The sequence below is a fragment of the Heterodontus francisci genome, chromosome 41 (genome assembly GCF_036365525.1).
Source record: "Heterodontus francisci isolate sHetFra1 chromosome 41, sHetFra1.hap1, whole genome shotgun sequence".
In the NCBI taxonomy this organism is placed as follows: domain Eukaryota; kingdom Metazoa; phylum Chordata; class Chondrichthyes; order Heterodontiformes; family Heterodontidae; genus Heterodontus; species Heterodontus francisci.
This window is the reverse complement of record NC_090411.1, coordinates 10,316,392-10,590,614: the sequence shown is the minus strand read 5'-3', so window position 1 is coordinate 10,590,614 and position 274,223 is coordinate 10,316,392. Positions and strand designations below refer to the sequence as shown.

The window sequence follows — 274,223 nt, the reverse complement described above, 5'->3', positions numbered from 1 at the left end:
AGGGGTCTTTGGGATTTCCTCGGGCGTTGGGTGATGAAAGAGTCTTTGGGATTTCCTGACGGGGAGGGTGATGAAAGGGTCATTGGGATTTCCTGGAGGGGAGAGTGATGAAAGGGTTTTTGGGATTTCCTGGTGGTGGGGGAGGGTGATGAAAGGGTCTTTGGGATTTCCTGGGTGGGGAGGTTGATGAAAGGGTCTTTGGGATTTCCTGGGGTAGGCGGATGAATGGGTCTTTCGGATTTGCTGGGGCGGGGGGGGGGGGGGGTGGTAGCGAGATGAAAGGGTCCATGGGATTTCCTGGGGGGGGTGGGTGATGAAGGGGTCTTTGGGATTTCCTGAGGGGGAGAGTGATGAAAGGGTTTTTGGGATTCCGTGGGAGGGGTGGGTGATGAAAGGGTCTTTGGGATTTCCTGGGTGGGAGGGTGATGAAAGGGTCTTTGGGATTTCCTGAGGGGGAGAGTGATGAAAGGTTCTTTGGGATTCCGTGGGAGGGGTGGGTGATGAAAGGGTCTTTGGGATTTCCTGGGTGGGAGGGCGATGAAAGGGTCTTTGGGATTTCCTGAGGGGGAGAGTGATGAAAAGGTCTTTTGGATTTCCTATGGGGGGAGGATAATGAAATGGTCTTTGGGATTTCCTGGGCGGGGAATGTGATGAAAGGGGCTTTGGGATTTCCTGGGGGGGGTGGGGGTGAAAAAAGGGTCTTTGGGATTTCCTCGGGGGAGAATGATGAAGGGGTCTTTGGGATTTCCTCGGGCGTTGGGTGATGAAAGAGTCGTTGGGATTTCCTGACGGGGAGGGTGATGAAAAGGTCATTGGGATTTCCTGGAGGGGAGAGTGATGAAAGGGTCTTTGGGATTTCCTGGTGGTGGGGGAGGGGGATGAAAGGGTCTTTGGGATTTCCTGGGTGGGAGGGTGATGGAAGGGTCTTTGGGATTTCCTGAGGGGGAGAGTGATGAAAGGGTGTTTGGGATTCCGTGGAAGGGGTGGGTGATGAAAGGGTCTTTGGGATTTCCTGGGTGGGAGGGTGATGAAAGGGTCTTTGGGATTTCCTGGGTGGGAGGGTGATGAAAGGGTCTTTGGGATTTCTCGGGAGGGGTGGGTGATGAAAGGGTCTTTGGGAATTCCTGGGTGGGAGGGTGATGAAAGGGTCTTTGGGATTTCCTGCGGGGGAGAGTGATGAAAGGGTGTTTGGGATTCCGTGGGAGGGGTGGGTGATGAAAGGGTCTTTGGGATTTCCTGGGTGGGAGGGTGATGAAAGGGTCTTTGGGATTTCCTGCGGGGGAGAGTGATGAAAGGGTCTTTGGGATTGCTCGGGAGGGGTGGGTGATGAAAGGGTCTTTGGGATTTCCTGGGTGGGAGGGTGATGAAAGGGTCTTTGCGATTTCCTGGGGGGAGGGTGATGAAAGGGTCTTTGGGATTTCCTTAGGGGGGAGGGTGATGAAAGGGTCTTTGGGATTTCCTGGGAGGGGAGGTTGATGAAAGGGTCTTTGGGATTTCCTGGGTGGGGAGGTTGATGAAAGGGTCTGGGATTTCCTGGGGGTAGGCTGATGAATGGGTCTTTGGGATTTCCTGGGGGGTGGGTGATGAAAGGGTCTTTGGGATTTCCTTAGTGGGGAGGGTGATGAAAGGGTCTTTGGGATTTCCTGGGAGGGGAGGGTGATGAAAGGGTCTTTGGGATTTCCTGGGTGGGGAGGTTGATGAAAGGGTCTTTGGGATTTCCTGGGGGTAGGCTGATGAATGGGTCTTTCGGATTTCCTGGGGGGGGGGTGGTAGCGTGATGAAAGGGTCCTTGGGATTTCCTGGGGGGGAGGGTGATGAAGGGGTCTTTGGGATTTCCTGAGGGGGAGCGTGATGAAAGGGTATTTGGGATTCCGTGGGAGGGGTGGGTGATGAAAGGGTCTTTGGGATTTCCTGGGTGGGAGTGTGATGAAAGGGTCTTTGGGATTTCCAGGGTGGGGAGGTTGATGAAAGGGTCTTTGGGATTTCCTGGGGGTAGGCTGATGAATGGGTCTTTCGGATTTCCTGGGGGGGGTGGTAGCGTGATGAAAGGGTCCTTGGGATTTCCTGGGGGGGAGGGTGATAAAGGGGTCTTTGGCATTTCCTGAGGGGGAGAGTGATGAAAGGGTATTTGGGATTCCGTGGGAGGGGTGGGTGATGAAAGGGTCTTTGCGATTTCCTGAGGGGGAGAGTGATGAAAGGGTCTTTTGGATTTCCTATGGGGGGAGGATGATGAAATGGTCTTTGGGATTTCCTGGGCAGGGAGGGTGATGAAAGGGGCTTTGGGATTTCCTGGGGGGGGGAGGGTGAAAAAAGGGTCTTTGGGATTTCCTCGGGGGAGAATGATGAAGGGGTCTTTGGGATTTCCTCGGGCGTTGGGTGATGAAAGAGTCTTTGGGATTTCCTGACGGGGAGGGTGATGAAAGGGTCATTGGGATTTCCTGGAGGGGAGAGTGATGAAAGGGTTTTTGGGATTTCCTGGTGGTGGGGGAGGGTGATGAAAGGGTCTTTGGGATTTCCTGGGTGGGGAGGTTGATGAAAGGGTCTTTGGGATTTCCTGGGGTAGGCGGATGAATGGGTCTTTCGGATTTGCTGGGGGGGGGGGGGTGGTAGCGAGATGAAAGGGTCCGTGGGATTTCCTGGGGGGGGTGGGTGATGAAGGGGTCTTTGGGATTTCCTGAGGGGGAGAGTGATGAAAGGGTTTTTGGGATTCCGTGGGAGGGGTGGGTGATGAAAGGGTCTTTGGGATTTCCTGGGTGGGAGGGTGATGAAAGGGTCTTTGTAATTTCCTGAGGGGGAGAGTGATGAAAGGTTCTTTGGGATTCCGTGGGAGGGGTGGGTGATGAAAGGGTCTTTGGGATTTCCTGGGTGGGAGGGTGATGAAAGGGTCTTTGGGATTTCCTGAGGGGGAGAGTGATGAAAAGGTCTTTTGGATTTCCTATGGGGGGAGGATAATGAAATGGTCTTTGGGATTTCCTGGACGGGGAATGTGATGAAAGGGGCTTTGGGATTTCCTGGGCGGGGGGGGTGAAAAAAGGGTATTTGGGATTTCCTCGGGGGAGAATGATGAAGGGGTCTTTGGGATTTCCTCGGGCGTTGGGTGATGAAAGAGTCGTTGGGATTTCCTGACGGGGAGGGTGATGAAAAGGTCATTGGGATTTCCTGGAGGGGAGAGTGATGAAAGGGTCTTTGGGATTTCCTGGTGGTGGGGGAGGGGGATGAAAGGGTCTTTGGGATTTCCTGGGTGGGAGGGTGATGGAAGGGTCTTTGGGATTTCCTGAGGGGGAGAGTGATGAAAGGGTGTTTGGGATTCCGTGGGAGGGGTGGGTGATGAAAGGGTCTTTGGGATTTCCTGGGTGGGAGGGTGATGAAAGGGTCTTTGGGATTTCCTGGGTGGGAGGGTGATGAAAGGGTCTTTGGGATTCCTCGGGAGGGGTGGGTGATGAAAGGGTCTTTGGGAATTCCTGGGTGGGAGGGTGATGAAAGGGTCTTTGGGATTTCCTGCGGGGGAGAGTGATGAAAGGGTGTTTGGGATTCCGTGGGAGGGGTGGGTGATGAAAGGGTTTTTGGGATTTCCTGGTGGGGAGAGTGATGAAAGTGTTTTTGGGATTTCCTGGTGGTGGGGGAGGGTGATGAAAGGGTCTTTGGGATTTCCTGGGTGGGGAGGTTGATGAAAGGGTCTTTGGGATTTCCTGGGGTAGGCGGATGAATGGGTCTTTCGGATTTGCTGGGGGGGGGGGGTGGTAGCGAGATGAAAGGGTCCGTGGGATTTCCTGGGGGGGGTGGGTGATGAAGGGGTCTTTGGGATTTCCTGAGGGGGAGAGTGATGAAAGGGTTTTTGGGATTCCGTGGGAGGGGTGGGTGATGAAAGGGTCTTTGGGATTTCCTGGGTGGGAGGGTGATGAAAGGGTCTTTGGGATTTCCTGAGGGGGAGAGTGATGAAAGGTTCTTTGGGAGTCCGTGGGAGGGGTGGGTGATGAAAGGGTCTTTGGGATTTCCTGGGTGGGAGGGTGATGAAAGGGTCTTTGGGATTTCCTGAGGGGGAGAGTGATGAAAAGGTCTTTTGGATTTCCTATGGGGGGAGGATAATGAAATGGTCTTTGGGATTTCCTGGACTGGGAATGTGATGAAAGGGGCTTTGGGATTTCCTGGGGGGGGGGGGGTGAAAAAAGGGTCTTTGGGATTTCCTCGGGGGAGAATGATGAAGGGGTCTTTGGGATTTCCTCGGGCGTTGGGTGATGAAAGAGTCGTTGGGATTTCTTGACGGGGAGGGTGATGAAAAGGTCATTGGGATTTCCTGGAGGGGAGAGTGATGAAAGGGTCTTTGGGATTTCCTGGTGGTGGGGGAGGGGGATGAAAGGGTCTTTGGGATTTCCTGGGTGGGAGGGTGATGGAAGGGTCTTTGGGATTTCCTGAGGGGAAGAGTGATGAAAGGGTGTTTGGGATTCCGTGGGAGGGGTGGGTGATGAAAGGGTCTTTGGGATTTCCTGGGTGGGAGGGTGATGAAAGGGTCTTTGGGATTTCCTGGGTGGGAGGGTGATGAAAGGGTCTTTGGGATTCCTCGGGAGGGGTGGGTGATGAAAGGGTCTTTGGGAATTCCTGGGTGGGAGGGTGATGAAAGGGTCTTTGGGATTTCCTGCGGGGGAGAGTGATGAAAGGGTGTTTGGGATTCCGTGGGAGGGGTGGGTGATGAAAGGGTCTTTGGGATTTCCTGGGTGGGAGGGTGATGAAAGGGTCTTTGGGATTTCCTGCGGGGGATAGTGATGAAAGGGTCTTTGGGATTGCTCGGGAGGGGTGGGTGATGAAAGGGTCTTTGGGATTTCCTGGGTGGGAGAGTGATGAAAGGGTCATTTGGATTTCCTGTGGGGGAGGATGATGAAATGGTCTTTGGGATTTCCTGGGCGGGGAGGGTGAAAAAAGGGTCTTTGGGATTTCCTCGGGGGAGAATGATGAAGGGGTCTTTGGGATTTCCTCGGGTGTTGGGTGATGAAAGGGTCTTTGGGATTTCCTGACGGGGAAGGTGATGAAAGGGTCATTGGGATTTCCTGGAGGGGAGAGTGATGAAAGGGTCTTTGGGATTTCCTGGTGGTGGGGGAGGGTGATGAAAGGGTCTTTGGGATTTCCTGGGGTGGGGAGGGTTATGAAAGTGTCTTTGGGATTTCCAGGGAGGTGAGGGTGATGAAAGGGTCCTTGGGATTTCCAGAGGGGGAGGCTGATGAAAGGGACTTTGGGATTTCCTGGAGGGAGGCTGATGAATGGGTCTTTGCGATTTCCTGGGTGGGAGGGTGATGAAAGGGTCTTTGGAATTTCCTGAGGGGGAGAGTGATGAAAGGGTCTTTGGGATTCCGTGGGAGGGGTGGGTGATGAAAGGGTCTTTGGGATTTCCTGGGTGGGAGGGTGATGGAAGGGTCTTTGGGATTTCCTGAGGGGGAGAGTGATGAAAGGGTATTTTGGATTTCCTATGGGGGGAGGATAATGAAATGGTCTTTGGGATTTCCTGGGCGGGGAGTGTGATGAAAGGGGCTTTGGGATTTCCTGGGGGGTGAAGGTGAAAAAAGGGTCTTTGGGATTTCCTCGGGGGAGAATGATGAAGGGGTCTTTGGGATTTCCTCGGGCGTTGGGTGATGAAAGAGGCTTTGGGATTTCCTGACGGGGAGGGTGATGAAAAGGTCATTGGGATTTCCTGGAGGGGAGAGTGATGAAAGGGTCTTTGGGATTTCCTGGTGTTGGGGGAGGGGGATGAAATGGTCTTTGGGATTTCCTGGGTGGGAGGGTGATGAAAGGGTCTTTGGGATTTCCTGAGGGGGAGAGTGATGAAAGGGTCTTTGGGATTCCATGGGAGGGGTGGGTGATGAAAGGGTCTTAGGGATTCTGTGGGAGGGGTGCGTGATGAAAGGGTCTTTGGGATTTCCTGGGTGGGAGGGTGATGAAAGGGTCTTTGGGATTTCCTGAGTGGGAGAGTGATGAAAGGCTCTTTGGGATTCCATGGGAGGGGTGCGTGATGAAAGGGTCTTTGGGATTTCCTGGATGGGAGGGTGATGAAAGGGTCTTTGGGATTTCCTGAGGGGGAGAGTGATGAAAGGGTCTTTGGGATTTCCTGGGTGGGAGGGTGATGAAAGGGTCTTTGGGATTTCCTGAGGGGGAGAGTGATGAAAGGGTCTTTGGGATTCCGTGTGAGGGGTGGGTGATGAAAGGGTCATTGGGATTCTGTGGGAGGGGTGGGTGATGAAAGGGTCTTTGGGATTTCCTGAGTGGGACAGTGATGAAAGGGTCTTTGGGATTTTCTGGGTGGGAGGGTGATGAAAGGGTCTTTGGGATTTCCTGAGGGGGAGAGTGATGAAAGGGTCTTTTGGATTTCCTATGGGGGGAGGATGATGAAATGATCTTTGGGATTTCCTGGGCGGGGAGGGTGATGAAAGGGGCTTTGGGATTTCCTGGGGGGAGGCTGATGAATGGGTCTTTGGGTTTTCCTGGGGGGGTTTGGGTAGCGTGATGAAAGGGTCGTTGGGATTTCCTGGGAGGGAGGGTGATGAAGGGGTCTTTGGGATTTCCTGAGGGGGAGAGTGATGAAAGGGTTTTGGGATTCCGTGGGAGGGGTGGGTGATGAAAGGGTCTTTGGGATTTCCTGGGTGGGAGGGTGATGAAAGGGTCTTTGGGATTTCCTGAGGGGGAGAGTGATGAAGCGGTCTTTGGGATTCCGTGGGAGGGGTGGGTGATGAAGCGGTCTTTGGGATTTCCTTGGCGGAGGGTAATGAAAGAGACTTTGGAATTACATGGGGGGCGAGGGTGATGAAAGTGTCTTTGGGATTTCCAGGGGGGTGCGGTGGGAGGGTGATAAATGGGTCTTTCGGATTTCCGGGGGTGGTGGTAGCGTGATGAAAGGGTCCTTGGGATTTCCTGGGGGGGAGGGTGATGAAGGGGTCTTTGGGATTTCCTGAGGGGGAGAGTGATGAAAGGGTCTTTGGGATTCCGTGGGAGGGGTGGGTGATGAAGCGGTCTTTGGGATTTCCTTGGCGGTGGGTAATGAAAGAGACTTTGGAATTACATGGGGGGCGAGGGTGATGAAAGTGTCTTTGGGATTTCCAGGGGGGTGCGGTGGGAGGGTGATAAATGGGTCTTTCGGATTTCCGGGGGTGGTGGTAGCGTGATGAAAGGGTCCTTGGGATTTCCTGGGGGGGAGGGTGATGAAGGGGTCTTTGGGATTTCCTGAGGGGGAGAGTGATGAAAGGGTCTTTGGGATTCCGTGGGAGGGGTGGGTGATGAAAGGGTCTTTGGGATTTCCTGAGGGGGAGAGTGATGAAAGTGTCTTTGGGATTTCTTGGGTGGGAGGGTGATGAAAGGGTCTTTGGGATTTCCTGAGGGGGAGAGTGATGAAAGGGTCTTTGGGATTTCCTGGGCAGGGAGGGTGATGAAAGGGGCTTTGGGATTTCCTGGGGGGGGAGGGTGAAAAAAGGGTCTTTGGGATTTCCTCGGGGGAGAATGATGAAGGGGTCTTTGGGATTACCTCGGGCGTTGGGTGATGAAAGAGTCTTTGGGATTTCCTGACGGGTAGGGTGATGAAAGGGTCATTGGGATTTCCTGGAGGGGAGAGTGATGAAAGGGTTTTTGGGATTTCCTGGTGGTGGGGGAGGGTGATGAAAGGGTCTTTGGGATTTCCTGGGTGGGGAGGTTGATGAAAGGGTCTTTGGGATTTCCTGGGGTAGGCGGATGAATGGGTCTTTCGGATTTGCTGGGGGGGGGGTGGTAGCGAGATGAAAGGGTCCTTGGGATTTCCTGGGGGGGGTGGGTGATGAAGGGGTCTTTGGGATTTCCTGAGGGGGAGAGTGATGAAAGGGTCTTTGGGATTCCGTGGGAGGGGTGGGTGATGAAAGGGTCTTTGGGATTTCCTGGGTGGGAGGGTGATGAAAGGGTCTTTGGGATTTCCTGAGGGGGAGAGTGATGAAAGGGTCTTTGGGATTCCTCGGGAGGGGTGGGTGATGAAAGGGTCTTTGGGAATTCCTGCGGGGGAGAGTGATGAAAGGGTCTTTTGGATTTCCTATGGGGGGAGGATGATGAAATGGTCTTTGGGATTTCCTGGGCGGGGAGGGTGATGAAAGGGGCTTTGGGATTTCCTGGGGGGGGAGGGTGAAAAAAGGGTCTTTGGGATTTCCTTGGGGGAGAATGATGAAGGGGTCTTTGGGATTTCCTCGGGTGTTGGGTGATGAAAGGGTCTTTGGGATTTCCTGACGGGGAAGGTGATGAAAGGCTCATTGGGATTTCCTGGAGGGGAGAGTGATGAAAGGGTTTTTGGGATTTCCTGGTGGTGGGGGAGGGTGATGAAAGGGTCTTTGGGATTTCCTGGGTGGGGAGGTTGATGAAAGGGTCTTTGGGATTTCCTGGGGTAGGCGGATGAATGGGTCTTTCGGATTTGCTGGGGGGGGGGGGGGTGGTAGCGAGATGAAAGGGTCCGTGGGATTTCCTGGGGGGGGTGGGTGATGAAGGGGTCTTTGGGATTTCCTGAGGGGGAGAGTGATGAAAGGGTTTTTGGGATTCCGTGGGAGGGGTGGGTGATGAAAGGGTCTTTGGGATTTCCTGGGTGGGAGGGTGATGAAAGGGTCTTTGGGATTTCCTGAGGGGGAGAGTGATGAAAGGTTCTTTGGGATTCCGTGGGAGGGGTCGGTGATGAAAGGGTCTTTGGGATTTCCTGGGTGGGAGGGTGATGAAAGGGTCTTTGGGATTTCCTGAGGGGGAGAGTGATGAAAAGGTCTTTTGGAGATCCTATGGGGGGAGGATAATGAAATGGTCTTTGGGATTTCCTGGGCGAGGAATGTGATGAAAGGGGCTTTGGGATTTCCTGGGGGGGGGGGTGAAAAAAGGGTCTTTGGGATTTCCTCGGGGGAGAATGATGAAGGGGTCTTTGCGATTTCCTCGGGCGTTGGGTGATGAAAGAGTCGTTGGGATTTCCTGACGGGGAGGGTGATGAAAAGGTCATTGGGATTTCCTGGAGGGGAGAGTGATGAAAGGGTCTTTGGGATTTCCTGGTGGTGGGGGAGGGGGATGAAAGGGTCTTTGGGATTTCCTGGGTGGGAGGGTGATGGAAGGGTCTTTGGGATTTCCTGAGGGGGAGAGTGATGAAAGGGTGTTTGGGATTCCGTGGGTGGGGTGGGTGATGAAAGGGTCTTTGGGATTTCCTGGGTGGGAGGGTGATGAAAGGGTCTTTGGGATTTCCTGGGTGGGAGGGTGATGAAAGGGTCTTTGGGATTCCTCGGGAGGGGTGGGTGATGAAAGGGTCTTTGGGAATTCCTGGGTGGGAGGGTGATGAAAGGGTCTTTGGGATTTCCTGCGGGGGAGAGTGATGAAAGGGTGTTTGGGATTCCGTGGGAGGGGTGGGTGATGAAAGGGTCTTTGGGATTTCCTGGGTGGGAGGGTGATGAAAGGGTCTTTGGGATTTCCTGCGGGGGAGAGTGATGAAAGGGTCTTTGGGATTGCTCGGGAGGGGTGGGTGATGAAAGGGTCTTTGGGATTTCCTGGGTGGGAGGGTGATGAAAGGGACTTTGGGATTTCCTGCGGGGGAGAGTGATGAAAGGGTCATTTGGATTTCCTGTGGGGGGAGGATGATGAAATGGTCTTTGGGATTTCCTGGGCGGGGAGGGTGATGAAAGGGGCTTTGGGATTTCCTGGGGGGGGAGGGTGAAAAAAGGGTCTTTGGGATTTCCTCGGGGGAGAATGATGAAGGGGTCTTTGGGATTTCCTCGGGTGTTGGGTGATGAAAGGGTCTTTGGGATTTCCTGACGGGGAAGCTGATGAAAGGGTCATTGGGATTTCCTGGAGGGGAGAGTGATGAAAGGGTTTTTGGGATTTCCTGGTGGTGGGGGAGGGTGATGAAAGGGTCTTTGGGATTTCCTGGGTGGGGAGGTTGATGAAACCGTCTTTGGGATTTCCTGGGGTAGGCGGATGAATGGGTCTTTCGGATTTGCTGGGGGGGGGGGTGGTAGCGAGATGAAAGGGTCCTTGGGATTTCCTGGGGGGGGTGGGTGATGAAGGGGTCTTTGGGATTTCCTGAGGGGGAGAGTGATGAAAGGGTCTTTGGGATTCCGTGGGAGGGGTGGGTGATGAAAGGGTCTTTGGGATTTCCTGGGTGGGAGGGTGATGAAAGGGTCTTTGGGATTTCCTGAGGGGGAGAGTGATGAAAGGGTCTTTGGGATTCCTCGGGAGGGGTGGGTGATGAAAGGGTCTTTGGGAATTCCTGCGGGGGAGAGTGATGAAAGGGTCTTTTGGATTTCCTATGGGGGGAGGATGATGAAATGGTCTTTGGGATTTCCTGGGCGGGGAGGGTGATGAAAGGGGCTTTGGGATTTCCTGGGGGGGGAGGGTGAAAAAAGGGTCTTTGGGATTTCCTTGGGGGAGAATGATGAAGGGGTCTTTGGGATTTCCTCGGGTGTTGGGTGATGAAAGGGTCTTTGGGATTTCCTGACGGGGAAGGTGATGAAAGGCTCATTGGGATTTCCTGGAGGGGAGAGTGATGAAAGGGTTTTTGGGATTTCCTGGTGGTGGGGGAGGGTGATGAAAGGGTCTTTGGGATTTCCTGGGTGGGGAGGTTGATGAAAGGGTCTTTGGGATTTCCTGGGGTAGGCGGATGAATGGGTCTTTCGGATTTGCTGGGGGGGGGGGGGGTGGTAGCGAGATGAAAGGGTCCGTGGGATTTCCTGGGGGGGGTGGGTGATGAAGGGGTCTTTGGGATTTCCTGAGGGGGAGAGTGATGAAAGGGTTTTTGGGATTCCGTGGGAGGGGTGGGTGATGAAAGGGTCTTTGGGATTTCCTGGGTGGGAGGGTGATGAAAGGGTCTTTGGGATTTCCTGAGGGGGAGAGTGATGAAAGGTTCTTTGGGATTCCGTGGGAGGGGTCGGTGATGAAAGGGTCTTTGGGATTTCCTGGGTGGGAGGGTGATGAAAGGGTCTTTGGGATTTCCTGAGGGGGAGAGTGATGAAAAGGTCTTTTGGAGATCCTATGGGGGGAGGATAATGAAATGGTCTTTGGGATTTCCTGGGCGAGGAATGTGATGAAAGGGGCTTTGGGATTTCCTGGGGGGGGGGGTGAAAAAAGGGTCTTTGGGATTTCCTCGGGGGAGAATGATGAAGGGGTCTTTGCGATTTCCTCGGGCGTTGGGTGATGAAAGAGTCGTTGGGATTTCCTGACGGGGAGGGTGATGAAAAGGTCATTGGGATTTCCTGGAGGGGAGAGTGATGAAAGGGTCTTTGGGATTTCCTGGTGGTGGGGGAGGGGGATGAAAGGGTCTTTGGGATTTCCTGGGTGGGAGGGTGATGGAAGGGTCTTTGGGATTTCCTGAGGGGGAGAGTGATGAAAGGGTGTTTGGGATTCCGTGGGTGGGGTGGGTGATGAAAGGGTCTTTGGGATTTCCTGGGTGGGAGGGTGATGAAAGGGTCTTTGGGATTTCCTGGGTGGGAGGGTGATGAAAGGGTCTTTGGGATTCCTCGGGAGGGGTGGGTGATGAAAGGGTCTTTGGGAATTCCTGGGTGGGAGGGTGATGAAAGGGTCTTTGGGATTTCCTGCGGGGGAGAGTGATGAAAGGGTGTTTGGGATTCCGTGGGAGGGGTGGGTGATGAAAGGGTCTTTGGGATTTCCTGGGTGGGAGGGTGATGAAAGGGTCTTTGGGATTTCCTGCGGGGGAGAGTGATGAAAGGGTCTTTGGGATTGCTCGGGAGGGGTGGGTGATGAAAGGGTCTTTGGGATTTCCTGGGTGGGAGGGTGATGAAAGGGACTTTGGGATTTCCTGCGGGGGAGAGTGATGAAAGGGTCATTTGGATTTCCTGTGGGGGGAGGATGATGAAATGGTCTTTGGGATTTCCTGGGCGGGGAGGGTGATGAAAGGGGCTTTGGGATTTCCTGGGGGGGGAGGGTGAAAAAAGGGTCTTTGGGATTTCCTCGGGGGAGAATGATGAAGGGGTCTTTGGGATTTCCTCGGGTGTTGGGTGATGAAAGGGTCTTTGGGATTTCCTGACGGGGAAGCTGATGAAAGGGTCATTGGGATTTTCTGGAGGGGAGAGTGATGAAAGGGTCTTTGGGATTTCCTGGTGGTGGGGGAGGGTGATGAAAGGGTCTTTGGGATTTCCTGGGGTGGTGAGGGTTATGAAAGTGTCTTTGGGATTTCCAGGGAGGTGAGGGTGATGAAAGGGTCCTTGGGATTTCCTGAGGGGGAGGCTGATGAATGGGTCTTTGCGATTTCCTGGGTGGGAGGGTGATGAAAGGGTCTTTGGAATTTCCTGAGGGGGAGAGTGATGAAAGGGTCTTTGGGATTCCGTGGGAGGGGTGGGTGATGAAAGGGTCTTTGGGATTTCCTGGGTGGGAGGGTGATGAAAGGGTCTTTGGGATTTCCTGAGGGGGAGAGTGATGAAAGGGTCTTTGGGATTCCGTGGGAGGGGTGGGTGATGAAAGGGTCTTTGGGATTTCCTGGGTGGGAGGGTGATGAAAGGGTCTTTGGGATTTCCTGAGGGGGAGAGTGATGAAAGGGTATTTTGGATTTCCTATGGGGGGAGGATAATGAAATGGTCTTTGGGATTTCCTGGGCGGGGAGTGTGATGAAAGGGGCTTTGGGATTTCCTGGGGGGGGGAAGGTGAAAAAAGGGTCTTTGGGATTTCCTCGGGGGAGAATGATGAAGGGGTCTTTGGGATTTCCTCGGGCGTTGGGTGATGAAAGAGGCTTTGGGATTTCCTGACGGGGAGGGTGATGAAAAGGTCATTGGGATTTCCTGGAGGGGAGAGTGATGAAAGGGTCTTTGGGATTTCCTGGTGGTGGGGGAGGGGGATGAAAGGGTCTTTGGGATTTCCTGGGTGGGAGGGTGATGAAAGGGTCTTTGGGATTTCCTGAGGGGGAGAGTGATGAAAGGGTCTTTGGGATTCCATGGGAGGGGTGGGTGATGAAAGGGTCTTAGGGATTCTGTGGGAGGGGTGGGTGATGAAAGGGTCTTTGGGATTTCCTGAGTGGGAGAGTGATGAAAGGCTCTTTGGGATTCCGTGGGAGGGGTGCGTGATGAAAGGGTCTTTGGGATTTCCTGGGTGGGAGGGTGATGAAAGGGTCTTTGGGATTTCCTGAGGGGGAGAGTGATGAAAGGGTCTTTGGGATTTCCTGGGTGGGAGGGTGATGAAAGGGTCTTTGGGATTTCCTGAGGGGGAGAGTGATGAAAGGGTCTTTGGGATTCCGTGGGAGGGGTGGGTGATGAAAGGGTCATTGGGATTCTGTGGGAGGGGTGGGTGATGAAAGGGTCTTTGGGATTTCCTGGGTGGGAGGGTGATGAAAGGGTCTTTGGGATTTCCTGAGTGGGACAGTGATGAAAGGGTCTTTGGGATTTTCTGGGTGGGAGGGTGATGAAAGGGTCTTTGGGATTTCCTGAGGGGGAGAGTGATGAAAGGGTCTTTTGGATTTCCTATGGGGGGAGGATGATGAAATGATCTTTGGGATTTCCTGGGCGGGGAGGGTGATGAAAGGGGCTTTGGGATTTCCTGGGGGGAGGCTGATGAATGGGTCTTTGGGTTTTCCTGGGGGGGTTTGGGTAGCGTGATGAAAGGGTCCTTGGGATTTCCTGGGAGGGAGGGTGATGAAGGGGTCTTTGAGATTTCCTGAGGGGGAGAGTGATGAAAGGGTTTTGGGATTCCGTGGGAGGGGTGGGTGATGAAAGGGTCTTTGGGATTTCCTGGGTGGGAGGGTGATGAAAGGGTCTTTGGCATTTCCTTGGGGGAGGGTAATGAAAGAGACTTTGGAATTACATGGGGGGGCGAGGGTGATGAAAGTGTCTTTCGGATTTCCTGGGGGTGGTGGTAGCGTGATGAAAGGGTCCTTGGGTTTTCCTGGGGGGGAGGGTGATGAAGGGGTCTTTGGGATTTCCTGAGGGGGAGAGTGATGAAAGGGTCTTTGGGATTCCGTGGGAGGGGTGGGTGATGAAAGGGTCTTTGGGATTTCCTGAGGGGGAGAGTGATGAAAGTGTCTTTGGGATTTCTTGGGTGGGAGGGTGATGAAAGGGTCTTTGGGATTTCGTAGGGGGAGAGTGATGAAAGGGTCTTTGGGATTTCCTGGGCAGGGAGGGTGATGAAAGGGGCTTTGGGATTTCCTGGGGCGGGAGGGTGAAAAAAGGGTCTTTGGGATTTCCTCGGGGGAGAATGATGAAGGGGTCTTTGGGATTTCCTGACGGGGAGGGTGATGAAAGGGTCATTGGGATTTCCTGGAGGGGAGAGTGATGAAAGGGTTTTTGGGATTTCCTGGTGGTGGGGGAGGGTGATGAAAGGGTCTTTGGGATTTCCTGGGTGGGGAGGTTGATGAAAGGGTCTTTGGGATTTCCTGGGGTTGGCGGATGAATGGGTCTTTCGGATTTGCTGCGGGGGGGTCGTAGCGAGATGAAAGGGTCCTTGGGATTTCCTGGGGGGGGTGGGTGATGAAGGGGTCTTTGGGATTTCCTGAGGGGGAGAGTGATGAAAGCGTCTATGGAATTCCGTGGGAGGGGTGGGTGATGAAAGGGTCTTTCGGATTTCCTGGGTGGGAGGGTGATGAAAGGGTCTTTGGGATTTCCTGAGGGGGAGAGTGATGAAAGGGTCTTTGGGATTCCTCGGGAGGGGTGGGTGATGAAAGGGTCTTTGGGATTTCCTGGGTGGGAGGGTGATGAAAGGGTCTTTGGGAATTCCTGCGGGGGAGAGTGATGAAAGGGTCTTTTGGATTTCCTATGGGGGGAGGATGATGAAATGGTCTTTGGGATTTCCTGGGCGGGGAGGGTGATGAAAGGGGCTTTGGGATTTCCTGGGGGGGGAGGGTGAAAAAAGGGTCTTTGGGATTTCCTCGGGGGAGAATGATGAAGGGGTCTTTGGGATTTCCTCGGGTGTTGGGTGATGAAAGGGTCTTTGGGATTTTTTGACGGGGAAGGTGATGAAAGGCTCATTGGGATTTCCTGGAGGGGAGAGTGATGAAAGGGTCTTTGGGATTTCCTGGTGGTGGGGGAGGGTGATGAAAGTGTCTTTGGGATTTCCTGGGTTGGGGTGGTTGATGAAAGGGTCTTTGGGATTTCCTGGGGTGGGGAGGGTGATGAAAGTGTCTTTGGGATTTCCAGGGAGGTGAGGGTGATGAAAGGGTCTTTGGGATTTCCTGAGGGGGAGGCTGATGAAAGGGACTTTGGGATTTCCTGGAGGGAGGCTGATGAATGGGTCTTTGCGATTTCCTGGGTGGGAGGGTGATGAAAGTGTCTTTGGGATTTCCTGAGTGGGAGAGTGATGAAAGGGTCTTTGGGATTCCGTGGGAGGGGTGGGTGATGAAAGGGTCTTTGGGATTTCCTGGGTGGGAGGGTGATGAAAGGGTCTTTGGGATTTCCTGAGGGGGAGAGTGATGAAAAGGTCTTTTGTATTTCCTATGGGGGGAGGATAATGAAATGGTCTTTGGGATTTCCTGGGCGGGGAATGTGATGAAAGGGGCTTTGGGATTTCCTGGGGGGGGAGGGTGAAAAAAGGGTCTTTGGGATTTCCTCGGGGGAGAATGATGAAGGGGTCTTTGGGATTTCCTCGGGCGTTGGGTGATGAAAGAGTCGTTGGGATTTCCTGACGGGGAGGGTGATGAAAAGGTCATTGGGATTTCCTGGAGGGGAGAGTGATGAAAGGGTCTTTGGGATTTCCTGGTGGTGGGGGTGGGTGATGAAAGGGTCTTTGGGATTTCCTGGGTGGGAGGGTGATGGAAGGGTCTTTGGGATTTCCTGAGGGGGAGAGTGATGAAAGGGTGTTTGGGATTCCGTGGGAGGGGTGGGTGATGAAAGGGTCTTTGGGATTTCCTGGGTGGGAGGGTGATGAAAGGGTCTTTGGGATTTCCTGGGTGGGAGGGTGATGAAAGGGTCTTTGGGATTCCTCGGGAGGGGTGGGTGATGAAAGGGTCTTTGGGAATTCCTGGGTGGGAGGGTGATGAAAGGGTCTTTGGGATTTCCTGCGGGGGAGAGTGATGAAAGGGTGTTTGGGATTCCGTGGGAGGGGTGGGTGATGAAAGGGTCTTTGGGATTTCCTGGGTGGGAGGGTGATGAAAGGGTCTTTGAGATTTCCTGAGGGGGAGAGTGATGAAAGGGTCTTTGGGATTGCTCGGGAGGGTTGGGTGATGAAAGGGTCTTTGGGATTTCCTGGGTGGGAGGGTGATGAAAGGGTCTTTGGGATTTCCTGCGGGGGAGAGTGATGAAAGGGCCTTTTGGATTTCCTGTGGGGGGGGGATGTTGAAATGGTCTTTGGGATTTCCTGGGCGGGGAGGGTGATGAAAGGGGCTTTGGGATTTCCTGGGGGGGGAGGGTGAAAAAAGGGTCTTTGGGATTTCCTCGGGGGAGAATGATGAAGGGGTCTTTGGGATTTCCTCGGGTGTTGGGTGATGAAAGGGTCTTTGGGATTTCCTGACGGGGAAGGTGATGAAAGGGTCATTGGGATTTCCTGGAGGGGAGAGTGATGAAAGGGTCTTTGGGATTTCCTGGTGGTGGGGGAGGGTGATGAAAGGGTCTTTGGGATTTCCTGGGGTGGTGAGGGTTATGAAAGTGTCTTTGGGATTTCCAGGGAGGTGAGGGTGATGAAAGGGTCCTTGGGATTTCCTGAGGGGGAGGCTGATGAATGGGTCTTTGCGATTTCCTGGGTGGGAGGGTGATGAAAGGGTCTTTGGAATTTCCTGAGGGGGAGAGTGATGAAAGGGTCTTTGGGATTCCGTGGGAGGGGTGGGTGATGAAAGGGTCTTTGGGATTTCCTGGGTGGGAGGGTGATGAAAGGGTCTTTGGGATTTCCTGAGGGGGAGAGTGATGAAAGGGTATTTTGGATTTCCTATGGGGGGAGGATAATGAAATGGTCTTTGGGATTTCCTGGGCGGGGAGTGTGATGAAAGGGGCTTTGGGATTTCCTGCGGGGGGGGAAGGTGAAAAAAGGGTCTCTGGGATTTCCTCGGGGGAGAATGATGAAGGGGTCTTTGGGATTTCCTCGGGCGTTGGGTGATGAAAGAGGCTTTGGGATTTCCTGACGGGGAGGGTGATGAAAAGGTCATTGGGATTTCCTGGAGGGGAGAGTGATGAAAGGGTCTTTGGGATTTCCTGGAGGGGAGAGTGATGAAAGGGTCTTTGGGATTTCCTGGTGGTGGGGGAGGGTGATGAAAGGGTCTTTGGGATTTCCTGGGGTGGGGAGGGTTATGAAAGTGTCTTTGGGATTTCCAGGGAGGTGAGGGTGATGAAAGGGTCCTTGGGATTTCCTGAGGGGGAGGCTGATGAAAGGGACTTTGGGATTTCCTGGAGGGAGGCTGATGAATGGGTCTTTGCGATTTCCTGGGTGGGAGGGTGATGAAAGGGTCTTTGGAATTTCCTGAGGGGGAGAGTGATGAAAGGGTCTTTGGGATTCCGTGGGAGGGGTGGGTGATGAAAGGGTCTTTGGGATTTCCTCGGTGGGAGGGTGATGCAAGGGTCTTTGGGATTTCCTGAGGGGGAGAGTGATGAAAGGGTATTTTGGATTTCCTATGGGGGGAGGATAATGAAATGGTCTTTGGGATTTCCTGGGCGGGGAGTGTGATGAAAGGGGCTTTGGGATTTCCTGAGGGGGAGGGTGAAAAAAGGGTCTTTGGGATTTCCTCGGGGGAGAATGATGAAGGGGTCTTTGGGATTTCCTCGGGTGTTGGGTGATGAAAGGGTCTTTGGGATTTCCTGACGGGGAAGGTGATGAAAGGCTCATTGGGATTTCCTGGAGGGGAGAGTGATGAAAGGGTCTTTGGGATTTCCTGGTGGTGGGGGAGGGTGATGAAAGTGTCTTTGGGATTTCCTGGGTTGGGGTGGTTGATGAAAGGGTCTTTGGGATTTCCTGGGGTGGGGAGGGTGATGAAAGTGTCTTTGGGATTTCCAGGGAGGTGAGGGTGATGAAAGGGTCTTTGGGATTTCCTGAGGGGGAGGCTGATGAAAGGGACTTTGGGATTTCCTGGAGGGAGGCTGATGAATGGGTCTTTGCGATTTCCTGGGTGGGAGGGTGATGAAAGTGTCTTTGGGATTTCCTGAGTGGGAGAGTGATGAAAGGGTCTTTGGGATTCCGTGGGAGGGGTGGGTGATGAAAGGGTCTTTGGGATTTCCTGGGTGGGAGGGTGATGAAAGGGTCTTTGGGATTTCCTGAGGGGGAGAGTGATGAAAAGGTCTTTTGTATTTCCTATGGGGGGAGGATAATGAAATGGTCTTTGGGATTTCCTGGGCGGGGAATGTGATGAAAGGGGCTTTGGGATTTCCTGGGGGGGGAGGGTGAAAAAAGGGTCTTTGGGATTTCCTCGGGGGAGAATGATGAAGGGGTCTTTGGGATTTCCTCGGGCGTTGGGTGATGAAAGAGTCGTTGGGATTTCCTGACGGGGAGGGTGATGAAAAGGTCATTGGGATTTCCTGGAGGGGAGAGTGATGAAAGGGTCTTTGGGATTTCCTGGTGGTGGGGGTGGGTGATGAAAGGGTCTTTGGGATTTCCTGGGTGGGAGGGTGATGGAAGGGTCTTTGGGATTTCCTGAGGGGGAGAGTGATGAAAGGGTGTTTGGGATTCCGTGGGAGGGGTGGGTGATGAAAGGGTCTTTGGGATTTCCTGGGTGGGAGGGTGATGAAAGGGTCTTTGGGATTTCCTGGGTGGGAGGGTGATGAAAGGGTCTTTGGGATTCCTCGGGAGGGGTGGGTGATGAAAGGGTCTTTGGGAATTCCTGGGTGGGAGGGTGATGAAAGGGTCTTTGGGATTTCCTGCGGGGGAGAGTGATGAAAGGGTGTTTGGGATTCCGTGGGAGGGGTGGGTGATGAAAGGGTCTTTGGGATTTCCTGGGTGGGAGGGTGATGAAAGGGTCTTTGGGATTTCCTGAGGGGGGAGAGTGATGAAAGGGTCTTTGGGATTGCTCGGGAGGGGTGGGTGATGAAAGGGTCTTTGGGATTTCCTGGGTGGGAGGGTGATGAAAGGGTCTTTGGGAATTCCTGCGGGGGAGAGTGATGAAAGGGTCTTTTGGATTTCCTATGGGGGGAGGATGATGAAATGGTCTTTGGGATTTCCTGGGCGGGGAGGGTGATGAAAGGGGCTTTGGGATTTCCTGGGGGGGGAGGGTGAAAAAAGGGTCTTTGGGATTTCCTCGGGGGAGAATGATGAAGGGGTCTTTGGGATTTCCTCGGGTGTTGGGTGATGAAAGGGTCTTTGGGATTTTTTGACGGGGAAGGTGATGAAAGGCTCATTGGGATTTCCTGGAGGGGAGAGTGATGAAAGGGTCTTTGGGATTTCCTGGTGGTGGGGGAGGGTGATGAAAGTGTCTTTGGGATTTCCTGGGTTGGGGTGGTTGATGAAAGGGTCTTTGGGATTTCCTGGGGTGGGGAGGGTGATGAAAGTGTCTTTGGGATTTCCAGGGAGGTGAGGGTGATGAAAGGGTCTTTGGGATTTCCTGAGGGGGAGGCTGATGAAAGGGACTTTGGGATTTCCTGGAGGGAGGCTGATGAATGGGTCTTTGCGATTTCCTGGGTGGGAGGGTGATGAAAGTGTCTTTGGGATTTCCTGAGTGGGAGAGTGATGAAAGGGTCTTTGGGATTCCGTGGGAGGGGTGGGTGATGAAAGGGTCTTTGGGATTTCCTGGGTGGGAGGGTGATGAAAGGGTCTTTGGGATTTCCTGAGGGGGAGAGTGATGAAAAGGTCTTTTGTATTTCCTATGGGGGGAGGATAATGAAATGGTCTTTGGGATTTCCTGGGCGGGGAATGTGATGAAAGGGGCTTTGGGATTTCCTGGGGGGGGAGGGTGAAAAAAGGGTCTTTGGGATTTCCTCGGGGGAGAATGATGAAGGGGTCTTTGGGATTTCCTCGGGCGTTGGGTGATGAAAGAGTCGTTGGGATTTCCTGACGGGGAGGGTGATGAAAAGGTCATTGGGATTTCCTGGAGGGGAGAGTGATGAAAGGGTCTTTGGGATTTCCTGGTGGTGGGGGTGGGTGATGAAAGGGTCTTTGGGATTTCCTGGGTGGGAGGGTGATGGAAGGGTCTTTGGGATTTCCTGAGGGGGAGAGTGATGAAAGGGTGTTTGGGATTCCGTGGGAGGGGTGGGTGATGAAAGGGTCTTTGGGATTTCCTGGGTGGGAGGGTGATGAAAGGGTCTTTGGGATTTCCTGGGTGGGAGGGTGATGAAAGGGTCTTTGGGATTCCTCGGGAGGGGTGGGTGATGAAAGGGTCTTTGGGAATTCCTGGGTGGGAGGGTGATGAAAGGGTCTTTGGGATTTCCTGCGGGGGAGAGTGATGAAAGGGTGTTTGGGATTCCGTGGGAGGGGTGGGTGATGAAAGGGTCTTTGGGATTTCCTGGGTGGGAGGGTGATGAAAGGGTCTTTGAGATTTCCTGAGGGGGAGAGTGATGAAAGGGTCTTTGGGATTGCTCGGGAGGGTTGGGTGATGAAAGGGTCTTTGGGATTTCCTGGGTGGGAGGGTGATGAAAGGGTCTTTGGGATTTCCTGCGGGGGAGAGTGATGAAAGGGCCTTTTGGATTTCCTGTGGGGGGGGGATGTTGAAATGGTCTTTGGGATTTCCTGGGCGGGGAGGGTGATGAAAGGGGCTTTGGGATTTCCTGGGGGGGGAGGGTGAAAAAAGGGTCTTTGGGATTTCCTCGGGGGAGAATGATGAAGGGGTCTTTGGGATTTCCTCGGGTGTTGGGTGATGAAAGGGTCTTTGGGATTTCCTGACGGGGAAGGTGATGAAAGGGTCATTGGGATTTCCTGGAGGGGAGAGTGATGAAAGGGTCTTTGGGATTTCCTGGTGGTGGGGGAGGGTGATGAAAGGGTCTTTGGGATTTCCTGGGGTGGTGAGGGTTATGAAAGTGTCTTTGGGATTTCCAGGGAGGTGAGGGTGATGAAAGGGTCCTTGGGATTTCCTGAGGGGGAGGCTGATGAATGGGTCTTTGCGATTTCCTGGGTGGGAGGGTGATGAAAGGGTCTTTGGAATTTCCTGAGGGGGAGAGTGATGAAAGGGTCTTTGGGATTCCGTGGGAGGGGTGGGTGATGAAAGGGTCTTTGGGATTTCCTGGGTGGGAGGGTGATGAAAGGGTCTTTGGGATTTCCTGAGGGGGAGAGTAATGAAATGGTCTTTGGGATTTCCTGGGCGGGGAGTGTGATGAAAGGGGCTTTGGGATTTCCTGGGGGGGGGGAAGGTGAAAAAAGGGTCTCTGGGATTTCCTCGGGGGAGAATGATGAAGGGGTCTTTGGGATTTCCTCGGGCGTTGGGTGATGAAAGAGGCTTTGGGATTTCCTGACGGGGAGGGTGATGAAAAGGTCATTGGGATTTCCTGGAGGGGAGAGTGATGAAAGGGTCTTTGGGATTTCCTGGAGGGGAGAGTGATGAAAGGGTCTTTGGGATTTCCTGGTGGTGGGGGAGGGTGATGAAAGGGTCTTTGGGATTTCCTGGGGTGGGGAGGGTTATGAAAGTGTCTTTGGGATTTCCAGGGAGGTGAGGGTGATGAAAGGGTCCTTGGGATTTCCTGAGGGGGAGGCTGATGAAAGGGACTTTGGGATTTCCTGGAGGGAGGCTGATGAATGGGTCTTTGCGATTTCCTGGGTGGGAGGGTGATGAAAGGGTCTTTGGAATTTCCTGAGGGGGAGAGTGATGAAAGGGTCTTTGGGATTCCGTGGGAGGGGTGGGTGATGAAAGGGTCTTTGGGATTTCCTCGGTGGGAGGGTGATGCAAGGGTCTTTGGGATTTCCTGAGGGGGAGAGTGATGAAAGGGTATTTTGGATTTCCTATGGGGGGAGGATAATGAAATGGTCTTTGGGATTTCCTGGGCGGGGAGTGTGATGAAAGGGGCTTTGGGATTTCCTGAGGGGGAGGGTGAAAAAAGGGTCTTTGGGATTTCCTCGGGGGAGAATGATGAAGGGGTCTTTGGGATTTCCTCGGGTGTTGGGTGATGAAAGGGTCTTTGGGATTTCCTGACGGGGAAGGTGATGAAAGGCTCATTGGGATTTCCTGGAGGGGAGAGTGATGAAAGGGTCTTTGGGATTTCCTGGTGGTGGGGGAGGGTGATGAAAGTGTCTTTGGGATTTCCTGGGTTGGGGTGGTTGATGAAAGGGTCTTTGGGATTTCCTGGGGTGGGGAGGGTGATGAAAGTGTCTTTGGGATTTCCAGGGAGGTGAGGGTGATGAAAGGGTCTTTGGGATTTCCTGAGGGGGAGGCTGATGAAAGGGACTTTGGGATTTCCTGGAGGGAGGCTGATGAATGGGTCTTTGCGATTTCCTGGGTGGGAGGGTGATGAAAGTGTCTTTGGGATTTCCTGAGTGGGAGAGTGATGAAAGGGTCTTTGGGATTCCGTGGGAGGGGTGGGTGATGAAAGGGTCTTTGGGATTTCCTGGGTGGGAGGGTGATGAAAGGGTCTTTGGGATTTCCTGAGGGGGAGAGTGATGAAAAGGTCTTTTGTATTTCCTATGGGGGGAGGATAATGAAATGGTCTTTGGGATTTCCTGGGCGGGGAATGTGATGAAAGGGGCTTTGGGATTTCCTGGGGGGGGATAGTGAAAAAAGGGTCTTTGGGATTTCCTCGGGGGAGAATGATGAAGGGGTCTTTGGGATTTCCTCGGGCGTTGGGTGATGAAAGAGTCGTTGGGATTTCCTGACGGGGAGGGTGATGAAAAGGTCATTGGGATTTCCTGGAGGGGAGAATGATGAAAGGGTCTTTGGGATTTCCTGGTGGTGGGGGTGGGTGATGAAAGGGTCTTTGGGATTTCCTGGGTGGGAGGGTGATGGAAGGGTCTTTGGGATTTCCTGAGGGGGAGAGTGATGAAAGGGTGTTTGGGATTCCGTGGGAGGGGTGGGTGATGAAAGGGTCTTTGGGATTTCCTGGGTGGGAGGGTGATGAAAGGGTCTTTGGGATTTCCTGGGTGGGAGGGTGATGAAAGGGTCTTTGGGATTCCTCGGGAGGGGTGGGTGATGAAAGGGTCTTTGGGAATTCCTGGGTGGGAGGGTGATGAAAGGGTCTTTGGGATTTCCTGCGGGGGAGAGTGATGAAAGGGTGTTTGGGATTCCGTGGGAGGGGTGGGTGATGAAAGGGTCTTTGGGATTTCCTGGGTGGGAGGGTGATGAAAGGGTCTTTGGGATTTCCTGAGGGGGGAGAGTGATGAAAGGGTCTTTGGGATTGCTCGGGAGGGGTGGGTGATGAAAGGGTCTTTGGGATTTCCTGGGTGGGAGGGTGATGAAAGGGTCTTTGGGAATTCCTGCGGGGGAGAGTGATGAAAGGGTCTTTTGGATTTCCTATGGGGGGAGGATGATGAAATGGTCTTTGGGATTTCCTGGGCGGGGAGGGTGATGAAAGGGGCTTTGGGATTTCCTGGGGGGGGAGGGTGAAAAAAGGGTCTTTGGGATTTCCTCGGGGGAGAATGATGAAGGGGTCTTTGGGATTTCCTCGGGTGTTGGGTGATGAAAGGGTCTTTGGGATTTTTTGACGGGGAAGGTGATGAAAGGCTCATTGGGATTTCCTGGAGGGGAGAGTGATGAAAGGGTCTTTGGGATTTCCTGGTGGTGGGGGAGGGTGATGAAAGTGTCTTTGGGATTTCCTGGGTTGGGGTGGTTGATGAAAGGGTCTTTGGGATTTCCTGGGGTGGGGAGGGTGATGAAAGTGTCTTTGGGATTTCCAGGGAGGTGAGGGTGATGAAAGGGTCTTTGGGATTTCCTGAGGGGGAGGCTGATGAAAGGGACTTTGGGATTTCCTGGAGGGAGGCTGATGAATGGGTCTTTGCGATTTCCTGGGTGGGAGGGTGATGAAAGTGTCTTTGGGATTTCCTGAGTGGGAGAGTGATGAAAGGGTCTTTGGGATTCCGTGGGAGGGGTGGGTGATGAAAGGGTCTTTGGGATTTCCTGGGTGGGAGGGTGATGAAAGGGTCTTTGGGATTTCCTGAGGGGGAGAGTGATGAAAAGGTCTTTTGTATTTCCTATGGGGGGAGGATAATGAAATGGTCTTTGGGATTTCCTGGGCGGGGAATGTGATGAAAGGGGCTTTGGGATTTCCTGGGGGGGGAGGGTGAAAAAAGGGTCTTTGGGATTTCCTCGGGGGAGAATGATGAAGGGGTCTTTGGGATTTCCTCGGGCGTTGGGTGATGAAAGAGTCGTTGGGATTTCCTGACGGGGAGGGTGATGAAAAGGTCATTGGGATTTCCTGGAGGGGAGAGTGATGAAAGGGTCTTTGGGATTTCCTGGTGGTGGGGGTGGGTGATGAAAGGGTCTTTGGGATTTCCTGGGTGGGAGGGTGATGGAAGGGTCTTTGGGATTTCCTGAGGGGGAGAGTGATGAAAGGGTGTTTGGGATTCCGTGGGAGGGGTGGGTGATGAAAGGGTCTTTGGGATTTCCTGGGTGGGAGGGTGATGAAAGGGTCTTTGGGATTTCCTGGGTGGGAGGGTGATGAAAGGGTCTTTGGGATTCCTCGGGAGGGGTGGGTGATGAAAGGGTCTTTGGGAATTCCTGGGTGGGAGGGTGATGAAAGGGTCTTTGGGATTTCCTGCGGGGGAGAGTGATGAAAGGGTGTTTGGGATTCCGTGGGAGGGGTGGGTGATGAAAGGGTCTTTGGGATTTCCTGGGTGGGAGGGTGATGAAAGGGTCTTTGAGATTTCCTGAGGGGGAGAGTGATGAAAGGGTCTTTGGGATTGCTCGGGAGGGTTGGGTGATGAAAGGGTCTTTGGGATTTCCTGGGTGGGAGGGTGATGAAAGGGTCTTTGGGATTTCCTGCGGGGGAGAGTGATGAAAGGGCCTTTTGGATTTCCTGTGGGGGGGGGATGTTGAAATGGTCTTTGGGATTTCCTGGGCGGGGAGGGTGATGAAAGGGGCTTTGGGATTTCCTGGGGGGGAGGGTGAAAAAAGGGTCTTTGGGATTTCCTCGGGGGAGAATGATGAAGGGGTCTTTGGGATTTCCTCGGGTGTTGGGTGATGAAAGGGTCTTTGGGATTTCCTGACGGGGAAGGTGATGAAAGGGTCATTGGGATTTCCTGGAGGGGAGAGTGATGAAAGGGTCTTTGGGATTTCCTGGTGGTGGGGGAGGGTGATGAAAGTGTCTTTGGGATTTCCTGGGGTGGGGAGGGTTATGAAAGTGTCTTTGGGATTTCCAGGGAGGTGAGGGTGATGAAAGGGTCCTTGGGATTTCCTGAGGGGGAGGCTGATGAATGGGTCTTTGCGATTTCCTGGGTGGGAGGGTGATGAAAGGGTCTTTGGAATTTCCTGAGGGGGAGAGTGATGAAAGGGTCTTTGGGATTCCGTGGGAGGGGTGGGTGATGAAAGGGTCTTTGGGATTTCCTGGGTGGGAGGGTGATGAAAGGGTCTTTGGGATTTCCTGAGGGGGAGAGTGATGAAAGGGTATTTTGGATTTCCGATGGGGGGAGGATAATGAAATGGTCTTTGGGATTTCCTGGGCGGGGAGTGTGATGAAAGGGGCTTTGGGATTTCCTGGGGGGGGGAAGGTGAAAAAAGGGTCTCTGGGATTTCCTCGGGGGAGAATGATGAAGGGGTCTTTGGGATTTCCTCGGGCGTTGGGTGATGAAAGAGGCTTTGGGATTTCCTGACGGGGAGGGTGATGAAAAGGTCATTGGGATTTCCTGGAGGGGAGAGTGATGAAAGGGTCTTTGGGATTTCCTGGAGGGGAGAGTGATGAAAGGGTCTTTGGGATTTCCTGGTGGTGGGGGAGGGTGATGAAAGGGTCTTTGGGATTTCCTGGGGTGGGGAGGGTTATGAAAGTGTCTTTGGGATTTCCAGGGAGGTGAGGGTGATGAAAGGGTCCTTGGGATTTCCTGAGGGGGAGGCTGATGAAAGGGACTTTGGGATTTCCTGGAGGGAGGCTGATGAATGGGTCTTTGCGATTTCCTGGGTGGGAGGGTGATGAAAGGGTCTTTGGAATTTCCTGAGGGGGAGAGTGATGAAAGGGTCTTTGGGATTCCGTGGGAGGGGTGGGTGATGAAAGGGTCTTTGGGATTTCCTCGGTGGGAGGGTGATGCAAGGGTCTTTGGGATTTCCTGAGGGGGAGAGTAATGAAAGGGTATTTTGGATTTCCTGTGGGGGGAGGATAATGAAATGGTCTTTGGGATTTCCTGGGCGGGGAGTGTGATGAAAGGGGCTTTGGGATTTCCTGAGGGGGAGGGTGAAAAAAGGGTCTTTGGGATTTCCTCGGGGGAGAATGATGAAGGGGTCTTTGGGATTTCCTCGGGTGTTGGGTGATGAAAGGGTCTTTGGGATTTCCTGACGGGGAAGGTGATGAAAGGCTCATTGGGATTTCCTGGAGGGGAGAGTGATGAAAGGGTCTTTGGGATTTCCTGGTGGTGGGGGAGGGTGATGAAAGTGTCTTTGGGATTTCCTGGGTTGGGGTGGTTGATGAAAGGGTCTTTGGGATTTCCTGGGCGGGGAGGGTGATGAAAGGGGCTTTGGGATTTCCTGGGGGGGGAGGGTGAAAAAAGGGTCTTTGGGATTTCCTCGGGGGAGAATGATGAAGGGGTCTTTGGGATTTCCTCGGGTGTTGGGTGATGAAAGGGTCTTTGGGATTTCCTGACGGGGATGGTGATGAAAGGGTCATTGGGATTTCCTGGAGGGTAGAGTGATGAAAGGGTCTTTGGGATTTCCTGGTGGTGGGGGAGGGTGATGAAAGGGTCTTTGGGATTTCCTGGGGTGGGGAGGGTTATGAAAGTGTCTTTGGGATTTCCAGGGAGGTGAGGGTGATGAAAGGGTCCTTGGGATTTCCTGAGGGGGAGGCTGATGAATGGGTCTTTGCGATTTCCTGGGTGGGAGGGTGATGAAAGGGTCTTTGGAATTTCCTGAGGGGGAGAGTGATGAAAGGGTCTTTGGGATTCCGTGGGAGGGGTGGGTGATGAAAGGGTCTTTGGGATTTCCTGTGTGGGAGGGTGATGAAAGGGTCTTTGGGATTTCCTGAGGGGGAGAGTGATGAAAGGGTATTTTGGATTTCCTATGGGGGGAGGATAATGAAATGGTCTTTGGGATTTCCTGGGCGGGGAGTGTGATGAAAGGGGCTTTGGGATTTCCTGGGGGGGGGAAGGTGAAAAAAGGGTCTCTGGGATTTCCTCGGGGGAGAATGATGAAGGGGTCTTTGGGATTTCCTCGGGCGTTGGGTGATGAAAGAGGCTTTGGGATTTCCTGACGGGGAGGGTGATGAAAAGGTCATTGGGATTTCCTGGAGGGGAGAGTGATGAAAGGGTCTTTGGGATTTCCTGGAGGGGAGAGTGATGAAAGGGTCTTTGGGATTTCCTGGTGGTGGGGGAGGGTGATGAAAGGGTCTTTGGGATTTCCTGGGGTGGGGAGGGTTATGAAAGTGTCTTTGGGATTTCCAGGGAGGTGAGGGTGATGAAAGGGTCCTTGGGATTTCCTGAGGGGGAGGCTGATGAAAGGGACTTTGGGATTTCCTGGAGGGAGGCTGATGAATGGGTCTTTGCGATTTCCTGGGTGGGAGGGTGATGAAAGGGTCTTTGGAATTTCCTGAGGGGGAGAGTGATGAAAGGGTCTTTGGGATTCCGTGGGAGGGGTGGGTGATGAAAGGGTCTTTGGGATTTCCTCGGTGGGAGGGTGATGCAAGGGTCTTTGGGATTTCCTGAGGGGGAGAGTGATGAAAGGGTATTTTGGATTTCCTATGGGGGGAGGATAATGAAATGGTCTTTGGGATTTCCTGGGCGGGGAGTGTGATGAAAGGGGCTTTGGGATTTCCTGAGGGGGAGGGTGAAAAAAGGGTCTTTGGGATTTCCTCGGGGGAGAATGATGAAGGGGTCTTTGGGATTTCCTCGGGTGTTGGGTGATGAAAGGGTCTTTGGGATTTCCTGACGGGGAAGGTGATGAAAGGCTCATTGGGATTTCCTGGAGGGGAGAGTGATGAAAGGGTCTTTGGGATTTCCTGGTGGTGGGGGAGGGTGATGAAAGTGTCTTTGGGATTTCCTGGGTTGGGGTGGTTGATGAAAGGGTCTTTGGGATTTCCTGGGGTGGGGAGGGTGATGAAAGTGTCTTTGGGATTTCCAGGGAGGTGAGGGTGATGAAAGGGTCTTTGGGATTTCCTGAGGGGGAGGCTGATGAAAGGGACTTTGGGATTTCCTGGAGGGAGGCTGATGAATGGGTCTTTGCGATTTCCTGGGTGGGAGGGTGATGAAAGTGTCTTTGGGATTTCCTGAGTGGGAGAGTGATGAAAGGGTCTTTGGGATTCCGTGGGAGGGGTGGGTGATGAAAGGGTCTTTGGGATTTCCTGGGTGGGAGGGTGATGAAAGGGTCTTTGGGATTTCCTGAGGGGGAGAGTGATGAAAAGGTCTTTTGTATTTCCTATGGGGGGAGGATAATGAAATGGTCTTTGGGATTTCCTGGGCGGGGAATGTGATGAAAGGGGCTTTGGGATTTCCTGGGGGGGGAGGGTGAAAAAAGGGTCTTTGGGATTTCCTCGGGGGAGAATGATGAAGGGGTCTTTGGGATTTCCTCGGGTGTTGGGTGATGAAAGGGTCTTTGGGATTTCCTGACGGGGAAGGTGATGAAAGGGTCATTGGGATTTCCTGGAGGGGAGAGTGATGAAAGGGTCTTTGGGATTTCCTGGTGGTGGGGGAGGGTGATGAAAGGGTCTTTGGGATTTCCTGGGGTGGGGAGGGTTATGAAAGTGTCTTTGGGATTTCCAGGGAGGTGAGGGTGATGAAAGGGTCCTTGGGATTTCCTGAGGGGGAGGCTGATGAATGGGTCTTTGCGATTTCCTGGGTGGGAGGGTGATGAAAGGGTCTTTGGAATTTCCTGAGGGGGAGAGTGATGAAAGGGTCTTTGGGATTCCGTGGGAGGGGTGGGTGATGAAAGGGTCTTTGGGATTTCCTGGGTGGGAGGGTGATGAAAGGGTCTTTGGGATTTCCTGAGGGGGAGAGTGATGAAAGGGTATTTTGGATTTCCTATGGGGGGTGGATAATGAAATGGTCTTTGGGATTTCCTGGGCGGGGAGTGTGATGAAAGGGGCTTTGGGATTTCCTGGGGGGGGGAAGGTGAAAAAAGGGTCTCTGGGATTTCCTCGGGGGAGAATGATGAAGGGGTCTTTGGGATTTCCTCGGGCGTTGGGTGATGAAAGAGGCTTTGGGATTTCCTGACGGGGAGGGTGATGAAAAGGTCATTGGGATTTCCTGGAGGGGAGAGTGATGAAAGGGTCTTTGGGATTTCCTGGAGGGGAGAGTGATGAAAGGGTCTTTGGGATTTCCTGGTGGTGGGGGAGGGTGATGAAAGGGTCTTTGGGATTTCCTGGGGTGGGGAGGGTTATGAAAGTGTCTTTGGGATTTCCAGGGAGGTGAGGGTGATGAAAGGGTCCTTGGGATTTCCTGAGGGGGAGGCTGATGAAAGGGACTTTGGGATTTCCTGGAGGGAGGCTGATGAATGGGTCTTTGCGATTTCCTGGGTGGGAGGGTGATGAAAGGGTCTTTGGAATTTCCTGAGGGGGAGAGTGATGAAAGGGTCTTTGGGATTCCGTGGGAGGGGTGGGTGATGAAAGGGTCTTTGGGATTTCCTCGGTGGGAGGGTGATGCAAGGGTCTTTGGGATTTCCTGAGGGGGAGAGTGATGAAAGGGTATTTTGGATTTCCTATGGGGGGAGGATAATGAAATGGTCTTTGGGATTTCCTGGGCGGGGAGTGTGATGAAAGGGGCTTTGGGATTTCCTGAGGGGGAGGGTGAAAAAAGGGTCTTTGGGATTTCCTCGGGGGAGAATGATGAAGGGGTCTTTGGGATTTCCTCGGGTGTTGGGTGATGAAAGGGTCTTTGGGATTTCCTGACGGGGAAGGTGATGAAAGGCTCATTGGGATTTCCTGGAGGGGAGAGTGATGAAAGGGTCTTTGGGATTTCCTGGTGGTGGGGGAGGGTGATGAAAGTGTCTTTGGGATTTCCTGGGTTGGGGTGGTTGATGAAAGGGTCTTTGGGATTTCCTGGGGTGGGGAGGGTGATGAAAGTGTCTTTGGGATTTCCAGGGAGGTGAGGGTGATGAAAGGGTCTTTGGGATTTCCTGAGGGGGAGGCTGATGAAAGGGACTTTGGGATTTCCTGGAGGGAGGCTGATGAATGGGTCTTTGCGATTTCCTGGGTGGGAGGGTGATGAAAGTGTCTTTGGGATTTCCTGAGTGGGAAAGTGATGAAAGGGTCTTTGGGATTCCGTGGGAGGGGTGGGTGATGAAAGGGTCTTTGGGATTTCCTGGGTGGGAGGGTGATGAAAGGGTCTTTGGGATTTCCTGAGGGGGAGAGTGATGAAAAGGTCTTTTGTATTTCCTATGGGGGGAGGATAATGAAATGGTCTTTGGGATTTCCTGGGCGGGGAATGTGATGAAAGGGGCTTTGGGATTTCCTGGGGGGGGAGGGTGAAAAAAGGGTCTTTGGGATTTCCTCGGGGGAGAATGATGAAGGGGTCTTTGGGATTTCCTCGGGCGTTGGGTGATGAAAGAGTCGTTGGGATTTCCTGACGGGGAGGGTGATGAAAAGGTCATTGGGATTTCCTGGAGGGGAGAGTGATGAAAGGGTCTTTGGGATTTCCTGGTGGTGGGGGTGGGTGATGAAAGGGTCTTTGGGATTTCCTGGGTGGGAGGGTGATGGAAGGGTCTTTGGGATTTCCTGAGGGGGAGAGTGATGAAAGGGTGTTTGGGATTCCGTGGGAGGGGTGGGTGATGAAAGGGTCTTTGGGAGTTCCTGGGTGGGAGGGTGATGAAAGGGTCTTTGGGATTTCCTGGGTGGGAGGGTGATGAAAGGGTCTTTGGGATTCCTCGGGAGGGGTGGGTGATGAAAGGGTCTTTGGGAATTCCTGGGTGGGAGGGTGATGAAAGGGTCTTTGGGATTTCCTGCGGGGGAGAGTGATGAAAGGGTGTTTGGGATTCCGTGGGAGGGGTGGGTGATGAAAGGGTCTTTGGGATTTCCTGGGTGGGAGGGTGATGAAAGGGTCTTTGGGATTTCCTGAGGGGGGAGAGTGATGAAAGGGTCTTTGGGATTGCTCGGGAGGGTTGGGTGATGAAAGGGTCTTTGGGATTTCCTGGGTGGGAGGGTGATGAAAGGGTCTTTGGGATTTCCTGCGGGGGAGAGTGATGAAAGGGCCTTTTGGATTTCCTGTGGGGGGGGGGGATGTTGAAATGGTCTTTGGGATTTCCTGGGCGGGGAGGGTGATGAAAGGGGCTTTGGGATTTCCTGGGGGGGGAGGGTGAAAAAAGGGTCTTTGGGATTTCCTCGGGGGAGAATGATGAAGGGGTCTTTGGGATTTCCTCGGGTGTTGGGTGATGAAAGGGTTTTTGGGATTTCCTGACGGGGAAGGTGATGAAAGGGTCATTGGGATTTCCTGGAGGAGAGAGTGATGAAAGGGTCTTTGGGATTTCCTGGTGGTGGGGGAGGGTGATGATAGGGTCTTTGGGATTTCCTGGGGTGGGGAGGGTTATGAAAGTGTCTTTGGGATTTCCAGGGAGGTGAGGGTGATGAAAGGGTCCTTGGGATTTCCTGAGGGGGAGGCTGATGAAAGGGACTTTGGGATTTCCTGGAGGGAGGCTGATGAATGGGTCTTTGCGATTTCCTGGGTCGGAGGGTGATGAAAGGGTCTTTGGAATTTCCTGAGGGGGAGAGTGATGAAAGGGTCTTTGGGATTCCGTGGGAGGGGTGGGTGATGAAAGGGTCTTTCGGATTTCCTCGGTGGGAGGGTGATGAAAGGGTCTTTGGGATTTCCTGAGGGGGTGAGTGATGAAAGGGTATTTTGGATTTCCTATGGGGGGAGGATAATGAAATGGTCTTTGGGATTTCCTGGGCGGGGAGTGTGATGAAAGGGGCTTTGGGATTTCCTGAGGGGGAGAGTGATGAAAGGGTATTTTGGATTTCCTCGGGGGAGAATGATGAAGGGGTCTTTGGGATTTCCTCGGGCGTTGGGTGATGAAAGAGGCTTTGGGATTTCCTGACGGGGAGGGTGATGAAAAGGTCATTGGGATTTCCTGGAGGGGAGAGTGATGAAAGGGTCTTTGGGATTTCCTGGTGGTGGGGGAGGGGGATGAAAGGGTCTTTGGGATTTCCTGGGTGGGAGGGTGATGAAAGGGTCTTTGGGATTTCCTGAGGGGGAGAGTGATGAAAGGGTCTTTGGGATTCCATGGGAGGGGTGGGTGATGAAAGGGTCTTAGGGATTCTGTGGGAGGGGTGGGTGATGAAAGGGTCTTTGGGATTTCCTGGGTGGGAGGGTGATGAAAGGGTCTTTGGGATTTCCTGAGTGGGAGAGTGATGAAAGGCTCTTTGGGATTCCGTGGGAGGGGTGCGTGATGAAAGGGTCTTTGGGATTTCCTGGGTGGGAGGGTGATGAAAGGGTCTTTGGGATTTCCTGAGGGGGAGAGTGATGAAAGGGTCTTTGGGATTTCCTGGGTGGGAGGGTGATGAAAGTGTCTTTGTGATTTCCTGAGGGGGAGAGTGATGAAAGGGTCTTTGGGGTTCCGTGGGAGGGGTGGGTGAAGAAAGGGTCATTGGGATTCTGTGGGAGGGGTGGGTGATGAAAGGGTCTTTGGGATTTCCTGGGTGGGAGGGTGATGAAAGGGTCTTTGGGATTTCCTGAGTGGGACAGTGATGAAAGGGTCTTTGGGATTTCCTGGGTGGGAGGGTGATGAAAGGGTCTTTGGGATTTCCTGAGGGGGAGAGTGATGAAAGGGTCTTTTGGATTTCCTATGGGGGGAGGATGATGAAATGATCTTTGGGATTTCCTGGGCGGGGAGGGTGATGAAAGGGTCTTTGGGATTTCCTGAGTGGGACAGTGATGAAAGGGTCTTTGGGATTTCCTGGGTGGGAGGGTGATGAAAGGGTCTTTGGGATTTCCTGAGGGGGAGAGTGATGAAAGGGTCTTTTGGATTTCCTATGGGGGGAGGATGATGAAATGATCTTTGGGATTTCCTGGGCGGGGAGGGTGATGAAAGGGTCTTTGCGATTTCCTGAGGGGGAGAGTGATGAACGGGTCTTTGTGATTCCGTGGGAGGGGTGGGTGATGAAGCGGTCTTTGGGATTTCCTTGGGGGAGGGTAATGAAAGAGTCTTTGGAATTACATGGGGGGCGAGGGTGATGAAAGTCTCTTTGGGATTTCCAGGGGGGTGCGGTGGGAGGGTGATGAAAGGGTCTTTGGGATTTCCTGGGTGGGGAGGTTGATGAAAGGCTCTTTGGGATTTCCTGGGGGTAGGCTGATGAATGGGTCTTTCGGATTTCCTGGGGGTGGTGGTAGCGTGATGAAAGGGTCTTTGGGATTTCCTGGGGGGGAGGGTGATGAAGGGGTCTTTGGGATTTCCTGAGGGGGAGAGTGATGAAAGGGTCTTTGGGATTCCGTGGGAGGGGTGGGTGATGAAAGGGTCTTTGGGATTTCCTGAGGGGGAGAGTGATGAAAGTGTCTTTGGGATTTCTTGGGTGGGAGGGTGATGAAAGGGTCTTTGGGATTTCCTGAGGGGGAGAGTGATGAAGGGGTCTTTGGGATTTCCTGAGGGGGAGGGTGATGAAAGGGTCTTAGGGAATTCCTGGGAGGGGGAGGGTGATGAAAGGGTCTTTGGGATCTCCTGGGGTGGAGGGTGATGAAGGGGTCTTTGGGATTTCCTGGGTGGGAGGGTGATGAAAGGGTCTTTAGGATTTCCTGGGAGCAGGGTGATGAAAGGGTCTTTGGGATTTCCTGGGGGGTGGGTGATGAAGGGGTCGTTCAGATTTCCTGTCGGGGGAGGGTGTTGAAAGGGTCTTTGGGATTTCCTGGGAGGGGAGGGTGATGAAAGCGTCTTTTGGATTTCCTGGGTGGGGGTGGGTGATGAAAGGGTCTTTGGGATTTCCTGGGAGGGGAGGGTGGCGAGTCGAAGAGACTTAGTAGTTGGCAGGAAAAAAGACAGAGGCGCAAGGGGAGAGCCAACTGTGCAACAGCCCCAACAAACAAATTTCTCTGCAGCACCTGTGGAAGAGCCTGTCACTCCAGAATTGGCCTTTATAGCCACTCCAGGCGCTGCTTCACAAACCACTGACCACCTCCAGGCGCGTATCCATTGTCTCTCGAGATAAGGAGGCCCAAAAGAAAGAAAGAAAAGGTGGGTGATGAATGGGTCTTTGGGATTTCCTGGGGTGGAGGGGAGTGTGATGAAAGGGACTTTGGGATTTCCTGGTGGCGGGGATGGTGACAAAAGGGTCTTTTGGGATTTCCTGCTGGGGTGGGTGATGAAAGGGTATTTGGGAATTCCTGGTGGGTGTGAGTTTCATGAAAGGGTCTTTGGGATTTCCTGGTGGGTGGGAGGGTGATGAATGGGTCTTTGGGATTTCCTGGGGGGAGGGTGATAAAAGGTTCTTTGGGATTTCCTGTTGGGCCGGGTGATGAAGGGGTCTTTGGGATTTCCTGGTGGAGGTGGTGGGTGATGAAGGGGTGTTTGGGATTTCCTGGGTGGGGAGGTTGATGAAAGGGTATTTGGGATTTCCTGGGGGGAGGCTGTTGAAAGGGTCGTTGGGATTTCCGGGGGGGGGGGAGGGTGATGAAAGGGTCTTTGGGATTTCCAGTGGGGGAGGGTGACGAAGGGTTCTTTGGGGTTTCCTGAGGGGGAGAGTGATGAAAGGGTATTTTGGATTTCCTGTGGGGGGAGGGTGATGAAATGGTCTTTGGGATTTCCTGGTGGCGGGGATGGTGACAAAAGGGTCTTTTGGGATTTCCTGCTGGGGTGGGTGATGAAAGGGTATTTGGGAACTCCTGGTGGGTGTGAGTTTAATGAAAGGGTCTTTGGGATTTCCTGGTGGGTGGGAGGGTGATGAATGGGTCTTTGGGATTTCCTGGGGGGAGGGTGATAAAAGGTTCTTTGGGATTTCCTGGGGGGCAGGGTGATGAAGGGGTCTTTGGGATTTCCTGGGGGAGGTGGTGGGTGATGAAGGGGTGTTTGGGATTTCCTGGGTGGGGAGGTTGATGAAAGGGTATTTGGGATTTCCTGGGGGGAGGCTGTTGATAGGGTCGTTGGGATTTCCTGGGGGGGGAGGGTGATGAAAGGGTCTTTGGGATTTCCAGTGGGGGAGGGTGACGAAGGGTTCTTTGGGGTTTCCTGAGGGGGAGAGTGATGAAAGGGTCTTTTGGATTTCCTGTCGGGGAAGGGTGATGAAATGGTCTTTGGGATTTCCTGGGGGGGTGCTTGATGAAAGGGTCTTTGGGATTTCCTGGTGGGGAGGGTGATGAAAGGGTCTTTGTTATTTCCTGAGAGGGAGGGTGAATAAAGGGTCTTTGGGATTTCCTGGGGGGAGAATGATGAAGGGGTCTTTGGGATTTCCTCGGGCGTTGGGTGATGAACGAGTCTTTGGGATTTCCTGAGTGGGAGTGTGATGAAAGGGTCTTTGGGATTTCCTGGAGGGGAGAGTGATGAAAAGGTCTTTGGGATTTCCTGGGGCGGGGGAGGGGAGGGTGACGGAAGGGTCTTTGGAATTTCTTGTGGGGGAGGGTGATGAAAGGGTCTTTGGGATTTCCTGAGGGGGAGGGTGATGAAAGGGTCTTTGGGATTTCCTGGGGTGGGGAGTGTGATGAAAGTGTCTTTGGGATTTCCTGGGGGTGTGGAGGGTGATGAAAGGGTCTTTGGGGGAGAGGGTGATGAAGGGGACTTTGGGATTTCCGTGTGGGGGAGGCTGATGAAGGGGTTTTTGGGATTTCCTGGGTGGGAGCATGATGAAAGGATCTTTGGTATTTCCTGGGGGCAGGGTGATGAAAGGGTCTTTGGGATATCCTGGGGGGTGGGTGATGAAGGGGGCGTTCGGATTTCCTGGGAGGGGAGGGTGATGAAAGCGTCTTGTGGATTTCCTGGGTGGGGGTGGGTGATGAAAGGGTCTTTGGGATTTCCAGGTGGGGGGGGATTTTTATAAAAGGTTCTTTGGGATCTCCTGGGGACAGGGTGATGAAAGGGTCTTTGGGACTTCCTGGGAGGGGAGGGTGATGAAAGCGTCTTTTGGATTTCCTGGGAGGGGAGGGTGATGAAAGAGTCTTTGGAATATCATGAAGGGGGAAGGTGAAGAAAGAGTCTTTGGAATTTCCTGGTGGGGGTGTGGGTGGTGAAAGGGTCTTTGGGATTTCCTGGTGGGGGGGAGGGTGATGAAAGGGTCTTAGGGAATTCCTGGGAGGGGGAGGGTGATGAAAGGGTCTTTGGGATCTCCTGGGGGGGAGGGTGATGAAAGGGTCTTTGGGATTTCCTGGGGGTTGGGGGGGACAGTGATGAAAGTGTATTTGGGATTTCCTGGGGGGGTGGGGGTGGAAGGGTGATGAAGGGGTCTTTGGGATTTCCTGGGTGGGAGGGTGATGAAAGGGTCTTTAGGATTTACTGGGAGCAGGGTGATGAAAGGGTCTTTGGGATTTCCTGGGGGGTGGGTGATGAAGGGGTCGTTCAGATTTCCTGTGGGGGGAGGGTGTTGAAAGGGTCTTTGGGATTTCCTGGGAGGGGAGGGTGATGAAAGCGTCTTTTGGATTTCCTGGGTGGGGGTGGTTGCTGAAAGGGTCTTTGGGATTTCCTGGTGGGGGGGGGGGAGTTTTATAAAAGGGTTTTTGATATTTCCTGGGGTGGGGAGGGTGATGAAAGGGTCTTTGGGATTTCCTTGGGGGGGAGGGTGATGAAAGGATCTTTGGGATTTCCTTGGGGGAGGGTAATGAAAGAGTCTTTGGAATATCATGAAGGGGGAAGGTGATGAAAGAGTCTTTGGAATTTCATGGGGGGGGGTGGGTGATGAATGGGTCTTTGGGATTTCCTGGGGTTGGGGAAGAGTGTGATAAAAGGGACTTTGGGATTTCCTGGTGGCGGGGATGGTGACAAAAGGGTCTTTTGGGATTTCCTGCTGGGGTGGGTGATGAAAGGGTATTTGGGAATTCCTGGTGGGTGTGAGTGTAATGAAAGGGTCTTTGGGATTTCCTGGTGGGTGGGAGGGTGATGAATGGGTCTTTGGGATTTCCTGGGGGGAGGGTGATAAAAGGTTCTTTGGGATTTCCTGGGGGGCAGGGTGATGAAGGGGTCTTTGGGATTTCCTGGGGGGGGTGGTGGGTGATGAAGGGGTGTTTGGGATTTCCTGGGTGGGGAGGTTGATGAAAGGGTTTTTGGGATTTCCTGGGGGGAGGCTGTTGAAAGGGTCTTTGGGATTTCCTGGGGGGGGGAGGGTGATGAAAGGGTCTTTGGGATTTCCTGTGGGGGAGGGTGACGAAGGGTTCTTTGGGGTTTCCTGAGGGGGAGAGTGATGAAAGTGTCTTTTGGATTTCCTGTTTGGGGAGGGTGATGAAATGGTCTTTTGGATTTCCTGGGGGGGAGGGTGATGAAAGGGTCTTTGTTATTTCCTGAGAGGGAGGGTGAATAAAGGGTCTTTGGGATTTCCTGGAGGGGAGAGTGATGAAAGGGTCTTTGGGATTTCCTGGGGCGGGGGAGGGGAGGGTGATGGAAGGGTCTTTGGAATTTCCTGGGGGGGAGAGTGATGAAAGGGTCTTTGGGATTCCGTGGGTGGGGTGGGTGATGATAGGGTCTTTGGGATTCCCTGGGTGGGAGGGTGATGAAAGGGTCTTTGGGATCTCCTGATGGGGAGAGTGATGAAAGGGTCATTTGGATTTCCTGTGGGGGGAGGATGATGAAATGGTCTTTGGGATCTCCTGGGCAGGGAGGGTCATGAAAGAGTTTTTGGGATTTCCTGACGGGGAGGGTGATGAAAGGGTCTTTGGGATTTCCAGTGAGGTGAGGGTGATGAAAGGGTCTTTGGGATTTCCTGAGGGGGAGAGTGATGAAAGGGTCATTGGGATTTCCTGGGGGTGGGCGGGGGGGGAGGGTGATGAAAGTGTCTTTGGGATTTCCTGCTGGGGGGGGGTGGGAGGGTGATGAAAGGGTCTTTGGGATTTCCTGGGTGGGGAGCTTGATGAAAGGGTCTTTGGGATTTCCTGGGGGGAGGCTGATGAATGGGTCCTTGGGATTTCCTGTGGGGGCGGGGTAGCGTGATGAAAGGGTCCTTGGGATTTCCTGGGGGGGAGGGTGATGAAGGGGTTTTTAGGATTTCCTAAGGGGGAGAGTGATGAAAGGGTCTTTGGGATTCCGTGGGAGGTGTGGGTGATGAAAGGGTCTTTGGGATTCCCTGGGTGGGAGGCTGATGAAAGGGTCTTTGGGATTTCCTGAGGGGGAGAGTGATGAAAGGGTCTTTTGGATTTCCTGTTGGGGGAGGATGATGAAGGGGTCTTTGGAATTTCCTGAGGGGGGAAGGTGATGAAAGGGTCTTTGGGATTTCCTGGGGTGGGGAGGGTTATGAAAGTGTCTTTGGGATTTCCAGGGAGGTGAGGGTGATGAAAGGGGCTTTGGGATTTCCTGGCGGGGAAGGGTGATGAAAGGGTCTTTGGGATTTCCTGGGGGTTCGGGGGGACAGTGATGAAAGTGTCTTTGGGATTTCCTGGGTGGGGGTGGGTGATGAAAGGGTCTTTGGGATTTCCAGGTGGGGGGGGGGAGTTTGATAAAAGGTTCTTTGGGATCTCTTGGGGACAGGGTGATGAAAGGGTCTTTGGGATTTCCTGGGGGGTGGGTGATGAAGGGGGCGTTCGGATTTCCTGGGAGGGGAGGGTGATGAAAGGGTCTTTGGGATTTCCAGTGAGGTGAGGGTGATGAAAGGGTCTTTGGGATTTCCTGAGGGGGAGAGTGATGAAAGGGTCATTGGGATTTCCTGGGGGTGGGCGGGGGGGGAGGGTGATGAAAGTGTCTTTGGGATTTCCTGCTGGGGGGGGGTGGGAGGGTGATGAAAGGGTCTTTGGGATTTCCTGGGTGGGGAGCTTGATGAAAGGGTCTTTGGGATTTCCTGGGGGGAGGCTGATGAATGGGTCCTTGGGATTTCCTGTGGGGGCGGGGTAGCGTGATGAAAGGGTCCTTGGGATTTCCTGGGGGGGAGGGTGATGAAGGGGTTTTTAGGATTTCCTAAGGGGGAGAGTGATGAAAGGGTCTTTGGGATTCCGTGGGAGGTGTGGGTGATGAAAGGGTCTTTGGGATTCCCTGGGTGGGAGGCTGATGAAAGGGTCTTTGGGATTTCCTGAGGGGGAGAGTGATGAAAGGGTCTTTTGGATTTCCTGTTGGGGGAGGATGATGAAGGGGTCTTTGGAATTTCCTGAGGGGGGAAGGTGATGAAAGGGTCTTTGGGATTTCCTGGGGTGGGGAGGGTTATGAAAGTGTCTTTGGGATTTCCAGGGAGGTGAGGGTGATGAAAGGGGCTTTGGGATTTCCTGGCGGGGAAGGGTGATGAAAGGGTCTTTGGGATTTCCTGGGGGTTCGGGGGGACAGTGATGAAAGTGTCTTTGGGATTTCCTGGGTGGGGGTGGGTGATGAAAGGGTCTTTGGGATTTCCAGGTGGGGGGGGGAGTTTGATAAAAGGTTCTTTGGGATCTCTTGGGGACAGGGTGATGAAAGGGTCTTTGGGATTTCCTGGGGGGTGGGTGATGAAGGGGGCGTTCGGATTTCCTGGGAGGGGAGGGTGATGAAAGCGTCTTTTGGATTTCCTGGGAGGGGAGGGTGATGAAAGAGTCTTTGGATTTTTCCTGAGGGGTGGGGGTGTGGGTGATGAAAGGGTTTTGGGATTTCCTGGTGGGGGGGAGGGTGATGAAAGGGTCTTAGGGAATTCCTGGGAGGGGGAGGGTGATGAAAGGGTCTTTGGGATCTCCTGGGGGGGAGGGTGATGAAAGGGTCTTTGGGATTTCCTGGGGGTTGGGGGGGACAGTGATGAGAGTGTCTTTGGGATTTCCTGGGGGGGTGGGGGGTGGATGGGTGATGAAGGGGTCTTTGGGAATTCCTGGGTGGGAGGGTGATGAAAGGGTCTTTGGGATTTCCTGGGGGTTGGGTGATGAAGGGGTCGTTCAGATTTCCTGTGGGGGGAGGGTGTTGAAAGGGTCTTTGGGATTTCCTGGGAGGGGAGGGTGATGAAAGCGTCTTTTGGATTTCCTGGGTGGGGGTGGGTGATGAAAGGGTCTTTGGGATTTCCTGGTGGGGGGGGGGGAGTTTTATAAAAGGGTCTTTGGGATTTCCTGGGGGGGTTGATGAAAGAGTCTTTGGATTTTCCTGAGGGGGTGGGAGGGTGATGAAAGGGTCTTCGGGAATTCCTGGGGTGGGGAGTGTGATGAAAGGGTCTTTGGGATTTCCTGGGGGGGAGGGTGATGAAAGGGTCTTTGGGATTTCCTTGGGGGAGGGTAATGAAAGAGTCTTTGGAATATCATGAAGGGGGAAGGTGATGAAAGAGTCTTTGGGATTTTCTGAGGGGGGTGGAGTGTGATGAAAGGGACTTTGGGATTTCCTGGTGAGGGAGAGGGTGATGAAAGAGTCTTTGGAATTTCATGGGTTGGGGTGGGTGATGAATGGGTCTTTGGGATTTCCTGGGGTGGGGGGGAGTGTGATGAAAGGGACTTTGGGATTTCCTGGTGGCGGGGATCGTGACAAAAGGGTCTTTTGGGATTTCGTGCTGGGGTGGGTGATGAAAGGGTATTTGGGAATTCCTGGTGGGTGTGAGGGTGATGAATGGGTCTTTGGGATTTCCTGGGGGGAGGGTGATAAAAGGTTCTTTGGGATTTCATGGGGGGCAGGGTGATGAAGGGGTCTTTGGGATTTCCTGGGTGAGGTGGTGGGTGATGAAGGGGTGTTTGGGATTTCCTGGGTGGGGAGGTTGATGAAAGGGTCTTTGGGATTTCCTGGGGGGAGGCTGTTGAAAGGGTCGTTGGGATTTCCTGGGGGAGGGAGGGTGATGAAAGGGTCTTTGGGATTTCCTGAGAGGGAGAGTGATGAAAGGGTATTTTGGATTTCCTGTGGGGGGAGGGTGATGAAATGGTCTTTGAGATTTCTTGGGGGGGTGGTTGATGAAAGGGTCTTTGGGATTTCCTGGGTGGGAGGGTGAAGAAAGGGTCTTTTGGATTGCCTGGGGGGGAGGGTGATGAAAGGGTCTTTGTTATTTCCTGAGAGGGAGGGTGAATTAAGGGTCTTTGGGATTTCCTGGGGGGAGAATGATGAAGGGGTCTTTGGGATTTCCTCGGGCGTTGGGTGATGAACGAGTCTTTGGGATTTCCTGAGTGGGAGTGTGATGAAAGGGTCTTTGGGATTTCCTGGAGGGGAGAGTGATGAAAAGGTCTTTGGGATTTCCTGGGGCGGGGGAGGGGAGGATGATGGAAGGGTCTTTGGAATTTCTTGTGGGGGAGGGTGATGAAAGGGTCTTTGGGATTTCCTGGGGTGGGGAGTGTGATGAAAGTGTCTTTGGGATTTCCTGGGGGTGTGGAGGGTGATGAAAGGGTCTTTGGGGGAGAGGGTGATGAAGGGGACTTTGGGACTTCCTGGCGTGGGGGAGGGTGATGAAAAGGTCTTTGGAATTTCCTGAGGGGGGAAGGTGATGAAAGGGCCTTTGGGATTTCCTGGGGTGGGGAGGGTTATGAAAGTGTCTTTGGGATTTCCAGGGAGGTGAGGGTTTTGAAAGGGTCTTTGGGATTCCTTGCGGGGGGAGGGTGATGAGAGTGTCTTTGGGATTTTGTGGGGCGGGGATGGCGATGAAACGCTCTTTGGGATTTCCTGGGGGGGAGGATGATGAAAGTTTCTTTGGGATTTCCAGGCGGGGGGAAGGGTGATGATAGGGTCTTTGGGATTTCCTGGTGGGGGGGAGGGTGATGAAAGGGTCTTTGGGATTTCCCGGTGGGGGGGTGATGAAATGGTCTTCTGGATTTCCTAAAGGGGGGGAGCGTGATGAAAGGGACGTTGGGATTTCTTGTGGGGGAGGATGATGAAAGGGTCTTTGGGATTTGCTGGGGGTGAGGGGAGGGTGATGAAAGGGTCTTTGGGATTTCCTGGGGGGAGGGTGATGAAAGGGTCTTTGGGATTTCCTGGAGGGGGAGGGTGATGGAAGGTTCTTTTGATTTCATGGGGGGGGAGGATGATGAAAGGGTCCTTGGGATTTCCTGGGGGTGGAGGGTGATGCGAGTGTCTTTGGGATTTCCTGGAGTGGGAGGGTGATGAATGGGTCTTTGGGATTTCCTGGGAGTGGGGGTGGAGGATGATGAAAGGGTCTTTGGGATTTCCTGGGAGTGGGGGTGGAGGGTGATGAAAGGCTCTTTTGGATTTCTTTAGATGAGGGTGATGAAAGGGTCTTTGGGATTTACTGGGGAGGGGAGGGTGATGAAAGGGTCTTTGGGATTTCCTTGGGGGGGAGGGTGATGAAATGGTATTTGGGATTTCCTGGGAGGGGAGTGTGATTAAAGGATCTTTGGGATTTCCTGGGGGTGAGGGTGTTGAAAGGGTCTTTGGGATTTCCTGTGGGGGGAGGGTGATGAAAGGGTCTTTGGGATTTCCTGGTGGGGAGGTTGTTGAAAGGGTCTTCGGGATTTCATGGGGGATGTTGTGGGGGGTGATGAAAGGGCCTTTGGGATTTCCTGTGGGGGATGGGTGATGAAAGACTCTTTGGGATTTCCTGAGGGGAGGGTGATGAAAGTATCTTTGTGATTTCCTGTGGGGGCAGGGTGATGATAGGCTCTTTGGGATTTCCTGAGGGGATGGTGATGAAAGGCTCTTTGGGATTTCCTGGGGGGAAGGCGATGAAAGGGTCTTTGGGATTTCCTCAAGTGGGGGAGGGTGATCAAAGGATCTTTGGGATTTCCTGGGGGGGAGGGCGATGAAATGGTCGTTGGGATTTCCTGGGAGGGGAGGGTGATGAAAGGGTCTTTGGGATTTCCTGAGGGGGAGCGTGATGTCAGGGTCTTTGGGATTTCCTGGGGGGGAGGGTGATGAAAGGGTCTTTGGGATTTCCTGGGAGGGAGGGCGGAGAGTGATGAAAGGGTCTTTGGGATTTCCTGAGGGGGGAGGGTGATGAAAGGGTTTTGGGATTTCCTGAGGGGAGGGTGATGAAAGGGTCTTTGGGATTTCCTGGGTGGGGAGGGTGATGCGAGTGTCTTTGGGATTTCCTGAGGGGAGGGTGATGAAAGGGTCTTTGGGATTTGCTGGGGGGGGGAGGGTGATGAAAGGGGCTTCAAGATTCCCTTGGGGGGAGGGTGATGAAAAGGTCTTTGGGATTTCCTCGGAGGGAGGGTGATGAAACGGTCTTGGACATTTCCTGGGAGGGGGTTGGAGGGTGATGAAAGTCTCTTTGGGATTTCCTGGGGGTGGGGGAGGGTGATGAAAGGGTCTTTGGGATTTCCTGGGAAGGAGGGTGATAAAAGGTTCTTTGGGATTTCCTGGGGGGAAGGTGATGAATGGGTCTTTGGGATTCCTTGCGGGTGGAGGGTGATGAGGGTGTCTTTGGGATTTTGTGGGGCGGGGAGGGCGATGAAACGCTCTTTGGGATTTCCTGGGGGGGAGGATGATGAAAGTTTCTTTTGGATTTCCAGGCGGGGGGAGGGTGATGATCGGGTCTTTGGGATTTCCTGGCGGGGGGGAGGGTGATGAAAGGGTCTTCTGGATTTCCTAAAGGGGGGGAGCGTGATGAAAGGGACGTTGGGATTTCTTGTGGGGAGGGGATGATGAAAGGGTCTTTGGGATTTGCTGGGGGTGAGGGGAGGGTGATGAAAGGGTCCTTGGGATTTCCTGGGGGGAGGGTGATGAAAGGGTCTTTGGGATTTCCTGGAGGGGGAGGGTGATGGAAGGTTCTTTTGATTTCATGGGGGGGGAGGATGATGAAAGGGTCCTTGGGATTTCCTGGGGGTGGAGGGTGATGCGAGTGTCTTTGGGATTTCCTGGAGTGGGAAGGTGATGAAAGGGTCTTTGGGATTTCCTTGAGGGAAGGGTGATGAAAGGGTCTTTGGGACTTCCTGGAGGGGGAGGGTGATGGAAGGTTCTTTGGGATTTCCTGTGGGGGAGGATGATGAAAGGGTCTTTGGGATTTGCTGGGGGTGAGGGGAGGGTGATGAAAGGGTCTTTGGGATTTCCTGGGGGGAGGGTGATGAAAGGGTCTTTGGGATTTCCTGGAGGGGGAGGGTGATGGAAGGTTCTTTTGATTTCCTGGCGGGGAGGATGATGAAAGGGTCTTTGGGATTTCCTGGGAGGTGAGTGTGATTAAAGGATCTTCGGGATTTCCTGGGGGGGAGGGTGATGAAAGAGTCTTTGGGATTTCCTCGGAGGGAGGGTGATGAAACGGTCTTAGACATTTCCTGGGAGGGGGTTGGAGGGTGATGAAAGTCTCTTTGGGATTTCCTGGGGGTGGGGGAGGGTGATGAAAGGGTCTTTGGGATTTCCTGGGAGGGAGGGTGATAAAAGGTTCTTTGGGATTTCCTGGGGGGAAGGTGATGAATGGGTCTTTGGGATTCCTTGCGGGGGGAGGGTGATGAGAGTGTCTTTGGGATTTTGTGGGGCGGGGAGGGCGATGAAACACTCCTTGGGATTTCCTTGGGGGGAGGAAGATGAAAGTTTCTTTGGGATTTCCAGGCGGGGGGGATGGTGATGATAGGGTCTTTGGGATTTCCTGGCGGGGGGGGGGTGATGAAAGGGTCTTCTGGATTTCCTAAAGTGGGGGAGCGTGATGAAAGGGACGTTGGGATTTCTTGTGGGTCAGAGTGATGAAAGGGTCTTTGGGATTTCCTGGGGGGAGGGTGATGAAAGGGTCTTTGGGATTTCCTGGAGGGGGAGGGTGATGGAAGGTTCTTTTGATTTCATGGGGGGGGGAGGATGATGAAAGGGTCCTTGGGATTTCCTGGGGGTGGAGGGTGATGCGAGTGTCTTTGGGATTTCCTGGAGTGGGAGGGTGATGAAAGGGTCTTTGGGATTTCCTTGAGGGAAGGGTGATGAAAGGGTCTTTGGGACTTCCTGGAGGGGGAGGGTGATGGATGGCTCTTTGGGATTTCCTGTGGGGGCGAGTGATGAAAGGGTCTTTGGGATTTCCTGGGGGGAAGGTGATGAAAGGGTCTTTGGGATTTCCTGGAGGGGGAGGGTGATGGAAGGTTCTTTTGATTTCCTGGCGGGGAGGATGATGAAAGGGTCTTTGGGATTTGCTGGGGGTAGGGGAGTGTGATGAAAAGGTCTTTGGGATTTCCTGGGGCGAGGGTAATGAAAGGGCCTTTGAGATTTCCTGGGGGGAGTGTGATGAGAGTGTCTTTGGGATTTCCTGGGGGTGAGGATGATGCAATTTTCTTTGAGATATCCTGGTGGGGGGGAGGGTGATGATAGGGTCTTTGGGATTTCCTGGTGGGGGAGGGTGATGAAAGGGTCTTTAGGATTTCCAGAAGGGGGGGGAGGGTGATGAAAGGATCTTTGGGATTTCCTGGGGGGGGAGGGTGATGAAATGTTCTTTGGGATTTCCCTTGAGGGGAGGGTGATGAAAGGATCTTTGGGATTTCCTGAGGGGGAGAGTGATGAAAGGGTCTTGGGATTTCCAGGGGGGGATGGTGATGAAAGGGACTTTGGTATTTCCTTGGGGGGGGGATGGTGATATGAGGGTCTTTGGGATTTCCTGTTGGGGAGGGTGATGAAAGGTTCTTTGGGATTTCCTGGGGTGGAGGGTGATGAAAGGGTCTTTGGGATTTCCTGGGGGGGGAGGGTCATGATCGGGTCTTTGGGATTTCCTGGGGGGGGAAGGTGATGAAAGGGTCTTTGAACTTTCCGGGGAGGGGAGGGTGAAGAAAGGATCTTTGGGAGTTCCTGGGGTGGAGGGTGAAGAAATGGTCTTTGGGAATTCCTGGGAGGAGAGTGTGAATCAAGGATCTTTGGGATTTCCTGGCGGTGAGGGTGATGAAAGGATCCTTGGGATTTCCGGGGGGGAGAGGGTGATGAAAGGGTCTTTGGTATTTGCTGCGGGGGAGGGTAATGAAAGGGTCTTAGGGATTTCCTGGGAGTGGGGGTGGAGGGTGATGAAAGGGTCTTTGGGATTTGCTGTGGGGGGAGAGTGATGAAAGGCTCTTTGGGATTTCCTGTGGGGAGGGTGATGAAAGGTTCTTTGGGATTTCCTCGGGGTGGAGGTTGATGAAAGTGTCTTTGGGATTTCCTGGAGGGGGAGGGTGATGAAAGGGTCTTTGGGATTTCCTGTTGGGGAGGGTGATGAAAGGTTCTTTGGGATTTCCTGGATGGGAGGGTGATGAAAGGGTCTTTGGGATTTCCTGGGGGGGTGGGTGATGAAAGGGTCTTTGAATTTTCCTGGGGTGGGGAGGGTGAAGAAAGGATCTTTGGGAGTTCCTGGGAGGGAGGGTGATGAAAGGGTCTTTGGGATTTCCTGGGGAGGTGATGAAAGTGTCTTTGGGATTTCCTGGGGTGAGGGTGATGAAAGGGTCTTTGGGATTTCCTGGGGGAGGGTGATGAAAGGGTCTTTGGAATTTCCTGGGGGTGGGGTGATGAAAGGGTCTTTGGGATTTCCTGGGGGCGAGGGTGATGAAGGGTCTTTGGGATTTCCTGGGAGGGGAGGGTGATGAAAGGATCTTTGGGATTACCTGGGGGGGAGGGTGATGAAAGGGTCTTTGGGATTTCCTGGGAGTGGGGGTGGAGGGTCATGAAAGGGCCTTTGGGATTTCCTGGGAGTGGAGGTGGAGGGTGATGAAAGGCTCTTTTGGATTTCTTTAGATGAGGGTGATAAAAGGGTCTTTGGGATTTCCTGGTGGGGAGGTTGATGAAAGGGTCTTCGGGATTTCATGAGGGGTGTTGTGGGGGGTGATGAAAGGGCCTTTGGGATTTCCTGTGGGGGGTGGGTGATGTAAGGCTCTTTGGGATTTCCTGAGGGGAGGGTGATGAAAGTATCTTTGTGATTTCCTGTGGGGGCAGGGTGATGATAGGCTCTTTGGGATTTCCTGAGGGGAGGGTGATGAAAGGCTCTTTGGGATTTCCTGGGGAGAAGGTGATGAAAGGGTCTTTGGGATTTCCTGAAGTGGGGGAGGGTGATCAAAGGATCTTTGGGATTTCCTGGGGGGGAGGGCGATGAAATGGTCGTTGGGATTTCCTGGGAGGGGAGGGTGATGAAAGGGTCTTTGGGATTTCCTGAGGGGGAGCGTGATGTAAGGGTCTTTGGGATTTCCTGGGGGGGAGGGTGATGAAAGGGTCTTTGGGATTTCCTGGGAGGGAGGGCGGAGAGTGATGAAAGGGTCTTTGGGATTTCCTGTGGGGGGAGGGTGATGAAAGGGTTTTGTGATTTCCTGAGGGGAGGGTGATGAAAGGGTCTTTGGGATTTCCTGGGTGGGGAGGGTGATGCGAGTGTCTTTGGGATTTCCTGAGGGGAGGGTGATGAAAGGGTCTTTGGGATTTGCTGGGGGGGGGGGGAGGGTGATGAAAGGGACTTCGAGATTCCCTTGGGGGGAGGGTGATGAAATGGTCTTTGGGATTTCCTGGGAGGTGAGTGTGATTAAAGGATCTTCGTGATTTCCTCGGGGTGAGGGTGATTTAAAGGTCTTTGGGATTTCCTGGGGGGGAGGGTGATGAAAGGGTCTTAGGGATTTCCTCGGAGGGAGGGTGATGAAACGGTCTTAGACATTTCCTGGGAGGGGGTTGGAGGGTGATGAAAGTCTCTTTGGGATTTCCTGGGGGTGGGGGAGGGTGATGAAAGGGTCTTTGGGATTTCCTGGGAGGGAGGGTGATAAAAGGTTCTTTGGGATTTCCTGGGGGGAAGGTGATGAATGGGTCTTTGGGATTCCTTGCGGGGGGAGGGTGATGAGAGTGTCTTTGGGATTTTGTGGGGCGGGGAGGGTGATGTAAGGGTCTTTGGGATTTACTGGGGGGTATGGTGATGAAAGGGTCTTTGGGATTTAATGGGAGGGGGGTTGGAGAGTGATGAAAGGGTCTTTGGGATCTCCTGTCGGGGGAGGGTGATGAAAGGGTCTTTGGGATTTCCTTGGGGGGAGGGTGATAAAATAGTCTTTGGGATTTCCTGGGGGGGAGGGTGATGAGAGTGTCTTTGGGATTTTGTGGGGAGGGGAGGGTGATGTAAGGGTCTTTGGGATTTACTGGGGGGTATGGTGATGAAAGGGTCTTTGGGATTTAATGGGAGGGGGGTTGGAGAGTGATGAAAGGGTCTTTGGGATCTCCTGTCGGGGGAGGGTGATGAAAGGGTCTTTGGGATTTCCTTGGGGGGAGGGTGATAAAATAGTCTTTGGGATTTCCTGTGGGGAGGGTGATGAAAGGTTCTTTGGGATTTCCTCGGGGTGGAGGTTGATGAAAGTGTCTTTGGGATTTCCTGGAGGGGGAGGGTGATGAAAGGGTCTTTGGGATTTCCTGTTGGGGAGGGTGATGAAAGGTTCTTTGGGATTTCCTGGATGGGAGGGTGATGAAAGGGTCTTTGGGATTTCCTGGGGGGGTGGGTGATGAAAGGGTCTTTGAATTTTCCTGGGGTGGGGAGGGTGAAGAAAGGATCTTTGGGAGTTCCTGGGAGGGAGGGTGATGAAAGGGTCTTTGGGATTTCCTGGGGAGGTGATGAAAGTGTCTTTGGGATTTCCTGGGGTGAGGGTGATGAAAGGGTCTTTGGGATTTCCTGGGGGAGGGTGATGAAAGGGTCTTTGGAATTTCCTGGGGGTGGGGTGATGAAAGGGTCTTTGGGATTTCCTGGGGGCGAGGGTGATGAAGGGTCTTTGGGATTTCCTGGGAGGGGAGGGTGATGAAAGGATCTTTGGGATTACCTGGGGGGGAGGGTGATGAAAGGGTCTTTGGGATTTCCTGGGAGTGGGGGTGGAGGGTCATGAAAGGGTCTTTGGGATTTCCTGGGAGTGGGGGTGGAGGGTGATGAAAGGCCCTTTTGGATTTCTTTAGATGAGGGTGATAAAAGGGTCTTTGGGATTTCCTGGTGGGGAGGTTGATGAAAGGGTCTTCGGGATTTCATGGGGGGTGTTGTGGGGGGTGATGAAAGGGCCTTTGGGATTTCCTGTGGGGGGTGGGTGATGTAAGGCTCTTTGGGATTTCCTGAGGGGAGGGTGATGAAAGTATCTTTGTGATTTCCTGTGGGGGCAGGGTGATGATAGGCTCTTTGGGATTTCCTGAGGGGAGGGTGATGAAAGGCTCTTTGGGATTTCCTGGGGGGAAGGTGATGAAAGGGTCTTTGGGATTTCCTGAAGTGGGGGAGGGTGATCAAAGGATCTTTGGGATTTCCTGGGGGGGAGGGCGATGAAATGGTCGTTGGGATTTCCTGGGAGGGGAGGGTGATGAAAGGGTCTTTGGGATTTCCTGAGGGGGAGCGTGATGTAAGGGTCTTTGGGATTTCCTGGGGGGGAGGGTGATGAAAGGGTCTTTGGGATTTCCTGGGAGTGGGGGTGGAGGGTCATGAAAGGGTCTTTGGGATTTCCTGGGAGTGGGGGTGGAGGGTGATGAAAGGCCCTTTTGGATTTCTTTAGATGAGGGTGATAAAAGGGTCTTTGGGATTTCCTGGTGGGGAGGTTGATGAAAGGGTCTTCGGGATTTCATGGGGGGTGTTGTGGGGGGTGATGAAAGGGCCTTTGGGATTTCCTGTGGGGGGTGGGTGATGTAAGGCTCTTTGGGATTTCCTGAGGGGAGGGTGATGAAAGTATCTTTGTGATTTCCTGTGGGGGCAGGGTGATGATAGGCTCTTTGGGATTTCCTGAGGGGAGGGTGATGAAAGGCTCTTTGGGATTTCCTGGGGGGAAGGTGATGAAAGGGTCTTTGGGATTTCCTGAAGTGGGGGAGGGTGATCAAAGGATCTTTGGGATTTCCTGGGGGGGAGGGCGATGAAATGGTCGTTGGGATTTCCTGGGAGGGGAGGGTGATGAAAGGGTCTTTGGGATTTCCTGAGGGGGAGCGTGATGTAAGGGTCTTTGGGATTTCCTGGGGGGGAGGGTGATGAAAGGGTCTTTGGGATTTCCTGGGAGGGAGGGCGGAGAGTGATGAAAGGGTCTTTGGGATTTCCTGTGGGGGGAGGGTGATGAAAGGGTTTTGTGATTTCCTGAGGGGAGGGTGATGAAAGGGTCTTTGGGATTTCCTGGGTGTGGAGAGTGATGCGAGAGTCTTTGGGATTTCCTGAGGGGAGGGTGATGAAAGGGTCTTTGGGATTTGCTGGGGGGGGGGGAGGGTGATGAAAGGGACTTCGAGATTCCCTTGTGGGGAGGGTGATGAAATGGTCTTTGGGATTTCCTGGGAGGTGAGTGTGATTAAAGGATCTTCGTGATTTCCTCGGGGTGAGGGTGATTTAAAGGTCTTTGGGATTTCCTCGGAGGGAGGGTGATGAAACGGTCTTAGACATTTCCTGGGAGGGGGTTGGAGGGTGATGAAAGTCTCTTTGGGATTTCCTGGGGGTGGGGGAGGGTGATGAAAGGGTCTTTGGGATTTCCTGGGAGGGAGGGTGATAAAAGGTTCTTTGGGATTTCCTGGGGGGAAGGTGATGAATGGGTCTTTGGGATTCCTTGCGGGGGGAGGGTGATGAGAGTGTCTTTGGGATTTTGTGGGGCGGGGAGGGTGATGTAAGGGTCTTTGGGATTTACTGGGGGGTATGGTGATGAAAGGGTCTTTGGGATTTAATGGGAGGGGGGTTGGAGAGTGATGAAAGGGTCTTTGGGATCTCCTGTCGGGGGAGGGTGATGAAAGGGTCTTTGGGATTTCCTTGGGGGGAGGGTGATAAAATAGTCTTTGGGATTTCCTGGGGGGGAGGGTGATGAGAGTGTCTTTGGGATTTTGTGGGGCGGGGAGGGTGATGTAAGGGTCTTTGGGATTTACTGGGGGTTATGGTGATGAAAGGGTCTTTGGGATTTAATGGGAGGGGGGTTGGAGAGTGATGAAAGGGTCTTTGGGATCTCCTGTCGGGGGAGGGTGATGAAAGGGTCTTTGGGATTTCCTTGGGGGGAGGGTGATAAAATAGTCTTTGGGATTTCCTGTGGGGAGGGTGATGAAAGGTTCTTTGGGATTTCCTCGGGGTGGAGGTTGATGAAAGTGTCTTTGGGATTTCCTGGAGGGGGAGGGTGATGAAAGGGTCTTTGGGATTTCCTGTTGGGGAGGGTGATGAAAGGTTCTTTGGGATTTCCTGGATGGGAGGGTGATGAAAGGGTCTTTGGGATTTCCTGGGGGGGTGGGTGATGAAAGGGTCTTTGAATTTTCCTGGGGTGGGGAGGGTGAAGAAAGGATCTTTGGGAGTTCCTGGGAGGGAGGGTGATGAAAGAGTCTTTGGGATTTCCTGGGGAGGTGATGAAAGTGTCTTTGGGATTTCCTGGGGTGAGGGTGATGAAAGGGTCTTTGGGATTTCCTGGGGGAGGGTGATGAAAGGGTCTTTGGAATTTCCTGGGGGTGGGGTGATGAAAGGGTCTTTGGGATTTCCTGGGAGTGGGGGTGGAGGGTCATGAAAGGGTCTTTGGGATTTCCTGGGAGTGGGGGTGGAGGGTGATGAAAGGCTCTTTTGGATTTCTTTAGATGAGGGTGATAAAAGGGTCTTTGGGATTTCCTGGTGGGGAGGTTGATGAAAGGGTCTTCGGGATTTCATGGGGGGTGTTGTGGGGGGTGATGAAAGGGCCTTTGGGATTTCCTGTGGGGGGTGGGTGATGTAAGGCTCTTTGGGATTTCCTGAGGGGAGGGTGATGAAAGTATCTTTGTGATTTCCTGTGGGGGCAGGGTGATGATAGGCTCTTTGGGATTTCCTGAGGGGAGGGTGATGAAAGGCTCTTTGGGATTTCCTGGGGGGAAGGTGATGAAAGGGTCTTTGGGATTTCCTGAAGTGGGGGAGGGTGATCAAAGGATCTTTGGGATTTCCTGGGGGGGAGGGCGATGAAATGGTCGTTCGGATTTCCTGGGAGGGGAGGGTGATGAAAGGGTCTTTGGGATTTCCTGAGGGGGAGCGTGATGTAAGGGTCTTTGGGATTTCCTGGGGGGGAGGGTGATGAAAGGGTCTTTGGGATTTCCTGGGAGGGAGGGCGGAGAGTGATGAAAGGGTCTTTGGGATTTCCTGAGGGGAGGGTGATGAAAGGGTCTTTGGGATTTCCTGGGTGGGGAGGGTGATGCGAGTGTCTTTGGGATTTCCTGAGGGGAGGGTGATGAAAGGGTCTTTGGGATTTGCTGGGGGGGGTGAGGGTGATGAAAGGGACTTCGAGATTCCCTTGTGGGGAGGGTGATGAAATGGTCTTTGGGATTTCCTGGGAGGTGAGTGTGATTAAAGGATCTTCGTGATTTCCTCGGGGTGAGGGTGATTTAAAGGTCTTTGGGATTTCCTGGGGGGGAGGGTGATGAAAGGGTCTTAGGGATTTCCTCGGAGGGAGGGTGATGAAACGGTCTTAGACATTTCCTGGGAGGGGGTTGGAGGGTGATGAAAGTCTCTTTGGGATTTCCTGGGGGTGGGGGAGGGTGATGAAAGGGTCTTTGGGATTTCCTGGGAGGGAGGGTGATAAAAGGTTCTTTGGGATTTCCTGGGGGGAAGGTGATGAATGGGTCTTTGGGATTCCTTGCGGGGGGAGGGTGATGAGAGTGTCTTTGGGATTTTGTGGGGCGGGGAGGGTGATGTAAGGGTCTTTGGGATTTACTGGGGGGTATGGTGATGAAAGGGTCTTTGGGATTTAATGGGAGGGGGGTTGGAGAGTGATGAAAGGGTCTTTGGGATCTCCTGTCGGGGGAGGGTGATGAAAGGGTCTTTGGGATTTCCTTGGGGGAGGGTGATAAAATAGTCTTTGGGATTTCCTGGGGGGGAGGGTGATGAAAGGGTCTTTGGGATTTTCTGCAGGGGATGGTGATGAAAGGGTCTTTGGGATTTACTGGGGGGAAGGGTGATGAAAGGGTCTTTGGGATTTCCTGGGGGGGCGGGGAAGGGTGATGTCAGGGTCTTTGGGATTTCCTGTGGCGGTAGGGTGATGAAAGGCTCTTTGGGATTTCCTGAGGGGTGGGTGATGAAAGGGTCTTTGGGATTTCCAGGGGTGGGGAGGGTGATGAAAGTCTCTTTGGGATTTCCTGGGGGTGGGGGAGGGTGATGAAAGGGTCTTTGGGATTTCCTGGGAGTGAGGGTGATAAAAGGTTCTTTGGGATTTCCTGGGGGGCAGGTGATGAATGGGTCTTTGGGAATCCTTGTTGGGGGAGGTTGATGAGAGTGTCTTTGGGATTTTGTGGGGCGGGGATGGTGATGAAATGCTCTTTGGGATTTCCTAGTGGGGAGGATGATGAAAGTTTCTTTGGGATTTCCAGGCGGAGGGGAGGGTGATGAAAGGGTCTTTTGGATTTCCTGGCGGGCGGAGGGTGATGAAAGGGTCTTTGGGATTTCCCGGTGGGGGGGGGGGGTGATGAAAGGGTCTTCTGGATTTCCTAAAGTGGGGGAGGGTGTTGAAAGGGACGTTGGGATTTCCTGGCGGGGAGGCTGATGAAAGGATCTTTGGGATTACCTGGCGGGGGTAGGGTGATGAAAGGGTCTTTCGGACTTCCTGGCGGGGGGAGTGAGCTGAAAGGGTCTTTGGGATGTCCTGGGGGGGGAGGGTGATGAGAGGGTCTTTGGGATTTCCAGCGGGGGAGGGTGGTGAAAATTATTTGGGATTTCCTGGGGGCGAGGGTAATGAATGATTCTTGGTGATTTCCTGGGGGGGAGGGTGATGAAAGGCTCTTGGGGATTTCCTGTGGGTAGGGTGATGAAAGGGTCTTTGGGATTTCCTGGGGGGGAGGGTGATGAAAGGTTCTTTGGGATTTCCTGGGGTGGGGGGAGGGTGATGAATGGTTCTTTGGGATTTCCTGGGGGGGGAGGATGATGAAAGGGTCTTTGGGTTTTCCTGGGGGGGAGTATGATGAAAGGGTCTTTGGGATTTAATGGGAGGGGGGTTGGAGAGTGATGAAAGGGTCTTTGGGATTTCCTGGGTGGAATGTTGATGAAAGTGTCTTTGGGATTTCCTGTGGGGGAGGGTGATGAAAGGGTCTTTCGGATTTCCTGGGTGAAATGTTGATGAGAGGGTCTTTGGGACTTCCTGTGGGGGAGGGTGATGAAAGGGTCTTTGACATTTCTTTGGGGGTGAGGGTGATGAAATAGTCTTTGGGATTTGCTTGCTGGAAGGGTGATGAAAGGGTCTTTGGAATTTCCTGGGGGGAGGGTGATGAAAAGGTCTTTGGGATTTCCTGGGTGGAAGGATGATGAAAGGGTCTTTGGGATTCCCTGTGGGGGTGGGTGTTGAAAGGGTCTTTGGGATTTCCTGGGGGGTTGGGTGATGAAAGGGTCTTTGGGAAATCCTGTGTTGGAGGGTGATGAAAGGGGCTTTGGGATTTCCTGGGGGGGGAGGATGAAAAAAGGGTCTCTTGGATTTCCTGGGCGGGGAGGGTGATGAATGTGTCTTTGGGATTTCCTTGGGGGGGGGGAGGGTGATGAAAGGGTCTTTGGAATTTCCTGGAGGGGGAGGGTGACGATAGGGTCTTTGGGATTTCCTGGGGGGGGGTGGGTAATGAAAGGGTCTTTGGGATTTCCTGGGGGGGAGGGTGATGAAAGGGTCTTTTGGATTTCCTGTGGGGGGAGGATGATGAAATGGTCTTTGGGATTTCCTGGTCGGGGAGGGTGATGAAAGGGGCTTTGGGATTTCCTGGGGGTGGGGGAGGGTGAAAAAAGGGTCTCTTGGATTTCCTGGGGGGGGAGGGTGATGAATGTGTCTTTGGGATTTCCTTGTGGGGGGGAGGGTGATGAAAGGGTCTTTGGAATTTCCTGGAGGGGGAGGCTGATGAGTGGATATTTGGGATTTCCTGCGGGAGAGGGTGATGAAAATTCTTTGGGATTTCCTGGGGGTTGGGGAGGGTGATGAAAGGGTCTTTGGGATTTCTTGGGGGGATGGTGATGAAAGGGTCTTTGGGATTTCTTTGTGGGGGAGGTTGTTGAAAGGGTCTTTTGGATTTCCTTTGTGGGAGGGTGATGAAAGGGTCTTTGGGATTTCCTGGTGGAGAGGGTGATGAAAGGGTCTTTGGAATTTCCTTGGGGGGAGGGTGATGAAAGTGTCTCTTGGATTTCCTGGGGGCGACGGAGATGAAAGGGTCTTTGGGACTTCCTTGTGGGGGAGGGTGATGAAAGGGTCTTTTGGATTTCCTGGGTGGAATGTTGATGAAAGGGTCTTTGGGATTTCCTGTGGGGGAGGGTGATGAAAGGGTCTTTGAGATTTCTTTGGGGGTGAGGGTGATGAAATAGTCTTTGGGATTTACTTGTTGGAAGGGTGGTGAAAAGGTCTTTGGAATTTCCTGGGTGGAAGGATGATGAAAGGGTCTTTGGGATTCCCTGTGGGGGTGGGTGTTGAAAGGGTCTTTGGGATTTCCTGTGGGGGAGGGTGATGAAAGGGTCTTTGGGATTTCCTGGGTGGGAGGATGATGAGTGGGTCTTTGGGATTTCCTGGGGGGTTAGGTGTTGAAAGGGTCTTTGGGATTTCCTCTGGGGGAGGGTGATGAAAGGGTCTTTGGGATTTCCTGTGGGGGAGGGTGATGAAAGTGCCTTTGGGATTTCCTTGGGGGTGATGGTGATGAAAGGGGCTTTGGGATTTCCTGGGTGGGGGGTTGAGGGTCAAAAAAGGGTCTCTTGGATTTCCTGGGGGGGAGAGTGATGAATGTGTCTTTGGGACTTCCTGGGGGGAGGGTGATGAAAGGGTATTTGGGATTTCCTGGGGGGGGGGGAGGGTGATGTAAGGGTCTTTGGGATTTCCTGTGGGGGAGGATGATGTAAGGGTTTTTGGGATTTCCTGTGGGGGAGGGTGATGTAAGGGTTTTTGGAATTTCCTTGGTGGGGAGGGTGATGAAAGGGTCTTTGGCATTTCCTGGGAGAGGGATTGGAGTGTGATGAAAGCTTCTTTGGGACTTCCTGTGGTGGGAGGGTGATGGCGAGGCTGTGGCGTAGTGGTATTGTCACTGGACTAGTAACCCAGAGACCCAGGGTATTGCTCTGGGGACATGGGTTCAAAACACACCACAGCAGAAGGTGGAATTTGAATTCAATTAATAAATCTGGAATTAAAGCTAGTCTAATGATGGCCATGAAACCATTGTCGATTGTTGTAAAAACCCATCTGGTTCACTAATGTCCTTTAGGGAAGGAAATCTGCTGTCCTTCCCTGGTCTGGCCTACATGTGACTCCAGACCCACAGCAATGTGGTTGGCTCTTACATGCCCTCTGAAATGGCCAAGCAAGCCACTCAGTCAGGGCAATTAGGGATGGGCAATAAATGCTGGCTTGGCCAGCGACGCCCACATCCCATGAATGAATAGAAAAAGAAGAAAGGGTCTTTGGGATTTCCTGAGGGGAGGGTGATGAAAGGGTCTTTGGGATTTCCTTGGGGGAGGGTGATGAAAGGGTCTTTGGGATTTTCTGCGGGGGATGGTGATGAAAGGGTCTTTGGGATTTACTGGGGGGAAGGGTGATGAAAGGGTCTTTGGGATTTCCTGGGGGGGCGGGGAAGGGTGATGTCAGGGTCTTTGGGATTTCCTGTGGCGGTAGGGTGATGAAAGGCTCTTTGGGATTTCCTGAGGGGTGGGTGATGAAAGGGTCTTTGGGATTTCCAGGGGTGGGGAGGGTGATGAAAGTCTCTTTGGGATTTCCTGGGGGTGGGGGAGGGTGATGAAAGGGTCTTTGGGATTTCCTGGGAGTGAGGGTGATAAAAGGTTCTTTGGGATTTCCTGGGGGGCAGGTGATGAATGGGTCTTTGGGAATCCTTGTGGGGGGATGTTGATGAGAGTGTCTTTGGGATTTTGTGGGGCGCTGATGGTGATGAAATGCTCTTTGGGATTTCCTGGGGGGGAGGATGATGAAAGTTTCTTTGGGATTTCCAGGCGGAGGGGAGGGTGATGAAAGGGTCTTTTGGATTTCCTGGCGCGCGGAGGGTGATGAAAGGGTCTTTGGGATTTCCCGGTGGGGGGGGGGGTGATGAAAGGGTCTTCTGGATTTCCAAAAGTGGGGGAGGGTGTTGAAAGGGACGTTGGGATTTCCTGGCGGGGAGGCTGATGAAAGGATCTTTGGGATTACCTGGCGGGGGTAGGGTGATGAAAGGGTCTTTCGGACCTCCTGGTGGGGGGAGTGAGCTGAAAGGGTCTTTGGGATGTCCTGGGGGGGGAGGGTGATGAGAGGGTCTTTGGGATTTCCAGCGGGGGAGGGTGGTGAAAATTATTTGGGATTTCCTGGGGGCGAGGGTAATGAATGATTCTTGGTGATTTCCTGGGGGGGAGGGTGATGAAAGGCTCTTGGGGATTTCCTGTGGGTAGGGTGATGAAAGGGTCTTTGGGATTTCCTGGGGGGGAGGGTGATGAAAGGTTCTTTGGGATTTCCTGGGGTGGGGGGAGGGTGATGAATGGTTCTTTGGGATTTCCTGGGGGGGGAGGATGATGAAAGGGTCTTTGGGTTTTCCTGGGGGGGAGTATGATGAAAGGGTCTTTGGGATTTAATGGGAGGGGGGTTGGAGAGTGATGAAAGGGTCTTTGGGATTTCCTGGGTGGAATGTTGATGAAAGTGTCTTTGGGATTTCCTGTGGGGGAGGGTGATGAAAGGGTCTTTCGGATTTCCTGGGTGAAATGTTGATGAGAGGGTCTTTGGGACTTCCTGTGGGGGAGGGTGATGAAAGGGTCTTTGACATTTCTTTGGGGGTGAGGGTGATGAAATAGTCTTTGGGATTTGCTTGCTGGAAGGGTGATGAAAGGGTCTTTGGAATTTCCTGGGGGGAGGGTGATGAAAAGGTCTTTGGGATTTCCTGGGTGGAAGGATGATGAAAGGGTCTTTGGGATTCCCTGTGGGGGTGGGTGTTGAAAGGGTCTTTGGGATTTCCTGGGGGGTTGGGTGATGAAAGGGTCTTTGGGAAATCCTGTGTTGGAGGGTGATGAAAGGGGCTTTGGGATTTCCTGGGGGGGGAGGATGAAAAAAGGGTCTCTTGGATTTCCTGGGCGGGGAGGGTGATGAATGTGTCTTTGGGATTTCCTTGGGGGGGGGGGGGAGGGTGATGAAAGGGTCTTTGGAATTTCCTGGAGGGGGAGGGTGACGATAGGGTCTTTGGGATTTCCTGGGGGGGGGGTGGGTAATGAAAGGGTCTTTGGGATTTCCTGGGGGGGAGGGTGATGAAAGGGTCTTTTGGATTTCCTGTGGGGGGAGGATGATGAAATGGTCTTTGGGATTTCCTGGTCGGGGAGGGTGATGAAAGGGGCTTTGGGATTTCCTGGGGGTGGGGGAGGGTGAAAAAAGGGTCTCTTGGATTTCCTGGGGGGGGAGGGTGATGAATGTGTCTTTGGGATTTCCTTGTGGGGGGGAGGGTGATGAAAGGGTCTTTGGAATTTCCTGGAGGGGGAGGCTGATGAGTGGATATTTGGGATTTCCTGCGGGAGAGGGTGATGAAAATTCTTTGGGATTTCCTGGGGGTTGGGGAGGGTGATGAAAGGGTCTTTGGGATTTCTTGGGGGGATGGTGATGAAAGGGTCTTTGGGATTTCTTTGTGGGGGAGGTTGTTGAAAGGGTCTTTTGGATTTCCTTTGTGGGAGGGTGATGAAAGGGTCTTTGGGATTTCCTGGTGGAGAGGGTGATGAAAGGGTCTTTGGAATTTCCTTGGGGGGAGGGTGATGAAAGTGTCTTTTGGATTTCCTGGGGGCGACGGAGATGAAAGGGTCTTTGGGACTTCCTTGTGGGGGAGGGTGATGAAAGGGTCTTTTGGATTTCCTGGGTGGAATGTTGATGAAAGGGTCTTTGGGATTTCCTGTGGGGGAGGGTGATGAAAGGGTCTTTGAGATTTCTTTGGGGGTGAGGGTGATGAAATAGTCTTTGGGATTTACTTGTTGGAAGGGTGGTGAAAAGGTCTTTGGAATTTCCTGGGTGGAAGGATGATGAAAGGGTCTTTGGGATTCCCTGTGGGGGTGGGTGTTGAAAGGGTCTTTGGGATTTCCTGTGGGGGAGGGTGATGAAAGGGTCTTTGGGATTTCCTGGGTGGGAGGATGATGAGTGGATCTTTGGGATTTCCTGGGGGGTTAGGTGTTGAAAGGGTCTTTGGGATTTCCTCTGGGGGAGGGTGATGAAAGGGTCTTTGGGATTTCCTGTGGGGGAGGGTGATGAAAGTGCCTTTGGGATTTCCTTGGGGGTGATGGTGATGAAAGGAGCTTTGGGATTTCCTGGGTGGGGGGTTGAGGGTCAAAAAAGGGTCTCTTGGATTTCCTGGGGGGGAGAGTGATGAATGTGTCTTTGGGACTTCCTGGGGGGAGTCTGATGAAAGGGTATTTGGGATTTCCTGGGGGGGGGAGGGTGATGTAAGGGTCTTTGGGATTTCCTGTGGGGGAGGGTGATGTAAGGGTTTTTGGGATTTCCTGTGGGGGAGGGTGATGTAAGGGTTTTTGGAATTTCCTTGGTGGGGAGGGTGATGAAAGGGTCTTTGGCATTTCCTGGGAGAGGGATTGGAGTGTGATGAAAGCTTCTTTGGGACTTCCTGTGGTGGGAGGGTGATGGCGAGGCTGTGGCATAGTGGTATTGTCACTGGACTAGTAACCCAGAGACCCAGGGTATTGCTCTGGGGACATGGGTTCAAAACACACCACAGCAGAAGGTGGAATTTGAATTCAATTAATAAATCTGGAATTAAAGCTAGTCTAATGATGGCCATGAAACCATTGTCGATTGTTGTAAAAACCCATCTGGTTCACTAATGTCCTTTAGGGAAGGAAATCTGCTGTCCTTCCCTGGTCTGGCCTACATGTGACTCCAGACCCACAGCAATGTGGTTGGCTCTTACATGCCCTCTGAAATGGCCAAGCAAGCCACTCAGTCAGGGCAATTAGGGATGGGCAATAAATGCTGGCTTGGCCAGCGACGCCCACATCCCATGAATGAATAGAAAAAGAAGAAAGGGTCTTTGGGATTTCCTGAGGGGAGGGTGATGAAAGGGTCTTTGGGATTTTCTGGGGGGGCTGGTGATGAGAGGGTCTTTGGGATTTCCTGGGGGTGGGGAGGGTGTTGAAAGGGTCTTTGGAATTTCCTGGGGGGAGGGTGATGAAAGGGTCTTTGGGATTTCGTTGGGGGGAGGCTGATGAGTGGATATTTGGGATTTCCTTGCTGGGGGGAGAGTGATGAAAGGGTCTTTGGGATTTCCTGGGGGGGAGGGTGATGAAAGTGCCTTTGGGATTTCCTGTGGGGGAGGGTGATGTAAGAGTCTTTGGGATTTCCTCGGGGGGAGGGTGACGAAAGGGTCTTTGGCATTTCCTGCGACGGAGGGTGATGACAGTGTCTTTGGGATTTCCTGAGGGGGAGGGTGACGAAAGGGTCTTTGGGAATTCCTGGGGGGGAGGGTGATGAAAGGGTCTTTGGGATTTCGGGGGGGGGAGGGTGATGAAAGTGCCTTTGGGATTTCCTTGGGGGTGATGGTGATGAAAGGTTCCTTGGGATTTCCTCGGGGGGAGGGTGATGAAAGGGTCTTTGGAATTGCCTTGGGGGGAGGGTGATGAAAGGGTCTTTGGGATTTCCTTGGGTGGGAGCATGATGAAAGGGTCTTTGGTATTTCATGGGGGGGGAGGTTGATGAAAGGGTCTTTGGGATTTTCTGTGGGGGAGGGTGATGAAAGGGTGTTTGGGATTTCCTGGGGTGGAGGATGATGAAAGGGTCATTGGGATTTCCTTGGGGGTTTGGTGATGAAAGGGTCTTTGGGATTTCCTGTGGGGGAGGGTGGTGAAAGTGTCTTTGGGATTTCCTGGGGGGTGGAGGGTGATGAGTGGGTCTTTGCGATTTCCTGTGCAGGAGGGTGATGAAAGGGGCTTTGCGATTTCCTTTGTGGGAGGGTGATGAAAGGGTCTTAGGGATTTTCTGGGCGGGAGGTTGATGAGACGGTCTTTGGGATTTCCTGGGGGGGAGGATGATGAGAGGGTCTTTGGGATTTCCTGGGGGGTGGTTGGGGGTGATGAAATGGTCTTTGGGATTTCCTGGCGGGGAGGGTGAAGAAAGGGTCTTTGGGATTTCCTGGGTGGAGGGTGATGAAAGGGTCTTTGGGATTTTCTGAAGGGTGGCAGGGCGAAGAAAGGGTCTTTGGGATTTCCTGGAGTTGGGGAGGGTGATGAAAGGGTCTTTGGGATTTCCAGGCGGGGGGTGTGTGATGAAAGGGTCTTTGGGATTTCCTGCGGGGGATGGTGATGAAAATTCTTTGGGATTTCCTGGCAGCGAGGGTAATCAAAGATTCTTTGGGATTTCCTGGGGGGGGGAGGGTGATGAAAGGATCTTTGGGATTTCCTTGGTGGGGAGGTTGATGAAAGGGACTTTGGTATTTCATGGTGGGGGAGGTTGATGAAGGGGACTTTGGGATTTCCTGCGGGGGAGGTTGATGAAAGGGTCTTTGGGATTTCCTTGGTGGGGAGGTTGATGAATGGGTCTTTGGCATTTACTGGAAGGGGGGAGGGTGATGAAATGGTCTTTGGGATTTCCTGTGGGGTGGGGGGGAGGGTGATGAAAGGATCGTTGGGATTTCCTGGCGTTGGGGAGGGTGATGAAAGGGTCTTTGGGATTTCCAGGCGGGGGGTGTGTGATGAAAGGGTCTTTGGGATTTCCTGCGGGGGATGGTGATCAAAATTCTTTGGGATTTCCTGGCGGCGAGGGTAATCAAAGATTCTTTGGGATTTCCTGGGGGGGGAGGGTGATGAAAGGGTCTTTGGGATTTCCTTGGTGGGGAGGTTGATGAAAGGGTCTTTGGTATTTCATGGTGGGGGAGGTTGATGAAAGGGTCCTTGGGATCTCCTGGTGGGGGAGGTTGATGAAAGGGTCTTTGGGATTTCCTTGGTGGGGAGGTTGATGAATGGGTCTTTGGCATTTACTGGAAGGGGGGAGGGTGATGAAATGGTCTTTGGGATTTCCTGTGGGGTGGGGGGGAGGGTGATGAAAGGATCGTTGGGATTTCCTGGCGTTGGGGAGGGTGATGAAAGGGTCTTTGGGATTTCCTGTGGAAGGGAGGGTGATGAAAGTGTCTTTGGGATTTCTTGAAGGGGGGGAGGGTGAGGATAGGGTCTTTGGGATTTCCTGGCATTGAGGAGGGTGATGAAAGGGTCTTTGGGATTTCCTGGGGCAGGGAGGGTGATGAAAGTGTCTTTGGGATTTCCTGGCGGGAGCGGAGGCTGATGAAAGGGTCTTTGGGATTTCCAGGCGGGGGGAGGGTGATGAAAGGGTCTTTGGGATTTCCTGTGGGGGAGGCTGATGAAAGGGTCTTTGGAATTTCCTTGGTGGGGAGGTTGATGAAAGGGTCTTTGGTATTTCATGGGGGGGGAGGTTGATGAAAGGGTCTTTGGGATTTTCTGTGGGGGAGGGTGATGAAAGGGTCTTTGAGATTTCCTGGGGTGGAGGATGATGAAAGGGTCATTGGGATTTCCTTGGGGGGGTTGGTGATGAAAGGGTCTTTGGGATTTCCTGTGGGGGAGGGTGGTGAAAGTGTCTTTGGGATTTCCTGGGGGGTGGAGGGTGATGAGTGGGTCTTTGCGATTTCCTGTGCAGGAGGCTGATGAAAGGGGCTTTGCGATTTCCTTTGTGGGAGGGAGATGAAAGGGTCTTTGGGATTTTCTGGGCGGGAGGGTGATGAGACGGTCTTTGGCATTTCCTGGGGGGGAGGATGATGAGAGGGTCTTTGGGATTTCCTGGGGGGTGGTTGAGGGTGATGAAATGGTCTTTGGGATTTCCTGGCGGGGAGGGTGATGAAACGGTCTTTGGAATTTCCTGGTGGGGTGGAGGGAGATGAAAGGGTCTTTGGGATTTCCTCGGGTCGGGGAGGGTGATGAAAGGGTCTTTGGGATTTTCTGAAGGGTGGCAGGGCGAAGAAAGGGTCTTTGGGATTTCCTGGAGTTGGGGAGGGTGATGAAAGGGACTTTGGGATTTCCAGGCGGGAGGTGTGTGATGAAAGGGTCTTTGGGATTTCCTGCGGGGGAGGGTGATGAAAATTCTTTGGGATTTCCTGGGGGCGAGGGTAATCAAAGATTCTTTGGGATTTCCTGGCGGTGGAAGTTGATGAAAGGTTCTTTGGGATTTCCTGGTGGGGGAGGGTGATGAAAGGGTCTTTGGGATCTCCTGGTGGGGGAGGGTGATGAAAGGGTCTTTGGTATTTCCTTGGGGAGAGGGTGATGAAATGGTCTTTGGGATTTCCTGGGGGGGAGGGTGATGAAAGGGTCTTTGGGATTTCCTGGGCGGTGGGGAAGGTTGATGAAAGGGTCTTTGGGATTTCCTGGGGCGGTTGGTGATGAAACGGTCTTTGGGATTTCCTGGGCGGTGGGGAAGGTTGATGAAAGGGTCTTTGGGATTACCTGGGGGGCGAGGGGGATGAAAGGGTCTTTGGGATTTCCTGGGGGGGAGGGTGAAGAAAGGGTCTTTGTGATTTTCTGGGGCGGAGGGTGATGAGAGGGTCTTTGGGATTTCCTGGGTGGGGGAGGGTGATGAAAGGCTCTTTGGGATTTCCTGCGGGGGATGATGATGAAAGTTTCTATAGCATTTCCTGGCGGGGTGAGGGTGATGAAAGGGTCTTTGGGATTTCCTGGCTGCGGGGGAGGGTGATGAAAAGGTCTTCGGGATTTCATGAGGGGGGAGGGTGATGAAAGGGTCTTTGGGATTTCCTGAAGGTGTGGAGGGTGATGAAAGGGTCTTTGATATTTCCTGGGGGGGATGCTGATGAGAGGATCTTTGGGATTTCCTGCCGGGGGGGAGCGTGATGAAAGGGTCTTTGGTATTTTGTGGGGGGGGGGGAGGGTGATGAGAGGGTCTTATTTTGAGGGGGGGGGAGGGTGATGAGAGGGTCTTTGGGATTTCCTGCGGGGGAGGGTGATGAAAATTCTTTGGGATTTCCTGGGGGCGAGGGTAATGAAAGATTCTGTGGGATTTCCTGGGGTGGGGAGGGTGATGAAAGGTTCCTTGGGATTTCCTCGGGGGGAGGGTGACAAAAGGGTCTTTGGGATTTCCTTGGGGGGAGGGTGATGAAAGGGTCTTTGGGATTTCCTGTGGGGGAGGGTGATGAAAGTGCCTTTGGGATTTCCTTGGGGGTGATGGTGATGAAAGGGTCTTTGGGATCTCGTGGCGGGGAGGCTGATGAGTGGATATTTGGGATTTCCTTGCGGGGGGGAGTGTGATGAGAGGGTCTTTGGCATTTCCTGCGACGGAGGGTGATGACAGTGTCTTTGGGATTTCCTGCAGGGGAGGGTGATGAAAATTCTTTGGTATTTCCTGGGGGGGAGGGTGATGAAAGGGTCTTTGGGATTTACTGCGTTAAAGGGTGATGAAAGGGTCTTTGGGATTTCCTGGGAGGGAGGGTGATGAAAGGGTCTTTGGGATTTCCTGGGGGCGAGGGTACTGAAAGATTCTGTGAGATTTCCTGGGGTGGGGAGGGTGATGAAAGGTTCCTTGGGATTTCCTGGGGGGAGGGTGATGAATGTGTCTTTGGAATTTCCTTGGGAGGGAGGGTGTTGAAAGGTTCTTTGGAATTTCCTCGGGGGGAGGGTGAAGAAAGGATCTCTTGGATTTCCTGGTGGGGAGGATGATGAATGTGTCTTTGGGATTTCCTTGTGGGGGGAGGGTGATGAAAGGGTCTTTGGAATTTCCTGGAAAGGGAGGCTGATGAGTGGATATTTGGGATTTCCTGCGGGAGAGGGTGATAAAAGGGTCTTTGGGATTTCCTGGGGGGAGGGTGATGAATGGTTCCATGGCATTTCCTGTGGGGGAGGGTGATGAAAGGATCTTTGTGATTTGCTGGGGAGGGGGGAGGGTGATGAGAGGGTCTTTGGGATTTCCAGGCGGGGGGTGTGTGATGAAAGGGTCTTTGGGATTTCCTGCGGGGGATGGTGATCAAAATTCTTTGGGATTTCCTGGCGGCGAGGGTAATAAAAGATTCTTTGGGATTTCCTGGGGGGGGAGGGTGATGAAAGGGTCTTTGGGATTTCCTTGGTGGGGAGGTTGATGAAAGTGTCTTTGGGATTTCCTGCGGGGGAGGTTGATGAAAGGGTCTTTGGGATTTCCTTGGTGGGGAGGTTGATGAATGGGTCTTTGGCATTTACTGGAAGGGGGGGAGGGTGATGAAATGGTCTTTGGGATTTCCTGGGGGGGAGGGTGATGAAAGGGTCTTTGGGATTTCCTGGGGAGGGGGAAGGGTGATGAGAGGGTCTTTGGGATTTCCTGGGCGGTGGGGAAGGTTGATGAAAGGGTCTTTGGGATTACCTGGGGGGCGAGGGGGATGAAAGGGTCTTTGGGATTTCCTGGGGGGGAGGGTGAAGAAAGGTTCTTTGTGATTTTCTGGGGCGGAGGGTGATGAGAGGGTCTTTGGGATTTCCTGGGTGGGGGAGGGTGATGAAAGGCTCTTTGGGATTTCCTGCGGGGGATGATGATGAAAGTTTCTATAGCATTTCCTGGCGGGGTGAGGGTGATGAAAGGGTCTTTGGGATTTCCTGGCTGCGGGGGAGGGTGATGAAAGGGTCTTCGGGATTTCATGAGGGGGGAGGGTGATGAAAGGGTCTTTGGGATTTCCTGAAGGGGTGGAGGGTGATGAAAGGGTCTTTGATATTTCCTGGGGGGGATGCTGATGAGAGGATCTTTGGGATTTCCTGCCGGGGGGGAGCGTGATGAAAGGGTCTTTGGTATTTTGTGGGGGGGGGGAGGGTGATGAGAGGGTCTTATTTTGTGGGGGGGGGGAGGGTGATGAGAGGGTCTTTGGGATTTCCTGCGGGGGAGGGTGATGAAAATTCTTTGGGATTTCCTGGGGGCGAGGGTAATGAAAGATTCTGTGGGATTACCTGGGGTGGGGAGGGTGATGAAAGGTTCCTTGGGATTTCCTCGGGTGGAGGGTGACAAAAGGGTCTTTGGGATTTCCTTGGGGGGTGGGTGATGAAAGGGTCTTTGGGATTTCCTGTGGGGGAGGGTGATGAAAGTGCCTTTGGGATTTTCTGGGGGGGAGGGTGATGAGTGGGTCTTTGGGATTTCCTGGGCGGGGGAGGGTGATGAAAGGCTCTTTGGGATTTCCTGGCGGGGAGGATGATGAAAGTTTCTATCGCATTTCCTTGCGGGGTGAGGGTGATGAAAGGGTCTTTGGGATTTCCTGGCTGGGTGGGGAGGGTGATGAAAGGGTCTTCGGGAATTCATGATGGGGGAGGGTGATGAAAGGGTCTTTGGTATTTCCTGGGGGGGAGGCTGATGAGAGGATCTTTGGGATTTCATGCCGGGGGGGAGCGTGATGAAAGGGTCTTTGGGATTTCCTGGCGTGGGGAGTGTGATGAAAGGGTGTTTGGTATTTCGTGGGGGGGGAGGGTGATGACAATTCTTTGGGATTTCCTGGGGGCGAGGGTAATGAAAGATTCTGTGAGATTTCCTGGGGTGGGGAGGGTGAAGAAAGGATCTCTTGGATTTCCTGGTGGGGAGGATGATGAATGTGTCTTTGGGATTTCCTTGTGGGGGGAGGGTGATGAAAGGGTCTTTGGAATTTCCTGGAAAGGGAGGCTGATGAGTGGATATTTGGGATTTCCTGCGGGAGAGGGTGATAAAAGGGTCTTTGGGATTTCCTGGTGGGAGGGTGATGAATGGTTCCATGGGATTTCCTGGGGGGGAGGGTGATGAAAGGATCTTTGTGATTTGCTGGGGAGGGGGGAGGGTGATGAAAGGGTCTTTGGGATTTCCTGGGGGTGAGGGTGATGAAAGGGTCTTTGTGGTTTGCTGGCCGGGGGGGGGGGAGGGTGATGAAAGGGTCTTTGGGATTTCCTGGAAAGGGAGGCTGATGAGTGGATATTTGGGATTTCCTGCGGGAGAGGGTGATAAAAGGGTCTTTGGGATTTCCTGGGGGGAGGGTGATGAATGGTTCCATGGGATTTCCTGTGGGGGAGGGTGATGAAAGGATCTTTGTGATTTGCTGGGGAGGGGGGAGGGTGATGAGAGGGTCTTTGGGATTTCCAGGCGGGGGGTGTGTGATGAAAGGGTCTTTGGGATTTCCTGCGGGGGATGGTGATCAAAATTCTTTGGGATTTCCTGGCGGCGAGGGTAATCAAAGATTCTTTGGGATTTCCTGGGGGGGGAGGGTGATGAAAGGGTCTTTGGGATTTCCTTGGTGGGGAGGTTGATGAAAGTGTCTTTGGGATTTCCTGCGGGGGAGGTTGATGAAAGGGTCTTTGGGATTTCCTTGGTGGGGAGGTTGATGAATGGGTCTTTGGCATTTACTGGAAGGGGGGGAGGGTGATGAAATGGTCTTTGGGATTTCCTGGGGGGGAGGGTGATGAAAGGGTCTTTGGGATTTCCTGGGGAGGGGGAAGGGTGATGAGAGGGTCTTTGGGATTTCCTGGGCGGTGGGGAAGGTTGATGAAAGGGTCTTTGGGATTACCTGGGGGGCGAGGGGGATGAAAGGGTCTTTGGGATTTCCTGGGGGGGAGGGTGAAGAAAGGTTCTTTGTGATTTTCTGGGGCGGAGGGTGATGAGAGGGTCTTTGGGATTTCCTGGGTGGGGGAGGGTGATGAAAGGCTCTTTGGGATTTCCTGCGGGGGATGATGATGAAAGTTTCTATAGCATTTCCTGGCGGGGTGAGGGTGATGAAAGGGTCTTTGGGATTTCCTGGCTGCGGGGGAGGGTGATGAAAGGGTCTTCGGGATTTCATGAGGGGGGAGGGTGATGAAAGGGTCTTTGGGATTTCCTGAAGGGGTGGAGGGTGATGAAAGGGTCTTTGATATTTCCTGGGGGGGATGCTGATGAGAGGATCTTTGGGATTTCCTGCCGGGGGGGAGCGTGATGAAAGGGTCTTTGGTATTTTGTGGGGGGGGGGAGGGTGATGAGAGGGTCTTATTTTGTGGGGGGGGGGAGGGTGATGAGAGGGTCTTTGGGATTTCCTGCGGGGGAGGGTGATGAAAATTCTTTGGGATTTCCTGGGGGCGAGGGTAATGAAAGATTCTGTGGGATTACCTGGGGTGGGGAGGGTGATGAAAGGTTCCTTGGGATTTCCTCGGGTGGAGGGTGACAAAAGGGTCTTTGGGATTTCCTTGGGGGGTGGGTGATGAAAGGGTCTTTGGGATTTCCTGTGGGGGAGGGTGATGAAAGTGCCTTTGGGATTTTCTGGGGGGGAGGGTGATGAGTGGGTCTTTGGGATTTCCTGGGCGGGGGAGGGTGATGAAAGGCTCTTTGGGATTTCCTGGCGGGGAGGATGATGAAAGTTTCTATCGCATTTCCTTGCGGGGTGAGGGTGATGAAAGGGTCTTTGGGATTTCCTGGCTGGGTGGGGAGGGTGATGAAAGGGTCTTCGGGAATTCATGATGGGGGAGGGTGATGAAAGGGTCTTTGGTATTTCCTGGGGGGGAGGCTGATGAGAGGATCTTTGGGATTTCATGCCGGGGGGGAGCGTGATGAAAGGGTCTTTGGGATTTCCTGGCGTGGGGAGTGTGATGAAAGGGTGTTTGGTATTTCGTGGGGGGGGAGGGTGATGACAATTCTTTGGGATTTCCTGGGGGCGAGGGTAATGAAAGATTCTGTGAGATTTCCTGGGGTGGGGAGGGTGAAGAAAGGATCTCTTGGATTTCCTGGTGGGGAGGATGATGAATGTGTCTTTGGGATTTCCTTGTGGGGGGAGGGTGATGAAAGGGTCTTTGGAATTTCCTGGAAAGGGAGGCTGATGAGTGGATATTTGGGATTTCCTGCGGGAGAGGGTGATAAAAGGGTCTTTGGGATTTCCTGGTGGGAGGGTGATGAATGGTTCCATGGGATTTCCTGGGGGGGAGGGTGATGAAAGGATCTTTGTGATTTGCTGGGGAGGGGGGAGGGTGATGAAAGGGTCTTTGGGATTTCCTGGGGGTGAGGGTGATGAAAGGGTCTTTGTGGTTTGCTGGCCGGTGGGGGGGAGGGTGATGAAAGGGTCTTTGGGATTTCCTGGGGGTGAGGGTGATTAAAGGGTCTTTGGGATTTCCTGAAGGGGGGGAGGGTGATGAAAGGGTCTTTGGGATTTCCTGGCCGGGGGCGGGAGGGTGATGAAAGGGTCTTCGGGATTTCATGAGGGGGGTGTGTGATGAAAGGGTCTTTGGGATTTCCTGCGGGGGATGGTGATCAAAATTCTTTGGGATTTCCTGGCGGCGAGGGTAATCAAAGATTCTTTGGGATTTCCTGGGGGGGGAGGGTGATGAAAGGGTCTTTGGGATTTCCTTGGTGGGGAGGTTGATGAAAGTGTCTTTGGTATTTCATGGTGGGGGAGGTTGATGAAAGGGTCTTTGGGATTTCCTGCGGGGGAGGTTGATGAAAGGGTCTTTGGGATTTCCTTGGTGGGGAGGTTGATGAATGGGTCTTTGGCATTTACTGGAAGGGGGGGAGGGTGATGAAATGGTCTTTGGGATTTCCTGGGGGGGAGGGTGATGAAAGGGTCTTTGGGATTTCCTGGGGCGGTGGGTGATGAAACGGTCTTTGGGATTTCCTGGGCGGTGGGGAAGGTTGATGAAAGGGTCTTTGGGATTACCTGGGGGGCGAGGGGGATGAAAGGGTCTATGGGATTTCCTGGGGGGGAGGGTGAAGAAAGGGTCTTTGTGATTTTCTGGGGCGGAGGGTGATGAGAGGGTCTTTGGGATTTCCTGGGTGGGGGAGGGTGATGAAAGGCTCTTTGGGATTTCCTGCGGGGGATGATGATGAAAGTTTCTATAGCATTTCCTGGCGGGGTGAGGGTGATGAAAGGGTCTTTGGGATTTCCTGGCTGCGGGGGAGGGTGATGAAAGGGTCTTCGGGATTTCATGAGGGGGGAGGGTGATGAAAGGGTCTTTGGGATTTCCTGAAGGGGTGGAGGGTGATGAAAGGGTCTTTGATATTTCCTGGGGGGGATGCTGATGAGATGATCTTTGGGATTTCCTGCCGGGGGGGAGCGTGATGAAAGGGTCTTTGGTATTTTGTGGGGGGGGGAGGGTGATGAGAGGGTCTTATTTTGTGGGGGGGGGAGGGTGATGAGAGGGTCTTTGGGATTTCCTGCGGGGGAGGGTGATGAAAATTCTTTGGGATTTCCTGGGGGCGAGGGTAATGAAAGATTCTGTGGGATTTCCTGGGGTGGGGAGGGTGATGAAAGGTTCCTTGGGATTTCCTCGGGGGGAGGGTGACAAAAGGGTCTTTGGGATTTCCTTGGGGGGAGGGTGATGAAAGGGTCTTTGGGATTTCCTGTGGGGGAGGGTGATGAAAGTGCCTTTGGGATTTCCTTGGGGGTGATGGTGATGAAAGGGTCTTTGGGATCTCGTGGCGGGGAGGCTGATGAGTGGATATTTGGGATTTCCTTGCGGGGGGGAGGGTGATGAAAGGGTCTTTGGGATTACCTGGCGGGGGGGAGTGTGATGAGAGGGTCTTTGGCATTTCCTGCGACGGAGGGTGATGACAGTGTCTTTGGGATTTCCTGCGGGGGAGGGTGATGAAAATTCTTTGGTATTTCCTGGGGGGGAGGGTGATGAAAGGGTCTTTGGGATTTCCTTGGCGGGGAGGGTGATGAAAGGGTCTTTGGGATTTCCTGCGTTAAAGGGTGATGAAAGGGTCTTTGGGATTTCCTGGGAGGGACGGTGATGAAAGGGTCTTTGGGATTTCCTGGGGGGAGGGTGATGAATGTGTCTTTGGAATTTCCTTGGGAGGGAGGGTGTTGAAAGGTTCTTTGGAATTTCCTCGGGGGGAGGGTGAAGAAAGGATCTCTTGGATTTCCTGGTGGGGAGGATGATGAATGTGTCTTTGGGATTTCCTTGTGGGGGGAGGGTGATGAAAGGGTCTTTGAAATTTCCTGGAAAGGGAGGCTGATGAGTGGATATTTGGGATTTCCTGCGGGAGAGGGTGATAAAAGGGTCTTTGGGATTTCCTGGGGGGAGGGTGATGAATGGTTCCATGGGATTTCCTGGGGGGGAGGGTGATGAAAGGATCTTTGTGATTTGCTGGGGAGGGGGGAGGGTGATGAAAGGGTCTTTGGGATTTCCTGGGGGTGAGGGTGATGAAAGGGTCTTTGTGATTTTCTGGGGGGGAGGGTGATGAGTGGGTCTTTGGGATTTCCTGGGCGGGGGAGGGTGATGAAAGGCTCTTTAGGATTTCCTGGGGGGGAGGATGATGAAAGTTTCTATCGCATTTCCTTGCGGGGTGAGGGTGATGAAAGGGTCTTTGGGATTTCCAGGCTGGGAGGGGAGGGTGATGAAAGGGTCTTCGGGAATTCATGATGGGGGAGGGTGATGAAAGGGTCTTTGGTATTTCCTGGGGGGGAGGCTGATGAGAGGATCTTTGGGATTTCATGCCGGTGGGGAGCGAGATGAAAGGGTCTTTGGGATTTCCTGGCGTGGGGAGTGTGATGAAAGGGTGTTTGGTATTTCCTGGGGGGGGGAGGGTGATGACAATTCTTTGGGATTTCCTGGGGGCGAGGGTAATGAAAGATTCTGTGAGATTTCCTGAGGGCGAGGGTAATGAAAGATTCTGTGGGATTTCCTGGGGTGGGGAGGGTGATGAAAGGTTCCTTGGGATTTCCTCGGGGGGGAGGGTGACAAAAGGGTCTTTGGGATTTCCTGGGGGGGAGGGTGATGAAAGGGTCTTTGGGATTTCCTGTGGGGGAGGGTGATGAAAGTGCCTTTGGGATTTCCTTGGGGGTGATGGTGATGAAAGGGTCTTTGGGATCTCGTGGCGGGGAGGCTGATGAGTGGATATTTGGGATTTCCTTGCTGGGGGGAGGGTCATGAAAGGGTCTTTGGGATTACCTGGCGGCGGGGAGTGTGATGAGAGAGTCTTTGGCATTTCCTGCGACGGAGGGTGATGACAATGTCTTTGGGATTTCCTGCGGGGGAGGGTGATGAAAATTCTTTGGTATTTTCTGGGGGGGAGGGTGATGAAAGGGTCTTTGGCATTTCCTTGTCGTGGAGGGTGATGAAAGGGTCTTTGGGATTTCCTGGGGGGAGGGTGATGAATGTGTCTTTGGAATTTCCTTGGGAGGGAGGGTGTTGAAAGGTTCTTTGGAATTTCCTCGGGGGGAGGGTGAAGAAAGGGTCTCTTGGATTTCCTGGGGGGGAGGATGATGAATGTGTCTTTGGGATTTCCTTGTGGGGGGAGGGTGATGAAAGGGACTTTGGAATTTCCTGGAAAGGGAGGCTGATGAGTGGATATTTGGGATTTCCTGCGGGAGAGGGTGATAAAAGGGTCTTTGGGATTTCCTGGGGGGAGGGTGATGAATGGTTCCATGGGATTTCCTGGGGGGGAGGGTGATGAAAGGATCTTTGTGATTTGCTGGGGGGGAGGGTGATGAAAGGGTCTTTGGGATTTCCTGGGAGTGAGGGTGATGAAAGGGTCTTTGTGATTTTCTGGGGGGGAGGGTGATGAGTGGGTCTTTGGGATTTCCTGGGCGGGGGAGGGTGATGAAAGGCTCTTTGGGATTTCCTGGCGGGGAGGATGATGAAAGTTTCTATCGCATTTCCTTGCGGGGTGAGGGTGATGAAAGGGTCTTTGGGATTTCCTGGCTGGGGGGGGAGGGTGATGAAAGGGTCTTCGGGAATTCATGATGGGGGAGGGTGATGAAAGGGTCTTTGGTATTTCCTGGGGGGGAGGCTGATGAGAGGATCTTTGGGATTTCATGCCGGGGGGGAGCGTGATGAAAGGGTGTTTGGTATTTCCTGGGGGGGGAGGGTGATGACAATTCTTTGGGATTTCCTGGGGGCGAGGGTAATGAAAGATTCTGTGAGATTTCCTGGGGTGGGGAGGGTGAAGAAAGGATCTCTTGGATTTCCTGGTGGGGAGGATGATGAATGTGTCTTTGGGATTTCCTTGTGGGGGGAGGGTGATGAAAGGGTCTTTGGAATTTCCTGGAAAGGGAGGCTGATGAGTGGATATTTGGGATTTCCTGCGGGAGAGGGTGATAAAAGGGTCTTTGGGATTTCCTGGGGGGAGGGTGATGAATGGTTCCATGGGATTTCCTGGGGGGGAGGGTGATGAAAGGATCTTTGTGATTTGCTGGGGAGGGGGGAGGGTGATGAAAGGGTCTTTGGGATTTCCTGGGGGTGAGGGTGATGAAAGGGTCTTTGTGGTTTGCTGGCCGGGGGGGGGGAGGGTGATGAAAGGGTCTTCGGGATTTCATGAGGGGGGAGGGTGATTAAAGGGTCTTTGGGATTTCCTGAAGGGGGGGAGGGTGATGAAAGGGTCTTTGGGATTTCCTGGCCGGGGGCGGGAGGGTGATGAAAGGGTCTTCGGGATTTCATGAGGGGGGAGGGTGATGAAAGGGTCTTTGGGATTTCCTGATGGGGGGGAGGGTGATGAAAGGGTCTTTGGGATTTCCTGTGGGAGAGGTTGATGAAAGGGTGTTTGGGATTTCCTTGGTGGGGTGGGTGATGACAGGGTCTTTGGGATTTCCTGTAGGGGAGGGTGATGAAAGGGTCTTTGGGATTTTCTGTGGGGGAGTGTGATGAAAGGGTCTTTGGGATTTCCAGGCGGGGGGAGTGTGATGAAAGGGTCTTTGGGATTTCCTGTGGGGGAGGCTGATGAAAGGGTCTTTGGAATTTCCTTGGTGGGGAGGTTGATGAAAGGGTCTTTGGGATTTTCTGTGGGAGAGGGTGATGAAAGGGTCTTTGGGATTTCCTGGGTGGGGGAGGGTGATGAAAGGCTCTTTGGGATTTCCTGCGGGGGAGGATGATGAAAGTTTCTATTGCATTTCCTGGTGGGGTGAGGGTGATGAAAGGGTCTTTGGGATTTCCTGGCTGGGGGGCAGGGTGATGAAAGGGTCTTCGTGATTTCATGAGGGGGTGGGTGATGAAAGGGTCTTTGGGATTTCCTGAAGAGTGGGAGGGTGATGAAAGGGTCTTTGGTATTTCCTCGGGGGGAGGGTGATGAAAGTGCCTTTGGGATTTCCTTGGGGGTGATGGTGATGAAAGGTTCCTTGGGATTTCCTCGGGGGGAGGGTGATGAAAGGTTCTTTGGAATTTCCTTGGGGGGAGGGTGATGAAAGGGTCTTTGGGATTTCCTTGGTGGGGAGCATGATGAAAGGGTCTTTGGGATTTCCTGTGGGAGAGGTTGATGAAAGGGTGTTTGGGATTTCCTTGGTGGGGTGGGTGATGACAGGGTCTTTGGGATTTCCTGTAGGGGAGGGTGATGAAAGGGTCTTTGGGATTTTCTGTGGGGGAGTGTGATGAAAGGGTCTTTGGGATTTCCAGGCGGGGAGAGTGTGATGAAAGGGTCTTTGGGATTTCCTGTGGGGGAGGCTGATGAAAGGGTCTTTGGGATTTTCTGTGGGGGAGGTTGATGAAAGGGTCTTTGGGATTTTCTGTGGGGGAGGGTGATGAAAGGGTCTTTGGGATTTCCTGGGTGGGGGAGGGTGATGAAAGGCTCTTTGGGATTTCCTGCGGGGGAGGATGATGAAAGTTTCTATTGCATTTCCTGGTGGGGTGAGGGTGATGAAAGGGTCTTTGGGATTTCCTGTCCGGGGGGGGGAGGGTGATGAAAGGGTCTTCGTGATTTCATGAGGGGGGAGGGTGATGAAAGTGCCTTTGGGATTTCCTTGGGGGTGATGGTGATGAAAGGTTCCTTGGGATTTCCTCGGGGGGAGGGTGATGAAAGGTTCTTTGGAATTTCCTTGGGGGGAGGGTGATGAAAGGGTCTTTGGGATTTCCTTGGGGGGGAGCATGATGAAAGGGTCTTTGGGATTTCCTGTGGGAGAGGTTGATGAAAGGGTGTTTGGGATTTCCTTGGTGGGGTGGGTGATGACAGGGTCTTTGGGATTTCCTGTAGGGGAGGGTGATGAAAGGGTCTTTGGGATTTCCTGTCCGGGGGAGGGGGGAGGGTGATGAAAGGGTCTTCGGGATTTCATGAGGGGGGAGGGTGATGTAAGGGTCTTTGGGATTTCCTGAAGAGGGGGAGGGTGATGAAAGGGTCTTTGGGATTTCCTGTGGGGGAGGCTGATGAAAGGGTCTTTGGAATTTCCTTGGTGGGGAGGTTGATGAAAGGGTCTTTGGGATTTTCTGTGGGGGAGGGTGATGAAAGGGTCTTTGGGATTTCCTGGGTGGGGGAGGGTGATGAAAGGCTCTTTGGGATTTCCTGCGGGGGAGGATGATGAAAGTTTCTATTGCATTTCCTGGTGGGGTGAGGGTGATGAAAGGGTCTTTGGGATTTCCTGTCCGGGGGGGGGAGGGTGATGAAAGGGTCTTCGTGATTTCATGAGGGGGGAGGGTGATGAAAGTGCCTTTGGGATTTCCTTGGGGGTGATGGTGATGAAAGGTTCCTTGGGATTTCCTCGGGGGGAGGGTGATGAAAGGTTCTTTGGAATTTCCTTGGGGGGAGGGTGATGAAAGGGTCTTTGGGATTTCCTTGGGGGGGAGCATGATGAAAGGGTCTTTGGGATTTCCTGTGGGAGAGGTTGATGAAAGGGTCTTTGGGATTTCCTTGGTGGGGTGGGTGATGACAGGGTCTTTGGGATTTCCTGTAGGGGAGGGTGATGAAAGGGTCTTTGGGATTTCCTGTCCGGGGGGGGGGGAGGGTGATGAAAGGGTCTTCGGGATTTCATGAGGGGGGAGGGTGATGTAAGGGTCTTTGGGATTTCCTGAAGGGGGGGAGGGTGATGAAAGGGTCTTTGGGATTTCCTGAAGAGGGGGAGGGTGATGAAAGGGTCTTTGTGATTTTCTGGGGGGGAGGGTGATGAGTGGGTCTTTGGGATTTCCTGGGCGGGGGAGGGTGATGAAAGGCTCTTTAGGATTACCTGGGGGGGAGGATGATGAAAGTTTCTATCGCATTTCCTTGCGGGGTGAGGGTGATGAAAGGGTCTTTGGGATTTCCTCGCTGGGGGGGGAGGGTGATGAAAGGGTCTTCGGGAATTCATGATGGGGGAGGGTGATGAAAGGGTCTTTGGTATTTCCTGGGGGGGAGGCTGATGAGAGGATCTTTGGGATTTCATGCCGGGGGGGAGCGTGATGAAAGGGTCTTTGGGATTTCCTGGCGTGGGGAGTGTGATGAAAGGGAGTTTGGTATTTCCTGGGGGGGGAGGGTGATGACAATTCTTTGGGATTTCCTGGGGGCGAGGGTAATGAAAGATTCTGTGGGATTTCCTGAGGGCGAGGGTAACGAAAGATTCTGTGGGATTTCCTGGGGTGGGGAGGGTGATGAAAGGTTCCTTGGGATTTCCTCGTGGGGGAGGGTGACAAAAGGGTCTTTGGGATTTCCTGGGGGGGAGGGTGATGAAAGGGTCTTTGGGATTTCCTGTGGGGGAGGGTGATGAAAGTGCCTTTGGGATTTCCTTGGGGGTGATGGTGATGAAAGGGTCTTTGGGATCTCATGGCGGGGAGGCTGATGAGTGGATATTTGGGATTTCCTGTGGGGGAGGGTGAAGAAAGAGTCTTTGGGATTTCCTGGGGAGGGGGCAGGGTGATGAGAGGGTCTTTGGGATTTCCTGGGCGGGGGGGGAAGGGTGATGAAAGGGTCTTTGGGATTACCTGGGGGGCGAGGGGGATGAAAGGGTCTTTGGGATTTCCTGGGAGGGAGGGTGAAGAAAGGGTCTTTGGGATTTCCTGGGTGGGGGAGGGTGATGAAAGGCTCTTTGGGATTTCCTGCGGGGGAGGATGATGAAAGTTTCTATAGCATTTCGTGGTGGGGTGAGGGTGATGAAAGGGTCTTTGGGATTTCCTGGCTGGGGGGGGGGAGGGTGATGAAAGGGTCTTTGGGATTTCGTGGCGGGGAGGCTGATGAGTGGATATTTGGGATTTCCTTGCGGGGGGGAGGATGATGAAAGGGTCTTTGGGATTACCTGGCGGGGGAAGTGTGATGAGAGGGTCTTTGGCATTTCCTGCGACGGAGGGTGATGACAGTGTCTTTGGGATTTCCTGCGGGGGAGGGTGATGAAAATTGTTTGGTATTTCCTGGGGGGGAGGGTGATGAAAGGGTCTTTGGGATTTCCTGTGTTAAAGGGTGATGAAAGGGTCTTTGGAATTTCCTGGGAGGGAGGGTGATGAAAGGGTCTTTGGGATTTCCTGGTGGGAGGGTGATGAATGTGTCTTTGGAATTTTCTTGGGAGGGAGGGTGTTGAAAGGTTCTTTGGAATTTCCTGGGGGGGAGGGTGAAGAAAGGGTCTCTTGGATTTCCTGGGGGGGAGGGTGATGAAAGGGTCTTTGCAATTTCCTGGAGAGGGAGGGTGATGAGTGGATATTTGGGATTTCCTGCGGGAGAGGGTGATAAAAGGGTCTTTGGGATTTCCTGGGGGGAGGGTGATGAATGGTTCTATGGGATTTCCTGGGGGGGATGGTGATGAAAGGGTCTTTGGGATTTCCTGGGGGGGAGGGTGATGAAAGGGTCTTTGTGATTTGCTGGGGGGGAGGGTGATGAAAGGGTCTTTGGGATTTCCTGGGGGTGAGGGTGATGAAAGGGTCTTTGTGGTTTGCTGGCCGGGGGGGGGGGAGGGTGATGAAAGGGTCTTCGGGATTTCATGAGGGGGGAGGGTGATTAAAGGGTCTTTGGGATTTCCTGAAGGGGGGGGAGGGTGATGAAAGGGCCTTTGGGATTTCCTGGCCGGGGGCGGGAGGGTGATGAAAGGGTCTTCGGGATTTCATGAGGGGGGAGGGTGATGAAAGGGTCTTTGGGATTTCCTGAAGGTGGGGGAGGGTGATGAAAGGGTCTTTGGGATTCCCTGTGGGAGAGGTTGATGAAAGGGTGTTTGGGATTTCCTTGGTGGGGTGGGTGATGACAGGGTCTTTGGGATTTCCTGGGGGGGAGGGTGATGAAAGGGTCTTTGGGATTTCCTGGGAGGGAGGGTGATGAAAGGGTCTTTGGGATTTCCTGGGGGGAGGGTGATGAATGTGTCTTTGGAATTTCCTTGGGAGGGAGGGTGTTGAAAGGTTCTTTGGAATTTCCTCGGGGGGAGGGTGAAGAAAGGATCTCTTGGATTTCCTGGTGGGGAGGATGATGAATGTGTCTTTGGGATTTCCTTGTGGGGGGAGGGTGATGAAAGGGTCTTTGGAATTTCCTGGAAAGGGAGGCTGATGAGTGGATATTTGGGATTTCCTGCGGGAGAGGGTGATAAAAGGGTCTTTGGGATTTCCTGGGGGGAGGGTGATGAATGGTTCCATGGGATTTCCTGGGGGGGAGGGTGATGAAAGGATCTTTGTGATTTGCTGGGGGGGAGGGTGATGAAAGGGTCTTTGGGATTTCCTGGGGGTGAGGGTGATGAAAGGGTCTTTGTGATTTTCTGGGGGGGAGGGTGATGAGTGGGTCTTTGGGATTTCCTGGGCGGGGGAGGGTGATGAAAGGCTCTTTAGGATTTCCTGGGGGGGAGGATGATGAAAGTTTCTATCGCATTTCCTTGCGGGGTGAGGGTGATGAAAGGGTCTTTGGGATTTCCAGGCTGGGGGGGGAGGGTGATGAAAGGGTCTTCGGGAATTCATGATGGGGGAGGGTGATGAAAGGGTCTTTGGTATTTCCTGGTGGGGAGGCTGATGAGAGGATCTTTGGGATTTCATGCCGGGGGGAAGCGAGATGAAAGGGTCTTTGGGATTTCCTGGCGTGGGGAGTGTGATGAAAGGGTGTTTGGTATTTCCTGGGGGGAGGAGGGTGATGACAATTCTTTGGGATTTCCTGGGGGCGAGGGTAATGAAAGATTCTGTGGGATTTCCTGAGGGCGAGGGTAATGAAAGATTCTGTGGGATTTCCTGGGGTGGGGAGGGTGATGAAAGGTTCCTTGGGATTTCCTCGGGGGGGAGGGTGACAAAAGGGTCTTTGGGATTTCCTGGGGGGGAGGGTGATGAAAGGGTCTTTGGGATTTCCTGTGGGGGAGGGTGATGAAAGTGCCTTTGGGATTTCCTTGGGGGTGATGGTGATGAAAGGGTCTTTGGGATCTCGTGGCGGGGAGGCTGATGAGTGGATATTTGGGATTTCCTGTGCGGGGGGGAGGGTCATGAAAGGGTCTTTGGGATTACCTGGCGGCGGGGAGTGTGATGAGAGAGTCTTTGGCATTTCCTGCGACGGAGGGTGATGACAATGTCTTTGGGATTTCCTGCGGGGGAGGGTGATGAAAATTCTTTGGTATTTCCTGGGGGGGAGGGTGATGAAAGGGTCTTTGGCATTTCCTTGTCGTGGAGGGTGATGAAAGGGTCTTTGGGATTTCCTGGGGGGAGGGTGATGAATGTGTCTTTGGAATTTCCTTGGGAGGGAGGGTGTTGAAAGGTTCTTTGGAATTTCCTCGGGGGGAGGGTGAAGAAAGGGTCTCTTGGATTTCCTGGGGGGGAGGATGATGAATGTGTCTTTGGGATTTCCTTGTGGGGGGAGGGTGATGAAAGGGACTTTGGAATTTCCTGGAAAGGGAGGCTGATGAGTGGATATTTGGGATTTCCTGCGGGAGAGGGTGATAAAAGGGTCTTTGGGATTTCCTGGGGGGAGGGTGATGAATGGTTCCATGGGATTTCCTGGGGGGGAGGGTGATGAAAGGATCTTTGTGATTTGCTGGGGGGGAGGGTGATGAAAGGGTCTTTGGGATTTCCTGGGAGTGAGGGTGATGAAAGGGTCTTTGTGATTTTCTGGGGGGGAGGGTGATGAGTGGGTCTTTGGGATTTCCTGGGCGGGGGAGGGTGATGAAAGGCTCTTTGGGATTTCCTGGCGGGGAGGATGATGAAAGTTTCTATCGCATTTCCTTGCGGGGTGAGGGTGATGAAAGGGTCTTTGGGATTTCCTGGCTGTGGGGGGAGGGTGATGAAAGGGTCTTCGGGAATTCATGATGGGGGAGGGTGATGAAAGGGTCTTTGGTATTTCCTGGGGGGGAGGCTGATGAGAGGATCTTTGGGATTTCATGCCGGGGGGGAGCGTGATGAAAGGGTCTTTGGGATTTCCTGGCGTGGGGAGTGTGATGAAAGGGTGTTTGGTATTTCGTGGGGGGGGAGGGTGATGACAATTCTTTGGGATTTCCTGGGGGCGAGGGTAATGAAAGATTCTGTGAGATTTCCTGGGGTGGGGAGGGTGATGAAAGGTTCCTTGGGATTTCCTGGGGGGAGGGTGATGAATGTGTCTTTGGAATTTCCTTGGGAGGGAGGGTGTTGAAAGGTTCTTTGGAATTTCCGCGGGGGGAGGGTGAAGAAAGGATCTCTTGGATTTCCTGGTGGGGAGGATGATGAATGTGTCTTTGGGATTTCCTTGTGGGGGGAGGGTGATGAAAGGGTCTTTGGAATTTCCTGGAAAGGGAGGCTGATGAGTGGATATTTGGGATTTCCTGCGGGAGAGGGTGATAAAAGGGTCTTTGGGATTTCCTGGGGGGAGGGTGATGAATGGTTCCATGGGATTTCCTGGGGGGGAGGGTGATGAAAGGATCTTTGTGATTTGCTGGGGAGGGGGGAGGGTGATGAAAGGGTCTTTGGGATTTCCTGGGGGTGAGGGTGATGAAAGGGTCTTTGTGGTTTGCTGGCCGGGGGGGGGGAGGGTGATGAAAGGGTCTTCGGGATTTCATGAGGGGGGAGGGTGATTAAAGGGTCTTTGGGATTTCCTGAAGGGGGGGAGGGTGATGAAAGGGTCTTTGGGATTTCCTGGCCGGGGGCGGGAGGGTGATGAAAGGGTCTTCGGGATTTCATGAGGGGGGAGGGTGATGAAAGGGTCTTTGGGATTTCCTGATGGGGGGGAGGGTGATGAAAGGGTCTTTGGGATTTCCTGAAGGTGGGGGAGGGTGATGAAAGGGTCTTTGGGATTTCCTGAAGAGTGGGAGGGTGATGAAAGGGTCTTTGGTATTTCCTGGGGGGGAGGGTGATGAAAGTGCCTTTGGGATTTCCTAGGGGGTGATGGTGATGAAAGGTTCCTTGGGATTTCCTCGGGGAGAGGGTGATGAAAGGTTCTTTGGAATTTCCTTGGGGGGAGGGTGATGAAAGGGTCTTTGGGATTTCCTTGGGGGGGAGCATGATGAAAGGGTCTTTGGGATTTCCTGTGGGAGAGGTTGATGAAAGGGTGTTTGGGATTTCCTTGGTGGGGTGGGTGATGACAGGGTCTTTGGGATTTCCTGTAGGGGAGGGTGATGAAAGGGTCTTTGGGATTTTCTGTGGGGGAGTGTGATAAAAGGGTCTTTGGAATTTCCTTGGTGGGGAGGTTGATGAAAGGGTCTTTGGGATTTTCTGTGGGGGAGGGTGATGAAAGGGTCTTTGGGATTTCCTGCGGGGGAGGATGATGAAAGTTTCTATTGCATTTCCTGGTGGGGTGAGGGTGATGAAAGGGTCTTTGGGATTTCCTGTCCGGGGGGGGGAGGGTGATGAAAGGGTCTTCGTGATTTCATGAGGGGGGAGGGTGATGAAAGGGTCTTTGGGATTTCCTGATGGGGGGGAGGGTGATGAAAGGGTCTTTGGGATTTCCTGGGTGGGGGAGGGTGATGAAAGGCTCTTTGGGATTTCCTGCGGGGGAGGATGCTGAAAGTTTCTATTGCATTTCCTGGTGGGGTGAGGGTGATGAAAGGGTCTTTGGGATTTCCTGTCCGGGGGGGGGGAGGGTGATGAAAGGGTCTTCGTGATTTCATGAGGGGGGAGGGTGATGAAAGGGTCTTTGGGATTTCCTGATGGGGGGGAGGGTGATGAAAGGGTCTTTGGGATTTCCTGTGGGAGAGGTTGATGAAAGGGTGTTTGGGATTTCCTTGGTGGGGTGGGTGATGACAGGGTCTTTGGGATTTCCTGTAGGGGAGGGTGATGAAAGGGTCTTTGGGATTTTCTGTGGGGGAGTGTGATGAAAGGGTCTTTGGGATTTCTAGGCGGGGGGAGTGTGATGAAAGGGTCTTTGGGATTTCCTGTGGGGGAGGCTGATGAAAGGGTCTTTGGAATTTCCTTGGTGGGGAGGTTGATGAAAGGGTCTTTGGGATTTTCTGTGGGGGAGGGTGATGAAAGGGTCTTTGGGATTTCCTGGGTGGGGGAGGGTGATGAAAGGCTCTTTGGGATTTCCTGCGGGGGAGGATGATGAAAGTTTCTATTGCATTTCCTGGTGGGGTGAGGGTGATGAAAGGGTCTTTGGGATTTCCTGGCTGGGGGGGAGGGTGATGAAAGGGTCTTCGTGATTTCATGAGGGGGGAGGGTGATGAAAGGGTCTTTGGGATTTCCTGAAGAGTGGGAGGGTGATGAAAGGGTCTTTGGTATTTCCTGGGGGGGAGGGTGATGAAAGTGCCTTTGGGATTTCCTTGGGGGTGATGGTGATGAAAGGTTCCTTGGGATTTCCTCGGGGGGAGGGTGATGAAAGGTTCTTTGGAATTTCCTTGGGGGGAGGGTGATGAAAGGGTCTTTGGGATTTCCTTGGGGGGGAGCATGATGAAAGGGTCTTTGGGATTTCCTGTGGGAGAGGTTGATGAAAGGGTGTTTGGGATTTCCTTGGTGGGGTGGGTGATGACAGGGTCTTTGGGATTTCCTGTAGGGGAGGGTGATGAAAGGGTCTTTGGGATTTTCTGTGGGGGAGTGTGATAAAAGGGTCTTTGGAATTTCCTTGGTGGGGAGGTTGATGAAAGGGTCTTTGGGATTTTCTGTGGGGGAGGGTGATGAAAGGGTCTTTGGGATTTCCTGCGGGGGAGGATGATGAAAGTTTCTATTGCATTTCCTGGTGGGGTGAGGGTGATGAAAGGGTCTTTGGGATTTCCTGTCCGGGGGGGGGAGGGTGATGAAAGGGTCTTTGGGATTTCCTGAAGAGTGGGAGGGTGATGAAAGTGCCTTTGGGATTTCCTTGGGGGTGATGGTGATGAAAGGTTCCTTGGGATTTCCTCGGGGGGAGGGTGATGAAAGGTTCTTTGGAATTTCCTTGGGGGGAGGGTGATGAAAGGGTCTTTGGGATTTCCTTGGGGGGGAGCATGATGAAAGGGTCTTTGGGATTTCCTGTGGGAGAGGTTGATGAAAGGGTGTTTGGGATTTCCTTGGTGGGGTGGGTGATGACAGGGTCTTTGGGATTTCCTGTAGGGGAGGGTGATGAAAGGGTCTTTGGGATTTCCTGTCCGGGGGGGGGGGAGGGTGATGAAAGGGTCTTCGGGATTTCATGAGGGGGGAGGGTGATGTAAGGGTCTTTGGGATTTCCTGAAGGGGGGGAGGGTGATGAAAGGGTCTTTGGGATTTCCTGAAGAGGGGGAGGGTGATGAAAGGGTCTTTGTGATTTTCTGGGGGGAGGGTGATGAGTGGGTCTTTGGGATTTCCTGGGCGGGGGAGGGTGATGAAAGGCTCTTTAGGATTACCTGGGGGGGAGGATGATGAAAGTTTCTATCGCATTTCCTTGCGGGGTGAGGGTGATGAAAGGGTCTTTGGGATTTCCTCGCTGGGGGGGGAGGGTGATGAAAGGGTCTTCGGGAATTCATGATGGGGGAGGGTGATGAAAGGGTCTTTGGTATTTCCTGGGGGGGAGGCTGATGAGAGGATCTTTGGGATTTCATGCCGGGGGGGAGCGTGATGAAAGGGTCTTTGGGATTTCCTGGCGTGGGGAGTGGATGAAAGGGAGTTTGGTATTTCCTGGGGTGGGAGGGTGATGACAATTCTTTGGGATTTCCTGGGGGCGAGGGTAATGAAAGCTTCTGTGGGATTTCCTGAGGGCGAGGGTAACGAAAGATTCTGTGGGATTTCCTGGGGTGGGGAGGGTGATGAAAGGTTCCTTGGGATTTCCTCGTGGGGGAGGGTGACAAAAGGGTCTTTGGGATTTCCTGGGGGGGAGGGTGATGAAAGGGTCTTTGGGATTTCCTGTGGGGGAGGGTGATGAAAGTGCCTTTGGGATTTCCTTGGGGGTGATGGTGATGAAAGGGTCTTTGGGATCTCATGGCGGGGAGGCTGATGAGTGGATATTTGGGATTTCCTGTGGGGGAGGGTGAAGAAAGAGTCTTTGGGATTTCCTGGGGAGGGGGCAGGGTGATGAGAGGGTCTTTGGGATTTCCTGGGCGGGGGGGGAAGGGTGATGAAAGGGTCTTTGGGATTACCTGGGGGGCGAGGGGGATGAAAGGGTCTTTGGGATTTCCTGGGAGGGAGGGTGAAGAAAGGGTCTTTGGGATTTCCTGGGTGGGGGAGGGTGATGAAAGGCTCTTTGGGATTTCCTGCGGGGGAGGATGATGAAAGTTTCTATAGCATTTCGTGGTGGGGTGAGGGTGATGAAAGGGTCTTTGGGATTTCCTGGCTGGGGGGGGGGAGGGTGATGAAAGGGTCTTTGGGATTTCGTGGCGGGGAGGCTGATGAGTGGATATTTGGGATTTCCTTGCGGGGGGGAGGATGATGAAAGGGTCTTTGGGATTACCTGGCGGGGGAAGTGTGATGAGAGGGTCTTTGGCATTTCCTGCGACGGAGGGTGATGACAGTGTCTTTGGGATTTCCTGCGGGGGAGGGTGATGAAAATTGTTTGGTATTTCCTGGGGGGGAGGGTGATGAAAGGGTCTTTGGGATTTCCTGTGTTAAAGGGTGATGAAAGGGTCTTTGGAATTTCCTGGGAGGGAGGGTGATGAAAGGGTCTTTGGGATTTCCTGGTGGGAGGGTGATGAATGTGTCTTTGGAATTTTCTTGGGAGGGAGGGTGTTGAAAGGTTCTTTGGAATTTCCTGGGGGGGAGGGTGAAGAAAGGGTCTCTTGGATTTCCTGGGGGGGAGGGTGATGAAAGGGTCTTTGCAATTTCCTGGAGAGGGAGGCTGATGAGTGGATATTTGGGATTTCCTGCGGGAGAGGGTGATAAAAGGGTCTTTGGGATTTCCTGGGGGGAGGGTGATGAATGGTTCTATGGGATTTCCTGGGGGGGATGGTGATGAAAGGGTCTTTGGGATTTCCTGGGGGGGAGGGTGATGAAAGGGTCTTTGTGATTTGCTGGGGGGGAGGGTGATGAAAGGGTCTTTGGGATTTCCTGGGGGTGAGGGTGATGAAAGGGTCTTTGTGGTTTGCTGGCCGGGGAGGGGGGGAGGGTGATGAAAGGGTCTTCGGGATTTCATGAGGGGGGAGGGTGATTAAAGGGTCTTTGGGATTTCCTGAAGGGGGGGAGGGTGATGAAAGGGCCTTTGGGATTTCCTGGCCGGGGGCGGGAGGGTGATGAAAGGGTCTTCGGGATTTCATGAGGGGGGAGGGTGATGAAAGGGTCTTTGGGATTTCCTGAAGGTGGGGGAGGGTGATGAAAGGGTCTTTGGGATTTCCTGTGGGAGAGGTTGATGAAAGGGTGTTTGGGATTTCCTTGGTGGGGTGGGTGATGACAGGGTCTTTGGGATTTCCTGTAGGGGAGGGTGATGAAAGGGTCTTTGGGATTTTCTGTGGGGGAGTGTGATGAAAGGGTCTTTGGGATTTCCAGGCGGGGGGAGTGTGATGAAAGGGTCTTTGGGATTTCCTGTGGGGGAGGCTGATGAAAGGGTCTTTGGAATTTCCTTGGTGGGGAGGTTGATGAAAGGGTCTTTGGGATTTTCTGTGGGGGAGGGTGATGAAAGGGTCTTTGGGATTTCCTGGGTGGGGGAGGGTGATGAAAGGCTCTTTGGGATTTCCTGCGGGGGAGGATGATGAAAGTTTCTATTGCATTTCCTGGTGGGGTGAGGGTGATGAAAGGGTCTTTGGGATTTCCTGTCCGGGGGGGGGAGGGTGATGAAAGGGTCTTCGTGATTTCATGAGGGGGGAGGGTGATGAAAGGGTCTTTGGGATTTCCTGATGGGGGGGAGGGTGATGAAAGGGTCTTTGGGATTTCCTGAAGAGTGGGAGGGTGATGAAAGTGCCTTTGGGATTTCCTTGGGGGTGATGGTGATGAAAGGTTCCCTGGGATTTCCTCAGGGGGAGGGTGATGAAAGGTTCTTTGGAATTTCCTTGGGGGGAGGGTGATGAAAGGGTCTTTGGGATTTCCTTGGGGGGGAGCATGATGAAAGGGTCTTTGGGATTTCCTGTGGGAGAGGTTGATGAAAGGGTGTTTGGGATTTCCTTGGTGGGGTGGGTGATGACAGGGTCTTTGGGATTTCCTGTAGGGGAGGGTGATGAAAGGGTCTTTGGGATTTCCTGTCCGGGGGGAGGGGGGGAGGGTGATGAAAGGGTCTTCGGGATTTCATGAGGGGGGAGGGTGATGTAAGGGTCTTTGGGATTTCCTGAAGAGGGGGAGGGTGATGAAAGGGTCTTTGGGATTTCCTGAAGAGGGGGAGGGTGATGAAAGGGTCTTTGGTATTTCCTGGGGGGGAGGGTGATGAAAGTGCCTTTGGGATTTCCTTGGGGGTGATGGTGATGAAAGGTTCCTTGGGATTTCCTCGGGCGGAGGGTGATGAAAGGTTCTTTGGAATTTCCTTGGGGGGAGGGTGATGAAAGGGTCTTTGGGATTTCCTTGGTGGGGAGCATGATGAAAGGGTCTTTGGGATTTCCTGTGGGAGAGGTTGATGAAAGGGTGTTTGGGATTTCCTTGGTGGGGTGGGTGATGACAGGGTCTTTGGGATTTCCTGTAGGGGAGGGTGATGAAAGGGTCTTTGGGATTTTCTGTGGGGGAGTGTGATGAAAGGGTCTTTGGGATTTCCAGGCGGGGGGAGTGTGATGAAAGGGTCTTTGGGATTTCCTGTGGGGGAGGCTGATGAAAGGGTCTTAGGAATTTCCTTGGTGGGGAGGTTGATGAAAGGGTCTTTGGTATTTCATGGGGGGGGAGGTTGATGAAAGGGTGTTTGGGATTTTCTGTGGGGGAGGGTGATGAAAGGGTCTTTGGGATTTCCTGTTTGAGAGGTTGATGAAAGGGTGTTTGGGATTTCCTTGGTGAGGTGGGTGATGACAGGGTCTTTGGGATTTCGTGTAGGGGAGGGTGATGAAAGGGTCTTTGGGATTTCCAGGCGGGGGGAGTGTGATGAAAGGGTCTTTGGGATTTCCTGTGGGGGAGGCTGATGAAAGGGTCTTTGGAATTTCCTTGGTGGGGAGGTTGATGAAAGGCTCTTTGGTATTTCATGGCGGGGGAGGTTGATGAAAGGGTCATTGGGATTTTCTGTGGGGGAGGGTGATGAAAGGGTCTTTGGGATTTCCTGGGGTGGAGGATGATGAAAGGGTCATTGGGATTTCCTTGTGGGGGGTTGGTGATGAAACGGTCTTTGGGATTTCCTGTGGGGGAGGGTGGTGAAAGTGTCTTTGGGATTTCCTGCGGGGTGGAGGGTGATGAGTGGGTCTTTGGGATTTCCTGTGCAGGAGGGTGATGAAAGGGGCTTTGCGATTTCCTTTGTGGGTGGGTGATGAAAGGGTCTTTGGGATTTTCTGGGCGGGAGGGTGATGAGACGGTCTTTGGGATTTCCTGGGGGGGAGGATGATGAGAGGGTCTTTGGGATTTCCTGGGGGGTGGTTGAGGGTGATAAAATGGTCTTTGGGATTTCCTGCGGGGGAGGGTGATGAAAGGGTGTTTGGGATTTCCTGGGTTGGGGGAGGGTGATGAAAGGGTCTTTGGGATTTTCTGAAGGGTGGCAGGGCGAAGAAAGGGTCTTTGGGATTTCCTGGAGTTGGGGAGGGTGATGAAAGGGTCTTTGGGATTTCCAGGCGGGGGGAGGGTGATGAAAGGGTCTTTGGGATTTCCTGGGGGTGAGGGTGATGAAAGGGTCTTTGTGGTTTGCTGGCCGGGGGGGGGGAGGGTGATGAAAGGGTCTTCGGGATTTCATGAGGGGGGAGGGTGATTAAAGGGTCTTTGGGATTTCCTGAAGGGGGGGAGGGTGATGAAAGGGTCTTTGGGATTTCCTGGCCGGGGGCGGGAGGGTGATGAAAGGGTCTTCGGGATTTCATGAGGGGGGAGGGTGATGAAAGGGTCTTTGGGATTTCCTGATGGGGGGGAGGGTGATGAAAGGGTCTTTGGGATTTCCTGAAGGTGGGGGAGGGTGATGAAAGGGTCTTTGGGATTTCCTGTGGGAGAGGTTGATGAAAGGGTGTTTGGGATTTCCTTGGTGGGGTGGGTGATGACAGGGTCTTTGGGATTTCCTGTAGGGGAGGGTGATGAAAGGGTCTTTGGGATTTTCTGTGGGGGAGTGTGATGAAAGGGTCTTTGGGATTTCCAGGCGGGGGGAGTGTGATGAAAGGGTCTTTGGGATTTCCTGTGGGGGAGGCTGATGAAAGGGTCTTTGGAATTTCCTTGGTGGGGAGGTTGATGAAAGGGTCTTTGGGATTTTCTGTGGGGGAGGGTGATGAAAGGGTCTTTGGGATTTCCTGGGTGGGGGAGGGTGATGAAAGGCTCTTTGGGATTTCCTGCGGGCTAGGATGATGAAAGTTTCTATTGCATTTCCTGGTGGGGTGAGGGTGATGAAAGGGTCTTCGTGATTTCATGAGGGGGGAGGGTGATGAAAGGGTCTTTGGGATTTCCTGAAGAGTGGGAGGGTGATGAAAGGGTCTTTGGTATTTCCTGGGGGGGAGGGTGATGAAAGGTTCCTTGGGATTTCCTCGGGGGGAGGGTGATGAAAGGTTCTTTGGAATTTCCTTGGGGGGAGGGTGATGAAAGGGTCTTTGGGATTTCCTTGGGGGGGAGCATGATGAAAGGGTCTTTGGGATTTCCTGTGGGAGAGGTTGATGAAAGGGTGTTTGGGATTTCCTTGGTGGGGTGGGTGATGACAGGGTCTTTGGGATTTCCTGTAGGGGAGGGTGATGAAAGGGTCTTTGGGATTTTCTGTGGGGGAGTGTGATGAAAGGGTCTTTGGGATTTCCAGGCGGGGGGAGTGTGATGAAAGGGTCTTTGGGATTTCCTGTGGGGGAGGCTGATGAAAGGGTCTTTGGAATTTCCTTGGTGGGGAGGTTGATGAAAGGGTCTTTGGGATTTTCTGTGGGGGAGGGTGATGAAAGGGTCTTTGGGATTTCCTGGGTGGGGGAGGGTGATGAAAGGCTCTTTGGGATTTCCTGCGGGGGAGGATGATGAAAGTTTCTATTGCATTTCCTGGTGGGGTGAGGGTAATGAAAGGGTCTTTGGGATTTCCTGTCCGGGGGGGGGAGGGTGATGAAAGGGTCTTCGTGATTTCATGAGGGGGGAGGGTGATGAAAGGGTCTTTGGGATTTCCTGATGGGGGGGAGGGTGATGAAAGGGTCTTTGGGATTTCCTGAAGAGTGGGAGGGTGATGAAAGTGCCTTTGGGATTTCCTTGGGGGTGATGGTGATGAAAGGTTCCTTGGGATTTCCTCGGGGGGAGGGTGATGAAAGGTTCTTTGGAATTTCCTTGGGGGGAGGGTGATGAAAGGGTCTTTGGGATTTCCTTGGGGGGGAGCATGATGAAAGGGTCTTTGGGATTTCCTGTGGGAGAGGTTGATGAAAGGGTGTTTGGGATTTCCTTGGTGGGGTGGGTGATGACAGGGTCTTTGGGATTTCCTGTAGGGGAGGGTGATGAAAGGGTCTTTGGGATTTCCTGTCCGGGGGGGGGGAGGGTGATGAAAGGGTCTTCGGGATTTCATGAGGGGGGAGGGTGATGTAAGGGTCTTTGGGATTTCCTGAAGGGGGGGAGGGTGATGAAAGGGTCTTTGGGATTTCCTGAAGAGGGGGAGGGTGATGAAAGGGTCTTTGTGATTTTCTGGGGGGGAGGGTGATGAGTGGGTCTTTGGGATTTCCTGGGCGGGGGAGGGTGATGAAAGGCTCTTTAGGATTACCTGGGGGGGAGGATGATGAAAGTTTCTATCGCATTTCCTTGCGGGGTGAGGGTGATGAAAGGGTCTTTGGGATTTCCTCGCTGGGGGGGGAGGGTGATGAAAGGGTCTTCGGGAATTCATGATGGGGGAGGGTGATGAAAGGGTCTTTGGTATTTCCTGGGGGGGAGGCTGATGAGAGGATCTTTGGGATTTCATGCCGGGGGGGAGCGTGATGAAAGGGTCTTTGGGATTTCCTGGCGTGGGGAGTGTGATGAAAGGGAGTTTGGTATTTCCTGGGGTGGGAGGGTGATGACAATTCTTTGGGATTTCCTGGGGGCGAGGGTAATGAAAGATTCTGTGGGATTTCCTGAGGGCGAGGGTAACGAAAGATTCTGTGGGATTTCCTGGGGTGGGGAGGGTGATGAAAGGTTCCTTGGGATTTCCTCGTGGGGGAGGGTGACAAAAGGGTCTTTGGGATTTCCTGGGGGGGAGGGTGATGAAAGGGTCTTTGGGATTTCCTGTGGGGGAGGGTGATGAAAGTGCCTTTGGGATTTCCTTGGGGGTGATGGTGATGAAAGGGTCTTTGGGATCTCATGGCGGGGAGGCTGATGAGTGGATATTTGGGATTTCCTGTGGGGGAGGGTGAAGAAAGAGTCTTTGGGATTTCCTGGGGAGGGGGCAGGGTGATGAGAGGGTCTTTGGGATTTCCTGGGCGGGGGGGGGAAGGGTGACGAAAGGGTCTTTGGGATTACCTGGGGGGCGAGGGGGATGAAAGGGTCTTTGGGATTTCCTGGGAGGGAGGGTGAAGAAAGGGTCTTTGGGATTTCCTGGGTGGGGGAGGGTGATGAAAGGCTCTTTGGGATTTCCTGCGGGGGAGGATGATGAAAGTTTCTGTAGCATTTCGTGGTGGGGTGAGGGTGATGAAAGGGTCTTTGGGATTTCCTGGCTGGGGGGGGAGGGTGATGAAAGGGTCTTTGGGATTTCGTGGCGGGGAGGCTGATGAGTGGATATTTGGGATTTCCTTGCGGGGGGGAGGATGATGAAAGGGTCTTTGGGATTACCTGGCGGGGGAAGTGTGATGAGAGGGTCTTTGGCATTTCCTGCGACGGAGGGTGATGACAGTGTCTTTGGGATTTCCTGCGGGGGAGGGTGATGAAAATTGTTTGGTATTTCCTGGGGGGGAGGGTGATGAAAGGGTCTTTGGGATTTCCTGTGTGAAAGGGTGATGAAAGGGTCTTTGGAATTTCCTGGGAGGGAGGGTGATGAAAGGGTCTTTGGGATTTCCTGGTGGGAGGGTGATGAATGTGTCTTTGGAATTTTCTTGGGAGGGAGGGTGTTGAAAGGTTCTTTGGAATTTCCTGGGGGGGAGGGTGAAGAAAGGGTCTCTTGGATTTCCTGGGGGGGAGGGTGATGAAAGGGTCTTTGCAATTTCCTGGAGAGGGAGGCTGATGAGTGGATATTTGGGATTTCCTGCGGGAGAGGGTGATAAAAGGGTCTTTGGGATTTCCTGGGGGGAGGGTGATGAATGGTTCTATGGGATTTCCTGGGGGGGATGGTGATGAAAGGGTCTTTGGGATTTGCTGGGGGGGAGGGTGATGAAAGGGTCTTTGTGATTTGCTGGGGGGGAGGGTGATGAAAGGGTCTTTGGGATTTCTTGGGGGTGAGGGTGATGAAAGGGTCTTTGTGGTTTGCTGGCCGGGGGGGGGGGAGGGTGATGAAAGGGTCTTCGGGATTTCATGAGGGGGGAGGGTGATTAAAGGGTCTTTGGGATTTCCTGAAGGGGGGGAGGGTGATGAAAGGGCCTTTGGGATTTCCTGGCCGGGGGCGGGAGGGTGATGAAAGGGTCTTCGGGATTTCATGAGTGGGGAGGGTGATGAAAGGGTCTTTGGGATTTCCTGAAGGTGGGGGAGGGTGATGAAAGGGTCTTTGGGATTTCCTGTGGGAGAGGTTGATGAAAGGGTGTTTGGGATTTCCTTGGTGGGGTGGGTGATGACAGGGTCTTTGGGATTTCCTGTAGGGGAGGGTGATGAAAGGGTCTTTGGGATTTTCTGTGGGGGAGTGTGATGAAAGGGTCTTTGGGATTTCCAGGCGGGGGGAGTGTGATGAAAGGGTCTTTGGGATTTCCTGTGGGGGAGGCTGATGAAAGGGTCTTTGGAATTTCCTTGGTGGGGAGGTTGATGAAAGGGTCTTTGGGATTTTCTGTGGGGGAGGGTGATGAAAGGGTCTTTGGGATTTCCTGGGTGGGGGAGGGTGATGAAAGGCTCTTTGGGATTTCCTGCGGGGGAGGATGATGAAAGTTTCTATTGCATTTCCTGGTGGGGTGAGGGTGATGAAAGGGTCTTTGGGATTTCCTGTCCGGGGGGGGGAGGGTGATGAAAGGGTCTTCGTGATTTCATGATGGGGGAGGGTGATGAAAGGGTCTTTGGGATTTCCTGATGGGGGGGAGGGTGATGAAAGGGTCTTTGGGATTTCCTGAAGAGTGGGAGGGTGATGAAAGTGCCTTTGGGATTTCCTTGGGGGTGATGGTGATGAAAGATTCCTTGGGATTTCCTCGGGGGGAGGGTGATGAAAGGTTCTTTGGAATTTCCTTGGGGGGAGGGTGATGAAAGGGTCTTTGGGATTTCCTTGGGGGGGAGCATGATGAAAGGGTCTTTGGGATTTCCTGTGGGAGAGGTTGATGAAAGGGTGTTTGGGATTTCCTTGGTGGGGTGGGTGATGACAGGGTCTTTGGGATTTCCTGTAGGGGAGGGTGATGAAAGGGTCTTTGGGATTTCCTGTCCGGGGGGGGGGGGAGGGTGATGAAAGGGTCTTCGGGATTTCATGAGGGGGGAGGGTGATGTAAGGGTCTTTGGGATTTCCTGAAGGGGGGGAGGGTGATGAAAGGGTCTTTGGGATTTCCTGAAGAGGGGGAGGGTGATGAAAGGGTCTTTGGTATTTCCTGGGGGGGGAGGGTGATGAAAGGTTCCTTGGGATTTCCTCGGGGGGAGGGTGATGAAAGGTTCTTTGGAATTTCCTTGGGGGGAGGGTGATGAAAGGGTCTTTGGGATTTCCTTGGTGGGGAGCATGATGAAAGGGTCTTTGGGATTTCCTGTGGGAGAGGTTGATGAAAGGGTGTTTGTGATTTCCTTGGTGGGGTGGGTGATGACAGGGTCTTTGGGATTTCCTGTAGGGGAGGGTGATGAAAGGGTCTTTGGGATTTTCTTTGGGGGAGTGTGATGAAAGGGTCTTTGGGATTTCCAGGCGGGGGGAGTGTGATGAAAGGGTCTTTGGGATTTCCTGTGGGGGAGGCTGATGAAAGGGTCTTAGGAATTTCCTTGGTGGGGAGGTTGATGAAAGGGTCTTTGGTATTTCATGGGGGGGGAGGTTGATGAAAGGGTCTTTGGGATTTTCTGTGGGGGAGGGTGATGAAAGGGTCTTTGGGATTTCCTGTTTGAGAGGTTGATGAAAGGGTGTTTGGGATTTCCTTGGTGAGGTGGGTGATGACAGGGTCTTTGGGATTTCCTGTAGGGGAGGGTGATGAAAGGGTCTTTGGGATTTTCTGTGGGGGAGCGTGATGAAAGGGTCTTTAGGATTTCCAGGCGGGGGGAGTGTGATGAAAGGGTCTTTGGGATTTCCTGTGGGGGAGGCTGATGAAAGGGTCTTTGGAATTTCCTTGGTGGGGAGGTTGATGAAAGGCTCTTTGGTATTTCATGGCGGGGGAGGTTGATGAAAGGGTCATTGGGATTTTCTGTGGGGGAGGGTGATGAAAGGGTCTTTGGGATTTCCTGGGGTGGAGGATGATGAAAGGGTCATTGGGATTTCCTTGTGGGGGGTTGGTGATGAAAGGGTCTTTGGGATTTCCTGTGGGGGAGGGTGGTGAAAGTGTCTTTGGGATTTCCTGCGGGGTGGAGGGTGATGAGTGGGTCTTTGGGATTTCCTGTGCAGGAGGGTGATGAAAGGGGCTTTGCGATTTCCTTTGTGGGTGGGTGATGAAAGGGTCTTTGGGATTTTCTGGGCGGGAGGGTGATGAGACGGTCTTTGGGATTTCCTGGGGGGGAGGATGATGAGAGGGTCTTTCGGATTTCCTGGGGGGTGGTTGAGGGTGATGAAATGGTCTTTGGGATTTCCTGGCGGGGAGGGTGATGAAAGGGTCTTTGGGATTTCCTGGGGGGGAGGGTGATAAAATGGTCTTTGGGATTTCCTGCGGGGGAGGGTGATGAAAGGGTGTTTGGGATTTCCTGGGTTGGGGGAGGGTGATGAAAGGGTCTTTGGGATTTTCTGAAGGGTGGCAGGGCGAAGAAAGGGTCTTTGGGATTTCCTGGAGTTGGGGAGGGTGATGAAAGGGTCTTTGGGATTTCCAGGCGGGGGGTGTGTGATGAAAGGGTCTTTGGGATTTCCTGCGGGAAGGGTGATGAAAATTCTTTGGGATTTCCTGGGGGCGAGGGTAATCAAAGATTCTTTGGGATTTCCTGGGGTTGGAGGTTGATGAAAGGTTCTTTGGGATTTCCTGGAGGGGGAGGCTGATGAGTGATGGCTGATGGCTGGTCTTTGGTATTTTGTGGGGTGGGGAGGGTGAAGAAAGGGTCTCCTGGATTTCCTGGGGGGGAGGGTGATGAATGTGTCTTTGGGATTTCCTTGGGCGGGGAGGGTGATGAAAGGGTCTTTGGAATTTCCTGGAGGGGGAGGCTGATGAGTGGATGTTTGTGATTTCCTTCGGGGGAGGGTGATAAAAGGGTCTTTGGGATTTCCTGTGGGGAGGGTGATGAAAGGGTCTTTGGGATTACCTGGGGGGCGAGGGGGATGAATGGGTCTTTGGGATTTCCTGGGGGGGAGGGTGAAGAAAGGGTCTTTGTGATTTCCTGGGTGGGGGAGGGTGATGAAAGGCTCTTTGGGATTTCCTGGGTGGGGGAGGGTGATGAAAGGCTCTGTGGGATTTCCTGCAGGGGAGGATGATGAAAGTTTCTATAGCATTTCCTGGCGGGGTGAGGGTGATGAAAGGGTCTTTGGGATTTCCTGGCTGGGGGGGAGGGTGATGAAAGGGTCTTCGGGATTTCATGAGGGGGGAGGGTGATGAAAGGGTCTTTGGGATTTCCTGAAGGGGTGGAGGGTGATGAAAGGGTCTTTGGTATTTCCTGGGGGGGAGGCTGATGAGAGGATCTTTGGGATTTCCTGCCGGGGGGGAGCGTGATGAAAGGGTCTTTGGTATTTTGTGGGGTGTGGAGGGTGATGAGAGGGTCTTTGGGATTTCCTGCGGGGGAGGGTGATGAAAATTCTTTTTGATTTCCTGGGGGCGAGGGTAATGAAAGATTCTGTGGGATTTCCTGGGGTGGGGAGGGTGATGAAAGGTTCCTTGGGATTTCCTCGGGGGGAGGGTGACAAAAGGGTCTTTGGGATTTCCTGAAGGGGGGTAGGGTGATGAAAGGGTCTTTGGGATTTCCTGAAGAGGGGGAGGGTGATGAAAGGGTCTTTGGTATTTCCTGGGGGGGAGGGTGATGAAAGGTTCCTTGGGATTTCCTCGGGGGGAGGGTGATGAAAGGTTCTTTGGAATTTCCTTGGGGGGAGGGTGATGAAAGGGTCTTTGGGATTTCCTTGGTGGGGAGCATGATGAAAGGGTCTTTGGGATTTCCTGTGGGAGAGGTTGATGAAAGGGTGTTTGTGATTTCCTTGGTGGGGTGGGTGATGACAGGGTCTTTGGGATTTCCTGTAGGGGAGGGTGATGAAAGGGTCTTTGGGATTTTCTTTGGGGGAGTGTGATGAAAGGGTCTTTGGGATTTCCAGGCGGGGGGAGTGTGATGAAAGGGTCTTTGGGATTTCCTGTGGGGGAGGCTGATGAAAGGGTCTTAGGAATTTCCTTGGTGGGGAGGTTGATGAAAGGGTCTTTGGTATTTCATGGGGGGGGAGGTTGATGAAAGGGTCTTTGGGATTTTCTGTGGGGGAGGGTGATGAAAGGGTCTTTGGGATTTCCTGTTTGAGAGGTTGATGAAAGGGTGTTTGGGATTTCCTTGGTGAGGTGGGTGATGACAGGGTCTTTGGGATTTCCTGTAGGGGAGGGTGATGAAAGGGTCTTTGGGATTTTCTGTGGGGGAGCGTGATGAAAGGGTCTTTAGGATTTCCAGGCGGGGGGAGTGTGATGAAAGGGTCTTTGGGATTTCCTGTGGGGGAGGCTGATGAAAGGGTCTTTGGAATTTCCTTGGTGGGGAGGTTGATGAAAGGCTCTTTGGTATTTCATGGCGGGGGAGGTTGATGAAAGGGTCATTGGGATTTTCTGTGGGGGAGGGTGATGAAAGGGTCTTTGGGATTTCCTGGGGTGGAGGATGATGAAAGGGTCATTGGGATTTCCTTGTGGGGGGTTGGTGATGAAAGGGTCTTTGGGATTTCCTGTGGGGGAGGGTGGTGAAAGTGTCTTTGGGATTTCCTGCGGGGTGGAGGGTGATGAATGGGTCTTTGGGATTTCCTGTGCAGGAGGGTGATGAAAGGGGCTTTGCGATTTCCTTTGTGGGTGGGTGATGAAAGGGTCTTTGGGATTTTCTGGGCGGGAGGGTGATGAGACGGTCTTTGGGATTTCCTGGGGGGGAGGATGATGAGAGGGTCTTTCGGATTTCCTGGGGGGTGGTTGAGGGTGATGAAATGGTCTTTGGGATTTCCTGGCGGGGAGGGTGATGAAAGGGTCTTTGGGATTTCCTGGGGGGGAGGGTGATAAAATGGTCTTTGGGATTTCCTGCGGGGGAGGGTGATGAAAGGGTGTTTGGGATTTCCTGGGTTGGGGGAGGGTGATGAAAGGGTCTTTGGGATTTTCTGAAGGGTGGCAGGGCGAAGAAAGGGTCTTTGGGATTTCCTGGAGTTGGGGAGGGTGATGAAAGGGTCTTTGGGATTTCCAGGCGGGGGGTGTGTGATGAAAGGGTCTTTGGGATTTCCTGCGGGAAGGGTGATGAAAATTCTTTGGGATTTCCTGGGGGCGAGGGTAATCAAAGATTCTTTGGGATTTCCTGGGGTTGGAGGTTGATGAAAGGTTCTTTGGGATTTCCTGGAGGGGGAGGCTGATGAGTGATGGCTGATGGCTGGTCTTTGGTATTTTGTGGGGTGGGGAGGGTGAAGAAAGGGTCTCCTGGATTTCCTGGGGGGGAGGGTGATGAATGTGTCTTTGGGATTTCCTTGGGCGGGGAGGGTGATGAAAGGGTCTTTGGAATTTCCTGGAGGGGGAGGCTGATGAGTGGATGTTTGTGATTTCCTTCGGGGGAGGGTGATAAAAGGGTCTTTGGGATTTCCTGTGGGGAGGGTGATGAAAGGGTCTTTGGGATTACCTGGGGGGCGAGGGGGATGAATGGGTCTTTGGGATTTCCTGGGGGGGAGGGTGAAGAAAGGGTCTTTGTGATTTCCTGGGTGGGGGAGGGTGATGAAAGGCTCTTTGGGATTTCCTGGGTGGGGGAGGGTGATGAAAGGCTCTGTGGGATTTCCTGCAGGGGAGGATGATGAAAGTTTCTATAGCATTTCCTGGCGGGGTGAGGGTGATGAAAGGGTCTTTGGGATTTCCTGGCTGGGGGGGAGGGTGATGAAAGGGTCTTCGGGATTTCATGAGGGGGGAGGGTGATGAAAGGGTCTTTGGGATTTCCTGAAGGGGTGGAGGGTGATGAAAGGGTCTTTGGTATTTCCTGGGGGGGGGGAGCGTGATGAAAGGGTCTTTGGTATTTTGTGGGGTGTGGAGGGTGATGAGAGGGTCTTTGGGATTTCCTGCGGGGGAGGGTGATGAAAATTCTTTTTGATTTCCTGGGGGCGAGGGTAATGAAAGATTCTGTGGGATTTCCTGGGGTGGGGAGGGTGATGAAAGGTTCCTTGGGATTTCCTCGGGGGGAGGGTGACAAAAGGGTCTTTGGGATTTCCTGGGGGGGAGGGTGATGAAAGGGTCTTTGGGATTTCCTTGGGGGGAGGGTGATGAAAGTGCCTTTGGGATTTCCTTGGGGGTGATGGTGATGAAAGGGTCTTTGGGATTACCTGGCGGGGGGGAGTGTGATGAGAGGGTCTTTGGCATTTCCTGCAACGGAGGGTGATGACAGTGTCTTTGGGATTTCCTGCGGGGGAGGGTGATGAAAATTCTTTGGTATTTCCTGGGGGGGAGGGTGATGAAAGGGTCTTTGGGATTTCCTGTGGGGGAGGCTGATGAAAGGGTCTTTGGAATTTCCTTGGTGGCGAGGTTGATGAAAGGCTCTTTGGTATTTCATGGCGGGGGAGGTTGATGAAAGGGTCATTGGGATTTTCTGTGGGGGAGGGTGATGAAAGGGTCTTTGGGATTTCCTGGGGTAGAGGATGATGAAAGGGTCATTGGGATTTCCTGTGGGGGAGGGTGGTGAAAGTGTCTTTGGGATTTCCTGCGGGGTGGAGGGTGATGAGTGGGTCTTTGCGATTTCCTGTGCAGGAGGGTGATGAAAGGGTCTTTGGGATTTTCTGAAGGGTGGCAGGGCGAAGAAAGGATCTTTGGGATTTCCTGGAGTTGGGGAGGGTGATGAAAGGGTCTTTGGGATTTCCAGGCGGGGGGTGTGTGATGAAAGGGTCTTTGGGATTTCCTGCGGGAAGGGTGATGAAAGTTCTTTGGGATTTCCTGGGGGCGAGGGTAATCAAAGATTCTTTGGGATTTCCTGGGGTTGGAGGTTGATGAAAGGTTCTTTGGGATTTCCTGGAGGGGGAGGCTGATGAGTGATGGCTGATGGCTGGTCTTTGGTATTTTGTGGGGTGGGGAGGGTGAAGAAAGGATCTCTTGGATTTCCTGGGGGGGAGGGTGATGAATGTGTCTTTGGGATTTCCTTGGGCGGGGAGGGTGATGAAAGGGTCATTGGATTTTCCTGGAGGGGGAGGCTGATGAGTGGATATTTGGGATTTCCTTCGGGAGAGGGTGATAAAAGGGTCTTTGGGATTTCCTGGGGGGAGGATGATGAAAGGGTCTTTGGGATTACCTGGGGGGCGAGGGGGATGAAAGGGTCTTTGGGATTTCCTGGGGGGGAGGGTGAAGAAAGGGTCTTTGTGATTTCCTGGAGTTTGGGAGGGTGATGAGAGGGTCTTTGGGATTTCCAGATGGGGGGTGTGTGATGAAAGGGTCTTTGGGATTTCCTGCGGGGGAGGGTGATGAAAATTCTTTGGGATTTCCTGGGGGCGAGGGTAATCAAAGATTCTTTGGGATTTCCTGGGGTTGGAGGTTGATGAAAGGTTCTTTGGGATTTCCTGGAGGGGGAGGCTGATGAGTGATGGCTGATGGCTGGTCTTTGGTATTTTGTGGGGTGGGGAGGGTGAAGAAAGGGTCTCTTGGATTTCCTGGGGGGGAGGGTGATGAATGTGTCTTTGGGATTTCCTTGGGCGGGGAGGGTGATGAAAGGGTCTTTAGAATTTCCTGGAGGGGGAGGCTGATGAGTGGATGTTTGGGATTTCCTTCGGGAGAGAGTGATAAAAGGGTCTTTGGGATTTCCTGGGGGGAGGGTGATGAAAGGGTCTTTGGGATTACCTGGGGTCGAGGGGGATGAAAGGGTCTTTGGGATTTCCTGGGGGGGAGGGTGAAGAAAGGGTCTTTGTGATTTCCTTGGGGGGGAGGGTGATGAAAGGGTCTTTGTGATTTCCTGGGGTGGGGAGCGTGATGAAAGGTTCCTTGGGATTTCCTCGGAGGGAGGGTGACGAAAGGGTCTTTGGGATTTCCTGGGGGTGAGGGTGATGAAAGTGCCTTTGGGATTTCCTTGGGGGTGATGGTGATGAAAGGTTCCTTGGGATTTCCTCGGGGGGAGGGTGATGAAAGTGTCTTTGGAATTTCCTTGGGGGGAGGGTGATGAAAGGGTGTTTGGGATTTCCTTGAGGGGGGGAGCATGATGAAAGGGTCTTTGGGATTTCCTGAATTGGGGGAGGGTGATGACAGGGGCTTTGGTATTTCCTGGGGGGGAGGCTGATAAAAGGGTCTTTGGGATTTCATGCCGGGGGGGAGCGTGATGAAAGGGTCTTTGGGATTTCCTTGCGTGGGGAGTGTGATGAAAGGGTCTTTGGTATTTCCTGCGGGGGGAGGGTGATGAGAGGGTCTTTGGGATTTCCTGCGGGTGAGGGTGATGAAAATTCTTTGGGATTTCCTGGGGGCGAGGGTAATGAAAGATTCTGTGGGATTTCCTGGGGTGGGGAGGGTGATGAAAGGTTCCTTGGGATTTCCTCGGGGGGAGTGTGACGAAAGGGTCTTTGGGATTTCCTGGGGGGGAGGGTGATGAAAGGGTCTTTGGGGTTTCCTGGGGGGGAGGGTGATGAAAGTGCCTTTGGGATTTCCTTGGGGGTGATGGTGATGAAAGGTTCCTTGGGATTTCCTCGGGGGGGAGGGTGATGAAAGGTTCTTTGAAATTTCCATGGGGGCGAGACCCCTGCCGAAAAATAGAATTCGCAATAGTGACGGCGCTGCTGCTCGGCTGACTTTGCTGCAGTTTTCCCTGGGTGCTACGCTGCCCCCTGTTGGATTGCCCCGCAGTTGCAGGCCGCCCTTTGCTGCCCAGCGCGCGCGGTTGTCTTTATTCCTGCGCAATGCCTCGCGCAGAAGCGCAAGGAATGGCTGCGCGTGGCATGCACGCGTGCTTTCCTTTCTGCTTGCAAGGCCCGGCAACAAAAGGAGCTCTGGCTCAAAGACCGCCCGCCGTCGCCTCTTTCGCCCGAGGCTCGCCCACCCGGCGGCTACTTTGACGTAGAGGCCGCACGCCGGGCCTGACGCGCGCAGCAAACGCAGTTTTTGGGCCATCGCTTCTCGGCCTTTTGGCTAAGATCAAGTGTAGTATCTGTTCTTATCAGTGCTTATTTGATTGAGAAGAGACCATGATCATTGCCTTTTGATCCTGGGGAAGCTTTGAGTGAAATGGCTATAACCAATTTTCGAGCTTCGGGCCAGGGAGTGCGCAACACCGTTCGGATGGTCGTGAAGGACAAGGAAGGAGATGCACCGGTCGATCGCACCTTCTTCATCAAGAAAATTCTCTTCGATTGCTGCGGATTTCAAGCGACGGATGTCTTCTGCCTGCAGGATTTCCCCAGCAGTGGATACTTCGACGTGACGTTCCGGAACGTGGTGGGATGCATCAAGTTCCTGAAGGCGTTCAAGGAGAAAGGGGACCGGGCTCCACTGTCGATCCTCACAGCGGAGCCGCTCTTCACGCTTCCGTCACAACGGGACCGGGTGGTGACGATTCACCTCTACAACCCCCATGTTCCGGTGGTGGATGTACTCACCTTTCTCGCCAGGTACGTCGAGGTGGCCGGCAGCAGCACTGATGTCAAGGACCCCTTTGGGATCTGGACCAGCAAGCGGCAGGTCAAGGTGACCTTGAAGGTAGATCCCAGTGGAGCCATCATCCACCCTCCCTCCAGCTTCGCTATCGGGGGAAGTCGAGGCTTCTTGGTCTACGCTGGGCAGCCCAGAGTTTGTCGCACCTGTGGCAAATCTGGTCACATGGCAGCCAACTGCAGCACGGTTGTTTGCAAGAACTGCAAGGAGGAAGGCCATCAGACCAAGGACTGTAAGCAGACTAAGTGTTGCAACTTGTGCGGTGCGGCAGGCCATCTCTACAAGACCTGCCCCAAACGTTGTCTCAGCTATGCTCAGGCGGCAAGGTCCAAGGAATGGCCGGGCGAAGGTTCGACGAAGGCGTCCGCTGTTCGAAAGGAGACCAGCAACCTTCTCCGCAGTGAGGAACTTCAACCTGAGAAGGAAGGGGAGGCGGCTGAAACCAACGACCCAGCACCTACCCAGCGCCCGGAAACCCCTCCTCCACAGACAGAATCAATGGAGGAGGAGGCAGCAGATGGACAAACAGGTCAGTGGCAAGTGGTCCAGAGGAAAACCACAAAGAAAAAACATCCCAAAGCCACCACCCAAACCAGTGGCAAGAGGAGGCTCTCTTCTGAATCAGACTGCAACAACTCCTCTTCACTGGACGGGGAAATGCTGGAACGACAGCCCCTTCAAAAGAGGCGGCAGAACTCCGAGATGGATGATCAAGCATCCCAGCCCCCGGGCACTGGAAGCTGTGATGGGTCCGGCGTGCCCCAACCCCAATTCCCCACACGTAACGACGTGGCCAACGCATCTCAGCTCCGGGACACCGGGAGCAAAGACACGTCTGGCGCACCTGAGCTCCGGGAGACCGGGAGCTGTGATGTTTTCGAGGAGGAACAGATGGAAGCAGCTGAGGACAACCCAATCCTCTCTGCCTACAAGACCCCCCCGATGTCACCCGAGCGGCACAAACCCTGCAGGAAAAATCAGGAGGGGTTTCTGAGCCCAACCAACGTGAAACTGCTTGCGCATACGATGGGTATGCAGGAACATCCCGAAGGGGAAGGACTGGGACTAGCGAGGACAAATGGTATGGGAAGCAACAACTAATTTTTAGTAAAAAATGGGTGTAAGAATTGCTTCCATTAATGTGCGTAGCATTAAATCGACTACGCGATGTGTTTCAACCTTGGATTACCTTGCCAAGGTCAAAGCTGACCTACTGTTTCTGCAGGAGTGTGGAATACCACACCTCAGCACCTACAGGCAGTGGTCGCGATGGTGGTCCCACGGGCCATCGATCTGGTCGGGGGGTAATGACTGCCGTTCCTCCGGCCTGGGTATTCTGCTGCGGGGAGGTAACTTCACCATCTCCGAAGTTAAGGAGGTGGTGGGCGGCCGCCTCCTCGTAGCAGACGTGATGTACAACAACGCTCCGCTCCGGTTGATCAACGTGTACGCCTCGGTACAACGCAGCGAGCGGCTGACCGTCTTCCAGCAGCTCCCACTGCTGCTGGCGACGTCCAGGCCGGTCATCCTAGGCGGTGACTTCAACTGCATCATCGATGCGGCTGGACGATCCGGCAGTGACGACAGAAAACTGGACGCTACGTCCAGATTCCTCATAGAAACAGTTAAGGATGCCAAACTGCACGACGTCTTCAGCAAACCTGCAGACGGAGCGCAGCGCAGATACACATGGTCAAGATCGGACGGGTCTGCCCGTTCCAGGATTGACTTCCTGTTTGTGTCCCGTGCTGTCACGGTCGGATCCACCGACGTCAAGCCGGTGTTCTTCTCCGACCACTGCCTCTTACTGGCCGACTGTCACTTACAGGACGACCAGCGGGTTGGCAGAGGGACGTGGAAGCTCAATGCGACACTGCTGACCCCAGAGAACGTTGAGGAACTCAAAAGGGATTACAAAGGTTGGAGGACCGTGAAACCCCTCTTTGAGTCTCCAGTTCACTGGTGGGAAGCGATAAAGGAGAACATCAAGAGGTTCTTCATCCACAAAGGTGTTCAGAAGGCGAGAGAGAGACAGAGGGAACTGTCCCGACTCCAGAAAATTATGCAAAATCTACTCCGGTTGCAGTCAATGGGGGTCGAGGTCAAGGAGGACCTCCAAGAGGTGAAGAGCCAGCAGGCCTCGCTCTTTGCCAAGGAGGCCTCCAAGATCATCTTCCGGTCCAGAGTCCGCTCCATCGAGCAGGATGAGACGTGCTCGCGTTACTTCTTCCAAAAGGTACACAGAGAGAGCTCTGTTATCAGCAGCCTGAAGGAAGAAGATGGCTCGGTAACGTCTTCGCAGTCCGACATACTAAGGATCAGCAAATCCTTTTATGCTGGGCTGTATGACGCGAAGCCCACAGACAGCAGAGCCTCCCAGTCCTTCCTGTCATCTATCACAGAGGTCTTAGATGACAGCAGGAGGGAGGGACTGGACAAGCCGCTAACTCTGGACGAGCTGACAAAGGCCGTCGAGTCTTTCGAGGCGAGTAAAACTCCCGGGAGCGACGGCTTACCGGTCGAGTTGTACTCGGCCCTGTGGGACTGAGTCGGCCCGGACCTGCTGGAAGTATACGAGAGTATGCTCCTGGCCGGTAGCATGTCAGAATCCATGAGAAAAGGCATCATCACCCTCATTTACAAGCAGAAGGGGGAGAGGGTAGAAATCAGAAATTGGCGGCCCATCTCACTGCTTAATGTTGATTACAAGATTCTGTCCAAAGTCATAGCCAGTCGAGTCAAGTCTGCTCTGGAGCTGGTGATTCACCCCGATCAGACCTGTACTGTACCCGGCAGGAAGATCTCTGATAGCCTCGCGCTACTCAGGGATACGATCGCCTACGTACGGGACAGGAGGGTGGACACCTGCCTCATCAGCCTGGACCAGGAGAAGGCTTTTGACAGGATATCGCACACCTACATGATGGACGTGCTTTCCAAAATGGGGTTTGGGGAGGGAATCTGCAATTGGATCCAACTGCTCTACACAAACATCAGTAGCGCAGTGTCAATCAACGGGTGGGAATCTGAAAGTTTCCCGATCAAATCTGGAGTCAGACAGGGCTGTCCTCTTTCCCCGGTCTTGTTTGTTTGCTGTATTGAACCCTTTGCTGAGTCTATTAGGAAGGATGCGAGCATAAGAGGGGTGACAATCCCAGGCAGCGGAGGCACTCAGGTCAAAACCTCCCTGTACATGGATGACGTCGCCGTCTTCTGCTCGGATCCGCTGTCCGTGCGCAGACTGATGAGCATCTGCGACCAGTTCGAACTGGCATCGGGAGCCAAAGTTAACCACGGCAAGAGCGAGGCCATGTTCTTTGGGAACTGGGCTGACCGATCCTTTGTCCCCTTCACCGTCAGGTCAGATTACCTGAAGGTGCTGGGGATATGGTTCGGAAGGGCCGGGGCGTGCACCAAAACATGGGAGGAGCGAGTAGCCAAGGTACGACAAAAGTTGGGCATGTGGGGGCAGCGATCTCTCTCCATTGTGGGTAAGAACCTGGTCATCAGGTGCGAGGCGCTCAAGTTGTTGCTCTACGTGGCGCAGGTCTGGCCCATACCCCACTCCTGCGCCGTGGCAGTCACCCGAGACATTTTCCGCTTCGTCTGGGGATCTAAAATGGACCGGGTCCGGAGGGACACGATGTTCAAATCTCTGGACATGGGCGGGAAAAATGTACCCAACGTGGCCCTCATCCTGATGACCACCTTCTTGTGCGGCTGCATCAAGCTATGTGTAGATCCCCAGTACGCAAACTCCAAGTGTCACTACGTGCTGAGGTTCTATCTGTCCCCGGTGTTGCGAAGGATGGGCCTGGTCACATTGCCGCGGAACGCTCCGTGCAGTTGGGCGGCGCCGTACCACCTATCCTTCGTGGAGCAGTTTCTGCGGAAAAACACCTTTGACCACCGGTCCATCAGGCAGTGGTCTGCACGGAATGTCCTCAAGGCCCTACGGGAAAAGGAAACGGTGGATCCTGTCGGATGGTTCCCCGAGCAGACCGTCAAAGTCATTTGGCGGAATGCCTCATCACCAGAACTTTCAAACAAGCACCAAGACGTAGCTTGGCTGGTGGTGAGAAGGGCCCTCCCCGTCAGATCCTTCATGCACACCCGAAGTCTCGCCCCCTCCGCACAGTGCCCCCGCGTTGGCTGTGGTGGGGAAGAGACGGTCGCCCACCTCCTCCTGGAATGTGCCTTTGCAAAGCAGGTGTGGAAAGAGATGCAGTGGTTTTTGTCAAGGTTCATCCCAAGCAGCTCTGTAACACAGGAGTCTGTGCTCTACGGGCTGTTCCCAGGGACGCACACCGAGACAAACATCAACTGCTGCTGGAGGACTATCAATTCGGTGAAAGACGCCCTTTGGTCTGCCCGAAACTTGCTGGTCTTCCAGCGCAAAGAGTTGTCCACCGCCGAATGTTGCAGACTGGCACATTCCAAGGTCCAGGACTACGTGCTGAGGGACGCACTAAAGCTTGGGGCAGCCGCAGCAAAGGCTCAATGGGGAAAGACCACAGTGTAAGGTTCCCCCACCAAGCTGGACTGAGGGGCTGGATCCATGGGAAACCCCTCGAACTGTATCGTTAATATTCTGAATTGCTGTAAATGTAAAACTGTAATTGACATGACAATTGTGAAACGGAAGGGTTGGGAAGAAACTCATGAGAGTATTGAAGGAAACTGATCTCCCTTGCAATGTTTGTATTTTTTGGTGCTGTTTGGAAACTGTTTGGCAATGTAATTTTTACAGATTTTTATGAATAAAGTATATTTTGAAAATAAAAAAAAAAATCTGTTCTTATCAGTTTAATATCTGATACGTCCCCTATCTGGGGACCAAATATTAAATTGATTTTTGGGACAGGGAGATGGAGCAGGGGCTTGCCCCGTCCACTCCATGCATCCACCTGGTATTGCAGTGTTTCCAGGAGCGGTGCAGCGTCCCCCCTCCATGGGGGCGAGTCCCCTGCTGAAAAATAGAATTCGCAATAGTGACGGCGCTGCTGCTCGGCTGACTTTGCTGCAGTTTTCCGTGGGCGCTACGCTGCCCCCTGTTGGATTGCCCCGCAGTTGCAGGCCGCCCTTTGCTGCCCAGCGCGCGCGGTTGTCGTTATTCCTGCGCAATGCCTCGCGCAGAAGCGCAAGGAATGGCTGCGCGTGGCATGCACGCGTGCTTTCCTTTCTGCTTGCAAGGCCCGGCAACAAAAGGAGCTCTGGCTCAAAGACCGCCCGCCGTCGCCTCTTTCGCCCGAGGCTCGCCCACCCGGCGGCTACTTTGACGTAGAGGCCGCACGCCGGGCCTGACGCGCGCAGCAAACGCAGTTTTACGGCCATCGCTTCTCGGCCTTTTGGCTAAGATCAAGTGTAGTATCTGTTCTTATCAGTTTAATATCTGATACGTCCCCTATCTGGGGACCGAATATTAAATTGATTTTTGGGACAGGGAGATGGAGCAGGGGCTTGCCCCGTCCACTCCATGCATCCACCTGGTATTGCAGTGTTTCCAGGAGCGGTGCAGCTTCCCCCCTCCATGGGGGCGAGACCCCTGCTGAAAAATAGAATTCGCAATAGTGACGGCGCTGCTGCTCGGCTGACTTTGCTGCAGTTTTCCCTGGGTACTACGCTGCCCCCTGTTGGATTGCCCCGCAGTTGCAGGCCGCCCTTTGCTGCCCAGCGCGCGCGGTTGTCTTTTTTCCTGCGCAATGCCTCGCGCAGAAGCGCGAGGAATGGCTGCGCGTGGCATGCACGCGTGCTTTCCTTTCTGCTTGCAAGGCCCGGCAACAAAAGGAGCTCTGGCTCAAAGACCGCCCGCCGTCGCCTCTTTCGCCCGAGGCTCGCCCACCCGGCGGCTACTTTGACGTAGAGGCCGCACGCCGGGCCTGACGCGCGCAGCAAACGCAGTTTTAGGGCCATCGCTTCTCGGCCTTTTGGCTAAGATCAAGTGTAGTATCTGTTCTTATCAGTTTAATATCTGATACGTCCCCTATCTGGGGACCAAATATTAAATTGATTTTTGGGACAGGGAGATGGAGCAGGGGCTTGCCCCGTCCACTCCATGCATCCACCTGGTATTGCAGTGTTTCCAGGAGCGGTGCAGCTTCCCCCCTCCATGGGGGCGAGACCCCTGCTGAAAAATAGAATTCGCAATAGTGACGGCGCTGCTGACTTTGCTGCAGTTTTCCGTGGGCGCTACGCTGCCCCCTGTTGGATTGCCCCGCAGTTGCAGGCCACCCTTTGCTGCCCAGCGCGCGCGGTTGTCTTTATTCCTGCGCAATGCCTCGCGCAGAAGCGCAAGGAATGGCTGCGCGTGGCATGCACGCATGCTTTCCTTTCTGCTTGCAAGGCCCGGCAACAAAAGGAGCTCTGGCTCAAAGACCGCCCGCCGTCGCCTCTTTCGCCCGAGGCTCGCCCACCCGGCGGCTACTTTGACGTAGAGGCCGCACGCCGGGCCTGACGCGCGCAGCAAACGCAGTTTTACGGCCATCGCTTCTCGGCCTTTTGGCTAAGATCAAGTGTAGTATCTGTTCTTATCAGTTTAATATCTGATACGTCCCCTATCTGGGGACCAAATATTAAATTGATTTTTGGGACAGGGAGATGGAGCAGGGGCTTGCCCCGTCCACTCCATGCATCCACCTGGTATTGCAGTGTTTCCAGGAGCGGTGCAGCTTCCCCCCTCCATGGGGGCGAGACCCCTGCTGAAAAATAGAATTCGCAATAGTGACGGCGCTGCTGACTTTGCTGCAGTTTTCCGTGGGCGCTACGCTGCCCCCTGTTGGATTGCCCCGCAGTTGCAGGCCGCCCTTTGCTGCCCAGCGCGCGCGGTTGTCTTTATTCCTGCGCAATGCCTCGCGCAGAAGCGCAAGGAATGGCTGCACGTGGCATGCACGCATGCTTTCCTTTCTGCTTGCAAGGCCCGGCAACAAAAGGAGCTCTGGCTCAAAGACCGCCCGCCGTCGCCTCTTTCGCCCTAGGCTCGCCCACCCGGCGGCTACTTTGTGGTAGAGGCCGCACGCCGGGCCTGACGCGCGCAGCAAACGCAGTTTTACGGCCATCGCTTCTCGGCCTTTTGGCTAAGATCAAGTGTAGTATCTGTTCTTATCAGTTTAATATCTGATACGTCCCCTATCTGGGGACCAAATATTAAATTGATTTTTGGGACAGGGAGATGGAACAGGGGCTTGCCCCGTCCACTCCATGCATCCACCTGGTATTGCAGTGTTTCCAGGAGCGGTGCAGCTTCCCCCCTCCATGGGGGCGAGACCCCTGCCGAAAAATAGAATTCGCAATAGTGACAGCGCTGCTGCTCGGCTGACTTTGCTGCAGTTTTCCGTGGGCGCTACGCTGCCCCCTGTTGGATTGCCCCGCAGTTGCAGGCCGCCCTTTGCTGCCCAGCGCGCGCGGTTGTCGTTATTCCTGCGCAATGCCTCGCGCAGAAGCGCAAGGAATGGCTGCGCGTGGCATGCACGCGTGCTTTCCTTTCTGCTTGCAAGGCCCGGCAACAAAAGGAGCTCTGGCTCAAAGACCGCCCGCCGTCGCCTCTTTCGCCCGAGGCTCGCCCACCCGGCGGCTACTTTGACGTAGAGGCCGCACGCCGGGCCTGACGCGCGCAGCAAACGCAGTTTTACGGCCATCGCTTCTCGGCCTTTTGGCTAAGATCAAGTGTAGTATCTGTTCTTATCAGTTTAATATCTGATACGTCCCCTATCTGGGGACCAAATATTAAATTGATTTTTGGGACAGGGAGATGGAGCAGGGGCTTGCCCCGTCCACTCCATGCATCCACCTGGTATTGCAGTGTTTCCAGGAGCGGTGCAGCTTCCCCCCTCCATGGGGGCGAGACCCCTGCTGAAAAATAGAATTCGCAATAGTGATGGCGCTGCTGACTTTGCTGCAGTTTTCCGTGGGCGCTACGCTGCCCCCTGTTGGATTGCCCCGCAGTTGCAGGCCGCCCTTTGCTGCCCAGCGCGCGCGGTTGTCGTTATTCCTGCGCAATGCCTCGCGCAGAAGCGCGAGGAATGGCTGCGCGTGGCATGCACGCGTGCTTTCCTTTCTGCTTGCAAGGCCCGGCAACAAAAGGAGCTCTGGCTCAAAGACCGCCCGCCGTCGCCTCTTTCGCCCGAGGCTCGCCCACCCGGCGGCTACTTTGACGTAGAGGCCGCACGCCGGGCCTGACGCGCGCAGCAAACGCAGTTTTACGGCCATCGCTTCTCGGCCTTTTGGTTAAGATCAAGTGTAGTATCTGTTCTTATCAGTTTAATATCTGATACGTCCCCTATCTGGGGACCAAATATTAAATTGATTTTTGGGACAGGGAGATGGAGCAGGGGCTTGCCCCGTCCACTCCATGCATCCACCTGGTATTGCAGTGTTTCCAGGAGCGGTGCAGCTTCCCCCCTCCATGGGGCGAGACCCCTGCTGAAAAATAGAATTCGCAATAGTGACGGCGCTGCTGCTCGGCTGACTTTGCTGCAGTTTTCCCTGGGTACTACGCTGCCCCCTGTTGGATTGCCCCGCAGTTGCAGGCCGCCCTTTGCTGCCCAGCGCGCGCGGTTGTCTTTTTTCCTGCGCAATGCCTTGCGCAGAAGCGCGAGGAATGGCTGCGCGTGGCATGCACGCGTGCTTTCCTTTCTGCTTGCAAGGCCCGGCAACAAAAGGAGCTCTGGCTCAAAGACCGCCCGCCGTCGCCTCTTTCGCCCGAGGCTCGCCCACCCGGCGGCTACTTTGACGTAGAGGCCGCACGCCGGGCCTGACGCGCGCAGCAAACGCAGTTTTAGGGCCATCGCTTCTCGGCCTTTTGGCTAAGATCAAGTGTAGTATCTGTTCTTATCAGTGCTTATTTGATTGAGAAGAGACCATGATCCTGGGGAAGCTTTGAGTAAAATGGCTATAACCAATTTTCGAGCTTCGGGCCAGGGAGTGCGCAACACCGTTCGGGTGGTCGTGAAGGACAAGGAAGGAGATGCACCGGTCGATCGCACCTTCTTCATCAAGAAAATTCTCTTCGATTGCTGCGGATTTCAAGCGACGGACGTCTTCTGCCTGCAGGATTTCCCCAGCAGTGGATACTTCGACGTGACGTTCCGGAACGTGGCGGGATGCATCAAGTTCCTGAAGGCGTTCAAGGAGAAAGGGGACCGGGCGCCACTGTCGATCCTCACAGCGGAGCCGCTCTTCACGCTTCCGTCACAACGGGACCGGGTGGTGACGATTCACCTCTACAACCCCCATGTTCCGGTGGTGGATGTACTCACCTTTCTCGCCAGGTACGTCGAGGTGGCCGGCAGCAGCACTGATGTCAAGGACCCCTTTGGGATCTGGACCAGCAAGCGGCAGGTCAAGGTGACCTTGAAGGTAGATCCCAGTGGAGCCATCATCCACCCTCCCTCCAGCTTCGCTATCGGGGGAAGTCGAGGCTTCTTGGTCTACGCTGGGCAGCCCAGAGTTTGTCGCACCTGTGGCAAATCTGGTCACATGGCAGCCAACTGCAGCACGGTTGTTTGCAAGAACTGCAAGGAGGAAGGCCATCAGACCAAGGACTGTAAGCAGACTAAGTGTTGCAACTTGTGCGGTGCGGCAGGCCATCTCTACAAGACCTGTCCCAAACGTTGTCAAAGCTATGCTCAGGCGGCAAGGTCCAAGGAATGGCCGGGCGAAGGTTCGACGAAGGCGTCCGCTGTTCGAAAGGAGACCAGCAACCTTCTCCGCAGTGAGGAACTTCAACCTGAGAAGGAAGGGGAGGCGGCTGAAACCAACGACCCAGCACCTACCCAGCGCCCGGAAACCCCTCCCCCACAGACAGAATCAATGGAGGAGGAGGCAGCAGATGGACAAACAGGTCAGTGGCAAGTGGTCCAGAGGAGAACCACAAAGAAAAAACATCCCAAAGCCACCACCCAAACCAGTGGCAAGAGGAGGCTCTCTTCTGAATCAGACTGCAACAACTCCTCTTCACTGGACGGGGAAATGCTGGAACGACAGCCCCTTCAAAAGAGGCGGCAGAACTCCGAGATGGATGATCAAGCATCCCAGCCCCCGGGCACTGGAAGCTGTGATGGGCCCGGCGTGCCCCAACCCCAATTCCCCACACGTAACGACGTGGCCAACGCATCTCAGCTCCGGGACACCGGGAGCAAAGACACGTCTGGCGCACCTGAGCTCCGGGAGACCGGGAGCTGTGATGTTTTCGAGGAGGAACAGATGGAAGCAGCTGAGGACAACCCAATCCTCTCTGCCTACAAGACCCCCCCGATGTCACCCGAGCGGCACAAACCCTGCAGGAAAAATCAGGAGGGGTTTCTGAGCCCAACCAACGTGAAACTGCTTGCGCATACGATGGGTATGCAGGAACATCCCGAAGGGGAAGGACTGGGACTAGCGAGGACAAATGGTATGGGAAGCAACAACTAATTTTTAGTAAAAAATGGGTGTAAGAATTGCTTCCATTAATGTGCGTAGCATTAAATCGACTACGCGATGTGTTTCAACCTTGGATTACCTTGCCAAGGTCAAAGCTGACCTACTGTTTCTGCAGGAGTGTGGAATACCACACCTCAGCACCTACAGGCAGTGGTCGCGATGGTGGTCCCACGGGCCATCGATCTGGTCGGGGGGTAATGACTGCCGTTCCTCCGGCCTGGGTATTCTGCTGCGGGGAGGTAACTTCACCATCTCCGAAGTTAAGGAGGTGGTGGGCGGCCGCCTCCTCGTAGCAGACGTGATGTACAACAACGCTCCGCTCCGGTTGATCAACGTGTACGCCCCGGTACAACGCAGCGAGCGGCTGACCGTCTTCCAGCAGCTCCCACTGCTGCTGGCGACGTCCAGGCCGGTCATCCTAGGCGGTGACTTCAACTGCATCATCGATGCGGCTGGACGATCCGGCAGTGACGACAGAAAACTGGACGCTACGTCCAGATTCCTCATAGAAACAGTTAAGGATGCCAAACTGCACGACGTCTTCAGCAAACCTGCAGACGGAGCGCAGCGCAGATACACATGGTCAAGATCGGACGGGTCTGCCCGTTCCAGGATTGACTTCCTGTTTGTTTCCCGTGCTGTCACGGTCGGATCCACCGACGTCAAGCCGGTGTTCTTCTCCGACCACTGCCTCTTACTGGCCGACTGTCACTTACAGGACGACCAGCGGGTTGGCAGAGGGACGTGGAAGCTCAATGCGACACTGCTGACCCCAGAGAACGTTGAGGAACTCAAAAGGGATTACAAAGGTTGGAGGACCGTGAAACCCCTCTTTGAGTCTCCAGTTCACTGGTGGGAAGCGATAAAGGAGAACATCAAGAGGTTCTTCATCCACAAAGGTGTTCAGAAGGCGAGAGAGAGACAGAGGGAACTGTCCCGACTCCAGAAAATTATGCAAAATCTACTCCGGTTGCAGTCAATGGGGGTCGAGGTCAAGGAGGACCTCCAAGAGGTGAAGAGCCAGCAGGCCTCGCTCTTTGCCAAGGAGGCCTCCAAGATCATCTTCCGGTCCAGAGTCCGCTCCATCGAGCAGGATGAGACGTGCTCGCGTTACTTCTTCCAAAAGGTACACAGAGAGAGCTCTGTTATCAGCAGCCTGAAGGAAGAAGATGGCTCGGTAACGTCTTCGCAGTCCGACATACTAAGGATCAGCAAATCCTTTTATGCTGGGCTGTATGACGCGAAGCCCACAGACAGCAGAGCCTCCCAGTCCTTCCTGTCATCTATCACAGAGGTCTTAGATGACAGCAGGAGGGAGGGACTGGACAAGCCGCTAACTCTGGACGAGCTGACAAAGGCAGTCGAGTCTTTCGAGGCGAGTAAAACTCCCGGGAGCGACGGCTTACCGGTCGAGTTGTACTCGGCCCTGTGGGACTGGGTCGGCCCGGACCTGCTGGAAGTATACGAGAGTATGCTCCTGGCCGGTAGCATGTCAGAATCCATGAGAAAAGGCATCATCACCCTCATTTACAAGCAGAAGGGGGAGAGGGTAGAAATCAGAAATTGGCGGCCCATCTCACTGCTTAATGTTGATTACAAGATTCTGTCCAAAGTCATAGCCAGTCGAGTCAAGTCTGCTCTGGAGCTGGTGATTCACCCCGATCAGACCTGTACTGTACCCGGCAGGAAGATCTCTGATAGCCTCGCGCTACTCAGGGATACGATCGCCTACGTACGGGACAGGAGGGTGGACACCTGCCTCATCAGCCTGGACCAGGAGAAGGCTTTTGACAGGATATTGCACACCTACATGATGGACGTGCTTTCCAAAATGGGGTTTGGGGAGGGAATCTGCAATTGGATCCAACTGCTCTACACAAACATCAGTAGCGCAGTCTCAATCAACGGGTGGGAATCTGAAAGTTTCCCGATCAAATCTGGAGTCAGACAGGGCTGTCCTCTTTCCCCGGTCTTGTTTGTTTGCTGTATTGAACCCTTTGCTGAGTCTATTAGGAAGGATGCGAGCATAAGAGGGGTGACAATCCCAGGCAGCGGAGGCACTCAGGTCAAAACCTCCCTGTACATGGATGACGTCGCCGTCTTCTGCTCGGATCCGCTGTCCGTGCGCAGACTGATGAGCATCTGCGACCAGTTCGAACTGGCCTCGGGAGCCAAAGTTAACCACGGCAAGAGCGAGGCCATGTTCTTTGGGAACTGGGCTGACCGATCCTTTGTCCCCTTCACCGTCAGGTCAGATTACCTGAAGGTGCTGGGGATATGGTTCGGAAGGGCCGGGGCGTGCACCAAAACATGGGAGGAGCGAGTAGCCAAGGTACGACAAAAGTTGGGCATGTGGGGGCAGCGGTCTCTCTCCATTGTGGGTAAGAACCTGGTCATCAGGTGCGAGGCGCTCACGTTGTTGCTCTACGTGGCGCAGGTCTGGCCCATACCCCACTCCTGCGCCGTGGCAGTCACCCGAGCCATTTTCCGCTTCGTCTGGGGATCTAAAATGGACCGGGTCCGGAGGGACACGATGTTCAAATCTCTGGACAAGGGCGGGAAAAATGTACCCAACGTGGCCCTCATCCTGATGACCACCTTCGTGTGCGGCTGCATCAAGCTATGTGTCGATCCCCAGTACGCAAACTCCAAGTGTCACTACGTGCTGAGGTTCTATCTGTCCCCGGTGTTGCGAAGGATGGGCCTGGTCACATTGCCGCGGAACGCTCCGTGCAGTTGGGCGGCGCCGTACCACCTATCCTTCGTGGAGCAGTTTCTGCGGAAAAACACCTTTGACCACCGGTCCATCAGGCAGTGGTCTGCACGGAATGTCCTCAAGGCCCTACGGGAAAAGGAAACGGTGGATCCTGTCGGATGGTTCCCCGAGCAGACCGTCAAAGTCATTTGGCGGAATGCCTCATCACCAGAACTTTCAAACAAGCACCAAGACGTAGCTTGGCTGGTGGTGAGAAGGGCCCTCCCCGTCAGATCCTTCATGCACACCCGAAGTCTCGCCCCCTCCGCACAGTGCCCCCGCGTTGGCTGTGGTGGGGAAGAGACGGTCGCCCACCTCCTCCTGGAATGTGCCTTTGCAAAGCAGGTGTGGAAAGAGATGCAGTGGTTTTTGTCAAGGTTCATCCCAAGCAGCTCTGTAACACAGGAGTCTGTGCTCTACGGGCTGTTCCCAGGGACGCACACCGAGACAAACATCAACTGCTGCTGGAGGGCTATCAATTCGGTGAAAGACGCCCTTTGGTCTGCCCGAAACTTGCTGGTCTTCCAGCGCAAAGAGTTGTCCACCACCGAATGTTGCAGACTGGCACATTCCAAGGTCCAGGACTACGTGCTGAGGGACGCACTAAAGCTTGGGGCAGCCGCAGCAAAGGCTCAATGGGGAAAGACCACAGTGTAATGTTCCCCCACCAAGCTGGACTGAGGGGCTGGAACCATGGGAAGCCCCTCGAACTGTATCGTTAATATTCTGAATTGCTGTAAATGTAAAACTGTAATTGACATGACAATTGTGAAACGGAAGGGTTGGGAAGAAACTCATGACATTATTGAAAGAAACTGATCTCTTTTGCAATGTTTGTATTTTTTCGTGCTGGTTGGAAACTGTTTGGCAATGTAATTTTTACAGATTTTTATGAATAAAGTATATTTTGGAAATAAAAAAAAAAAAAAAAAAATCTGTTCTTATCAGTTTAATATCTGATACGTCCCCTATCTGGGGACCAAATATTAAATTGATTTTTGGGACAGGGAGATGGAGCAGGGGCTTGCCCCGTCCACTCCATGCATCCACCTGGTATTGCAGTGTTTCCAGGAGCGGTGCAGCTTCCCCCCTCCATGGGGGCGAGACCCCTGCTGAAAAATAGAATTCGCAATAGTGACGGCGCTGCTGACTTTGCTGCAGTTTTCCGTGGGCGCTACGCTGCCCCCTGTTGGATTGCCCCGCAGTTGCAGGCCGCCCTTTGCTGCCCAGCGCGCGCGGTTGTCGTTATTCCTGCGCAATGCCTCGCGCAGAAGCGCGAGGAATGGCTGCGCGTGGCATGCACGCGTGCTTTCCTTTCTGCTTGCAAGGCCCGGCAACAAAAGGAGCTCTGGCTCAAAGACCGCCCGCCGTCGCCTCTTTCGCCCGAGGCTCGCCCACCCGGCGGCTACTTTGACGTAGAGGCCGCACGCCGGGCCTGACGCGCGCAGCAAACGCAGTTTTAGGGCCATCGCTTCTCGGCCTTTTGGCTAAGATCAAGTGTAGTATCTGTTCTTATCAGTTTAATATCTGATACGTCCCCTATCTGGGGACCAAATATTAAATTGATTTTTGGGACAGGGAGATGGAGCAGGGGCTTGCCCCGTCCACTCCATGCATCCACCTGGTATTGCAGTGTTTCCAGGAGCGGTGCAGCTTCCCCCCTCCATGGGGGCGAGACCTCTGCTGAAAAATAGAATTTGCAATAGTGACGGCGCTGCTGACTTTGCTGCAGTTTTCCGTGGGCGCTACGCTGCCCCCTGTTGGATTGCCCCGCAGTTGCAGGCCGCCCTTTGCTGCCCAGCGCGCGCGGTTGTCGTTATTCCTGCGCAATGCCTCGCGCAGAAGCGCAAGGAATGGCTGCGCGTGGCATGCACGCGTGCTTTCCTTTCTGCTTGCAAGGCCCGGCAACAAAAGGAGCTCTGGCTCAAAGACCGCCCGCCGTCGCCTCTTTCGCCCGAGGCTCGCCCACCCGGCGGCTACTTTGACGTAGAGGCCGCACGCCGGGCCTGACGCGCGCAGCAAACGCAGTTTTACGGCCATTGCTTCTCGGCCTTTTGGCTAAGATCAAGTGTAGTATCTGTTCTTATCAGTTTAATATCTGATACGTCCCCTATCTGGGGACCAAATATTAAATTGATTTTTGGGACAGGGAGATGGAACAGGGGCTTGCCCCGTCCACTCCATGCATCCACCTGGTATTGCAGTGTTTCCAGGAGCGGTGCAGCTTCCCCCCTCCGTGGGGGCGAGACCCCTGCCGAAAAATAGAATTCGCAATAGTGACGGCGCTGCTGCTCGGCTGACTTTGCTGCAGTTTTCCCTGGGTGCTACGCTGCCTCCTGTTGGATTGCCCCGCAGTTGCAGGCCGCCCTTTGCTGCCCAGCGCGCGCGGTTGTCTTTTTTCCTGCGCAATGCCTCGCGCAGAAGCGCGAGGAATGGCTGCGCGTGGCATGCACGCGTGCTTTCCTTTCTGCTTGCAAGGCCCGGCAACAAAAGGAGCTCTGGCTCAAAGACCGCCTGCCGTCGCCTCTTTCGCCCGAGGCTCGCCCACCCGGCGGCTACTTTGACGTAGAGGCCGCACGCCGGGCCTGACGCGCGCAGCAAACGCAGTTTTACGGCCATCGCTTCTCGGCCTTTTGGCTAAGATCAAGTGTAGTATCTGTTCTTATCAGTTTAATATCTGATACGTCCCCTATCTGGGGACCAAATATTAAATTGATTTTTGGGACAGGGAGATGGAGCAGGGGCTTGCCCCGTCCACTCCATGCATCCACCTGGTATTGCAGTGTTTCCAGGAGCGGTGCAGCTTCCCCCCTCCATGGGGGCGAGACCCCTGTTGAAAAATAGAATTCGCAATAGTGACGGCGCTGCTGCTCGGCTGACTTTGCTGCAGTTTTCCCTGGGTGCTACGCTGCCCCCTGTTGGATTGCCCCGCAGTTGCAGGCCGCCCTTTGCTGCCCAGCGCGCGCGGTTGTCTTTTTTCCTGCGCAATGCCTCGCGCAGAAGCGCGAGGAATGGCTGCGCGTGGCATGCACGCGTGCTTTCCTTTCTGCTTGCAAGGCCCGGCAACAAAAGGAGCTCTGGCTCAAAGACCGCCCGCCGTCGCCTCTTTCGCCCGAGGCTCGCCCACCCGGCGGCTACTTTGACGTAGAGGCCGCACGCCGGGCCTGACGTGCGCAGCAAACGCAGTTTTAGGGCCATCGCTTCTCGGCCTTTTGGCTAAGATCAAGTGTAGTATCTGTTCTTATCAGTTTAATATCTGATACGTCCCCTATCTGGGGACCAAATATTAAATTGATTTTTGGGACAGGGAGATGGAACAGGGGCTTGCCCCGTCCACTCCATGCATCCACCTGGTATTGCAGTGTTTCCAGGAGCGGTGCAGCTTCCCCCCTCCATGGGGGCGAGACCTCTGCTGAAAAATAGAATTCGCAATAGTGACGGCGCTGCTGACTTTGCTGCAGTTTTCCGTGGGCGCTACGCTGCCCCCTGTTGGATTGCCCCGCAGTTGCAGGCCGCCCTTTGCTGCCCAGCGCGCGCGGTTGTCGTTATTCCTGCGCAATGCCTCGCGCAGAAGCGCAAGGAATGGCTGCGCGTGGCATGCACGCGTGCTTTCCTTTCTGCTTGCAAGGCCCGGCAACAAAAGGAGCTCTGGCTCAAAGACCGCCCGCCGTCGCCTCTTTCGCCCGAGGCTCGCCCACCCGGCGGCTACTTTGACGTAGAGGCCGCACGCCGGGCCTGACGCGCGCAGCAAACGCAGTTTTACGGCCATCGCTTCTCGGCCTTTTGGCTAAGATCAAGTGTAGTATCTGTTCTTATCAGTTTAATATCTGATACGTCCCCTATCTGGGTACCAAATATTAAATTGATTTTTGGGACAGGGAGATGGAACAGGGGCTTGCCCCGTCCACTCCATGCATCCACCTGGTATTGCAGTGTTTCCAGGAGCGGTGCAGCTTCCCCCCTCCATGGGGGCGAGACCCCTGCCGAAAAATAGAATTCGCAATAGTGACGGCGCTGCTGACTTTGCTGCAGTTTTCCGTGGGCGCTACGCTGCCCCCTGTTGGATTGCCCCGCAGTTGCAGGCCGCCCTTTGCTGCCCAGCGCGCGCGGTTGTCGTTATTCCTGCGCAATGCCTCGCGCAGAAGCGCAAGGAATGGCTGCGCGTGGCATGCACGCGTGCTTTCCTTTCTGCTTGCAAGGCCCGGCAACAAAAGGAGCTCTGGCTCAAAGACCGCCCGCCGTCGCCTCTTTCGCCCGAGGCTCGCCCACCCGGCGGCTACTTTGACGTAGAGGCCGCACGCCGGGCCTGACGCGCGCAGCAAACGCAGTTTTACGGCCATCGCTTCTCGGCCTTTTGGCTAAGATCAAGTGTAGTATCTGTTCTTATCAGTTTAATATCTGATACGTCCCCTATCTGGGGACCAAATATTAAATTGATTTTTGGGACAGGGAGATGGAGCAGGGGCTTGCCCCGTCCAATCCATGCATCCACCTGGTATTGCAGTGTTTCCAGGAGCGGTGCAGCTTCCCCCCTCCATGGGGGCGAGACCCCTGCTGAAAAATAGAATTCGCAATAGTGACGGCGCTGCTGCTCGGCTGACTTTGCTGCAGTTTTCCCTGGGTACTACGCTGCCCCCTGTTGGATTGCCCCGCAGTTGCAGGCCGCCCTTTGCTGCCCAGCGCGCGCGGTTGTCTTTATTCCTGCGCAATGCCTCGCGCAGAAGCGCAAGGAATGGCTGCGTGTGGCATGCACGCATGCTTTCCTTTCTGCTTGCAAGGCCCGGCAACAAAAGGAGCTCTGGCTCAAAGACCGCCCGCCGTCGCCTCTTTCGCCCTAGGCTCGCCCACCCGGCGGCTACTTTGTGGTAGAGGCCGCACGCCGGGCCTGACGCGCGCAGCAAACGCAGTTTTACGGCCATCGCTTCTCGGCCTTTTGGCTAAGATCAAGTGTAGTATCTGTTCTTATCAGTTTAATATCTGATACGTCCCCTATTTGGGGACCAAATATTAAATTGATTTTTGGGACAGGGAGATGGAGCAGGGGCTTGCCCCGTCCAATCCATGCATCCACCTGGTATTGCAGTGTTTCCAGGAGCGGTGCAGCTTCCCCCCTCCATGGGGGCGAGACCCCTGCTGAAAAATAGAATTCGCAATAGTGACGGCGCTGCTGACTTTGCTGCAGTTTTCCGTGGGCGCTACGCTGCCCCCTGTTGGATTGCCCCGCAGTTGCAGGCCGCCCTTTGCTGCCCAGCGCGCGCGGTTGTCTTTATTCCTGCGCAATGCCTCGCGCAGAAGCGCAAGGAATGGCTGCGTGTGGCATGCACGCATGCTTTCCTTTCTGCTTGCAAGGCCCGGCAACAAAAGGAGCTCTGGCTCAAAGACCGCCCGCCGTCGCCTCTTTCGCCCTAGGCTCGCCCACCCGGCGGCTACTTTGTGGTAGAGGCCGCACGCCGGGCCTGACGCGCGCAGCAAACGCAGTTTTACGGCCATCGCTTCTCGGCCTTTTGGCTAAGATCAAGTGTAGTATCTGTTCTTATCAGTTTAATATCTGATACGTCCCCTATCTGGGGACCAAATATTAAATTGATTTTTGGGACAGGGAGATGGAACAGGGGCTTGCCCCGTCCACTCCATGCATCCACCTGGTATTGCAGTGTTTCCAGGAGCGGTGCAGCTTCCCCCCTCCATGGGGGCGAGACCCCTGCCGAAAAATAGAATTCGCAATAGTGACGGCGCTGCTGCTCGGCTGACTTTGCTGCAGTTTTCCGTGGGCGCTACGCTGCCCCCTGTTGGATTGCCCCGCAGTTGCAGGCCGCCCTTTGCTGCCCAGCGCGCGCGGTTGTCGTTATTCCTGCGCAATGCCTCGCGCAGAAGCGCGAGGAATGGCTGCGCGTGGCATGCACGCGTGCTTTCCTTTCTGCTTGCAAGGCCCGGCAACAAAAGGAGCTCTGGCTCAAAGACCGCCCGCCGTCGCCTCTTTCGCCCGAGGCTCGCCCACCCGGCGGCTACTTTGACGTAGAGGCCGCACGCCGGGCCTGACGCGCGCAGCAAACGCAGTTTTACGGCCATCGCTTCTCGGCCTTTTGGCTAAGATCAAGTGTAGTATCTGTTCTTATCAGTTTAATATCTGATACGTCCCCTATCTGGGGACCAAATATTAAATTGATTTTTGGGACAGGGAGATGGAGCAGGGGCTTGCCCCGTCCAATCCATGCATCCACCTGGTATTGCAGTGTTTCCAGGAGCGGTGCAGCTTCCCCCCTCCATGGGGGCGAGACCCCTGCTGAAAAATAGAATTCGCAATAGTGACGGCGCTGCTGCTCGGCTGACTTTGCTGCAGTTTTCCCTGGGTACTACGCTGCCCCCTGTTGGATTGCCCCGCAGTTGCAGGCCGCCCTTTGCTGCCCAGCGCGCGCGGTTGTCTTTATTCCTGCGCAATGCCTCGCGCAGAAGCGCAAGGAATGGCTGCGTGTGGCATGCACGCATGCTTTCCTTTCTGCTTGCAAGGCCCGGCAACAAAAGGAGCTCTGGCTCAAAGACCGCCCGCCGTCGCCTCTTTCGCCCTAGGCTCGCCCACCCGGCGGCTACTTTGTGGTAGAGGCCGCACGCCGGGCCTGACGCGCGCAGCAAACGCAGTTTTACGGCCATCGCTTCTCGGCCTTTTGGCTAAGATCAAGTGTAGTATCTGTTCTTATCAGTTTAATATCTGATACGTCCCCTATCTGGGGACCAAATATTAAATTGATTTTTGGGACAGGGAGATGGAGCAGGGGCTTGCCCCGTCCAATCCATGCATCCACCTGGTATTGCAGTGTTTCCAGGAGCGGTGCAGCTTCCCCCCTCCATGGGGGCGAGACCCCTGCTGAAAAATAGAATTCGCAATAGTGACGGCGCTGCTGACTTTGCTGCAGTTTTCCGTGGGCGCTACGCTGCCCCCTGTTGGATTGCCCCGCAGTTGCAGGCCGCCCTTTGCTGCCCAGCGCGCGCGGTTGTCTTTATTCCTGCGCAATGCCTCGCGCAGAAGCGCAAGGAATGGCTGCGTGTGGCATGCACGCATGCTTTCCTTTCTGCTTGCAAGGCCCGGCAACAAAAGGAGCTCTGGCTCAAAGACCGCCCGCCGTCGCCTCTTTCGCCCTAGGCTCGCCCACCCGGCGGCTACTTTGTGGTAGAGGCCGCACGCCGGGCCTGACGCGCGCAGCAAACGCAGTTTTACGGCCATCGCTTCTCGGCCTTTTGGCTAAGATCAAGTGTAGTATCTGTTCTTATCAGTTTAATATCTGATACGTCCCCTATCTGGGGACCAAATATTAAATTGATTTTTGGGACAGGGAGATGGAACAGGGGCTTGCCCCGTCCACTCCATGCATCCACCTGGTATTGCAGTGTTTCCAGGAGCGGTGCAGCTTCCCCCCTCCATGGGGGCGAGACCCCTGCCGAAAAATAGAATTCGCAATAGTGACGGCGCTGCTGCTCGGCTGACTTTGCTGCAGTTTTCCGTGGGCGCTACGCTGCCCCCTGTTGGATTGCCCCGCAGTTGCAGGCCGCCCTTTGCTGCCCAGCGCGCGCGGTTGTCGTTATTCCTGCGCAATGCCTCGCGCAGAAGCGCGAGGAATGGCTGCGCGTGGCATGCACGCGTGCTTTCCTTTCTGCTTGCAAGGCCCGGCAACAAAAGGAGCTCTGGCTCAAAGACCGCCCGCCGTCGCCTCTTTCGCCCGAGGCTCGCCCACCCGGCGGCTACTTTGACGTAGAGGCCGCACGCCGGGCCTGACGCGCGCAGCAAACGCAGTTTTACGGCCATCGCTTCTCGGCCTTTTGGCTAAGATCAAGTGTAGTATCTGTTCTTATCAGTGCTTATTTGATTGAGAAGAGACCATGATCATTGCCTTTTGATCCTGGGGAAGCTTTGAGTAAAATGGCTATAACCAATTTTCGAGCTTCGGGCCAGGGAGTGCGCAACACCGTTCGGGTGGTCGTGAAGGACAAGGAAGGAGATGCACCGGTCGATCGCACCTTCTTCATCAAGAAAATTCTCTTCGATTGCTGCGGATTTCAAGCGACGGACGTCTTCTGCCTGCAGGATTTCCCCAGCAGTGGATACTTCGACGTGACGTTCCGGAACGTGGCGGGATGCATCAAGTTCCTGAAGGCGTTCAAGGAGAAAGGGGACCGGGCGCCACTGTCGATCCTCACAGCGGAACCGCTCTTCACGCTTCCGTCACAACGGGACCGGGTGGTGACGATTCACCTCTACAACCCCCATGTTCCGGTGGTGGATGTACTCACCTTTCTCGCCAGGTACGTCGAGGTGGCCGGCAGCAGCACTGATGTCAAGGACCCCTTTGGGATCTGGACCAGCAAGCGGCAGGTCAAGGTGACCTTGAAGGTAGATCCCAGTGGAGCCATCATCCACCCTCCCTCCAGCTTCGCTATCGGGGGAAGTCGAGGCTTCTTGGTCTACGCTGGGCAGCCCAGAGTTTGTCGCACCTGTGGCAAATCTGGTCACATGGCAGCCAACTGCAGCACAGTTGTTTGCAAGAACTGCAAGGAGGAAGGCCATCAGACCAAGGACTGTAAGCAGACTAAGTGTTGCAACTTGTGCGGTGCGGCAGGCCATCTCTACAAGACCTGTCCCAAACGTTGTCAAAGCTATGCTCAGGCGGCAAGGTCCAAGGAATGGCCGGGCGAAGGTTCGACGAAGGCGTCCGCTGTTCGAAAGGAGACCAGCAACCTTCTCCGCAGTGAGGAACTTCAACCTGAGAAGGAAGGGGAGGCGGCTGAAACCAACGACCCAGCACCTACCCAGCGCCCGGAAACCCCTCCCCCACAGACAGAATCAATGGAGGAGGAGGCAGCAGATGGACAAACAGGTCAGTGGCAAGTGGTCCAGAGGAGAACCACAAAGAAAAAACATCCCAAAGCCACCACCCAAACCAGTGGCAAGAGGAGGCTCTCTTCTGAATCAGACTGCAACAACTCCTCTCCAGTGGACGGGGAAATGCTGGAACGACAGCCCCTTCAAAAGAGGCGGCAGAACTCCGAGATGGATGATAAAGCATCCCAGCCCCCGGGCACTGGAAGCTGTGATGGGCCCAGCGTGCCCCAACCCCAATGCCCCACACGTAACGACGTGGCCAACGCATCTCAGCTCCAGGACACCGGGAGCAAAGACACGTCTGGCGCACCTGAGCTCCGGGAGACCGGGAGCTGTGATGTTTTCGAGGAGGAACAGATGGAAGCAGCTGAGGACAACCCAATCCTCTCTGCCTACAAGACCCCCCCGATGTCACCCGAGCGGCACAAACCCTGCATGAAAAATCAGGAGGGGTTTCTGAGCCCAACCAACGTGAAACTGCTTGCGCATACGATGGGTATGCAGGAACATCCCGAAGGGGAAGGACTGGGACTAGCGAGGACAAATGGTATGGGAAGCAACAACTAATTTTTAGTAAAAAATGGGTGTAAGAATTGCTTCCATTAATGTGCGTAGCATTAAATCGACTACGCGATGTGTTTCAACCTTGGATTACCTTGCCAAGGTCAAAGCTGACCTACTGTTTCTGCAGGAGTGTGGAATACCACACCTCAGCACCTACAGGCAGTGGTCGCGATGGTGGTCCCACGGGCCATCGATCTGGTCGGGGGGTAATGACTGCCGTTCCTCCGGCCTGGGTATTCTGCTGCGGGGAGGTAACTTCACCATCTCCGAAGTTAAGGAGGTGGTGGGCGGCCGCCTCCTCGTAGCAGACGTGATGTACAACAACGCTCCGCTCCGGTTGATCAACGTGTACGCCCCGGTACAACGCAGCGAGCGGCTGACCGTCTTCCAGCAGCTCCCACTGCTGCTGGCGACGTCCAGGCCGGTCATCCTAGGCGGTGACTTCAACTGCATCATCGATGCGGCTGGACGATCCGGCAGTGACGACAGCAAACTGGACGGTACGTCCAGATTCCTAAGAGAAACAGTTAAGGATGCCAAACTGCACGACGTCTTCAGCAAACCTGCAGACGGAGCGCAGCGCAGATACACATGGTCAAGATCGGACGGGTCTGCCCGTTCCAGGATTGACTTCCTGTTTGTGTCCCGTGCTGTCACGGTCGGATCCACCGACGTCAAGCCGGTGTTCTTCTCCGACCACTGCCTCTTACTGGCCGACTGTCACTTACAGGACGACCAGCGGGTTGGCAGAGGGACGTGGAAGCTCAATGCGACACTGCTGACCCCAGAGAACGTTGAGGAACTCAAAAGGGATTACAAAGGTTGGAGGACCGTGAAACCCCTCTTTGAGTCTCCAGTTCACTGGTGGGAAGCGATTAAGGAGAACATCAAGAGGTTCTTCATCCACAAAGGTGTTCAGAAGGCGAGAGAGAGACAGAGGGAACTGTCCCGACTCCAGAAAATTATGCAAAATCTACTCCGGTTGCAGTCAATGGGGGTCGAGGTCAAGGAGGACCTCCAAGAGGTGAAGAGCCAGCAGGCCTCGCTCTTTGCCAAGGAGGCCTCCAAGATCATCTTCCGGTCCAGAGTCCGCTCCATCGAGCAGGATGAGACGTGCTCGCGTTACTTCTTCCAAAAGGTACACAGAGAGAGCTCTGTTATCAGCAGCCTGAAGGAAGAAGATGGCTCGGTAACGTCTTCGCAGTCCGACATACTAAGGATCAGCAAATCCTTTTATGCTGGGCTGTATGACGCGAAGCCCACAGACGGCAGAGCCTCCCAGTCCTTCCTGTCATCTATCACAGAGGTCCTAGATGACAGCAGGAGGGAGGGACTGGACAAGCCGCTAACTCTGGACGAGCTGACAAAGGCCGTCGAGTCTTTCGAGGCGAGTAAAACTCCCGGGAGCGACGGCTTACCGGTCGAGTTGTACTCGGCCCTGTGGGACTGGGTCGGCCCGGACCTGCTGGAAGTATACGAGAGTATGCTCCTGGCCGGTAGCATGTCAGAATCCATGAGAAAAGGCATCATCACCCTCATTTACAAGCAGAAGGGGGAGAGGGTAGAAATCAGAAATTGGCGGCCCATCTCACTGCTTAATGTTGATTACAAGATTCTGTCCAAAGTCATAGCCAGTCGAGTCAAGTCTGCTCTGGAGCTGGTGATTCACCCCGATCAGACCTGTACTGTACCCGGCAGGAAGATCTCTGATAGCCTCGCGCTACTCAGGGATACGATCGCCTACGTACGGGACAGGAGGGTGGACACCTGCCTCATCAGCCTGGACCAGGAGAAGGCTTTTGACAGGATATCGCACACCTACATGATGGACGTGCTTTCCAAAATGGGGTTTGGGGAGGGAATCTGCAATTGGATCCAACTGCTCTACACAAACATCAGTAGCGCAGTGTCAATCAACGGGTGGGAATCTGAAAGTTTCCCGATCAAATCTGGAGTCAGACAGGGCTGTCCTCTGTCCCCGGTCTTGTTTGTTTGCTGTATTGAACCCTTTGCTGAGTCTATTAGGAAGGATGCGAGCATAAGAGGGGTGACAATCCCAGGCAGCGGAGGCACTCAGGTCAAAACCTCCCTGTACATGGATGACGTCGCCGTCTTCTGCTCGGATCCGCTGTCCGTGCGCAGACTGATGAGCATCTGCGACCAGTTCGAACTGGCCTCGGGAGCCAAAGTTAACCACGGCAAGAGCGAGGCCATGTTCTTTGGGAACTGGGCTGACCGATCCTTTGTCCCCTTCACCGTCAGGTCAGATTACCTGAAGGTGCTGGGGATATGGTTCGGAAGGGCCGGGGCGTGCACCAAAACATGGGAGGAGCGAGTAGCCAAGGTACGACAAAAGTTGGGCATGTGGGGGCAGCGATCTCTCTCCATTGTGGGTAAGAACCTGGTCATCAGGTGTGAGGCGCTCACGTTGTTGCTCTACGTGGCGCAGGTCTGGCCCATACCCCACTCCTGCGCCGTGGCAGTCACCCGAGCCATTTTCCGCTTCGTCTGGGGATCTAAAATGGACCGGGTCCGGAGGGACACGATGTTCAAATCTCTGGACATGGGCGGGAAAAATGTACCCAACGTGGCCCTCATCCTGATGACCACCTTCGTGTGCGGCTGCATCAAGCTATGTGTAGATCCCCAGTACGCAAACTCCAAGTGTCACTACGTGCTGAGGTTCTATCTGTCCCCGGTGTTGCGAAGGATGGGCCTGGTCACATTGCCGCGGAACGCTCCGTGCAGTTGGGACGTGCCGTACCACCTATCCTTCGTGGAGCAGTTTCTGCGGAAAAACACCTTTGACCACCGGTCCATCAGGCAGTGGTCTGCACGGAATGTCCTCAAGGCCCTACGGGAAAAGGAAACGGTGGATCCTGTCGGATGGTTCCCCGAGCAGACCGTCAAAGTCATTTGGCGGAATGCCTCATCACCAGAACTTTCAAGCAAGCACCAAGACGTAGCTTGGCTGGTGGTGAGAAGGGCCCTCCCCGTCAGATCCTTCATGCACACCCGAAGTCTCGCCCCCTCCGCACAGTGCCCCCGCGTTGGCTGTGGTGGGGAAGAGACGGTCGCCCACCTCCTCCTGGAATGTGCCTTTGCAAAGCAGGTGTGGAAAGAGATGCAGTGGTTTTTGTCAAGGTTCATCCCAAGCAGCTCTGTAACACAGGAGTCTGTGCTCTACGGGCTGTTCCCAGGGACGCACACCGAGACAAACATCAACTGCTGCTGGAGGACTATCAATTCGGTGAAAGACGCCCTTTGGTCTGCCCGAAACTTGCTGGTCTTCCAGCGCAAAGAGTTGTCCACCACCGAATGTTGCAGACTGGCACATTCCAAGGTCCAGGACTACGTGCTGAGGGACGCACTAAAGCTTGGGGCAGCCGCAGCAAAGGCTCAATGGGGAAAGACCACAGTGTAAGGTTCCCCCACCAAGCTAGACTGAGGGGCTGGATCCATGGGAAACCCCTCGAACTGTATCGTTAATATTCTCAATTGCTGTAAATGTAAAACTGTAATTGACATGACAATTGAGAAACGGAAGGGTTGGGAAGAAACTCATGACAGTATTGAAGGAAACTGATCTCCCTTGCAATGTTTGTATTTTTTGGTGCTGTTTGGAAACTGTTTGGCAATGTAATTTTTACAGATTTTTATGAATAAAGTATATTTTGGAAATAAAAAAAAAAAAAAAAAAAAAAAATCTGTTCTTATCAGTGCTTATTTGATTGAGAAGAGACCATGATCATTGCCTTTTGATCCTGGGGAAGCTTTGAGTGAAATGGCTATAACCAATTTTCGAGCTTCGGGCCAGGGAGTGCGCAACACCGTTCGGGTGGTCGTGAAGGACAAGGAAGGAGATGCACCGGTCGATCGCACCTTCTTCATCAAGAAAATTCTCTTCGATTGCTGCGGATTTCAAGCGACGGATGTCTTCTGCCTGCAGGATTTCCCCAGCAGTGGATACTTCGACGTGACGTTCCGGAGCGTGGCGGGATGCATCAAGTTCCTGAAGGCGTTCAAGGAGAAAGGGGACCGGGCTCCACTGTCGATCCTCACAGCGGAGCCGCTCTTCACGCTTCCGTCACAACGGGACCGGGTGGTGACGATTCACCTCTACAACCCCCATGTTCCGGTGGTGGATGTACTCACCTTTCTCGCCAGGTACGTCGAGGTGGCCGGCAGCAGCACTGATGTCAAGGACCCCTTTGGGATCTGGACCAGCAAGCGGCAGGTCAAGGTGACCTTGAAGGTAGATCCCAGTGGAGCCATCATCCACCCTCCTTCCAGCTTCGCTATCGGGGGAAGTCGAGGCTTCTTGGTCTACGCTGGGCAGCCTAGAGTTTGTCGCACCTGTGGCAAATCTGGTCACATGGCAGCCAACTGCAGCACGGTTGTTTGCAAGAATTGCAAGGAGGAAGGCCATCAGACCAAGGACTGTAAGCAGACTAAGTGTTGCAACTTGTGCGGTGCGGCAGGCCATCTCTACAAGACCTGCCCCAAACGTTGTCTCAGCTATGCTCAGGCGGCAAGGTCCAAGGAATGGCCGGGCGAAGGTTCGACGAAGGCGTCCGCTGTTCGAAAGGAGACCAGCAACCTTCTCCGCAGTGAGGAACTTCAACCTGAGAAGGAAGGGGAGGCGGCTGAAACCAACGACCCAGCACCTACCCAGCGCCCGGAAACCCCTCCTCCACAGACAGAATCAATGGAGGAGGAGGCAGCAGATGGACAAACAGGTCAGTGGCAAGTGGTCCAGAGGAAAACCACAAAGAAAAAACATCCCAAAGCCACCACCCAAACCAGTGGCAAGAGGAGGCTTTCTTCTGAATCAGACTGCAACAACTCCTCTTCACTGGACGGGGAAATGCTGGAACGACAGCCCCTTCAAAAGAGGCGGCAGAACTCCGAGATGGATGATCAAGCATCCCAGCCCCCGGGCACTGGAAGCTGTGATGGGCCCGGCGTGCCCCAACCCCAATTCCCCACACGTAACGACGTGGCCAACGCATCTCAGCTCCGGGACACCGGGAGCAAAGACACGTCTGGCGCACCTGAGCTCCGGGAGACCGGGAGCTGTGATGTTTTCGAGGAGGAACAGATGGAAGCAGCTGAGGACAACCCAATCCTCTCTGCCTACAAGACCCCCCCGATGTCACCCGAGCGGCACAAACCCTGCAGGAAAAATCAGGAGGGGTTTCTGAGCCCAACCAACGTGAAACTGCTTGCGCATACGATGGGTATGCAGGAACATCCCGAAGGGGAAGGACTGGGACTAGCGAGGACAAATGGTATGGGAAGCAACAACTAATTTTTAGTAAAAAATGGGTGTAAGAATTGCTTCCATTAATGTGCGTAGCATTAAATCGACTACGCGATGTGTTTCAACCTTGGATTACCTTGCCAAGGTCAAAGCTGACCTACTGTTTCTGCAGGAGTGTGGAATACCACACCTCAGCACCTACAGGCAGTGGTCGCGATGGTGGTCCCACGGGCCATCGATCTGGTCGGGGGGTAATGACTGCCGTTCCTCCGGCCTGGGTATTCTGCTGCGGGGAGGTAACTTCACCATCTCCGAAGTTAAGGAGGTGGTGGGCGGCCGCCTCCTCGTAGCAGACGTGATGTACAACAACGCTCCGCTCCGGTTGATCAACGTGTACGCCCCGGTACAACGCAGCGAGCGGCTGACCGTCTTCCAGCAGCTCCCACTGCTGCTGGCGACGTCCAGGCCGGTCATCCTAGGCGGTGACTTCAACTGCATCATCGATGCGGCTGGACGATCCGGCAGTGACGACAGAAAACTGGACGCTACGTCCAGATTCCTCATAGAAACAGTTAAGGATGCCAAACTGCACGACGTCTTCAGCAAACCTGCAGACGGAGCGCAGCGCAGATACACATGGTCAAGATCGGACGGGTCTGCCCGTTCCAGGATTGACTTCCTGTTTGTTTCCCGTGCTGTCACGGTCGGATCCACCGACGTCAAGCCGGTGTTCTTCTCCGACCACTGCCTCTTACTGGCCGACTGTCACTTACAGGACGACCAGCGGGTTGGCAGAGGGACGTGGAAGCTCAATGCGACACTGCTGACCCCAGAGAACGTTGAGGAACTCAAAAGGGATTACAAAGGTTGGAGGACCGTGAAACCCCTCTTTGAGTCTCCAGTTCACTGGTGGGAAGCGATAAAGGAGAACATCAAGAGGTTCTTCATCCACAAAGGTGTTCAGAAGGCGAGAGAGAGACAGAGGGAACTGTCCCGACTCCAGAAAATTATGCAAAATCTACTCCGGTTGCAGTCAATGGGGGTCGAGGTCAAGGAGGACCTCCAAGAGGTGAAGAGCCAGCAGGCCTCGCTCTTTGCCAAGGAGGCCTCCAAGATCATCTTCCGGTCCAGAGTCCGCTCCATCGAGCAGGATGAGACGTGCTCGCGTTACTTCTTCCAAAAGGTACACAGAGAGAGCTCTGTTATCAGCAGCCTGAAGGAAGAAGATGGCTCGGTAACGTCTTCGCAGTCCGACATACTAAGGATCAGCAAATCCTTTTATGCTGGGCTGTATGACGCGAAGCCCACAGACAGCAGAGCCTCCCAGTCCTTCCTGTCATCTATCACAGAGGTCTTAGATGACAGCAGGAGGGAGGGACTGGACAAGCCGCTAACTCTGGACGAGCTGACAAAGGCCGTCGAGTCTTTCGAGGCGAGTAAAACTCCCGGGAGCGACGGCTTACCGGTCGAGTTGTACTCGGCCCTGTGGGACTGGGTCGGCCCGGACCTGCTGGAAGTATACGAGAGTATGCTCCTGGCCGGTAGCATGTCAGAATCCATGAGAAAAGGCATCATCACCCTCATTTACAAGCAGAAGGGGGAGAGGGTAGAAATCAGAAATTGGCGGCCCATCTCACTGCTTAATGTTGATTACAAGATTCTGTCCAAAGTCATAGCCAGTCGAGTCAAGTCTGCTCTGGAGCTGGTGATTCACCCCGATCAGACCTGTACTGTACCCGGCAGGAAGATCTCTGATAGCCTCGCGCTACTCAGGGATACGATCGCCTACGTACGGGACAGGAGGGTGGACACCTGCCTCATCAGCCTGGACCAGGAGAAGGCTTTTGACAGGATATCGCACACCTACATGATGGACGTGCTTTCCAAAATGGGGTTTGGGGAGGGAATCTGCAATTGGATCCAACTGCTCTACACAAACATCAGTAGCGCAGTGTCAATCAACGGGTGGGAATCTGAAAGTTTCCCGATCAAATCTGGAGTCAGACAGGGCTGTCCTCTTTCCCCGGTCTTGTTTGTTTGCTGTATTGAACCCTTTGCTGAGTCTATTAGGAAGGATGCGAGCATAAGAGGGGTGACAATCCCAGGCAGCGGAGGCACTCAGGTCAAAACCTCCCTGTACATGGATGACGTCGCCGTCTTCTGCTCGGATCCGCTGTCCGTGCGCAGACTGATGAGCATCTGCGACCAGTTCGAACTGGCCTCGGGAGCCAAAGTTAACCACGGCAAGAGCGAGGCCATGTTCTTTGGGAACTGGGCTGACCGATCCTTTGTCCCCTTCACCGTCAGGTCAGATTACCTGAAGGTGCTGGGGATATGGTTCGGAAGGGCCGGGGCGTGCACCAAAACATGGGAGGAGCGAGTAGCCAAGGTACGACAAAAGTTGGGCATGTGGGGGCAGCGGTCTCTCTCCATTGTGGGTAAGAACCTGGTCATCAGGTGCGAGGCGCTCACGTTGTTGCTCTACGTGGCGCAGGTCTGGCCCATACCCCACTCCTGCGCCGTGGCAGTCACCCGAGCCATTTTCCGCTTCGTCTGGGGATCTAAAATGGACCGGGTCCGGAGGGACACGATGTTCAAATCTCTGGACAAGGGCGGGAAAAATGTACCCAACGTGGCCCTCATCCTGATGACCACCTTCGTGTGCGGCTGCATCAAGCTATGTGTCGATCCCCAGTACGCAAACTCCAAGTGTCACTACGTGCTGAGGTTCTATCTGTCCCCGGTGTTGCGAAGGATGGGCCTGGTCACATTGCCGCGGAACGCTCCGTGCAGTTGGGCGGCGCCGTACCACCTATCCTTCGTGGAGCAGTTTCTGCGGAAAAACACCTTTGACCACCGGTCCATCAGGCAGTGGTCTGCACGGAATGTCCTCAAGGCCCTACGGGAAAAGGAAACGGTGGATCCTGTCGGATGGTTCCCCGAGCAGACCGTCAAAGTCATTTGGCGGAATGCCTCATCACCAGAACTTTCAAACAAGCACCAAGACGTAGCTTGGCTGGTGGTGAGAAGGGCCCTCCCCGTCAGATCCTTCATGCACACCCGAAGTCTCGCCCCCTCCGCACAGTGCCCCCGCGTTGGCTGTGGTGGGGAAGAGACGGTCGCCCACCTCCTCCTGGAATGTGCCTTTGCAAAGCAGGTGTGGAAAGAGATGCAGTGGTTTTTGTCAAGGTTCATCCCAAGCAGCTCTGTAACACAGGAGTCTGTGCTCTACGGGCTGTTCCCAGGGACGCACACCGAGACAAACATCAACTGCTGCTGGAGGACTATCAATTCGGTGAAAGACGCCCTTTGGTCTGCCCGAAACATGCTGGTCTTCCAGCGCAAAGAGTTGTCCACCACCGAATGTTGCAGACTGGCACATTCCAAGGTCCAGGACTACGTGCTGAGGGACGCACTAAAGCTTGGGGCAGCCGCAGCAAAGGCTCAATGGGGAAAGACCACAGTGTAAGGTTCCCCCACCAAGCTGGACTGAGGGGCTGGATCCATGGGAAACCCCTCGAACTGTATCGTTAATATTCTGAATTGCTGTAAATGTAAAACTGTAATTGACATGACAATTGAGAAACGGAAGGGTTGGGAAGAAACTCATGACAGTATTGAAGGAAACTGATCTCCCTTGCAATGTTTGTATTTTTTGGTGCTGTTTGGAAACTGTTTGGCAATGTAATTTTTACAGATTTTTATGAATAAAGTATATTTTGGAAATAAAAAAAAAAAAAAAAATCTGTTCTTATCAGTTTAATATCTGATACGTCCCCTATCTGGGGACCAAATATTAAATTGATTTTTGGGACAGGGAGATGGAGCAGGGGCTTGCCCCGTCCACTCCATGCATCCACCTGGTATTGCAGTGTTTCCAGGAGCGGTGCAGCTTCCCCCCTCCATGGGGGCGAGACCCCTGCTGAAAAATAGAATTCGCAATAGTGACGGCGCTGCTGACTTTGCTGCAGTTTTCCGTGGGCGCTACGCTGCCCCCTGTTGGATTGCCCCGCAGTTGCAGGCCGCCCTTTGCTGCCCAGCGCGCGCGGTTGTCGTTATTCCTGCGCAATGCCTCGCGCAGAAGCGCAAGGAATGGCTGCGCGTGGCATGCACGCGTGCTTTCCTTTCTGCTTGCAAGGCCCGGCAACAAAAGGAGCTCTGGCTCAAAGACCGCCCGCCGTCGCCTCTTTCGCCCGAGGCTCGCCCACCCGGCGGCTACTTTGACGTAGAGGCCGCACGCCGGGCCTGACGCGCGCAGCAAACGCAGTTTTACGGCCATCGCTTCTCGGCCTTTTGGCTAAGATCAAGTGTAGTATCTGTTCTTATCAGTTTAATATCTGATACGTCCCCTATCTGGGGACCAAATATTAAATTGATTTTTGGGACAGGGAGATGGAGCAGGGGCTTGCCCCGTCCAATCCATGCATCCACCTGGTATTGCAGTGTTTCCAGGAGCGGTGCAGCTTCCCCCCTCCATGGGGGCGAGACCCCTGCTGAAAAATAGAATTCGCAATAGTGACGGCGCTGCTGCTCGGCTGACTTTGCTGCAGTTTTCCCTGGGTACTACGCTGCCCCCTGTTGGATTGCCCCGCAGTTGCAGGCCGCCCTTTGCTGCCCAGCGCGCGCGGTTGTCTTTATTCCTGCGCAATGCCTCGCGCAGAAGCGCAAGGAATGGCTGCGTGTGGCATGCACGCATGCTTTCCTTTCTGCTTGCAAGGCCCGGCAACAAAAGGAGCTCTGGCTCAAAGACCGCCCGCCGTCGCCTCTTTCGCCCTAGGCTCGCCCACCCGGCGGCTACTTTGTGGTAGAGGCCGCACGCCGGGCCTGACGCGCGCAGCAAACGCAGTTTTACGGCCATCGCTTCTCGGCCTTTTGGCTAAGATCAAGTGTAGTATCTGTTCTTATCAGTTTAATATCTGATACGTCCCCTATCTGGGGACCAAATATTAAATTGATTTTTGGGACAGGGAGATGGAGCAGGGGCTTGCCCCGTCCAATCCATGCATCCACCTGGTATTGCAGTGTTTCCAGGAGCGGTGCAGCTTCCCCCCTCCATGGGGGCGAGACCCCTGCTGAAAAATAGAATTCGCAATAGTGACGGCGCTGCTGACTTTGCTGCAGTTTTCCGTGGGCGCTACGCTGCCCCCTGTTGGATTGCCCCGCAGTTGCAGGCCGCCCTTTGCTGCCCAGCGCGCGCGGTTGTCTTTATTCCTGCGCAATGCCTCGCGCAGAAGCGCAAGGAATGGCTGCGTGTGGCATGCACGCATGCTTTCCTTTCTGCTTGCAAGGCCCGGCAACAAAAGGAGCTCTGGCTCAAAGACCGCCCGCCGTCGCCTCTTTCGCCCTAGGCTCGCCCACCCGGCGGCTACTTTGTGGTAGAGGCCGCACGCCGGGCCTGACGCGCGCAGCAAACGCAGTTTTACGGCCATCGCTTCTCGGCCTTTTGGCTAAGATCAAGTGTAGTATCTGTTCTTATCAGTTTAATATCTGATACGTCCCCTATCTGGGGACCAAATATTAAATTGATTTTTGGGACAGGGAGATGGAACAGGGGCTTGCCCCGTCCACTCCATGCATCCACCTGGTATTGCAGTGTTTCCAGGAGCGGTGCAGCTTCCCCCCTCCATGGGGGCGAGACCCCTGCCGAAAAATAGAATTCGCAATAGTGACAGCGCTGCTGCTCGGCTGACTTTGCTGCAGTTTTCCGTGGGCGCTACGCTGCCCCCTGTTGGATTGCCCCGCAGTTGCAGGCCGCCCTTTGCTGCCCAGCGCGCGCGGTTGTCGTTATTCCTGCGCAATGCCTCGCGCAGAAGCGCAAGGAATGGCTGCGCGTGGCATGCACGCGTGCTTTCCTTTCTGCTTGCAAGGCCCGGCAACAAAAGGAGCTCTGGCTCAAAGACCGCCCGCCGTCGCCTCTTTCGCCCGAGGCTCGCCCACCCGGCGGCTACTTTGACGTAGAGGCCGCACGCCGGGCCTGACGCGCGCAGCAAACGCAGTTTTACGGCCATCGCTTCTCGGCCTTTTGGCTAAGATCAAGTGTAGTATCTGTTCTTATCAGTGCTTATTTGATTGAGAAGAGACCATGATCATTGCTTTTTGATCCTGGGGAAGCTTTGAGTAAAATGGCTATAACCAATTTTCGAGCTTCGGGCCAGGGAGTGCGCAACACCGTTCGGGTGGTCGTGAAGGACAAGGAAGGAGATGCACCGGTCGATCGCACCTTCTTCATCAAGAAAATTCTCTTCGATTGCTGCGGATTTCAAGCGACGGACGTCTTCTGCCTGCAGGATTTCCCCAGCAGTGGATACTTCGACGTGACGTTCCGGAACGTGGCGGGATGCATCAAGTTCCTGAAGGCGTTCAAGGAGAAAGGGGACCGGGCGCCACTGTCGATCCTCACAGCGGAGCCGCTCTTCACGCTTCCGTCACAACGGGACCGGGTGGTGACGATTCACCTCTACAACCCCCATGTTCCGGTGGTGGATGTACTCACCTTTCTCGCCAGGTACGTCGAGGTGGCCGGCAGCAGCACTGATGTCAAGGACCCCTTTGGGATCTGGACCAGCAAGCGGCAGGTCAAGGTGACCTTGAAGGTAGATCCCAGTGGAGCCATCATCCACCCTCCCTCCAGCTTCGCTATCGGGGGAAGTCGAGGCTTCTTGGTCTACGCTGGGCAGCCCAGAGTTTGTCGCACCTGTGGCAAATCTGGTCACATGGCAGCCAACTGCAGCACGGTTGTTTGCAAGAACTGCAAGGAGGAAGGCCATCAGACCAAGGACTGTAAGCAGACTAAGTGTTGCAACTTGTGCGGTGCGGCAGGCCATCTCTACAAGACCTGTCCCAAACGTTGTCAAAGCTATGCTCAGGCGGCAAGGTCCAAGGAATGGCCGGGCGAAGGTTCGACGAAGGCGTCCGCTGTTCGAAAGGAGACCAGCAACCTTCTCCGCAGTGAGGAACTTCAACCTGAGAAGGAAGGGGAGGCGGCTGAAACCAACGACCCAGCACCTACCCAGCGCCCGGAAACCCCTCCCCCACAGACAGAATCAATGGAGGAGGAGGCAGCAGATGGACAAACAGGTCAGTGGCAAGTGGTCCAGAGGAGAACCACAAAGAAAAAACATCCCAAAGCCACCACCCAAACCAGTGGCAAGAGGAGGCTCTCTTCTGAATCAGACTGCAACAACTCCTCTTCACTGGACGGGGAAATGCTGGAACGACAGCCCCTTCAAAAGAGGCGGCAGAACTCCGAGATGGATGATAAAGCATCCCAGCCCCCGGGCACTGGAAGCTGTGATGGGCCCAGCGTGCCCCAACCCCAATGCCCCACACGTAACGACGTGGCCAACGCATCTCAGCTCCGGGACACCGGGAGCAAAGACACGTCTGGCGCACCTGAGCTCCGGGAGACCGGGAGCTGTGATGTTTTCGAGGAGGAACAGATGGAAGCAGCTGAGGACAACCCAATCCTCTCTGCCTACAAGACACCCCCGATGTCACCCGAGCGGCACAAACCCTGCAGGAAAAATCAGGAGGGGTTTCTGAGCCCAACCAACGTGAAACTGCTTGCGCATACGATGGGTATGCAGGAACATCCCGAAGGGGAAGGACTGGGACTAGCGAGGACAAATGGTATGGGAAGCAACAACTAATGTTTAGTAAAAAATGGGTGTAAGAATTGCTTCCATTAATGTGCGTAGCATTAAATCGACTACGCGATGTGTTTCAACCTTGGATTACCTTGCCAAGGTCAAAGCTGACCTACTGTTTCTGCAGGAGTGTGGAATACCACACCTCAGCACCTACAGGCAGTGGTCGCGATGGTGGTCCCACGGGCCATCGATCTGGTCGGGGGGTAATGACTGCCGTTCCTCTGGCCTGGGTATTCTGCTGCGGGGAGGTAACTTCACCATCTCCGAAGTTAAGGAGGTGGTGGGCGGCCGCCTCCTCGTAGCAGACGTGATGTACAACAACGCTCCGCTCCGGTTGATCAACGTGTACGCCCCGGTACAACGCAGCGAGCGGCTGACCGTCTTCCAGCAGCTCCCACTGCTGCTGGCGACGTCCAGGCCGGTCATCCTCGGCGGTGACTTCAACTGCATCATCGATGCGGCTGGACGATCCGGCAGTGACGACAGCAAACTGGACGCTACGTCCAGATTCCTAGTAGAAACAGTTAAGGATGCCAAACTGCACGACGTCTTCAGCAAACCTGCAGACGGAGCGCAGCGCAGATACACATGGTCAAGATCGGACGGGTCTGCCCGTTCCAGGATTGACTTCCTGTTTGTTTCCCGTGCTGTCACGGTCGGATCCACCGACGTCAAGCCGGTGTTCTTCTCCGACCACTGCCTCTTACTGGCCGACTGTCACTTACAGGACGACCAGCGGGTTGGCAGAGGGACGTGGAAGCTCAATGCGACACTGCTGACCCCAGAGAACGTTGAGGAACTCAAAAGGGATTACAAAGGTTGGAGGACCGTGAAACCCCTCTTTGAGTCTCCAGTTCACTGGTGGGAAGCGATTAAGGAGAACATCAAGAGGTTCTTCATCCACAAAGGTGTTCAGAAGGCGAGAGAGAGACAGAGGGAACTGTCCCGACTCCAGAAAATTATGCAAAATCTACTCCGGTTGCAGTCAATGGGGGTCGAGGTCAAGGAGGACCTCCAAGAGGTGAAGAGCCAGCAGGCCTCGCTCTTTGCCAAGGAGGCCTCCAAGATCATCTTCCGGTCCAGAGTCCGCTCCATCGAGCAGGATGAGACGTGCTCGCGTTACTTCTTCCAAAAGGTACACAGAGAGAGCTCTGTTATCAGCAGCCTGAAGGAAGAAGATGGCTCGGTAACGTCTTCGCAGTCCGACATACTAAGGATCAGCAAATCCTTTTATGCTGGGCTGTATGACGCGAAGCCCACAGACAGCAGAGCCTCCCAGTCCTTCCTGTCATCTATCACAGAGGTCTTAGATGACAGCAGGAGGGAGGGACTGGACAAGCCGCTAACTCTGGACGAGCTGACAAAGGCCGTCGAGTCTTTCGAGGCGAGTAAAACTCCCGGGAGCGACGGCTTACCGGCCGAGTTGTACTCGGCCCTGTGGGACTGGGTCGGCCCGGACCTGCTGGAAGTATACGAGAGTATGCTCCTGGCCGGTAGCATGTCAGAATCCATGAGAAAAGGCATCATCACCCTCATTTACAAGCAGAAGGGGGAGAGGGTAGAAATCAGAAATTGGCGGCCCATCTCACTGCTTAATGTTGATTACAAGATTCTGTCCAAAGTCATAGCCAGTCGAGTCAAGTCTGCTCTGGAGCTGGTGATTCACCCCGATCAGACCTGTACTGTACCCGGCAGGAAGATCTCTGATAGCCTCGCGCTACTCAGGGATACGATCGCCTACGTACGGGACAGGAGGGTGGACACCTGCCTCATCAGCCTGGACCAGGAGAAGGCTTTTGACAGGATATCGCACACCTACATGATGGACGTGCTTTCCAAAATGGGGTTTGGGGAGGGAATCTGCAATTGGATCCAACTGCTCTACACAAACATCAGTAGCGCAGTGTCAATCAACGGGTGGGAATCTGAAAGTTTCCCGATCAAATCTGGAGTCAGACAGGGCTGTCCTCTGTCCCCGGTCTTGTTTGTTTGCTGTATTGAACCCTTTGCTGAGTCTATAAGGAAGGATGCGAGCATAAGAGGGGTGACAATCCCAGGCAGCGGAGGCACTCAGGTCAAAACCTCCCTGTACATGGATGACGTCGCCGTCTTCTGCTCGGATCCGCTGTCCGTGCGCAGACTGATGAGCATCTGCGACCAGTTCGAACTGGCCTCGGGAGCCAAAGTTAACCACGGCAAGAGCGAGGCCATGTTCTTTGGGAACTGGGCTGACCGATCCTTTGTCCCCTTCACCGTCAGGTCAGATTACCTGAAGGTGCTGGGGATATGGTTCGGAAGGGCCGGGGCGTGCACCAAAACATGGGAGGAGCGAGTAGCCAAGGTACGACAAAAGTTGGGCATGTGGGGGCAGCGATCTCTCTCCATTGTGGGTAAGAACCTGGTCATCAGGTGCGAGGCGCTCACGTTGTTGCTCTACGTGGCGCAGGTCTGGCCCATACCCCACTCCTGCGCCGTGGCAGTCACCCGAGCCATTTTCCGCTTCGTCTGGGGATCTAAAATGGACCGGGTCCGGAGGGACACGATGTTCAAATCTCTGGACATGGGCGGGAAAAATGTACCCAACGTGGCCCTCATCCTGATGACCACCTTCGTGTGCGGCTGCATCAAGCTATGTGTAGATCCCCAGTACGCAAACTCCAAGTGTCACTACGTGCTGAGGTTCTATCTGTCCCCGGTGTTGCGAAGGATGGGCCTGGTCACATTGCCGCGGAACGCTCCGTGCAGTTGGGACGTGCCGTACCACCTATCCTTCGTGGAGCAGTTTCTGCGGAAAAACACCCTTGACCACCGGTCCATCAGGCAGTGGTCTGCACGGAATGTCCTCAAGGCCCTACGGGAAAAGGAAACGGTGGATCCCGTCGGATGGTTCCCCGAGCAGACCGTCAAAGTCATTTGGCGGAATGCCTCATCACCAGAACTTTCAAACAAGCACCAAGACGTAGCTTGGCTGGTGGTGAGAAGGGCCCTCCCCGTCAGATCCTTCATGCACACCCGAAGTCTCGCCCCCTCCGCACAGTGCCCCCGCGTTGGCTGTGGTGGGGAAGAGACGGTCGCCCACCTCCTCCTGGAATGTGCCTTTGCAAAGCAGGTGTGGAAAGAGATGCAGTGGTTTTTGTCAAGGTTCATCCCAAGCAGCTCTGTAACACAGGAGTCTGTGCTCTACGGGCTGTTCCCAGGGACGCACACCGAGACAAACATCAACTGCTGCTGGAGGACTATCAATTCGGTGAAAGACGCCCTTTGGTCTGCCCGAAACTTGCTGGTCTTCCAGCGTAAAGAGTTGTCCACCACCGAATGTTGCAGACTGGCACATTCCAAGGTCCAGGACTACGTGCTGAGGGACGCACTAAAGCTTGGGGCAGCCGCAGCAAAGGCTCAATGGGGAAAGACCACAGTGTAAGGTTCCCCCACCAAGCTAGACTGAGGGGCTGGATCCATGGGAAACCCCTCGAACTGTATCGTTAATATTCTGAATTGCTGTAAATGTAAAACTGTAATTGACATGACAATTGAGAAACGGAAGGGTTGGGAAGAAACTCATGACAGTCTTGAAGGAAACTGATCTCCCTTGCAATGTTTGTATTTTTTGGTGCTGTTTGGAAACTGTTTGGCAATGTAATTTTTACAGATTTTTATGAATAAAGTATATTTTGGAAATAAAAAAAAAAATAAAAAAAAAAAATCTGTTCTTATCAGTTTAATATCTGATACGTCCCCTATCTGGGGACCAAATATTAAATTGATTTTTGGGACAGGGAGATGGAGCAGGGGCTTGCCCCGTCCACTCCATGCATCCACCTGGTATTGCAGTGTTTCCAGGAGCGGTGCAGCTTCCCCCCTCCATGGGGGCGAGACCTCTGCTGAAAAATAGAATTCGCAATAGTGACGGCGCTGCTGACTTTGCTGCAGTTTTCCGTGGGCGCTACGCTGCCCCCTGTTGGATTGCCCCGCAGTTGCAGGCCGCCCTTTGCTGCCCAGCGCGCGCGGTTGTCGTTATTCCTGCGCAATGCCTCGCGCAGAAGCGCAAGGAATGGCTGCGCGTGGCATGCACGCGTGCTTTCCTTTCTGCTTGCAAGGCCCGGCAACAAAAGGAGCTCTGGCTCAAAGACCGCCCGCCGTCGCCTCTTTCGCCCGAGGCTCGCCCACCCGGCGGCTACTTTGACGTAGAGGCCGCACGCCGGGCCTGACGCGCGCAGCAAACGCAGTTTTACGGCCATCGCTTCTCGGCCTTTTGGCTAAGATCAAGTGTAGTATCTGTTCTGTCTGCCCGAAACTTGCTGGTCTTCCAGCGCAAAGAGTTGTCCACCACCGAATGTTGCAGACTGGCACATTCCAAGGTCCAGGACTACGTGCTGAGGGACGCACTAAAGCTTGGGGCAGCCGCAGCAAAGGCTCAATGGGGAAAGACCACAGTGTAAGGTTCCCCCACCAAGCTGGACTGAGGGGCTGGATCCATGGGAAACCCCTCGAACTGTATCGTTAATATTCTGAATTGCTGTAAATGTAAAACTGTAATTGACATGACAATTGAGAAACGGAAGGGTTGGGAAGAAACTCATGACAGTATTGAAGGAAACTGATCTCCCTTGCAATGTTTGTATTTTTTGGTGCTGTTTGGAAACTGTTTGGCAATGTAATTTTTACAGATTTTTATGAATAAAGTATATTTTGGAAATAAAAAAAAAAAAATCTGTTCTTATCAGTTTAATATCTGATACGTCCCCTATCTGGGGACCAAATATTAAATTGATTTTTGGGACAGGGAGATGGAACAGGGGCTTGCCCCGTCCACTCCATGCATCCACCTGGTATTGCAGTGTTTCCAGGAGCGGTGCAGCTTCCCCCCTCCATGGGGGCGAGACCTCTGCTGAAAAATAGAATTTGCAATAGTGACGGCGCTGCTGACTTTGCTGCAGTTTTCCGTGGGCGCTACGCTGCCCCCTGTTGGATTGCCCCGCAGTTGCAGGCCGCCCTTTGCTGCCCAGCGCGCGCGGTTGTCTTTATTCCTGCGCAATGCCTCGCGCAGAAGCGCAAGGAATGGCTGCGTGTGGCATGCACGCATGCTTTCCTTTCTGCTTGCAAGGCCCGGCAACAAAAGGAGCTCTGGCTCAAAGACCGCCCGCCGTCGCCTCTTTCGCCCTAGGCTCGCCCACCCGGCGGCTACTTTGTGGTAGAGGCCGCACGCCGGGCCTGACGCGCGCAGCAAACGCAGTTTTACGGCCATCGCTTCTCGGCCTTTTGGCTAAGATCAAGTGTAGTATCTGTTCTTATCAGTTTAATATCTGATACGTCCCCTATCTGGGGACCAAATATTAAATTGATTTTTGGGACAGGGAGATGGAACAGGGGCTTGCCCCGTCCACTCCATGCATCCACCTGGTATTGCAGTGTTTCCAGGAGCGGTGCAGCTTCCCCCCTCCATGGGGGCGAGACCCCTGCCGAAAAATAGAATTCGCAATAGTGACAGCGCTGCTGCTCGGCTGACTTTGCTGCAGTTTTCCGTGGGCGCTACGCTGCCCCCTGTTGGATTGCCCCGCAGTTGCAGGCCGCCCTTTGCTGCCCAGCGCGCGCGGTTGTCGTTATTCCTGCGCAATGCCTCGCGCAGAAGCGCAAGGAATGGCTGCGCGTGGCATGCACGCGTGCTTTCCTTTCTGCTTGCAAGGCCCGGCAACAAAAGGAGCTCTGGCTCAAAGACCGCCCGCCGTCGCCTCTTTCGCCCGAGGCTCGCCCACCCGGCGGCTACTTTGACGTAGAGGCCGCACGCCGGGCCTGACGCGCGCAGCAAACGCAGTTTTACGGCCATCGCTTCTCGGCCTTTTGGCTAAGATCAAGTGTAGTATCTGTTCTTATCAGTGCTTATTTGATTGAGAAGAGACCATGATCATTGCCTTTTGATCCTGGGGAAGCTTTGAGTAAAATGGCTATAACCAATTTTCGAGCTTCGGGCCAGGGAGTGCGCAACACCGTTCGGGTGGTCGTGAAGGACAAGGAAGGAGATGCACCGGTCGATCGCACCTTCTTCATCAAGAAAATTCTCTTCGATTGCTGCGGATTTCAAGCGACGGACGTCTTCTGCCTGCAGGATTTCCCCAGCAGTGGATACTTCGACGTGACGTTCCGGAACGTGGCGGGATGCATCAAGTTCCTGAAGGCGTTCAAGGAGAAAGGGGACCGGGCGCCACTGTCGATCCTCACAGCGGAGCCGCTCTTCACGCTTCCGTCACAACGGGACCGGGTGGTGACGATTCACCTCTACAACCCCCATGTTCCGGTGGTGGATGTACTCACCTTTCTCGCCAGGTACGTCGAGGTGGCCGGCAGCAGCACTGATGTCAAGGACCCCTTTGGGATCTGGACCAGCAAGCGGCAGGTCAAGGTGACCTTGAAGGTAGATCCCAGTGGAGCCATCATCCACCCTCCCTCCAGCTTCGCTATCGGGGGAAGTCGAGGCTTTTTGGTCTACGCTGGGCAGCCCAGAGTTTGCCGCACCTGTGGCAAATCTGGTCACATGGCAGCCAACTGCAGCACGGTTGTTTGCAAGAACTGCAAGGAGGAAGGCCATCAGACCAAGGACTGTAAGCAGACTAAGTGTTGCAATTTGTGCGGTGCGGCAGGCCATCTCTACAAGACCTGTCCCAAACGTTGTCAAAGCTATGCTCAGGCGGCAAGGTCCAAGGAATGGCCGGGCGAAGGTTCGACGAAGGCGTCCGCTGTTCGAAAGGAGACCAGCAACCTTCTCCGCAGTGAGGAACTTCAACCTGAGAAGGAAGGGGAGGCGGCTGAAACCAACGACCCAGCACCTACCCAGCGCCCGGAAACCCCTCCCCCACAGACAGAATCAATGGAGGAGGAGGCAGCAGATGGACAAACAGGTCAGTGGCAAGTGGTCCAGAGGAGAACCACAAAGAAAAAACATCCCAAAGCCACCACCCAAACCAGTGGCAAGAGGAGGCTCTCTTCTGAATCAGACTGCAACAACTCCTCTTCACTGGACGGGGAAATGCTGGAACGACAGCCCCTTCAAAAGAGGCGGCAGAACTCCGAGATGGATGATAAAGCATCCCAGCCCCCGGGCACTGGAAGCTGTGATGGGCCCAGCGTGCCCCAACCCCAATGCCCCACACGTAACGACGTGGCCAACGCATCTCAGCTCCGGGACACCGGGAGCAAAGACACGTCTGGCGCACCTGAGCTCCGGGAGACCGGGAGCTGTGATGTTTTCGAGGAGGAACAGATGGAAGCAGCTGAGGACAACCCAATCCTCTCTGCCTACAAGACCCCCCCGATGTCACCCGAGCGGCACAAACCCTGCAGGAAAAATCAGGAGGGGTTTCTGAGCCCAACCAACGTGAAACTGCTTGCGCATACGATGGGTATGCAGGAACATCCCGAAGGGGAAGGACTGGGACTAGCGAGGACAAATGGTATGGGAAGCAACAACTAATGTTTAGTAAAAAATGGGTGTAAGAATTGCTTCCATTAATGTGCGTAGCATTAAATCGACTACGCGATGTGTTTCAACCTTGGATTACCTTGCCAAGGTCAAAGCTGACCTACTGTTTCTGCAGGAGTGTGGAATACCACACCTCAGCACCTACAGGCAGTGGTCGCGATGGTGGTCCCACGGGCCATCGATCTGGTCGGGGGGTAATGACTGCCGTTCCTCTGGCCTGGGTATTCTGCTGCGGGGAGGTAACTTCACCATCTCCGAAGTTAAGGAGGTGGTGGGCGGCCGCCTCCTCGTAGCAGACGTGATGTACAACAACGCTCCGCTCCGGTTGATCAACGTGTACGCCCCGGTACAACGCAGCGAGCGGCTGACCGTCTTCCAGCAGCTCCCACTGCTGCTGGCGACGTCCAGGCCGGTCATCCTCGGCGGTGACTTCAACTGCATCATCGATGCGGCTGGACGATCCGGCAGTGACGACAGCAAACTGGACGCTACGTCCAGATTCCTAGTAGAAACAGTTAAGGATGCCAAACTGCACGACGTCTTCAGCAAACCTGCAGACGGAGCGCAGCGCAGATACACATGGTCAAGATCGGACGGGTCTGCCCGTTCCAGGATTGACTTCCTGTTTGTGTCCCGTGCTGTCACGGTCGGATCCACCGACGTCAAGCCGGTGTTCTTCTCCGACCACTGCCTCTTACTGGCCGACTGTCACTTACAGGACGACCAGCGGGTTGGCAGAGGGACGTGGAAGCTCAATGCGACACTGCTGACCCCAGAGAACGTTGAGGAACTCAAAAGGGATTACAAAGGTTGGAGGACCGTGAAACCCCTCTTTGAGTCTCCAGTTCACTGGTGGGAAGCGATTAAGGAGAACATCAAGAGGTTCTTCATCCACAAAGGTGTTCAGAAGGCGAGAGAGAGACAGAGGGAACTGTCCCGACTCCAGAAAATTATGCAAAATCTACTCCGGTTGCAGTCAATGGGGGTCGAGGTCAAGGAGGACCTCCAAGAGGTGAAGAGCCAGCAGGCCTCGCTCTTTGCCAAGGAGGCCTCCAAGATCATCTTCCGGTCCAGAGTCCGCTCCATCGAGCAGGATGAGACGTGCTCGCGTTACTTCTTCCAAAAGGTACACAGAGAGAGCTCTGTTATCAGCAGCCTGAAGGAAGAAGATGGCTCGGTAACGTCTTCGCAGTCCGACATACTAAGGATCAGCAAATCCTTTTATGCTGGGCTGTATGACGCGAAGCCCACAGACAGCAGAGCCTCCCAGTCCTTCCTGTCATCTATCACGGAGGTCTTAGATGACAGCAGGAGGGAGGGACTGGACAAGCCGCTAACTCTGGACGAGCTGACAAAGGCCGTCGAGTCTTTCGAGGCGAGTAAAACTCCCGGGAGCGACGGCTTACCGGTCGAGTTGTACTCGGCCCTGTGGGACTGGGTCGGCCCGGACCTGCTGGAAGTATACGAGAGTATGCTCCTGGCCGGTAGCATGTCAGAATCCATGAGAAAAGGCATCATCACCCTCATTTACAAGCAGAAGGGGGAGAGGGTAGAAATCAGAAATTGGCGGCCCATCTCACTGCTTAATGTTGATTACAAGATTCTGTCCAAAGTCATAGCCAGTCGAGTCAAGTCTGCTCTGGAGCTGGTGATTCACCCCGATCAGACCTGTACTGTACCCGGCAGGAAGATCTCTGATAGCCTCGCGCTACTCAGGGATACGATCGCCTACGTACGGGACAGGAGGGTGGACACCTGCCTCATCAGCCTGGACCAGGAGAAGGCTTTTGACAGGATATCGCACACCTACATGATGGACGTGCTTTCCAAAATGGGGTTTGGGGAGGGAATCTGCAATTGGATCCAACTGCTCTACACAAACATCAGTAGCGCAGTGTCAATCAACGGGTGGGAATCTGAAAGTTTCCCGATCAAATCTGGAGTCAGACAGGGCTGTCCTCTGTCCCCGGTCTTGTTTGTTTGCTGTATTGAACCCTTTGCTGAGTCTATTAGGAAGGATGCGAGCATAAGAGGGGTGACAATCCCAGGCAGCGGAGGCACTCAGGTCAAAACCTCCCTGTACATGGATGACGTCGCCGTCTTCTGCTCGGATCCGCTGTCCGTGCGCAGACTGATGAGCATCTGCGACCAGTTCGAACTGGCCTCGGGAGCCAAAGTTAACCACGGCAAGAGCGAGGCCATGTTCTTTGGGAACTGGGCTGACCGATCCTTTGTCCCCTTCACCGTCAGGTCAGATTACCTGAAGGTGCTGGGGATATGGTTCGGAAGGGCCGGGGCGTGCACCAAAACATGGGAGGAGCGAGTAGCCAAGGTACGACAAAAGTTGGGCATGTGGGGGCAGCGATCTCTCTCCATTGTGGGTAAGAACCTGGTCATCAGGTGCGAGGCGCTCACGTTGTTGCTCTACGTGGCGCAGGTCTGGCCCATACCCCACTCCTGCGCCGTGGCAGTCACCCGAGCCATTTTCCGCTTCGTCTGGGGATCTAAAATGGACCGGGTCCGGAGGGACACGATGTTCAAATCTCTGGACATGGGCGGGAAAAATGTACCCAACGTGGCCCTCATCCTGATGACCACCTTCGTGTGCGGCTGCATCAAGCTATGTGTAGATCCCCAGTACGCAAACTCCAAGTGTCACTACGTGCTGAGGTTCTATCTGTCCCCGGTGTTGCGAAGGATGGGCCTGGTCACATTGCCGCGGAACGCTCCGTGCAGTTGGGACGTGCCGTACCACCTATCCTTCGTGGAGCAGTTTCTGCGGAAAAACACCTTTGACCACCGGTCCATCAGGCAGTGGTCTGCACGGAATGTCCTCAAGGCCCTACGGGAAAAGGAAACGGTGGATCCTGTCGGATGGTTCCCCGAGCAGACCGTCAAAGTCATTTGGCGGAATGCCTCATCACCAGAACTTTCAAACAAGCACCAAGACGTAGCTTGGCTGGTGGTGAGAAGGGCCCTCCCCGTCAGATCCTTCATGCACACCCGAAGTCTCGCCCCCTCCGCACAGTGCCCCCGCGTTGGCTGTGGTGGGGAAGAGACGGTCGCCCACCTCCTCCTGGAATGTGGCTTTGCAAAGCAGGTGTGGAAAGAGATGCAGTGGTTTTTGTCAAGGTTCGTCCCAAGCAGCTCTGTAACACAGGAGTCTGTGCTCTACGGGCTGTTCCCAGGGACGCACACCGAGACAAACATCAACTGCTGCTGGAGGACTATCAATTCGGTGAAAGACGCCCTTTGGTCTGCCCGAAACTTGCTGGTCTTCCAGCGCAAAGAGTTGTCCACCACCGAATGTTGCAGACTGGCACATTCCAAGGTCCAGGACTACGTGCTGAGGGACGCACTAAAGCTTGGGGCAGCCGCAGCAAAGGCTCAATGGGGAAAGACCACAGTGTAAGGTTCCCCCACCAAGCTAGACTGAGGGGCTGGATCCATGGGAAACCCCTCGAACTGTATCATTAATATTCTGAATTGCTGTAAATGTAAAACTGTAATTGACATGACAATTGAGAAACGGAAGGGTTGGGAAGAAACTCATGACAGTATTGAAGGAAACTGATCTCCCTTGCAATGTTTGTATTTTTTGGTGCTGTTTGGAAACTGTTTGGCAATGTAATTTTTACAGATTTTTATGAATAAAGTATATTTTGGAAATTAAAAAAAAAAAAAAAAAAAAAAAAAAATCTGTTCTTATCAGTTTAATATCTGATACGTCCCCTATCTGGGGACCAAATATTAAATTGATTTTTGGGACAGGGAGATGGAGCAGGGGCTTGCCCCGTCCACTCCATGCATCCACCTGGTATTGCAGTGTTTCCAGGAGCGGTGCAGCTTCCCCCCTCCATGGGGGCGAGACCTCTGCTGAAAAATAGAATTCGCAATAGTGACGGCGCTGCTGACTTTGCTGCAGTTTTCCGTGGGCGCTACGCTGCCCCCTGTTGGATTGCCCCGCAGTTGCAGGCCGCCCTTTGCTGCCCAGCGCGCGCGGTTGTCGTTATTCCTGCGCAATGCCTCGCGCAGAAGCGCAAGGAATGGCTGCGCGTGGCATGCACGCGTGCTTTCCTTTCTGCTTGCAAGGCCCGGCAACAAAAGGAGCTCTGGCTCAAAGACCGCCCGCCGTCGCCTCTTTCGCCCGAGGCTCGCCCACCCGGCGGCTACTTTGACGTAGAGGCCGCACGCCGGGCCTGACGCGCGCAGCAAACGCAGTTTTACGGCCATCGCTTCTCGGCCTTTTGGCTAAGATCAAGTGTAGTATCTGTTCTTATCAGTTTAATATCTGATACGTCCCCTATCTGGGGACCAAATATTAAATTGATTTTTGGGACAGGGAGATGGAACAGGGGCTTGCCCCGTCCACTCCATGCATCCACCTGGTATTGCAGTGTTTCCAGGAGCGGTGCAGCTTCCCCCCTCCATGGGGGCGAGACCTCTGCTGAAAAATAGAATTTGCAATAGTGACGGCGCTGCTGACTTTGCTGCAGTTTTCCGTGGGCGCTACGCTGCCCCCTGTTGGATTGCCCCGCAGTTGCAGGCCGCCCTTTGCTGCCCAGCGCGCGCGGTTGTCGTTATTCCTGCGCAATGCCTCGCGCAGAAGCGCAAGGAATGGCTGCGCGTGGCATGCACGCGTGCTTTCCTTTCTGCTTGCAAGGCCCGGCAACAAAAGGAGCTCTGGCTCAAAGACCGCCCGCCGTCGCCTCTTTCGCCCGAGGCTCGCCCACCCGGCGGCTACTTTGACGTAGAGGCCGCACGCCGGGCCTGACGCGCGCAGCAAACGCAGTTTTACGGCCATTGCTTCTCGGCCTTTTGGCTAAGATCAAGTGTAGTATCTGTTCTTATCAGTTTAATATCTGATACGTCCCCTATCTGGGGACCAAATATTAAATTGATTTTTGGGACAGGGAGATGGAACAGGGGCTTGCCCCGTCCACTCCATGCATCCACCTGGTATTGCAGTGTTTCCAGGAGCGGTGCAGCTTCCCCCCTCCATGGGGGCGAGACCCCTGCCGAAAAATAGAATTCGCAATAGTGACGGCGCTGCTGCTCGGCTGACTTTGCTGCAGTTTTCCCTGGGTGCTACGCTGCCCCCTGTTGGATTGCCCCGCAGTTGCAGGCCGCCCTTTGCTGCCCAGCGCGCGCGGTTGTCTTTTTTCCTGCGCAATGCCTCGCGCAGAAGCGCGAGGAATGGCTGCGCGTGGCATGCACGCGTGCTTTCCTTTCTGCTTGCAAGGCCCGGCAACAAAAGGAGCTCTGGCTCAAAGACCGCCCGCCGTCGCCTCTTTCGCCCGAGGCTCGCCCACCCGGCGGCTACTTTGACGTAGAGGCCGCACGCCGGGCCTGACGCGCGCAGCAAACGCAGTTTTACGGCCATCGCTTCTCGGCCTTTTGGCTAAGATCAAGTGTAGTATCTGTTCTTATCAGTTTAATATCTGATACGTCCCCTATCTGGGGATCAAATATTAAATTGATTTTTGGGACAGGGAGATGGAGCAGGGGCTTGCCCCGTCCACTCCATGCATCCACCTGGTATTGCAGTGTTTCCAGGAGCGGTGCAGCTTCCCCCCTCCATGGGGGCGAGACCCCTGCTGAAAAATAGAATTCGCAATAGTGACGGCGCTGCTGCTCGGCTGACTTTGCTGCAGTTTTCCCTGGGTGCTACGCTGCCCCCTGTTGGATTGCCCCGCAGTTGCAGGCCGCCCTTTGCTGCCCAGCGCGCGCGGTTGTCTTTTTTCCTGCGCAATGCCTCGCGCAGAAGCGCGAGGAATGGCTGCGCGTGGCATGCACGCGTGCTTTCCTTTCTGCTTGCAAGGCCCGGCAACAAAAGGAGCTCTGGCTCAAAGACCGCCCGCCGTCGCCTCTTTCGCCCGAGGCTCGCCCACCCGGCGGCTACTTTGACGTAGAGGCCGCACGCCGGGCCTGACGTGCGCAGCAAACGCAGTTTTAGGGCCATTGCTTCTCGGCCTTTTGGCTAAGATCAAGTGTAGTATCTGTTCTTATCAGTTGGATCCTGGGGAAGCTTTGAATAAAATGGCTATAACCAATTTTCGAGCTTCGGGCCAGGGAGTGCGCAACACCGTTCGGGTGGTCGTGAAGGACAAGGAAGGAGATGCACCGGTCGATCGCACCTTCTTCATCAAGAAAATTCTCTTCGATTGCTGCGGATTTCAAGCGACGGACGTCTTCTGCCTGCAGGATTTCCCCAGCAGTGGATACTTCGACGTGACGTTCCGGAACGTGGCGGGATGCATCAAGTTCCTGAAGGCGTTCAAGGAGAAAGGGGACCGGGCGCCACTGTCGATCCTCACAGCGGAGCCGCTCTTCACGCTTCCGTCACAACGGGACCGGGTGGTGACGATTCACCTCTACAACCCCCATGTTCCGGTGGTGGATGTACTCACCTTTCTCGCCAGGTACGTCGAGGTGGCCGGCAGCAGCACTGATGTCAAGGACCCCTTTGGGATCTGGACCAGCAAGCGGCAGGTCAAGGTGACCTTGAAGGTAGATCCCAGTGGAGCCATCATCCACCCTCCCTCCAGCTTCGCTATCGGGGGAAGTCGAGGCTTCTTGGTCTACGCTGGGCAGCCCAGAGTTTGTCGCACCTGTGGCAAATCTGGTCACATGGCAGCCAATTGCAGCACGGTTGTTTGCAAGAACTGCAAGGAGGAAGGCCATCAGACCAAGGACTGTAAGCAGACTAAGTGTTGCAACTTGTGCGGTGCGGCAGGCCATCTCTACAAGACCTGTCCCAAACGTTGTCAAAGCTATGCTCAGGCGGCAAGGTCCAAGGAATGGCCGGGCGAAGGTTCGACGAAGGCGTCCGCTGTTCGAAAGGAGACCAGCAACCTTCTCCGCAGTGAGGAACTTCAACCTGAGAAGGAAGGGGAGGCGGCTGAAACCAACGACCCAGCACCTACCCAGCGCCCGGAAACCCCTCCCCCACAGACAGAATCAATGGAGGAGGAGGCAGCAGATGGACAAACAGGTCAGTGGCAAGTGGTCCAGAGGAGAACCACAAAGAAAAAACATCCCAAAGCCACCACCCAAACCAGTGGCAAGAGGAGGCTCTCTTCTGAATCAGACTGCAACAACTCCTCTTCACTGGACGGGGAAATGCTGGAACGACAGCCCCTTCAAAAGAGGCGGCAGAACTCCGAGATGGATGATAAAGCATCCCAGCCCCCGGGCACTGGAAGCTGTGATGGGCCCAGCGTGCCCCAACCCCAATGCCCCACACGTAACGACGTGGCCAACGCATCTCAGCTCCAGGACACCGGGAGCAAAGACACGTCTGGCGCACCTGAGCTCCGGGAGACCGGGAGCTGTGATGTTTTCGAGGAGGAACAGATGGAAGCAGCTGAGGACAACCCAATCCTCTCTGCCTACAAGACCCCCCCGATGTCACCCGAGCGGCACAAACCCTGCAGGAAAAATCAGGAGGGGTTTCTGAGCCCAACCAACGTGAAACTGCTTGCGCATACGATGGGTATGCAGGAACATCCCGAAGGGGAAGGACTGGGACTAGCGAGGACAAATGGTATGGGAAGCAACAACTAATTTTTAGTAAAAAATGGGTGTAAGAATTGCTTCCATTAATGTGCGTAGCATTAAATCGACTACGCGATGTGTTTCAACCTTGGATTACCTTGCCAAGGTCAAAGCTGACCTACTGTTTCTGCAGGAGTGTGGAATACCACACCTCAGCACCTACAGGCAGTGGTCGCGATGGTGGTCCCACGGGCCATCGATCTGGTCTTGGGGTAATGACTGCCGTTCCTCCGGCCTGGGTATTCTGCTGCGGGGAGGTAACTTCACCATCTCCGAAGTTAAGGAGGTGGTGGGCGGCCGCCTCCTCGTAGCAGACGTGATGTACAACAACGCTCCGCTCCGGTTGATCAACGTGTACGCCCCGGTACAACGCAGCGAGCGGCTGACCGTCTTCCAGCAGCTCCCACTGCTGCTGGCGACGTCCAGGCCGGTCATCCTAGGCGGTGACTTCAACTGCATCATCGATGCGGCTGGACGATCCGGCAGTGACGACAGCAAACTGGACGCTACGTCCAGATTCCTAGTAGAAACAGTTAAGGATGCCAAACTGCACGACGTCTTCAGCAAACCTGCAGACGGAGCGCAGCGCAGATACACATGGTCAAGATCGGACGGGTCTGCCCGTTCCAGGATTGACTTCCTGTTTGTGTCCCGTGCGGTCACGGTCGGATCCACCGACGTCAAGCCGGTGTTCTTCTCCGACCACTGCCTCTTACTGGCCGACTGTCACTTACAGGACGACCAGCGGGTTGGCAGAGGGACGTGGAAGCTCAATGCGACACTGCTGACCCCAGAGAACGTTGAGGAACTCAAAAGGGATTACAAAGGTTGGAGGACCGTGAAACCCCTCTTTGAGTCTCCAGTTCACTGGTGGGAAGCGATCAAGGAGAACATCAAGAGGTTCTTCATCCACAAAGGTGTTCAGAAGGCGAGAGAGAGACAGAGGGAACTGTCCCGACTCCAGAAAATTATGCAAAATCTACTCCGGTTGCAGTCAATGGGGGTCGAGGTCAAGGAGGACCTCCAAGAGGTGAAGAGCCAGCAGGCCTCGCTCTTTGCCAAGGAGGCCTCCAAGATCATCTTCCGGTCCAGAGTCCGCTCCATCGAGCAGGATGAGACGTGCTCGCGTTACTTCTTCCAAAAGGTACACAGAGAGAGCTCTGTTATCAGCAGCCTGAAGGAAGAAGATGGCTCGGTAACGTCTTCGCAGTCCGACATACTAAGGATCAGCAAATCCTTCTATGCTGGGCTGTATGACGCGAAGCCCACAGACAGCAGAGCCTCCCAGTCCTTCCTGTCATCTATCACAGAGGTCTTAGATGACAGCAGGAGGGAGGGACTGGACAAGCCGCTAACTCTGGACGAGCTGACAAAGGCCGTCGAGTCTTTCGAGGCGAGTAAAACTCCCGGGAGCGATGGCTTACCGGTCGAGTTGTACTCGGCCCTGTGGGACTGGGTCGGCCCGGACCTGCTGGAAGTATACGAGAGTATGCTCCTGGCCGGTAGCATGTCAGAATCCATGAGAAAAGGCATCATCACCCTCATTTACAAGCAGAAGGGGGAGAGGGTAGAAATCAGAAATTGGCGGCCCATCTCACTGCTTAATGTTGATTACAAGATTCTGTCCAAAGTCATAGCCAGTCGAGTCAAGTCTGCTCTGGAGCTGGTGATTCACCCCGATCAGACCTGTACTGTACCCGGCAGGAAGATCTCTGATAGCCTCGCGCTACTCAGGGATACGATCGCCTACGTACGGGACAGGAGGGTGGACACCTGCCTCATCAGCCTGGACCAGGAGAAGGCTTTTGACAGGATATCGCACACCTACATGATGGACGTGCTTTCCAAAATGGGGTTTGGGGAGGGAATCTGCAATTGGATCCAACTGCTCTACACAAACATCAGTAGCGCAGTGTCAATCAACGGGTGGGAATCTGAAAGTTTCCCGATCAAATCTGGAGTCAGACAGGGCTGTCCTCTGTCCCCGGTCTTGTTTGTTTGCTGTATTGAACCCTTTGCTGAGTCTATTAGGAAGGATGCGAGCATAAGAGGGGTGACAATCCCAGGCAGCGGAGGCACTCAGGTCAAAACCTCCCTGTACATGGATGACGTCGCCGTCTTCTGCTCGGATCCGCTGTCCGTGCGCAGACTGATGAGCATCTGCGACCAGTTCGAACTGGCCTCGGGAGCCAAAGTTAACCACGGCAAGAGCGAGGCCATGTTCTTTGGGAACTGGGCTGACCGATCCTTTGTCCCCTTCACCGTCAGGTCAGATTACCTGAAGGTGCTGGGGATATGGTTCGGAAGGGCCGGGGCGTGCACCAAAACATGGGAGGAGCGAGTAGCCAAGGTACGACAAAAGTTGGGCATGTGGGGGCAGCGATCTCTCTCCATTGTGGGTAAGAACCTGGTCATCAGGTGCGAGGCGCTCACGTTGTTGCTCTACGTGGCGCAGGTCTGGCCCATACCCCACTCCTGCGCCGTGGCAGTCACCCGAGCCATTTTCCGCTTCGTCTGGGGATCTAAAATGGACCGGGTCCGGAGGGACACGATGTTCAAATCTCTGGACATGGGCGGGAAAAATGTACCCAACGTGGCCCTCATCCTGATGACCACCTTCGTGTGCGGCTGCATCAAGCTATGTGTCGATCCCCAGTACGCAAACTCCAAGTGTCACTACGTGCTGAGGTTCTATCTGTCCCCGGTGTTGCGAAGGATGGGCCTGGTCACATTGCCGCGGAACGCTCCGTGCAGTTGGGACGTGCCGTACCACCTATCCTTCGTGGAGCAGTTTCTGCGGAAAAACACCTTTGACCACCGGTCCATCAGGCAGTGGTCTGCACGGAATGTCCTCAAGGCCCTACGGGAAAAGGAAACGGTGGATCCTGTCGGATGGTTCCCCGAGCAGACCGTCAAAGTCATTTGGCGGAATGCCTCATCACCAGAACTTTCAAACAAGCACCAAGACGTAGCTTGGCTGGTGGTGAGAAGGGCCCTCCCCGTCAGATCCTTCATGCACACCCGAAGTCTCGCCCCCTCCGCACAGTGCCCCCGCGTTGGCTGTGGTGGGGAAGAGACGGTCGCCCACCTCCTCCTGGAATGTGCCTTTGCAAAGCAGGTGTGGAAAGAGATGCAGTGGTTTTTGTCAAGGTTCATCCCAAGCAGCTCTGTAACACAGGAGTCTGTGCTCTACGGGCTGTTCCCAGGGACGCACACCGAGACAAACATCAACTGCTGCTGGAGGACTATCAATTCGGTGAAAGACGCCCTTTGGTCTGCCCGAAACTTGCTGGTCTTCCAGCGCAAAGAGTTGTCCACCACCGAATGTTGCAGACTGGCACATTCCAAGGTCCAGGACTACGTGCTGAGGGACGCACTAAAGCTTGGGGCAGCCGCAGCAAAGGCTCAATGGGGAAAGACCACAGTGTAAGGTTCCCCCACCAAGCTAGACTGAGGGGCTGGATCCATGGGAAACCCCTCGAACTGTATCGTTAATATTCTGAATTGCTGTAAATGTAAAACTGTAATTGACATGACAATTGAGAAACGGAAGGGTTGGGAAGAAACTCATGACAGTATTGAAGGAAACTGATCTCCCTTGCAGTGTTTGTATTTTTTGGTGCTGTTTGGAAACTGTTTGGCAATGTAATTTTTACAGATTTTTATGAATAAAGTATATTTTGGAAATAAAAAAAAAAAAAAAAAATCTGTTCTTATCAGTTTAATATCTGATACGTCCCCTATCTGGGGACCAAATATTAAATTGATTTTTGGGACAGGGAGATGGAGCAGGGGCTTGCCCCGTCCACTCCATGCATCCACCTGGTATTGCAGTGTTTCCAGGAGCGGTGCAGCTTCCCCCCTCCATGGGGGCGAGACCCCTGCTGAAAAATAGAATTCGCAATAGTGACGGCGCTGCTGACTTTGCTGCAGTTTTCCGTGGGCGCTACGCTGCCCCCTGTTGGATTGCCCCGCAGTTGCCGACCGCCCTTTGCTGCCCAGCGCGCGCGGTTGTCGTTATTCCTGCGCAATGCCTCGCGCAGAAGCGCAAGGAATGGCTGCGCGTGGCATGCACGCGTGCTTTCCTTTCTGCTTGCAAGGCCCGGCAACAAAAGGAGCTCTGGCTCAAAGACCGCCCGCCGTCGCCTCTTTCGCCCGAGGCTCGCCCACCCGGCGGCTACTTTGACGTAGAGGCCGCACGCCGGGCCTGACGCGCGCAGCAAACGCAGTTTTACGGCCATTGCTTCTCGGCCTTTTGGCTAAGATCAAGTGTAGTATCTGTTCTTATCAGTTTAATATCTGATACGTCCCCTATCTGGGGACCAAATATTAAATTGATTTTTGGGACAGGGAGATGGAACAGGGGCTTGCCCCGTCCACTCCATGCATCCACCTGGTATTGCAGTGTTTCCAGGAGCGGTGCAGCTTCCCCCCTCCATGGGGGCGAGACCCCTGCCGAAAAATAGAATTCGCAATAGTGACGGCGCTGCTGCTCGGCTGACTTTGCTGCAGTTTTCCCTGGGTGCTACGCTGCCCCCTGTTGGATTGCCCCGCAGTTGCAGGCCGCCCTTTGCTGCCCAGCGCGCGCGGTTGTCTTTTTTCCTGCGCAATGCCTCGCGCAGAAGCGCGAGGAATGGCTGCGCGTGGCATGCACGCGTGCTTTCCTTTCTGCTTGCAAGGCCCGGCAACAAAAGGAGCTCTGGCTCAAAGACCGCCCGCCGTCGCCTCTTTCGCCCGAGGCTCGCCCACCCGGCAGCTACTTTGACGTAGAGGCCGCACGCCGGGCCTGACGCGCGCAGCAAACGCAGTTTTACGGCCATCGCTTCTCGGCCTTTTGGCTAAGATCAAGTGTAGTATCTGTTCTTATCAGTTTAATATCTGATACGTCCCCTATCTGGGGACCAAATATTAAATTGATTTTTGGGACAGGGAGATGGAGCAGGGGCTTGCCCCGTCCACTCCATGCATCCACCTGGTATTGCAGTGTTTCCAGGAGCGGTGCAGCTTCCCCCCTCCATGGGGGCGAGACCCCTGCTGAAAAATAGAATTCGCAATAGTGACGGCGCTGCTGCTCGGCTCACTTTGCTGCAGTTTTCCCTGGGTGCTACGCTGCCCCCTGTTGGATTGCCCCGCAGTTGCAGGCCGCCCTTTGCTGCCCAGCGCGCGCGTGTCTTTTTTCCTGCGCAATGCCTCGCGCAGAAGCGCAAGGAATGGCTGCGCGTGGCATGCACGCGTGCTTTCCTTTCTGCTTGCAAGGCCCAGCAACAAAAGGAGCTCTGGCTCAAAGACCGCCCGCCGTCGCCTCTTTCGCCCTAGGCTCGCCCACCCGGCGGCTACTTTGAGGTAGAGGCCGCACGCCGGGCCTGACGCGCGCAGCAAACGCAGTTTTACGGCCATCGCTTCTCGGCCTTTTGGCTAAGATCAAGTGTAGTATCTGTTCTTATCAGTTTAATATCTGATACGTCCCCTATCTGGGGACCAAATATTAAATTGATTTTTGGGACAGGGACATGGAACAGGGGCTTGCCCCGTCCACTCCATGCATCCACCTGGTATTGCAGTGTTTCCAGGAGCGGTGCAGCTTCCCCCCTCCATGGGGGTGAGACCCCTGCTGAAAAATAGAATTCGCAATAGTGACGGCGCTGCTGCTCGGCTGACTTTGCTGCAGTTTTCCGTGGGCGCTGCGCTGCCCCCTGTTGGATTGCCCCGCAGTTGCAGGCCGCCCTTTGCTGCCCAGCGCGCGCGGTTGTCGTTATTCCTGCGCAATGCCTCGCGCAGAAGCGCAAGGAATGGCTGCGCGTGGCATGCACGCGTGCTTTCCTTTCTGCTTGCAAGGCCCGGCAACAAAAGGAGCTCTGGCTCAAAGACCGCCCGCCGTCGCCTCTTTCGCCCGAGGCTCGCCCACCCGGCGGCTACTTTGACGTAGAGGCCGCACGCCAGGCCTGACGCGCGCAGCAAACGCAGTTTTACGGCCATCGCTTCTCGGCCTTTTGGCTAAGATCAAGTGTAGTATCTGTTCTTATCAGTTTAATGCCTCATCACCAGAACTTTCAAACAAGCACCAAGACGTAGCTTGGCTGGTGGTGAGAAGGGCCCTCCCCGTCAGATCCTTCATGCACACCCGAAGTCTCGCCCCCTCCGCACAGTGCCCCCGCGTTGGCTGTGGTGGGGAAGAGACGGTCGCCCACCTCCTCCTGGAATGTGCCTTTGCAAAGCAGGTGTGGAAAGAGATGCAGTGGTTTTTGTCAAGGTTCATCCCAAGCAGCTCTGTAACACAGGAGTCTGTGCTCTACGGGCTGTTCCCAGGGACGCACACCGAGACAAACATCAACTGCTGCTGGAGGACTATCAATTCGGTGAAAGACGCCCTTTGGTCTGCCCGAAACTTGCTGGTCTTCCAGCGCAAAGAGTTGTCCACCACCGAATGTTGCAGACTGGCACATTCCAAGGTCCAGGACTACGTGCTGAGGGACGCACTAAAGCTTGGGGCAGCCGCAGCAAAGGCTCAATGGGGAAAGACCACAGTGTAAGGTTCCCCCACCAAGCTGGACTGAGGGGCTGGAACCATGGGAAGCCCCTCGAACTGTATCGTTAATATTCTGAATTGCTGTAAATGTAAAACTGTAATTGACATGACAATTGTGAAACGGAAGGGTTGGGAAGAAATTCATGACAGTATTGAAGGAAACTGATCTCCCTTGCAATGTTTGTATTTTTTGGTGCTGTTTGGAAACTGTTTGGCAATGTAATTTTTACAGATTTTTATGAATAAAGTATATTTTGGAAAAAAAAAAAAAAAAAAATCTGTTCTTCTGAATTGCTGTAAATGAAAAACTGTAATTGACATGACAATTGTGAAACGGAAGGGTTGGGAAGAAACTCATGACATTATTGAAAGAAACTGATCTCTTTTGCAATGTTTGTATTTTTTCGTGCTGTTTGGAAACTGTTTGGCAATGTAATTTTTACAGATTTTTATGAATAAAGTATATTTTGGAAATAAAAAAAAAAAAAATCTGTTCTTATCAGTTTAATATCTGATACGTCCCCTATCTGGGGATCAAATATTAAATTGATTTTTGGGACAGGGAGATGGAGCAGGGGCTTGCCCCGTCCACTCCATGCATCCACCTGGTATTGCAGTGTTTCCAGGAGCGGTGCAGCTTCCCCCCTCCATGGGGGCGAGACCCCTGCTGAAAAATAGAATTCGCAATAGTGACGGCGCTGCTGCTCGGCTGACTTTGCTGCAGTTTTCCCTGGGTGCTACGCTGCCCCCTGTTGGATTGCCCCGCAGTTGCAGGCCGCCCTTTGCTGCCCAGCGCGCGCGTGTCTTTTTTCCTGCGCAATGCCTCGCGCAGAAGCGCAAGGAATGGCTGCGCGTGGCATGCACGCGTGCTTTCCTTTCTGCTTGCAAGGCCCGGCAACAAAAGGAGCTCTGGCTCAAAGACCGCCCGCCGTCGCCTCTTTCGCCCTAGGCTCGCCCACCCGGCGGCTACTTTGAGGTAGAGGCCGCACGCCGGGCCTGACGCGCGCAGCAAACGCAGTTTTACGGCCATCGCTTCTCGGCCTTTTGGCTAAGATCAAGTGTAGTATCTGTTCTTATCAGTTTAATATCTGATACGTCCCCTATCTGGGGACCAAATATTAAATTGATTTTTGGGACAGGGAGATGGAACAGGGGCTTGCCCCGTCCACTCCATGCATCCACCTGGTATTGCAGTGTTTCCAGGAGCGGTGCAGCTTCCCCCCTCCATGGGGGTGAGACCCCTGCTGAAAAATAGAATTCGCAATAGTGACGGCGCTGCTGCTCGGCTGACTTTGCTGCAGTTTTCCGTGGGCGCTACGCTGCCCCCTGTTGGATTGCCCCGCAGTTGCAGGCCGCCCTTTGCTGCCCAGCGCGCGCGTGTCTTTTTTCCTGCGCAATGCCTCGCGCAGAAGCGCAAGGAATGGCTGCGCGTGGCATGCACGCGTGCTTTCCTTTCTGCTTGCAAGGCCCGGCAACAAAAGGAGCTCTGGCTCAAAGACCGCCCGCCGTCGCCTCTTTCGCCCTAGGCTCGCCCACCCGGCGGCTACTTTGAGGTAGAGGCCGCACGCCGGGCCTGACGCGCGCAGCAAACGCAGTTTTACGGCCATCGCTTCTCGGCCTTTTGGCTAAGATCAAGTGTAGTATCTGTTCTTATCAGTTTAATATCTGATACGTCCCCTATCTGGGGACCAAATATTAAATTGATTTTTGGGACAGGGAGATGGAACAGGGGCTTGCCCCGTCCACTCCATGCATCCACCTGGTATTGCAGTGTTTCCAGGAGCGATGCAGCTTCCCCCCTCCATGGGGGTGAGACCCCTGCTGAAAAATAGAATTCGCAATAGTGAAGGCGCTGCTGCTCGGCTGACTTTGCTGCAGTTTTCTGTGGGCTCTACGCTGCCCCCTGTTGGATTGCCCCGCAGTTGCAGGCCGCCCTTTGCTGCCCAGCGCGCGCGTGTCTTTTTTCCTGCGCAAGGCCTCGCGCAGAAGCGCAAGGAATGGCTGCGCGTGGCATGCACGCGTGCTTTCCTTTCTGCTTGCAAGGCCCGGCAACAAAAGGAGCTCTGGCTCAAAGACCGCCCGCCGTCGCCTCTTTCGCCCTAGGCTCGCCCACCCGGCGGCTACTTTGAGGTAGAGGCCGCACGCCGGGCCTGACGCGCGCAGCAAACGCAGTTTTACGGCCATCGCTTCTCGGCCTTTTGGCTAAGATCAAGTGTAGTATCTGTTCTTATCAGTTTAATATCTGATACGTACCCTATCTGGGGACCAAATATTAAATTGATTTTTGGGACAGGGAGATGGAACAGGGGCTTGCCCCGTTCACTCCATGCATCCACCTGGTATTGCAGTGTTTCCAGGAGCAGTGCAGCTTCCCCCCTCCATGGGGGCGAGACCCCTGCTGAAAAATAGAATTCGCAATAGTGACGGCGCTGCTGCTCGGCTGACTTTGCTGCAGTTTTCCGTGGGCGCTACGCTGCCCCCTGTTGGATTGCCCCGCAGTTGCAGGCCGCCCTTTGCTGCCCAGCGCACGCGTGTCTTTTTTCCTGCGCAATGCCTCGCGCAGAAGCGCAAGGAATGGCTGCGCGTGGCATGCACGCGTGCTTTCCTTTCTGCTTTCAAGGCCCGGCAACAAAAGGAGCTCTGGCTCAAAGACCGCCCGCCGTCGCCTCTTTCGCCCTAGGCTCGCCCACCCGGCGGCTACTTTGAGGTAGAGGCCGCACGCCGGGCCTGACGCGCGCAGCAAACGCAGTTTTACGGCCATCGCTTCTCGGCCTTTTGGTTAAGATCAAGTGTAGTATCTGTTCTTATCAGTTTAATATCTGATACGTCCCCTATCTGGGGACCAAATATTAAATTGATTTTTGGGACAGGGAGATGGAACAGGGGCTTGCCCCGTTCACTCCATGCATCCACCTGGTATTGCAGTGTTTCCAGGAGCGGTGCAGCTTCCCCCCTCCATGGGGGCGAGACCCCTGCTGAAAAATAGAATTCGCAATAGTGACGGCGCTGCTGCTCGGCTGACTTTGCTGCAGTTTTCCGTGGGCGCTACGCTGCCCCCTGTTGGATTGCCCCGCAGTTGCAGGCCGCCCTTTGCTGCCCAGCGCGCGCGTGTCTTTTTTCCTGCGCAATGCCTCGCGCAGAAGCGCAAGGAATGGCTGCGCGTGGCATGCACGCGTGCTTTCCTTTCTGCTTGCAAGGCCCGGCAACAAAAGGAGCTCTGGCTCAAAGACCGCCCGCCGTCGCCTCTTTCGCCCTAGGCTCGCCCACCCGGCGGCTACTTTGAGGTAGAGGCCGCACGCCGGGCCTGACGCGCGCAGCAAACGCAGTTTTACGGCCATCGCTTCTCGGCCTTTTGGCTAAGATCAAGTGTAGTATCTGTTCTTATCAGTTTAATATCTGATACGTCCCCTATCTGGGGACCAAATATTAAATTGATTTTTGGGACAGGGAGATGGAACAGGGGCTTGCCCCGTCCACTCCATGCATCCACCTGGTATTGCAGTGTTTCCAGGAGCGGTGCAGCTTCCCCCCTCCATGGGGGTGAGACCCCTGCTGAAAAATAGAATTCGCAATAGTGACGGCGCTGCTGCTCGGCTGACTTTGCTGCAGTTTTCCGTGGGCGCTACGCTGCCCCCTGTTGGATTGCCCCGCAGTTGCAGGCCGCCCTTTGCTGCCCAGCGCGCGCGTGTCTTTTTTCCTGCGCAATGCCTCGCGCAGAAGCGCAAGGAATGGCTGCGCGTGGCATGCACGCGTGCTTTCCTTTCTGCTTGCAAGGCCCGGCAACAAAAGGAGCTCTGGCTCAAAGACCGCCCGCCGTCGCCTCTTTCGCCCTAGGCTCGCCCACCCGGCGGCTACTTTGAGGTAGAGGCCGCACGCCGGGCCTGACGCGCGCAGCAAACGCAGTTTTACGGCCATCGCTTCTCGGCCTTTTGGCTAAGATCAAGTGTAGTATCTGTTCTTATCAGTTTAATATCTGATACGTCCCCTATCTGGGGACCAAATATTAAATTGATTTTTGGGACAGGGAGATTGAACAGGGGCTTGCCCCGTCCACTCCATGCATCCACCTGGTATTGCAGTGTTTCCAGGAGCGGTGCAGCTTCCCCCCTCCATGGGGGCGAGACCCCTGCTGAAAAATAGAATTCGCAATAGTGACGGCGCTGCTGCTCGGCTGACTTTGCTGCAGTTTTCCGTGGGCGCTACGCTGCCCCCTGTTGGATTGCCCCTCAGTTGCAGGCCGCCCTTTGCTGCCCAGCGCGCGCGTGTCTTTTTTTCTGCGCAATGCCTCGCGAAGAAGCGCAAGGAATGGCTGCGCGTGGCATGCACGCGTGCTTTCCTTTCTGCTTGCAAGGCCCGGCAACAAAAGGAGCTCTGGCTCAAAGACCGCCCGCCGTCGCCTCTTTCGCCCTAGGCTCGCCCACCCGGCGGCTACTTTGAGGTAGAGGCCACACGCCGGGCCTGACGCGCGCAGCAAACGCAGTTTTACGGCCATCGCTTCTCGGCCTTTTGGCTAAGATCAAGTGTAGTATCTGTTCTTATCAGTTTAATATCTGATACGTCCTCTATCTGGGGACCAAATATTAAATTGATTTTTGGGGCAGGGACATGGAACAGGGGCTTGCCCCGTCCACTCCATGCATCCACCTGGTATTGCAGTGTTTCCAGGAGCGTTGCAGCTTCTCCCCTCCATGGGGGCGAGACCCCTGCTGAAAAATAGAATTCGCAATAGTGACGGCGCTGCTGCTCGGCTGACTTTGCTGCAGTTTTCTGTGGGCGCTACGCTGCCCCCTGTTGGATTGCCCCGCAGTTGCAGGCCGCCCTTTGCTGCCCAGCGCGCGCGTGTCTTTTTTCCTGCGCAAGGCCTCGCGCAGAAGCGCAAGGAATGGCTGCGCGTGGCATGCACGCGTGCTTTCCTTTCTGCTTGCAAGGCCCGGCAACAAAAGGAGCTCTGTTCAAAGACCGCCCGCCGTCGCCTCTTTCGCCCTAGGCTCGCCCACCCGGCGGCTACTTTGAGGTAGAGGCCGCACGCCGGGCCTGACGCGCGCAGCAAACGCAGTTTTACGGCCATCGCTTCTCGGCCTTTTGGCTAAGATCAAGTGTAGTATCTGTTCTTATCAGTTTAATATCTGATACGTCCCCTATCTGGGGACCAAATATCAAATTGATTTTTGGGACAGGGAGATGGAACAGGGGCTTGCCCCGTTCACTCCATGCATCCACCTGGTATTGCAGTGTTTCCAGGAGCGGTGCAGCTTCCCCCCTCCATGGGGGCGAGACCCCTGCTGAAAAATAGAATTCGCAATAGTGACGGCGCTGCTGCTCGGCTGACTTTGCTGCAGTTTTCCGTGGGCGCTACGCTGCCCCCTGTTGGATTGCCCCGCAGTTGCAGGCCGCCCTTTGCTGCCCAGCGCACGCGTGTCTTTTTTCCTGCGCAATGCCTCGCGCAGAAGCGCAAGGAATGGCTGCGCGTGGCATGCACGCGTGCTTTCCTTTCTGCTTGCAAGGCCCGGCAACAAAAGGAGCTCTGGCTCAAAGACCGCCCGCCGTCGCCTCTTTCGCCCTAGGCTCGCCCACCCGGCGGCTACTTTGAGGTAGAGGCCGCACGCCGGGCCTGACGCGCGCAGCAAACGCAGTTTTACGGCCATCGCTTCTCGGCCTTTTGGCTAAGATCAAGTGTAGTATCTGTTCTTATCAGTTTAATATCTGATACGTCCCCTATCTGGGGACCAAATATTAAATTGATTTTTGGGACAGGGAGATGGAACAGGGGCTTGCCCCGTCCACTCCATGCATCCACCTGGTATTGCAGTGTTTCCAGGAGCGGTGCAGCTTCCCCCCTCCATGGGGGTGAGACCCCTGCTGAAAAATAGAATTCGCAATAGTGACGGCGCTGCTGCTCGGCTGACTTTGCTGCAGTTTTCCGTGGGCGCTACGCTGCCCCCTGTTGGATTGCCCCGCAGTTGCAGGCCGCCCTTTGCTGCCCAGCGCGCGCGTGTCTTTTTTCCTGCGCAATGCCTCGCGCAGAAGCGCAAGGAATGGCTGCGCGTGGCATGCACGCGTGCTTTCCTTTCTGCTTGCAAGGCCCAGCAACAAAAGGAGCTCTGGCTCAAAGACCGCCCGCCGTCGCCTCTTTCGCCCTAGGCTCGCCCACCCGGCGGCTACTTTGAGGTAGAGGCCGCACGCCGGGCCTGACGCGCGCAGCAAACGCAGTTTTACGGCCATCGCTTCTCGGCCTTTTGGCTAAGATCAAGTGTAGTATCTGTTCTTATCAGTTTAATATCTGATACGTCCCCTATCTGGGGACCAAATATTAAATTGATTTTTGGGACAGGGAGATGGAACAGGGGCTTGTCCCGTCCACTTCATGCATCCACCTGGTATTGCAGTGTTTCCAGGAGCGGTGCAGCTTCCCCCCTCCATGGGGGTGAGACCCCTGCTGAAAAATAGAATTCGCAATAGTGACGGCGCTGCTGCTCGGCTGACTTTGCTGCAGTTTTCCGTGGGCGCTACGCTGCCCCCTGTTGGATTGCCCCGCAGTTGCAGGCCGCCCTTTGCTGCCCAGCGCGCGCGTGTCTTTTTTCCTGCGCAATGCCTCGCGCAGAAGCGCAAGGAATGGCTGCGCGTGGCATGCACGCGTGCTTTCCTTTCTGCTTGCAAGGCCCGGCAACAAAAGGAGCTCTGGCTCAAAGACCGCCCGCCGTCGCCTCTTTCGCCCTAGGCTCGCCCACCCGGCGGGGAGGTAGAGGCCGCACGCCGGGCCTGACGCGCGCAGCAAACGCAGTTTTACGGCCATCGCTTCTCGGCCTTTTGGCTAAGATCAAGTGTAGTATCTGTTCTTATCAGTTTAATATCTGATACGTCCCCTATCTGGGGACCAAATATTAAATTGATTTTTGGGACAGGGAGATGGAACAGGGGCTTGCCCCGTCCACTCCATGCATCCACCTGGTATTGCAGTGTTTCCAGGAGCGGTGCAGCTTCCCCCCTCCATGGGGGCGAGACCCCTGCTGAAAAATAGAATTCGCAATAGTGACGGCGCTGCTGCTCGGCTGACTTTGCTGCAGTTTTCCGTGGGCGCTACGCTGCCCCCTGTTGGATTGCCCCGCAGTTGCAGGCCGCCCTTTGCTGCCCAGCGCGCGCGTGTCTTTTTTCCTGCGCAATGCCTCGCGCAGAAGCGCAAGGAATGGCTGCGCGTGGCATGCACGCGTGCTTTCCTTTCTGCTTGCAAGGCCCGGCAACAAAAGGAGCTCTGGTTCAAAGACCGCCCGCCGTCGCCTCTTTCGCCCTAGGCTCGCCCACCCGGCGGCTACTTTGAGGGAGAGGCCGCACGCCGGGCCTGACGCGCGCAGCAAACGCAGTTTTACGGCCATCGCTTCTCGGCCTTTTGGCTAAGATCAAGTGTAGTATCTGTTCTTATCAGTGCTTATTTGATTGAGAAGAGACCATGATCATTGCCTTTTGATCCTGGGGAAGCTTTGAGTGAAATGGCTATAACCAATTTTCGAGCTTCGGGCCAGGGAGTGCGCAACACCGTTCGGGTGGTCGTGAAGGACAAGGAAGGAGATGCACCGGTCGATCGCACCTTCTTCATCAAGAAAATTCTCTTCGATTGCTGCGGATTTCAAGCGACGGACGTCTTCTGCCTGCAGGATTTCCCCAGCAGTGGATACTTCGACGTGACGTTCCGGAACGTGGCGGGATGCATCAAGTTCCTGTAGGCGTTCAAGGAGAAAGGGGACCGGGCTCCACTGTCGATCCTCACAGCGGAGCCGCTCTTCACGCTTCCGTCACAACGGGACCGGGTGGTGACGATTCACCTCTACAACCCCCATGTTCCGGTGGTGGATGTACTCACCTTTCTCGCCAGGTACGTCGAGGTGGCCGGCAGCAGCACTGATGTCAAGGACCCCTTTGGGATCTGGACCAGCAAGCGGCAGGTCAAGGTGACCTTGAAGGTAGATCCCAGTGGAGCCATCATCCACCCTCCCTCCAGCTTCGCTATCGGGGGAAGTCGAGGCTTCTTGGTCTACGCTGGGCAGCCCAGAGTTTGTCGCACCTGTGGCAAATCTGGTCACATGGCAGCCAACTGCAGCACGGTTGTTTGCAAGAACTGCAAGGAGGAAGGCCATCAGACCAAGGACTGTAAGCAGACTAAGTGTTGCAACTTGTGCGGTGCGGCAGGCCATCTCTACAAGACCTGCCCCAAACGTTGTCTCAGCTATGCTCAGGCGGCAAGGTCCAAGGAATGGCCGGGCGAAGGTTCGACGAAGGCGTCCGTTGTTCGAAAGGAGACCAGCAACCTTCTCCGCAGTGAGGAACTTCAACCTGAGAAGGAAGGGGAGGCGGCTGAAACCAACGACCCAGCACCTACCCAGCGCCCGGAAACCCCTCCTCCACAGACAGAATCAATGGAGGAGGAGGCAGCAGATGGACAAACAGGTCAGTGGCAAGTGGTCCAGAGGAAAACCACAAAGAAAAAACATCCCAAAGCCACCACCCAAACCAGTGGCAAGAGGAGGCTTTCTTCTGAATCAGACTGCAACAACTCCTCTTCACTGGACGGGGAAATGCTGGAACGACAGCCCCTTCAAAAGAGGCGGCAGAACTCCGAGATGGATGATCAAGCATCCCAGCCCCCGGGCACTGGAAGCTGTGATGGGCCCGGCGTGCCCCAACCCCAATTCCCCACACGTAACGACGTGGCCAACGCATCTCAGCTCCGGGACACCGGGAGCAAAGACACGTCTGGCGCACCTGAGCTCCGGGAGACCGGGAGCTGTGATGTTTTCGAGGAGGAACAGATGGAAGCAGCTGAGGACAACCCAATCCTCTCTGCCTACAAGACCCCCCCGATGTCACCCGAGCGGCACAAAACCTGCAGGAAAAATCAGGAGGGGTTTCTGAGCCCAACCAACGTGAAACTGCTTGCGCATACGATGGGTATGCAGGAACATCCCGAAGGGGAAGGACTGGGACTAGCGAGGACAAATGGTATGGGAAGCAACAACTAATTTTTTGTAAAAAATGGGTGTAAGAATTGCTTCCATTAATGTGCGTAGCATTAAATCTACTACGCGATGTGTTTCAACCTTGGATTACCTTGCCAAGGTCAAAGCTGACCTACTGTTTCTGCAGGAGTGTGGAATACCACACCTCAGCACCTACAGGCAGTGGTCGCGATGGTGGTCCCACGGGCCATCGATCTGGTCGGGGGGTAATGACTGCCGTTCCTCCGGCCTGGGTATTCTGCTGCGGGGAGGTAACTTCACCATCTCCGAAGTTAAGGAGGTGGTGGGCGGCCGCCTCCTCGTAGCAGACGTGATGTACAACAACGCTCCGCTCCGGTTGATCAACGTGTACGCCCCGGTACAACGCAGCGAGCGGCTGACCGTCTTCCAGCAGCTCCCACTGCTGCTGGCGACGTCCAGGCCGGTCATCCTAGGCGGTGACTTCAACTGCATCATCGATGCGGCTGGACGATCCGGCAGTGACGACAGAAAACTGGACGCTACGTCCAGATTCCTCATAGAAACAGTTAAGGATGCCAAACTGCACGACGTCTTCAGCAAACCTGCAGACGGAGCGCAGCGCAGATACACATGGTCAAGATCGGACGGGTCTGCCCGTTCCAGGATTGACTTCCTGTTTGTGTCCCGTGCTGTCACGGTCGGATCCACCGACGTCAAGCCGGTGTTCTTCTCCGACCACTGCCTCTTACTGGCCGACTGTCACTTACAGGACGACCAGCGGGTTGGCAGAGGGACGTGGAAGCTCAATGTGACACTGCTGACCCCAGAGAACGTTGAGGAACTCAAAAGGGATTACAAAGGTTGGAGGACCGTGAAACCCCTCTTTGAGTCTCCAGTTCACTGGTGGGAAGCGATTAAGGAGAACATCAAGAGGTTCTTCATCCACAAAGGTGTTCAGAAGGCGAGAGAGAGACAGAGGGAACTGTCCCGACTCCAGAAAATTATGCAAAATCTACTCCGGTTGCAGTCAATGGGGGTCGAGGTCAAGGAGGACCTCCAAGAGGTGAAGAGCCAGCAGGCCTCGCTCTTTGCCAAGGAGGCCTCCAAGATCATCTTCCGGTCCAGAGTCTGCTCCATCGAGCAGGATGAGACGTGCTCGCGTTACTTCTTCCAAAAGGTACACAGAGAGAGCTCTGTTATCAGCAGCCTGAAGGAAGAAGATGGCTCGGTAACGTCTTCGCAGTCCGACATACTAAGGATCAGCAAATCCTTTTATGCTGGGCTGTATGACGCGAAGCCCACAGACAGCAGAGCCTCCCAGTCCTTCCTGTCATCTATCACAGAGGTCTTAGATGACAGCAGGAGGGAGGGACTGGACAAGCCGCTAACTCTGGACGAGCTGACAAAGGCCGTCGAGTCTTTCGAGGCGAGTAAAACTCCCGGGAGCGACGGCTTACCGGTCGAGTTGTACTCGGCCCTGTGGGACTGGGTCGGCCCGGACCTGCTGGAAGTATACGAGAGTATGCTCCTGGCCGGTAGCATGTCAGAATCCATGAGGAAAGGCATCATCACCCTCATTTACAAGCAGAAGGGGGAGAGGGTAGAAATCAGAAATTGGCGGCCCATCTCACTGCTTAATGTTGATTACAAGATTCTGTCCAAAGTCATAGCCAGTCGAGTCAAGTCTGCTCTGGAGCTGGTGATTCACCCCGATCAGACCTGTACTGTACCCGGCAGGAAGATCTCTGATAGCCTCGCGCTACTCAGGGATACGATCGCCTACGTACGGGACAGGAGGGTGGACACCTGCCTCATCAGCCTGGACCAGGAGAAGGCTTTTGACAGGATATCGCACACCTACATGATGGACGTGCTTTCCAAAATGGGGTTTGGGGAGGGAATCTGCAATTGGATCCAACTGCTCTACACAAACATCAGTAGCGCAGTGTCAATCAACGGGTGGGAATCTGAAAGTTTCCCGATCAAATCTGGAGTCAGACAGGGCTGTCCTCTGTCCCCGGTCTTGTTTGTTTGCTGTATTGAACCCTTTGCTGAGTCTATTAGGAAGGATGCGAGCATAAGAGGGGTGACAATCCCAGGCAGCGGAGGCACTCAGGTCAAAACCTCCCTGTACATGGATGACGTCGCCGTCTTCTGCTCGGATCCGCTGTCCGTGCGCAGACTGATGAGCATCTGCGACCAGTTCGAACTGGCCTCGGGAGCCAAAGTTAACCACGGCAAGAGCGAGGCCATGTTCTTTGGGAACTGGGCTGACCGATCCTTTGTCCCCTTCAGCGTCAGGTCAGATTACCTGAAGGTGCTGGGGATATGGTTCGGAAGTGCCGGGGCGTGCACCAAAACATGGGAGGAGCGAGTAGCCAAGGTACGACAAAAGTTGGGCATGTGGGGGCAGCGATCTCTCTCCATTGTGGGTAAGAACCTGGTCATCAGGTGCGAGGCGCTCACGTTGTTGCTCTACGTGGCGCAGGTCTGGCCCATACCCCACTCCTGCGCCGTGGCAGTCACCCGAGCCATTTTCCGCTTCGTCTGGGGATCTAAAATGGACCGGGTCCGGAGGGACACGATGTTCAAATCTCTGGACATGGGCGGGAAAAATGTACCCAACGTGGCCCTCATCCTGATGACCACCTTCGTGTGCGGCTGCATCAAGCTATGTGTAGATCCCCAGTACGCAAACTCCAAGTGTCACTACGTGCTGAGGTTCTATCTGTCCCCGGTGTTGCGAAGGATGGGCCTGGTCACATTGCCGCGGAACGCTCCGTGCAGTTGGGCGGCGCCGTACCACCTATCCTTCGTGGAGCAGTTTCTGCGGAAAAACACCTTTGACCACCGGTCCATCAGGCAGTGGTCTGCACGGAATGTCCTCAAGGCCCTACGGGAAAAGGAAACGGTGGATCCTGTCGGATGGTTCCCCGAGCAGACCGTCAAAGTCATTTGGCGGAATGCCTCATCACCAGAACTTTCAAACAAGCACCAAGACGTAGCTTGGCTGGTGGTGAGAAGGGCCCTCCCCGTCAGATCCTTCATGCACACCCGAAGTCTCGCCCCCTCCGCACAGTGCCCCCGCGTTGGCTGTGGTGGGGAAGAGACGGTCGCCCACCTCCTCCTGGAATGTGCCTTTGCAAAGCAGGTGTGGAAAGAGATGCAGTGGTTTTTGTCAAGGTTCATCCCAAGCAGCTCTGTAACACAGGAGTCTGTGCTCTACGGGCTGTTCCCAGGGACGCACACCGAGACAAACATCAACTGCTGCTGGAGGACTATCAATTCGGTGAAAGACGCCCTTTGGTCTGCCCGAAACTTGCTGGTCTTCCAGCGCAAAGAGTTGTCCACCGCCGAATGTTGCAGACTGGCACATTCCAAGGTCCAGGACTACGTGCTGAGGGACGCACTAAAGCTTGGGGCAGCCACAGCAAAGGCTCAATGGGGAAAGACCACAGTGTAAGGTTCCCCCACCAAGCTGGACTGAGGGGCTGGATCCATGGGAAACCCCTCGAACTGTATCGTTAATATTCTGAATTGCTGTAAATGTAAAACTGTAATTGACATGACAATTGTGAAACGGAAGGGTTGGGAAGAAACTCATGACAGTATTGAAGGAAACTGATCTCCCTTGCAATGTTTGTATTTTTTGGTGCTGTTTGGAAACTGTTTGGCAATGTAATTTTTACAGATTTTTATGAATAAAGTATATTTTGGAAATAAAAAAAAAAAAAATCTGTTCTTATCAGTTTAATATCTGATACGTCCCCTATCTGGGGACCAAATATTAAATTGATTTTTGGGACAGGGAGATGGAACAGGGGCTTGCCCCGTCCACTCCATGCATCCACCTGGTATTGCAGTGTTTCCAGGAGCGGTGCAGCTTCTCCCCTCCATGGGGGCGAGACCCCTGCTGAAAAATAGAATTCGCAATAGTGACGGCGCTGCTGCTCGGCTGACTTTGCTGCAGTTTTCCGTGGGCGCTACGCTGCCCCCTGTTGGATTGCCCCGCAGTTGCAGGCCGCCCTTTGCTGCCCAGTGCGCGCGTGTCTTTTTTCCTGCGCAATGCCTCGCGCAGAAGCGCGAGGAATGGCTGCGCGTGGCATGCACGTGTGCTTTCCTTTCTGCTTGCAAGGCCCGGCAACAAAAGGAGCTCTGGCTCAAAGACCGCCCGCCGTCGCCTCTTTCGCCCTCGGCTCGCCCACCCGGCGGCTACTTTGAGGTAGAGGCCGCACGCCGGGCCTGACGCGAGCAGCAAACGCAGTTTTACGGCCATCGCTTCTCGGCCTTTTGGCTAAGATCAAGTGTAGTATCTGTTCTTATCAGTTTAATATCTGATACGTCCCCTATCTGGGGACCAAATATTAAATTGATTTTTGGGACAGGGAGATGGAACAGGGGCTTGCCCCGTCCACTCCATGCATCCACCTGGTATTGCAGTGTTTCCAGGAGCGGTGCAGCTTCCCCCCTCCATGGGGGCGAGACCCCTGCTGAAAAATAGAATTCGCAATAGTGACGGCGCTGCTGCTCGGCTGACTTTGCTGCAGTTTTCCGTGGGCGCTACGCTGCCCCCTGTTGGATTGCCCCGCAGTTGCAGGCCGCCCTTTGCTGCCCAGCGTGCGCGTGTCTTTTTTCCTGCGCAATGCCTCGCGCAGAAGCGCAAGGAATGGCTGCGCGTGGCATGCACGCGTGCTTTCCTTTCTGCTTGCAAGGCCCGGCAACAAAAGGAGCTCTGGCTCAAAGACCGCCCGCCGTCGCCTCTTTCGCCCTAGGCTCGCCCACCCGGCGGCTACTTTGAGGTAGAGGCCGCACGCCGGGCCTGACGCGCGCAGCAAACGCAGTTTTAGGGCCATCGCTTCTCGGCCTTTTGGCTAAGATCAAGTGTAGTATCTGTTCTTATCAGTTTAATATCTGATACGTCCCCTATCTGGGGACCAAATATTAAATTGATTTTTGGGACAGGGAGATGGAACAGGGGCTTGCCCCGTCCACTCCATGCATCCACCTGGTATTGCAGTGTTTCCAGGAGCGGTGCAGCTTCCCCCCTCCATGGGGGCGAGACCCCTGCTGAAAAATAGAATTCGCAATCGTGACGGCGCTGCTGCTCGGCTGACTTTGCTGCAGTTTTCCGTGGGCGCTACGCTGCCCCCTGTTGGATTGCCCCGCAGTTGCAGGCCGCCCTTTGCTGCCCAGCGCGCGCGTGTCTTTTTTCCTGCGCAATGCCTCGCGCAGAAGCGCGAGGAATGGCTGCGCGTGGCATGCACGCGTGCTTTCCTTTCTGCTTGCAAGGCCCGGCAACAAAAGGAGCTCTGGCTCAAAGACCGCCCGCCGTCGCCTCTTTCGCCCTAGGCTCGCCCACCCGGCGGCTACTTTGAGGTAGAGGCCGCACGCCGGGCCTGACGCGAGCAGCAAACGCAGTTTTACGGTCATCGCTTCTCGGCCTTTTGGCTAAGATCAAGTGTAGTATCTGTTCTTATCAGTGCTTATTTGATTGAGAAGAGACCATGATCATTGCTTTTTGATCCTGGGGAAGCTTTGAGTAAAATGGCTATAACCAATTTTCGAGCTTCGGGCCAGGGAGTGCGCAACACCGTTCGGGTGGTCGTGAAGGACAAGGAAGGAGATGCACCGGTCGATCGCACCTTCTTCATCAAGAAAATTCTCTTCGATTGCTGCGGATTTCAAGCGACGGACGTCTTCTGCCTGCAGGATTTCCCCAGCAGTGGATACTTCGACGTGACGTTCCGGAACGTGGCGGGATGCATCAAGTTCCTGAAGGCGTTCAAGGAGAAAGGGGACCGGGCGCCACTGTCGATCCTCACAGCGGAGCCGCTCTTCACGCTTCCGTCACAACGGGACCGGGTGGTGACGATTCACCTCTACAACCCCCATGTTCCGGTGGTGGATGTACTCACCTTTCTCGCCAGGTACGTCGAGGTGGCCGGCAGCAGCACTGATGTCAAGGACCCCTTTGGGATCTGGACCAGCAAGCGGCAGGTCAAGGTGACCTTGAAGGTAGATCCCAGTGGAGCCATCATCCACCCTCCCTCCAGCTTCGCTATCGGGGGAAGTCGAAGCTTCTTGGTCTACGCTGGGCAGCCCAGAGTTTGTCGCACCTGTGGCAAATCTGGTCACATGGCAGCCAACTGCAGCACGGTTGTTTGCAAGAACTGCAAGGAGGAAGGCCATCAGACCAAGGACTGTAAGCAGACTAAGTGTTGCAACTTGTGCGGTGCGGCAGGCCATCTCTACAAGACCTGTCCCAAACGTTGTCAAAGCTATGCTCAGGCGGCAAGGTCCAAGGAATGGCCGGGCGAAGGTTCGACGAAGGCGTCCGCTGTTCGAAAGGAGACCAACAACCTTCTCCGCAGTGAGGAACTTCAACCTGAGAAGGAAGGGGAGGCGGCTGAAACCAACGACCCAGCACCCGGAAACCCCTCCCCCACAGACAGAATCAATGGAGGAGGAGGCAGCAGATGGACAAACAGGTCAGTGGCAAGTGGTCCAGAGGAGAACCACAAAGAAAAAACATCCCAAAGCCACCACCCAAACCAGTGGCAAGAGGAGGCTCTCTTCTGAATCAGACTGCAACAACTCCTCTTCACTGGACGGGGAAATGCTGGAACGACAGCCCCTTCAAAAGAGGCGGCAGAACTCCGAGATGGATGATAAAGCATCCCAGCCCCCGGGCACTGGAAGCTGTGATGGGCCCAGCGTGCCCCAACCCCAATGCCCCACACGTAACGACGTGGCCAACGCATCTCAGCTCCAGGACACCGGGAGCAAAGACACGTCTGGCGCACCTGAGCTCCGGGAGACCGGGAGCTGTGATGTTTTCGAGGAGGAACAGATGGAAGCAGCTGAGGACAACCCAATCCTCTCTGCCTACAAGACCCCCCCGATGTCACCCGAGCGGCACAAACCCTGCAGGAAAAATCAGGAGGGGTTTCTGAGCCCAACCAACGTGAAACTGCTTGCGCATACGATGGGTATGCAGGAACATCCCGAAGGGGAAGGACTGGGACTAGCGAGGACAAATGGTATGGGAAGCAACAACTAATTTTTAGTAAAAAATGGGTGTAAGAATTGCTTCCATTAATGTGCGTAGCATTAAATCGACTACGCGATGTGTTTCAACCTTGGATTACCTTGCCAAGGTCAAAGCTGACCTACTGTTTCTGCAGGAGTGTGGAATACCACACCTCAGCACCTACAGGCAGTGGTCGCGATGGTGGTCCCACGGGCCATCGATCTGGTCGGGGGGTAATGACTGCCGTTCCTCCGGCCTGGGTATTCTGCTGCGGGGAGGTAACTTCACCATCTCCGAAGTTAAGGAGGTGGTGGGCGGCCGCCTCCTCGTAGCAGACGTGATGTACAACAACGCTCCGCTCCGGTTGATCAACGTGTACGCCCCGGTACAACGCAGCGAGCGGCTGACCGTCTTCCAGCAGCTCCCACTGCTGCTGGCGACGTCCAGGCCGGTCATCCTAGGCGGTGACTTCAACTGCATCATCGATGCGGCTGGACGATCTGGCAGTGACGACAGCAAACTGGACGCTACGTCCAGATTCCTAGTAGAAACAGTTAAGGATGCCAAACTGCACGACGTCTTCAGCAAACCTGCAGACGGAGCGCAGCGCAGATACACATGGTCAAGATCGGACGGGTCTGCCCGTTCCAGGATTGACTTCCTGTTTGTTTCCCGTGCTGTCACGGTCGGATCCACCGACGTCAAGCCGGTGTTCTTCTCCGACCACTGCCTCTTACTGGCCGACTGTCACTTACAGGACGACCAGCGGGTTGGCAGAGGGACGTGGAAGCTCAATGCGACACTGCTGACCCCAGAGAACGTTGAGGAACTCAAAAGGGATTACAAAGGTTGGAGGACCGTGAAACCCCTCTTTGAGTCTCCAGTTCACTGGTGGGAAGCGATTAAGGAGAACATCAAGAGGTTCTTCATCCACAAAGGTGTTCAGAAGGCGAGAGAGAGACAGAGGGAACTGTCCCGACTCCAGAAAATTATGCAAAATCTACTCCGGTTGCAGTCAATGGGGGTCGAGGTCAAGGAGGACCTCCAAGAGGTGAAGAGCCAGCAGGCCTCGCTCTTTGCCAAGGAGGCCTCCAAGATCATCTTCCGGTCCAGAGTCCGCTCCATCGAGCAGGATGAGACGTGCTCGCGTTACTTCTTCCAAAAGGTACACAGAGAGAGCTCTGTTATCAGCAGCCTGAAGGAAGAAGATGGCTCGGTAACGTCTTCGCAGTCCGACATACTAAGGATCAGCAAATCCTTTTATGCTGGGCTGTATGACGCGAAGCCCACAGACAGCAGAGCCTCCCAGTCCTTCCTGTCATCTATCACAGAGGTCTTAGATGACAGCAGGAGGGAGGGACTGGACAAGCCGCTAACTCTGGACGAGCTGACAAAGGCCGTCGAGTCTTTCGAGGCGAGTAAAACTCCCGGGAGCGACGGCTTACCGGTCGAGTTGTACTCGGCCCTGTGGGACTGGGTCGGCCCGGACCTGCTGGAAGTATACGAGAGTATGCTCCTGGCCGGTAGCATGTCAGAATCCATGAGAAAAGGCATCATCACCCTCATTTACAAGCAGAAGGGGGAGAGGGTAGAAATCAGAAATTGGCGGCCCATCTCACTGCTTAATGTTGATTACAAGATTCTGTCCAAAGTCATAGCCAGTCGAGTCAAGTCTGCTCTGGAGCTGGTGATTCACCCCGATCAGACCTGTACTGTACCCGGCAGGAAGATCTCTGATAGCCTCGCGCTACTCAGGGATACGATCGCCTACGTACGGGACAGGAGGGTGGACACCTGCCTCATCAGCCTGGACCAGGAGAAGGCTTTTGACAGGATATCGCACACCTACATGATGGACGTGCTTTCCAAAATGGGGTTTGGGGAGGGAATCTGCAATTGGATCCAACTGCTCTACACAAACATCAGTAGCGCAGTGTCAATCAACGGGTGGGAATCTGAAAGTTTCCCGATCAAATCTGGAGTCAGACAGGGCTGTCCTCTTTCCCCGGTCTTGTTTGTTTGCTGTATTGAACCCTTTGCTGAGTCTATTAGGAAGGATGCGAGCATAAGAGGGGTGACAATCCCAGGCAGTGGAGGCACTCAGGTCAAAACCTCCCTGTACATGGATGACGTCGCCGTCTTCTGCTCGGATCCGCTGTCCGTGCGCAGACTGATGAGCATCTGCGACCAGTTCGAACTGGCCTCGGGAGCCAAAGTTAACCACGGCAAGAGCGAGGCCATGTTCTTTGGGAACTGGGCTGACCGATCCTTTGTCCCCTTCACCGTCAGGTCAGATTACCTGAAGGTGCTGGGGACATGGTTCGGAAGTGCCGGGGCGTGCACCAAAACATGGGAGGAGCGAGTAGCCAAGGTACGACAAAAGTTGGGCATGTGGGGGCAGCGATCTCTCTCCATTGTGGGTAAGAACCTGGTCATCAGGTGCGAGGCGCTCACGTTGTTGCTCTACGTGGCGCAGGTCTGGCCCATACCCCACTCCTGCGCCGTGGCAGTCACCCGAGCCATTTTCCGCTTCGTCTGGGGATCTAAAATGGACCGGGTCCGGAGGGACACGATGTTCAAATCTCTGGACATGGGCGGGAAAAATGTACCCAACGTGGCCCTCATCCTGATGACCACCTTCGTGTGCGGCTGCATCAAGCTATGTGTAGATCCCCAGTACGCAAACTCCAAGTGTCACTACGTGCTGAGGTTCTATCTGTCCCCGGTGTTGCGAAGGATGGGCCTGGTCACATTGCCGCGGAACGCACCATGCAGTTGGGCGGCGCCGTACCACCTATCCTTCGTGGAGCAGTTTCTGCGGAAAAACACCTTTGACCACCGGTCCATCAGGCAGTGGTCTGCACGGAATGTCCTCAAGGCCCTACGGGAAAAGGAAACGGTGGATCCTGTCGGATGGTTCCCCGAGCAGACCGTCAAAGTCATTTGGCGGAATGCCTCATCACCAGAACTTTCAAACAAGCACCAAGACGTAGCTTGGCTGGTGGTGAGAAGGGCCCTCCCCGTCAGGTCCTTCATGCACACCCGAAGTCTCGCCCCCTCCGCACAGTGCCCCCGCGTTGGCTGTGGTGGGGAAGAGACGGTCGCCCACCTCCTCCTGGAATGTGCCTTTGCAAAGCAGGTGTGGAAAGAGATGCAGTGGTTTTTGTCAAGGTTCATCCCAAGCAGCTCTGTAACACAGGAGTCTGTGCTCTACGGGCTGTTCCCAGGGACGCACACCGAGACAAACATCAACTGCTGCTGGAGGACTATCAATTCGGTGAAAGACGCCCTTTGGTCTGCCCGAAACTTGCTGGTCTTCCAGCGCAAAGAGTTGTCCACCACCGAATGTTGCAGACTGGCACATTCCAAGGTCCAGGACTACGTGCTGAGGGACGCACTAAAGCTTGGGGCAGCCGCAGCAAAGGCTCAATGGGGAAAGACCACAGTGTAAGGTTCCCCCACCAAGCTGGACTGAGGGGCTGGAACCATGGGAAGCCCCTCGAACTGTATCGTTAATATTCTCAATTGCTGTAAATGTAAAACTGTAATTGACATGACAATTGTGAAACGGAAGGGTTGGGAAGAAACTCATGACATTATTGAAGGAAACTGATCTCCCTTGCAATGTTTGTATTTTTTGGTGCTGTTTGGAAACTGTTTGGCAATGTAATTTTTACAGATTTTTATGAATAAAGTATATTTTGGAAATAAAAAAAAAAAAAATCTGTTCTTATCAGTTTAATATCTGATACGTCCCCTATCTGGGGACCAAATATTAAATTGATTTTTGGGACAGGGAGATGGAACAGGGGCTTGCCCCGTCCACTCCATGCATCCACCTGGTATTGCAGTGTTTCCAGGAGCGGTGCAGCTTCTCCCCTCCATGGGGGCGAGACCCCTGCTGAAAAATAGAATTCGCAATAGTGACGGCGCTGCTGCTCGGCTGACTTTGCTGCAGTTTTCCGTGGGCGCTACGCTGCCCCCTGTTGGATTGCCCCGCAGTTGCAGGCCGCCCTTTGCTGCCCAGTGCGCGCGTGTCTTTTTTCCTGCGCAATGCCTCGCGCAGAAGCGCGAGGAATGGCTGCGCGTGGCATGCACGTGTGCTTTCCTTTCTGCTTGCAAGGCCCGGCAACAAAAGGAGCTCTGGCTCAAAGACCGCCCGCCGTCGCCTCTTTCGCCCTCGGCTCGCCCACCCGGCGGCTACTTTGAGGTAGAGGCCGCACGCCGGGCCTGACGCGAGCAGCAAACGCAGTTTTACTGCCATCGCTTCTCGGCCTTTTGGCTAAGATCAAGTGTAGTATCTGTTCTTATCAGTTTAATATCTGATACGTCCCCTATCTGGGGACCAAATATTAAATTGATTTTTGGGACAGGGAGATGGAACAGGGGCTTGCCCCGTCCACTCCATGCATCCACCTGGTATTGCAGTGTTTCCAGGAGCGGTGCAGCTTCCCCCCTCCATGGGGGCGAGACCCCTGCTGAAAAATAGAATTCGCAATAGTGACGGCGCTGCTGCTCGGCTGACTTTGCTGCAGTTTTCCGTGGGCGCTACGCTGCCCCCTGTTGGATTGCCCCGCAGTTGCAGGCCGCCCTTTGCTGCCCAGCGTGCGCGTGTCTTTTTTCCTGCGCAATGCCTCGCGCAGAAGCGCAAGGAATGGCTGCGCGTGGCATGCACGCGTGCTTTCCTTTCTGCTTGCAAGGCCCGGCAACAAAAGGAGCTCTGGCTCAAAGACCGCCCGCCGTCGCCTCTTTCGCCCTAGGCTCGCCCACCCGGCGGCTACTTTGAGGTAGAGGCCGCACGCCGGGCCTGACGCGCGCAGCAAACGCAGTTTTAGGGCCATCGCTTCTCGGCCTTTTGGCTAAGATCAAGTGTAGTATCTGTTCTTATCAGTTTAATATCTGATACGTCCCCTATCTGGGGACCAAATATTAAATTGATTTTTGGGACAGGGAGATGGAACAGGGGCTTGCCCCGTCCACTCCATGCATCCACCTGGTATTGCAGTGTTTCCAGGAGCGGTGCAGCTTCCCCCCTCCATGGGGGCGAGACCCCTGCTGAAAAATAGAATTCGCAATCGTGACGGCGCTGCTGCTCGGCTGACTTTGCTGCAGTTTTCCGTGGGCGCTACGCTGCCCCCTGTTGGATTGCCCCGCAGTTGCAGGCCGCCCTTTGCTGCCCAGCGCGCGCGTGTCTTTTTTCCTGCGCAATGCCTCGCGCAGAAGCGCGAGGAATGGCTGCGCGTGGCATGCACGCGTGCTTTCCTTTCTGCTTGCAAGGCCCGGCAACAAAAGGAGCTCTGGCTCAAAGACCGCCCGCCGTCGCCTCTTTCGCCCTAGGCTCGCCCACCCGGCGGCTACTTTGAGGTAGAGGCCGCACGCCGGGCCTGACGCGAGCAGCAAACGCAGTTTTACGGTCATCGCTTCTCGGCCTTTTGGCTAAGATCAAGTGTAGTATCTGTTCTTATCAGTGCTTATTTGATTGAGAAGAGACCATGATCATTGCTTTTTGATCCTGGGGAAGCTTTGAGTAAAATGGCTATAACCAATTTTCGAGCTTCGGGCCAGGGAGTGCGCAACACCGTTCGGGTGGTCGTGAAGGACAAGGAAGGAGATGCACCGGTCGATCGCACCTTCTTCATCAAGAAAATTCTCTTCGATTGCTGCGGATTTCAAGCGACGGACGTCTTCTGCCTGCAGGATTTCCCCAGCAGTGGATACTTCGACGTGACGTTCCGGAACGTGGCGGGATGCATCAAGTTCCTGAAGGCGTTCAAGGAGAAAGGGGACCGGGCGCCACTGTCGATCCTCACAGCGGAGCCGCTCTTCACGCTTCCGTCACAACGGGACCGGGTGGTGACGATTCACCTCTACAACCCCCATGTTCCGGTGGTGGATGTACTCACCTTTCTCGCCAGGTACGTCGAGGTGGCCGGCAGCAGCACTGATGTCAAGGACCCCTTTGGGATCTGGACCAGCAAGCGGCAGGTCAAGGTGACCTTGAAGGTAGATCCCAGTGGAGCCATCATCCACCCTCCCTCCAGCTTCGCTATCGGGGGAAGTCGAAGCTTCTTGGTCTACGCTGGGCAGCCCAGAGTTTGTCGCACCTGTGGCAAATCTGGTCACATGGCAGCCAACTGCAGCACGGTTGTTTGCAAGAACTGCAAGGAGGAAGGCCATCAGACCAAGGACTGTAAGCAGACTAAGTGTTGCAACTTGTGCGGTGCGGCAGGCCATCTCTACAAGACCTGTCCCAAACGTTGTCAAAGCTATGCTCAGGCGGCAAGGTCCAAGGAATGGCCGGGCGAAGGTTCGACGAAGGCGTCCGCTGTTCGAAAGGAGACCAACAACCTTCTCCGCAGTGAGGAACTTCAACCTGAGAAGGAAGGGGAGGCGGCTGAAACCAACGACCCAGCACCCGGAAACCCCTCCCCCACAGACAGAATCAATGGAGGAGGAGGCAGCAGATGGACAAACAGGTCAGTGGCAAGTGGTCCAGAGGAGAACCACAAAGAAAAAACATCCCAAAGCCACCACCCAAACCAGTGGCAAGAGGAGGCTCTCTTCTGAATCAGACTGCAACAACTCCTCTTCACTGGACGGGGAAATGCTGGAACGACAGCCCCTTCAAAAGAGGCGGCAGAACTCCGAGATGGATGATAAAGCATCCCAGCCCCCGGGCACTGGAAGCTGTGATGGGCCCAGCGTGCCCCAACCCCAATGCCCCACACGTAACGACGTGGCCAACGCATCTCAGCTCCAGGACACCGGGAGCAAAGACACGTCTGGCGCACCTGAGCTCCGGGAGACCGGGAGCTGTGATGTTTTCGAGGAGGAACAGATGGAAGCAGCTGAGGACAACCCAATCCTCTCTGCCTACAAGACCCCCCCGATGTCACCCGAGCGGCACAAACCCTGCAGGAAAAATCAGGAGGGGTTTCTGAGCCCAACCAACGTGAAACTGCTTGCGCATACGATGGGTATGCAGGAACATCCCGAAGGGGAAGGACTGGGACTAGCGAGGACAAATGGTATGGGAAGCAACAACTAATTTTTAGTAAAAAATGGGTGTAAGAATTGCTTCCATTAATGTGCGTAGCATTAAATCGACTACGCGATGTGTTTCAACCTTGGATTACCTTGCCAAGGTCAAAGCTGACCTACTGTTTCTGCAGGAGTGTGGAATACCACACCTCAGCACCTACAGGCAGTGGTCGCGATGGTGGTCCCACGGGCCATCGATCTGGTCGGGGGGTAATGACTGCCGTTCCTCCGGCCTGGGTATTCTGCTGCGGGGAGGTAACTTCACCATCTCCGAAGTTAAGGAGGTGGTGGGCGGCCGCCTCCTCGTAGCAGACGTGATGTACAACAACGCTCCGCTCCGGTTGATCAACGTGTACGCCCCGGTACAACGCAGCGAGCGGCTGACCGTCTTCCAGCAGCTCCCACTGCTGCTGGCGACGTCCAGGCCGGTCATCCTAGGCGGTGACTTCAACTGCATCATCGATGCGGCTGGACGATCCGGCAGTGACGACAGCAAACTGGACGCTACGTCCAGATTCCTAGTAGAAACAGTTAAGGATGCCAAACTGCACGACGTCTTCAGCAAACCTGCAGACGGAGCGCAGCGCAGATACACATGGTCAAGATCGGACGGGTCTGCCCGTTCCAGGATTGACTTCCTGTTTGTTTCCCGTGCTGTCACGGTCGGATCCACCGACGTCAAGCCGGTGTTCTTCTCCGACCACTGCCTCTTACTGGCCGACTGTCACTTACAGGACGACCAGCGGGTTGGCAGAGGGACGTGGAAGCTCAATGCGACACTGCTGACCCCAGAGAACGTTGAGGAACTCAAAAGGGATTACAAAGGTTGGAGGACCGTGAAACCCCTCTTTGAGTCTCCAGTTCACTGGTGGGAAGCGATTAAGGAGAACATCAAGAGGTTCTTCATCCACAAAGGTGTTCAGAAGGCGAGAGAGAGACAGAGGGAACTGTCCCGACTCCAGAAAATTATGCAAAATCTACTCCGGTTGCAGTCAATGGGGGTCGAGGTCAAGGAGGACCTCCAAGAGGTGAAGAGCCAGCAGGCCTCGCTCTTTGCCAAGGAGGCCTCCAAGATCATCTTCCGGTCCAGAGTCCGCTCCATCGAGCAGGATGAGACGTGCTCGCGTTACTTCTTCCAAAAGGTACACAGAGAGAGCTCTGTTATCAGCAGCCTGAAGGAAGAAGATGGCTCGGTAACGTCTTCGCAGTCCGACATACTAAGGATCAGCAAATCCTTTTATGCTGGGCTGTATGACGCGAAGCCCACAGACAGCAGAGCCTCCCAGTCCTTCCTGTCATCTATCACAGAGGTCTTAGATGACAGCAGGAGGGAGGGACTGGACAAGCCGCTAACTCTGGACGAGCTGACAAAGGCCGTCGAGTCTTTCGAGGCGAGTAAAACTCCCGGGAGCGATGGCTTACCGGTCGAGTTGTACTCGGCCCTGTGGGACTGGGTCGGCCCGGACCTGCTGGAAGTATACGAGAGTATGCTCCTGGCCGGTAGCATGTCAGAATCCATGAGAAAAGGCATCATCACCCTCATTTACAAGCAGAAGGGGGAGAGGGTAGAAATCAGAAATTGGCGGCCCATCTCACTGCTTAATGTTGATTACAAGATTCTGTCCAAAGTCATAGCCAGTCGAGTCAAGTCTGCTCTGGAGCTGGTGATTCACCCCGATCAGACCTGTACTGTACCCGGCAGGAAGATCTCTGATAGCCTCGCGCTACTCAGGGATACGATCGCCTACGTACGGGACAGGAGGGTGGACACCTGCCTCATCAGCCTGGACCAGGAGAAGGCTTTTGACAGGATATCGCACACCTACATGATGGACGTGCTTTCCAAAATGGGGTTTGGGGAGGGAATCTGCAATTGGATCCAACTGCTCTACACAAACATCAGTAGCGCAGTGTCAATCAACGGGTGGGAATCTGAAAGTTTCCCGATCAAATCTGGAGTCAGACAGGGCTGTCCTCTTTCCCCGGTCTTGTTTGTTTGCTGTATTGAACCCTTTGCTGAGTCTATTAGGAAGGATGCGAGCATAAGAGGGGTGACAATCCCAGGCAGTGGAGGCACTCAGGTCAAAACCTCCCTGTACATGGATGACGTCGCCGTCTTCTGCTCGGATCCGCTGTCCGTGCGCAGACTGATGAGCATCTGCGACCAGTTCGAACTGGCCTCGGGAGCCAAAGTTAACCACGGCAAGAGCGAGGCCATGTTCTTTGGGAACTGGGCTGACCGATCCTTTGTCCCCTTCACCGTCAGGTCAGATTACCTGAAGGTGCTGGGGACATGGTTCGGAAGTGCCGGGGCGTGCACCAAAACATGGGAGGAGCGAGTAGCCAAGGTACGACAAAAGTTGGGCATGTGGGGGCAGCGATCTCTCTCCATTGTGGGTAAGAACCTGGTCATCAGGTGCGAGGCGCTCACGTTGTTGCTCTACGTGGCGCAGGTCTGGCCCATACCCCACTCCTGCGCCGTGGCAGTCACCCGAGCCATTTTCCGCTTCGTCTGGGGATCTAAAATGGACCGGGTCCGGAGGGACACGATGTTCAAATCTCTGGACATGGGCGGGAAAAATGTACCCAACGTGGCCCTCATCCTGATGACCACCTTCGTGTGCGGCTGCATCAAGCTATGTGTAGATCCCCAGTACGCAAACTCCAAGTGTCACTACGTGCTGAGGTTCTATCTGTCCCCGGTGTTGCGAAGGATGGGCCTGGTCACATTGCCGCGGAACGCACCATGCAGTTGGGCGGCGCCGTACCACCTATCCTTCGTGGAGCAGTTTCTGCGGAAAAACACCTTTGACCACCGGTCCATCAGGCAGTGGTCTGCACGGAATGTCCTCAAGGCCCTACGGGAAAAGGAAACGGTGGATCCTGTCGGATGGTTCCCCGAGCAGACCGTCAAAGTCATTTGGCGGAATGCCTCATCACCAGAACTTTCAAACAAGCACCAAGACGTAGCTTGGCTGGTGGTGAGAAGGGCCCTCCCCGTCAGGTCCTTCATGCACACCCGAAGTCTCGCCCCCTCCGCACAGTGCCCCCGCGTTGGCTGTGGTGGGGAAGAGACGGTCGCCCACCTCCTCCTGGAATGTGCCTTTGCAAAGCAGGTGTGGAAAGAGATGCAGTGGTTTTTGTCAAGGTTCATCCCAAGCAGCTCTGTAACACAGGAGTCTGTGCTCTACGGGCTGTTCCCAGGGACGCACACCGAGACAAACATCAGCTGCTGCTGGAGGACTATCAATTCGGTGAAAGACGCCCTTTGGTCTGCCCGAAACTTGCTGGTCTTCCAGCGCAAAGAGTTGTCCACCACCGAATGTTGCAGACTGGCACATTCCAAGGTCCAGGACTACGTGCTGAGGGACGCACTAAAGCTTGGGGCAGCCGCAGCAAAGGCTCAATGGGGAAAGACCACAGTGTAAGGTTCCCCCACCAAGCTGGACTGAGGGGCTGGAACCATGGGAAGCCCCTCGAACTGTATCGTTAATATTCTCAATTGCTGTAAATGTAAAACTGTAATTGACATGACAATTGTGAAACGGAAGGGTTGGGAAGAAACTCATGACATTATTGAAAGAAACTGATCTCTTTTGCAATGTTTGTATTTTTTCGTGCTGTTTGGAAACTGTTTGGCAATGTAATTTTTACAGATTTTTATGAATAAAGTATATTTTGGGAAAAAAAAAAAAAAATCTGTTCTTATCAGTTTAATATCTGATACGTCCTCTATCTGGGGACCAAATATTAAATTGATTTTTGGGACAGGGTGATGGAACAGGGGCTTGCCCCGTCCACTCCATGCATCCACCTGGTATTGCAGTGTTTCCAGGAGCGGTGCAGCTTCCCCCCTCCATGGGGGCGAGACCCCTGCTGAAAAATAGAATTCGCAATAGTGACGGCGCTGCTGCTCGGCTGACTTTGCTGCAGTTTTCCGTGGGCGCTACGCTGCCCCCTGTTGGATTGCCCCGCAGTTGCAGGCCGCCCTTTGCTGCCCAGCGCGCGCGTGTCTTTTTTCCTGCGCAATGCCTCGCGCAGAAGCGCAAGGAATGGCTGCGCGTGGCATGCACGCGTGCTTTCCTTTCTGCTTGCAAGGCCCGGCAACAAAAGGAGCTCTGGCTCAAAGACCGCCCGCCGTCGCCTCTTTCGCCCTAGGCTCGCCCACCCGGCGGCTACTTTGAGGGAGAGGCCGCACGCCGGGCCTGACGCGCGCAGCAAACGCAGTTTTACGGCCATTGCTTCTCGGCCTTTTGGCTAAGATCAAGTGTAGTATCTGTTCTTATCAGTTTAATATCTGATACGTCCCCTATCTGGGGACCAAATATTAAATTGATTTTTGGGACAGGGAGATGGAACAGGGGCTTGCCCCGTCCACTCCATGCATCCACCTGGTATTGCAGTGTTTCCAGGAGCGGTGCAGCTTCTCCCCTCCATGGGGGCGAGACCCCTGCTGAAAAATAGAATTCGCAATAGTGACGGCGCTGCTGCTCGGCTGACTTTGCTGCAGTTTTCCGTGGGCGCTACGCTGCCCCCTGTTGGATTGCCCCGCAGTTGCAGGCCGCCCTTTGCTGCCCAGCGCGCGCGTGTCTTTTTTCCTGCGCAATGCCTCGCGCAGAAGCGCAAGGAATGGCTGCGCGTGGCATGCACGCGTGCTTTCCTTTCTGCTTGCAAGGCCCGGCAACAAAAGGAGCTCTGGCTCAAAGACCGCCCGCCGTCGCCTCTTTCGCCCTAGGCTCGCCCACCCAGCGGCTACTTTGAGGTAGAGGCCGCACGCCGGGCCTGACGCGCGCAGCAAACGCAGTTTTAGGGCCATCGCTTCTCGGCCTTTTGGCTAAGATCAAGTGTAGTATCTGTTCTTATCAGTTTAATATCTGATACGTCCCCTATTTGGGGACCAAATATTAAATTGATTTTTGGGACAGGGAGATGGAACAGGGGCTTGCCCCGTCCACTCCATGCATCCACCTGGTATTGCAGTGTTTCCAGGAGCGGTGCAGCTTCCCCCCTCCATGGGGGCGAGACCCCTGCTGAAAAATAGAATTCGCAATCGTGACGGCGCTGCTGCTCGGCTGACTTTGCTGCAGTTTTCCGTGGGCGCTACGCTGCCCCCTGTTGGATTGCCCCGCAGTTGCAGGCCGCCCTTTGCTGCCCAGCGCGCGCGTGTCTTTTTTCCTGCGCAATGCCTCGCGCAGAAGCGCGAGGAATGGCTGCGCGTGGCATGCACGCGTGCTTTCCTTTCTGCTTGCAAGGCCCGGCAACAAAAGGAGCTCTGGCTCAAAGACCGCCCGCCGTCGCCTCTTTCGCCCTAGGCTCGCCCACCCGGCGGCTACTTTGAGGTAGAGGCCGCACGCCGGGCCTGACGCGAGCAGCAAACGCAGTTTTACGGTCATCGCTTCTCGGCCTTTTGGCTAAGATCAAGTGTAGTATCTGTTCTTATCAGTGCTTATTTGATTGAGAAGAGACCATGATCATTGCTTTTTGATCCTGGGGAAGCTTTGAGTAAAATGGCTATAACCAATTTTCGAGCTTCGGGCCAGGGAGTGCGCAACACCGTTCGGGTGGTCGTGAAGGACAAGGAAGGAGATGCACCGGTCGATCGCACCTTCTTCATCAAGAAAATTCTCTTCGATTGCTGCGGATTTCAAGCGACGGACGTCTTCTGCCTGCAGGATTTCCCCAGCAGTGGATACTTCGACGTGACGTTCCGGAACGTGGCGGGATGCATCAAGTTCCTGAAGGCGTTCAAGGAGAAAGGGGACCGGGCGCCACTGTCGATCCTCACAGCGGAGCCGCTCTTCACGCTTCCGTCACAACGGGACCGGGTGGTGACGATTCACCTCTACAACCCCCATGTTCCGGTGGTGGATGTACTCACCTTTCTCGCCAGGTACGTCGAGGTGGCCGGCAGCAGCACTGATGTCAAGGACCCCTTTGGGATCTGGACCAGCAAGCGGCAGGTCAAGGTGACCTTGAAGGTAGATCCCAGTGGAGCCATCATCCACCCTCCCTCCAGCTTCGCTATCGGGGGAAGTCGAAGCTTCTTGGTCTACGCTGGGCAGCCCAGAGTTTGCCGCACCTGTGGCAAATCTGGTCACATGGCAGCCAACTGCAGCACGGTTGTTTGCAAGAACTGCAAGGAGGAAGGCCATCAGACCAAGGACTGTAAGCAGACTAAGTGTTGCAACTTGTGCGGTGCGGCAGGCCATCTCTACAAGACCTGTCCCAAACGTTGTCAAAGCTATGCTCAGACGGCAAGGTCCAAGGAATGGCCGGGCGAAGGTTCGACGAAGGCGTCCGCTGTTCGAAAGGAGACCAACAACCTTCTCCGCAGTGAGGAACTTCAACCTGAGAAGGAAGGGGAGGCGGCTGAAACCAACGACCCAGCACCCGGAAACCCCTCCCCCACAGACAGAATCAATGGAGGAGGAGGCAGCAGATGGACAAACAGGTCAGTGGCAAGTGGTCCAGAGGAGAACCACAAAGAAAAAACATCCCAAAGCCACCACCCAAACCAGTGGCAAGAGGAGGCTCTCTTCTGAATCAGACTGCAACAACTCCTCTTCACTGGACGGGGAAATGCTGGAACGACAGCCCCTTCAAAAGAGGCGGCAGAACTCCGAGATGGATGATAAAGCATCCCAGCCCCCGGGCACTGGAAGCTGTGATGGGCCCAGCGTGCCCCAACCCCAATGCCCCACACGTAACGACGTGGCCAACGCATCTCAGCTCCAGGACACCGGGAGCAAAGAAACGTCTGGCGCACCTGAGCTCCGGGAGACCGGGAGCTGTGATGTTTTCGAGGAGGAACAGATGGAAGCAGCTGAGGACAACCCAATCCTCTCTGCCTACAAGACCCCCCCGATGTCACCCGAGCGGCACAAACCCTGCAGGAAAAATCAGGAGGGGTTTCTGAGCCCAACCAACGTGAAACTGCTTGCGCATACGATGGGTATGCAGGAACATCCCGAAGGGGAAGGACTGGGACTAGCGAGGACAAATGGTATGGGAAGCAACAACTAATTTTTAGTAAAAAATGGGTGTAAGAATTGCTTCCATTAATGTGCGTAGCATTAAATCGACTACGCGATGTGTTTCAACCTTGGATTACCTTGCCAAGGTCAAAGCTGACCTACTGTTTCTGCAGGAGTGTGGAATACCACACCTCAGCACCTACAGGCAGTGGTCGCGATGGTGGTCCCACGGGCCATCGATCTGGTCGGGGGGTAATGACTGCCGTTCCTCCGGCCTGGGTATTCTGCTGCGGGGAGGTAACTTCACCATCTCCGAAGTTAAGGAGGTGGTGGGCGGCCGCCTCCTCGTAGCAGACGTGATGTACAACAACGCTCCGCTCCGGTTGATCAACGTGTACGCCCCGGTACAACGCAGCGAGCGGCTGACCGTCTTCCAGCAGCTCCCACTGCTGCTGGCGACGTCCAGGCCGGTCATCCTAGGCGGTGACTTCAACTGCATCATCGATGCGGCTGGACGATCCGGCAGTGACGACAGCAAACTGGACGCTACGTCCAGATTCCTAGTAGAAACAGTTAAGGATGCCAAACTGCACGACGTCTTCAGCAAACCTGCAGACGGAGCGCAGCGCAGATACACATGGTCAAGATCGGACGGGTCTGCCCGTTCCAGGATTGACTTCCTGTTTGTTTCCCGTGCTGTCACGGTCGGATCCACCGACGTCAAGCCGGTGTTCTTCTCCGACCACTGCCTCTTACTGGCCGACTGTCACTTACAGGACGACCAGCGGGTTGGCAGAGGGACGTGGAAGCTCAATGCGACACTGCTGACCCCAGAGAACGTTGAGGAACTCAAAAGGGATTACAATGGTTGGAGGACCGTGAAACCCCTCTTTGAGTCTCCAGTTCACTGGTGGGAAGCGATTAAGGAGAACATCAAGAGGTTCTTCATCCACAAAGGTGTTCAGAAGGCGAGAGAGAGACAGAGGGAACTGTCCCGACTCCAGAAAATTATGCAAAATCTACTCCGGTTGCAGTCAATGGGGGTCGAGGTCAAGGAGGACCTCCAAGAGGTGAAGAGCCAGCAGGCCTCGCTCTTTGCCAAGGAGGCCTCCAAGATCATCTTCCGGTCCAGAGTCCGCTCCATCGAGCAGGATGAGACGTGCTCGCGTTACTTCTTCCAAAAGGTACACAGAGAGAGCTCTGTTATCAGCAGCCTGAAGGAAGAAGATGGCTCGGTAACGTCTTCGCAGTCCGACATACTAAGGATCAGCAAATCCTTTTATGCTGGGCTGTATGACGCGAAGCCCACAGACAGCAGAGCCTCCCAGTCCTTCCTGTCATCTATCACAGAGGTCTTAGATGACAGCAGGAGGGAGGGACTGGACAAGCCGCTAACTCTGGACGAGCTGACAAAGGCCGTCGAGTCTTTCGAGGCGAGTAAAACTCCCGGGAGCGATGGCTTACCGGTCGAGTTGTACTCGGCCCTGTGGGACTGGGTCGGCCCGGACCTGCTGGAAGTATACGAGAGTATGCTCCTGGCCGGTAGCATGTCAGAATCCATGAGAAAAGGCATCATCACCCTCATTTACAAGCAGAAGGGGGAGAGGGTAGAAATCAGAAATTGGCGGCCCATCTCACTGCTTAATGTTGATTACAAGATTCTGTCCAAAGTCATAGCCAGTCGAGTCAAGTCTGCTCTGGAGCTGGTGATTCACCCCGATCAGACCTGTACTGTACCCGGCAGGAAGATCTCTGATAGCCTCGCGCTACTCAGGGATACGATCGCCTACGTACGGGACAGGAGGGTGGACACCTGCCTCATCAGCCTGGACCAGGAGAAGGCTTTTGACAGGATATCGCACACCTACATGATGGACGTGCTTTCCAAAATGGGGTTTGGGGAGGGAATCTGCAATTGGATCCAACTGCTCTACACAAACATCAGTAGCGCAGTGTCAATCAACGGGTGGGAATCTGAAAGTTTCCCGATCAAATCTGGAGTCAGACAGGGCTGTCCTCTTTCCCCGGTCTTGTTTGTTTGCTGTATTGAACCCTTTGCTGAGTCTATTAGGAAGGATGCGAGCATAAGAGGGGTGACAATCCCAGGCAGTGGAGGCACTCAGGTCAAAACCTCCCTGTACATGGATGACGTCGCCGTCTTCTGCTCGGATCCGCTGTCCGTGCGCAGACTGATGAGCATCTGCGACCAGTTCGAACTGGCCTCGGGAGCCAAAGTTAACCACGGCAAGAGCGAGGCCATGTTCTTTGGGAACTGGGCTGACCGATCCTTTGTCCCCTTCAGCGTCAGGTCAGATTACCTGAAGGTGCTGGGGATATGGTTCGGAAGTGCCGGGGCGTGCACCAAAACATGGGAGGAGCGAGTAGCCAAGGTACGACAAAAGTTGGGCATGTGGGGGCAGCGATCTCTCTCCATTGTGGGTAAGAACCTGGTCATCAGGTGCGAGGCGCTCACGTTGTTGCTCTACGTGGCGCAGGTCTGGCCCATACCCCACTCCTGCGCCGTGGCAGTCACCCGAGCCATTTTCCGCTTCGTCTGGGGATCTAAAATGGACCGGGTCCGGAGGGACACGATGTTCAAATCTCTGGACATGGGCGGGAAAAATGTACCCAACGTGGCCCTCATCCTGATGACCACCTTCGTGTGCGGCTGCATCAAGCTATGTGTAGATCCCCAGTACGCAAACTCCAAGTGTCACTACGTGCTGAGGTTCTATCTGTCCCCGGTGTTGCGAAGGATGGGCCTGGTCACATTGCCGCGGAACGCTCCGTGCAGTTGGGCGGCGCCGTACCACCTATCCTTCGTGGAGCAGTTTCTGCGGAAAAACACCTTTGACCACCGGTCCATCAGGCAGTGGTCTGCACGGAATGTCCTCAAGGCCCTACGGGAAAAGGAAACGGTGGATCCTGTCGGATGGTTCCCCGAGCAGACCGTCAAAGTCATTTGGCGGAATGCCTCATCACCAGAACTTTCAAACAAGCACCAAGACGTAGCTTGGCTGGTGGTGAGAAGGGCCCTCCCCGTCAGGTCCTTCATGCACACCCGAAGTCTCGCCCCCTCCGCACAGTGCCCCCGCGTTGGCTGTGGTGGGGAAGAGACGGTCGCCCACCTCCTCCTGGAATGTGCCTTTGCAAAGCAGGTGTGGAAAGAGATGCAGTGGTTTTTGTCAAGGTTCATCCCAAGCAGCTCTGTAACACAGGAGTCTGTGCTCTACGGGCTGTTCCCAGGGACGCACACCGAGACAAACATCAACTGCTGCTGGAGGACTATCAATTCGGTGAAAGACGCCCTTTGGTCTGCCCGAAACTTGCTGGTCTTCCAGCGCAAAGAGTTGTCCACCACCGAATGTTGCAGACTGGCACATTCCAAGGTCCAGGACTACGTGCTGAGGGACGCACTAAAGCTTGGGGCAGCCGCAGCAAAGGCTCAATGGGGAAAGACCACAGTGTAAGGTTCCCCCACCAAGCTGGACTGAGGGGCTGGAACCATGGGAAGCCCCTCGAACTGTATCGTTAATATTCTCAATTGCTGTAAATGTAAAACTGTAATTGACATGACAATTGTGAAACGGAAGGGTTGGGAAGAAACTCATGACATTATTGAAAGAAACTGATCTCTTTTGCAATGTTTGTATTTTTTCGTGCTGTTTGGAAACTGTTTGGCAATGTAATTTTTACAGATTTTTATGAATAAAGTATATTTTGGGAAAAAAAAAAAAAAAAAAAATCTGTTCTTATCAGTTTAATATCTGATACGTCCTCTATCTGGGGACCAAATATTAAATTGATTTTTGGGACAGGGTGATGGAACAGGGGCTTGCCCCGTCCACTCCATGCATCCACCTGGTATTGCAGTGTTTCCAGGAGCGGTGCAGCTTCCCCCCTCCATGGGGGCGAGACCCCTGCTGAAAAATAGAATTCGCAATAGTAACGGCACTGCTGCTCGGCTGACTTTGCTGCAGTTTTCCGTGGGCGCTACGCTGCCCCCTGTTGGATTGCCCCGCAGTTGCAGGCCGCCCTTTGCTGCCCAGCGCGCGCGTGTCTTTTTTCCTGAGCAATGCCTCGCGCAGAAGCGCAAGGAATGGCTGCGCGTGGCGTGCACGCGTGCTTTCCTTTCTGCTTGCAAGGCCCGGCAACAAAAGGAGCTCTGGCTCAAAGACCGCCCGCCGTCGCCTCTTTCGCCCTAGGCTCGCCCGCCCGGCGGCTACTTTGACGTAGAGGCCGCACGCCGGGCCTGACGCGCGCAGCAAACGGAGTTTTACGGCCATCGCTTCTCGGCCTTTTGGCTAAGATCAAGTGTAGTATCTGTTCTTATCAGTGCTTATTTGATTGAGAAGAGACCATGATCCTGGGGAAGCTTTGAGTAAAATGGCTATAACCAATTTTCGAGCTTCGGGCCAGGGAGTGCGCAACACCGTTCGGGTGGTCGTGAAGGACAAGGAAGGAGATGCACCGGTCGATCGCACCTTTTTCATCAAGAAAATTCTCTTCGATTGCTGCGGATTTCAAGCGACGGATGTCTTCTGCCTGCAGGATTTCCCCAGCAGTGGATACTTCGACGTGACGTTCCGGAACGTGGCGGGATGCATCAAGTTCCTGAAGGCGTTCAAGGAGAAAGGGGACCGGGCTCCACTGTCGATCCTCACAGCGGAGCCGCTCTTCACGCTTCCGTCACAACGGGACCGGGTGGTGACGATTCACCTCTACAACCCCCATGTTCCGGTGGTGGATGTACTCACCTTTCTCGCCAGGTACGTCGAGGTGGCCGGCAGCAGCACTGATGTCAAGGACCCCTTTGGGATCTGGACCAGCAAGCGGCAGGTCAAGGTGACCTTGAAGGTAGATCCCAGTGGAGCCATCATCCACCCTCCCTCCAGCTTCGCTATCGGGGGAAGTCGAGGCTTCTTGGTCTACGCTGGGCAGCCCAGAGTTTGTCGCACCTGTGGCAAATCTGGTCACATGGCAGCCAACTGCAGCACGGTTGTTTGCAAGAACTGCAAGGAGGAAGGCCATCAGACCAAGGACTGTAAGCAGACTAAGTGTTGCAACTTGTGCGGTGCGGCAGGCCATCTCTACAAGACCTGCCCCAAACGTTGTCTCAGCTATGCTCAGGCGGCAAGGTCCAAGGAATGGCCGGGCGAAGGTTCGACGAAGGCGTCCGCTGTTCGAAAGGAGACCAGCAACCTTCTCCGCAGCGAGGAACTTCAACCTGAGAAGGAAGGGGAGGCGGCTGAAACCAACGACCCAGCACCTACCCAGCGCCCGGAAACCCCTCCTCCACAGACAGAATCAATGGAGGAGGAGGCAGCAGATGGACAAACAGGTCAGTGGCAAGTGGTCCAGAGGAGAACCACAAAGAAAAAACATCCCAAAGCCACCACCCAAACCAGTGGCAAGAGGAGGCTCTCTTCTGAATCAGACTGCAACAACTCCTCTTCACTGGACGGGGAAATGCTGGAACGACAGCCCCTTCAAAAGAGGCGGCAGAACTCCGAGATGGATGATAAAGCATCCCAGCCCCCGGGCACTGGAAGCTGTGATGGGCCCAGCGTGCCCCAACCCCAATGCCCCACACGTAACGACGTGGCCAACGCATCTCAGCTCCAGGACACCGGGAGCAAAGAAACGTCTGGCGCACCTGAGCTCCGGGAGACCGGGAGCTGTGATGTTTTCGAGGAGGAACAGATGGAAGCAGCTGAGGACAACCCAATCCTCTCTGCCTACAAGACCCCCCCGATGTCACCCGAGCGGCACAAACCCTGCAGGAAAAATCAGGAGGGGTTTCTGAGCCCAACCAACGTGAAACTGCTTGCGCATACGATGGGTATGCAGGAACATCCCGAAGGGGAAGGACTGGGACTAGCGAGGACAAATGGTATGGGAAGCAACAACTAATTTTTAGTAAAAAATGGGTGTAAGAATTGCTTCCATTAATGTGCGTAGCATTAAATCGACTACGCGATGTGTTTCAACCTTGGATTACCTTGCCAAGGTCAAAGCTGACCTACTGTTTCTGCAGGAGTGTGGAATACCACACCTCAGCACCTACAGGCAGTGGTCGCGATGGTGGTCCCACGGGCCATCGATCTGGTCGGGGGGTAATGACTGCCGTTCCTCCGGCCTGGGTATTCTGCTGCGGGGAGGTAACTTCACCATCTCCGAAGTTAAGGAGGTGGTGGGCGGCCGCCTCCTCGTAGCAGACGTGATGTACAACAACGCTCCGCTCCGGTTGATCAACGTGTACGCCCCGGTACAACGCAGCGAGCGGCTGACCGTCTTCCAGCAGCTCCCACTGCTGCTGGCGACGTCCAGGCCGGTCATCCTAGGCGGTGACTTCAACTGCATCATCGATGCGGCTGGACGATCCGGCAGTGACGACAGCAAACTGGACGCTACGTCCAGATTCCTAGTAGAAACAGTTAAGGATGCCAAACTGCACGACGTCTTCAGCAAACCTGCAGACGGAGCGCAGCGCAGATACACATGGTCAAGATCGGACGGGTCTGCCCGTTCCAGGATTGACTTCCTGTTTGTTTCCCGTGCTGTCACGGTCGGATCCACCGACGTCAAGCCGGTGTTCTTCTCCGACCACTGCCTCTTACTGGCCGACTGTCACTTACAGGACGACCAGCGGGTTGGCAGAGGGACGTGGAAGCTCAATGCGACACTGCTGACCCCAGAGAACGTTGAGGAACTCAAAAGGGATTACAATGGTTGGAGGACCGTGAAACCCCTCTTTGAGTCTCCAGTTCACTGGTGGGAAGCGATTAAGGAGAACATCAAGAGGTTCTTCATCCACAAAGGTGTTCAGAAGGCGAGAGAGAGACAGAGGGAACTGTCCCGACTCCAGAAAATTATGCAAAATCTACTCCGGTTGCAGTCAATGGGGGTCGAGGTCAAGGAGGACCTCCAAGAGGTGAAGAGCCAGCAGGCCTCGCTCTTTGCCAAGGAGGCCTCCAAGATCATCTTCCGGTCCAGAGTCCGCTCCATCGAGCAGGATGAGACGTGCTCGCGTTACTTCTTCCAAAAGGTACACAGAGAGAGCTCTGTTATCAGCAGCCTGAAGGAAGAAGATGGCTCGGTAACGTCTTCGCAGTCCGACATACTAAGGATCAGCAAATCCTTTTATGCTGGGCTGTATGACGCGAAGCCCACAGACAGCAGAGCCTCCCAGTCCTTCCTGTCATCTATCACAGAGGTCTTAGATGACAGCAGGAGGGAGGGACTGGACAAGCCGCTAACTCTGGACGAGCTGACAAAGGCCGTCGAGTCTTTCGAGGCGAGTAAAACTCCCGGGAGCGATGGCTTACCGGTCGAGTTGTACTCGGCCCTGTGGGACTGGGTCGGCCCGGACCTGCTGGAAGTATACGAGAGTATGCTCCTGGCCGGTAGCATGTCAGAATCCATGAGAAAAGGCATCATCACCCTCATTTACAAGCAGAAGGGGGAGAGGGTAGAAATCAGAAATTGGCGGCCCATCTCACTGCTTAATGTTGATTACAAGATTCTGTCCAAAGTCATAGCCAGTCGAGTCAAGTCTGCTCTGGAGCTGGTGATTCACCCCGATCAGACCTGTACTGTACCCGGCAGGAAGATCTCTGATAGCCTCGCGCTACTCAGGGATACGATCGCCTACGTACGGGACAGGAGGGTGGACACCTGCCTCATCAGCCTGGACCAGGAGAAGGCTTTTGACAGGATATCGCACACCTACATGATGGACGTGCTTTCCAAAATGGGGTTTGGGGAGGGAATCTGCAATTGGATCCAACTGCTCTACACAAACATCAGTAGCGCAGTGTCAATCAACGGGTGGGAATCTGAAAGTTTCCCGATCAAATCTGGAGTCAGACAGGGCTGTCCTCTTTCCCCGGTCTTGTTTGTTTGCTGTATTGAACCCTTTGCTGAGTCTATTAGGAAGGATGCGAGCATAAGAGGGGTGACAATCCCAGGCAGTGGAGGCACTCAGGTCAAAACCTCCCTGTACATGGATGACGTCGCCGTCTTCTGCTCGGATCCGCTGTCCGTGCGCAGACTGATGAGCATCTGCGACCAGTTCGAACTGGCCTCGGGAGCCAAAGTTAACCACGGCAAGAGCGAGGCCATGTTCTTTGGGAACTGGGCTGACCGATCCTTTGTCCCCTTCAGCGTCAGGTCAGATTACCTGAAGGTGCTGGGGATATGGTTCGGAAGTGCCGGGGCGTGCACCAAAACATGGGAGGAGCGAGTAGCCAAGGTACGACAAAAGTTGGGCATGTGGGGGCAGCGATCTCTCTCCATTGTGGGTAAGAACCTGGTCATCAGGTGCGAGGCGCTCACGTTGTTGCTCTACGTGGCGCAGGTCTGGCCCATACCCCACTCCTGCGCCGTGGCAGTCACCCGAGCCATTTTCCGCTTCGTCTGGGGATCTAAAATGGACCGGGTCCGGAGGGACACGATGTTCAAATCTCTGGACATGGGCGGGAAAAATGTACCCAACGTGGCCCTCATCCTGATGACCACCTTCGTGTGCGGCTGCATCAAGCTATGTGTAGATCCCCAGTACGCAAACTCCAAGTGTCACTACGTGCTGAGGTTCTATCTGTCCCCGGTGTTGCGAAGGATGGGCCTGGTCACATTGCCGCGGAACGCTCCGTGCAGTTGGGCGGCGCCGTACCACCTATCCTTCGTGGAGCAGTTTCTGCGGAAAAACACCTTTGACCACCGGTCCATCAGGCAGTGGTCTGCACGGAATGTCCTCAAGGCCCTACGGGAAAAGGAAACGGTGGATCCTGTCGGATGGTTCCCCGAGCAGACCGTCAAAGTCATTTGGCGGAATGCCTCATCACCAGAACTTTCAAACAAGCACCAAGACGTAGCTTGGCTGGTGGTGAGAAGGGCCCTCCCCGTCAGGTCCTTCATGCACACCCGAAGTCTCGCCCCCTCCGCACAGTGCCCCCGCGTTGGCTGTGGTGGGGAAGAGACGGTCGCCCACCTCCTCCTGGAATGTGCCTTTGCAAAGCAGGTGTGGAAAGAGATGCAGTGGTTTTTGTCAAGGTTCATCCCAAGCAGCTCTGTAACACAGGAGTCTGTGCTCTACGGGCTGTTCCCAGGGACGCACACCGAGACAAACATCAACTGCTGCTGGAGGACTATCAATTCGGTGAAAGACGCCCTTTGGTCTGCCCGAAACTTGCTGGTCTTCCAGCGCAAAGAGTTGTCCACCACCGAATGTTGCAGACTGGCACATTCCAAGGTCCAGGACTACGTGCTGAGGGACGCACTAAAGCTTGGGGCAGCCGCAGCAAAGGCTCAATGGGGAAAGACCACAGTGTAAGGTTCCCCCACCAAGCTGGACTGAGGGGCTGGAACCATGGGAAGCCCCTCGAACTGTATCGTTAATATTCTCAATTGCTGTAAATGTAAAACTGTAATTGACATGACAATTGTGAAACGGAAGGGTTGGGAAGAAACTCATGACATTATTGAAAGAAACTGATCTCTTTTGCAATGTTTGTATTTTTTCGTGCTGTTTGGAAACTGTTTGGCAATGTAATTTTTACAGATTTTTATGAATAAAGTATATTTTGGGAAAAAAAAAAAAAAAAAAAATCTGTTCTTATCAGTTTAATATCTGATACGTCCTCTATCTGGGGACCAAATATTAAATTGATTTTTGGGACAGGGTGATGGAACAGGGGCTTGCCCCGTCCACTCCATGCATCCACCTGGTATTGCAGTGTTTCCAGGAGCGGTGCAGCTTCCCCCCTCCATGGGGGCGAGACCCCTGCTGAAAAATAGAATTCGCAATAGTAACGGCACTGCTGCTCGGCTGACTTTGCTGCAGTTTTCCGTGGGCGCTACGCTGCCCCCTGTTGGATTGCCCCGCAGTTGCAGGCCGCCCTTTGCTGCCCAGCGCGCGCGTGTCTTTTTTCCTGAGCAATGCCTCGCGCAGAAGCGCAAGGAATGGCTGCGCGTGGCGTGCACGCGTGCTTTCCTTTCTGCTTGCAAGGCCCGGCAACAAAAGGAGCTCTGGCTCAAAGACCGCCCGCCGTCGCCTCTTTCGCCCTAGGCTCGCCCGCCCGGCGGCTACTTTGACGTAGAGGCCGCACGCCGGGCCTGACGCGCGCAGCAAACGGAGTTTTACGGCCATCGCTTCTCGGCCTTTTGGCTAAGATCAAGTGTAGTATCTGTTCTTATCAGTGCTTATTTGATTGAGAAGAGACCATGATCCTGGGGAAGCTTTGAGTAAAATGGCTATAACCAATTTTCGAGCTTCGGGCCAGGGAGTGCGCAACACCGTTCGGGTGGTCGTGAAGGACAAGGAAGGAGATGCACCGGTCGATCGCACCTTTTTCATCAAGAAAATTCTCTTCGATTGCTGCGGATTTCAAGCGACGGATGTCTTCTGCCTGCAGGATTTCCCCAGCAGTGGATACTTCGACGTGACGTTCCGGAACGTGGCGGGATGCATCAAGTTCCTGAAGGCGTTCAAGGAGAAAGGGGACCGGGCTCCACTGTCGATCCTCACAGCGGAGCCGCTCTTCACGCTTCCGTCACAACGGGACCGGGTGGTGACGATTCACCTCTACAACCCCCATGTTCCGGTGGTGGATGTACTCACCTTTCTCGCCAGGTACGTCGAGGTGGCCGGCAGCAGCACTGATGTCAAGGACCCCTTTGGGATCTGGACCAGCAAGCGGCAGGTCAAGGTGACCTTGAAGGTAGATCCCAGTGGAGCCATCATCCACCCTCCCTCCAGCTTCGCTATCGGGGGAAGTCGAGGCTTCTTGGTCTACGCTGGGCAGCCCAGAGTTTGTCGCACCTGTGGCAAATCTGGTCACATGGCAGCCAACTGCAGCACGGTTGTTTGCAAGAACTGCAAGGAGGAAGGCCATCAGACCAAGGACTGTAAGCAGACTAAGTGTTGCAACTTGTGCGGTGCGGCAGGCCATCTCTACAAGACCTGCCCCAAACGTTGTCTCAGCTATGCTCAGGCGGCAAGGTCCAAGGAATGGCCGGGCGAAGGTTCGACGAAGGCGTCCGCTGTTCGAAAGGAGACCAGCAACCTTCTCCGCAGCGAGGAACTTCAACCTGAGAAGGAAGGGGAGGCGGCTGAAACCAACGACCCAGCACCTACCCAGCGCCCGGAAACCCCTCCTCCACAGACAGAATCAATGGAGGAGGAGGCAGCAGATGGACAAACAGGTCAGTGGCAAGTGGTCCAGAGGAAAACCACAAAGAAAAAACATCCCAAAGCCACCACCCAAACCAGTGGCAAGAGGAGGCTTTCTTCTGAATCAGACTGCAACAACTCCTCTTCACTGGACGGGGAAATGCTGGAACGACAGCCCCTTCAAAAGAGGCGGCAGAACTCCGAGATGGATGATCAAGCATCCCAGCCCCCGGGCACTGGAAGCTGTGATGGGCCCGGCGTGCCCCAACCCCAATTCCCCACACGTAACGACGTGGCCAACGCATCTCAGCTCCGGGACACCGGGAGCAAAGACACGTCTGGCGCACCTGAGCTCCGGGAGACCGGGAGCTGTGATGTTTTCGAGGAGGAACAGATGGAAGCAGCTGAGGACAACCCAATCCTCTCTGCCTACAAGACCCCCCCGATGTCACCCGAGCGGCACAAACCCTGCAGGAAAAATCAGGAGGGGTTTCTGAGCCCAACCAACGTGAAACTGCTTGCGCATACGATGGGTATGCAGGAACATCCCGAAGGGGAAGGACTGGGACTAGCGAGGACAAATGGTATGGGAAGCAACAACTAATTTTTAGTAAAAAAATGGGTGTAAGAATTGCTTCCATTAATGTGCGTAGCATTAAATCGACTACGCGATGTGTTTCAACCTTGGATTACCTTGCCAAGGTCAAAGCTGACCTACTGTTTCTGCAGGAGTGTGGAATACCACACCTCAGCACCTACAGGCAGTGGTCGCGATGGTGGTCCCACGGGCCATCGATCTGGTCGGGGGGTAATGACTGCCGTTCCTCCGGCCTGGGTATTCTGCTGCGGGGAGGTAACTTCACCATCTCCGAAGTTAAGGAGGTGGTGGGCGGCCGCCTCCTCGTAGCAGACGTGATGTACAACAACGCTCCGCTCCGGTTGATCAACGTGTACGCCCCGGTACAACGCAGCGAGCGGCTGACCGTCTTCCAGCAGCTCCCACTGCTGCTGGCGACGTCCAGGCCGGTCATCCTAGGCGGTGACTTCAACTGCATCATCGATGCGGCTGGACGATCCGGCAGTGACGACAGAAAACTGGACGCTACGTCCAGATTCCTCATAGAAACAGTTAAGGATGCCAAACTGCACGACGTCTTCAGCAAACCTGCAGACGGAGCGCAGCGCAGATACACATGGTCAAGATCGGACGGGTCTGCCCGTTCCAGGATTGACTTCCTGTTTGTTTCCCGTGCTGTCACGGTCGGATCCACCGACGTCAAGCCGGTGTTCTTCTCCGACCACTGCCTCTTACTGGCCGACTGTCACTTACAGGACGACCAGCGGGTTGGCAGAGGGACGTGGAAGCTCAATGCGACACTGCTGACCCCAGAGAACGTTGAGGAACTCAAAAGGGATTACAAAGGTTGGAGGACCGTGAAACCCCTCTTTGAGTCTCCAGTTCACTGGTGGGAAGCGATAAAGGAGAACATCAAGAGGTTCTTCATCCACAAAGGTGTTCAGAAGGCGAGAGAGAGACAGAGGGAACTGTCCCGACTCCAGAAAATTATGCAAAATCTACTCCGGTTGCAGTCAATGGGGGTCGAGGTCAAGGAGGACCTCCAAGAGGTGAAGAGCCAGCAGGCCTCGCTCTTTGCCAAGGAGGCCTCCAAGATCATCTTCCGGTCCAGAGTCCGCTCCATCGAGCAGGATGAGACGTGCTCGCGTTACTTCTTCCAAAAGGTACACAGAGAGAGCTCTGTTATCAGCAGCCTGAAGGAAGAAGATGGCTCGGTAACGTCTTCGCAGTCCGACATACTAAGGATCAGCAAATCCTTTTATGCTGGGCTGTATGACGCGAAGCCCACAGACAGCAGAGCCTCCCAGTCCTTCCTGTCATCTATCACAGAGGTCTTAGATGACAGCAGGAGGGAGGGACTGGACAAGCCGCTAACTCTGGACGAGCTGACAAAGGCCGTCGAGTCTTTCGAGGCGAGTAAAACTCCCGGGAGCGACGGCTTACCGGTCGAGTTGTACTCGGCCCTGTGGGACTGGGTCGGCCCGGACCTGCTGGAAGTATACGAGAGTATGCTCCTGGCCGGTAGCATGTCAGAATCCATGAGAAAAGGCATCATCACCCTCATTTACAAGCAGAAGGGGGAGAGGGTAGAAATCAGAAATTGGCGGCCCATCTCACTGCTTAATGTTGATTACAAGATTCTGTCCAAAGTCATAGCCAGTCGAGTCAAGTCTGCTCTGGAGCTGGTGATTCACCCCGATCAGACCTGTACTGTACCCGGCAGGAAGATCTCTGATAGCCTCGCGCTACTCAGGGATACGATCGCCTACGTACGGGACAGGAGGGTGGACACCTGCCTCATCAGCCTGGACCAGGAGAAGGCTTTTGACAGGATATCGCACACCTACATGATGGACGTGCTTTCCAAAATGGGGTTTGGGGAGGGAATCTGCAATTGGATCCAACTGCTCTACACAAACATCAGTAGCGCAGTGTCAATCAACGGGTGGGAATCTGAAAGTTTCCCGATCAAATCTGGAGTCAGACAGGGCTGTCCTCTTTCCCCGGTCTTGTTTGTTTGCTGTATTGAACCCTTTGCTGAGTCTATTAGGAAGGATGCGAGCATAAGAGGGGTGACAATCCCAGGCAGCGGAGGCACTCAGGTCAAAACCTCCCTGTACATGGATGACGTCGCCGTCTTCTGCTCGGATCCGCTGTCCGTGCGCAGACTGATGAGCATCTGCGACCAGTTCGAACTGGCCTCGGGAGCCAAAGTTAACCACGGCAAGAGCGAGGCCATGTTCTTTGGGAACTGGGCTGACCGATCCTTTGTCCCCTTCACCGTCAGGTCAGATTACCTGAAGGTGCTGGGGATATGGTTCGGAAGGGCCGGGGCGTGCACCAAAACATGGGAGGAGCGAGTAGCCAAGGTACGACAAAAGTTGGGCATGTGGGGGCAGCGGTCTCTCTCCATTGTGGGTAAGAACCTGGTCATCAGGTGCGAGGCGCTCACGTTGTTGCTCTACGTGGCGCAGGTCTGGCCCATACCCCACTCCTGCGCCGTGGCAGTCACCCGAGCCATTTTCCGCTTCGTCTGGGGATCTAAAATGGACCGGGTCCGGAGGGACACGATGTTCAAATCTCTGGACAAGGGCGGGAAAAATGTACCCAACGTGGCCCTCATCCTGATGACCACCTTCGTGTGCAGCTGCATCAAGCTATGTGTCGATCCCCAGTACGCAAACTCCAAGTGTCACTACGTGCTGAGGTTCTATCTGTCCCCGGTGTTGCGAAGGATGGGCCTGGTCACATTGCCGCGGAACGCTCCGTGCAGTTGGGCGGCGCCGTACCACCTATCCTTCGTGGAGCAGTTTCTGCGGAAAAACACCTTTGACCACCGGTCCATCAGGCAGTGGTCTGCACGGAATGTCCTCAAGGCCCTACGGGAAAAGGAAACGGTGGATCCTGTCGGAGGGTTCCCCGAGCAGACCGTCAAAGTCATTTGGCGGAATGCCTCATCACCAGAACTTTCAAACAAGCACCAAGACGTAGCTTGGCTGGTGGTGAGAAGGGCCCTCCCCGTCAGATCCTTCATGAACACCCGAAGTCTCGCCCCCTCCGCACAGTGCCCCCGCGTTGGCTGTGGTGGGGAAGAGACGGTCGCCCACCTCCTCCTGGAATGTGCCTTTGCAAAGCAGGTGTGGAAAGAGATGCAGTGGTTTTTGTCAAGGTTCATCCCAAGCAGCTCTGTAACACAGGAGTCTGTGCTCTACGGGCTGTTCCCAGGGACGCACACCGAGACAAACATCAACTGCTGCTGGAGGACTATCAATTCGGTGAAAGACGCCCTTTGGTCTGCCCGAAACCTGCTGATCTTCCAGCGCAAAGAGTTGTCCACCACCGAATGTTGCAGACTGGCACATTCCAAGGTCCAGGACTACGTGCTGAGGGACGCACTAAAGCTTGGGGCAGCCGCAGCAAAGGCTCAATGGGGAAAGACCACAGTGTAAGGTTCCCCCACCAAGCTGGACTGAGGGGCTGGATCCATGGGAAACCCCTCGAACTGTATCGTTAATATTCTCAATTGCTGTAAATGTAAAACTGTAATTGACATGACAATTGTGAAACGGAAGGGTTGGGAAGAAACTCATGACAGTATTGAAGGAAACTGATCTCCCTTGCAATGTTTGTATTTTTTGGTGCTGTTTGGAAACTGTTTGGCAATGTAATTTTTACAGATTTTTATGAATAAAGTATATTTTGGAAATAAAAAAAAAGTATCTGTTCTTATCAGTTTAATATCTGATACGTCCCCTATTTGGGAACCAAATATTAAATTGATTTTTGGGACAGGGAGATGGAACAGGGGCTTGCCCCGTCCACTCCATGCATCCACCTGGTATTGCAGTGTTTCCAGGAGCGGTGCAGCTTCCCCCCTCCATGGGGGCGAGACCCCTGCTGAAAAATAGAATTCGCAATAGTAACAGCACTGCTGCTCGGCTGACTTTGCTGCAGTTTTCTGTGGGTGCTACGCTGCCCCCTGTTGGATTGCCCCGCAGTTGCAGGCCGCCCTTTGCTGCCCAGCGCGCGCGTGTCTTTTTTCCTGAGCAATGCCTCGCGCAGAAGCGCAAGGAATGGCTGCGCGTGGCGTGCACGCGTGCTTTCCTTTCTGCTTGCAAGGCCCGGCAACAAAAGGAGCTCTGGCTCAAAGACCGCCCGCCGTCGCCTCTTTCGCCCTAGGCTCGCCCGCCCGGCGGTTACTTTGACGTAGAGGCCGCACGCCGGGCCTGACGCGCGCAGCAAACGCAGTTTTACGGCCATCGCTTCTCGGCCTTTTGGCTAAGATCAAGTGTAGTATCTGTTCTTATCATTTTACTTCTTCCAAAAGGTACACAGAGAGAGCTCTGTTATCAGCAGCCTGAAGGAAGAAGATGGCTCGGTAACGTCTTCGCAGTCCGACATACTAAGGATCAGCAAATCCTTTTATGCTGGGCTGTATGACGCGAAGCCCACAGACAGCAGAGCCTCCCAGTCCTTCCTGTCATCTATCACAGAGGTCTTAGATGACAGCAGGAGGGAGGGACTGGACAAGCCGCTAACTCTGGACGAGCTGACAAAGGCCGTCGAGTCTTTCGAGGCGAGTAAAACTCCCGGGAGCGACGGCTTACCGGTCGAGTTGTACTCGGCCCTGTGGGACTGGGTCGGCCCGGACCTGCTGGAAGTATACGAGAGTATGCTCCTGGCCGGTAGCATGTCAGAATCCATGAGAAAAGGCATCATCACCCTCATTTACAAGCAGAAGGGGGAGAGGGTAGAAATCAGAAATTGGCGGCCCATCTCACTGCTTAATGTTGATTACAAGATTCTGTCCAAAGTCATAGCCAGTCGAGTCAAGTCTGCTCTGGAGCTGGTGATTCACCCCGATCAGACCTGTACTGTACCCGGCAGGAAGATCTCTGATAGCCTCGCGCTACTCAGGGATACGATCGCCTACGTACGGGACAGGAGGGTGGACACCTGCCTCATCAGCCTGGACCAGGAGAAGGCTTTTGACAGGATATCGCACACCTACATGATGGACGTGCTTTCCAAAATGGGGTTTGGGGAGGGAATCTGCAATTGGATCCAACTGCTCTACACAAACATCAGTAGCGCAGTGTCAATCAACGGGTGGGAATCTGAAAGTTTCCCGATCAAATCTGGAGTCAGACAGGGCTGTCCTCTTTCCCCGGTCTTTTTTGTTTGCTGTATTGAACCCTTTGCGGAGTCTATTAGGAAGGATGCGAGCATAAGAGGGGTGACAATCCCAGGCAGCGGAGGCACTCAGGTCAAAACCTCCCTGTACATGGATGACGTCGCCGTCTTCTGCTCGGATCCGCTGTCCGTGCGCAGACTGATGAGCATCTGCGACCAGTTCGAACTGGCCTCGGGAGCCAAAGTTAACCACGGCAAGAGCGAGGCCATGTTCTTTGGGAACTGGGCTGACCGATCCTTTGTCCCCTTCACCGTCAGGTCAGATTACCTGAAGGTGCTGGGGAGATGGTTCGGAAGTGCCGGGGCGTGCACCAAAACATGGGAGGAGCGAGTAGCCAAGGTACGACAAAAGTTGGGTATGTGGGGGCAGCGATCTCTCTCCATTGTGGGTAAGAACCTGGCCATCAGGTGCGAGGCGCTCACGTTGTTGCTCTACGTGGCGCAGGTCTGGCCCATACCCCACTCCTGCGCCGTGGCAGTCACCCGAGCCATTTTCCGCTTCGTCTGGGGATCTAAAATGGACCGGGTCCGGAGGGACACGATGTTCAAATCTCTGGACATGGGCGGGAAAAATGTACCCAACGTGGCCCTCATCCTGATGACCACCTTCGTGTGCGGCTGCATCAAGCTATGTGTAGATCCCCAGTACGCAAACTCCAAGTGTCACTACGTGCTGAGGTTCTATCTGTCCCCGGTGTTGCGAAGGATGGGCCTGGTCACATTGCCGCGGAACGCTCCGTGCAGTTGGGACGTGCCGTACCACCTATCCTTCGTGGAGCAGTTTCTGCGGAAAAACACCTTTGACCACCGGTCCATCAGGCAGTGGTCTGCACGGAATGTCCTCAAGGCCCTACGGGAAAAGGAAACGGTGGATCCTGTCGGATGGTTCCCCGAGCAGACCGTCAAAGTCATTTGGCGGAATGCCTCATCACCAGAACTTTCAAACAAGCACCAAGACGTAGCTTGGCTGGTGGTGAGAAGGGCCCTCCCCGTCAGATCCTTCATGCACACCCGAAGTCTCGCCCCCTCCGCACAGTGCCCCCGCGTTGGCTGTGGTGGGGAAGAGACGGTCGCCCACCTCCTCCTGGAATGTGCCTTTGCAAAGCAGGTGTGGAAAGAGATGCAGTGGTTTTTGTCAAGGTTCATCCCAAGCAGCTCTGTAACACAGGAGTCTGTGCTCTACGGGCTGTTCCCAGGGACGCACACCGAGACAAACATCAACTGCTGCTGGAGGACTATCAATTCGGTGAAAGACGCCCTTTGGTCTGCCCGAAACATGCTGGTCTTCCAGCGCAAAGAGTTGTCCACCACCGAATGTTGCAGACTGGCACATTCCAAGGTCCAGGACTACGTGCTGAGGGACGCACTAAAGCTTGGGGCAGCCGCAGCAAAGGCTCAATGGGGAAAGACCAGTGTAAGGTTCCCCCACCAAGCTAGACTGAGGGGCTGGATCCATGGGAAACCCCTCGAACTGTATCGTTAATATTCTGAATTGCTGTAAATGTAAAACTGTAATTGACATGACAATTGAGAAACGGAAGGGTTGGGAAGAAACTCATGACAGTATTGAAGGAAACTGATCTCCCTTGCAATGTTTGTATTTTTTGGTGCTGTTTGGAAACTGTTTGGCAATGTAATTTTTACAGATTTTTATGAATAAAGTATATTTTGGAAATAAAAAAAAAAGTATCTGTTCTTATCAGTTTAATATCTGATACGTCCTCTATCTGGGGACCAAATATTAAATTGATTTTTGGGACAGGGTGATGGAACAGGGGCTTGCCCCGTCCACTCCATGCATCCACCTGGTATTGCAGTGTTTCCAGGAGCGGTGCAGCTTCCCCCCTCCATGGGGGCGAGACCCCTGCTGAAAATTAGAATTCGCAATAGTAACGGCACTGCTGCTCGGCTGACTTTGCTGCAGTTTTCCGTGGGCGCTACGCTGCCCCCTGTTGGATTGCCCCGCAGTTGCAGGCCGCCCTTTGCTGCCCAGCGCGCGCGTGTCTTTTTTCCTGAGCAATGCCTCGCGCAGAAGCGCAAGGAATGGCTGCGCGTGGCGTGCACGCGTGCTTTCCTTTCTGCTTGCAAGGCCCGGCAACAAAAGGAGCTCTGGCTCAAAGGCCGCCCGCCGTCACCTCTTTCGCCCTAGGCTCGCCCGCCCGGCGGCTACTTTGACGTAGAGGCAGCACGCCGGGCCTGACGCGCGCAGCAAACGCAGTTTTACGGCCATCGCTTCTCGGCCTTTTGGCTAAGATCAAGTGTAGTATCTGTTCTTATCAGTGCTTATTTGATTGAGAAGAGACCATGATCATTGCCTTTTGATCCTGGGGAAGCTTTGAGTAAAATGGCTATAACCAATTTTCGAGCTTCGGGCCAGGGAGTGCGCAACACCGTTCGGGTGGTCGTGAAGGACAAGGAAGGAGATGCACCGGTCGATCGCACCTTTTTCATCAAGAAAATTCTCTTCGATTGCTGCGGATTTCAAGCGACAGACGTCTTCTGCCTGCAGGATTTCCCCAGCAGTGGATACTTCGACGTGACGTTCCGGAACGTGGCGGGATGCATCAAGTTCCTGAAGGCGTTCAAGGAGAAAGGGGACCGGGCGCCACTGTCGATCCTCACAGCGGAGCCGCTCTTCACGCTTCCGTCACAACGGGACCGGGTGGTGACGATTCACCTCTACAACCCCCATGTTCCGGTGGTGGATGTACTCACCTTTCTCGCCAGGTACGTCGAGGTGGCCGGCAGCAGCACTGATGTCAAGGACCCCTTTGGGATCTGGACCAGCAAGCGGCAGGTCAAGGTGACCTTGAAGGTAGATCCCAGTGGAGCCATCATCCACCCTCCCTCCAGCTTCGCTATTGGGGGAAGTCGAGGCTTCTTGGTCTACGCTGGGCAGCCCAGAGTTTGTCGCACCTGTGGCAAATCTGGTCACATGGCAGCCAACTGCAGCACGGTTGTTTGCAAGAACTGCAAGGAGGAAGGCCATCAGACCAAGGACTGTAAGCAGACTAAGTGTTGCAACTTGTGCGGTGCGGCAGGCCATCTCTACAAGACCTGCCCCAAACGTTGTCTCAGCTATGCTCAGGCGGCAAGGTCCAAGGAATGGCAGGGCGAAGGTTCGACGAAGGCGTCCGCTGTTCGAAAGGAGACCAGCAACCTTCTCCGCAGTGAGGAACTTCAACCTGAGAAGGAAGGGGAGGCGGCTGAAACCAACGACCCAGCACCTACCCAGCGCCCGGAAACCCCTCCTCCACAGACAGAATCAATGGAGGAGGAGGCAGCAGATGGACAAACAGGTCAGTGGCAAGTGGTCCAGAGGAAAACCACAAAGAAAAAACATCCCAAAGCCACCACCCAAACCAGTGGCAAGAGGAGGCTCTCTTCTGAATCAGACTGCAACAACTCCTCTTCACTGGACGGGGAAATGCTGGAACGACAGCCCCTTCAAAAGAGGCGGCAGAACTCCGAGATGGATGATCAAGCATCCCAGCCCCCGGGCACTGGAAGCTGTGATGGGCCCGGCGTGCCCCAACCCCAATTCCCCACACGTAACGACGTGGCCAACGCATCTCAGCTCCGGGACACCGGGAGCAAAGACACGTCTGGCGCACCTGAGCTCCGGGAGACCGGGAGCTGTGATGTTTTCGAGGAGGAACAGATGGAAGCAGCTGAGGACAACCCAATCCTCTCTGCCTACAAGACCCCCCCGATGTCACCCGAGCGGCACAAACCCTGCAGGAAAAATCAGGAGGGGTTTCTGAGCCCAACCAACGTGAAACTGCTTGCGCATACGATGGGTATGCAGGAACATCCCGAAGGGGAAGGACTGGGACTAGCGAGGACAAATGGTATGGGAAGCAACAACTAATTTTTAGTAAAAAATGGGTGTAAGAATTGCTTCCATTAATGTGCGTAGCATTAAATCTACTATGCGATGTGTTTCAACCTTGGATTACCTTGCCAAGGTCAAAGCTGACCTACTGTTTCTGCAGGAGTGTGGAATACCACACCTCAGCACCTACAGGCAGTGGTCGCGATGGTGGTCCCACGGGCCATCGATCTGGTCGGGGGGTAATGACTGCCGTTCCTCCGGCCTGGGTATTCTGCTGCGGGGAGGTAACTTCACCATCTCCGAAGTTAAGGAGGTGGTGGGCGGCCGCCTCCTCGTAGCAGACGTGATGTACAACAACGCTCCGCTCCGGTTGATCAACGTGTACGCCCCGGTACAACGCAGCGAGCGGCTGACCGTCTTCCAGCAACTCCCACTGCTGCTGGCGACGTCCAGGCCGGTCATCCTAGGCGGTGACTTCAACTGCATCATCGATGCGGCTGGACGATCCGGCAGTGACGACAGAAAACTGGACGCTACGTCCAGATTCCTCATAGAAACAGTTAAGGATGCCAAACTGCACGACGTCTTCAGCAAACCTGCAGACGGAGCGCAGCGCAGATACACATGGTCAAGATCGGACGGGTCTGCCCGTTCCAGGATTGACTTCCTGTTTGTTTCCCGTGCTGTCACGGTCGGATCCACCGACGTCAAGCCGGTGTTCTTCTCCGACCACTGCCTCTTACTGGCCGACTGTCACTTACAGGACGACCAGCGGGTTGGCAGAGGGACGTGGAAGCTCAATGCGACACTGCTGACCCCAGAGAACGTTGAGGAACTCAAAAGGGATTACAATGGTTGGAGGACCGTGAAACCCCTCTTTGAGTCTCCAGTTCACTGGTGGGAAGCGATTAAGGAGAACATCAAGAGGTTCTTCATCCACAAAGGTGTTCAGAAGGCGAGAGAGAGACAGAGGGAACTGTCCCGACTCCAGAAAATTATGCAAAATCTACTCCGGTTGCAGTCAATGGGGGTCGAGGTCAAGGAGGACCTCCAAGAGGTGAAGAGCCAGCAGGCCTCGCTCTTTGCCAAGGAGGCCTCCAAGATCATCTTCCGGTCCAGAGTCCGCTCCATCGAGCAGGATGAGACGTGCTCGCGTTACTTCTTCCAAAAGGTACACAGAGAGAGCTCTGTTATCAGCAGCCTGAAGGAAGAAGATGGCTCGGTAACGTCTTCGCAGTCCGACATACTAAGGATCAGCAAATCCTTTTATGCTGGGCTGTATGATGCGAAGCCCACAGACAGCAGAGCCTCCCAGTCCTTCCTGTCATCTATCACAGAGGTCTTAGATGACAGCAGGAGGGAGGGACTGGACAAGCCGCTAACTCTGGACGAGCTGACAAAGGCCGTCGAGTCTTTCGAGGCGAGTAAAACTCCCGGGAGCGACGGCTTACCGGTCGAGTTGTACTCGGCCCTGTGGGACTGGGTCGGCCCGGACCTGCTGGAAGTATACGAGAGTATGCTCCTGGCCGGTAGCATGTCAGAATCCATGAGAAAAGGCATCATCACCCTCATTTACAAGCAGAAGGGGGAGAGGGTAGAAATCAGAAATTGGCGGCCCATCTCACTGCTTAATGTTGATTACAAGATTCTGTCCAAAGTCATAGCCAGTCGAGTCAAGTCTGCTCTGGAGCTGGTGATTCACCCCGATCAGACCTGTACTGTACCCGGCAGGAAGATCTCTGATAGCCTCGCGCTACTCAGGGATACGATCGCCTACGTACGGGACAGGAGGGTGGACACCTGCCTCATCAGCCTGGACCAGGAGAAGGCTTTTGACAGGATATCGCACACCTACATGATGGACGTGCTTTCCAAAATGGGGTTTGGGGAGGGAATCTGCAATTGGATCCAACTGCTCTACACAAACATCAGTAGCGCAGTGTCAATCAACGGGTGGGAATCTGAAAGTTTCCCGATCAAATCTGGAGTCAGACAGGGCTGTCCTCTGTCCCCGGTCTTGTTTGTTTGCTGTATTGAACCCTTTGCTGAGTCTATTAGGAAGGATGCGAGCATAAGAGGGGTGACAATCCCAGGCAGCGGAGGCACTCAGGTCAAAACCTCCCTGTACATGGATGACGTCGCCGTCTTCTGCTCGGATCCGCTGTCCGTGCGCAGACTGATGAGCATCTGCGACCAGTTCGAACTGGCCTCGGGAGCCAAAGTTAACCACGGCAAGAGCGAGGCCATGTTCTTTGGGAACTGGGCTGACCGATCCTTTGTCCCCTTCACCGTCAGGTCAGATTACCTGAAGGTGCTGGGGATATGGTTCGGAAGGGCCGGGGCGTGCACCAAAACATGGGAGGAGCGAGTAGCCAAGGTACGACAAAAGTTGGGCATGTGGGGGCAGCGGTCTCTCTCCATTGTGGGTAAGAACCTGGTCATCAGGTGCGAGGCGCTCACGTTGTTGCTCTACGTGGCGCAGGTCTGGCCCATACCCCACTCCTGCGCCGTGGCAGTCACCCGAGCCATTTTCCGCTTCGTCTGGGGATCTAAAATGGACCGGGTCCGGAGGGACACGATGTTCAAATCTCTGGACAAGGGCGGGAAAAATGTACCCAACGTGGCCCTCATCCTGATGACCACCTTCGTGTGCGGCTGCATCAAGCTATGTGTAGATCCCCAGTACGCAAACTCCAAGTGTCACTACGTGCTGAGGTTCTATCTGTCCCCGGTGTTGCGAAGGATGGGCCTGGTCACATTGCCGCGGAACGCTCCGTGCAGTTGGGCGGCGCCGTACCACCTATCCTTCGTGGAGCAGTTTCTGCGGAAAAACACATTTGACCACCGGTCCATCAGGCAGTGGTCTGCACGGAATGTCCTCAAGGCCCTACGGGAAAAGGAAACGGTGGATCCTGTCGGATGGTTCCCCGAGCAGACCGTCAAAGTCATTTGGCGGAATGCCTCATCACCAGAACTTTCAAACAAGCACCAAGACGTAGCTTGGCTGGTGGTGAGAAGGGCCCTCCCCGTCAGATCCTTCATGCACACCCGAAGTCTCGCCCCCTCCGCACAGTGCCCCCGCGTTGGCTGTGGTGGGGAAGAGACGGTCGCCCACCTCCTCCTGGAATGTGCCTTTGCAAAGCAGGTGTGGAAAGAGATGCAGTGGTTTTTGTCAAGGTTCATCCCAAGCAGCTCTGTAACACAGGAGTCTGTGCTCTACGGGCTGTTCCCAGGGACGCACACCGAGACAAACATCAACTGCTGCTGGAGGGCTATCAATTCGGTGAAAGACGCCCTTTGGTCTGCCCGAAACTTGCTGGTCTTCCAGCGCAAAGAGTTGTCCACCACCGAATGTTGCAGACTGGCACATTCCAAGGTCCAGGACTACGTGCTGAGGGACGCACTAAAGCTTGGGGCAGCCGCAGCAAAGGCTCAATGGGGAAAGACCACAGTGTAAGGTTCCCCCACCAAGCTGGACTGAGGGGCTGGAACCATGGGAAGCCCCTCGAACTGTATCGTTAATATTCTCAATTGCTGTAAATGTAAAACTGTAATTGACATGACAATTGTGAAACGGAAGGGTTGGGAAGAAACTCATGACATTATTGAAAGAAACTGATCTCTTTTGCAATGTTTGTATTTTTTCGTGCTGTTTGGAAACTGTTTGGCAATGTAATTTTTACAGATTTTTATGAATAAAGTATATTTTGGAAATAAAAAAAAAAAAAAAATCTGTTCTTATCAGTTTACGACGTTTTCAGCAAACCTGCAGACGGAGCGCAGCGCAGATACACATGGTCAAGATCGGACGGGTCTGCCCGTTCCAGGATTGACTTCCTGTTTGTTTCCCGTGCTGTCACGGTCGGATCCACCGACGTCAAGCCGGTGTTCTTCTCCGACCACTGCCTCTTACTGACCGACTGTCACTTACAGGACGACCAGCGGGTTGGCAGAGGGACGTGGAAGCTCAATGCGACACTGCTGACCCCAGAGAACGTTGAGGAACTCAAAAGGGATTACAATGGTTGGAGGACCGTGAAACCCTTCTTTGAGTCTCCAGTTCACTGGTGGGAAGCGATTAAGGAGAACATCAAGAGGTTCTTCATCCACAAAGGTGTTCAGAAGGCGAGAGAGAGACAGAGGGAACTGTCCCGACTCCAGAAAATTATGCAAAATCTACTCCGGTTGCAGTCAATGGGGGTCGAGGTCAAGGAGGACCTCCAAGAGGTGAAGAGCCAGCAGGCCTCGCTCTTTGCCAAGGAGGCCTCCAAGATCATCTTCCGGTCCAGAGTCCGCTCCATCGAGCAGGATGAGACGTGCTCGCGTTACTTCTTCCAAAAGGTACACAGAGAGAGCTCTGTTATCAGCAGCCTGAAGGAAGAAGATGGCTCGGTAACGTCTTCGCAGTCCGACATACTAAGGATCAGCAAATCCTTTTATGCTGGGCTGTATGACGCGAAGCCCACAGACAGCAGAGCCTCCCAGTCCTTCCTGTCATCTATCACAGAGGTCTTAGATGACAGCAGGAGGGAGGGACTGGACAAGCCGCTAACTCTGGACGAGCTGACAAAGGCCGTCGAGTCTTTCGAGGCGAGTAAAACTCCCGGGAGCGACGGCTTACCGGTCGAGTTGTACTCGGCCCTGTGGGACTGGGTCGGCCCGGACCTGCTGGAAGTATACGAGAGTATGCTCCTGGCCGGTAGCATGTCAGAATCCATGAGAAAAGGCATCATCACCCTCATTTACAAGCAGAAGGGGGAGAGGGTAGAAATCAGAAATTGGCGGCCCATCTCACTGCTTAATGTTGATTACAAGATTCTGTCCAAAGTCATAGCCAGTCGAGTCAAGTCTGCTCTGGAGCTGGTGATTCACCCCGATCAGACCTGTACTGTACCCGGCAGGAAGATCTCTGATAGCCTCGCGCTACTCAGGGATACGATCGCCTACGTACGGGACAGGAGGGTGGACACCTGCCTCATCAGCCTGGACCAGGAGAAGGCTTTTGACAGGATATCGCACACCTACATGATGGACGTGCTTTCCAAAATGGGGTTTGGGGAGGGAATCTGCAATTGGATCCAACTGCTCTACACAAACATCAGTAGCGCAGTGTCAATCAACGGGTGGGAATCTGAAAGTTTCCCGATCAAATCTGGAGTCAGACAGGGCTGTCCTCTTTCCCCGGTCTTGTTTGTTTGCTGTATTGAACCCTTTGCTGAGTCTATTAGGAAGGATGCGAGCATAAGAGGGGTGACAATCCCAGGCAGCGGAGGCACTCAGGTCAAAACCTCCCTGTACATGGATGACGTCGCCGTCTTCTGCTCGGATCCGCTGTCCGTGCGCAGACTGATGAGCATCTGCGACCAGTTCGAACTGGCCTCGGGAGCCAAAGTTAACCACGGCAAGAGCGAGGCCATGTTCTTTGGGAACTGGGCTGACCGATCCTTTGTCCCCTTCACCGTCAGGTCAGATTACCTGAAGGTGCTGGGGATATGGTTCGGAAGGGCCGGGGCGTGCACCAAAACATGGGAGGAGCGAGTAGCCAAGGTACGACAAAAGTTGGACATGTGGGGGCAGCGATCTCTCTCCATTGTGGGTAAGAACCTGGTCATCAGGTGCGAGGCGCTCACGTTGTTGCTCTACGTGGCGCAGGTCTGGCCCATACCCCACTCCTGCGCCGTGGCAGTCACCCGAGCCATTTTCCGCTTCGTCTGGGGATCTAAAATGGACCGGGTCCGGAGGGACACGATGTTCAAATCTCTGGACATGGGCGGGAAAAATGTACCCAACGTGGCCCTCATCCTGATGACCACCTTCGTGTGCGGCTGCATCAAGCTATGTGTAGATCCCCAGTACGCAAACTCCAAGTGTCACTACGTGCTGAGGTTCTATCTGTCCCCGGTGTTGCGAAGGATGGGCCTGGTCACATTGCCGCGGAACGCACCATGCAGTTGGGCGGCGCCGTACCACCTATCCTTCGTGGAGCAGTTTCTGCGGAAAAACACCTTTGACCACCGGTCCATCAGGCAGTGGTCTGCACGGAATGTCCTCAAGGCCCTACGGGAAAAGGAAACGGTGGATCCTGTCGGATGGTTCCCCGAGCAGACCGTCAAAGTCATTTGGCGGAATGCCTCATCACCAGAACTTTCAAACAAGCCGCAGCAAAGGCTCAATGGGGAAAGACCACAGTGTAAGGTTCCCCCACCAAGCTGGACTGAGGGGCTGGAACCATGGGAAGCCCCTCGAACTGTATCGTTAATATTCTCAATTGCTGTAAATGTAAAACTGTAATTGACATGACAATTGTGAAACGGAAGGGTTGGGAAGAAACTCATGACATTATTGAAAGAAACTGATCTCTTTTGCAATGTTTGTATTTTTTCGTGCTGTTTGGAAACTGTTTGGCAATGTAATTTTTACAGATTTTTATGAATAAAGTATATTTTGGAAATAAAAAAAAAAAAAAAAAATCTGTTCTTATCAGTTTAATATCTGATACATCCCCTATCTGGGAACCAAATATTAAATTGATTTTTGGGACAGGGAGATGGAACAGGGGCTTGCCCCGTCCACTCCATGCATCCACCTGGTATTGCAGTGTTTCCAGGAGCGGTGCAGCTTCCCCCCTCCATGGGGGCGAGACCCCTGCTGAAAAATAGAATTCGCAATAGTAACGGCACTGCTGCTCGGCTGACTTTGCTGCAGTTTTCCGTGGGCGCTACGCTGCCCCCTGTTGGATTGCCCCGCAGTTGCAGGCCGCCCTTTGCTGCCCAGCGCGCGCGTGTCTTTTTTCCTGAGCAATGCCTCGCGCAGAAGCGCAAGGAATGGCTGCGCGTGGCAACTGCTAAGTCTCTTCGACTCGCCACGCTTTAGCCCCGCCTTTATGGCTGCCCGCCAACTCTGGCGATCACTGGCAACTGACTCCCATGACTTGTGATCAATGTCACAGGACTTCATGTCGTGTTTGCAGACGTCTTTAAAGCAGAGACATGGATGGCCAGTTGGTCTGGTACTAGTGACAAGCTCGCTGTACAATGTGTACTTGGGGATCCTGCCAACTTCCATGCGGCTCACATGGCTAAGCCATCTCAGGCGCCGCTGGCTTAGTAGGGTGCATAAGCTGGGGATGTTGGCCGCCTCGAGGACTTCTGTGTTGGAGATACGGTCCTGCCACCTGATGCCAAGGATTCTCCGGAGGCAGCGAAGCTGGAATGAATTGAGACGTCGCTCTTGGCTGAGGTACTTTGTCCAGGCCTCGCTGCCGTAGAGCAAGGTACTGAAGACACAGGCTTGATACATTTGGACATTTATGTTCTGTGTCAGTGCGCCATTTTCCCACACTCTCTTGGCCAGTCTGGACATAGCAGAGGAATCCTTTCCCATGCGCTTGTTTAATTCTGCATCGAGAATACTGCATACTAACTTTTTGTGGTTCATGTACCAGGACACCCAGATCCCTCTGTGCCGCAGAGTTCTGCAATCTCTCCCCATTTTAATAGTATTCTGCTTTTCTATTCTTTCTGCTGAAGTAAATAAGTTCACATTCTCCCACATTATACCCCATCTGCCAAAAGTAACCTATCTCTCTCCCTTTGTCGACTCTGGACCTCCTCTTGACAACTTACTTTCCTACCTATCTTGGGATGTTGGCAAATATAACTATCATACATTTGGTCCTTTCATCGAAGTCATTGATATAGATTGTAAATAGTTAAGGCCCCGCACTGACCCTTGTGGCACTCCACAAATTTACAGCTTGTCAATCTGAAATTGCCCCATTTATCCCCACTCGCTGCGTCTTGTTAGCGAGCCAGTCCTTTTATCAGTGTTACCCCCACCCCCCATTACACCATGAGCTCTTTGCTTGTGCAATAACCTTTGGATGTGGCACCTTAACAAATGCTTTTTGGAAATCCAAGTGCACCACATCTACAGATTCCCCTTTATCTACCTTGCTTGTTAATTCCTCAAAGAACTCAAATAACTTAGTTCAGACACAATTTCCCTTTCACAAAACCATGCTGACTCTGCCTGATCCTGTTGCTTTTCTAAGTATCCTGCTATTGAAATGATTTGTGACTTTAATCATATATACGGACTAAACCAAATCAGGCATCCATCCTGATGAGTCTCCTTTTAATTAAGTTCAAACTAGGTCCACAGGTCACTGAAAGTGGCAACGCAGGTGGATAAGGTAGTCAAGAAGGCATACGGCATGTTTGCCTTCATCGGTCGGGGCATCGAGTATAAAAATTGGCAAGTCATGCTGCAGCTGTACAGAACTTTAGTTAGGCCACACTTGGAATATTGCGTGCAATTCTGGTCGTCACACTACCAGAAGGACGTGGAGGCTTTGGAGAGGGTACAGAGGAGGTTTACCAGGATGTTGCCTGGTCTGGAGGGCATTAGCTATGAGGAGAGGTTGGAAAAACTCGGATTGTTTTCACTGGAATGACGGAGGTGGAGGGGCGACATGATGGAGGTTTACAAAGTTATGAGCAGCATGGACAGAGTGGATAGTCAGAAGCTTTTTCCCAAGGTGGAAGAGTCAGTTACTAGGGGACATAGGTTTAAGGTGCGAGGGACAAAGTTTAGAGGGGATGTGCGAGGCAAGTTTTTTACACAGAGGGTGGTGAGTGCCTGGAACATGCTGCCAGGGGAGGTGATGGAAGCAGATACGATAGCGACGTTTAAGAGACATCTTGACAAGTATATGAATAGGAAGGGAATAGAGGGATATGGGCCCCGCAAGTGCAGAAGGTGTTAGTTTAGGCAGGCATCAAGATCGATGCAGGCTTGGAGGGCCGAATGGTCTGTTCCTGTGCTGTATTGTTTTTTGTTCTTTGTTCTAGACAGATTCCGTTAGACACTTGTTTGGGTCTGAAGAACTGAACTAGTCTTCCCTCAAAGAAAGAAAACTAACAGAATATGACTATCTTTCGGATAGCCGAATTTTAATAATTATCACTGTCATAAATATCCCAGATATTATAAGGGTCTGGGAAACTCTAAATAAGTATCTCCCCACTGAAGGAGATACAGAGAGGGGATTCTTGTAGCATTCTGTATACAACATGAGATGATTTATTAACTTTTATGTATTTATTAGAGTTGAACATGTAATACATTTTAAGCGACTAAGTATACCACAATATCAAAGATTACTAAAACATGATCTTATTTCTAAAATAGATTCCAAAAGTTCAACCTTGACAATGTTACAGCAAAATATCTTAGAATAGCCATCAAAATTCAAAGTAAACTGTTACCTTAAATTCCCCGAGTAAGCCTCCTGCTTAACAAGACAAAACACTCGGTTAAGAGCAGAATTCTCTTGTCATGCAGTCAGCTGTTCTTACCATAGGTTGAAAAGCATTGATGAGGAATTCAATACTTCTGGTATTTCGATTCAAAACTCGCGTTTATACTGTTTCTAATCTATCATCTCATCTTTTGGAATGTAAGTGTTATCTTTCTGTGTGTTTTTCCTTTTGTTATCCATATATGGTAATATCATGAGCGACCATTCCCACTTAATTATTTGCTGAGAATTCCCTTCTCTTGAAGTTGAGCTTTTACCTGGTCAAAATGTTTGTAATTGGGTTTACATGGCATCTGTTTTTGTAATTACCTTTCCATTTTGTGACTGATCATCTGTGATGGTCCATTGATGGTACTTTGTACCATCCTCTGAAGTCAGTCTGTCTATATCACTAACACTACCAACTAATTAAAATTATAGTTACCAGTATGGACTTCATATAGCATGTTTCGGTATATTTCATCTTCTAATTCCATTGTAACAGAAGACCTTGGAATGGATTTTTTAAACTTAAAAGGTGTTTCTGGTTCACATTCTATTGTAACAGGGATGTTTATGAATTTTTAACTCTGCCCTTGAAAGGGAATTTCAGTGCGTCTTGAAAACTGACCATTTTATTCAATCTTAAATTCTAAAAGGTAGAATGTATTAGTTATATCCAAATTCTACCTCATGAAGACTATTATGCCTTTGTTTCATCACATTATAACCACCTCAATAATAGATTCTATCTTTGGGCTAACTGGCCTTGAGTTTCCTGCTTTCTGTCTCCTTCCTTTCTTGAATGAAGGTATTATATTTGTGATTTCCAATTTGCTGGGACCCTTCTAGACTCTAAGGAATTTTGAAAGATTATAACCAATGCCACTACTATCTCTGCAGTCACTTCTTTTCAGACCCGAGGATGCAAGCCTTTTAGTTTTGGTGACTGCAGCTTTGACAGTAGCGAAGGTGCGAGAGCGAGCTGACAGCTGGGAAGTCAATTTCAGTGGAAGTTTAAAAGTTAATCCCTTTTGTTTTCGGAGGACCAGGGACCGCTGGGACCAGGGACTGCTGGGTAAGGAAAAACTATATATTTGGGTGGTGGCTGTACCCGAGACACTACACGTGTAGTGTCTCCCACCCACCCTCCTCCTCTAACCAAAATAAAGGACTCTGTTGTGTTGATAAGGTAAGCTTTTTATTTAAGAAGTTCTGTCCGTTGGATTGCTAACCTTACAAGTTTTGACATTTTTTTTTGGTTTTTCAGTAGATTTGTTGGGAATTTAGAATAGAGGGAATGGAAGTTAAGGCAGATTAATGTTCCTCCTGCAGAATGTGGGAGGTAAGGGTCGCCAAGAGTGTCCCTGCTGACTGAATCTGCGGGAAGTGAACCCAACTCCAGCTCCTCGAGAACCGCGTTAGGGAACTGGAGCTGGAGCTGGATGAACTTCGGATCATTCGGGAGGCGGAGGGGGTTATTGAGAGGAGTTATGGGGAGGTAGTCACACCTCAGGTAAAAGAAGTAGGTAGATGGGTTACCGTCAGGGGAAGGAGAGGGAACCAGCAGGCAGTGCAGGGATGCCCTGTGGCCGTTTCCCTCAACAACAGGTATACCGTTTTGGATACTGTTGCGGGGGACGACTTACCAGGGGTAAGCAATGGGGTACAGGTCTCTGGCACAGAGTCTGTCCCTGTTGCTCAGAAGGGAAGGGGGAAGAGGAGCAGAGCATTAGTCATTGGGGACTCCATAGTTAGGGGAACAGATAGGAGGTTCTGTGGGAACGAGAGAGACTCACGGTTGGTATGTTGCCTCCCAGGTGCCAGGGTTCGTGATGTCTCGGATCGTGTTTTTGGGATCCTTAAGGGGGAGGGGGAGCAGCCCCAAGTCGTGGTCCACATAGGCACCAACGACATAGGTAGGAAGAGAGATGGGGATTTAAGACAGAAATTCAGGGAGCTAGGGTGGAAGCTTAGAGCGAGAACAAACAGAGTTGTTATCTCTGGGTTGTTGCCCGTGCCACGTGCTAGCGAAGCGAGGAATAGGGAGAGAGAGGAGTTGAACATGTGGCTGCAGGGATGGTGTAGCAGGGAGGGTTTTGGTTTCCTGGATAATTGGGGCTCTTTCTGGGGTAGGTGGGACCTCTACAAACAGGATGGTCTTCACCTGAACCAGAGGGGACCCAATATCCTGGGGGGGAGATTTGCTAGTGCTCTTCGGGGGGTTTAAACTAATTCAGCAGGGGAATGGGAACCTAAAATGTAGTGCCAGTGGACAGGATGTTGAGAGTAGTGAGGTCAGGGATAAGGTTACAAGGACGCAAGAGGGCACTGGCAAGCAAGAACCTGGTTTAAAGTGTGTCTACTTCAACGCCAGGAGCATCCGGAATAAGGTGGGTGAGCTTGCAGCATGGGTTGGTACCTGGGATCTCGATGTAGTGGCCATTTCGGAGACATGGGTAGAGCAGGGGCAGGAATGGATGTTGCAGGTTCCGGGATTTAGATGTTTCAGTAAGAACAGAGAAGATGGTAAAAGAGGGGGGTGTGGCATTGTTAATCAAGGAAAGTATTACAGCGACAGAAAGGACGTTTGAGGACTCGTCTACGGAGGTAGTATGGGCCGAGGTTAGAAACAGGAGAGGTGAGGTCACCCTGTTAGGAGTCTTTTATAGACCTCCAAATAGTTCCAGAGATGTAGAGGAAAGGATAGCGAAGATGATTCTCGACAGGGGCGAGAGTAACAGGGTAGTTGTTATGGGGGACTTTAACTTTCCAAATATCGACTGGAAATACTATAGTTCGAGTACTTTAGATGGGTCAGTTTTTGTCCAGTGTGTGCAGGAGGGTTTTCTGACACAGTATGTAGACAGGCCAACCAGGGGCGATGCCACATTGGAAATGGTACTGGGTAATGAACCCGGCCAGGTGTTAGATTTAGATGTAGGTGAGCACTTTGGTGATAGTGATCACAATTCGGTTAGGTTTACCTTAGCGATGGGCAGGGACAGGTATATACCGCAGGGCAAAAATTATAGCTGGGGGAAAGGAAATTATGATGCGATTAGGCAGGATTTAGGATGCGGAGGATGGGGAAGGAAACTGCAGGGGATGGGAACAATCGAAATGTGGAGCTTATTCAAGGAGCAGCTACTGCGTGTCCTTGATAAGTATGTACCTGTCAGGCAGGGAGGAAGTTGTCGAGCGAGGGAGCCGTGGTTTACTAAAGAAGTTGAAGCGCTTGTCAAGAGGAAGAAGAAGGCTTATGTTAGGATGAGACGTGAAGGCTCAGTTAGGGCGCTTGAGAGTTACAAGCTAGCCAGGAAGGATCTAAAGGGAGAGCTAAGACGAGCAAGGAGAGGACACGAGAAGTCATTGGCTGATAGGATCAGGGAAAACCCTAAGGCTTTCTAAAGGAAAATCAGGAATAAAAGAATGACTAGAGTTAGATTAGGGCCAATCAAGGATAGTAGTGGGAAGTTGTGTGTGGAATCAGAGGAGGTAGGGGAAGTGTGAAATGAATATTTTGCGTCAGTATTTACAGTAGAGAAAGAAAATGTTGTCGAGGAGAATACTGAGATTCAGGCCACTAGGCTAGATGAGATTGAGGTTCACAAGGAGGAGGTGTTATCAATTTTGGAAAGTGTGAAAATAGATAAGTCCCCTGGGCCAGATGGGATTTATCCTAGGATTCTCTGGGAAGCTAGAGAGGAGATCGCAGAGCCTTTGTCCTTGATCTTTATGTCGTCATTGTCGACAGGAATAGTGCCGGAAGACTGGAGGATAGCAAATGTTGTCCCCTTGTTCAAGAAGGGGAGTAGAGACAGCCCTGGTAATTATAGACCTGTGAGCCTTACTTCGGTTGTGGGTAAAATGTTGGAAAAGGTTATAAGAGACAGGATTTATAATCATCTTGAAAAGAATAAGTTCATTAGCGATAGTCAGCACGGTTTTGTGACGGGTAGGTCGTGCCTCACAAACCTTATTGAGTTTTTCGAGAAGGTGACCAAACAGGTGGATGAGGGTAAAGCAGTGGATGTGGTGTATATGGATTTCAGTAAGGCGTTTGATAAGGTTCCCCATGGTAGGCTATTGCAGAAAATACGGAAGTATGGGGTTGAAGGTGATTTAGAGCTTTGGATCAGAAATTGGCTAGCTGAAAGAAGACAGAGGGTGGTGGTTGATGGCAAATGTTCATCCTGGAGTTTAGTTACTAGTGGTGTACCGCAAGGATCTGTTTTGGGGCCACTGCTGTTTGTCATTTTTATAAATGACCTGGAAGAGGGTGTAGAAGGGTGGGTTAGTAAATTTGCGGATGACACTAAGGTCGGTGGAGTTGTGGATAGTGCCGAAGGATGTTGTAGGGTACAGAGGGACATAGATAGGCTGCAGAGCTGGGCTGAGAGATGGCAAATGGAGTTTAATGCGGAAAAGTGCGAGGTGATTCACTTTGGAAGGAGTAACAGGAATGCAGAGTACTGGGCTAATGGGAAGATTCTTGGTAGTGTAGATGAACAGAGAGATCTTGGTGTCCAGGTGCATAAATCCCTGAAGGTTGCTACCCAGGTTAATAGGGCTGTTAAGAAGGCATATGGTGTGTTAGCTTTTATTAGTTGGGGGATCGAGTTTCGGAGCCACGAGGTCATGCTGCAGCTGTACAAAACTCTGGTGAGACCGCACCTGGAGTATTGCGTGCAGTTCTGGTCACCGCATTATAGGAAGGATGTGGAAGCTATGGAAAGGGTGCAGAGGAGATTTACTAGGATGTTGCCTGGTATGGAGGGAAGGTCTTACGAGGAAAGGCTGAGGGACTTGAGGTTGTTTTCGTTGGAGAGAAGGAGGAGGAGAGGTGACTTAATAGAGACATATAAGATAATCAGAGGGTTAGATAGGGTGGATAGTGAGAGTCTTTTTCCTCGGATGGTGATGGCAAACACGAGGGGACATAGCTTTAAGTTGAGGGGTGATAGATATAGGACAGATGTCAGAGGTAGTTTCTTTACTCAGAGAGTAGTAGGGGCGTGGAACGCCCTGCCTGCAACAGTAGTAGACTCGCCAACTTTAAGGGCATTTAAGTGGTCATTGGATAGACATATGGATGAAAATGGAATAGTGTAGGTCAGATGGTTTCACAGGTCGGCGCAACATCGAGGGCCGAAGGGCCTGTACTGCGCTGTAATGTTCTAATGTTCTAAAATGTTCTAAAGCCATCAGGTCCTGGTTTATTAGGTTTAATAGTTTTCCCGGTACCCTTTCCTTGGTGATTGTTTGTTTAAAGTTTCTCCCTCCCTTTCACCTCTTGATTATCAAGTATCTTTGGGAAGTCTTCTACAGTGATGACGGTGCAAAATACCTGTTTAACGCTTCTGCCAGTTCATTGTTTTCCATTATTAATTCCCCAGATTCACTCTCTAGAGGACCATCACTTGTTTTAGTTACTCTTTCCTTTATAAATACTTGTAGAAACTTAGTATCTGGTTTTGTTTTCCTCGCTAGCTTTCGCTTCTATTGTAATTTCACCCTCACCATTTTTTTAATCATCCTTTGCTGGTTCTTATCTGTCCAAACTTCTGACTTGCCACTAATCTTTGCAGAATTGTGCAGTGTTTCTTCCAATTTGATACTATCCTTAACTTCCTTATTTAGCCACAATGAGGCATCCTTCTCAGTCTTTCTCACTGGGATAAATCTTTGAGAGTTATTAAATATCTCCTTAAAAGTCTGCCACTGCATCTCTACTGGGTGATACAAGAATGTTGAAGGGCTGAAAACAAAATCGTCTTCACTAACGTGCGTTGCTTTTACTGTGTGAATGAAGTGTGCCAGCATGTACCGATCTTGGCTCCTTCCATTATATCATTGGCCTTTCAGAACTGCCAATGTATGGAGTAACATCATTGCTATGCCAGTATCACTCATGTGCATCTCCACGGATGTAGTAATATGGACAATAGCTCAGTAGTCTGCTGCCAGTAATGTTGGACACAAAAGTGTTGCAGATGCAGACTGCTGCACAACAGGTGAACGAGGGTGCTGTGTGGCATGCAGAGCCCACAGTGGTTCCTATAGCATGAAGAACCCTGCTGTGCATTCCTAGCTCACTGCTCGCCCTGCATGCGGTGCCTGGATGCTCTCTGTCCTCCCTTGTGCCTTTCCTGCTGTAAGTCCTTAGCATCCTCATCATCTGAGGATGAGTCCTGCTCATGTCTCTGCTCATCCTGCAAGCCCTTCCCCCTATTGAGTGTGTAGTTGTGCAGAGCACAGCAGACAGCAACAATGCAAGCTACCCTTTCCAGCTTGTACTGCAGGGCACCACCCGATCTATCCAGGCAGCGGAATCACATTTTCAGCATGCCGATCGCCTGCTCAGTGATGGCTCTTGTCGCTCTGTGGCTGGCGTTGTATCTCTCTTCTGCAGTGGTGGGGTTTTTTATTGGTGTCAGGGGCCATGTATGCAAGGCGGAGCCCTTGTCTCCAAGAAGCCACCCCTCCATCTGAGCCATTTCATTGAACAGCAATGGCAGCTGGGACTGGCGCAGGATGAAGGCATCATGGCAGCTGCCTGGAAAGCGGGCACAGATTTGCATGAATCGTTTCTGGTGATCACATGCAAGCTGCACATTGAGTGGAAGCCTTTATGATTTAGATATTCAGCTGGTCGCCCGTCGGGAGCCTTGATGGCCACATAGGTGCAATCTGTAACCCCTTGTACCTGTGGGAATTCAGCATTGGAGATGACACCGGTGGCCCTCTGGGCTTGGCTTTCAGGGTCTGTCATGAAATGGATATAGTCACCAGCCATCTGGTACCGGGCATCGGTGACCTCCCTGATGCAATGGTGAACTGCTGACTGTGTGACCCCAAAAAGGTCTCCGGAGAGCCCCTGAAATGATGCAGAGGTGTAAAAATTGAGAGCCTCTGTCACCGAGAGTGCCACAGGCACAGGATGTCCCCTGAAGCCCCTGGGCTGCAGGTCGTCATTCAGCAGGGCGCAGAGATATGTCACTGCCTCTCTTGACATCCGCTGTCATCTCTGACACTGGCACTCTGACATCTATAGGTATGTCATGTGGGATCTGTAGATGTCCGGTGATTTGTAGTGGCGAGCTCTCCTTGGGTGCTGCTGCTCGTGACCAGGGGGGGCCTCTGTGTGGGCTACAACTGCGGTACATATGGATCCTCTCAAGAAGCATATCAATTAATATCGGGTGAACCATCCCCATCATCAAGTTGCAATTCAACTCAGTTCCTTCAATTCTTCCAAGGTTCCTGACAGGGCAGAGAATGATGTTGAGTGGTACATCAGGTGCTTTCGTGTAGCAGTTATGTGGCATGGCATTGCCCATCTTAGCTCCCACTAAGAATGGCACCACATGACCACATAAAGATTGCACAAGTTGCATCGATTGGCCCACAAGGCATATAAGCTTCACACTCTTACCATCTCTGGCACTCTCTCCATATACAGGGTGCCTTGAGAGCTATTGTTCCTTCATTAACAGGCAATCAATGGCACAGAGCTGCCAACCTTTACGGAGGGCAGAATCGTAATGGCTCCCAACACCTCTTCAGTGAGACCCCTGAAGATCTGAACTTGCCTTCGCTGGCGAAAACATCTGACTCCGATGTCCCGTCGGCTTTTCTATTCGTGAATGGGACGGCACATGACTGCCGCCCATTCACCGTAAGATGCTGAAGTGTACATTGAGAGGGAGCAGGCTGCGCAATCGGGAGAGGTAAGTAGTGTTTTGAATATGGTAATTGGGGTGCTGCCGCCGAGGGGTGGGAGTTGCCCGCACTGAGGTCCCCCCGGTCGACGGTAACGTGGTGGGCCCTTCTCGACGTTGGGGTTCGAGGTGGGCTTCTCCAGGCGGAATTTTACCGGTTCCCGCACAGTGACCCGTGGTGTTGAGGGGCCGGTAAAATTCAGCCCCATATCTCCAGCACCTTCAGATAGCCTGACCTGACGGTGAACAGAACAAAGGATTCATCGGCCCAGTTCCCAAAGAACATTGCCTCGTTCTTGCCGTGATTTACTTTGGCTCCCAGCGCCAGTTCAAACTGGTTGCAGATGCTCATCGGCCTGTGACCGGAGTGCCTCCGCTGCCTGGGATTGTCACCTACTAATGCCAACATTCTTCCTGATGGAATCAGGTTCCATACAGCAAACAAATAAGACGGGAGAGAGGACCACCCTGTCTGACTCAAGATTTGATTGGGAAACTTTGATTCCCATCCATTGATTGAGAATGCGTTCCTGATGTTTATGTGGAGCAGATGGATCCAATTGTGGATTTCCTCCCAAACCCCATTTTGGAGAGCACGTCCATCATGTATGTGTGTAATATTCTGTCTAAAGTCGTCTTCTGGTCCAAGCTGATGAGGCAGGTGTCCACCTCCCTGTCCTGTACATAGGTGACGAATCCTTGAGTAGTGCGAGACTATCGGAGATCTTCCTGCCGGGTACAGTACAGGTCTGTTCGGGGTGAATCACCAACTCCAGAGCAGATTTGACCCGATTGGCGATGACCATGGGCAGAATTTTGTCGTTCACATTCAGGAGTGAGATGAGCCGCCAATTTCTGATTTCCTCCCTCTCCCTCTTCGCTTGGAGATGAGGATGGTGATGCCTTTCCTCATGGATTCTGACATGCTGCTGGCCAGAAGCATACTCTCATACACTTCCAGCAGGTCTGGGCCGATCCAGTCCCACAGAGTCGAATACAAGCAGGCCAGTAAGCTGTGACTTCCAGGAGTTTTTCTGCATCTCGACCTGATGGCCTTTGTCAGTTCGTCAAGAGTTAGCAGTTTGTGCAGACTCTCCCGTTTTTTGTCATCTATGACCTCTGTGATAGAGAACAGGAAGGACTGGGAGGCTGTGCTGTCTTGGGCTTCACGTTGTACAGCCCAGCATTAAAAGATTTACTGATCCTCAGTATGTTAGGCTGCCATGATGTTACCGAGCCGTCCTCTTCCTTCAGACTGCTGATCACAGAGCTCTCTCTGTGTACCTTTCGGAAGAAAAAGCGCAAGCACGTCTCATCCTGCTCAACGGAGCGGACTCTGGATTGGAAGATGATCTTGGAAGCCTCTACAGTAAACAATGAGGCCTGCTGGCTCTTCACCTATTGGAGATCCTCCTTAACCTTGACTCCCATCGACTGCAGCAGGAGCAAATTCTGTTCTGGACATTTCCCTCTGTCTTTCGCCCTCTGAACATCTTTGAGGTGTTACGGTCAGATGAGGAGGGGTTGAAGGGCTTCCCTCTTTTCCCTCTCCTTTGACGAACAGGTTTAATTCTTTTTTTAAAGTGGATGTACTGGCCAATTCTGTAGGTGTTTGGTTCTTATTATAACATGTAAATAATCCGACAGGTTTTCTTGAGTTTAACGAAGAAAGAGGTTCACTTTATTGTATTTAAACCGAACTAAGTGAAATAATAAACTACGCTCCAACATACTTTTTTCTCTCTCACTCTCTTCCCCCTCTCACACTCTCGGTTCACACACAAATAGATTCAAGTGGAAAGGGTAGATTGGTCGAGTCCATAGAAAAGAAGAGGTGGACATTCTGTGGACTTTGATTCAGCTGGCTTCTAGCTGAATTCAGTGGTCCTGAGACTTTCAGCTTGAAGAGACAGATGGCAGTTTCGGTGGGTCTCATGGAGACAGCGGTGCAGATTATTTCCACCAAAGGGTTTCTGGTTATAACCGGAGTATGCAGAGGTGGTCAGTCAGCAGGCAGGGTTCGAAACTTGCAAGCTGGAATGGAGAGAGAGAGAAAGGAGGTGCGCCTACTTGGGACTGCACGTGTCGGAGTCCAGATGCTTGTCGGCCTGCTGCAGAGAAATGCCAGCGTAAAAAACAGATGTGGTGGCGGGGGAGCGGAGGGGGGTTGGTGTTGGTTGTGGTGGGTTGTCATATGACAGTCACCCAATGACTCAAGCGTGGTCGTCTTGATGTTTCGCTGAGGGAACAGGCAGTTTTCTTGAAATCCCTGGACCTTGGTTTTTGCTGGGATGGACCAGTCTCTTCCTCTCCAACCTCACTGGCCTTGCTGTTGCCATCTTAAGCTGCAAGCAAAGTCACCTTTTATCTGTTACTTTATTAATTTCTTTAAATTCAGGTCTGCAGTCAATGGATTAAAAGAAAAATATCATTCAACGTAGCAGGTTGGTGTGTTAATGTTCACCTTGATCACTTCTTACCAGTGTGTCAGGGACTCAGGAATTTTACGGTTCTCCAACCTTTGTAATCCATTTTGAATTCCTCAATGTTCTCAGTTTCACGTTCAGCTTCCATGTCGCCTGGCAACCCTCTGGTCATTCTGTAGGTGACAGGCAGTGGTCAGAGAAGAACATTGGCCTGATGTTGGTTGATCTGATCGTGAACGCTCGGGGCACAAACAGGAAGTGAATCCTGGAATCGGCAGACCCGTCTAGTCTTGACCAGGTGTATCTACACTGGGCTCCGTTTGCAGGGTTGCTGAAGACGTTGTGCAGTTTAGCATCTTTTACTGTTTCCATCAGGAGTCTGGATGTGGCGTCCATTTGACTGTCGGCACTGCTGGATCATCCAGCTGCATCGATGATGCAGTTGAAGTCACTGCCGAGAATAACCAGCCTAGATGTCACCAGCAGCAATGGGAGCTGCTGGAAGACGGTCAGTCGCTCGCTGCTTCGAACCAGGGCGTACGCGTGGATTAACCGGAGCGAAGCATTTTTGTACATTACCTTTGCTGCAAGGAGGCGACCGATCACCACCTCCTTAACTTCGGAGATGAAGTTGACTCCGCGCAGCAGAAAACCCAAGCTGGAGGAACGGGAATGATTCTCCCCGACTCAGTTGTGCAAAATGAGCTCATGGTAAATCAGCAGCCTGTTTTTCATCAGGCTTAATTTTCTTTTCCTTTGACATTAAGATGCACTTTGTGGGATGGATGTGACATCTGTGCACAGGAGTGAATTGAACCCAATTTCTCAGCAGCATTCAATACAGTTAATTTACAATCATTTCCCATGAAAGAATTTTTAAAAAAGCACAGCCAGGACTTCTGATCCAGCTCACTATCTAATGGCTGCTAAGCAAAATATGGTTGATCTTTTGGAATTGAAGATCCTCCTGATTTCAGCTCTCCCAGTTTTTTTTTATTTCCAAAATATACTTTATTCATAAAAATCTGTAAAAATTACATTGCCAAACAGTTTCCAAACAGCACCAAAAAATCCAAACATTGCAAGGGAGATCAGTTTCCTTCAATACTATCATGAGTTTCTTCACAACCCTTCCATTTCACAATTGTCATGCCAGTTACAGTTTTACATTTACAGCAAATGAAAATGTTAACGATACAGTTCGAGGGGTTTCCCATGGATCCAGCCCCTCAGTCCAGCTTGGTGGGGGAACCTTACACTGTGGTCTTTCCCCATTGAGCCTTTGCTGCGGCTGCCCCAAGCTTTAGTGCGTCCCTCAGCACGTAGTCCTGGACCTTGGAATGTGCCAGTCTGCAACATTCGGTGGTGGACAACTCTTTGCGCTGGAAGACCAGCAAGTTTCGGGCAGACCAAAGGGCGTCTTTCACCGAATTGATAGTCCTCCAGCAGCAGTTGATGTTTGTCTCGGTGTGCGTCCCTGGGAACAGCCCGTAGAGCACAGACTCCTGTGCTACAGAGCTGCTTGGGATGAACCTCGACAAAATTCTGGAAACACTCAGCGGGTCAGGCAGCATCTGTGGAGTGAGAAACAGAATTAGTTCAGGTCAATGACTCATGACTCAGAGGAAAGGTCATTGACCTGAAATGTTAACTTTATTTCTCTCTCTGACCTCAACTAAAACCACTGCATCTCTTTCCAGACCTGCTTTGCAAAGGCACATTCCAGAAGGAGGTAGGCAATGGTCTTTTCCCCACCGCAGCCAACTCGAGGACAGTGTGCTGAGGCGGTGAGACTCCAGGCTTACAGGAAGGATCTGACAGGGAGGGCCCTTCTCACCACCAGCCACCGAGGGGCGAGAAGCCATGTAGAACCCCTCAGGCTGTATGTTTCAAATGAAATATACTTTATAAATATAAATATAACCTGCAATTGTAAGTGCAATTGTAAGAGGCACCTCAGTGTCACATACTGTGTTGCCAGAAACTGATCTGTATTGTACTTTACGTTATGTCAAATTTGAACTGTTACGCAAAGTATTTTTACAAATTAATAATAAAGTATATTTTGGAAAAAGAAATTAGTTAATTAATGATGATTAGCAAATAAGAAGCTGGGTAGGAGTCAGAGGCAGAGTGAAGGTCTTGGGTGACTCTCCCCACTCCTGTACCTGGGATCTGTTTGTGGCTGGAGGCTGCAATGCTTATTCAAACCCAACCTGAAGAAAAGACAAGAAATGAAGTTGTGAGTGGGAGAAACGGCAGCATTTTATGTTCCACTTGGATTTTATTAAGGCTAAGGCCCAGGGGTCAAATGTTTCTCCTTTCGCAGCCTCTACTGAATACAGAAATACAGAGCGCTGATCTATAACAGAACATTCACAAGAAAAAGCCAACCTAGTGCATTGCCAGGAGGAACATCAAAACTGTAGTAAGCACAAGAAACCGGGACATTTGACTGAAAAGACAAAAGAAGCTAACAGCTGGGTGAGATAGACAGAAAAGACTGTGACACACACTCAGGTAAGCATGCTATTTTGTATTTCAAGGTCAAAGTTTTGTGATAGACGTTTTACAGTATGGATAGTTTTTACTTTTCTAACATAAGTCAGTTCCCTGCCTAGAGGTTAATACGTCTGTATGTTAGTTTCTTTCTTTTCCCATCCCACTTTCCCCAGTTACCTGGCCTGCAGCACCAGGACTGGTTGAAGTTTGAAAAGATGATTAAAAGAAGAGAGAGGTAATCAGTGCAGGCTGACAGATACTGTGCTGTGCAAGCATGTGGTTTTGTTAGTTTGGTTAAGGTTGAAAAATTCCTGAAGTTTTGAAGAAAATATTCTTTGAGAAGGGAATAAAAACATTTTAGAAGAAATGCCATTTTTTCCCAAAATAGACTTTATTCATAAAAATCAGCAATAAATTATGTTGCAAAACAATCTGACATTCCAGAAAGTGCAAAAGAAATCAGATTCCTTTGAAAAAGAATTTGAGTTTCCTCACAATTCTTGCCATTCCATTTTACATGCAATGAACATTTGCATTACACAGCAAAAACATTTTAGTGCATACAGCCCAAGTAGTTTTACACGGGTTCCAGCCCCTCGGTATACTATGGCGGGAGGACCTTACACAGTGGCCTTTCCGACAGCTGCCCCCAAGCTTTAGGCGTCCCTCAGCACTTAGTCCTGGACCTTGGAATGTGCCAGTCTGCAACACTCTGTTGAGGACAACTCTTTGTACTGGAATACCAGCAGGTTTCAGGCAGGCCAAAGAGCATCTTTCACCGAGTTGATGGTCCTCCAGCAGCAGTTGATGTTTATCTCTGTGTGCATCCCCGGGCACAGCCAGCAGAGCACAGACCCCTGTGTTACAGAGCTGCTCGGGATGAACCTCAACAACTGCCAACATGACAGATATCTTCCGAGCAGACAGCATGGATGTGGTTACCAGCACGGCATTCAGTGTGGATGTCAACTCCATCAACAACCCCGATGATCTGTTTGTCAGCGTCAGGAAAATAATACAACTTGGTCCTCTACTTTTCATTTCTTGTACGTGATTCAAATGTTTATTTTGTTTTAGTTGACACAGGGTAGTGATATTTTTCTCTTTGGTTCAGGAGATATCCTATTGGTTGCTCTGTTCACTTGGGTTCTCGGTGCCCTGTTTCTCTTACTGCAGTGTTAGCAGCTCACATTTCCAGCAACTTTATGGGCAAATTTATTTGAGTTAAAGGTGAAGGGGCAAGTCTAATGGCAGACCCTGCTACATCTAAATCTTCTCCAATGAGTTTGGTGTATGTGAACCCATCACTCTATAATTCCACAGTTTGACTGCCAGGTGACTTTTCTCCAGTTTGCTCAAACTGGTTTCTGAGTATTTTTCAGTCTCACAGAAGTTCAGGATCAGTGGGGAGCACGCTTGCCCTGAATCAGAACACTGTGGGTTCAAGTTCCACTCCAGAGACTTGAGCACATAATCCAGGCTGATAGTTGAGTGCAGAATTCAAGGAGCAATGCACTACTGTAGCTTTCCTGCTGCTTTAAGGATTCAGTTTAATACAACAAGGATGACTTGTCCATGACAACAAGCCACTATGGGTACAGGTAAAGGTCTGCTTAGGTCAGGAAAAAGAACCCAACCCGAACCCGACCAATCCACAGCGGACACGAACCTGACCCGACCTGAGCCCGACTCCACTCGACCCGAACCGAGCCCAACTCAACCATCCCTTCCGACTGAGAAGCTCCATGAAGCCGCAGCGCATGCGTGATGATGTCATAGTGACGACACTTGCTCACTGCGCAGACTAAGTTTAGTCCCAGACTCCCAGCTCAGGTATTTTAAAAAATTATTATTAATACTTACCGGCAGAGTACTTACCGTGTGTGTCCGGCCCAATCCGACCCGAGCACGACCTGGACTCTGCCCGTCCCGACCCGAGCCCGAAAGACGGACCCGGAAGATTGGCCCGACCCAACCCGAACCCGACACATGTCATTGGTAGCAGGCCTTTAGGTACAGGTATATGTTGGTTATAAGTATAGCAGATTTATTAAATAGTTTACAGCCAGTATAAAGAAGTAATACTTAACAATCGTCACAGTCTGACCCTCAGAACCTCAGCGGTAGCCCTCTGAGTGACTGTGGTAGGGTCTCTCTTTCTCTTGCTGTGTTCTGTTGACTGAAGATTCTCTTCTTTCTTCCTCTGGGTTTTTCATGCTGCTTCTCATGTTCACTAAATGTTCTTTTATACCCTTTTTCTCCATCTTCTTGCAACATAGTTATTCCTTAGCTAGGAGCTTCATCCAAACAATTGTTACTTGGGTTAAAACAATGACAACAGATCGCAAACTTAAACTTTCTGTTTTCATTGTAAATTAATTAATTGCTCTGTCTTTCATTATCTGTTAGTTTCAAACATATCTCTACATTCCTCATTTTTTTAACTTTTAACATCAAGTTGGCTTAAATTCTTCATCATGCTTTGCATCTCAGCCTTGTACCATGTTTCACTGAGCTGACACATATTATAGTTACTTTAACAATATTTTAAAGCATTATTGCCTATCATAATCACTTCTAATTAAGCTTATACATTTTAAGACATTACACCAAGCAGTGAACTCGAGCTTCCACTATCAGAGGTATCCTCTTTTGGATGAAATGTTAAAGGCCCCATTTGCCCTCTCAGGTGGGGGTAAAAGATCCCATATTACTATTTTGAAGGGTAGTTCTCCAAGTTTCTTGGCCAATATTAATTCTTCAACCAGCATCACTGAAGCAGATTTTATTATCACATTGTTGTTTGTGGGGCTTTGCTGTGTGCAAATTGGCTGATGTTTTCCGACATCACAACAGTGATTCCATTTCAGAAATATTTCATTATCTGTCAAGTGCTTTGGGATGTCATAAGTTTGTGAAAGTTGACTTCACAAATGTCCTCTCTCTTTCTCTTTTTTTCTTCCTCCCTCTTGCTTTGTCTGTTCTCTCTCTTTTTCTCTCTTTCTCCCCTTGGCAGAAACTGTGTGCAGTTTTGGTCTTCTTATTTAAGGAAGGATGTAAATGCATTGGAGGCGGTTCAGAGGAGGTTTAATAGATTGATACCTGGTATGAGCGAGTTGTCTTATGAGGAAAAGTTGGACAGACTGGGCTTGTATTCACTGGAGTTTAGAAGAGTGAGGGGAGATTTGATTGACGTATATAAGATCCTGAACGGTCTTGACAAGGTGGATGTGGAAAGGATGTTTCCTCTTGTGGGTGAGTCCAGAACTAGGGGACACTGTTTTAAAATTAGCGGTTGCCCTTTTAGGACATAGATGAAGAGAAATTTTTTCTGAGGGTTGTGCGACTTTGGATCTCTGTGCCCCAGAAGGTGGTGGAGGTAGGTCATTGAACATTTTTAAGGCGGAGGTAGATACTTGTTAGGCAAGGGAATCACAGGTTATCAGATGTAGATGAGAGTGTGGAATTTGAGACACAATCAGATCATCCATGATCTTATTGAATGGTGGAGCAGGCTCGAGGGGCTGAATGTCCCACTTCTGTTCCTAATTAGTATGTTTGTAAAAACACTGCAGCTCTTCCCAGACCTGCTTTGCAAAGACACATTCAAGAAGGAGGTGGACAATGGTAACATGTAATGTAAATACACATTGTAAATATAACCAGTAATGGCAAGTGTAGTGAGGCACCTCATGTCTTGTATTGAAAGAAAATGATCTGTATTGCATTTTGTGCTGTCAAATTTGAATGATTGAATATATTTTTACAAATTTTATGAATAAAATATAGAACAAAGAACAAAGAACAGTACAGCACAGGAACAGGCCATTCGGCCCTCCAAGCCTGCGCCGATCTTGATGCCTGCCTAAACTAAAACCTTCTGCACTTCCGGGGACCGTATCCCTCTATTCCCATCCTATTCATGTATTTGTCAAGATGCCTCTTAAACATCGCTATCGTACCTGCTTCCACCACCTCCCCCGGCTGCAAGTTCCAGGCACTCACCACCCTCTATGTAAAGAACTTGCCTCGCACATCCCCTCTAAACTTTGCCCCTCGCACCTTAAACCTTTGTCCCCTAGTAATTGACTCTTCCACCCTGGGAGAAAGCTTCTGACTATCCACTCTGTCCATGCTGCTCATAACTTTGTAAACCTCTATCATGTCGCCCCTCCACCTCTGCGTTCCAGTGAAAATAATCCGAGTCTATCCAACCTCTCCTCATAGCTAATGCCCTCCAGACCAGGCAACATCCTGGTAAACCTCCTCTGTACCCTCTCCAAAGCCTCCACGTCCTTCTGGTCGTGTGGCGACCAGAATTGTACGCAATATTCTCAGTGTGGCCTAACTAAAGTTCTGTACAGCTGCAGCATGACTTGCCAATTTTTATACTCTATGCCCCGACTGATGAAGGCAAGCATGCCGTATGCCTTCTTGACTACCTTGTCCACCTGCGTTGCCGCTTTCAGTGACCTGTGGACCTGTACATGCAGATCTCTCTGCCTGTCAATACTCCTAAGGGTTCTGCCATTTACTGTATACTTCCCACCTGCATTAGACCTTCCAAAATGCATTATCTCACATTTGTCCAGATTAAACTCCATCTGCCATTTCTCCGCCCAAGTCTCCAACCGATCTATATCCTCCTGTCTCCTCTGACAATCCTCATCACTATCCGCAACTCCACCAACCTTTGTGTCGTCCGCAAACTTACAAATCAGACCAGCTACATTTTCCTCCAAATCATTTATATATACTGCAAACAGCAAAGGTCCCAGCACTGATCCCTGCGGAACACCACTAGTCCCATCCCTCCATTCAGAAAAGCACCCTTCCACTGCTACCCTCTGTCTTCTATGACTGAGCCAGATCTGTATCCATCTTGCCAGCTCACCTCTGATCCCGTGTGACCTCACCTTTTGTACCAGTCTGCCATGAGGGACCTTGTCAAAGGCTTTACTGAAGTCCATATAGACAACATCCACTGCCCTTCCTTCATCAATCATCTTTGTCACTTACTCAAAAAACGCGATCAAATTAGTGAGGCACGACCTCCCCTTCACAAAACCATGCTGCCTCTCGCTAATAGGTTCGTTTGTTTCCAAATGGGAGTAAATCCTGTCCCGAAGAATCCTCTCTAATAATTTCCCTACCACTGACGTAAGGCTCACCGGCCTATAATTTCTTGGATTATCCTTGCATTTCCTGGATTGGTGACCCACCCTGATCAGACCTGTACTGTACCCAGCAGGAAGGTCTCCGATAGCCTTGTGCTACTGAGGGATACGATCGCCTATGTGCAGGACAGGAGGGTGGAGACCTGCCTCATCAGCCTGGACCAGGAGAAGGCTTTTGACAGGATATCGCACACCTACATGATGGACGTGCTTTCCAAAATGGGGTTTGGGGAGGGAATCTGCAATTGGATCAAACTGCTCTACACAACCATCAGTAGCGCAGTGTCAATCAATGGGTGGGAATCGGAAAGTTTCCCGATCAAATCTGGAGTCAGACAGGGCTGTCCTCTGTCCCCGGTCTTGTTTGTTTGCTGCATTGAACCCTTTGCTGAGTCTATTAGGAAGGATGCGAGCATAAGAGGGGTGACAATCCCAGGCATTGGAGGCACTCAGGTTAAAACCTCCCTGTACATGGATGACGTCGCCGTCTTCTGCTCGGATCCGCTGTCTGTGCGCAGACTGATGAGCATCTGCGACCAGTTCGAACTGGTCTCGGGAACCAAAGTTGACCACGGCAAGAGCAAGTCCATGTTCTCTGGGAACTGGGCTGACCGATCCTTTGTCTCCTTCACCGTCAGGTCTGACTACCTGAAGTTGCTGGGGATATGGTTCGGAAGGGCCGGGGCGTGCACCAAAACATGGGAGGAGCGAGTAGCCAAGGTACAACACAAGCTGAGCATGTGGGAGCAGCATTCTCTCTCCATTCTGGGTAAGGACCTGGTCATCAGGTGCGAGGTACTCACATTGTTGCTGTACGTGGCGCAGGTTTGGCTCATACCCCACTCCTGCGCTGTGGCAGTCACCCGAGCCATTTTCCGCTTCATCTGGGGATCCAAAATGGACCGGGTCCAAAGGAACACGATGTTCAAACCTCTGGATAAGGGCGGGAAAAATGTACCCAACGTGGCCCTCATCCTGAGGACCACCTTCGTGTGCGGCTGCATCAAACTGTGTGTAGATCCCCAGTACGCAAACTCCAAGTGTCACGACGTGTTGAGGTTCGATCTGTCCCCGGTGTTGCGAAGGATGGGCCTGGTCACATTGCCACGGAACGCTCCATCCAGTTGGACTGTGCCATTTGGCGGAATGCCTCATCACCAGAACTTTCAAACAAGCACCAAGATGTAGCTTGGCTGGTGGTGAAACGAGCCCTCCTCATCAGATCCTTCCTGCACACCCGAAGTCTCACCCCCTCCGCACAATGCCCTCGTGGTGGCTGTGGTGGGGAAGAGACGGTTGCCCACCTCCTTCTGGAATGTGTCTCTGCAAAGCGGGTGTGGAAAGAGATGCACTGGTTTTTGTCGAGGTTCATCCCAAGCAGCTCTGCAACACAGGAGTCTGTACGGGCTGTTACCAGGCACACACACCGAGATAAACATCAACTGCTGCTGGAGGACTATCAATTCGGTGAAAGACGCCCTTTGGTGTGCCCGAAACTTGCTGGTCTTCAGCGCAATGAGTTGTCCACGACCGAATTTTGCAGACTGGCACATTCCAAGGTCCAGGACTACGTGCTGAGGGACGCACTAAAGCTTGGGGCAGCCGCAGCAAAGGTTCAATGGGGAAAGACCACTGTGTAAGGTCACCCCACCAAGCTGAATGGAGGAGCTGGATCCATGGGAAACCCTCGAACTGTATCGGGAAAATTTTCGTTTGCTGTACAATGTAAAAATGTATATGGCATGAGAAATGAAATGGAAGGCTGGTGAGGCAACTCATGATCGTATTGAAGGAAACTGATCACCTTTGCACTGTTTGTATTTTTTGACTTGGTGCTGTTTGAAACTGTTTGGTAATGTATTTTTTACAGATTTTTATGAGTAAAGTATATTTTGGAAATAAAAGAATAGAAAAACAGTAGAAATTACACTCAGCCAGGACTTTTATCCAGCTCACTATCTCATGACTGCTAAAGAAAATAAGGTGGATCGTTTCGAATTGAAGCTCCTCCTGATTTCGGTTCTCCCAGTAGTTTTCTTTGAGTTAGTGGATGACTAATAGCTCGAGCCTGCTCTGTTTGCATTGCAGTAACTCTTCCTGATCCCTGCCTGACATCTATGTCATCATAGGAATGGTCACTGTTCTGTGACATCATTGCTGGATCACTGCCCAGCAGCCAAACTCAATGTACATTGCTCAACATAGGTTGCTGAGTTTAGCTGACTCCTGTTGCAGAAAATGAAGGCAAAGTTAGGATAATTTTGCATCGGTATTCACCGAGGAGAGGGACATGACGGATGTTGAGGTTAGGAACAGATGTTTGATTACTCTAGGTCAAGTCGGCATAAGGAGGGAGGAAGTGTTGGGTATTCTAAAGGGCATTAAGGTGGACAAGTCCCCAGGTCCGGATGGGATCTATCCCAGGTTACTGAGGGAAGCGAGAGAGGAAATAGCTGGGGCCTTAACAGATATCTTTGCAGCATCCTTAAACACGGGTGAGGTCCCGGAGGACTGGAGAATTGCTAATGTTGTCCCCTTGTTTAAGAAGGGTAGCAGGGATAATCCAGGTAATTATAGACCGGTGAGCCTGACGTCAGTGGTAGGGAAGCTGCTGGAGAAGATACTGAGGGATAGGATCTATTCCCATTTGGAAGAAAATGGGCTCATCAGTGATAGGCAACATGGTTTTGTGCAGGGAAGGTCATGTCTTACCAACTTAATAGAATTCTTTGAGGAAGTGACAAAGTTGATTGATGAGGGAAGGGCTGTCGATGTCATATACATGGACTTCAGTAAGGCGTTTGATAAGGTTCCCCATGGCAGGCTGATGGAGAAAGTGAAGGCGCATGGGGTCCAAGGTGTACTAGCTAGATGGATAAAGAACTGGCTGGGCAACAGGAGACAGAGAGTAGCAGTAGAAGGGAGTTTCTCAAAATGGAGACGTGTGACCAGTGGTGTTCCACAGGGATCCGTGCTGGGACCACTGTTGTTTGTGATATACATTAATGATTTGGAGGAAAGTATAGGTGGACTGATTAGCAAGTTTGCAGACGACACTAAGATTGGTGGAGTAGCAGATAGTGAAGGGGACTGTCAGAGAATACAGCAGAATATAGATAGATTGGAGAGTTGGGCAGAGAAATGGCAGATGGAGTTCAATCAGGGCAAATGCGAGGTGATGCATTTTGGAAGATCCAATTCAAGAGTGAACTATACAGTAAATGGAAAAGTCCTGGGGAAAATTGATGTCCAGAGAGATTTGGGTGTTCAGGTCCACTGTTCCCTGAAGGTGGCAACGCAGGTAAATAGAGTGGTCAAGAAGGCATACGGCATGCTTTCCTACATCGGACGGGGCATTGAGTACAAGAGTTGGCAGGTCATGTTACAGTTGTATAGGACTTTGGTTCGGCCACATTTGGAATACTGCGTACAGTTCTGGTCGCCACATTATCAAAAGGATGTGGATGCTTTGGAGAGGGTGCAGAGGAGGTTCACCAGGATGTTGCCTGGTATGGAGGGCGCTAGCTATGAAGAGAGGTTGAGCAGATTAGGATTATTTTCATTAGAAAGACGGAGGTTGAGGGGGGACCTGATTGAGGTGTACAAAATCATGAGAGGTATAGACAGGGTGGATAGCAAGAGGCTTTTTCCCAGAGTGGGGGTTTCAATTACTAGAGGACACGAGTTCAAAGTGAAAGGGGAAAAGTTTAGGGGGGATATGCGTGGAAAGTTCTTTACGCAGAGGGTGGTGGGCACCTGGAACGCATTGCCAGCGGAGGTGGTAGATGCGGGCACGATGGAGTCTTTTAAGATGTATCTAGACAGATACATGAATGGGCAGGAAGAAAAGAGATACAGAACCTTAGAAAATAGGCGACATGTTTAGAGAGAGGATCTGGATCGGCGCAGGCTTGGAGGGCCGAAGGGCCTGTTCCTGTGCTGTAATTATCTTTGTTCTTTGTTCTATAAAATTGAGCCTTTTCTTTCCTTCTATCACTTTCCAGGGTAAACATTTAACCAATGTGTTGCCATGGTACAGAATGATCTTACCTGACTTCTCTTTCTGCAAACTATTTTTCATTTATGTTGTCCAGTTCAAATACCTCTTTAGCCATTTAACTAGTTCTTGGCTAATCTGTACCCCTCAAGCCTATTTATCCACCTTTGTTCCATATTCCCGAAACCCTTATCCAACATAAAATCTATCATTCCAACACAAAGGCAAAATACTGCGGATGATGGAAATCTGAAATAGAAACAGAAAACGCTGGTAACACTCAACGGGTCAGGCAGCATCTGTGGAATGCGAAACAGCATTAGTTCCGGTCGATGACCCTGAGGAAGGGTCATCAACCTGAAATGTTAACTTTGTTTCTCTTTGCAAAGATGCTGCCAGACCTGCAGAGTGTTTCCAGTACATTTTTTTTTATTTTGGGGATAAAGGATGTTTCCGTTTGTCAGCTTTCTGAAGGCAAAGTCATAGATGAGTTCTGCTGCAGAGGACTCAGATGAGGAACTCAATGGGGTGGCATACGGAGAGCGCTAATGGGTATGCATGCCGAGATGCTGGGTGCAATGGCTGTCCCACAAGAAAGCCTCTGTCACTGGCAAGGAGCTTCGAGGAGACTGGTTCCAAGTTGGCAGAGGGATTGGCACAGAGCTTTCTGCTGCCAACCCAGAGGCACTGCAGCCCCCATTGCTGTTGCAGCCTTTGTATGCGCAGGTCACCTACTTCTCTGCCGTCCCTGTGAGGATGCAGTAAAACCTGGCTGCCCGACCCGAACTCGACTACATGTGTCAGGTTGGGGTGGGGTCGGGTCTATATTCTGTGCCCAGCATTCGGGTTCGGGTTGGGTTGGGCTGAAGTGTTCTGGCTCCGTGTTTTATAAATAAATGCATTATTACATTGCAGTGATATTCAGGTCAGGTCAGGCATGAAAACATATTAAAGGACTCTGGCTCCAGTCAGGTTCGGTTTGGCTGTGGTCGGGTCGGGCCCGGGTCAGGTTTTAATTTTATACCCGAGCAGGCCTTTAGGATGCAGCAACACTCTCTGACAAATACAACAAAACACCTCCAAAAACATTCAAGAGTACTTTCAGATACTTTACAGTTGAAAGTTCCATAAATTTGACTGACTGCAATCAAGGTGCCTGATGCTTTGAATAACACTACTCCAGGGCTCATCTTGATACTTGTCATTTCTTTTTTCCTTGCTGAACAATGCAGGTGTTGCCAGGACCGGTGTTGCCCAATTCTGGTATCCTGGCATCACAGCAGCCGGTTGGGCTGTGTGAAGTCAGGTGTGTTTGGGCACACGCAGGATATTCAGTTGAGTGCAGCCATATCAATGCCGAATGCCGAGTGTGCCATGGCCCACAGCACTGCCTATCCCCTGGGAATTGGAGTAAGTAGATGAATTTCTTGCCCAGTGCATTTGGAACATGCAGTCACCAGCCAAAATCTTTCCATGTACTCTGGATGAGAAAAGTCCATCAGGCTAATACATACTCGCCCCACTGCACTCGCGTCCACAGCCAATCCAGGAAAAATCTGGCAAAGATTCCTTTCCAAGGGCTGAAAAGCCCTCGGGTAAATGTCGGGGGCCATAACTACGTGGTCATAATACAAGTTCTTACATTTCTTCAAACGTAATCTTGCAGTTTTCTAAAAATGCATCCAACACCTTCTTGCAGGATTGCATGGAGTCGGCTGTCAGAGCCATCACCATGAAGGAACTTCCAACATCAAATTACAGACTGAATGTACCAGTTTATTCATGTGGAATATTTGTGCTTCATGTGTGGCCTAGGATTTCTTGCTCTGCTGCTTGATGAGAGTCCATTAATCATTAATATTGCTTCTTAAATGAAGAGGTTGGCTGCTGCCTCTCTCTGAGGACTTGGGCCATAACTGGCTCATTACCTCCTCCAAGAGGATCAGAAGATGTCCCTGCAGTTGCAGGTACCAGTTGAGCTGCTCCGCACGAGTCCTTTGAATGGGGTGGCTGGATAGCATTGGATGATGAGCTGCCCTGAGACACACATCCCTCAGATCTTCCTCCTTGGCATAGCCAGCCATCCATGTGAATTTCCACAGATTCAGTTATGGATAAGCCAAGCCCTGACTAAAGAGAATCTGTGGTTTCATTTTAGATGGAAGAGAGAATTTGGAGACTTGATTTGACCCCAAAACTCACGCAAAGAGGTCCATATATGGAGAGAAGAAAAATGAGGAAGCAGCAAATAATGATTGAAAGAAAGAAAAGAATGATTTGCATGTGTACGGTATCTTTTACAACTTCAGGATGTCCCTAAGCACTTTACAGCCAATGAAGTATTTTCAATGTGTATCAACTGTTATGTAGCAAATTTGTGCACAGCAAGATCCCATTAGCAACAATGTAATAATGGCCAGATAATCTGTTTTCATGATGTTGACTGGGAGATAAATATTGGCCAGAATAGCAGGGAGCGTTCCCCTGCTCTTGGATTAGTGCCATGGAATCTTTTGGTGTTTATGGTGCATGCGAGAACTATGAAAAACATGAATTAAAATATTTAGATAAGGATCCTATGCTTTTTGTCGGACCCTTTTCTGATATTGGGGTGCCCCAGTGGCTGACCCGCCCCATAGTAAACTCACCCAGCAATGTGGAGCTTACAGACAGGAAGGATGTTTCAGCAGTGCTATTTAAAGGGTTAATATACATCTTTTGATAAAAGTGCCACATTGTAGACATGTTAGCCAAGTTAAATCTCATGGGATTAAAGGGACAGTGGCAGCGTGGATATGAAATGGGCTGAGGGACAGAAAGCAGTGATGAATGGTTGTTTTTCAGAGTGGGAAGAAGTTAATAATGCTGTTCACCAGTGATCAGTACTCGGAGCTCTGCTCTTTTTCATGTATATTAATGACCTGCACCTGCAAATTTGTAAACAGGGCTGGATTTTATGCAGCCAGCATGAGTCTGGACGCCAGGCTAAAAAGGCGAGGAGAACCCTGCTGCGGATGTTTTGGGGACCCCAGGCTGCCTTTTACAATGCATAGGCAATAAACCACCCAGCGACAGAGTCCTTATCCCTTTACGAACAGGGATTCCGCCTCCAAGAGCTGCTGGCCAATCAGAGAGCCAGAAGCTCAGCAGTCCCAACAGCGCCACTGGGAGCAGTGGCCACTGCTGGTACTGTAGCAGTTCCCAGACCAGGAGCAGTCAGGCAGGCGGCCCAGGCAACGGGTGAGGGCCATGTGGGTTAAGGGCAGGGGACTAGGTGTTGGCACAGGGGTGGCCTTTACGGCCGGGGGCCCTGTGCAGGCCACAGATTGCCCAAGCAGGATGCACCCCTCCCCAGCCCAAACCAGCCCACAAGGAGGCTATCTGGCTTTACTGGGCAACATCCCCGGATAGTAGAGGGCTCCCCCGCCGCTGGTAAAATGCCAACGGTGGCGGGATGAGGCACTTAAGTGGCCATTAATTAAGGGCCTCAACTGCCTCTGGATGGGAAGGCCCACCCCTGAATGGCGTTGGGAAGGCAACGGGCACTCCACCCCCCGCCTTTCCTTGGTATTGTTTGCCCCCTCCCCACCTCCTTGCCCTTCACCTCGGGGGTCTGATAAAATTCAGCCCAAAGTTTGCAGGTGACACAAGCTCAGAAATGTAGAAACAATTTGGAGAATAGTAACAGGAGGACATGATATACAAAATTTATTGCTGAGAAGTATGAAATGTTACCAGTAGGTAACATAGTGCAGTGACAGCCCCCTTTGTGAAGAGATGATGCTTCACACATTGCTCCACAAAGAAGTTGAAGCAGGAGACGTGACTTTTTTTAATTTCAAAGATATACTTTATTCATAAAAATCTGTAAAAAGTGCATTATAAAACAGTTCCAAACAGCACCAAGTCAAAAAATACAAAGAGTGCAAAGGAGATCAGTTTCCTTCAATACAGGAGTGAGCTGCCTCACCACCCTTCCATTTTTATTTTTCATTCCATGTACATTTTACAGCAAACAAATATTTTCCGGATACAGTTCGAGGGGTTTTCCATGGATCCAGCCCCTCAATTCACTTTGATGGGAGGACCTTACACAGTAGACTTTCCCCATTGAGCCTTCACAGCGTCTGCCCCAAGCTTTAGTGCGTCCCTCAGCACGTAGTCCTGGACCTTGGAATGTGCCAGTCTGCAACATTCGGTCGTGGACAACTCTTTGCACTGGAAGACCAGCAGGTGTCGGGTAGACCAAAGGGCATCTTTCACTGAATTGATAGTCCTCCAGTAGCAGTTGATGTTTATCTCGGTGTGTGTGCCTGGTAACAACCCGTAGAGCACAGACTCCTGTGTTGCAGAGCTGCTTGGGATGAACTTTGACAAAAACCACTGCATCTCTTTCCACACGTGCTTAGCAAAGACATTCCAGAAGGAGGTGGGCAACCGTCTCTTCCCCACCACAACCACCTCGAGGGTATTGTGCGGAGGGGCTCAGACTTCAGGCGTGCAGGAAGGATCTGATGGGGGAGGGTTCTTCTCACCACCAGCCAAGCAACATCTTGGTGCTTGTTTGAAAGTTCTGGTGATGATGCATTCCGACAAATGACTTTGGCGGTCTGCTCGGGGAACAATCTGACAGGATCCACCATCTCCTTTTCCCGTAGGGCCTTGAGGACATTCCGTGCAGACCACTGCCTGATGGATTGGTGGTCAAAGGTGTTTTTCTGCTGAAACTTTTCCACGAAGGATAGGTGGTACGGCATGGTCCAACTGGATGGCGCATTCCGCGGAAATGTGACCAGGCCCATCCTTCGCAACACTGGGGACAGATAGAACCTCAGCACGTAGTGACACTTGGAGTTTGCGTACTGGAGGTCTACACACAGCTTGATGCAGCCGCACGCGAAGGCAGTCATCAGGATGAGGGCGATGTTGGGTACATTTTTTCCGCTCTTATCCAGAGGTTTTAACATCGTGTTCCTCCAGACCCGGTCCATTTTGGATCCCCAGATGAGGCGGAAAATGGCTTGGGTGACTGCCACAGTGCAGGAGTAGGTATGGGCCAGACCTGCGCCACGTACAGCAACAACGTGAGCACCTCGCACCTGATGACCAGTTTCTTACCCATAATGGAGAGAGATCGCTGCTCCCACATGCACAGCTTATGTTGTACCCTGGCTACTCGCTCTTCCCAGGTTTTGGTGCACGCCCCGGCCCTTCCGAACCATATCCCCAGCACCTTCAGGTAGTCTAACCTAACGGTGAAGGGGACAAAGGATCCGTCAGCCCAGTTCCAAACGAACATGGCCTCGCTCTTGCCGTGTTGAACTTTGTCTCCCGAGGCCAGTTCAAACTGGTTGCAGATGTTCATCAGTCTGCGCACAGACAGCGGGTCCGAGCAGAAGACGTCGACGTCATCCATGTACAGGGAGGTTTTAACTTGAGTGCCTCCACTGCCTGGGATTGTCACCCCTCTTTTGCTCACATCCTTCCTAATAGACTCAGCAAAGTGTTCAATACAGCAAGCAAACAAGACAGGGGAGAGAGAACAGCCCTGTCTGACTCCAGATTGGATTGGGAAACTTTCTGATTTCCATCCATTGATTGAGACTGCGCTGCTGATGTTTGTGGAGAGCAGTTTGATCCAATTGCAGATTCTCTCCCCAAACCCCATTTTGGAAAGCACATCCATCATGTAGGTGTGCAATATCCTGTCAAAAGCCTTCTCCTGGTCCAGGCTGATGAGGCAGGTGTCCACCCTCCTGTCCCGCACATAGGCGATCGTATCCCTGAGTAGCGCGAGACTATCAGAGAATTTCCTGCCGGGTACAGCACAGGTCTGATCGGGGTGAATCACCAACTCCAGAGCAGACTTGACTCGACTGGCTGTGACTTTGGACAGAATCTTGTAGTCAGCATTAAGCAGTGAGATGGGCCGCCCATTTCTGATTTCTGCCCTCTCCCCCTTCTGCTTGTAGATGAGGGTGATGGTGCCTTTCCTCATGGATTCTGACATGCTGCCGGCCAGGAGCATACTCTCGTGTACTTCCAGCAGGTTCAGTCCCACAGGGCCAAATACAACTCAACTGGTAAGCCATCGCTTCCGGGAGTTTTACTCGTCTCGAAGCCCTGACGGTGTTTGTCAGCTGAAGCAGGAGATCTGATCTTCGTATAAACTGCGGCACGGAGCCATTCACCTCCCTACAGGGTGAACTGCTTCTACTGTTTCCTGAGTTTGCTGCTCCCCTTTGTCCTCCAGCCACAATGGGAATCCTAGCAGAGCACCCATGAGAGCCATACAACAGCTGTGAATAAAGCCAATAACACCAATGAAACCTCTTCTCAGCGGTCAGGATTAAGGTTTTCGAGTCAGAAAACAGACCATAAAACACCCAGAGGTAATCCAGCAGCCTCAAATGACAAAGCAGAAACTAAGCCTTTTAAATTCCCTTACTGAAACATCCTTCCCGCCTGTTCATGCCAAGTTTATGACGCGGTCTAATATCAGAAAGGAGTCTGACAACAAGCCTCAGGCTTTTATCTAAATCTGGGCGGCACAGTGGCGCAGTGGTTAGCACCGCAGCCTCACAGCTCCAGGGACCCGGGATCGATTCCGGGTACTGCCTGTGTGGAGTTTGCAAGTTCTCCCTGTGTCTGCGTGGGTTTTCTCCGGGTACTCCGGTTTCCTCCCACAAGCCAAAAGACTTGCAGGTTGATAGGTAAATTGGCCATTATAAATTGTCACTAGTATAGGTAGGTGGTAGGGAAATATAGGGACAGGTGGGGATGTTTGGTAGGAATATGGGATTAGTGTAGGATTAGTATAAACGCTGACACGGAACACAAAAGTCCGAGTGTATCAGGCCTGTGTCCTCAGTACCTTGCTCTACGGCAGCGAGGCCTGGACAACGTATGCCAGCCAAGAGCGACGTCTCAATTCATTCCATCTTCGCTGCCTTCGGAGAATACTTGGCATCAGGTGGCAGGACAATATCTCCAACACAGAAGTCCTTGAAGCGGCCAACACCCCCAGCTTATACACACTACTGAGTCAGCGGCGCTTGAGATGGCTTGGCCATGTGAGCCGCATGGAAGATGGCAGGATCCCCAAAGACACATTGTACAGCGAGCTCGCCACTGGTATCAGACCCACCGGCCGTCCATGTCTCCGCTACAAAGACGTCTGCAAACGCGACATGAAATCATGTGACATTGATCACAAGTCGTGGGAGTCAGTTGCCAGCATTCGCCAGAGCTGGCGGGCAGCCATAAAGACAGGGCTAAATTGTGGCGAGTCGAAGAGACTTAGTAGTTGGCAGGAAAAAAGACAGAGGCGCAAGGGGAGAGCCAACTGTGCAACAGCCCCGACAAACAAATTTCTCTGCAGCACCTGTGGAAGAGCCTGTCACTCCAGAATTGGCCTTTATAGCCACTCCAGGCGCTGCTTCACAAACCACTGACCACCTCCAGGCGCGTATCCATTGTCTCTCGAGATAAGGAGGCCCAAAAGAAGTATAAATGGGTGGTTGATGTTCGTCACAGACTCGGTGGGCCGAAGGGCCTGTTTCAGTGCTGTATCTCTAATCTAATCTAATCTTTTAATTCATGAGTCGGTGACACTGAAGGAACTGTGACATATGTCCAAGTCAGAACAGAGCAGAATGGATATTTGAATAAATTGAAAAAGTAAATGCAGAACATTTGCAATATTTAAAAAATATTTTTCAGTTTAAAAAATGGATTAATTTGACAACTTAGTATTTATTTCTCAAAGTAATGAAGGGAGACCACTGTAAGAGAGTGAAATTCTTTTCCTTCCTTGGTCATGAACAACTCTATGGAAAAGCACTGTCTAAAACCCTCATGTCATAGTATGTTTTTTCTAAAAATATACTTGAATATATTTTTACAAATTTTATGCCTATAGAAAAGTTCAAACTTGACATTATATCAAGTGCAATACAGGTGCCTCACTACACTTATCTTTACAGGTTACATTTACAATGTACATTTACATTCCATATTAAACATTCTCTGGTGAATACAGTCCAAGGGGTTTAACATGGGTTCTAGTCATTTGGTATGTGCCAGTGTGCAACACTCTGTCGTGGACAACTGTGCACTAGAAGATCCACAAGATTCGGGCAGACCAAAGAGAGTTGATGGTCCTCCAGCAGTAGTTGATGTTTGCTTCAATGTGCATCCCTGGGAACAGCCCACAGAGCACAGAGTCCTGCTCTGGATGAATCTCAACAAAAAACTACTGCATCTCTTTCCAGACCTGCTTTGCAAAGGCACATTCCAGAAGGAGGTGGGCAACGGTTTTTTCCCCACCGCAGCCAACTCGAGGACAGTGTGCTGAGGCAGTGAGACTCCAGGCTTGCAGGAAGGATCTGACAGGGAGGGCCCTTCTTACCACCAGCCACTGAGGGGTTGGAACACATGTAAAACCCCTCAGGCTGTATGTTTCAAATGAAATATACTTTATAAATATAACCTGCAATTGTAAGCGTAGTGAGACACCTCCAGAGTGCCACATACTGTGTTGCCAGAAACTGATCTGTATTGTACTTTATGTAATGTCAAATTTGAACTGTTATGTAATGTATTTTTACAAACTTTATGAATAAAGTATATTTTTGGAAAAAATCAGTTAATGATCATTAGCAAATAAGCTGGAGAGAGAATTAGTCTCTGGGGTAGGAGTCAGGGGGCGGAGTCAAGATGTTGGGTGACCTCTCCCCAACCCCCGCCCCTGAACCTGGGATCTGTTTGTGGCTGGAGGCTGCAATGCTTATTCAAACCCAGCCTGAAGAAAAGACAAGAAATGGAGTTGTGAGTGGGAGAAACGGCAGCATTTTATGTTCCACTTGGATTTTACTAAGGCAAGGGCCCAGGGGTCAAATGTTTCTCCTTTCGCAGCCTCTACTGAGTACAGAAATACAGAGCGCTGATCTATAATGGAGCATTCACAAGAAAAGGACAACCTCGTGCATTGCCAGGAGGAACATCAAAACTGCAGTAAGCACAAGAAACCGGGACATTTGACTGAAAAGGCAAAAGAAGCTAACAGCTGGGTGAGATAGACAGAAAAGACTGTGACACACACTCAGGTAAGCATGCTATTTTGTATTTCAAGTTCAAAGTTTTGTGACAGACATTTTTACAGTTTGGATAGTTACTTTTGTAGGGTAAGTCAGTTCCCTGCCTAGAGGTTAATACGTATGTTAGTTCTTTCTCTTCCCATTTCGCTCTCCCCAATTACCTAGCCTACAGCACCAGGACTGATTGAAGTTTGAAAAGATGATTGAAAGAAAAGGGAGAGAGGAAATCAGTGCAGGTTGACGTACTGTCCTGTGCATCCATGTGGTTTTGTTAGTTTGTTTAAGGCTGAAAAATTCCTCAAGTTTGAAAGAAAATAATCTTTGAGAAGGGAATAAAACATTTTAAAAGAAATGCCATGTCTAGTAATTGTGCAGACAACAATGGTGCAAAGACTTTAAAGATAAGTGCTTGTCTCAATGTGGAATGAATTGCAGGTATTCACACTTCGATGATCACCATTATTCACTGGCCAGGAGCTGTGCATTGTGTTGCAGGTTTTGTATTTTGGAGATTTTTTTCAGATTGAATGGTCAGCATTAAACCATTTGTTTTAATAGTTTACTGTCAATCCTACAATTAGCATTAGATAGCAAGGAGCCAGACTGCAGTTGGCATGTTTGGGGCAGAAACTCAACAGGTAATGGTCTTGTTTCACTTGAGCTGCCTTCTCACCCCAGCACACCCCAACCTTGTTCAGTTTCTATCAAATAGTGGGATTTAAAATTACCCAGTTCAGATGGATTGGACAGTTTCTGATCAATCCCACTCTTTCTGATGATAAATTTTGTTAATGGTTCCCGGACAGTGATATTTATGAATTCAGATTTCGAACCTGTTTTAGATCATTTGATCGGTTTGTCTTGCGGGGAAGGAGGAATTTCCCTCATTTTTACCACTTCAGTTTCTGCTGGGGCTCTGAGTCAACAACCAGGCATTCATTCCTGTTTCTGCTCATTGCTGGATGTCCCAAAGCACTTTCGCCAATTAACTGCTTTGGAACTGCTCAAATTTGTCTTGCTGCTGGAAATGTGGCAGCCAATTTGTGCACAGCAAAGTCCAATATACAGCAATAAGATAATGACAAATAATGTTTGAACTAATGTTGGTTGAGGGATAAAAATTGACCAGGAAACCAGGGAGAACTCCCTTGCTCTACCTTGAATAATGCCAGAGGATCTTTTCCATCGGCTTGAGAAAGCCTTGAATTAACATCTAACACCACTGTCAGCTGGGTTACGTGCGCAAGTTTCTGGGGTGAGATTTGATCCCTTGCCCTCTTGATTCAGAGGCTAAAGTGCGACAAACTAAACCACAGAAAACCGGGAGCTAAAGATGTGAGTTTGGAGCTATATTTATAGAAGTCAAAATACTTTTGGTCACTTTAATGGACTGTCTCTTTAAATCTCTGGGCAGTTCTACACTCTTTTCACAAACAGTTTGTTTGCTGGGAGCTGATTTGCTACTTGGGTTTAGACCCCACCCTGTTGGAATTTTCTGTTTTAATTTCAGGCTTTAGCTGCAAGATCTCTCTTTCAATTTCTCACCTCCGAGCGTTACATGTCTTCTTTGTTTTGCTAATGTCTTGGATTTCTTTAATGCTTCAGTGCATTACCTGATGTAAAAATTATGTCAGCCACCTGCATAGAAGTTGTCAGCACAGACACAGGCCGGGGTAGTTTCATTTTGACAGTAATCTGGATACTGTGCCCAACTAGTGCTTAAAATTGCACTGGTTAGGTGAGGCTTCAAGTTAGCATTAATTAAATTATGTAATTGCAAATGTAAAATCTACCATGATGTAAGGCAATCAGGCAGAGTAATAGATTCATCTTTTTACATGAGAGGCATTCCTCGAGGTGTTTGAATGTTAGAATGTTGGAAACAATAGTCAGGGAATATATCAACAGACACAGAGAGGTTTGAGTTAACTAAGAAAAGCCAGCATAGATTTGTAAAAGGCAAACCATGCTTGACAAATTGAATTTTTTGATGAAGTAACAGAGAAGGTTGATGAAGGAAATGTGGTGGATGTCATTCCTTTGGATTTTAAGAAAGTATTTGTTCAGGCTTGGCCATGTGAGCCGCATGGAAGATGGCAGGATCCCCAAAGACACATTGTACAGCGAGCTCGCCACTGGTATCAGACCCACCGGCCGTCCATGTCTCCGTTATAAAGACGTCTGCAAACGCGACATGAAATCGTGTGACATTGATCACAAGTCGTGGGAGTCAGTTGCCAGCATTCGCCAGAGCTGGCGGGCAGCCATAAAGACAGGGCTAAATTGTGGCGAGTCGAAGAGACTTAGTAGTTGGCAGGAAAAAAGACAGAGGCGCAAGGGGAGAGCCAACTGTGCAACAGCCCCAACAAACAAATTTCTCTGCAGCACCTGTGGAAGAGCCTGTCACTCCAGAATTGGCCTTTATAGCCACTCCAGGCGCTGCTTCACAAACCACTGACCACCTCCAGGCGCGTATCCATTGTCTCTCGAGATAAGGAGGCCCAAAAGAATTTGTTCAGGTACCATATAAAAGGCTGGTTAATAAAATTGAGGCTCATGGAACAGGAGGGTCAGTGCCCGACTGGATCAAAAATTGGCTTTCGGACAGAAAACAGTGAGACATACTAAATGGTTGCTTTTCAGACTGGAGGCTGGTAGACAGTGGTGTTCCCCAAGGGTCAGTGCTGGGACCACTGCTTTTTTGCTCAATATAAAGGCTGCATTTACTGACAATGCAAACAATAGGTAGTGCTGTACGGGCACATGCGCAAATGCAGCCTCTTCCACTAAAATGTCACAGTCTGCGACGTTCAGGCAGCTGCCAGAACTAAAGATGGTGCTGCTCAAATAATCACCGAATGGTGACGTAAACAATGGCAGCACACAATGGAAATGTTGGATACTCGGAGAACGTATAAAGTCTCATCGAAAGTACAGCACCTCTGACAGTGCTGCACAATTCTATTGGTTCCAGAGTTACCTGGAGAAGTCTTGCCCATCGCTCTGAGCTGCAGTGAGCAATGACGTCTTCACCCTGAGGTTGTGCATACAGGAAAAGCTGTTACCAGATGGAGTCCAGTTAAATTTCGTATTATACTACTCCTTTGGCTGGCTCCGTGCTTCCCTCCCATACTGTGCCGTCTGAAGAAGCAAGGCGATGGAGGAGCACGTGGCCGAGAGGAGGGAAGCGGCGTGGCCTAGAGCTAGGATCTGGAGGGATGAGGGAGAGAGTGGGTGGTGGGGAGCGAGTGGGTGGGAGGAAGCTGCCAGAGAGAGCGGGGGTTGGGGGGGTGGGTGGGGAGCGAGCGGTCAGAGAGAGCGGGGAGCGAGTGCCTGGAGAGAACGGGGTGGGGTTAGTGGGGAGCGAGCGGCCGGAGGGGGGCAGGAGCGGGGTGTTAGTGGTCGGAGAAAGCGGGGGGGGGGGGTGGAGGGGGGGGGCAAACGGGGAGCAAGTGGCCTGAGTGGGGGGAGGAGGGGGAAGCGGGGAGCGAGCGGCCCGCAGTCACTGGCTGGGGATAGAGAGGAGGAAAGCATTTTCCTCCGCATGGGCCAGTTAGTCTTGCCACAGCAAGACATACCGCTTTCCAACTGCTCCCCGTGCCCGCCGACACACTGCTTTTTTCCTATATGTAAATGACTTGGATCTTGGAATACAGAGTAGAATCTCGAAATTTGCTGACGACACCAAATTTGGAGGTGTGGCAAACAGTAAGGATGATGTGAACCACCTGCAACAGAATATAGATAGACGAGCCGAATGGGCAGAGAGGTGGCAGATGGAATTGAATACTGACAGGAGTGACGTGATGCATTTTGGCAGAAGGACTAAGGCGAGGCAATATATACTTAATTGCACAGTTCTAAAGAATGTGCAGGAACAGAGACACATGTGGGTGCATGTGCATAGATCTTTGTAGGTGACAGGACATATTGAGACAGTGGTTAGTAAAGCATATGGCAGCTTGGACTTCATAAACCGAGGCATTGAGTACAAAAGCAGGGAAGTTATGATGAACCTTTCTAAAGGTCTGGTTAGGCTCCAACTGGAGTATTGCATCCAATTCTGGTCGTCACACTTCAGGAAGGATGTGAGGGTCCTTGAGAGGATGCAGAGGAGATTTACTAGAATGGTTCCAGAGATGGAGGATTTTAGTTACAATGTCGGGTTGGAAAAGCTGGGTTTATTCTCCTTAGAACAAAGGAGATTGAGGGGATATTTAATAGAAGCGTACACGATTATGACAGGCTTAGATAAGTTAGACAAGGAAAAGCTGTTCCCATTAACAAAGGGTACAATGAGTGAGGGACACAGATTGAAAGTTTTGGACAAATGATGTAGGAGGAATATGAGAAAGCACATTTTTATGTAGCAAGTGTTAATGACCTGGAACTCGCTGCCCACAAGGGTGGTGGAAACAGAGATAATCAATGACTTCAAGAGGAAGTTGGATGGCCACCTGAGAGAAATAGACTTGCAGGGTTACGGGGATTGAGCCGGGGAGTGGGACTGACTGCATAGCTCCCTGGAGAGCCGGCATGGACTCAATGGGCCGAATGGTTCCTTCTGTTCCGTAAATGACTGGCGCAGATTTTATTGATAAAACTGAAAATTGGTTTATCGGAAAAATAAACATTTTTAATAAGGATGTCTAGTTCTCCCTCAGCAAACTGATTTAAATTCACAGAAAATGACATTAAAACCATTTAATAGTTTCATTCCTGTACATTAGTCAGTTTCATCTTAAATTAATTATTTTTAGATGTGATTAATGCTTTTGAAACATGCCCAGCTCCACATTTACCAAGTATTGCAGTGCTTCCAGGAGTAGTGCAGTTTCCCCTCCTCTCGGTGTTGATATATGTACTGCAGGTCTGGCCTATACCCTACTCCTGCGCCGTGGCGGTCACTGGAGCCATCTTCTGCTTTATTTGGAGATAAAAAATGAACCACGTCCACAGGTACACAATGTTCAAACCTCTCGATAAAGGGGAAAAACATACCCAACGTCGTCCTCATCCTGATGACCAATGTTGTGTGCGGCTGCATTCAAGCTGTGCGTAGACCCCCGGTATGCAAACACCAAGTGTCACTACGTGTTCTATCTGTCCCCGGTGTTGCAAAGGATGGATGTGACCACATTGCCGCGGAATGCTCCATCCAGTTTAACCGTGCCGTACCACCTATTCTTCGTGGAAAGGTTCGTGCAGAAAAATGCCGTAGTCATTTGGCAGAATGTCTCATCACCAGAACCTTCAAACCAAGCACCAAGACGTGGCTCTCCCCGTCAGATCCTTCCTGCACTCCCGGAATCTCACCGTCTCTGCACAACTCCCTCGAGGTGGCTGTGGTGGGGAAGAGACTGTTGCCCACCTCCTTCTGGAATGTGCCTTTGCAAAGCAGGTGTGGAAAGAGATGTAATGGTTTTTGTGGAGGTTCATCCTGGGCAGCTCTGTATCACAGGAGTCTGTGCTCTACGGTCTGTTCCCAGGGACGTATACCGAGATAAAAATAAATTGCTGCTGAAGGCCCATCAACTTGGTGAAAGACGCTGTTTGGTCTGCCCGAAACTTGCTGGTCCAAAGAGCTGTCGACGACTGAATGTTGCAGAATGGCACATTCCAAGGTCCAGGACTACACGCTGAGGGACGCACTAAAACTTGGGGTAGCCTCTGCAAAGGCACATGGGGATACGACACTGTGTAAGGCCCTCCTGCCATCGTATAGTTGAGGGCATGGAAACTGTGTGAAACCCCTCGGGCTGTATGCAGCAGAGAATGTCTGAGGTGTAATGCAAATCTTCTTCTTTCTTCTTTGGCCTCCTTATCTCGAGAGACAATGGGTAAGCGCCTGGAGGTGGTCAGTGGTGTGTGGAGTAGCGCCTGGAGTGGCTATAAAGGCCAATTCTAGAGTGACAGGCTCTTCCACACGTGCTGCAGAAAAATTTGTTGTTCGGGGCTCTTACACAGTTGGCTCTCTCCTTGCGCCTCTGTCTTTTTTCCTGCCAACTGCTAAGTCTCTTTGACACGCCACACTTTAGCCCCGCCTTTATGGCTGTCCGCCAGCTCTGGCGAACGCTGGCAACTGACTCCCACGACTTGTGATCAATGTCACAGGATTTCATGTCGCGTTTGCAGACGTCTTTAAAGCGGAGACATCGACGGCCGGTGGGTCTGATACCAGTGGCGAGCTCACTGTACAATGTGTCTTTGGGGATCCTGCCATCTTCCATGCGGCTCACATGGCCAAGCCATCTCAAGCGCCGCTGACTCAGTAGTATGTATAAGCTGGGGATGTTGGCCGCCTCGAGGACTTCTGTGTCGGAGATACGGTCCTGCCACCTGCCACTACATGCAAATGTAGATTGTAAATATAACCTGAAATGGCAAGTATAGTGAGGAACCTGATGTACTGTATTGAAAGAAACTGATCTGTATTGCACTTTATGTAATATCCAACTTGAATTGTTATGTACTTACCTGGCAGGGGAGAGAGCATGATCAGCAGAGCTTGATCCTGCAGGTGGTGTTTTTGCGTTTTCTCTTCGGGATTTTTGGGGGTTTTACGGCATTTTGCCCTTTGGGATTGGAGATCTACTGTGGTTGTTGTTTTCCTGTTGGTCGGGGTCATTGTACTTGTCCTGGAAAAGGTTCAAGCAAAAAATGGCTGAAACAAAAATAGAGCTCCAGGCCAGGGGGTGTGTAACACTGTTAGGGCAGACGGTGAAAGACAGCAAGGGAGGTGCACCCATCGACTGCGCCTTCTTCGTTAAGCAAGTCCTGTTTGAATGCTGTGGATCCAAGCTGCGGACATCTTCTGCCTGCAGGACTTCCGTAGCAGTGGCTATATTGATGTGATGTTCAAGAATGTGGCGAAATGCATCAAGTTCCTGAAGGTCTTCATGGAGAAAGGAAACCAGGCACCGCTGTCGATCCTCATGGCGGAGCCGGTCTTTACGCTGCTATCGTAACAGAACTGGGTGGTGACAATCCACCTCTACAACCCTCATGATCCTGTCGTGGATGTGCCAAAAATGTCGAGGTGGCCGGGAGCAGCAATGAGGTTAAGGACCCGTTTGGGATTTGGACCAGCAAGCGGCAAGTCAAGGTGACCTTGAAGGTGGATGAGAACGGAGCCATCCTCCACCTTCCCTCCAGCTTTGCTATCGGTGGAAGTTGAAGCTTCTTGGTCCCTGTGGGGAAACCCAGAGTTTGGTACTTACCTGGCAGGGGAGAAACAATGATCATACGGTTGTTCTCCCAGTTCAATCCTGGGTATGCTTTGAGAAAAATGGCAATAACTAATCTTCAAGCTTCAAGCGAGAGAGTGCATAACACCGTTCGGGTGGTCATGAAGGACAAGGAAGGAGATGCACCGGTCGATCGCACCTTCTTCATCAAGAAAATCCTCATCGATTGCTGTGGATTCCAAGCTACGGACATCTTCTGCCTGACGGACTTCCCCAGCAGTGGATAGTTCGACGTGCCATTTAAGAACGTGGCGGGATGCATCAAGTTCCTGAAGGTGTTCAAGCAGAAAGGGGACCTGGCGTCGCTGTCCATCCTCAAAGCAGAGCCACTCTTCACGCTTCTGTCACAACGGGACCGGGTGGTGACGATTCACCTCTACAACCCCCATGTTCCGGTGGTGGATGTACTCACCTTTCTCGCCAGGTACGTCGAGGTGGCCGGCAGCAGCACAGATGTCAAGGACCCATTTGGGATTTGGACCAGCAAGCGGCAGGTCAAGGTGACCTTGAAGGTAGATCCCAGTGGAGCCATCATCCACCCTCCCTCCAGCTTCGCTATCGGGGGAAGTCGAGGCTTCTTGGTCTACGCTGGGCAGCCCAGAGTTTGCCGCACCTGTGGCAAATCTGGTCACATGACAGCCAACTGCAGCGCAGTTGTTTGCAAGAACTGCAAGGAGGAAGGCCATCAGACCAAGGACTGTAAGCAGACTAAGTGTTGCGACTTGTGCGGTGCGGCAGGCCACCTCTACAAAACCTGCCCCAAACGCTGCCTCAGTTATGCTCACGCGGCAAGGTCCAAGGAAAGGCCGGGAGAAGGAACGATGAATGCGTCTGGTGCTGGAAAGCAGAAAAGCAACCTTCTCCGTAGTGAGGAAAGTCTACCTGACAAGGAGAAGAAAGGGGAGGCAGCTGAAACCAGCAACCCAGCACCTACCCTGTGCCAGGAAACCCCTCCTCCACAGACAGAATCAATGGAGGAGGAGGCAGCAGATGGACAAACAGGTCAGTGGCAAGTGGTCCAGAGGAAAACCACAAAGAAAAAACATCCAAAAGCGGAACAGGCCACCACCCAAACCAGTGGCAAGTGGAAGCTACCTTCTGAAACAGACTACAACAGCTCCTCCTCACTGGACGAGGAAGTGCTGGAACGACGGCACCTTCAAAAGAGGTGGCAGAACTCAAAGGATCTGGAATATAAAGCCCCCCCCAGCCCCCAGGCACTGGAAGCAGTGATGGGCCCAGCGCTTCCAAAACCCAAAGCGTCAAACCTAGCGACATGCCCAGCGCATCCCAGCTCGGGGACACTGAGAGCAAAGACACGTCTGATGTACCCCAGCTCCGGGAAGCCGGGAGCAGTGATGTTTTCGAGGAGGAACAGAGGGCAACAGCAGAGGACAGCCCAATCCTTGCTGCCGACAAGAGCCCCCTGATGTCACCCCAGTGGAATAAACCCTGCATGAAAAACCAGGAGGGGTTTCTGAGCCCAATGACTGTGAAACAGCTTGCGTACACTATGGGTATGCAGGAAAATGTCTACTTAGTTTAGTTTTTTCTTATTTATAGATACAGCACTGAAACAGGCCCTTCGGCCCACCAAGTCTGTGCCAACCAACAACCACCCGTTTATACTAATCCTACATTAATCCCATATTCCCTACCACATCCCCAGAATTCTCCTACCACCGACCAACACCAGGGGCAATTTACAATGGCCAATTTACCTATCAACCTGCAAGTCTATTTCTGTGCGAGGAAACCGGAGCACCCGACAGTAACCCACGCGGTCACAGGGAGAACTTGCAAACAGCACACAGGCAGTACCCAGAACTGAACCCGGGTTGCTGGAGCTGTGAGGCTGCGGTGCTAACCGCTGCATCACTGTGCTGAAGGACTGGAACCAGCAAGGACAAATGGTATGGGAAGCAACAACTAACTTAAAAAATGGGTATAAGGATTGCTTCAATTAATATGCGTCGCATTAAATCCACTACGCGATGTGTTTCAACCTTGGATTACCTTGCCAAGGTCAAAGCTGACCTACTGTTTCTGCAGGAGTGTGGAATACCACACCTCAGCACCTACAGGCAGTGGTCGCGATGGTAGTCCCACGGGCCATCGATCTGGTCGGGGGGTAATGATTGCCGTTCCTCCAGCCTGGGTATTCTGCTGCAGGGAGGTAACTTGAGCATCTCCGAAGTTAAGGAGGTGGTGGGCGGTCGCCTCCTCATAGCAGATGTAAAGTACAACAATGCTGTGCTCCGGTTGATCAACGTGTACGCCCCGGTTCAATGCAGCGAGCGGCTGACCGTCTTCCAGCAGCTCCCACTGCTGCTGGCGACGTCCAGGCCGGTCATCCTAGGCGGTGACTTCAACTGCATCATCGATGCAGCTGGACGATCCGGCAGTGACAACAGCAAACTGGACGCTACGTCCAGATTCCTAATAGAAACAGTTAAAGATGCCAAACTGCACGACGTCTTCAGCAAACCTGCAGACGGAGCGCAGCGCAGATACACATGGTCAAGAATGGATGGGTCTGCCCGTTCCAGGATTGACTTCCTGTTTGTGTCCCGTGCTGTCACGGTCGGATCCACCGACCAAGATTTCGTGGAGTACTGCAGGAGTTGCCACATGTGCCAGGTTGAGGGGAAACCCCAACCTACAGTGAAACCTGCACCCCGAAGTCCTGTACTGGTGTTTGGAGAACCCTCCAGCAAAAGGCTGGTGAACTGTAAGGGACCCCCTCCGAGAACAACCGGGAACAGGTAGGCACACGGCTGGCAAAAGTTAAGAAAGAGATGGGGAAACAGTGACCAAGAGGGCAGGTTAAAGGAAGTCCGGGGAAAATCCTGGATGAAACCCCTACTGTGCAGTCAACCAACCCCAGAAAATGTGAAAAGTTAGACCCTACATCCTCCGAAGTGAATGCAGACTCTAGAAGCATTCCACCAGAGTTGCTAACAGCATTTACAGGAACCTGCAGAGACACAGCGAGACCTCTTGAGGGCAGAGAAACTGTGAGGATGATGCCTCACCTAGTCGAAGTGTCACAGGAGAATGTAGTTAAGTCTGCACAAATACCTGCAGGTAGGAGTGTCCCAGAGAACAAAGTAACAAAGAATCCTCCCCCACGGTCAGTGGAAAAGGGAACCTGAAGTCAAAAGTCTTTAGAAAGCAGTCCTGGCACCGAGAATAGACCAGTTTTAATAAGCTTAAGATTGGTGAATGAATGGAAATGAATGAGTGAAATGCATGGTTTTTCTTTCTATATCTTATATTTCTCTCAAACTCTGTAATGAAATGCATTGTTTGTCTTCGAATCACATTTCATTCCCTTGGGTGTGGAGGTGTCAGACAAACCCCCAACTGCCAAGACTGAGGCACATGTTATTTCACCACATGAACATTAACACTTAAAAATTGCAAGTTATTGACTGGAAAGCCATTTGAATAGTACCAGACAATGTGGAAACAAAGGGAGCCAGTCCCTGTCCCTAATACACAGAAAGAGACCTGGTCAGACCAGTTGGTCATGTGACCACCTGTTGGCCAACTAGGGGAGTTTTAAACTGGAAAAACAGATTTTGAGCTCAGAATGCCGTGTGCTCCTGGACTGAGAACATCTCCTCTCCTGTCTGCCTGCTTCCATCTCCTGCCCACGGAACTGAATCTTGTGAAAACACGTGATATTCAAAGAGAGAAAGGTTTCCGACGTGAACAAGGTTTTAAGAAGACTATTGGGCCCCAATGAAAAGCAAGACTACTGACAAAAGCACCGTGACAAGATATTGCCTCAAACTGTTCCACCTTGCCCTTTCTTCTCTTTTCTGTCCCGATTTGCATGTGTGTATCGCGTGTGCATGTGAGCGTGGGCGCGTCGAATACCTGTTGGCGTGAACCGTATTAGAATTTCAGTTTTAAGTTTTAATAAAACTTCATATTTCTTCTTTAAACCTAAGAAAGCCTGTGTGAATTGGTTTTTTTGTCTTATAACTGGAAAACTGTGAACTAGGATTCACAAAAAGGGAGCTCAAAACACAGTGTGTTTAAAATTAAACCCTGTTACAATCAGACCAGGTGAAGATAGTAACAGACATCTAGACACATTGCTCACCTGGTCGTAACACTTCATTTACTCAGTCTGTCTCCTGTCCATATCCTCGCTGTGGCCCCCCTCGATCTCTCTCTCTGTCTCTGACTTAGAGCCTGTGGGTTTTGGGAGGGGGCGGAGGGTTGGGGGGTGGTGGATGTTCACGTCAGGATAAGTGCAGCCGAGGGACTCGGGTGGGGAGATGGGACCCGGGATGAGGGAGTGAGGCAGAGCTCAGCACAGGATCCAGCAACCCCGGTGCCTCTGCTTGGCGGCTGCTCAGATGGATGGGGCCGAGTCCCTTCCTGGTCCCCATGTTAGCTGATATTGTTAATCGTTCCATCTCCTCAGGTATCCAGGTTGGACAACGCAGGGTGAAGGGAAGGGTCTCTCACCTCCGGGTCAGCAGCTTAGGTATTCCAGCCGCAAAACTGACACTCAGTGCTGAGGGAGTGCTGCACTGTCAGAGAGTCAGTACTGAGGGAGTGCTGCACTGTCAGAGAGTCAGTACTGAGGGAGTGCTGCACTGTCAGAGAGTCAGTACTGAGGGAGTGCTGCACTGTCAGAGGGTCAGTATTGAGGGAGTGCTGCACTGTCAGAGGGTCAGTACTGAGGGAGCGCAGAACTGTCAGAGGGTCAGTACTGAGGGATGCTGCACTGTCAGAGGGTCAGTACTGAAGGAGTGCTGCACTGTCAGAGGGTCAGTGCTGTGGGAGTGCTGCACTGTCAGAGGATCAAAGAACGGCTGTCAGCAATAAGGGTTAATCCTCTGATTGTTTACACAGGGGTGGAGGAAGCTTGATGTAACTTGTTCCCGATCAAAGATGAACCAAATACCATTTTCAACTATCTTCCCATGTCTTGGTATCTTATTAAACTTGGACGAGTATTTTGTTTTATCCATAGGAATTGAAAACAACAAAAATATTGGTAACATTCTCAGTCCAAAGGAAAGCATTCTCGTCAGGACAGGTAGCATTCTGGATTTAACTCCAATTGTTTCCAAACATTTTAGCACTTTTGTTAGAGATTTCTAACCCAAGATTTCTTTTTTATTTTGTTGCAATCAAGATGAATAAACAGCCAGAATCACTTCAAATATCCCAAATTCCAATTCATAGAACTGAACATTTAGAAAATTCAATACTGCCAATTTGATGTGTGAAAGTCTGAAGATCTAAAGACCCCCACATACCTTGACTTAATAACCAGAATATCACAGTGGCTGCAATGGAAGTCTAGTTTTCACAATTTAACAGGTTAGTTAACCTTAATAATTCCAATTTAATTCAGACTAATATTTAACGAAACACAGAAAAGAACAGCACGTGCATTATGAAAAAGATGACTTAGGTACTTTTTCTTGTTCTTTCTTCAAACACCTTTCCAAATGCTGTAATGAAACTAAAGGAAAAGTTCACTTTCAGAGTTAAACAAAACCTTCAACATTCTTACACCAAAGGGTTAAATTCAGCAGAGTTTCCCACAGCTTGCAAGCTCTGAAACGTTCACTTAAAGAGACAACAATACAACCTTGCAGTCTTTTGCAGTGGAAAAGGGGACAGAATCTTTCCCATTTCTCCTTTATTTATTCTTTTCCTCACTTAAACCAATTTTCAATTTCTGGTACAAAAACAAAAAGTGCTGGAAATACTCAGCAGGTCTGACAGTATCTGTGGAGAGAGAAGCCAAGTTAACGTTTCTTGTCAGTGACCTTTCATCAGATGGTCTGAAACGTTAACTCTGCTTCTCTCTCCACAAATGCTGCCAGACCTGCTGAGTATTTCCAGCACTTTTGGTTTTTGTTTCAGATTTCCAGCATCTGCGGTATTTTGCTTTTATTTAAATTTCTGATGTTTTCTACTTAACCTCATTTGAAAAAACAGTCAGTAAGACATGTCTTTGATTTACACTGCAAAAAAGCAGTTTCTTTAAAAAAAAATCAGTCTAGTTAAAGTAAAGTGTTTTGAAAGTTCAAATTGGATTTCTACTTCTTAGCGAACATAACTTCAAGGCTTCAAGACTGAAGCTCATCTTTTATGAAAAACACTCTTTGGTGCCTTTCATGGTTGCAAAACTAAATTTTAATCATAATAAATCCACACCTTCACCTTTAACTTAAACTGTAATTCGGTTTTTAATATCCCATTTCTGGGTGCACAATCTTAAATTGAAATGAACACACGCAACGATCACATTCACACATAATTCTGTATGTGTGCGTGTGTGCATGTGTGTGTGTTTGTATGTGTGTGTGTGTGTTTGTATGTGTGTCTGTCAGTGTGTGTGTGCGTGCATGTGTTTGTGTGTGTGCGTGTTTGTGTGTGCGTGTATGTGTGTTTGTGTGTGCGTGTATGTGTGTGTGTGTGTGTATATGTGTGTATTTGTGTATATGTGTGTATTTGTGTATATGTGTGTATTTGTGTATGTGTGTGTGTATATGTGTGTATTTGTGTGTGTATGTCTGTGTATTTGTGTGTGTATGTTTGTGTGTGTATATGTGTGTGTGTATGTGTATATTTGTGTGTATATGTGTGTGTTTATTTGTGTGTGTGTATATGTGTCTGTGTGTATATATATGTGTGTGTGTGTGTGTGTGTGTGTTGTGTATATTTGTGTGCATATGTGTGTCTGTATTTGTGTGTGTGTCCGTGAGTGTATGTGACAATTTTGGGATAAGGCATATTGATAAATAATAATTGATTTTCTATTTTAAAGCTACAAGAAAACCTGTCACTCTCTGGTTATTTGACAGAGAAAACACAAAGGGGTTAAAACCCTAATAATAAAAAAAACACTTGCTGCAGTCAAGTGGGAGTTGAACAATGGGAAGCACCCACACCCCTCACTAGGTGGCCATAATATAGCCATGAAGTTGAGGCCGTGGGGATACTTGCAGGATGTGTGATAGACCAGTCCAAGCTGTCAGGTGCTGAGGGAACTACAATAGTTCAAGTACTTGTTCTGGGATCTTCAGTGACACAGTCACCAAATCAGCCCCATGTTGAGATTTCAGAGGAAGAGGTCTTCATTGCAGGAGTCGGGATGTACCAGCAGCTCAACATGATAGGCAGCTCAATCCTCTGGATTTGAACAGACAAGAGGTGACGAGTCTTTGTCAGGAGGTGAGGGAGTTGAAGACGAGTCATTGTCAGGAGGTGAGGGAGTTGAAGACGAGTCTTTGTCAGGAGGTGAGGGAGTCGAAGACGAGTCTTTGCCAGGAGGTGAGGGAGTTGAAGACGAGTCTCTGTCAGGAGGTGAGGGAGTTGAAGACGAGAGTCTGTCAGGAGGTGAGGGAGTTGAAGACGAGTCTTTGTCAGGAAGTGAGGGAGTTGAAGACGAGTCTCTGTCAGGAGGTGAGGGAGTTGAAGATGAGTCTTTGTCAGGAGATGAGGGAGTTGAAGACGAGTCTTTGTCAGGAGGTGAGTGAGTTGAAGACGAGTCTTTGTCAGGAGGTGAGGGAGTTGAAGATGAGTCTTTGTCAGGAGGTGAGGGGATTTGAGGAAAAGAATTTTTACTCAGAGGGTGGTTGGTATCTGGAACACACTGCCTGAAGAGGTGGGAGAGGCAGGAACCCTCACAACATTTAAGAAGTATTTAGATGAGCACTTGAAATGCCATAGCATACAAGGCTACGGGCCAAGTGCTGGAAAATGGGATTAGAATAGTTAGGTGCTTGATGGCCTGCACAGACACGATGGGCCGAAGGGCCTGTTTCTGTGTAGTATAAATCCACGACTCTATGACCCCCACCCCAGGGCTGCTCGACCTGGATTGCTGAGCAGAGGGAACAATATCAGCTAACATGGGAGCAGGACGGAACCCAGCCCTGTCCATACAAGCAACCGTCAAGCTGAGGCACCGGTGCTGTTGGGTCCTTTGCTGAACCGGGGCACAATCTCTCGCATTGGGTTCCATCTCCCTGCCTAAGCCCCTCTGCTGGGCTTGTCCAGACATTGTCATGCAGGCCCCCACATGCCAGGAATGAGGCACATTAATTTCACCATATGGACATTAAATTTCAAATTGCTGCTGGAAAGAAGAGAAGGCCTGTGGCAAGGGTTTGCCAGGCCCCTGGCTGGAAAGATATTTTTACATATTAACAGACAGTGCGTGGAACACAGGAGCTATCCGCTGCTTCAATATAATCCACAAACAGACGTGGTCAAACCAGTTAGTCACATGACTAACCTGCTTGGCAATCTGGGTTTCTTTCTGAATTTCAGCCTTTGAACTGGCAGAAAGCTGTTTGATCCTGGAAAAAAAGACCCCGCCTCGCTGGCTCGCCACAGCCTCGCCTGTCTGCTCCCATCTCTTTCTTTGGGAACTCCAAAACTCACTGAAGACACTGAACTCCAAGAGAGAAAAGTCTTCTCCAGTGAACAAGGTTTGAGAAGAATACTGGGCCCCAACGAAAAGCAAGATCTACCGACAAGCAAGAACTCTACAGTGAGCTCGAAGAACCGTAACAACAACTCTTCAGATATTGCCTCAAACTTTTCAACTTAATTTTCTTCTGCTCTTTTCTGTCTCTATTTGCATGTGTGTATCACATGTGCATGCTAGCGTGGGCGCGTTGTGTATCCGTAGGCGTTAACCGAATTATAGTTTCAGTTCAAGTTTAATAAATTTCAACTTTTCTTCTTTAAAACTAAGAAAGCCTGTTTGTGCTGGTTTCTTTGCCTTATAATTGGAAAGCGGTGAACAATGATTCACCAAGGGGGAGCTAAAAACACAGTGTGTTTAAAATTAAACCCTGCTACGGTAAGACCAGGTGAAGGCTGAAAGGGAACCCTAGACCTCTTTCTCACCTGGTCGTGACAACGTGAACACACCCATCCCATCCCCACCGGCTGTCTAAGAGAGAAAGATAGAGGGAGAGATATACCAGAGTGACTGACTGGGCAGAGGGAATGAAAGGGAGATGAGCTCAATAAAGTGTCTCCAAAATTAAACAAAATAAAAATAATCAATTCACGCAAGAGGATTTCAGTATCTGTAGCATTTTGACTTTTGTAAAAAAAAATCATTCTGAGCAGGGGTGAGGAGCTGAGAATCGAACCAGTGGCGGCAGTGGAGAGACTGTGGCTGCTATTTCCACTCCTATCCTGCAGGGGGCGCTCTGACTCTCCTCCTGCCCCCTCCCTCCGCACCTGGCCACTGGGGGTATTTTCAGATCCCAGTGATTCCTGATGCCATTCATTTCATGGAAATCGGGGGATAAATCTTCCAATCATGAGCTGGAAACACTGGGTCCCGCCTCTGGGCTGCTCTCGGTTGTTTTGTTTGTGGATTAATTGAATCATTGATGTAATCGGATATATCACCAAAATCTTCAACTGCTCTCTGAACTTGGACAGAGTCCAAGTCGAACTTATTAGCGAGAGGCAGCATGGTTTTGTGAAGGGGAGGTCGTGTCTCACTAACTTGATTGAGTTTTTTGAGGAAGTGATGAAGATGATTGATGAAGGAAGGGCAGTGGATGTTATCTATATGGACTTCAGTAAAGCCTTTGACAAGGTCCCTCATGGCAGACTGGTACAAAAGGTGAAGTCACACGGGATCAGAGGTGAGCTGGCAAGATGGATACAGATCTGGCTCAGTCATAGAAGACAGAGGGTAGCAGTGGAAGGGTGCTTTTCTGAATGGAGGACTGTGACTAGTGGTGTTCCGCAGGGATCAGTGCTGGGACCTTTGCTCTTTGTAGTATATATAAATGATTTGGAGGAAAATGTAGCTGGTCTGATTTGTAAGTTTGCGGACGACACAAAGGTTGGTGGAGTTGCGGATAGTGATGAGGATTGTCAGAGGATACAGCAGGATATAGATAGGTTGGAGACCTGGGCGGAGAAATGGCAGATGGCGTTTAATCTGGACAAATGTGAGGTAATGCATTTTGGAAAGTCTAATGCAGGTGGGAAGTATACAGTAAATGGCAGAACCCTGAGGAGTATTGACAGGCAGAGAGATCTGGGCATACAGGTCCACAGGTCACTGAAAGTGGCAACGCAGGTGGATAAGGTAGTCAAGAAGGCATACAGCATGCTTGCCTTCATTGGTCGGGGCATAGAGTATAAAAATTGGCAAGTCATGTTGCAGCTGTACAGAACTTTAGTTAGGCCACACTTAGAATATTGCGTGCAATTCTGGTCGCCACACTACCAGAAGGACATGGAGGCTTTGGAGAGGGTACAGAGGAGGTTTACTAGGATGTTGCCTGGTCTGGAGGGCATTAACTATGAGGAGAGGTTGGATAAACTCGGATTGTTTTCACCGGAATGATGGAGTTGGAGGGGCGACATGATAGAGATTTACAAAGTTATGAGCGGCATTGACAGAGTGGATAGTCAGAAGCTATTTCCCAGGGTGGAAGAGTCAGTTGCTAGGGGACAGAGGTTTAAGGTGAGAGGGGCAAAGTTTAGAGGGGATGTGTGAGGCAAGTTCTCTATACAGAGGGTGGTGGGTGCCTGGAACTTGCTGCCGGGGGAGGTGGTGGAAGCAGGTACAATAGCGACGTTTAAGAGGCATCTTGACAAATACATGAATAGGATGGGAATAGAGGGATACGGTCCCCAGAAGTGCAGAAGTGCAGGCATCAAGATCGGCGCAGGCTTGGAGGGCCGAATGGCCTGTTCCTGTGCTGTACTGTTCTTTGTTCTTTGTTTCATTGTTCTTTGAGTCACTCCATAAATAAATGTCTTTGTGCAGCAACTTAAAACCTGCAGCATATATCCAACATCTTCAAATATAAATTCAGAATTGTTATAATCCCTGGGAAAAGTTCCTGTAATCTTATATATTCTTCCAAAATGAAAGTATACGAGAGTATGCTCCTGGCCGGCAGCATGTCAGAATCCATGAGGAAAGGCATCATCACCCTCATCTACAAGCAGAAGGGGGAGAGGGCAGAAATCAGAAATTGGCAGCCCATCTCATTGCTTAATGTTGACTACAAGATTCTGTCCAAAGTCATAGCCAGTCGAGTCAAGTCTGCTCTGGAGTTGGTGATTCACCCCGATCAGACCTGTACTGTACCCGGCAGGAAGATCTCTGATAGTCTCGCGCTACTCAGGGACACGATCGCCTACGTACGGGACAGGAGGGTGGACACCTGCCTCATCAGCCTGGACCAGGAGAAGGCTTTTGACAGGATATCGCACACCTACATGATGGACGTGCTTTCCAAAATGGGGTTTGGGGAGGGAATCTGCAATTGGATCAAACTGCTCTTTGCAAAGATCAGTAGCGCAGTCTCATTCAATGGGTGGGAATCGGAAAGTTTCCCGATCAAATCTGGAGTCAGACAGGGCTGTCCTCTTTCCCCGGTCTTGTTTGTTTGCTGTATTGAACCCTTTGCTGCGTCTATTAGGAAGGATGCGAGCATAAGAGGGGTGACAATCCCAGGCATTGGAGGCACTCAGGTTAAAACCTCCCTGCACATGGATGACGTCGTCGTCTTCTGCTCGGATCCGCTGTCTGTGCGCAGACTGATGAGCATCTGCGACCAGTTCGAACTGGCCTCGGGAACCAAAGTTAACCATGGCAAGAGCGAGGCCATGTTCTTTGGGAACTGGGCTGACCGATCCTTTGTCCCCTTCACCGTCAGGTCAGACTACATGAAGGTGCTGGGGATACGCTTAGGAATGGCTGGGGCGTGCACCAAAACATGGGAGGAGCGAGTAGCCAAGGTACAACACAAGCTGAGCTTGTGGGGGCAGCGATCTCTCTCCATTGTGGGTAAGAACCTGGTCATCAGGTGCGAGGTGCTCACGTTGTTGCTGTACGTGGCGCAGGTCTGGCCCATACCCCACTCCTGCGCTGTGGCAGTCACCCGAGCCATTTTCCACTTCATCTGGGGATCCAAAATGGACCAGGTCCGGAGGGACACGATGTTCAAACCTCTGGATAAGGGCGGGAAAAATGTCTGCGGCTGCATCAAGCTGTGCGTAGACCTCCAGTACGTAAACTCCAAGTGTCACTACGTGCTGAGGTTCTATCTGTCCCCGGTGTTGCAAAGGATGGGCCTGGTCTCATTACCGCGGAACGCTCCATGCAGTTGGACCGTGCCATACCACCTATCCTTTGTGGAGCAGTTTCTGCAGGAAAACACCTTTGACCACCGATCCATCAGGCAGTGGTCTGCACGGAATGTCCTCAAGGCTCTACGGGGGAAGGAGACGGTGGATCCTGTTGGATGGTTCCCCGAGCAGACCGTCAAAGTCATTTGGCGGAATGCCTCATCACCAGAACTTTCAAACAAGCACCAAGATGTAGCTTGGCTGGTGGTGAGAAGAGCCCTCCCCGTCAGATCCTTCCTGCACGTCCGAAGTCTCACCCCCTCCGCACAATGCCCCCTTGGTGGCTGTGGTGGGGAAGAGACGGTTGCCCACCTCCTTCTGGAATGTGTCTTTGCAAAGCAGGTGTGGAAAGAGATGCAGTGATTTTAGTCGAGGTTCATCCCAAGCAGCTCTTTAACACAGGAGTCTGTGCTCTACGGGCTGTTCCCAGGGACGCACATCGAGACAAACATCAGCTGCTGCTGGAGGACTATCAATTCAATGAAAGACGCCCTTTGGTCTGCCCGAAACCTGCTGGTCTTCCAGCGCAAAGAGTTATCCACGACCGAATGTTGCAGACTGGCACATTCCAAGGTCCAGGACTACGTGCTGAGGGACGCACTAAGGCTTGGGGCAGCCGCAGCAAAGGCTCAATGGGGAAAGACCACAGTGTAAGGTCCCCCCACCAAGCTGAACTGAGGGGCTGGATCCTTGGGAAACCCCTTGAACTGTATCGGGAAACTTTCTGTCTCCTGTATAATGTAAAAATGTATCTGGCAGGACAAATGTGAAATGGAAGGAAACTGATCACCTTTGCACTGTTTGTATTTTTTGACTTGATGCTGTTTTAAACTGTTTGGGAATGTATTTTTTACAGATTTCTATGAATAAAGTATATTTTGGAAGTAAAAAAGACTGTTCTCATCAGTACTTACTTGGCAGAGAAGAGACCATGATCATTGCCTTTTGATCCTGGGAAGCTTTGAGTAAAATGGCTAGAACCAATTTTCGAGCTTCGGGCCAGGAAGTGCGCAACACCGTTCGGGTGGTCGTGAAGGACAAGGAAGGAGATGCACCGGTCGATCGCACCTTCTTCATCAAGAAAATTCTCTTCGATTGCTGCGGATTTCAAGCGACGGACGTCTTCTGCCTGCAGGATTTCCCCAGCAGTGGATACTTCGACGTGACGTTCCGGAACGTGGCGGGATGCATCAAGTTCCTGAAGGTGTTCAAGGAGAAAGGGGACCGGGTGCCACTGTCGATCCTCACAGCGGAGCCGCTCTTCACGCTTCCGTCACAACGGGACCGGGTGGTGACGATTCACCTCTACAACCCCCATGTTCCGGTGGTGGATGTACTCACCTTTCTCGCCAGGTACGTCGAGGTGGCCGGCAGCAGCACTGATGTCAAGGACCCCTTTGGGATTTGGACCAGTAAGCAGCAGGTCAAGGTGACCTTGAAGGTAGATCCCAGTGGACCCATTATCCACCCTCCCTCCAGCTTCGCTATCGGGGGAAGTCGAGGCTTCTTGGTCTATGCTGGGCAGCACAGAAGTTGCTGCACCTGTGGCAAATCTGGTCACATGGCAGCCAACTGCAGCACGGTTGTTTGCAAGAACTGCAAGGAGGAAGGCCATCAGACCAAGGACTGTAAGCAGGCTAAGTGTTGCAACTTGTGCGGTGCGGCAGGCCATCTCTACAAAACCTGCCCCAAACGCTGCCTCAGTTACGCTCAGGCGGCAAGGTCCAAGGAAAGGCCGGGAGAAGGTTCGACGAAGGCGTCCGGTGTTCGAAAGGAGACCGGCAACCTTCTCCGCAGTGAGGAACTTCAACCTGAGAAGGAGAAGGAAGGGGAGGCAGCTGAAACCAGCGACCCAGCACCCACCCAGCGCCTGGAATCCCCTCCTCTCCAGACAGAATCAATGGAGGAGGAGGCAGCAGATGGACAAACAGGTCAGTGGCAAGTGGTCCAGAGGAAAACCACAAAGAAAAAACATCCAAAAGCAGAACAGGCCACCACCCAAACCAGTGGCAAGAGGAGGTTACCATCTGAGACAGACGACAGCAGCTTCTCTTCACTGGACGAGGAAGTGCTGGAAAGACGGCCCCTTCAAAAGAGGTGGCAGAACTCAAAGGGGCTTGCTCCGTCCACTCGACCTCGTATTGCAGTATCTCTGGGATAAGCCCTGATGGATTGGTGGTGAAAGATGTTTTTCTGCAGAAACTTTTCCACGAAGGATTGGTGGTAGGGCACGGTGGAAGTGGATGGAGCATTCTGTGGCAATGTGGGGAGACCAGACCCATCCTTGACTTCTCCCAGAGATACTGCAATACCAGGTCGATGCGTGGAGTGGACTGAGCAAGCCCCTATTGTTGGAGAAATTTTCTTAGCTTTGCTAAGAAAATTACATAACTTTGTAGAAGCAGAAAAGCAGGAAACAGCTTGTAGCTAATCTAACCACAACCAACGGTCATAAATTGTAGACAGAGCAGCTAACCACAATCAGACATTATGGCCAGATATGGTGTCTGGAGTGGGCATTGAATTAAGGAACGAGCTTGTTATTGTTGAAACTGATGTTTCGCTGACCTCGGACCCTGCATGGTGCACCGTTACGTAGGCAGTCTTGTGGGTGCTTATCTAATTGTGAAACTGTTAGCTCTGCCTTTTTTTTATACTATATAAGTCCACGGCGATCTGTAGCTCTTTGGGAGTAGCACTGAACCGCATTTAGGTAAGGTGTGCTCCCCCATGATATCATGCAATAAAGGGTTTGATTCTCAACGTCTGAGTCCAGAGAATTTGTTCAACAATTGGGCACAATCTGGATTTTCTTCAACAGTTTGGCGTAGTCGGCAGGATCCCTTTTGTATGGGATCCTGAATAAACCTAACGGGGATTAGGAACCTAAAGTAGAAAATCCAGTAAAATGTGGCGAATTCGGTGTAGTAGTACCAAATTCTGGGAATTTGGTGATCCTAATTTGAGTTTGCACGAGCTGTTCCTCCACCGGGTGGAGTAAAGAGGCTGTGGGACAAAAGGAGTTAGGACAACCGTCTGGGACGGTGAACGACTGGGTCTGTAACTAAACTACCAAATTGACCCGACAGGCACGTGATCGTTGCTCCTGAGTACACGAGCCGGAATCTGGCCCTAGAGAGAGAGGCTGTGGGACGGAGGGAGAACGAAAGAGCGTTGGCCTGAGAGACAGGGGTGTGCCGGTTAGCTGACCTTGAGAATTTAACATTCACTGCGCCTGTTCGTATCCTTGTGTCTATTTGTTTGTTGTGTCTTGTTTGTTTTCCTTTGTTTTAATGCTACTTGATTCATAGAAAAGAACTCGTAAATTTAGAAGGTTTTGAGAAAGTAGAAGTAAGAGTGGACTCAACGGCTTCCAAGAAGGAAGGGTTGCTCCCGGGGACAAGTAAACCATGTCCTCTGGAGAAAGGCGACCCGCGTCCGTTTGCCCCCTCGAAGGAGACGCAGAAGCGCCACGGTAAATATGTGTTTTAAAGATAGGAATGTTTTAGAGTAAAAACAAGTAACTGTGTCTTTGATTCGACTGTGAGAATGTCGGAAGCTTCCGCGAATGAATTGAATATCTGGGAAGAACAGCTTGTATTCTGTAGAACTGACTGTTGTTAACTCTTTGTTGTCTGGCTTTAATGTTAAAAGCATGAGTCTATTAAGTTGTTTGGAATTGAATGAGTGTGCAAAGTGATTGTTGAGTGTGTTCATTTCGATTTAAGATTGTGCACCCAGGAATGGGATATAAAATTGAATTATATTTTAAGTTAAAGTTATATTTTTAGTTGGTTTTGCAACTGTGAAAAGGTAATGAACAATTTTCTGAGGGATAAGCTTCAGCCTTGAAGGTCTGAAGATGTCTGGCAGAAATCTAATTTGGGGTTTGGAACATTGTTTTAATTGGAAACTCTGCTATTGTTTTATTTTACAGTCTAAATTTGAAGACATGTTTTACTGACTGTTATCTTGTTTTAAGGGAAAGAAAGGATAGAAAAGGAGATATAGGAAAGATTCTGTCTGTTTAAAAAGCTGGTGTTAAATCTTTTGTTGTAAGAATGTTAAATAACTTTTTCTTTAGCGTTTGGTTTTATTACAGTCATTTGAAAAGGTGCCTGAAGAAAGAGCAAGAAAATGATGTAATTTACCTATCTTTTAAAATAAGCACGTGCTATTCTGTTCTGTGTGTAGTTAATAAGTATTATAAGTTAATAAGTCTGAATTGAATTAATATTGTTAAGGTTAATTGATCTGTTTAAGTTGAAGAACTGGAAATGTCATTTGCAACCACAATGAACTTTCAAGTTTAGCATGTCGAGTTTTGGAGGAGTCTTAAGTTTCGGACAGGGGACTCACTCAAGTAACATCGGCAGTTTTGATTTTTAAATATTATTGCAATGAATTAGAATTGGAATCATCTTTGTTGTAAAATTCCTTGGATTAGGAACCTCTTACAAAAGATACTAAAATGTTTGGAAACAATTGGAGTTTAATCTAAAATGCTGTCTTTCCTGATGGAGATGCTTTCCTTTGAAGTTGAAAATGTTACACATGATTTTGTTGTTTTTAAACCCTAAGGATACCAAAAGGATTGAAAAAAATTTAAAATGGATAGTTCTTTTCGATCAGAAAAAAAAGTTTCGTAAAGTGACGAAGCTGAGAATGTTTTGCTCCGCCCCCTTGGAGACAAACAAAGAACTTAACCCGCTGCAGCTTTTTGCATTGCTGAGAGTCAAATTTATACATATTGGACATTGCCAAATTTTACATTTCTAAGTTAACAGATAGAATTGGACAAATTAACCCATTGGGCTCAGGGGCAGAGCCACAATGGATTCTTTTTAAGCAGGTGACGGCAGGTTCCAAGGCCACATGAGAACTGATGCCACAACAAGAGATCCAGCAGCTTTGAGAATTTAAAACTTAATTGCAGACATCAAATATCATAGCATCTTTATCAATAAGACAAAATGCTTGAGAAGGAAAGCATTTCTGTCCTTAACATACAACAAGTACAACCAAGTCTGGGCATAAGAAATTGGAATCAATAAACAAAATTTAATTGATATGAGCGGTTATTTTAAAGCACTAAAAGGGAAATTTATCTGATATTTAAGAGGACAATCAAAGTTTTAGAAAATAACAAATCAGTGGTTTACTGTGTTGGACATTAGCAATGGGTTCTGGTCCATACAGTTGGCACAAGAGTGTCAATATAAATTTGCATTTACGTTCAAGGGACAACAGTACATCTGGACATGTCTCTCCCAGGGATTTTATAATAATCCATCGATATTCCACCTTCCTTCAGAAGGACAGAGTGAATGTTAGGCTGAAAATGTAACCGATAATGAAGGAAAAGGTTTCTTATTTGGGAATAGTAATAACACAGGGAAAGCATGACTCAGAGCAAAAGTGAGTGCAGACAATCCTCGAACTCCCCTAGCGCAAGATATTAAAGCTCTAAAAAAAAAGGACTGTTCCTATTTCTGGTTATGAGATTAAACAGACAAGAAGCACCAACCCCCACGGTTAACCCCACATCCGAATTACCGACGAGTAAGGTTACAACCCAACAGCCACAAGTGACTGGTCTCCCTTGCCCGGTCTTGACTACAGAACTAGAAAATAGACTTGCGATAATAAAACCTAATAAAATTGTATATGATAATATAAAGCTTGAGTTGGTACCGGTAATATTGATTTTCTCAGATATCCAGCTACCTGACTGGTGCCCTGAGAAGACCCGAGAATTGTACAAGGTATTACTGTAACAATTGTTGAGACAGGAATTTGGTAATGAGAAAATAATAAAGGGAAAGAGACATAAACGCAGTTTAGTGAATGACGCAGCCACAGTCCTTAATACAGGAACTTCAATTGTCAATACTATAGATTTGGAAAATGTGGACCAGAAGGTTAGAACTCTCAGTCAGCTAGTAAAGGATATTTTTTTAAAAAGGAACAAAAGGCACAGAAGTGGTGTAGCTAAAGTAGGACAGGATCTGTCAAAAACAGTGACAGGACTGGTGAGAGTACGGGAAGGTCATGCTCATACTATTAATGATATCATAGAAAAGGTAAAGGAGGTCCACGACATTTCAAATAATGAAAGTGTTTGTAGTACATATGGTCCGTGGATGTTAGAACAAACGAAGGAAAATTGGAGGCAAATTGATGCAGGACAGGTACCAGTTTGGATCAATTACACCCAGTTGGAGGACTTAGCTAGTCACACAAATGATAAAATTATCAGGTGCCAACTCAGAAAACTTAAGGTATGGAAAGGTCAGGAATGTGTAATTACAGGATCTATGAGTATTGGAGTAGTGTTGGGAATACCTGTAATTCTGAGAGATAA

General features: G+C 52.7%; 52 non-coding genes and 24 pseudogenes across 52 annotated transcripts; all 76 read left to right on the top strand.

The window, feature by feature from the left end:
* Positions 1-99,806: 99,806 nt before the first annotated feature.
* LOC137354609 (U2 spliceosomal RNA) lies at positions 99,807-99,915 on the top strand (annotated as a pseudogene).
* Positions 99,916-105,115: 5,200 nt separating this feature from the next.
* On the top strand, positions 105,116-105,292 carry LOC137354276 (U2 spliceosomal RNA; annotated as a pseudogene).
* Positions 105,293-105,680: 388 nt separating this feature from the next.
* Positions 105,681-105,871, top strand: LOC137353746 (U2 spliceosomal RNA). The gene has a single exon (XR_010969898.1). It is a non-coding gene; the product is annotated as a U2 spliceosomal RNA (small nuclear RNA).
* A 388-nt stretch (positions 105,872-106,259) lies between these two features.
* Positions 106,260-106,450, top strand: LOC137355209 (U2 spliceosomal RNA). The gene has a single exon (XR_010970845.1). It is a non-coding gene; the product is annotated as a U2 spliceosomal RNA (small nuclear RNA).
* A 380-nt stretch (positions 106,451-106,830) lies between these two features.
* Positions 106,831-107,021, top strand: LOC137355208 (U2 spliceosomal RNA). The gene has a single exon (XR_010970844.1). It is a non-coding gene; the product is annotated as a U2 spliceosomal RNA (small nuclear RNA).
* Positions 107,022-107,401: 380 nt separating this feature from the next.
* LOC137355052 (U2 spliceosomal RNA) lies at positions 107,402-107,592 on the top strand. The gene has a single exon (XR_010970697.1). It is a non-coding gene; the product is annotated as a U2 spliceosomal RNA (small nuclear RNA).
* A 388-nt stretch (positions 107,593-107,980) lies between these two features.
* LOC137355207 (U2 spliceosomal RNA) lies at positions 107,981-108,171 on the top strand. Its single transcript, XR_010970843.1, has one exon. It is a non-coding gene; the product is annotated as a U2 spliceosomal RNA (small nuclear RNA).
* Positions 108,172-108,551: 380 nt separating this feature from the next.
* On the top strand, positions 108,552-108,742 carry LOC137353917 (U2 spliceosomal RNA). The gene has a single exon (XR_010970067.1). It is a non-coding gene; the product is annotated as a U2 spliceosomal RNA (small nuclear RNA).
* Positions 108,743-109,129: 387 nt separating this feature from the next.
* LOC137354717 (U2 spliceosomal RNA) lies at positions 109,130-109,247 on the top strand (annotated as a pseudogene).
* A 5,177-nt stretch (positions 109,248-114,424) lies between these two features.
* On the top strand, positions 114,425-114,609 carry LOC137354352 (U2 spliceosomal RNA). The gene has a single exon (XR_010970382.1). It is a non-coding gene; the product is annotated as a U2 spliceosomal RNA (small nuclear RNA).
* Positions 114,610-114,989: 380 nt separating this feature from the next.
* On the top strand, positions 114,990-115,180 carry LOC137355205 (U2 spliceosomal RNA). The gene has a single exon (XR_010970841.1). It is a non-coding gene; the product is annotated as a U2 spliceosomal RNA (small nuclear RNA).
* A 380-nt stretch (positions 115,181-115,560) lies between these two features.
* On the top strand, positions 115,561-115,751 carry LOC137355104 (U2 spliceosomal RNA). The gene has a single exon (XR_010970745.1). It is a non-coding gene; the product is annotated as a U2 spliceosomal RNA (small nuclear RNA).
* Positions 115,752-116,139: 388 nt separating this feature from the next.
* On the top strand, positions 116,140-116,330 carry LOC137355204 (U2 spliceosomal RNA). The gene has a single exon (XR_010970840.1). It is a non-coding gene; the product is annotated as a U2 spliceosomal RNA (small nuclear RNA).
* A 388-nt stretch (positions 116,331-116,718) lies between these two features.
* On the top strand, positions 116,719-116,909 carry LOC137355051 (U2 spliceosomal RNA). The gene has a single exon (XR_010970696.1). It is a non-coding gene; the product is annotated as a U2 spliceosomal RNA (small nuclear RNA).
* Positions 116,910-117,289: 380 nt separating this feature from the next.
* On the top strand, positions 117,290-117,480 carry LOC137353880 (U2 spliceosomal RNA). Its single transcript, XR_010970032.1, has one exon. It is a non-coding gene; the product is annotated as a U2 spliceosomal RNA (small nuclear RNA).
* A 380-nt stretch (positions 117,481-117,860) lies between these two features.
* LOC137353894 (U2 spliceosomal RNA) lies at positions 117,861-118,051 on the top strand. The gene has a single exon (XR_010970045.1). It is a non-coding gene; the product is annotated as a U2 spliceosomal RNA (small nuclear RNA).
* Positions 118,052-118,439: 388 nt separating this feature from the next.
* LOC137353879 (U2 spliceosomal RNA) lies at positions 118,440-118,630 on the top strand. Its single transcript, XR_010970031.1, has one exon. It is a non-coding gene; the product is annotated as a U2 spliceosomal RNA (small nuclear RNA).
* A 380-nt stretch (positions 118,631-119,010) lies between these two features.
* On the top strand, positions 119,011-119,201 carry LOC137355049 (U2 spliceosomal RNA). The gene has a single exon (XR_010970694.1). It is a non-coding gene; the product is annotated as a U2 spliceosomal RNA (small nuclear RNA).
* Positions 119,202-119,589: 388 nt separating this feature from the next.
* LOC137353893 (U2 spliceosomal RNA) lies at positions 119,590-119,780 on the top strand. Its single transcript, XR_010970044.1, has one exon. It is a non-coding gene; the product is annotated as a U2 spliceosomal RNA (small nuclear RNA).
* Positions 119,781-120,168: 388 nt separating this feature from the next.
* Positions 120,169-120,359, top strand: LOC137353892 (U2 spliceosomal RNA). Its single transcript, XR_010970043.1, has one exon. It is a non-coding gene; the product is annotated as a U2 spliceosomal RNA (small nuclear RNA).
* Positions 120,360-120,739: 380 nt separating this feature from the next.
* On the top strand, positions 120,740-120,930 carry LOC137355048 (U2 spliceosomal RNA). Its single transcript, XR_010970693.1, has one exon. It is a non-coding gene; the product is annotated as a U2 spliceosomal RNA (small nuclear RNA).
* A 388-nt stretch (positions 120,931-121,318) lies between these two features.
* On the top strand, positions 121,319-121,427 carry LOC137354647 (U2 spliceosomal RNA; annotated as a pseudogene).
* Positions 121,428-131,935: 10,508 nt separating this feature from the next.
* LOC137354329 (U2 spliceosomal RNA) lies at positions 131,936-132,118 on the top strand. The gene has a single exon (XR_010970363.1). It is a non-coding gene; the product is annotated as a U2 spliceosomal RNA (small nuclear RNA).
* A 380-nt stretch (positions 132,119-132,498) lies between these two features.
* On the top strand, positions 132,499-132,689 carry LOC137353890 (U2 spliceosomal RNA). Its single transcript, XR_010970041.1, has one exon. It is a non-coding gene; the product is annotated as a U2 spliceosomal RNA (small nuclear RNA).
* A 388-nt stretch (positions 132,690-133,077) lies between these two features.
* On the top strand, positions 133,078-133,268 carry LOC137353889 (U2 spliceosomal RNA). Its single transcript, XR_010970040.1, has one exon. It is a non-coding gene; the product is annotated as a U2 spliceosomal RNA (small nuclear RNA).
* A 380-nt stretch (positions 133,269-133,648) lies between these two features.
* LOC137355047 (U2 spliceosomal RNA) lies at positions 133,649-133,839 on the top strand. The gene has a single exon (XR_010970692.1). It is a non-coding gene; the product is annotated as a U2 spliceosomal RNA (small nuclear RNA).
* Positions 133,840-134,227: 388 nt separating this feature from the next.
* LOC137354562 (U2 spliceosomal RNA) lies at positions 134,228-134,336 on the top strand (annotated as a pseudogene).
* Positions 134,337-139,536: 5,200 nt separating this feature from the next.
* LOC137354365 (U2 spliceosomal RNA) lies at positions 139,537-139,726 on the top strand. The gene has a single exon (XR_010970393.1). It is a non-coding gene; the product is annotated as a U2 spliceosomal RNA (small nuclear RNA).
* Positions 139,727-140,106: 380 nt separating this feature from the next.
* On the top strand, positions 140,107-140,205 carry LOC137354731 (U2 spliceosomal RNA; annotated as a pseudogene).
* Positions 140,206-140,554: 349 nt separating this feature from the next.
* LOC137354277 (U2 spliceosomal RNA) lies at positions 140,555-140,733 on the top strand (annotated as a pseudogene).
* Positions 140,734-141,113: 380 nt separating this feature from the next.
* LOC137355046 (U2 spliceosomal RNA) lies at positions 141,114-141,304 on the top strand. The gene has a single exon (XR_010970691.1). It is a non-coding gene; the product is annotated as a U2 spliceosomal RNA (small nuclear RNA).
* A 388-nt stretch (positions 141,305-141,692) lies between these two features.
* On the top strand, positions 141,693-141,801 carry LOC137354646 (U2 spliceosomal RNA; annotated as a pseudogene).
* A 5,200-nt stretch (positions 141,802-147,001) lies between these two features.
* Positions 147,002-147,195, top strand: LOC137354394 (U2 spliceosomal RNA). The gene has a single exon (XR_010970408.1). It is a non-coding gene; the product is annotated as a U2 spliceosomal RNA (small nuclear RNA).
* Positions 147,196-147,575: 380 nt separating this feature from the next.
* On the top strand, positions 147,576-147,766 carry LOC137355045 (U2 spliceosomal RNA). Its single transcript, XR_010970690.1, has one exon. It is a non-coding gene; the product is annotated as a U2 spliceosomal RNA (small nuclear RNA).
* Positions 147,767-148,146: 380 nt separating this feature from the next.
* LOC137355103 (U2 spliceosomal RNA) lies at positions 148,147-148,337 on the top strand. The gene has a single exon (XR_010970744.1). It is a non-coding gene; the product is annotated as a U2 spliceosomal RNA (small nuclear RNA).
* Positions 148,338-148,725: 388 nt separating this feature from the next.
* Positions 148,726-148,916, top strand: LOC137353757 (U2 spliceosomal RNA). The gene has a single exon (XR_010969909.1). It is a non-coding gene; the product is annotated as a U2 spliceosomal RNA (small nuclear RNA).
* A 388-nt stretch (positions 148,917-149,304) lies between these two features.
* LOC137354527 (U2 spliceosomal RNA) lies at positions 149,305-149,435 on the top strand (annotated as a pseudogene).
* A 5,141-nt stretch (positions 149,436-154,576) lies between these two features.
* LOC137354337 (U2 spliceosomal RNA) lies at positions 154,577-154,760 on the top strand. The gene has a single exon (XR_010970371.1). It is a non-coding gene; the product is annotated as a U2 spliceosomal RNA (small nuclear RNA).
* Positions 154,761-155,140: 380 nt separating this feature from the next.
* Positions 155,141-155,331, top strand: LOC137355102 (U2 spliceosomal RNA). The gene has a single exon (XR_010970743.1). It is a non-coding gene; the product is annotated as a U2 spliceosomal RNA (small nuclear RNA).
* A 388-nt stretch (positions 155,332-155,719) lies between these two features.
* On the top strand, positions 155,720-155,910 carry LOC137355203 (U2 spliceosomal RNA). Its single transcript, XR_010970839.1, has one exon. It is a non-coding gene; the product is annotated as a U2 spliceosomal RNA (small nuclear RNA).
* A 386-nt stretch (positions 155,911-156,296) lies between these two features.
* LOC137353882 (U2 spliceosomal RNA) lies at positions 156,297-156,487 on the top strand. The gene has a single exon (XR_010970034.1). It is a non-coding gene; the product is annotated as a U2 spliceosomal RNA (small nuclear RNA).
* Positions 156,488-156,875: 388 nt separating this feature from the next.
* On the top strand, positions 156,876-156,968 carry LOC137354509 (U2 spliceosomal RNA; annotated as a pseudogene).
* Positions 156,969-157,889: 921 nt separating this feature from the next.
* LOC137354403 (U2 spliceosomal RNA) lies at positions 157,890-158,069 on the top strand (annotated as a pseudogene).
* A 386-nt stretch (positions 158,070-158,455) lies between these two features.
* On the top strand, positions 158,456-158,646 carry LOC137355044 (U2 spliceosomal RNA). Its single transcript, XR_010970689.1, has one exon. It is a non-coding gene; the product is annotated as a U2 spliceosomal RNA (small nuclear RNA).
* Positions 158,647-159,032: 386 nt separating this feature from the next.
* LOC137355095 (U2 spliceosomal RNA) lies at positions 159,033-159,223 on the top strand. The gene has a single exon (XR_010970738.1). It is a non-coding gene; the product is annotated as a U2 spliceosomal RNA (small nuclear RNA).
* A 386-nt stretch (positions 159,224-159,609) lies between these two features.
* LOC137354093 (U2 spliceosomal RNA) lies at positions 159,610-159,800 on the top strand. The gene has a single exon (XR_010970242.1). It is a non-coding gene; the product is annotated as a U2 spliceosomal RNA (small nuclear RNA).
* A 386-nt stretch (positions 159,801-160,186) lies between these two features.
* On the top strand, positions 160,187-160,377 carry LOC137353954 (U2 spliceosomal RNA). Its single transcript, XR_010970104.1, has one exon. It is a non-coding gene; the product is annotated as a U2 spliceosomal RNA (small nuclear RNA).
* A 386-nt stretch (positions 160,378-160,763) lies between these two features.
* Positions 160,764-160,954, top strand: LOC137355043 (U2 spliceosomal RNA). The gene has a single exon (XR_010970688.1). It is a non-coding gene; the product is annotated as a U2 spliceosomal RNA (small nuclear RNA).
* Positions 160,955-161,340: 386 nt separating this feature from the next.
* Positions 161,341-161,531, top strand: LOC137353771 (U2 spliceosomal RNA). The gene has a single exon (XR_010969923.1). It is a non-coding gene; the product is annotated as a U2 spliceosomal RNA (small nuclear RNA).
* A 386-nt stretch (positions 161,532-161,917) lies between these two features.
* On the top strand, positions 161,918-162,108 carry LOC137354090 (U2 spliceosomal RNA). The gene has a single exon (XR_010970239.1). It is a non-coding gene; the product is annotated as a U2 spliceosomal RNA (small nuclear RNA).
* A 385-nt stretch (positions 162,109-162,493) lies between these two features.
* LOC137353780 (U2 spliceosomal RNA) lies at positions 162,494-162,684 on the top strand. The gene has a single exon (XR_010969932.1). It is a non-coding gene; the product is annotated as a U2 spliceosomal RNA (small nuclear RNA).
* Positions 162,685-163,070: 386 nt separating this feature from the next.
* LOC137355042 (U2 spliceosomal RNA) lies at positions 163,071-163,261 on the top strand. The gene has a single exon (XR_010970687.1). It is a non-coding gene; the product is annotated as a U2 spliceosomal RNA (small nuclear RNA).
* A 386-nt stretch (positions 163,262-163,647) lies between these two features.
* On the top strand, positions 163,648-163,838 carry LOC137353930 (U2 spliceosomal RNA). The gene has a single exon (XR_010970080.1). It is a non-coding gene; the product is annotated as a U2 spliceosomal RNA (small nuclear RNA).
* Positions 163,839-164,218: 380 nt separating this feature from the next.
* LOC137355041 (U2 spliceosomal RNA) lies at positions 164,219-164,409 on the top strand. Its single transcript, XR_010970686.1, has one exon. It is a non-coding gene; the product is annotated as a U2 spliceosomal RNA (small nuclear RNA).
* Positions 164,410-164,795: 386 nt separating this feature from the next.
* Positions 164,796-164,904, top strand: LOC137354626 (U2 spliceosomal RNA; annotated as a pseudogene).
* A 5,200-nt stretch (positions 164,905-170,104) lies between these two features.
* Positions 170,105-170,284, top strand: LOC137354261 (U2 spliceosomal RNA; annotated as a pseudogene).
* A 386-nt stretch (positions 170,285-170,670) lies between these two features.
* On the top strand, positions 170,671-170,861 carry LOC137355040 (U2 spliceosomal RNA). The gene has a single exon (XR_010970685.1). It is a non-coding gene; the product is annotated as a U2 spliceosomal RNA (small nuclear RNA).
* Positions 170,862-171,247: 386 nt separating this feature from the next.
* Positions 171,248-171,438, top strand: LOC137355038 (U2 spliceosomal RNA). Its single transcript, XR_010970683.1, has one exon. It is a non-coding gene; the product is annotated as a U2 spliceosomal RNA (small nuclear RNA).
* Positions 171,439-171,824: 386 nt separating this feature from the next.
* LOC137354560 (U2 spliceosomal RNA) lies at positions 171,825-171,933 on the top strand (annotated as a pseudogene).
* Positions 171,934-177,122: 5,189 nt separating this feature from the next.
* Positions 177,123-177,302, top strand: LOC137354260 (U2 spliceosomal RNA; annotated as a pseudogene).
* Positions 177,303-177,688: 386 nt separating this feature from the next.
* Positions 177,689-177,879, top strand: LOC137355037 (U2 spliceosomal RNA). Its single transcript, XR_010970682.1, has one exon. It is a non-coding gene; the product is annotated as a U2 spliceosomal RNA (small nuclear RNA).
* Positions 177,880-178,265: 386 nt separating this feature from the next.
* LOC137355036 (U2 spliceosomal RNA) lies at positions 178,266-178,456 on the top strand. Its single transcript, XR_010970681.1, has one exon. It is a non-coding gene; the product is annotated as a U2 spliceosomal RNA (small nuclear RNA).
* A 386-nt stretch (positions 178,457-178,842) lies between these two features.
* On the top strand, positions 178,843-178,951 carry LOC137354559 (U2 spliceosomal RNA; annotated as a pseudogene).
* A 5,189-nt stretch (positions 178,952-184,140) lies between these two features.
* Positions 184,141-184,318, top strand: LOC137354430 (U2 spliceosomal RNA; annotated as a pseudogene).
* Positions 184,319-184,704: 386 nt separating this feature from the next.
* Positions 184,705-184,895, top strand: LOC137354446 (U2 spliceosomal RNA). Its single transcript, XR_010970441.1, has one exon. It is a non-coding gene; the product is annotated as a U2 spliceosomal RNA (small nuclear RNA).
* Positions 184,896-185,281: 386 nt separating this feature from the next.
* Positions 185,282-185,472, top strand: LOC137354160 (U2 spliceosomal RNA). The gene has a single exon (XR_010970305.1). It is a non-coding gene; the product is annotated as a U2 spliceosomal RNA (small nuclear RNA).
* A 386-nt stretch (positions 185,473-185,858) lies between these two features.
* On the top strand, positions 185,859-185,967 carry LOC137354558 (U2 spliceosomal RNA; annotated as a pseudogene).
* Positions 185,968-191,156: 5,189 nt separating this feature from the next.
* LOC137354435 (U2 spliceosomal RNA) lies at positions 191,157-191,339 on the top strand. Its single transcript, XR_010970434.1, has one exon. It is a non-coding gene; the product is annotated as a U2 spliceosomal RNA (small nuclear RNA).
* A 386-nt stretch (positions 191,340-191,725) lies between these two features.
* LOC137354719 (U2 spliceosomal RNA) lies at positions 191,726-191,843 on the top strand (annotated as a pseudogene).
* Positions 191,844-197,020: 5,177 nt separating this feature from the next.
* On the top strand, positions 197,021-197,203 carry LOC137354433 (U2 spliceosomal RNA). The gene has a single exon (XR_010970432.1). It is a non-coding gene; the product is annotated as a U2 spliceosomal RNA (small nuclear RNA).
* Positions 197,204-197,589: 386 nt separating this feature from the next.
* Positions 197,590-197,707, top strand: LOC137354718 (U2 spliceosomal RNA; annotated as a pseudogene).
* A 5,178-nt stretch (positions 197,708-202,885) lies between these two features.
* Positions 202,886-203,063, top strand: LOC137354238 (U2 spliceosomal RNA; annotated as a pseudogene).
* Positions 203,064-203,449: 386 nt separating this feature from the next.
* LOC137354702 (U2 spliceosomal RNA) lies at positions 203,450-203,552 on the top strand (annotated as a pseudogene).
* A 2,495-nt stretch (positions 203,553-206,047) lies between these two features.
* LOC137354247 (U2 spliceosomal RNA) lies at positions 206,048-206,226 on the top strand (annotated as a pseudogene).
* Positions 206,227-206,612: 386 nt separating this feature from the next.
* On the top strand, positions 206,613-206,721 carry LOC137354685 (U2 spliceosomal RNA; annotated as a pseudogene).
* A 7,937-nt stretch (positions 206,722-214,658) lies between these two features.
* LOC137354450 (U2 spliceosomal RNA) lies at positions 214,659-214,842 on the top strand. The gene has a single exon (XR_010970444.1). It is a non-coding gene; the product is annotated as a U2 spliceosomal RNA (small nuclear RNA).
* The last annotated feature ends 59,381 nt before the right edge of the window (positions 214,843-274,223 follow it).